This window comes from Terrapene carolina, unplaced genomic scaffold (genome assembly GCF_002925995.2).
Source record: "Terrapene carolina triunguis isolate 2854851 unplaced genomic scaffold, T_m_triunguis-2.0 Scaffold84, whole genome shotgun sequence".
NCBI lineage: Eukaryota > Metazoa > Chordata > Testudines > Emydidae > Terrapene > Terrapene triunguis.
The window spans coordinates 14,289,166-14,494,668 of NW_020664435.1; the positions used below are offsets into that span (position 1 = coordinate 14,289,166).

Sequence of the window (205,503 nt, forward strand, 5' to 3'; positions counted from 1 at the left end):
GCGCTACTGACCTTTGCCGGCGCTCCCCTGCCTGAGGGGCGCGCTACAGACTCTGGCTGGCGGCCTTCCCGCTGCTAATTCCCCGCTGGCGGAGGCGTGACCCAGGCCAGCCAGTGAAGACGTAGCTCCCCACCGCCCCCTAGCGGGTAGGTGGACCGACACCGATCACAGGCACCATTTACCAGGAGTGAAATCCAACTGTATCCTGTAGGCTGTGGGATAGCCAGGAGCTTATGCTGAGAGACCTGAACCTCCTCTAAGGAAATTTGGAGCTCTTCCATCACTCTCCGTAACAGCTCTTGAAATTGTCTATGATTGTCTGGGGGAGATGGTGAGGCTGGACCAAGTGCCTCATCAGCTGATGTGGACAACCCCTCCTCCCCCTTGATACTGGCAGATCCTGCTTGTCACCCTCCTTCTCCATGGGGGCTCAGGGGGAGGTTCTGGTTGACCCATTGGAGGACTGTAGGATTCCCTACTGGATCGCACAGATTCCAGGTTCTATGCGTAAGGGTCATACGTGCCCCAATAAGGTCAATCAGGCTTCAAAGGTAGACTGTGGTGGTCCCCAAGATACTGGGTACAATCAGTCCTGAGGAGGAGGTTCCTATTTGTGTGGCTCAGACTGGTTCTCAAACCCATTTGGGTTGATCTCTCTAGGTCAGAGGTGGGCAAACTACGGCCCGCGGGACCGTCCTGCCCGGCCCCCGAGCTCCTGGCCTGGGAGGCTAGCCCCCGGCCCCTCCCCTGCTGTTCCCCCTCCCTCACAGCCTCAGCTCGCTCGCTCCGCCACCAGCACAATGCTCTGGGCGGCGGGGCTGTGAGCTCCTGGGGCAGCGCAGCTGCAGAGCCTGGCCTGAACCAGTGCTCTGGGCTGCATGGTGGCAGCAGCAGCGGTGCGGCTCAGCTCCATCTGGGCGGTGCGGCTGTAGCGCCGCCAGCTACCAATGCTCCAGGCAGCGGTAAGGGGGCGGGGGGTTGGATAGAGGGCAGCGGAGTTCGGCCTGGTGGTCAGGGGGCGGGGGTGTGGATGGGGTCAGGGCGGGAACAGGGGGTTGAATGGGGGCAGGGGTCCCAGGGGGGCAGTCAGGGGACAGGGAGAAGGGGTGGTTTGATGGGGCAGGGGTCCCGGGAGGGTGGGGCACATCAGGAATGAGAGGAGGGGTTGGATGGGGTGGCGGGGGTCCTGGAGGGGCCATCAGGGAACAGGGGAGGTTGGATGGGGCAGGAGTCTGGGGGGGGGGCCACAGATAGGAGGTGGGGGCCGGGCCATGACCCCCTCCCCTAACCGGCCCTCCATACAATTTACAAAACCCGATGCGGCCCTCAGGCCAAAAAGTTTGCCCACCCCTTCTCTAGGTGTTGGTTAAGCTGGTTCCACCAATACATCTGACTCTCCAGACAATGAAAAGGTTGGAACCAGCTCCACTGGTGGTGCCTTCTGTCCCATTGAAGGGAAACCACAGCTAGTGGATGGAACAGGAGAGGTGAGGATCCATCCCAACAACAAGGGAGATTGAGAGTCCAGGAGGATGAAGATCTCCTCTGGAGTGGTATAAGTTACCAGCCCTTTGAGAGGTTATATTTTGTCACTTCGTACTGTCGGAGCAGGAGTAGACATGGTTACTTACAGGGCCATGACAGTACCATCAGTGAATGAGTCTCTAACTAGGCGGTTTTGGATGGTAGTGGCAGTTCCCGATCCTTCAGGTCCCAGTGTTTCATTTTAGTTGGCACTATAGTCAGTGCTGAAGTTTATGCTGAGGCTGCTAGTGAATAAGCCTTGCCCCATGCACGTTCTGATCATGCCCATGAGGTGTAGGGGGACTTAAGTCTTTGTGGTTTGGGTGTGAAGGCTCACCTGGAGAGGACAGAGTCGGGGAAAGATCTCTCCTCTTAAAAGGTCTAGGAAGAGATCTGATTTTATGTTTGTGAGAGTGCTCCTCACTCTCCTGAGGGGGCCCAGATAAAGGGTCTTTCCCTCTGTTCCCTTCCACTCTGGAGTCAGACACAGTACTAGGAGGCGGCATGCTCCCTGATACCTCTGGCTGATGTACAGAGGGTCTCCCCGGCCTGGGTCTGACTGGGGCCTCATTGTGCACTCCATAAGATGCTTTTAAAGCTGCATTTGGCTGGGAAAAAGAGCAGTAGACAATGCACTTACTGGAGTTATGAGCTTCTCCGAGGCAGCAGAGGCAGCACTGGTGGTTGTCACTGACCACAAAGGAGCAGTGACAGGAGACACGGTTTTTGAAGCCCCGTATCCTGGGCATAATCTAAGTCCTGAGCCCAGGAGGGTTCCCCGGGTGGGGAATCTCCCACTAATTGGGGAACTAACAAAACACTAACAACAAAAACTGAGAAGATTATATAACTTTGAATATTTACAGGAAGAAGAGAAAGGATAAGCTCTGGCCACTGGAGGATTTCAACTCAGGCCATACAGCAGTAAGAAGAAACTGAAGAAGTGGTTGGTCCACACCGCCCTTTATACTGTTGTGGTGGAACACAAGGCGCACAGTCTCTGATCAACAGACACCGCTTGCAAGAATTCTCCAGTCTCAGGTGCATGAAGCACATGCATACCACATCACAGGGACCAGCACTCAAAGAAGAAATATCAATAATCACTCAATTCAATTTTAAAAGTGAAAATACTAATAAATCAATAAAATTATTATTCATCTGGGTATATTCTCCAGTTATGCAAGCAACTGCAGTTCAGATACATGTTAAGATATTACTGTTAAATGTGCTATAGAAATGACAAAATAAAGAGACTGCAAGCTCTTAGGTGCAGGGAGGGACCATCTATTTGTTCTGTATTTGTACAACACTTAGCACAATGAGATATTGGTCCATGGTTGGGGGGGGTCCTAAACACTACTGCAATACAAATAATAATAATTAATAAATCTATAATGATAAATCAAATGATAGTTTCTAGCACACATTAACAGAAGCATATACATCAGTGAGCATATAAAAACAAAACATATGCACACTGACAGTCTATACTATTATGTTCACCACTTTTACAAGACTATGATAAATTTTGTACAAAGTATGCCTTGTGAGGTATCATTTGAAACATCATAATCTGCTGAACATTACTGCCCTAGTATAATGTGTGCATCAACATTGTATGTGAAATTATAAGATTCTACTTAGGGCTGTCAAATGATTAAAACATTAAACACGAGATTAACAGTGCAATTAAAACTCTGATTAATTGCAATAATTTTTTAAACAATACTAGCATACCATTTATTTAAATATTTTGGTGGTTTTCTACATTTCCAAATATATTGCTTTCAATTACAATACAGAATACAAAGTGGACAGTGCTCACTTCATATTATTTTTGATTATCTTTTTTACAGTGCAAAAACTTGTAATAAAAAGAAATAGTATTTTTCAATTCACCTTATACAAGTACTGTAGTGCAATCTCTTTACCATGAAAGTGCAACTTACAAATATAGATTTTTTTTTAAACTTAACTGCACTCAAAAATAAAATAATGTAAACCTTTAGAGACTACAATTCTACTCAGTCCTACTTCTTGTTCAGCCAATTGTTAAGACAAACAAGTTTGTTTACATTTAGAGGAGATAATTCTGCCCGCTTCTTATTTACAACGTCACCTGAAAGTGAGAACAGGCGTTCACATGGCACTGTTGTAGCTGTCATTACAAAGTATTTACGTGTCAGATAGACTACACATTTGTATGCCCCTTCATACTTTGACTACTATTCCAGGGAACATATTTGAAAATGTAGAAAAATATCCAAAAATATTTATACGAATTTTAAAGTGGTATTCTATTATTGTTTAACAGTGTGATTAAAACTGATTAATCGCAATTAATTTTTTTAATCAAGTTAGTTTTGAGTTAATTACTTGCGTTAAATGTGATTAATTGACAGTCCTAATTAGACTATGTATCTTTACTGTAACGTACTACTAGTTTAAGAAAAGCAGGTCCAAACCAGTTTTTCAAAGACACGTGGGCATCTCAGCCAGGTATTAAAGAGTTATCACCTGCTTAAGCCACCATTCTCCAGCAACGTGAAGGTGTAAACAAAACCCTTACATTTCATTACATGGACAGTTCAAACCTCATGTCCACAACAAACAGTGTCACCATGACTCAGCAAGGATGTTTCCAGCACTAAAAACTGAATTATAAAGAGGGAGGAAAACACTTGACTTCACTCCTCCTCATCTCATCGCTCTGCTCATGACATCAATGAATACCTGAAGGACACTGAACTAAGGGGGAGAGGTGCCAGTCTAAAAGGAGACTCAGCCTGTGAAATTTACTGCAGCGTATGGTGAGGAAAACCTTTGCTTTGAATTTTGTTAGTTTGTTAAGTTAGCCATTAGCTTGCATTTTATCTTTTATTTCTGTTATAACCACTTTTATGCATCGTTACTTGTAATCACTTAAAATCTATCTTCCTGTAGCCAATGCACTTATCTTATTGTTTTATCTTAACCAGCGTGTTTGGATTAAAGTACTGTATGTGGGAAATTCCATTTGGGATAACAAAGTTGGTGCATATCATTTTCCTTTGGTGAAATGACAGACTTCCTACGAGCTTGTATTATTCAGTAGTATGCTGGACAGTACAAGACATATACTTCACGGGGAAATTCTGGGACTGGAGAGCTTGCTAGTGTTGCTCTGCTGTTGAATTCATGAGTGGCTAGCTAGTAGCAGTCAATATTGTGCAGCTGGGAGTGATTTTACATGTTAGAGGCTGTGTGTGAGCAGGCCAGGAGTAGATGTTCTGATGAAAAGGGTAAGAGGCACCCAGATTGGAGAACAACAGTCCAGACTGTACTCTGGGGCATGTCTCACACATGCATATAAAAATATCTATCCTTGGATGTATGGAATACCTGTTTTTCAAACACAATATAAAGATTCAAGTCCAAAAGAGCATCTGAAATGAGTCAAAATACTATTTGTGTCCTTCTAGCTAAAAGCAGCTGCAGGAAGTTAAAAAAAAATTAACCCCATCAGAGAATGTGTGTGCCAAGTTTCAACTTCAATTAAGTTTAAATGATATAATTATAAGCCTCTGCTGAACAATATTTATAACAGAAACTCACATCCCATCCTCCCTCCATTAAGTGTTGGTTACCCCACAGAGATTACAACTATCATTATTACATGGGCTGTATTTGTTCTAATTTTTGATATTTTACTTAATAAAATAGGTCTTAAATGTATATTAGGAGGTATAATTTTTTAAAAGCTCAGCTTCACCTTTAGCTTTTAAATATTTTTTCTTCTGTATCTGAATAGAATTTCAAAATACAAAGTATTATGAAAAAAATTAAAGAAATAAGAACCCCTTTAAATAACTAACTCTACTAAAGCCTTTCTGCATGTGACAAGTGACTTCTGAAAACATTAACCTGTAAATTATTTCTTTAGCCTTTCTACTTAAGGGTAAAATAATCGACTAATACAATGTGCAGATGAACAGCATCATATATTATAAAATACAGTTGTAATTTTGTTATATTATTCAGCATTTAAGATGTCAAAATTGTCCTGTTTGGTTTTATAAAAGCTCAATTACTGGATTGCTTAGGTTATTGCCGTCTTCAAAAATTATCGAGTCATGCAAACCTGCTAGTTTAAACTGATCTCATTGTAAATAGAGAAAATAAAAGCCAGTTACTGCAATTTAAATGAATACTGTACAAATGTTTCAGAGGAATCTTTAAACCAATCCTTTAAGTTGTTATGTAGTGTTTCTATTAAAGGTAAATCATGTATTCCACTTGTAAGTGGCTGAATTTTAGAGTTGAGTAAATTATGTTTAGAAAACAGCACCTTTGGGTTTGAAAATGCTGAGTGAAAGGCAGCATGCAAAGTGTTACGCTCTTTACGAGAAATAGATGAATTCATTTTGCCTAATTTCAAACCTGAGTTAACGTCCTGAGTTCAGAAATGTGATCTGAACTCTAATGATATTAGGTTTATATTCTGCTTACATAAGATTATAAAGTGGACTGAGAAAGTAATGCGGTGAAATATGGAGAACAGAAGAGTACTAGCAGAGGGGAAACGAGATTAGAGTGGTGGAGAGAATAGAAGTAGGAACAAAACTCAGAAAAGAAAGCTTCTATAGTACTGCTTTTTGACACCTAACTGTGTCAGCTTCACTTTGGGAAAAGGAAGTTATACCAAAAAAAAAAAAATATTAGGGAACTGTTGGGAAAAATCAGGAGAATTCCCAAAGGAAATTTTGCCATTTAGTTCAACAGGGCCAAGATTTCATCCACAGTGTCATACAAATGAGACATTTTCTGTTCTCACACTGCCAGGCAAGCATTATGGAACAAAATGTTAGAGCAGTCTCACCCTAAGCTCGAGCACTGGTCTGTGCACATTTCTATTCAGTTTAACCTATCCACTCTGGCCAGCTAAAGCATTCTAGAGCCCAATTAGACAAGTGGCTTTTAAACTTTGTTGTAAGGCTAGTGTAGGTGGGACTTTACAATACTAACTCAACTGCAGACTTACTTCACACACAAGTGTTGGGGCACTATAAATATGTGTCTAACATACATGATCACTCAGGAGACACCAAACAAGACCAAGCATTAATAAATTTCACTTTAGTAGACATTTAGAAAATCATAAAAATTATAAATGGTTAATATAATTGGTGCCAATCATTCACACAATTAGAATTTAATGCAAACACACTTCCGTGTCTACAAATTGAGCATTACTGTACTTTTACATGTGTGATTTTTTTGTGCAGAAATTACAGAACGCAAAAATTAAACCCACATATGATTTGCACTCAAACAAATGGAAGCCAGATTAACGCACCTCAGGTCAACTACCACATTCACCTGCTAATACAAGATTGTTCCCTACGGTATAGTGTGCAGAGCAATTGTCAATAATGAGCTTTTGCCACCTCTTTCAGGAGACTATTCTATAATCTAATAAGCCTCCGATGAAGTGGGTTTTAGCCCACAAAAGCTTATACTCAAATAAATTTGTTAGTCTCTAAGGTGCCACAAGTATTCCTCGTTCTTTTTGCTGATACAGACTAACATGGCTACCACTCTGAAACCTGATAGAAAACCCTATTATTTTGCCTAAATTTAATTTCATTCAAATTATAATTATTCCTACTTGTATTTCCCTAAAACTATTGTATTAGCCTTTATTTGAAAACAATTCACATTGCAATTTTATATCTACTGTACTGTCTCTCACCATCTGTGGTCTGTTGATGTCACCACTTTCTAACTATCTTTCTTTAATTGAATCTCTCTGTTTCAGTTTATTTTCCCTTAGATGTATTTGTTAGGCCATATCTCAATGTTGTTTCCTGATTGTATTGCCGAACTTCTCGAAGTCTGTTCGCATTAGCATTCTGTCCTCAATGTTTCCAACTCAACTGAATTTAGTATCATCAGAAAATTAAATGCTTTTACCTCCTTTTCACAATCACTAATGTTTATGATATCCCACAAATCCCTCCCCCAAAATCAATACATTGTCTTTATTACCCTTAATTTACAGTCCTTCAGATACTTTTCAATCCATATTCATACTCTAGACCAAATTAATTTTGCATCCCCGGACAAATTCATTTTCAAATGCTTTAATGAAGCCTACTTTGGTGCCACAATGATAAACACATCATAGACCTAGGGTGGCCAAACTGTGGCTCACGAGCCACACGTGGCTCTTTTACTGTTGAAGTGCGGCTTGTGGAGCCCCCCAGACCTCTCCTCCATTCTCCACCTACCAGACTGGGGGTGGGAGAGCTAGGGACCTCTGCTTTGCAGTGGAGTGATAGGATAGGGGCTTCAGCTTCCAGTGGGAAGCTGAAGCCCCGAGCCCCAGCAGGCGCCCTGGCAGGTGTGCCCCAGCTCTCGAACTTCTGAAGATTAGCATACGTGGCTCAGAGGGTCAGTAAGTTTGGCTGCCCCTGTCATAGATCCACTAAGGCCGGATCCTTATAATTAGTCCCACTGCTTTCAGTGGGCCTTCTTACATGCTTGAAGTTAAATACATCCCTAAGTGTTTGGACCATTGGCCTTTATTTGTAATATTACCCTTTCCCCTTCCTTTGTCCCCATCCATTTCCCAAAAAATTACCTTCTAGGTACTTACAGATTTCTCTCTTAATATTTATTTATTTTTTACTAAAGACTAAAGTAAGATTTACTGGCCAGTAATAGCCAGATTGCTGCTTCTTCCATGATTTAAAATTGACACTAGAACTTCTTCATCCTGCAATACTCTAGCACCTGTCCATTTCACCATGACTCTTCAAAAGTAAATTACAACGGTTCATTAAGGTATTCAGCAGAATCTCTTCAGATCCCTGGCTATATCATTCAGAACTGTTGATTTGTATATACTGACATTTTATAAGTATTCAATTAACTCCTTTTTATCCACAGCTATATTATACAGGCTTCATTACTTCAAAGTTGTCCATGCCATCACCTCATGTCTGTCCCCCAACTTTATTTCCTTCTTAAAGATGCTTTTTTAAAAAAAAACTATTATATTTTAATAATTGATTAGGAGTCTATAAATACTCTGCCTAGAGTAATTTGTTTCCTCCCCGGTATATGCGGAGAAGTAATTCTTATTCCTAATTACAACCATTAGTTCTCTCTTTTATTTCCTCTGCAAACCTTACCTGACACTGTAAATTCATTTTTAGATTTCTCTGCTTTTACCATTCCTAATGCCAGTACTTTTTACCCTCAGATCTTTGAAACATCCTTCAGAGAAGCCAACCCAATTAGTTTTCATTCCCCATAATTATGCTTTGTCAGTGGAACTGCTAGCTAAAACTTATGTTCCTTAATTCCCTAGAATTTGCTTTTTGAAATTTAATACCCTTTTAATGCTGTTTTCTATGAGCTTGGAATGAATTTGAAAACACTTCCTCTATTTTAAAGTAACACAAGAAAACTGAACTACCTCAACTAGTTTTCCCACTATGATCTCTACAATTAACTGTCAAACATCTTGTAACAGCTGTCATCAAGCCTGGTACCAAAATCCTGAAGTATTTTAACCATTTTACAACACAAAAATAATAGTGATAGATAGGTAATAGGAATTGACCTAATTTAGTGTAAACATCTAATTGCTGAGGATTTTTTGATAGTTCTTGAAAAAGGTGGATTACACGTTATGCAGTCAGCGTCAATCAGTTACATAACTAACCTTTTGCTCTGTTTGGAGTTGATCACATCTCTGCTTTTCATGGTTAAGTTCTTTTTCCAGTCTTTCAAGTTGATCTCTAAGTTGTACAGTTTCTTTTTCCAGAGCAGTAGCTACCTTTAACAGCTCCTCTTTTTCTTTCATTGTTTTTTCAATTTTAAACTAGAAAACAGAATAAATATTCTTTTCAGGTGATTCCCCCCCGCCCCCCAACTCCCATCAAACCATTACAAACTAATGTGTATTACTTCCCATCACATCAGTCAAGCACTAGATGACAACCAGCAGAAGACAAAAACATGTGCACCCTCTGGTTACATCAGCTTAACATACTCTCTCTCTTCCCTAGTTTGTGAAATTTCACAGTGTAGCTTAACTTTGATTAGTACTAGACAACCAAATTTTGTTGTGGGCTTTACTTACACTCATGTTTCGGTGAAATTTTCCTTACCCTTCAATAAAGTACTATTGTTGCTCCACCAGTGCTAGCAACAGTGGAAGAGCTATGTTAGACCCAGAAGCAAGGTTTTTAGCATGCTATCATCTAGACCTGCCCTGAGCAGGTAGAGGTACAGCAATGTTGAGTGAACTTCACAAAATCCTGAATGTAGACACAGCCAAAGTGAAGGAAAGACAAACAAAGCATGTAACAGAACAACAGACAGGAATTCAAGTGGGAATTTCTTTTTTCTGTGATTCTGGTGACATAGAATGCAGACTGATCTGAATAGCCATTCTTCACCAGACAGCAAACAAGACAGGGAAGGTAAGCTATCTCAGCTAGATACCTTGCACCGTATAAAGTCCCTTTTATCCCCAGTACTTGAAATCCCCAAACCAACTAGCACAGATGCATAACAATAATCTAGGTAGGGGCACAAACATGATATCTGAAGGCAAGTTAAAAACAACAAATCAAATCTGAAGCATGGGGAGAAGATGTAGAGTGATTTTGCCAATCATTAATTCAAATAATTTCAACAAAGAAATTGCCTTTTTCTGTTTATGAAGTAGTGACCACAAATAAAATGTGGGATTCTCACTGGGCACACCTTTGTAGGCATTTGTGATACAATCACTAAAAGGATGCAATTGTGTGAGGCAGAAGATAACAGAACATTGCTTGGAGAAAATAAAAGTGATTTCTAACTTGTTAGGCATCTGGGTTCTATGCAGCTTGATTTTTCTTTTTCTGCTTTGGGGCTCTTTCAGAGGGAACACAGATTTAAAAAAAAAACTAAAACAGGAATGCAGTTGAAAGACAAGGAAGGGAAGCACAAGATGGCACCTATAAACATAGCTACTTAACTTTTTATGCTATGCTCACTGTCATGCTGAGCACTTAAGTCTAAACTTTAATTCATGTATTTTACAAGTATCTTCTGCAACGAGACTCAAGTTTTAGGCATCAAAAACTTTTGGAATCTGCTTAGCTTTATATTTTTATATAAAGTTAATTCACCAAGTCCTACAGATAAAACCAGAAATAAACATATATAAATAAGAATATGGGTAACATTTCTGAGTTTGTTGAATCAAACCTCAAGAAGTCCAGCTTTTGTGGTCACCACCAACATATCAGAATTTCCTTCATCCTCCATAGTGAGTAATTCTTCAACAGGAGAAGAGGTTCGAAACTGAAAAGGGGTACTTGCTCCACGGATCTCACCCTTATGGGTTACATAACAGAATTGGTAAAATTCTCCATCATCATTTGGTAGATAGTATCCTAAAGAAAGAAAAATTAACATTTAAAACAGAACAGTTTTACATGGCAACAAATTGATCATGAGAACTACTACACACAGTACACAATTATGATTCCTATATCAAAGGGGTAGCCGGGTTAATCTGGACCTGTAAAAGCAGCAAAGAGTCCTGTGGCACCTTATAGACTAACAGACATATAGGAGCATGAGCTTTAGTCTATAGGGTGCCACAGGACTCTTTGATGATTCCTATATGTTAGTTTTGCTTTATTGCTTAATTTAAACCAAGTGTGAATTATGGTATAATTCAATGGCTAAAAACTACATTAACGCAGAGTTAAGTTTTCTTGGTGGTATGTCATCCTCCTGCAGACCACTGAATTGGGCAGAACAAACTTCTGAAAACCAGGAAATGCACAGTTAAGATTGCCCATGCAACCTTATCTCTGTCTCTTTCAGCAATATACCCAATTAACACACATACCTTTACACTGCTAATTCCACAATTGCTGAAATGTACAAACTCATTCACTCTCACCCACAGGATTCCATCTAACACTATTACAGGACAAAAAGGTGGGGATGGGGGAAAAGGTTGCCCATGCCACCTTCCCTTCTGGTCCCCCTGGAGCTGGCAGTAGCCAATGGGAATTATCTGCATATATTCCAGGTGCAGTCAGTGTGTTAGGTGTACCTACACTAAATGGTTGCAGCAGTAGATGGGCCTGCTTGGTAAATGTGTGTTTGTGATGTGAGGTTGTGCGTGAGGTATTTTGAAGTGTTTGACTGAGTTATGACTATAATATGAGGAAATTTATGTTTTGCAGCCTTTCATCTGTGTGAGCAAAAAGAAGGGCTGCATGTGAATCTTCAGGATCCAGTAGGCAACACTGCAATGCAGAATTGTGTAGGTTATGTCAGTAGCAGGGCATAGGGCAGGAGTAGGCAACCTATGGCACGCGTGCCAAAGGCGGCACACAAGCTGATTTTCAGTGGGACTCACACCGGGTCCTGGCCACCAGTCTGGGGGGCTCTGCATTTTAATTTAATTTTAAATGCAGCTTCTTAAACATTTTAAAAACCTTATTTACTTTACATACAACAATAGTTTAGTTATATATTATAGACTTATAGAAAGAGACCTAAAAACATTAAAATGTATTACTGGCACGCAAAACCTTAAATCAGAGTGAATAAATGAAGACTCAGCACACCACTTCTGAAAGGTTGCCAACCCCTGGCATAAGGTTTTTATTACAAAGGATATTGTCAAAAATGAAGTGGAATATGAGAGAATTCTAATGGTTTAATGATGGGTAAGTGAACATGTAGGTTGAGATGGTGTCCTGTGAGTAAATGTAAGGGAGCTGTAAAAGGCAGTGAAGGGTATTGATAAGGTATTGATTCTGGGGAGTTAGCTAAGTGTGCAAGTATAAGCCAGGATCTGGAACCTCCCAAATTTTATAGTGCCAAAGGCAAGTGTGACTATGTGCTGCTATACGTTGCATTGAGGCACTGCTCGAAGAGCGTGAAGGGAAGGTGATGTGGGCAACCTTCTCCTCCTTTCAGTCCTTTAACAGTGTTACATGGAATCCTGTGGGTGAGAGTGAATGGGTCATAAAAGGAGGTGAAGAGCTTATACATTTCAGCATCTGTGGCAGAGTAAATGTATGTCTGTATTAACAGTGTGTATTGGGTTATTGCTGAAAGAAGACAGAGTTATGGTTGTGTGAGCAACCCTAACTGTGCATTTACTGGTTTTCAGGCGTTTGAGTTTTCTCATCTCAGTGGTCTGCAAGGGGACAACATACCACCAAGCAACCTTAACTCTGCATTAACATAGATTTTTGACAGTATTCCCCCCGCCCCCAAAAACTCTTGGGGGTAGAGGGAGGTTGGGGTGCACTTGCAGAGCTGGAGGGTCCAGGGCATTGGGGTGTGCTAGAAGAGCTAGGGGTGCATTGGGATGAGCCAATGAGTGCAAGGGGTTGGGGTGCACTGGCAGAACTGAGAGGTGCCATACCTCCCTCAACTGAGCCCCCAGCCTCTCTCGCCTCCCCTACCATTCATCACCATTTACCCCTTCTCCTTACTGCTACTGCAAACCCCTCTCCTCCTAGTCTCCTACTCCTCTGCCCCCTAACACCTCTCCCCAGAAGCTACCTCCCAGGAAGTATTCAAATGTTTATTCCCCCACCCTGCTGCTAAGAAAACTGCTACCCATGACTCACAAACTGCAGCAACTCCCAGCCACTCACTCCAAAACTCCTTTTGTCTTAGATGGGGGCTTGTGATTAACTTTATCCTTAGTTATGTTAACTGAAGGGTAAATTCACAGCCCATGAGTCTCAACAAGGTCTGTGATTGAGCCATTCATTAGTATCTCTCTGTTGAACAGTACAAGGCAGGAGAAGGAAACCAGTTTGGGGGAGAGGGCTTGAAACTCAGGAACCCCTCAGTCTAATGACCCCACATTTGGATTACTAAGACTACCCAGTATCTCTGAGGCACACCAAACCTCAAAGCAATCCGATTAACCATTCCCATTTTAGAGCACTTACAAGAGTCAAGCTTTAAAGTATATAAAATGGCGAGAATAGAAACCCGCTAGTCATTTTTCTGTATTGGCACATGCACAGTGCAAAAAATGTATATCTTCTTAAATACTGTTCTCAATTTGGGCCCCCAGTGCCATGCACTACTTTGCTTAAAATTTGACAGCTTGAGACTATTTTGACTGGCAGCACCTGAGTAGTTTGATCTCTAGCTGGGCGGGGGAAGAGGAGGTGGAACCCACCTAGAAACTTTTTTTTAAAAAATAGCTTTGTTTCTGGGCTTATGTCTCCGGAATTCCTGGCTCAAATTACTCCAAATTTGGGTGATTAACCCTATCCTACACTCTCCTGAGGCACATCAAATTTCAAAGAAACTCAACTAAGCATATTGATTTTAGAGGACTTAGAAAGGTCAGACTTTTAAACAGATGTCATGATGCAACCTTAAATACAGTGGTGCTCTTGCACCACTATGATATTTCACACCCAGAATCTTGAGGCACAAGGATGAATAGAGGACATATGCACCTCCTAAATCATCAAATCCAATCCCCTGCTATGGCAAGTAAACCAGTTTCATTATCCTATTCATAAATGTATCAAACTCCATCTTAAAACTAGTTAGGTCGTTTGTCCCTACTACTGCTACTGGTTTAAGATCTAATGCTTCTCAATACACCAGCAGTGAATTTTACACTGTAATTTACATCTTGTAATGTATTACTAAATTGTCCTTTTATATTACTGAATTTTAAATTTGATGACACACATTCCATATGTGCCCATTATATAAATCTTTCCCAATGACAAGCAAGTAAAGGCAGTACAAGAAAAGTACTTTACAGAGATGAGAAGTACTTCTGATTGAGAGCTGGCTTAAACAAAACTCCATCAATGAGGGATGTCACAACGAACACTTCCTTCCTGAACTGCAAAGGTGACCAGAAATTTAGATCCAAGTTTCTGTGAAATCTCACTTTTTGACAGCCACGTGATCAATACATACAACATTAAAGACCGTCAAGACAGAAAGAAACCTTATACTGTGATGTTTATACTTTATCATAGAACTGCAAAGATTAAACTACTTTAACAAGCCAATTTCTGCAGCTGCCCCAAAACAACACTATTTTTCTTGTTATTAAATTTTGTAACAATATTAATAAAATATATTTATATTATAGAAGGGCTGATAGGGGTTCTGATCAGGGCTTAGGCCTATCTGCTAGACACTGTATACACATATTAGTAGATACGGCCTCTGTCGCAGAGTTTATAAACTAAGAAGTCAATCAACATACAAAGGGTGAGGGAGAGAGCGACAATCACACAAATTTTACTTTAAATCTGTCTAAAGACACATATTCAGGTTGAAGTGCCCTGGTCATTTATTTAAATTGCTCATTTTGTGATACATCGAAGGCAATGCTAGGACAAAAGAAGTCTGCAACTTTACCACATTCAAGTCTTTGTGTTTAAAGTGTTTTATGATATATTCACTATTGATTTTTGCTATTTTTAAGTGCCAAGGACAAAGACTGCTCCTGCTTGAATGAATATAACACTGAGGAGCTGCCAAAAGACTTGGATCAGGGACTTAAAAGATTTAACTTTATTCAAAGCCTGAGGAATCAAAAACAGATTTGTCTGGACTTTTGTAAATAACCTGTAATCATGTTCATAGTTTACTTCAGAAGAATTCTGTTTTGATTACTTCTATGTACTCATTTGTTTCCTACTTCTTCCTACAACCTCAGGCATGTTGAGTTAGGTAAATCCATTCCCTGGAGTTTGGCAGACAATCACTCATTTGCAGACCTGATCAGGAGCTTTTGCATTTACTAGTTAAAACAAGCAACCACCATCTAGTGAATTCAACACTGATAAGACTGAAACAGTAAGACAGGGTATCCAGTTTTATACAAAATCCTGTTATCAGATAGCCTGCCCAGCTTCCAAAAACTTCTAGAATCTAGGAAACCAAGCTACCTACAACAGTGTACAACTCACTCCCCTCTCTTCAATATCCAGTGATGCCACCCACTAATCATGCTCCTCAATGTCTCAACCCATTCTCCTTCTCTCTAATCTATTGTTCGTTCCTTAATAGGCATAAAAATAACCTTGAAGCTCTCACCACTTCCCTTTTAACTCTCCTTATACAACATAACTACTTCTGAATGACAGGTGCAGAGAACAACTCCTGGCATGATCGGGGGAATGGAGAGCCACTCTTATGAGAGGAGAGCTTGACTTGTTTAGCCTATCAAAATGAAAACTTAGAGGGGATTTCATTTCTCTCTATAAATCATCAGAGGCATAAACAACAAGGAGGGAGGAAGAACTATTTAAGCTAAAGGACAATGTTGGCACAAAAACAAATGGATATAAACTGGCCATGAATAAGGCTATGGTTTTGTCACAGAGGTCGTGGAAGTCACGGAATCCATGACTTCTAAAGACCTCCGTAACTTCAGCCCTGGCAGCTGGGAGCTGTAGGGTCCTGCCGCCTCCCAAAGTGGCAGGGAGCTGTGAGGTACCCCCGCCGCCTGAGGCAGCGGGCCCCCCAGGATCTCAGCCGCCATGGGCAGCAGGGGTAACCCACAGCTCCCAGGCACAGGCGGGGGGACCCCCACAGCTCCCCAGCTGCCACCGCGGGGCAGGGGGACCCCAGCAGCTCCCTGCTGCTGCACAGGTACCTCTGCAGCCCCTGGCCTGCCACGGGAGGCCTCAGAGCTCCCAGCCATCCCAGAGCTGCCCAGTCCCTTCCTATTTTATCATGGATATTTGTAGTTAAAGTCAGGGACAGGTCACAGGCTTCCGTGAATTTTTCTTTATTGCCTGTGACCTAACTTTTACTAAAATACCCATGACAAAAATCTTAGCCTTAGCCATGAATAAATTCAGGCTGGAAACTAGAAGAAGGTTTCTAACTATCAGAGGAGTGAGATTCTGGAACAGTCTCCCAATAGGAGTTGTCAGGACAAACAACTTAACAAATTTATGAGTGGGATTGAATGAAAGGGTTGCCTGTGGTGACGGGGACAGGACTCGGTAGCCCTAGGGATGACAGGTCCCTTGCAGTTTATGTCTTATGTTCCTAAAATCTCATGCTTCAAGTCACCTGCTGATCTCACAATACTCACTAATCATTAGAGCCCTGTGCGGATACAAAATTTGGATCCGCATCCATCCACAATCCACAAAAATGGTCGATGGATATCAGCATCCGCAAATATAAAGCGAATATCTATGGATTTGCAGGGCTCTTACTAATCCTGTTCTTTTAAGCTGTGCGCACGCATGGCCATACAGTAACGTGGTATCCACTGCACATTTCACATGGCTGGCACCTAGGCCCTCATCCTGTCAGAACCCATGAAAACTCCACTCGGCACCATCCATAAGCCTTGAGCCAGCAGGGAGGAGCAGTAAGGAGTGGGGTGCAGGAGTCAGGGGCTCTGAAGGGAGTGCGGCCAGCACCCAGGTCCCACTCTGCCTGCCAGAGCCCATAGCAGCTTCTCTTAGTACCACAGAAAGCCTCAAGCCAGGAGGGATGGGGGAGGCAGAGTTCAGGGGCACCATTTAGGTAGGGTGGAGGGGCAGGAAGGCTGTTCATAGTCCCGTCCTGGGTAGGGTGACCAGACAGCAAATGTGAAAAATCGGGACAGGGGGTGGGAGGTAATAGAAGCCTATATAAGAAAAAGACCCAAAAATCGGGACTGTCCCTATAAAATCGGGACATCTGGTCACCCTAGTCCTGGGGCACATGGAGCTGGCTGCAGAGAGGCTGGCCCTTGCTGCTGACAGCAGTATCTAAGGGCTTGTGGTGTTGAAATGAGCCCCCAGCAGCCTGGCTCTGCAGTGCAGAGGGACGGATGGGGAGCTGTGCTGCTGGGGCAGTGGTGCTCCAGGCTTCGATGTCAACTCCCTGCCTTGGATCCTGGGAGTAGGAGAGGAGTACAGCTGGCAATGGGGCAGAGAAGGGAAGATCCTAAAATCTCTCCCCAAGAAAACCCTTGAGCCAGCATGGAGGAGTAATGAACAGAATGGGGAGGAGCTGGGGCTTCTGGGAGGAAATGGCAGGGGGGCTCCTGAAAGGAAAGCTAGGGGCTCCTGCCTTCCTGGGTTTATAACTTTGGGTGGGTTTCAACTCTAAAAGTCTTGAAAGTTAATAGGTACTCAAACCACTGATATGTATTCTGTGTATCCCATATGTATATGTATTACAGAAATGTCACTTTACCCTTTTAAATGCAATACAGTAGATCGCTTTTAAAAAAAAAGGGGGGGGGAGAGACAAAGGACAAAAAGGACAAGGATAAAAAATTGTAGTGCTCAGTGGAGTTTGTAGCCCACTCAGAACAAAGAAAATTTACAGGGACCATTTCTCACTAATAATGTTTTTCTTTTTTACATAAATAATTCTGAGATTTGCTATGACTCAGGGAATATCACCTTACTATCAAATGCAGAAGAGTCCTATGCTTTGGGACCTGGTCTATGCTGGGTACATTATTCCAAATTTCTAAATAGTTTTAAAACTAATTTAGTGACCGAACGTTAAAATCAGTTGGAACTGCAGTAAAAATGATTCTGGCCACCAGGGCATACACTGTGACTCCAGCACGTTTTAAAACTGGTTTACCCAAACCACTTTTAAAACCAGTTAGAATATTTTGGAAAATTTCCCAAGCATTGACCAGGCTTTGGAGAGAACAGAATCTCAACAGTGCAGTTTTTCCAAAACACCTAATTGCTAAATCTAAAATATCCTAAAGCATGCTGCACAAGATTCTTTCCCATTCAATAATCTTGGCTAATTAAACTCCTGTAAATTTTAATGAGCTCATTTCATCAGATTTTAAACATTTTCCAATGTGTAACTGGGAAATAGCTTGAATGCTAGAGTGGTTAAAATCTGGCAGGCTTTATAAGAATGATGGACTTTAAACAAGGGAATATAGCAGATGAAATTTTATTTGAAGTTTCACTGCTCATCAGGGGATTGGATCACCCTATGGACTGGTAATGGATATGGATCCTTTTACTTTTAAGTCACTGGCAGTTTGAATCCTACCCAACTCCACAGTCATTTCCATCCAATGGCTGTTTGGGATTCTGTAAAAGCAATTGGTGATCACTATTTAGTTCCTTTCACTTTACAAAAATCTACCTTGGCAACTGGGTAAAATATTAGGATAAAATGACAACTTTTTGATAGACAAGGTGGGTGAGGTAATATCTTTATTGGACCAACTTCTGTTGGTGAGAGAGACAAGCTTTCGAGCTTACACAGAGCTCTTCTTCGGGACCTGAATCTTGTCTCTCTCACCAACAGAAGTTGGTCCTATAAAAGATATTACCTCATCCACCTTGTCTCAATAATATCCTGGGACCAACATGGCTACAACTCTGCATACGACTTTTTGACAGACTGAAATGGAAGACTGACTGGACTTTGGACCAAACTCTTCTCCCACCATTAAATGTGGCCACTTCAGGACAATACTGGCAAGTTTGTTTAGGGGAAGAGAGGGAGCCTATGCTGTAGCCATTTACAGCTACATTGGAGTGCAGATCAGTCACTTTAAAGAAAGAAAAAAATGAATAGCCATATGAAGGACTCTGGTCACAGATTATCAGCCACCAGTATTGGATACTGAACATTACATGACTGTCCTGTTTGTAGGAAGCTGAGTGAAGCTGACTGTGGCTAAAAAGGAGTGCTGTAAAAATGACAACATTACATTAAATCAAGAGATTGTTAGTCCCAATTAGTGCAGCTGCCATTTCAGGTTAGTGAAAAGAAAGCGCTTTCCTTCAAAGTTGGAAAAGGGGGTTGGTTTGTTTGTTTTTAAACAGCAAAAATAAAAGTGGTGATTTCATAATTACATAGTTTCTGCAGACACTGCAGTTCTCAGTTACGAATTACAAAAGTATACAAAACAAATGTGCACAGATTAAAACAGCAGCAAAGTGAACCAAGGCCCGGTCCCTCAAAGATATTTAGGCTCCTAACTTCCATTGATTTCAGTGGAAATTAGGACTCTAAATACCTTTGAGGATCTGGAGCTAACTGCCTTTCAATAACTTACTAGCCCAATTTGTGTATACATCCTTTAACAGTCCAAAAAAACAGATAAATAGTTATGCATTCTGTTCTTACAATATCAACCTTTTAGAATGTTATGTGGTATCTTGTAATCTTTATCACCGTACAGGCCACAAAGAAATAGGTCATGCCACATTACCACTCTCAGCCATGCTACACCAGTCCTGTGTGTTCTGCTATTAGTTTAGAGAACATAATTTGACCACCAGCACATCAAGCAGTGCAACGTGATTGGGAAAACAGGGATCAGAACAACACGTGAGGAGACCACAAATAATAAGGGGCGGGGGAGAAACACCTTAGTTTACTACTCAGAACTCCTAAAAAAGCATGGAAGGTGGGGTTTTGGGGAATTTTCTAAAGAAAATCACAGGGTTTACATTTTGATACCAAAATGGAGTTCTTACCATTCTCTTCCTTTCATTTCTGTTCCTCTAAAAAACCCCATGGCCACATATAACAAGTCTACATGATTATGTAAACAAATTGAAAACATATATTTGATTGTTGAAATCTAAAAAAATTTATTTCAGGGAAGTTCACTGATATAAAGAGATGTCAGAACTCAAAAGTATTTCAAAACATTCTAAACAAGATGTTTCAAAATTTATTAAAGAGGGATATGTTTCCAAAATTCATTCATCCATGTTTCTCCAACCATTTCAAATTACCTCTTGGAAATATAACATATAGATAAAAAATGCTAAATTACAATAGATATCATGGAACCAACAAGCTAATTAATCAACCAAGGCCAGTCAAAAACCTTGTTTTCTGCTGCATTCCCCTATCTGCATTCTGTCTACATGAAAGTGCTTTGGAGCAGGGATCTGTCCTGCTATATGTGCAAGGGTTTTAGCATGCTTTTGGGTGACTGATAACACATAAAGAATAAAAATCTAATAATTCAGCCTCAGAAGCGAGACATCAGTAGCTCTAGATTCTAGAGTCTAGAATGTGATGTATTTTTCCTTAAGCACTCCATACTATCTCAGATTTTAAAACAAAACTTCCTAACTGTTTGGACTATTTGTAGAACCTTCAGTTTAGGCATTAGACATAAATGCTGCTAGTAGTTGGTGGTAGACCAAAAAACCCCCACAAAGCTAGCGATATGCAAATGCAAGTAACTAGAACCTGGAATAGGACAGAAAATCTTAAATGAAAGGGAAAAAAATGAAAATTTGAAAAGAAGAATTTCATTTCCATCACTCTATTGTCTCTTAACCCGAACATCATTCTCAATTTAACGAGGAGGCTTCAACATCAGAGCAATTTTTCAAAAGAATGTTTGTAGTGAGGAAGAGTGGCCTCCCACTCAGACCCAGAGGAGAAGGGACCACTCGCTGAGCCCTGGTGGGTGGAGCCAGGCCATGCTCACCCTTTCCACCGGAAGTCAGTGGGCGGGACAGGAAGTATAAAAGGTGGGTCTGGAAGCTCAGTTGGGCTACAGCCACTGAAGGAGCCAGATGCCTCCTCCCGGGAGACTGCCACAGACCCCTGTAGCACTGACTGGCAAAGCTGTCAGAGCTACCCACTGACCAAGCCATGGAGGAGCTGCCAGAACTGCTACTGGCCTTCTACCCTGACAACCCAAAGGACCTCCTACAGATCCAGGTAGACCCCGAGGGGGAGATAGGAAGTAGCCCAGAGAAACTAGACAGGAGTCTGGTTAAGAGCTAGCCTGGCACAAGGTCAGCGTGTTGTGGGTGGATCCCCACTGACCCAGTGGTGAACCACTCTGCCACTGTTGGGGCCCTGGGTTGGGATGCTGTAGAGCTGGGTGGACCTGCATCCCCCTGCCACCCCATCCCTAGGTTCTATTTGGGTCCTCTACCCCACCCTAAGTCCTAAGGACTTGTTGCCCCACCCTGACTAAGGCCTTGGGCCCCTAACTGTGTTTGCTACTCTGTCCTGACTGCAGGCCAGAGCCCCAGGCTTGTGTATTGCCCCGCTAATTCCCCAACAGTGGGAGACACACAGAGACATAATGAGGGGGTGTGGCCTCCCACAGACCCAGAGGAGGGTGGGGGAGGACCACCACCAACCTGCTACAATATTTAATGGTATTAAAAAAACCCAAATGATTGAACACGTAATTTTCTGTATTCCTTTTTCTCTTTATTGAAAAAAATGTGTTTGACTACACCTTCCAGGCAACATGGTTCTCCTGTGATCAGTCATTTATCAACAATCTGTTGCTATGTAAAATATGTGAAATCACAAATTCACTATTATAATTTCCCTGAAGCTTGAAGTATAGAAACAGATAGTCTTCCCTTTTGCAGAGTCTCAAACATCTCATAAAAATTAGTAAAATGTGACAAGAAAAAAAAAAAACGTGAAAAAGAAACAGACATGGAAAATTCCATTCTTAAGTCCAAGTTCTCTTTGTTAAACTTGGAGACACTATACACTCATAGCACATTTAAAAATTCAATAAACGTACAGTTAAATTAATATAATTGCTGTTTTTAAACTGCAAAAATTGGCAATACAATATCAAATCCAGACAGATGCTGATTTACCAAGTATGTATTTGCTCACCTTGAAAAGACAGCACACAGTTAACAGTTGATCCTTCCACATAATTTTCTGGCATAGGTGACCACAGAAATGTATAATAGTCTCGAGCAGTACTCCAACCAACCTAAAGAAAACAACCAAAAGAGAAAAACCTAAGTAGAGTAATATGTTAAGACAGCATGGTCTGATCTTTACAACACACTGTAACCCGCATACTTGAGTTTCACCATACAGAAAAAAAGATATGGACTAATGTTTACAAATTAGGAATACTTAAAGTATGTCAAATTTTTAGTATGGATTTTATTAAGCTGTTACCTAATGCAATAAGAGTTTTTATATAATAAATTAAACACCAGACAGTTTTTACTATACATTACATTGCAATTTGATAAAGACACATCAATAAATACAAAAATAAAGAGACATTTTACTACTTAGATAAGGAGACAACCTATGCCAATATTGACTACATATTTCTGTCACAATGCAAGTAGAAATAAGCTTTTGGAGGGTTAGGAGTGCTATCTTCTCCATTGAAAAAGCAGGAATTGATTGGGATACAAGACTGACGCAGTCCCAAAACAATGGATTTCAAATCCTTTGCCAATCATTGCAGAATATGCAGGTATTGACTTTAAGACTAACACTGTACTGGAACATTGACTCCATTGGGAGTTGGGCATCTGAGTGTTAAAGACAGGAACACTTCTTAAGCTGCTTTCAGTTTAAGCCTATAGCTGTTAGGGGACGTTGTTCAGATCCTGGGTCTGCGTTGGAGCAGACTGGCGTGTCTGGCTCAACAAGACAGGCTGCTAGAGTCCTAATCTGGCAGGGATAGCAGGGGCATAAGTAGTCCTGGCACATCAGTTGGCAGCCCCAAGGGGGTTTCTGTGATCCAACCCATCGCACACTCCAATACTAGGAGGAGGAATAGCTACAAAGAAATACTGCTAAGTGTACAATCCTTCTGGCAGAAGTTATAGTGATTAGCAAGCAACTTTGATAAAACAGAAGCATAACTGATCTTTGACAGTTCAGCAACAAATTGGAAAAATTCTCTCAAGCACCAAAATGAAACCAACTAGTTCTTGACCCTAATCTTAGCTAAAAAAAAAAAAGGCTTCCATGACATCTCCAAACTGGTACCTTACAAAGGTATGTCTGAAATATACTGTCCTGGGGAAAAAGTAACATCACTATAAAATGCTTTTGGAATAAGTCAAACATGAAATTCCCAATAACTTTGCACAGGCATGATATTTTTACATTATTCTATGAAAATCCAGAATACCTAAGTACTGACCATTTAGCAAACAAATGAATTTTTGCTTTTGTGGGTTTTCAAACCCATTTTTCTTGAAGTTCTGGGAACAGACACTTGAGAACCTCACAGTTCATTTGTAGGAAGAGCTAATACATTTCATTGTATCCTCCTCTGCCAGAAGTTTTCACATATTTTTCTTCAAAACAGTTAAGTGTCATTTAGATGCTTAGTCTTTAAGGCTTTCAGTCAAAGCTTTCATTTTTGAAATCTGAATTAATTTCAGTGAGAAATGGTGGTTCCAAACATATGCTATACTTATTCTTTCATTTCTTTGATTTCTTCAAATACACCCTGAAGAAAACCTACAACACAACCAAACTTTACCCACTGAAAGTATTCTTTACAATTTCTGTATTAAAATACAGACCAAGGACAAAATTTCTAAAGCTGAAGTGTCAAATTTTACTGTGATTTTAAAATTTAGAAAAGTTACACTTTATGAAAACACACTGTTGAGTTTCCCTAACTAACCTATTTTGCAGAAGCTACTTTTCACTCACACATACAGACTACTACATTAAATAACTAGTTGCCCTTCCACAAGCAGATACTAAATTAAGGCCTTCGCTTTTTAAGACTGACTAGGTTTTTTTTTAATCTTGGTCTTAACTGGAGAACAATGTCAACTTTGAAATTCAGAAACTGATTCCTCAGTGAGCAGTCAAGAGGGAGGGATAGCTCAGTGCTTTGAGCACTGGCCTGCTACACCCAGGGTTGTGAGTTCAATCCTTGAGGGGGCCACTTAGGGATCTGGGGCAAAATCAGTACTTGGTCCTGCTAGTGAAGGCAGGGGGCTGGACTCGATGACCTTTCGGGGTTCCTTCCAGTTCTATGGAGATAGGTCATTGGAGATAAACTAGTCTCCATTCATTGCATTAGTGTGTGTTGTAGTGTTATCCAGGCAACATGAAATCATGGCTTTGGAGGGAAGCAAAAGATTCAAGTATTTTGTTCTATAGCTACACCTTAATTATTTCTCTCAATTGACTTTTCACTATCCATGACAAATCATATTTAGAAACAATTCAACTACATCATACAGTCTATTTTTCCTTCATTTTTATAGAACAATAATTGACTGATTAATAAGATGTGATCCTACAAACACTTACACAAGTTCTTGACATTTGTGAAGTCAAAGGCAGGACTAACCAGTTTTCATTCGAGTATTGTTTAAAAAATGAGCTAATATGAAGCAAGACCAAGGTAGAATTTTTAAAATAATTCTTTTCAAAGTTTGCCATAAGCAGTAAATGGCTCTTTCAGCATTTTGACATGTAATATACAAGGATTACCCTAAAAAAAGATTACTGTTAAATTCAGACCACCACCATTGGACTTTTATTTTTAAAGCAGTAGCACATGAAACAGATGGTACAGAGCACCAATAAGACCATAAATATAGCTCTTGTGTGAGAACTGAACTGGAACTCAGTTTAGTGAAAGTACAACATATATAGATATCACTTTTTCCTCTGAGACCAATATACAGTAAGTCCCAGTTCCAATTAAAAGAAATGCAAACAACAAAAAACAGCAATTCCTTACAATTATTTCCCCCCTTATTCACTTGGATTTGGGGGGGGGGGTGGAAGGGGGGGGAAAAAAACAACCAAACAACACTTTCACAATTAATCGGTTGATCCTGAAACTTTTACAGACACCAGTAGTCCCAATTATCAGAAGGGCAGCCGCGTTAGTCTGTATCCACAAAAGCAACGAGGAGTCCAGTGGCACCTTAAAGACTAACAGATTTATTAGGTCAAGTCTCCCTCAGACTGAGGCAAACGCCTACAAGATCTTCATCAAGCATTCTTAAAACTACAGTACCCACCTGGGGAAGTGAGGAAACAGACTGACAGAGCGAGACGGGTACCAGAAGTCACCTACTACAGGACAGGCCCAACAAGGAAAATAACAGAACATCACTAGCCATCACGTACAGCCCCCAGCTAAAACATCTCCAGCACATCATCAACAATCTACAACCTATCCTGGAAAACGATCCCTCACTCTCACAGACCTTGGGAGACAGGCCAGTCCTCGCTTACAGACAGCCCCCCAACCTGAAGCAAATACTCACTAGCAACTACACACCACACCCCAGAAACATAAACCCAGGAACCAATCCCTGTAACAAACCCCGTTGCCTACTCTGTCCGCATATCTACTCTAGCGATACCATCAGAGGGCCCAACCACACTACCGGGGCTCATTCACCTGCACATCTACTAATGTGATGTATGCCATCATGTGCCAACAATGACCCTCTGCCATGTACTCTGGCCAAACCAGACAGTCTCTACGTAAAAGAATAAATGGACACATCAGACATCAGGAATGGTAACATACAAAAGCCAGTAGGAGAACACTTCAATCTACCTGGACATTCAATAACAGATTTAAAAGTAGCCATCCTTCAACAACAAAAAACTTCAAAAAGAGACTTCACAGAGGAACTACAGAGCTACAATTCATTTGCAAACTTAACACCATTAATTTGGGCTTGAATAGGGACTGGGAGTGGCTGGCTCACTACAAAAGCAATTTTCCCCTCTCTTGGTACTGGCACCTCCTTATCAATTATTGGGAGAGGACCACATCCACCCTGACTGATTTGGCCTTGGTTCTCAACTTGTAAGGTAACTCCCTTCTCTTCATATGCCAGTATATTTACGCCTGTATCTGTAATTTTCACTCCATGCATCTGAAGAAGTGGGTTTTTTAACCCATGAAAGCTCATGCCCTAATAAATCTGTTAGTCTTTAAGGTGCCACCAGACTCCTTGTTGTTTCAGTAGTCCCAATGACATCAAAGCTCAGATCTATACCATTTAGTGTCATCTGTTCTCAAAAGTAGTTTTTGTCATAGAAAGAAAGTGATGCGCTATTCTTTTTCTCAGAAGTTAGATCTTATGGAGAGACTAATTTCCCCACAGTTAAGGATACAACTAGCTTTCCTTTATAAACCCAACTGATTAACTTCAAAATTTACCATCCACCATTTACACCTAGAATCACTAGCTCTCACTGTAGCCAAAAGATATAAAATGAATCAGAATTTATATGTTCCTCCCTCTCCCCCCCACCAACAACACCACAACAAATTTTTTCAAATAGTGAAATACTTCACTTTGGAAAAAAAAATAGTAATAAGTCAGGAAATCCTTGAAGTTGCCTGATGTCCTTTTATATTCCACTTTGAAGAAAAAAAAAAAAAAAAAAAAAAACACTTCCAAAAAAAATTCTCTAGTTGAAGAGAATACAAGAGAAATTTCAGGTGGATCAGTTAATTTTTGTCAAAATTGTCAGGAGCATGGGAGAGTCAAAATCCATCGTTTGCTAACATAATACAAAATTTATTTGGCATGATTAAGGTTACGAGTTGGTCACAGATTTCATGATTTTTTGTAACCTTTGCAACTTCAACCCTGGGCGGCAGGGCTAGGGCAGTCAGTTCAGAAATACAGAATTCCTTTTGATAAAGTCACTGCTTTTGTCAAGACAATGCTGCATATATGAACAGAACCTGGGAATGAAGCCTCAAAGTGTTTTTTCTGAATGCAGTGCACATAAGATGCACTGCACATTATCTCAACTTAGTGGGCGATACCTGGAGAAAAACATTTGGAAAAGTAAATGAACTTGTCATTGCTGTAAAACATGCATTCACTGCCTGCCTTGCCCGCAAAGCATGGTTCAATCAATCATTGCAGGAAAAAGGGAAAGTGCCTGCAATTCCCCTTCCCCAGTAATCACATGGTGGAACAGCTGATTTGAAGTTGTCCATTTTCATATCAGGAAACTGCAGGATTATGTGGGGGGGTTTTTTGAGGAATGGGAGTGAAGCTGTAGTTCATCTGTTTAAGATGTGGTCACTTTAACAAAATCAACCGAAATAAAAGCAGCAGTTGAAGCGCTTGCACCAAGAATAATGGCAACTCTCACTGCTTATGAAAAATCAGAAATTGGACTGCATAAGGTGGCAAATGATTTGACTAATCTTGCCAGTTGGGAAAAGTACTTCAGTGGCACAACTGACAACCTGTTAGCTAAGAAAACCCTTTGCGAAAACAGCATTAAAACTGAAGCCTATATGACTGGTTCTTAATGGTTTTGTCAACCCACTGTGTTGTGGTGGTGTTTTTTTGTTTGTTTGTTTTTTGTTTTTTGTTTAAAACCCCTGCCAAGTGTTTGATCCCAATCAGGCCAAACTTCTTGACCTTGCATCACTAAATGTATTTGAGTCTATTCCCTTGTTTGAAGACAATGACTTGGCAAAACCCATGTTTTTTAGCTACAGCAGTGCAGTTTCTGAAATGAAGTGCCTTGACATTGTGGCATTTGGAAAGATCGCTTTCCACATCAGCAATAGCTCTGAGGTGTTTATCACTGCCGGTTAACAGTGCAGACAGAGAGATCATTTTAGTCTTACAAAGATATCTTGCGAGATGACAGATGCTCAAAGATGACAACCTTGCTGTTTCAGAATCGTGGAAAGCTGTTAGTGAATGACCATTTTACACTCTAACAATTAATCATGTCTGTAGTCAAAATTATAGAAGGTTTGATAGCAATTCAAAAGCTCCTGTACTGATGTAGTGAAAACTGCATTACTGTGTGCACATTTCCATGATTTCATTGTTTATTGCCACATCCTGTCCGTGACTTTTAATAAAAATACCAGAGACAAAATCTTAGTCATAATCCAATATGGACATTACAACAGCCACATCCAACCATGAAAAGATTACAAGGTATAGAGTAACTCTGAATTTATTAAAGTTATGCACACAAGAGACGTGACCTATCAATTTAAATAAAAGAGGAAGAGCCAGGAAATGTTTAATTACTTGCCCCAGAGCTGCAGGTTTACCTGAAAACAGCTCACAGAAGTGTGCTTGTCTTTAGCACTCAGATGCCCAACTCCCAATGGAGTCTAAACCCAAACAAATCCGTTTTACCCTGTATAAAGCTTATGCAGGGTAAACTCATAAATTGTTCGCCCTCTGTAACACTGATAGAGAGATATGCACAGTTGTTTGCTCCCCCAGGTATTAATACATACTCCGAGTTAATTAATAAGTAAAGTAATTTTATTAAATACAGAAAGTAGGATTTAAGTGGTTCCAAGTAGTAACAGACAGAACAAAGTAAGTCACCAAGCAAAATAAAATAAAATGCGCAAATCTATGTCTAACCAAACTGAATACAGATAATCTCACCCTCAGAGATGCTTCAGTAAGTTTTTTCCTCAGACTGCACACCTTCCAGGCCTGGGCACAATTCTTTCCCCTGGTACAGCTCTTGCCCCAGCTCAGGCGGTAGCTAGGGGATTCTTCATAATGGCTCCTCTCTCCTTTTTGTTCTTATATACCTTTGTTCTTATATACACCTTATATATCTTTTGCATAAGGCGGGAACCCTTTGTCCCTCTGGGTTTCCACTCCACCCCCAACCCCACCCCGGAAAAGCACCAGGTTAAAGATGGATTCCAGTTCAGGTGACATGATCACATGTCACTGCAAGACTTCATTACCCACTTGCCAGCACACACACATACAGGAAGACTCGCAGGTAAAACACAGCCATCTGCAGACAATGATCCTGGTTAATGGGAGTCATCAAGATTCCAAACCACCATTAATGGCCCACACTTTGCATAATTACAATAGGCCCTCAGAGTTATATTTTATATTTCTAGTTTTAGATACAAGAGTGGTACATTTATACAAATAGGATGATCACACTCAGATTATAAACTTTGTAATGATGCATGAAGCATATCCCAATTACATTATATTCACTTATCATATTTTTATAAAACCATATAGACTGCACAACATCACAGTTGACTCCTAGTCTTGGATCTGCTGCACTGTGTGGTGCTATTATTATTATTATGGTAAGTTATACAGCACCTTTCATCCAAAGATCTCAAAATGTATTACAAACCTTAATTATGTGTCAAAACACTCTTAAGATAGGTTGGTATCAGTATCCTCGTTTTACAAATAGAAAATGAAAGCTCCAAGAGATTAAACTTGCCCAAGACCACAGAACAAATCAGTGACAAAACCAGGACTCAACTCCCAATTCCATCCATAATCCAGCAGGGCACATTAGCTTCTAAGTAAGTCATTTAACTTCTCTGTGCCTCTGTGCCCCATCTATAAAATTAAGATGTGTTGCCCTCCCGAAAGCTCAAAGAAATCAGTATAGGCAATAGGCATGGCTAAATTCTTTCCTCACATTCCCTATCCATACTCGACCCACAAGCATGAGAGTACTCTGACTGGACACAATCATCTATACTGACAAAATGAAGCAAACCACCAGACTATGATCATACACAACACAACGCATGCACATCTTACACAGTACTTAAGTTATCCTTACACAACTAAAAGCTATTCCATTCATCACTCCTTTATAAGACAATACCAGTATCACATCTTTTTTCATTTCAGACATATGACAATAACCCAATATATTTCCCTCGTACCAGAAGTTGGAAATTTTACTATCATTTTAGCACTTTGCTATCTACAATGAACAGGTGTACTCCAGTCACAAACATCTTCAACATAAGAACAGCCATACTAAGTCAGACCAATGGTCCATCTAGCCCAGTATCCTGTCTTTTGACAGGAGCCGGTAAAAGATGATTCAGAAGGAAAGAACTGAACAGGACAATTTCAAGTGATCCATCCTCTGTGGTCCAGTCCCACTTTCTAGCAGTTGAAAGTTTGGAGACAACCAGAGCACAGGGTTGTATCCCTGACCATTTGAGCTAATAGCCATTGATGGACCTATCCTCCATAAACTAATTCTTTTTTGAACTGAGTTATACTTTTTTTCCACAACATCCCTTGGCAAAGACTTCCACAAGCTGACTCTGCATTGTGTGAAATACTTCCTTATGTTTGTTTTAAACTTATTAACTGCCTGTTAATTGTGTGACCCCTCGTGTGTGTTATGTGAAGGGGTAAAGAACACTTCCCTATTCACTTTCTCCATACCACTCATGATTTTATGGACCTCTCTCATATTCCTGGTTAGTTGTCTCTCTTCTCAGCTCGACAGTCCCAGTCTTTTTCATTTCTTCTTATATCAAAAGCTGTTCCACACCGCTAATCATTTTTGTTGCCCTTCGCTGCACTTTTTCCAATTCTCTCTCTCTCATATATAAACACAGACACAGACACACACACACCAAATTTACATGGTGGTGTTAGATCTTCTCTTTTATTATTATCTATCCCTTTCCTAATGGTTCCTAACACCATTGGCTCTTTTGACTGCTGCTGCACTCTGAATAGATCGGGGTCGGCAACCTTGACACGCAGCTCGCCAGGGTAAGCACCCTGGCGGGCCGGGCCATTTTGTTTACCTGCTGCGTCCACAGGTTCGGGCGATCGCGGCTCCCACTGGCTGCGGTTCGCCATCCCAGGCCAATGGGGGCAGCGGGAAGCGGCATGGGCCAAGGGGTGTGCTGGTCACCGCTTCTCGCTGCCCCCATTGGCCTGGGATGGCGGACCGCGGCCAGTGGGAGCCGCGATCAGCCGAACCTGCGGACGCGGCAGGTAAACAAACCGGCCTGGCCCGCCAGGGTGCTTACCCTGGCGAGCTGCGTGCCAAAGGTTGCCGACCCCTGGAGTAGATGTTTTCACACCACTATCCACAACAATGCCAATCTCTTTTTCTTGAGTGGTAACTGATCATTTAGATCTTGTCATTTTGTACATATAGTTGGGATTATGTTTTCCAATGTGCATTACTTTGCACTTATCGAGTTTATCTAGTAGCCCAGTCACCAGTTTTCTGACATCCGTTTAACTCTTCACAGTCAGCTTTGGACTTAATTATCTTGAGTAACTTTGTATCATCTGCAAATTTTGCCCCGTCTGTCCCCTTTTCCAGATCATTTATGAATATGCTGAAAAGCACAGGTCCTGCTACAGATCCGTAGGGAGCCCAATGTGAAAACTGACCATTTATTCCTACCCCTTGATTCCTATCTTTAGTAACTGGTTAAGTCTATGAGAAGACCTTCACTCTTACCCTGAATGCTTAGTTTGCTTAAGAGCCTTTGGTAAGGGAAAGGCTTTCTGAAACTCCAAGTACCCTATATGAGGCTTTCCGGGACACTGTAGAATTGTCCCACCTCCGATCAGACAGCCCCTGTGCTGTTGAGGAGGATGAAAGGCCCAGGGAAGCAGAGCAGTCAACGGGAGCAGAGGGAAACCTTCCCATAGTTGGGACCCTCCTTCCAGCTGGTGCTGGGGTTACCTCTCACACTGAGGTTACCTCTCCAGGGGAGGGAACTCCAGTTGCTAGGAAAAGGCAGGTGTTAGTAATGGGAGAGTCGATCATTAGAAACGTAGATAGCTGGGTTTGTGATGACTGGGAGAACCGCATGGTGACTTGCCTGCCTGGTGCGAAGGTTGCGGATTTCTTGAGGCATGTAGACAGACTTATGTGTAGTGCCTGGGAGGAGCCGGTGGTCGTGGTACATGTAGGTACTAATGACATAGGGAAGGGTAGGAGAGATGTCCTGGAGGCCAAATTTAGGCTGCTAAGGAAGAGACTGAAATCCAGGACCTCTATGGTGGCATTCTCAGAAATGCTCCCAGTTCCATGTGCGGGGCCAGGTAGGCAGGCAGAGCTTCAGAGTCTCAATGCGTGGATGAGACGATGGTGTAGAGAGGAGGGGTTTACATTCATTAGGAACTGGGGAAACTTTTGGGATGGGGGGAGCCTATACAGGAGAGATGGGCTCCACCTAAACCAAAGTGGAACCAGACTGCTGGCACTAAACGTTAAAAAGGTTGTAGAGCAGTTTTTAAACTAGGAGATGGGGGAAAGCCGACTGCTGCAGAGGAGCATGTGGATCGGACAGAGACTTCTCTTAGGGGAGAGTCTAATGATAGAGAATCTCCAGGTTATAGTCAGGAGCAGAGGATGGAGGAGGATAATGTAAGGGCCAGATCAGATGATAAACATTCACATAAAAAAAGAATCTAACACATCAGAAAAGGGCAGACAAATAAACAGTGAGAGGTTTTTAAAGTGCTTGTACACAAATGCTAGAAGTCTAAATAATAAGATGGATGAACTAGAGTGCCTTGTGATAAAGGAGGATATTGATATAATAGGCATCACAGAAACCTGGTGGACTGAGAGCAATCAATGGGACACAATCATTCCGGGATACAAAATATATCGGAAGGACAGAACAGGTCGTGTGTGTGTGTGTGTGTGTGGGGTGGGGGGGGGGAGAAATGGCACTATATGTGAAAGAAAACGTAGAATCAAATGAAGTAAAAATCTTAAGTGAATCCACATGTTCCATAGAATCTCTATGGATAGAAATTTCATGCTCTAATAAGAATATAACATTAGGGATCTATTATAGACCACCTGACCAGGACAGTGATAGTGATGATGAAATGCTAAGGGAAATTAGAAAGGCTATCAAAATTAAGAACCCAATAATAGTGGGGGATTTCAATTATCCCCATATTGACTGGGAACATTTCACTTCAGGACGAAATGCAGAGAAAATTTCTCGATACTTTAAATGACTGCTTCATGGAGCAGCTGGTACGGGAACCCACAAGGGGAGAGGCAACTCTAGATTTAGTCCTGAGTGGAGCGCAGGAGCTGGTCCAAGAGGTAACTATAACAAGACCGCTTGGAAATAGTGACCATAATACAATAGCATTCAACATCCCTGTGGTGGGAAGAACATCTCAACAGCCCAACACTGTGGCATTTAATTTCAAAAGGGGGAACTATGCAAAAATGAGGGGGTTACTTAAACAGAAGTTAAAAAGTACAGTGACTAAAGTGAAATCCCTGCAAACTGCATGGGCGCTTTTTAAAGATACCATAATAGAAGCCTAACTTCAATGTATACCCCAAATTAAGAAACACAGTAAAAGAACTAAAAAGAGCCACCGTGGCTTAACAACCATGTAAAAGAAGCAGTGAGAGATAAAAAGACTTCCTTTAAAAAGTGAAAGTCAAATCCTAGTGAGGCAAATAGAAAGGAGCATAAACGCTGCCAAATTAAGGGCAAGAATGTAATAAGAAAAGCCAAAGAGGAGTTTGAAGAACGGCTAGCCAAAAACTCCAAAGGTGGTAATAAAATGTTTTTTAAGTACATCAGAAGCAGGAAGCCTGCTAAACAACCAGTGGGGCCCCTTGATGATCGAGATACAAAAGGAGCGCTTAAAGACGATAAAGTCATTGCGGAGAAACTAAATGGATTCTTTGCTTCAGTCTTCACGGCTGAGGATGTTAGGGAGATTCCCAAACCTGAGCTGGCTTTTGTAGGTGACAAATCTGAGGAACTGTCACAGGCTGAAGTGTCACTAGAGGAGGTTTTGGAATTAATTGATAAACTTAACATTAACAAGTCACCAGGACCAGATGGCATTCACCCAAGAGTTCTGAAAGAACTCAAATGTGAAGTTGCGGAACTATTAACTAAGGTTTGTAACCTGTCCTTTAAATCGGCTTCTGTACCCAATGACTGGAAGTTAGCTAATGTAACGCCAATATTTTAAAAGGGCTCTAGAGGTGATCCCGGCAATTACAGACCGGTAAGTCTAACGTCAGTACCGGGCAAATTAGTCGAAAAAATAGTTGAGAATAAAATTGTCAGACACATAGAAAAACAAACTGTTGAACAATAGTCAACATGGTTTCTGTAAAGGGAAATCATGTCTTAATAATCTAGTAGAGTTCTTTGAAGAGGTCAACAAACAGGTGGACAAGGGGGATCCAGTGGACATAGTGTACTTAGATTTCCAGAAAGCCTTTGACAAGGTCCCTCACCAAAGGCTCTTACATAAATTAAGCTGTCATGGGATAAAAGGGAAGGTCCTTTCATGGATTGAGAACTGGTTAAAAGACCGGGAACAAAGGGTAGGAATTAATGGTAAATTCTCAGAATGGAGAGGGGTAACTAGTGGTGTTCCCCAAGGGTCAGTCCTAGGACCAATCCTATTCAACTTATTTATAAAATGATTTGGAGAAAGGGGTAAACAGTGAGGTGGCAAAGTTTGCAGATGATACTAAACTGCTCAAGATAGTTAAGACCAAAGCAGACTGTGACGAACTTCAAAAAGATCTCACAAAACTAAGTGATTGGGCAACAAAATGGCAAATGAAATTTAATGTGGATAAATGTAAAGTAATGCACATTGGAAAAAATAACCCCAAGTATACATACAATATGATGGGGGCTAATTTAGCTACAACGAATCAGGAAAGAGATCTTGGAGTCGTCATGGGTAGTTCTCTGAAGATGTCCACGCAGTGTGCAGAGGCGGTCAAAAAAGCAAACAGGATGTTAGGGATCATTAAAAAGGGGATAGAGAATAAGACTGAGAATATATTATTGCCCTTATATAAATCGATGGTATGCCCACATCTCGAATACTGCGTACAGATGTGGTCTCCTCATCTCAAAAAAGATATACTGGCATTAGAAAAGGTTCAGAAAAGGGCAACTAAAATGATTAGGGGTTTGGAATGGGTCCCATATGAGGAGAGATTAAAGAGACTAGGACTCTTCAGCTTGGAAAAGAGGAGACTAAGGGGGGATATGATAGAGGTATATAAAATCATGAGTGATGTGGAGAAAGTGGATAAGGAAAAGTTATTTACTTATTCCCATAATACAAGAACTAGGGATCACCAAATGAAATTAATAGGCAGCAGGTTTAAAACAAATACAAGGAAGTTCTTCTTCACACGGCGCACAGTCAACTTGTGGAACTCCTTACCTGAGGAGGTTGTGAAGGCTAGGACTATAACAGCGTTTAAAAGAGAACTGGATAAATTCATGGAGGTTAAGTCCATTAATGGCTATTAGCCAGGATGGGTAAGGAATGGTGTCCCTAGCCTCTGTTTGTCAGAGGATGGAGATAGATGGCAGGAGAGAGATCACTTGATCATTGCCTGTTAGGTTCACTCCCTCTGGGGCACCTGGCATTGGCCACTGTCGGTAGACAGGATACTGGGCTAGATGGACCTTTGGTCTGACCCGGTATGGCCGTTCTTATGTATATCTACTCTCACTCTTTTCCATATGCTTGTTGACACCCTCAAATAATTTTAATAGATTGGTGAGGCATGATTTACCTTTACAAAAGCTGTGTTGACTTTTCCTCAATTTATACATAACTTTTTGGCTACATATATTCAGCTGTATAACCCATAGAGGACATGCTGTAAGAGCACCATACCCACAGATAAACGTCACATACTTTGGCATTTCAAGACTTCCCCAGCTGTGTTCCCTCTAAGCTGCGTGGTTGGGCATCTGCCCAGGAGAGAGTCAAGTGCCACCCAGTTGATTAGCAGAGCACACACATCTGGCAGCATGTGTTCAGGTGTCCCTCACCCCCGCTGCTTTGCAGCCACGTTGCTCCATCCTGCAGCTGCTTCCGGGACCCTCCTGGTGACTGTACAGAGCAGGGGGGAAGGGAGGTGCTGATCTCAGGGTGTCCCCCTCCCTTTACCCCATACCCCATCTCTGCAGAGCAGGGGAGAGGGAACAGTCTGGCTCAGGACTCGGAGCTGCTGCAGTCTGAGGTCTGAACAGTGAGTGCCTTTCTTAGAGACACTGCATGGTTTCTGAGACTTCAGCTCACACAGTGTCTCTATGTACCCCCATCTCCGCAGAGTGGGGGAGGGGAGACAGGGCTTTCAATGAGTGCTTTAAAGAGACAGTGCATGGCATCTCTCAAACTTCCCCAGCCGCCAGCACAGTGTCTCTGGGTTGGTCACTCACCTCAGTCTGTGGGTCGATCTTACACACACACACACACACACCCCCCAGAGTCTTTCAAACTCACCTCCCAAACACATACTTGTATTATTGTTGTTCTTCCTTCTTGGTACTTCCTGCAATGCACATATATTCTCTGTACATTTCAAAGTGTTATTTTAGTGTTTTGACTGGTCTATGCATTTGATCATTTTTATTTCTCTTACACTTAAATTTAATTATTTGAGTAGTGAGTTCTAAAATGCCTAACTTGTCCTGGCTGAAGTAATTATCCCTATGGTAACTTATTAAAAATATATATTATATCTAGGTTTGTTTCTTTTTACTGGTAGCACACATCTGCACATACATCGATGCACATAAAATTTATTCTGCGCATGAATGGAAAGAGAAGGAACATTGTTCTCCACCCCTTTAGGTATAAGCCAAAATAAAGGTACAACCTTACTGGTAGATGTGCATCAGCTGCATAAACATACATCATGATGTATCAGATTTGTCTTTCTGGTTTATCAGTTGAGTTGTATAATAATAATCAGTTTAAAACATAAGTATGAAAAAGTAGCTGACCCCCCCACCAAAAAAAAAAAAAAGTACATTAATTCCTCTTACTTGAAAGAGGAAACTTCTATTAATTTTCATAAATATATGCAAAGTAGCATAATACATTGTTTTTTCCTTCCACTATTGCTTCTGTCAGTGATTGACTCTATTTGCTATTCCATTCTTCTCTTATCAAATGTAACTATAAGAAAACCAATACATCTATATGACAAAAAAAAATTTGTATGTAATTCAACTCAAGGACACTATTAGTTAAGTCCAGGTGTCCTTAGTCATTTCCACGTTAAAGGGTATTATATTATCCATTTTCTCTACCAAAAAAAGGAAAATTTTCAGATCCTGTAGCAGAAGAGTCTGAAGCCATTTCCTCCTCTGTCCCTGGTGTATGCAATCCCTTTCATCCTCTTCTTTGTTCAAGACTGGCTCAGGCTACCAAATCAGATGTTTCTTCAGAGGAGATGCAAGTGGAAAGAAACAGCATCAGTTCAGCTGAGACAGTACAGTGCTTCTCTAGTGGGATAAGGCACTTTTCCCCTCATTTTTAAAACTGGGAGATTTTGCCAACTACCCCACTGCATTCCTCTCATGACGGACCTTGAAGTCATGACCCCAAGGCTGAGAATCCATGGTTCAGTCTATATCTAGGTGATGCAGCAACATGAAAATCAATATTCATCATGCTATTCAAGAAATCAAAATGTTGCTCGGATGCTAGGATTTGACATATAGATGGCATGAGCAGTCAAGTTTGGTATAAAGTCCTCAAAGTCTGAGACAAGAACTGAAGCCAGGCGACAAAGGATGGTCACCCTCTAAGGCCTTTATTTGCACTTCAAGAGGCCAAGCTTCTTTGTATAGTGATACACAAAAATCACATCAATGTTCTTATCATTCTGAAGCCTTGGTGTGGGCCTCTTCACTCAAACCTGGAAAAGCCAGCAAAATGTTTTAAGAACATAGTTCCACTGTAGACGTATTAGGCTTGTAGCTGATTCAAAGGCTTCTGCAAACCTTTATTATATAATATTCAATTTTGCCTTACTTTCCAGTTTACTCCTAGGAGAATTGTGTGTTACTGCACGTGCACAGAATTCATATCCCCTGCAGATTTCTTTGCTTCCCCGCAAAAAATTACATCTGATGAGGAAGCAAAGGGAAGGTGCAAGAGCAGTCACTCGCCTCTCCCCGGCAGTACAGGCAGGTTGGCTTGGGCACTCAGAGCAGCCAATAGAGACATGAATCACCGCCAGGGGCCAGCAAATATGCATATGAAAGAGAGAGAGAGAGAGAGAGACAGACGGTCTCTCTCCCTCACTATTGCAGCAAGCTCAGCGTGGAGGGGCAGGGCTTTGGGATGTTTCTGAGGAGGTGCATGGGGCAGGATCTGTCCCCTCAGTCAGAGCAGAATATAGCAGCCTGCCTGCTTAGTGAATTATTCCCATTGTATTTGTGAATTCCCTCAGGAGTATAAAACAGGTTTAAGAGTTTCAAGGCTCCTTTACATTGCCAGAGTGGTGTAGAGGACAGTATGACCTTATAAATGCTTATGATGATTTAGTGATTAGAACTGGTCTGAATTTTTGGACTGCAAAAATTTCCTATCAAAATGTGCTTCATGAACTGTTTGCTACTGACCTTTCTGGAGATGGTCAGTAGCCAATATAAATATTCAGTTTGATTCCCCAGCCCTCACTTGCTCTTCAGTTGCCTACGATGTAACACTGAGCATATGGCTGCATATATTTTTTGACTAATAACTAGAAATAAAGGGTCAAACCTACTTACATTATTATTAGGCAAGGGGGCTTGGGGATTTCCTCCAGTTCTCCCCACTCACATTCTCCATCCATTGTATTGTAGTTTAAATAAGTTACCGAAATAATTGAAACCAGAGAGTAATTGTATTGCATTATTTTGACAAATAAAATATGCAGAATTTTAATATATTGTGTGTAGAATTTAATTTTTTGGCGCAGTATTCCCCCAGGAGTACCAGTTGTCCAACTTCACTGTGCTTCTGCATACTTGATCAGAGAGAACTAAATATGATGTGTGAATATTTGATCCTGGCAATGTCGATCCTGCAGAAATATTTCAAGGCATCTCTCCAGCAACACATGGATATAGATTCCTCCTCCCTCCCCGCCGCCCCCCCCAGGCTGCCCTCCCCTCCCTAGCACCTGTGGCGCCCTCCGAGCTGCCCTCCTGAGGGCCCCCCCCCAAAGTTTTAGTCACAGGTATTTGTAGTAAAAGTCATGAACAGGTAAGGGACGTGAATTTTTGTTTACTGCTTGTGACCTGTCCATGACATTTACTAAAAATACCCATGACTAAAATGTAGCCTTACTAATAAGTCACTTTTTGTGTAAAGAGTGTTTCCCTTCTATTATAATATGTAGGTGGTTCAACCCTTTTTTTTTTTTTTTTTTTTAATAGTCTCCACATTGGATTTTGTTCCTACTCAGTCCACAGCATTTCATGCTAGATGTATGAATAAATTTGCTTTTTAAGATTTTCCTACCTTTGTCTCTATTTATAACTAAGTATTTATAACTATTTATAAAGAAAAGCAACAAGGAAGAGAGGAAGGATGGTCCATTGGTTAGGAAACTAACCTAGGACTTAGGAGACCTTGGTTCAATTCCCTATTCCTCTGGGCAAGATGCTTAGGGTCTCTGTGGCTCAGTTTCCTATTTGTAAAATGGGAATAAAAGTACTGCCCTATCTCACAGAGGTGCTGTGAAGATAAATTAAAGAATGTGAGATGCTCAGATATGATGATAGAGGAAAGTTAGGTACTTAAGACAACCTAATGTGATCACCTTCTAAATACACCACTAGGACATTATGGAGAAATCAGAGGCAACACTTCTGTGTGTGCACTGAAAAACAAAATTATGTTACTTGGTAGAAGTACAGATCATAAACGTTAAAAAAAAAAAAAAAAAAAAAAAAACCCACTAAATACTCTTGTTATAGCTTGGTTTTGAGTCTTCAGAAGCTCAGAGAAGTAACAAATGATCTAGTTTCCAATTCTCTCTGAAGCATTAAGTTACAGATAAATCCATGTATTGCATTGACACTAATGCCAATTTAAGTTTTGACCTTTTCAGCACTAACACCCAAGGTGAATATGTCTGCCCCTGGATAAATTCAAAGGCTTACCATGGTTTGTCATTCAATTTTCTCTTTCTGTCTATGCTTAAAACTCAGACCAGGCATCAATACATAAACAGAAAAATAAATTTACTTTTCTTCTAAAAGGGCAAAAAGCCAGTCAAAAAGAAAGTATCAGTATTAAAGAACAGTCTAGAACAGGGGTCGGCAACCTTTCAGAAGTGGTGTGCCGAGTCTTCATTTATTCAGTTTAATTTAAGGTTTTGCTTGCCAGTAATACATTTTAACATTTTTAGAAGGTCTCTTTCTATAAGTCTATAATATATAACTAAACTATTGTTGTATGTAAAGTAAATAAGGTTTTTAAAATGTTTAAGAAGCTGCATTTAAAATTAAATTAAAATGCAGAGCCCCCCAGACCAGTGGCCAGGACCCGGGCAGTGTGAGTGCCACTGAAAATCAGCTCGTGTGCCGCCTTTAGCACGCGTGCCATAGGTTGCCTACCCCTGGCCTAGAACAACATGTAATAATCTGTCCAAAGTTATGAGTCTGAATTCAGAAGGCAAGGTAATTCATTTAAAGAAACATGTATAAATTAATTAGGACTCCAGTTCCCCAACTGTGGTCTATTAACCACTGGTGGCTCAGAAAGCAGCTGCTGGTGATTAACCGAGAACTGATAGGTAACATGGTGCTGGTCCTTCCTCTTTTTCATCTATTTCAAATGTCCTTGCCAGAATGCCCGTAAAAGCAGCTGCAAATGAGGCCAGTCTAGCTGCCTCCCTTTCAGGCCACTGCTCCATAACATAAGTAAACAGAAGCCAGGCACCATCAGCAGCCATTTAATGAAAAAGGAATACCTAGAGAAAGATGGAAACAAGCAGCATGCACAAAAGAGGAACAGAACAGAATGGGTATGATAACAAAATGAAGAGAACAGTGATTAATTTCAAAAAGACAATACATTTATTGCATTAAGGACAGTTGAAAATATATTTAGTCCTTTCCTAAAATTACTTATTCATGTAAGCAATTGCTATAATTGCTACAACAATGTCCTGCAACCCTAAAGGCAAGGAGAGATAAAACACTTAAGTTGTGGTTCTCTCCATGAGGATGTCTGAGACCCCAGGCTAGGAGCTTGAGAAAATAAATGCCTTATACAACACACAAAAAATGGGGAAACTGACTGTTTGTGAAAGGAATCAGTTTAAAACTGCATTTAAGGATGGAATTCTAAAAGGGACAAAAAGAATAGGGGCAAGTACTAAAATGAAGGCCTTAAAAGGAATTAGAGCAAACTTCATTACACTGAGCAAATTTTATATACATGACCAGAGGCAGCAAAGGACAAAAGAGACGGGGGGGGGGGGGGGGGGGGAAAAACACAGTTTTACAAAGAGTTAACACATTTAGATGGCAAGATACCACAACTCACCTCAGTATGTGGAAACAAACATAAGCCTTGTCTACACTTAAAATGAACACTGACATAGCTACATCACTCAGGGATGTGAAACATTCACATCCCTGAGCGCTGTAGTTAAGCTGACCTAACCCATGGTGCAGGCAGGGCTACTGCCGCTCAGGGAGGTGGATTAGCTGCATTGATATAGGAAGCATCTACACTACAGTGGCATAGCTGCAGTTGTGCCATTGTGACTCCCATAGTGTACACAGCCCTTAGATCTTAGTCAGGTCCCTCATCCATCCCCGTAATTTCCTATGTTTAACTAAATGAAAATTCCACTAGACATCTTGACATAACAGTTTTTAATACAGACACACAACTATCACTGGAGCAACAGCAATAACTTCCCATAAGACTCAAAGATGGCATTCATTTAAACTTTGAACAGTTTTGGTCTTTAAGCAATTCATTCTCCTCCACAAAAAGCCAACGTCTTCCCATCCCTCTACATTCACCGCCAATAAACTTACACTTTGAGGTCACTGACAGAAGTCTGATTCTCTTTAGACACAATATCAAGACCACTACTACATAGGACTTTAATCATTCTTGTTATTTAGTGAGTTCAGAATCCCTTGAAGACCACTTCACTAGGCATGCATCGTATCCTTCACACTATTACTCACTTTCTAAACCTCATAAATAATAATCAAGTGTGATTCATCAACTTTCCCAGCAACCCCAAGGTATAATCAATCTCTAACAGTCGTTTATAATCTTTGTCCCCAGTAGAGTCTGATCTTGTATCAATAATAGTTGTTTCAGCAAGAAAACAGTTTCTTGATCAGACATTTTTCATTTTACTGCAAAGAATGTTTAAAAAGGAGAAAAACAAACCAATCTTATGGGGCTAGATTTAGAATTTTTTCTCTTTTAAACAGGGACACTAGAATGTATACTAACTGCCTCCCTGATTTTTAATCAGATGCATGTAACATCAGTTTTTAAAATTTAAATTCTAACTACTTCAAAAGAATGACAGGACTATATGTGGGTTACCTTGCCTCTTCCCAGTTCATCTAAAAAATTATGCCAACTCCAAAATTTAAAGATGTTCTTTAAATTCAAAGTTTCTTACAGTAGCAGTATATACCCATAATCAATTACAATCTCAAATGTCCCCTAACTTGAAATTTGAGCTCATTGTCATAATTTAAATTAATTTATAAAACAAAATGAAACTCTGTTATACAAATAGTCACTGCCTATTACTGCAAACTTGTAGTAAAACATTTTAATCCCATTATCCTCTTCACTAAAACAACATTCCTTTGAAATTCCAGTGGAATGCTTGCACCTCCATTCTTCAGATGGATGTGCATTTTACCTCACGTACCAGGTTTATTCAGTTGCAGTCAAATCATACTTTGATTCTCTCCTGCCCCCAAACTTTGCAGATTTACAAGATGTGTGCTTAAGAAAAATTTCTCCTTTATAAAACCCATGTACTCCTCCTGCATAATTCTTGTAGCAATTTCATTTCAATGCTGCAGACAGTGATTGTACAATTTCCACAGATACAATAGAGGTGTAAGCAAGTCACAGTACCTATCTATGGGAAAAAATGATTTGTTGGTCTTAAAAAAAAAAAGTATTACCTTTTGACAATCTGAAGACTAGAGATGTCAAGTTACTTGGTAGAGCATTTAAACCTAACATTTGACAGTACCAATATAGCTAAGAGACAAAACTTTCTAGTGTAGGCAAACCCTAAGACATACAGCAAGGAATGCAAAGCAGGCAAGGGAGATGCAATATATATAAAAATTCTGTCAACAGTAATGGAAAACTGTGGGAGAAACATCCAAGAGACAGTTATCTTAGAGACAGGAGGAACACTGCAGCGAAGCTCAGCGAATTATTATAATGAAACCAACTCCAAATGCTGAGCTCCATAATTCCTTCCACTGCCGTCTCACCTGGTTTTGATCTACAGATAACAGGAAGGAAACAAAGAGCCTACATTCTCCAACATCCTTTCTCTGTGAGCAATTATTGAGGTGCACAGAGAAAAGTTTTTCTATAACATTATTCTAAAAATTAACACATTAACAAGAGACTTAACTTTAGCAACATGTAAAAAATAGAAAAATATTTGATAAGTATATGATAGATATATCTAAGTATATATAATATATGATAAAGTCATAAGAAAAGGCTACAACTTTAAAACATTTCATTTTTCTTTAATAGTCCTACTCTTGGTTGTTTTCCTGTATTCTGTTACACAAGCTACATTAAAAAAAAAAGTCACAGTTGCAAAATCATGCACTTAAAAGTTAGCAAACACCAGAATTAAGGCTGTCTCCGCAACTTTAGTTTGGCCCCCTTGTGGGTACACTTTATCATACAGTCTAATTACATGATCACATGCTATTTTTTCCCCCCACAAGACCACTGCCTGATTAAGTGTACAGAATGGACCTGGCTCTGGGGATGAGTCAGGGTTGCAAAGTGAAGAAAACTATTGTCTGTAGGATTCCTGCCTCATTTGCCTTTCTAACTTCTGCAACAAATGAGGCAGGGGACTGAGGAAGAGAAGGGACTGTTTCTTGGTTAAGGTAACTGAATGCTGCTTGGGAAAACTGGATTCTATCCCTGCCTCTGGCACAGAATTCCTATATGATCCTAGGCAAGTCACAAACCAAACTTTCCAGAGATGGTACTAATTGTGTGTTCCTCATTTTCTGGGTGTCTGACTTGAGACCCAGGAATCTGATTTTCAGAAGTGCTGAGCACTTGCATCTGCAACCCAAGTCAATGGGAGTTGTGCTTTGAAGATAAACAGTGCTACATAATGCTAAATATGCTACAAATATCTCAGACTGGGCACTAAGAATTAGTGAATACTTTTGAACTTCACCGCTCTGTGCCTCACCTGCCCATATGTATCATCTCACAGGGGTGTTATGAAGATTAATTATGTTTGTGAACAGGGTTTGGCAGTGTGTGGGTGGGGAAAGTAGTACCTTAGCCCTCCCAAAATGTCTAATATCTGTGTAAATAAAATGAAACGGGAGAGGATGGGGCCCCAGCCAACATGATGTACCAGAACCCCAAATTTCTCTCAGTAGACCTGTTTGTGAAGTAGATACTACAATGCGTGCCACAGAAAAGCACATGAATTAGTTAATAATCCTGCCTTCAGAGCAGAATTTGAATAGTGTGCAATAAATAAAGCAAGTGGCCACAGTTGAACAGTTTTTCTCATTAAGTGAACACCATCCACTCTGCACACTGATTGAGGCAGGGCTCCTGTGGAAAATATAGTATGTGATCATGTAATGGAAGACTCTTATAATGCATTCACACAAAGGGACTGAATTAAGGTTGCACAGATGTCAGAGTTAACTTATTTCCTAACTTCTCATGCTTCTCCTTGCAATCTCACCAATGTCCTTTTTGACATAGATTGTGTTTGTGTCACTTCCCAATTCTTTTTTTTAAGCAGACAAAAAAAAAAAAAAAAAACCACACACACAATTCCACTATGTGGCATCATACTGGGGAAAAACAACAACAACAAAAAACTACAGAAATTGCATCATGTGGCATGATGTTGACATCCACATGGGTCATCATCAGGACTGGAACCTTTAGATCCACTGCACAGACTCTGCCACTTGAGCTAGCAGAGTAATCGATAGCAATCGTGGGTTGTAATCCTCTATTTGGACCAGCATTTGAGAGGGATGAGACACTTTGCCCATGTGTTTCACAAATATCTGCTGATAGCAGAGAAATAGGGAGACAAGAATTTCGGGTTCCATTCTAGGCTTTGGAGGGGAGCATTCTCCAGTGGACACACAGTTCTGCCATTTCCCCCAAGACTGACACATTCTCCTGTGTCCTCTCCAACTTGTCACTGTTCTAGTCCTTTCTCTTCCCCACTTCCTTACTCCTTTTCTTGGTCCAAACGTCCACTCCTCAGACTTCTCATCCAGTCCTTTTCTATGGACTCTGAGTCCCAGTCTGCCCCCCATTGTTCCAATCCCAGTCCCCCTCCATTCCCCTGGCTCCATGTCTCCAGTGTCTATACTTAGCCAGACCCACTTCCCCAGTCTTGACTCTTCATTCAATCTTCCCCTTCAGATGTCCCCACGCACATGTTCCTCATCCCACTGGCTTCCAGTACTTGTCTCCCTCCCCGGGTTCTTTAGCCAATCTTAGTACCCCACATCCAGGTTCCCTGTCCCAGTCTCTTTGACCAACCAGCCCCCATTCTATTGCCACACCAAAGCTATGTCTCCCCACCTCCCAACAAGCTTCCACACTCCTCATCCAGTTTCAGGCTCCTCCCCACCAGCCTCCCACTCCTAATTTTCTTGCCCAGCCAGTGCCAGTCTCCCCACTACCCCAACTCCCACTCTGTTTTCCTCCCCTTCACCTTTGATTCCTTCCACCACCATTCTATTCAAATGGCTTCTTACTACATGCTGCCTCGGTAAAACCAAGGGGGGCACTCAGAGCACAGGGGAGACAGTCCTTGCTCTCAGTTCCCTGACCAGCCCAGAGAAACCTGAAGTTTCTATTACTAGAAAAGTCCTGCTCAGTCCCCTGCAGGAGCTTGCTCAGTGTGGACAGACTCTTTGGGTAATTGAGCTACGATGCTCTAACAAGCCTCTACTGAGCATGTGCAAACTGATTTTTCACATTATTATAAATTGGCCAAATTTGGGCAGATTTTCACAGAGACTGCAAAAGGCACATCCTTAAAACAGAGACCATACCCCTTCCAAATTTCATGTTCTTTGCTCCAAAACATGGGCGCACTAGAGTTTCTCAAAGAAAAGGTTGCTAGAATTTAACATAGCAAGACAACATTTTTCTCCCTACCCCTATTCTCAGAAATAGCCAAACTGTTTTGGCTGAAGTTCACATCAAGCTTAATTTTTTGGGAAGACACCCAGCATGGAAAATTTCATCCCAAACAGTTATAGTTTGGCAAAGTTACAAGATTCTGTTTCAGTTGCTTATCACAGAAAGCACTGTGCTTCCTTCATAATAGATGGTGCTACCAGCTCACTTAGAATACCTGCATTTCAATTAGCATATTTGAAAACCAAGATAAGACACTAATTTGCAAGCAAGTGTCAAGATCTAACATCACCAGGATTTATCCCACAAACATATTTCAAAGAGCTTTTAGAGTTTATTTTTTGAATCAGTAATTTAGAATGCAATGGATATTCAGTTATTGAAAAAGTACAAACTCGCTTACCTTGAAAATACCAACCCAATCCTTTTGGTGTGGTTGGATATACTGGGTCAGAGTGTAATGACATTCAAGGTGTACATTAGGAAGGTAACTTTTTGCCACATTTTGAAAGATCACATGTGCAAAGTTGGAAGTCTGCAGAGCATTACTTGAAGATGGAGCTTCTTGAAAGGATGACATGACTGATCTGTAACAATATTAGAATTTTATTACTTCAGAAAAGTTATACCAGAAGAATAGTCTAAGACGTCATAAATGAGTTTAGTTCTCTTGAACGGTGCAACAACGTGAGCCCTACAAAATAAATTTCTCTATTCACAGAAAATATACTCCATAGCGAGCAGCTACAGCACAAGGTTTCACAAAATACTCTGCCTTGTCTAGACGACTTCTAAGGATGAAAGGGTAGCTCGCTTTGCATGTCCAAAGACAATAAGAAGATGGAGCACTCCAGGTGGGTGTCTCTGAATCCAGAGACAAGGAGGTCTATGACTTACAACCAATATTCTTAATGATGCTGGTTGCCTTGGTAAAGAGCACCCTAGGCTTGCGGACCTCCATAATCTCCCCTCCCAGGCTGCTGCTGTTCTTTTTCTGGAGGGAAGGTTACTAAGCCTGGTGACCTAGTATGGCAAGCAAACAGGAAGGTCCACTCCTCAGTTGCTGTAACTGAAACAGTAGTTTGTTTTTTTAAAACACAAGTACTAGTTTCATTCTAAGACATTAAACTGTTTATTAAGAAGCTGTCCTGTTGATTTCAATGGCACTATTCATGGTAGTAAACCTAAGCACATGCACAAGTGTTAACAAGATTGAAGCTTGATACATCTATAGGGAGAGGAGGCAGAATATTTGAATGTTGCAATTTATCTTGCTCCATTTTGCAGTTGCTGTTATTAAAAATTATAGTAATTACAACAACTGAGTACAAGCCTTGATTCAGGCGACAACTGAACCATCAGTAAAACATTGTTTCAGGAACTACACACCCAATACCCATTGGAAATATTTCCATAGGGGGGCTGACCAATTCCAGTTCCCACTGAAGTGAGAGGGAGTAGAATCAGCTCTTAGAATGTTCCCACCAGCTTGCCAGAATATTACTAGATTTCCAAAAACTAAAAAAATAAAGCAGTTAAGAGTTAGCCCCATTTTTCAAATAAAATGGGCAACTGGAATGAACAAATACTGCTCAGTCAAATCCAGGAAGGGTTAAACAAGATTTTCTAGCCCTAAACTCAAATATCTTTAGCCTATTACCATCTGATTTAGTTCAATACATAAACCATGCACTAAAAGCAAGGGCATATTCGCTGGATTAGACTTTAAATAAGGATCAACACAGTTTTGCACTTTCACCAAGACAACAAAATGGTAAAATAAGATTTGAATTAGCGATTCCCCATGACTGCAAAGTACAGGTGAAAAATTAAACTTCAATTTACACAAAATAAATTAAAAAGCAAATTAAGTGTAAAGGAAGACATTAACATAGCTTTGGAGAGACAAGGAAAGAGAAGACGACAGGGCTGAAGTATATTAGGGTAGTAGCACCCACTGGGGTTAAGGGTCTGCCTAAGCAAACATAGTACAACTTTATTCCTTGGGTATACTTGTTCCATTCTCTCCTCTCCCTCCCCCCCAGAATAACAAGAAGTGATATTTAAGAAACTCCCCTCACATTTTATCCAAAATATAAGTTCTATAAAAGCTAACTTTTACAAACGTGCAGTACAGTTTCCACAATTTTCTTTAAGTCTAATTAAAATATTTGTTTTTAGCAGTCCCCACTGGTGCTTGAAACCAAAACATCACAGCAGGAATTGCAGGAAAATTGATATTTTTGATTTTCATTGTCCAAGGTGTGAAGTGCAAAAGAGTAACCGAAACAAAAAGGAGTGACAAGCAAATTGTACTTCTAAAATTCTTTCACTGCTTAAAAAAAAAAAATCTTAAGATCTTTTTAGTAATACAAACACAATGATATTAGTTTCTGCAGACAGCCAAGCCATCTGGCACAACCAACAACTTTACTGAAATCTGTTTTTTACAGTTTTCAAAACAGGCTCGTCTAGTCTTTAACAAATTTGCATTTCTGTAAATCAGCAGAATGTGTCTGGGATTATTACTTATAAGGCAGGAAAAATTTCTGTCAAGTTTGGATGCAGCTGAAACCTATTTAGAGTTACAAGGATGACCCCAGAGACGTTGTGAAGCAGCGAGGGCCGCTTGTTTACCCAGCTCAGAGTGAGCTGGCTTGGCTGCCAGGAGAAGCATTTACACTTCGCTGTTGCCATACACTAAACAGTGCGACCCGCAACACACCGTAGTTTAACGTTAGGAACAGTTCCTCGGAAAACAAGGACCAGCTCCGCCCCCTCCTGCTGCAGCTGGGCTCTAAGCAGTTCCGGTGCCAGGCGGTCAGCGCCTGATAGCCCTCCCCGCTTCCTCATCAGCAGCCGGGGCGAGGCGCGAGTCGCGCGACTGACCCCAGACAGGTCACCTTTCCCCGACACCCCTCCGCTGCTCGCCATGGATTCCCCCTTCCCCCACCCGCACACGGAGGTCCAGCCCCGCCCCCATTCCCCCTCCCCGACACAAAGCGGCCGTAGCAACACCGCGGCCCCCCCCCTTTGACCAGTGCCAGGCGGTTGGGCCGACAGAGGCCGCGAGAGCCAGGGAGCCGCTGCGGCCGGTAACCGGGCAGAGCGACTTGAGGCTACGAGACTGAACATGTAGCGCCCCCCTCCCCGCCGGGCCCAGAGTCACGGGGCACGAGCGCTCTGCCGCCCCGCCCGGGCACGGACAGGCCGAAAAAGGCCCTTACCTGGGACGCCCACGGAGGAAGCTGGGGACATCAACACCGCACCGCGGCCACCGTCATCAGATCAGCACCTAGCCGTCGTGGCCCCGCCCCTGCGACGTCACTTCCTGTCCCGCGCCGGAACTGCTGGACGAGGGGGCGTGGCGGGGCCTGCTCTGAGGAAGCCGAGCCCCTCCCGCGACTAGGCCTGGGGTGGTCCCCTAGCAACCCCCGCCCAGCAGACACCGACAGAAGTCCGGGAGTTAGTCCCATACACCCTCCCTTGAGGGGATTAGCCCCAGAGCCCGACACCTGGGAGCTGGCCCCATACCACTTGCTTCTCGCCCCTAAACACACACACTGGCTTTAGGGATCGTGCACTATAGCGCTCGCTCTCTTCCCCCACATCCCCCCGGACTAACCCTGGGGACCCTGTCCTATAGCTCTTCCTCCCCGCATACAAACACTCTGATCCTGGCGAGCCGGCCCCGTATCACTCCCTCCGCCCCCCGACCCTGAGGAGCTGGCCCCACAGCACTCCCCACCTCACACTCTTGCACTGACCCTGGGGAACCAGACCCATAACGCACTGACCCCTAATCACTCTAACCCTTCCCCATTTCATGCACTTGCCTCACACGCAGACACCAACCCTAGGGAGCTGGCACCAAAGCACTCCCCTCGCCCCACACAAACTGACCACAGAAAGCCACCCCTATAGCTCACTCCCCTACCTCCAGATACACACTTTGAGGAGTAAGTGTGGGTGGGAGGGGCAGCTCCAGTACTCACATTCCCAAACATACAGCCCAAGCACAGTCTTTACCCCCATAAAACACATCTGCCCCACCACTCACCTTTTACACACATCATTACACCTTTCCCCCACCTAATACTTATCCCTAAATCTTCACTATGTGCTCTTACACTTGCCCTGATGTACACACTCCCCTGCTCTATGTGCACCCCCTAATTCACTAACATTAACCCATTACTCAGCTGAACATCCTCTACTTCCAAATCTATCAAAGGATTAGATAACAGGCATGACACACTAGTCCCAATTCTCAGATGGTATAAATTGGCAATCTCCATTAAAGTCAATGGCTAGGCTATACCAGTTGAAGATCTAGCCCAATGATCCACTCAGTCCTGCCTGAATTGGATTCAAAGTCCTAGGCTATTAAGCCCCTTGCTAGGTGATTTACCTGAACGAAAGAGGGATTGATTGGGTAAGAAAACTGATGAGCAATCATCATCTGCCTAATGAATCTTGTTCAGTACACTGAAACCTCTTCTTCCTCAAAACTTCCTTTACCCTGAATGTACTCCTGTATTCTCTCCCTGTGAAAGAAGTACATAACAGAGGCATGAAGTCATACTAGTTCTTGAGGAACCAGATTTACCTTTTTGGTAAGGTTATAACTCCTTAATGATTAGCTCTGACAGAAACATAGCTACAATTGATTATATTAATTTATATTTCAAGTGATAAAGCAATTCACTACTCTTTTCAAGCAACAAATTACAAAAAGAACTTTAGTGTTTTATTTCTACTACAATTTAATATTTAAATGACTGATATTTATATTTAGTTATAGCATGGGATATACAGTAAGCTTTTCAAAAGCAGCAAGTGTGTACATTTTACTTTCAGATCAGTTCACAAGGCAAAGGAAGAGAGCATGCAATAATCTTTCTCATGTAAGCACAAGTGAATTTGTTAGAGTGGAGAATGAAGCTAGCTTGTATGTTAATCAGAAAACCAATAAATATTTCTAAAGAAATGGGGAGAGTTATTTTTGCTTTACCTTTATCATCCATTTCTTCCCCACACTGCTCTTTGGAATGTGACATGTAGCAGCCTCTTGTTATGAGCCACTTTCACTGGGTTTTTTTTGTGATCTGAAGTTACTATATATACTGATCTGAACTAATATAGTTAGGGCCCTACCAAATTCACGGCTGTGAAAAATGTGTCACGGACTGTGAAATCTAGACTCCCCCTTGAAATCTGTATAGTACAGGTTAAAAGTCGTTTGTGTACTTTTAACCTATACTATGCAGATTTCACTGGGGAGAGTAGCATTTCTGTAACCCAGGGTTCCAACCCAAGAGGGAGTCGTGGGAGGGTGGGGTCGCAAGGTGATTATAGAGGGGTCATAGTATTGCCACTCTCACTTCTGCACTGCCTTCAGAGCTGAGTAGCCAGACAGTGGTGGCTGATGATGAGGGCCAGCTCTGAAGGCAGCAGCGCAGTAGTAATGGTGGCAATATCATACCATGCCATCCTTACTTCTGCACTGCTGCTGGTGGTGGCGCTGCATTCAGAGCTGGGTTCCCATCCAGCAGCCAATGCTCTCCAACCTCCAAGCTCTGAAGACAGTGCTGCCACCAGTAGCAGCACAGAAGTAAGGGTGGCAATACCGCAAATCCCCTATAATAACTTGGCGACCACCCCCACAACCTGCTTTTGGGTCAGGACTCCAGTTACAACACTGTGAAATTTCAGATTTAAATATCTGAAATCATGAAATTTACTATTTTTAAAATCTTATGACCATGAAATTGACCAAAATGACCTGTGAATTTGGTAGGTCTCTAAATACAGTGTAAGTTGTACAGTCAGCACTGGGGAGTTGATGAAAATAATCAATTTTGCTTTCATTTTGTATTCTTGTACCCATACTACTGGTTTTTGGGAATGTAATGTGTGTGCTAAATCATGTCTAAGGCTACGATTTGGTCACGGGTATTTTTAGTAAAAGTCATGGACAGGTCAAAGGCTGTGAATTTTTGTTTATTGCACATGACCTGTCTATGACTTTTACTAAAAAAACCCTGATTAAATCTTGGGGGGGGGTGTGGGGAGACTGCTGCAGGGAGGTATGGGGGGCTGCTGCTGGGGGTATCAGGGGCACTGCTGGAGGGACACGGGCTGCTGCTGGGGGGGCACCCGCGAACTGCGGCTGCTCCAGCCATCCGGGGACCACTGCCCGGGGCCGTGGACCGCAGCTGCTCCAGCCGGCCGGAGACCGCTGCCCAGGGCTGCATTGGCCAGCCAGCCAGGGACTGTTGGTTGGGGCTGTGGACCGTGACTGCTCCAGCCACCCCAGGATTGCTGCCGGGGGCCGCCAGAACAGCTGCTTGTGTGGCTATCACCGTGGCAGCTCCAGCAGCCACTGGTGTGGCTGTCCCGGGGGCCATCTGAGCAGCTGGCCCTGGGGTCAGCCACACTGGCCCCTGCATGGAGGTCGCAGAAAGTCATGGAATCCTGAACACAGGAATCAAACAACAGGAGGCAGCTTTTTGGCCACTTCAACACCTCTTTCCAGCTAGCACTCTGCCCAAAAAGATCTCTGTCCAATTTTTTCACGTGCAAATTACCATTGTTTTGCTTACTTACTTTCTGCCTGTCTCTGGCTGCTCTGAGTGTTTCTGCTCCCAGATAACATGCACACCTCAATCAAGCAATATCCAGAGAAATCCCTCTGCCCCCATAGCTCAGTTCCTGACTAGCCTTGCACGTGGCCTGTGTTTTGGGTGGGGATCCTGTTGTTTCAGATATCTTACTTCCAGGGCCGGCTCCAGGGTTTTTGCCGCCCCAAGCGGGAAAAAAAAAAAAAGAAAAAGAAAAGCCACAATCGCGATCTGCGGCGGAAATTTGGCGGGAGGTCCTTCGCTCCGAGTGGGAGTGAGGGACCGTCCACCGAATTGCCCCCAAATAGCTGGATGTGCCGCCCCTCTCCAGAGTGGCCGCCCCAAGCACCTGCTTGGCAAGCTGGTGCCTGGAGCTGGCCCTGCTTACTTCAAAAGGAGTTTAACTGCTTCTTACATTTATCCTGAATGAAGGGTGGTTGTCATGGTCACCATCTTCAAGGAGATTTTTCTCAATCTCCCTCTTAAAAGTACTAAACAAAAAAAGACCTATTGCTATGAAACATCTTTATGGACAGCTGATAAGGAGAAAGTAAAAGGACTAAAGAAAAAAAGTTTTATTTAAATTTCTTCTAAGTAACAGCAGATGTAGTAAGCAGGGGCAGAAATAGTCCTTAAATGACAATTTTTGGACGTCTCTTAATTTTGGATCTCGTGCTTAAATATTACAGAAGTGGGCACATTAGAAATGTCTAAAATAGTAAGCCAACTTTATCTTTGTCAAGAAAAATTGACTTGTCAGTATATTCTTCCTGAAGCTGACCACAAAGTGGGTAGAACCCTTTTGTTACTTGTGTGGATATTAGAATGTGAAAAGACAAATAGGAATAAATATATATTAATGTGACTCACATAGACTCTCTGTCACTCATTCATTTTACCTCCTGTTCATCTCTGTGCCTTATTTAACAAGCCCAGAAATAGTCACAGAGGAAAATGTAAGAGTTAAGAGAACGCTAGGTTACCAAGTCAGAATTTTATCAGAGATTGTAGCATCTTATTCTCTGTTCTTAATGCAAAGGGATATCAAGGAACCAAAAAGATACCAAAGACAAGTGAGTTTACAAAAATGTATATCACATAGAAATACTTCAACAGAGTACCCATCCCCAATTGTAAAAATGGAAAGAGTGTATTTTGGATCTGATTAAGATTAAATGAAGAATGTTTAATGATCTCAGAGCAACATGAGGTGTGATCATGTTCTTGTATAGCAGTGGTTCCCAAACTTCAACAACCTGTGAACCCCTTTCACTAAAATGTCAAGTCTCGCGAACCCCTCCTAAAAATGAATATTTCCAGGGATTTTCTCCTTTATCTGAGTATAAATTATAAAAGCAGTGATCTGGGAAATATAAAATTTGTTTTTATGACATGCATATTACACACTATTTATTATTTATCATTACAGTATTTTTATTACATTATGAAAATGGCGACACTCTTCCAAGATCTCACTTTCGTAGCTTGTATCACTTTGAATAAGCCTGTTATAAGACAAGGCTCCTTTGTTTCATCAAGGAGTATCAGATGTGAAATGTCATGACGGTATTTAAGAAGCCAACTCAAAGAGTTCCTCCTACACAAGCATTCAGGGCTTGAGCAGTCCAGGCAAACAATGCACATTACAACAAAGCTTAAACTTGTTCTTCATAATAATTTAAAAAAAAACAATACTAGCTGCCTATTTAATTTTAAAAACAGCAAAAAGTATCCACCTCCCGTTCCATTTCTTATAAGGAGTCTTGAAGTTTAAATCTCCTCAGTGTGATAGATCTGCTTGCTTTGATCTGCTTAGCTCGTGGAAGTCCAGTGGCTCCGGGCTGCTGGCCCCATGCTGCCCAGGGTCCCTAGGGACAGCTCTGTCCACCATTAGGGAATTTTTTTCCAAGAACCCCCTGTAACATTTCGCGAACCCCCAGGGGTTCACGAACCCCAGTTTGGGAACCACTGTTGTATAGCATCCAAAGAAATATTTCATGCCATGCAGTTTTCACAGGGAGATAATTGATTTTAATTTTTAGCTTCATTTCCTAAATCAAATAATAATTTTCATCTTTAAAGTTCTGTACAAATAATCAATTATTTCTCATAAATGCCTGTGAGAGAAGTAAGTATAATCCCTAGTCTAGAGTTGGAAATCTGAAGCACAGAAGTTAGACATTTTTTTTCAAACATGATTGATTTAAGCACCTAACTTAATCATGCAGGTTTGGGTACTGAATGTATACTTAGAAATGGGATAAAACCACCATTTATTGTGTTTGAATTATGAATTGCACAGAGTAGTATAGTGCAATTTAGGAAGATACAAATGGGCGTGAATCTAAACCTTGGATCTGAAGATCAAAATTCAATGAAATATCCCTATGCGTCTTAATCATATTGAGCACTTATATAGAGCATTTAAGCTAGGCCTCCTTGGCCAAGAGGGAATCAGCACGGTCCTCACAGGGGGGTAGGTGAAGAATAGAGAATTTAAGTGACTGCTCAAAGGTTACAGAGCAAGTTTGTGGCAGATTGTGAGTTCTTGGTGAAGGGACTCTTCTGTGTGTGGATATCACTTACTATTCCCAAAAGCACAGAGAGTGTCTGATGAAAAATATGAGTATGTTCTCACTCAGTATCATTAGAAAATATAAAAACATTCTTTGCAGGATATATTTTAATGAGAAGTCATTTAATGAGCAAACCAATTTGGGGAGTTGACAGCAAAAAAACCCAAAAAACCCCCACTGCAGTGAATCTCAAAGTGCTTGTGAGGCTTGCATTGCAGAGCTAAAAATAGCAGTGTATGAGTTTGAGATCAGGCTGGTCTGGAACCAGGCTCTGAGACCCTCCCCCATCACCAGGTTTCAGAGCCCTGGCACCAGACTGAGCCCAAACACCTACATTGCTATTTTTAGACCTGCAGCACAAGCCCTGAAATCCTGAGTAAGCTGACACGGGCCATCCGTGAGTATTTAGCTGCAGTATAGACATACCCATAAAGACCAATTCACCTAGGATCCTTCCTTTCAGTGTACTAGCTCAGAATCATGCCTCGTATTCATGGACCTAATAAATAGCAGCCCCAAGATCGCTTCCAGGCTACTGCCTTCATGGCATATCAGTGCACTGCTGTCATTTCTTACTTCTGCATTGGTTCAAATACAAATATCTCCACTTCTAATAATAGGTCCTCCAGCAGATAAAGTAAAGATGGTAAAATTTGGAAATCTTTGAGGATAATGCAATACTTATCAGTAATATGAACTTTCCAAAAAGGATAACTGTTGAAAAAATATTTCTGATGAGGACACCCTAATGTCTGGTAGGTTTAAAACCACTCATTGGTACAGAGCAACAGAGGGTCCTGTGGCACCTTTAAGACTAACAGAAGTATTGGGAGCATAAGCTTTCATGGGTAAGAACCTCACTTCTTCAGATGCACTTGCACTTGCATCTGAAGAAGTGAGGTTCTTACCCACGAAAGCTTATGCTCCCAATACTTCTGTTAGTCTTAAAGGTGCCACAGGACCCTCTGTTGCTTTTTACAGATTCAGACTAACACGACTACCCCTCTGATCATTGGTACAGGTATCTTTGCAGGGGCACCTTTTCCCAACAATATGAAGATACTGCTGCAGTACCAACACTACTAATGGGAACAAAAGGAAAGGATTCACCTTCCTACTAATAGCTTCTTTTTTAAAAAAAATAAGAGCTCCTTTAATAATTTAATGCCTGGAAATTAGAGATGGGGCCAAAACAAAACTGTAACCTTGGGTAAATCTGAATCTGGATTCAGGTCCAGATCCAAAAGTCTTGTTTGATCCCTGTCTTCATCACGGAATGAACCAAAACCATGGGAGGCTTCAGGCTTCGATCTAGATCTGAACTTTTCCATTCAGGCTCCTCTCTGCTTTATACACACTGCAAACAAACTATATACTTCTAATTATTAGTACCCAAGAAAGGGTACTGTATATTGTGGCTAAATAGTATAAGGGCATGATTTAGTGCTACTGATGAAGTTTGGCATTGATTTGTGTAGGTTCCAATGATTCCACTTAGTTGTAATCCTACCCATACTCCAACCCCCATAAAAAGCCTGAGGCTGCTATGAAATGTAAAAGATATATATCAATCACTAAAGCAGGAACTCTTTCTAGTTATGTTGTAAAGTATACCTTCTAATTAACTCCTGTATCTAAGATCATTTTACAGAAAATTAATAGTTACATTATTGTGAAGCAGTCACATAGTTACAAATAATATTCTTTCGTTGCTGACAATGTTTCATTTCTGAACATTAAAAAGTGTAACTAAAGTGCTTACAGACTTCACCTTCAAAAAAGATTGGGAGGCACCCCTTTGGAACATATTAGAAATCACATATTGCTAACATTCCTTATTAAGGAGAAGGTTTCGGTATGTGTACTTTGGATTTCTTTTCCAGCACTTAATTGGAATTGATGAAGAAAAGCTATTCAAAAGCTGCCAGGATTTTTAAATCTGTATGAGTGAGATTGATTAAATTTGTGACTTTTCCCATAAAGGTATAGGTGAGAGCAGACATGTTAATTTTGTGTGTGTGTGCGTGCATGTGTGTATGAGAAAGAAAGAGAGAGCTTACTGCTAAGGTGTGAGACTTGGCAGCTTTGCACTGTACAATGGGCATAAGAAACCACATTTCTGTAAATGACCACATTTGAATTGCTGTTATTTCACAGTTGGATTACTGTATTGTTAAAGTGAAAAGGAATGTTTTTAATAAATCCAAATAATGAAGTAAATGCTAGCACACACTGAGTCTTTGCTCTCTGGGGTATAATTAATATATGTTCACTGGAGACCCAGGTCTGGGGGAGTGTTTAATTTCTTATTTATGGTGTTTTCTACTTTTAGCACACCTCCTACTGGCACACAGAGAGCTGCATGTAAATGACCATTGAGTAGGTGCTATTTAAATTTTAACAAATATAAAACAAGTATTTTTACTGTATACTTTATATGGTATGGTAGATTTACTGCTTTCACCAGCTTTGTGTCTTCCTGTATTCTATCTGACATTAATGAGAAGCTGCACTCCCAAAAGGCCAATCTTTTATATTCAGATACAGAGAAATCACACGTGGCATATCATATATTGTAAGTTACAATAGTGAAGGCTAAAACAAACCAAAAGCCCAAGAGCTTTGCAAGGGATATAAACTCTTATGGATCAGGGCATAATGCCCAACCCCTAACTCAGTGGTTTTCAACATGTGGTCCATGGAATGCTGGGGGTCCACAGACTATGTCTAAGGGGGCCATGAAAGGTTGTTGTTACCCTCAGGATCTGCACTGCCACTCAAAAATTTGTAGGGGTCCTCAAATGAAAACCACTGCCCTAAACTGATGAAGATTAGGAAGATACTTTCCCCACTGAATGCCTGTAGTCCTAAACTCTTTTGCTACTTATATGACCATCCTACAACACCCAGTGTGTAACTTAAATCACCATTTAGATCACCATTACACTTGGCTCATAGTATTATTAAGTAGCATGAAATATAATCAGTGATGGTATGAAAGTTTATTTCCAATAAGGCTTATGGAGAACAGCCGAACAAGTATGATCTCCTGACCTCAAAGTGTTTGTTTATTGGGAAATGTATTCCAGTTCTCTAAATTTAATCTATCTTGGACAAGGCTGGCATTCTCTAGATTTGTTACATCTCTGTAGGCTGTAACAAACACAATATTGTCACTCTCTTTTATCTGATAAAATGATAATAGGATTGTATTACACCACTTATAATGAGAAATTTATGATCATTTTTAAAAGTAGTAAACCAATGATGGTTTATGTGCGTTGAGGATGATGTAGTTCTGGTGCAAAAAAAACCCCAAAATAAAAGTATACATATTTCAAACCAGTTGGTCTTCTCATTTGTGAATCAAGGCTTCAGTTAGTGTACATGAAGGGGTACAGAAAGTCCAGTCTGCTATTTAAAAAAAAAGAAAGGGGGAACTAAGAAACTCTGGATTTTGGAAATGTATCAGGATTGTTTTTCTTGTGTTATCTGTCACTAGAGTTGGTCAAGAGTGGACAGGCAGATACAATAAAACAGATTCTGATTTCAATAATACTTCGTTATCTCCAGTGATTCCAGAGTAATTCCATTAATTGTATTGATGATACACTGGTGTAAGTCCATATTAAGTGAGTTCAAAATCTACCCAAATTTATTTTTTTACAAATAGATTACTCTTTTTGTCTTTTTGCTGGATTTAAATGGTTACTGATAGAATAATGCTCAGTGCCTTTATATGTAGTTCTTAATTTATTATCACCTCAGACAGTAAGGACCAAATCTCCTGTTAATGTCAATGAGGTTGGAGTAGTGTAAATAAATACTTTGTCCTTTCCAAGTGGTTGTGGAAAAAGCAAGATATTGCTTTTGTCCAATGATTCTTTATAGCAACACTTACATCATGTTGATCTTTAAGAGGTGACTGTATTGTTTTGATGGCCAGTTCCCCAGTGACATTGCTCTTAGCAGCAGTAGTATCACAAATGGCAATGGTGAAGCATGTGCCACCAGTTCTTGAGTTAGAAGAAGCTACAGAGCCTATGAAAGTTAGCCCCCCAAAGAGTATTATTCTCTAATAGCCTCTCCAATATTTTTTTTGTTTTTAGTTGCAGGTGACTTTACTTTCTTTAAGTTTTGTTAACCTACAGAAAGGGTCTGCAAGAGCTAACACAGAATATAGACACCACAAAATGAATGAGAAAAACATTTCAGAGTTAAGTATGCTGCAAGGTAATATTTTGGTAATATGTTCAAATGAAACAAGTGTGCTATATATTTAGAATATTTAAACATCAAAGTGTATTCTTCCTCTTTAATTAGTAGGATGTGACAGAAGTTTGTTAAAATAAATATCTGTACCTAATTGCCCTATATATTTGCAAACTACAGAACTTTGTATAAAATTTTAATTCAAAATACTTTGAGACAATAAATATTACAATAATTGAGCAGTTTTGTCTTTCTATGGAACAGAGGATATATTGATACACACTGACTTCAATGATGGTTAAGTGTAAATACAACAATAGATTTTTTTTTTCTTGTGAAGGGCTTAGTGTCCTATTCTGCTCCCATTGAAGTCAATGAGTCCTGTGTTCCAAACACACCCCAAACTGCAAAGGACTTAAACCCAATGGGGGCTGGGTGCATAAAGAATGCAAGATCAAGCCCTAATTCTGAAGTCTGTATCCAAGAGTAGACAATAGTCTTCAGAAGTTGATTCTTCTGTGCTGAGTTATGTTACTTCATTAAAAATGTCCCTGCATTCAAAGTTAATTAATTATTTTCATATACTACAGTAGGCTCCATTCGTTCATGGATACCGACTCCTTTAGGTCAGACAGCCTGTTAGTGATGGAGGTCTTTTTCTTTCCCATGGGCCTTATACAATTCCCATTGATTTCAATGCAACTAGAAACAGCCCCTATGTTAAGGTGATTCAAGATTTTGCTAAGAGGAGTACCTAATGAAGAAAATGTTTCCAATTTGACAGAATGTATTGTTATGCCTTTTTGTAGACAAAGACAAAAGTGAGGACTGAGGCATTGCCAAATTTATGTATTAAATCCCCTTTGTATTTTCAAGTGGAAGCAGTTTGGGCTTTGATCAGAGTGGTAGGAGGCTAACAGTTTTGGAATGATATATTCTGTATTATTTATAAAATTATAAATATGTTTTATATTGATACATATTTTCATGTGCAGTGAAGATTATCCCATCCTCTTTTGGCCCATGTAAGTTTGAGATCAGCTTTTCTCTGTTGCTTTCTTTTTTTTGTAACACTTTTTTTTTAACTGTATCACAGTATCTCATAATCAACAGATGTGCATTGTGTGGTCTTTGTTTATTGCAGTTCTCATAGACTTTAAGGCTAGAAGGGATCATCATGATCATCTAGCCTGACCTCCTGCACTTTGCAGGCCACAGAACCTCGTCACATTCTGACATAAATCAGTACATTTTGATATGTAACATGTTGCATATCTTAATGATGAAAATAAAATAGTTGAAAACTTCAAACACTTATCATTACTTCTGTATACGTACCAATATTTTTTTCTTTTTTTGTTTTCATCTTTAGTTGCTTTCCCAAGAACCCTTCCCTTCACCCAAAATAAAATTACCCTCTACGTTAGATTCCTAAGTGATGTACAGTAAGGCTAGTCTGTGGGCCTTACTCTTGTCTCTTTGTTAGTGTACAGACTAGCATCTGAAAATGAGCAGCATAAAGAGTCTGATCCAAAATCCATTGAAGTCAGTTGAAATATTCTTCAATTACAACACAAAAGTGGAACAGAACCTGAAGTTTCTTAGGCTGCAGTACACATAACTTCCCATATTGTGATGTCTTGCAAATTCTGGTAGTGGAGTAGCTCTGCTGCTAGTGGCCCAGCTATTCTCATGAGGAGAGCCCCAGAACTGGAGTGACTGAAGTTTCTCACAGCCAGCACTCCAGCACCATCCCCTTACATGTCTACCTTGGAAAAGTCTGGGATTGGAGTTCTCTTTCTTCCTCCAAAGATTTCTATCTTTACTACTTTTTATGTTTTTCTCTTTTTAGAGTGGGATTTTCAAAGGAACCTAAGGGAGTTAGGTGACCAAATCTCATTTGATGCCTAGCCCCTTTTGGAAATTCCATCCACAGGTTCAAGGTTATGAGCCCTAATGTAATTGCTCTCAGACAAGAAGAAAACTAACACTTGGCTTTGTTGAACTCAATGTAAACACAGATGACATATACTATGCAGTCTGGCATGTCCTCAGATGTCCAACTAGACAGCAACAGAATTGTATATAACAGAAAAAATATCTAACAAAATAGGACTACGGTAAGCATTAATGCAAACACTGTATAAATGCAACATTGACATTGAGATTTTAATCTTTTAACTCTCAGGAATTTCAGAAGTAGGGTTCCCACAAAAGTTTTAATTTTGCCTCCTAATAGGTATGCATTACATACAGGAGTGTTGTTAAGTACTTAATTACACACCATTGAGCAATCATGTGTCACACAACTAAGCAAAAAATACATCAATGCAAATGAGCTGCACTTTTTGTATAATACTAGGTGCAAAAATACATCAATTTATATGACTATTTATATATCTTATTTGAAAAATATGCACATTGTGGAAAACTAAAACAATCCCAAACTCTGAAATTCCTGAATTTGACAGTATAATATTTATAGAAACTGCTTTGCATTGATAAAGTGCCTTTCATTCGGGATCTCAAAATATTTTACAAACATTAAGGTATGTCTACTATGCAGCTAGGAGTGCTAAATATAGCCATGTAGCCTGCTGCAGCATGGGCAGTAACTCAGGCTAGTCGCCCAAGTACAAACCCGTTTGGCCCTTTGGGTGCAGACTTGGGCAGCTAGCTCAAGCTGCCACATATGTTACTCCCTGACTACATTGGTATTTTTAGTATGCCAGCTTCAATAGAGCTAGTGTATGTCTGTCAATTCTGGAGGTTTTCAAAAGGAGGCTGGATAGCGATCTTTCTTGGATGGTTTAGACCCAATAAATCCTGCATCTTGGCAGTGGGTTAGACTATATGACCCGAGCTGCAGTGTAGACATACTCATGTAAGGAAACTATACAAGTTAGGTAAGTATACAGAGGAAGTGAGAGGTTAATGTTAGAGCAAGGAATAGAATTCGGTAGTCCTGGCTACCAGTTCTCTTCTAACTAAAACCTCAAATTTACAGCTGCATCCATTCCAGCTTGCTATCACCAAATTGAGTTAATGTTGAATTTAAATACTCTATAGATAGGACCTCATTTTTCATAAGTGCTGAGCACATACAATTCCAGATAAATTCAGTGGAAGCTATGCATACTCAGACCCCCTGAAAATAAAACCCTAGGTCTCAAAAAATTAATCACCCCCAACTAGTGGAAACTTCTGAAAAATCTGCCCAACCCTGACTAAATGAGTAGCCCAAGTCACAGAAGGTATATCTACACCAGGGGTCGGCAACCTTTGGCACGCAGCTCACCAGGGTAAGTGTCTGTGGTACCATATGCTCTCAGGTTATGCGTCAAAGGGCACATGGAAAATCTTCACATAGTAACATGATAAAAATCAATTAAAATCATTAAAAGACACGGAACTCATAGTATTGGAGGTCACCAAGCATTAGCAAGGATGCATTGATATTATTATTATTATTAAATTACAGATCAATGGAAGAGTTTTTGATGAACTATAAACTGTGAGATTGCAGCATGATCATTGTTTAACAATATCAGACCTCAGTGACTGATTTGTAACAGTATTTCATTCTCATTTATTATGGTTTATGATATATGCTAAATATTTAAATTGTATATGGTGAACAAAAAACACTTTTTGGAGTTATATTTTAGGTTCCACTATATTAGAATAGCTGGATTGTGGATGATAGCATGAAAAAAAAACTTGCCAGACAACAAAGCAAGATATTTTGGGCTCAGTTCATCTCCAATTGAAGCCACTGTGGGGAATGGAGGGTGTCCTTCCATGGACCTCAATGGTGGGGGGAGTTTGGAATAGGACCTTACAACCAAGCTCTGACAATTTCTACTGAGGGTTTTTAGTCTGGGAAGCTGAACGGTAGTGGCCAAGAAGAGTCTCTTCATGCAATTCTGCCTGAGTGGAGAAAATGCAGGCAGAATGTCTTGGAAAGGTCCAGGAAGAATATGCTTGACCTTATTAGTTTGTTTAAGAAAAGAGCAGCACTTGCTCCCCACCAGCACCTGCTGCCACACACCAGTAGATATTTAGAGTGGGCACAATCCTGACTGTATCCCCAACCCTTGTGATTACTAGCTCAGGGATCACTAATGGCAGCATTTTGCTTGCTTTCTGAGCTGGTGGGGAAGGGATGGGAGGCAGTGAAAAGGTTGCTGCACTGTCTTCTGTACCTAATGCACCACTCAGGATTAGCCACAATTTATCCATTAGTGTTTTACAAGGACAGATGATACAATAATTAATTATTCACTGGTTATAGTGAGGCAGTGTGATTTAGGGAATAGGACACTGGAATGATAGTCAGGAGTCCTGTGTTCTCTTCCCTCTGCCATTGACCTGCTGAGTGTCCTTGGGAAACTCACTACACTTCTCAGTACCTCAGTTTTACCATCTGTAAAATAGATGTAATGTTGCTTATCCTCCTTTTTTAAAGCAGTTTGCGATATACTGATGAAAAGTGCTGTATAAGAGCTATGTTTTTATTTGTTTCTATTCAGATTCTTGCTGCATAATGCAAAATTAACATTGCAGTTAAACTAAGGTGACAAATATTTTAGCAAATTTCATTGAAGAAAATAGTTGCTTCATGCCACATTCAGTCAGATACTTTGATCTCCCTCGTCACACCTAAATCATAAGGCTATTATTATTGCCTTTAAGACACAATACACCATTGACGGAACAGAACCTTTAAAGCCAATTAAATGTTGGCAATCTTCCTACTACTGGAAAAGTCACACTTGTTAACAGTTCCCCTTTGTGATGCATTTGAAGTGTAATCACTGATTTCTGGAAAATGTATTTAGCACTTACAGATATTTTGAAATCTTTATTGAATTTCTTTTTATAGAGACTCGAGATTTTACTGTAATATTTTTAAAAGTATGCAAGTAGTTCTATTTGATGCACCCAGAAAGTGTATGCACCCAGATATTTAACATGTGGAAGACAAAATGTTTCAATATGTAGAAATATGCTATACACATAATAAATATTTCAATTATACATTTACATTTTAACTGTTGAACAATTTCAAAAATCATCATATACAGATCTCTTTATGAAATGCTATCCTATTAGTTGTGACTTTGAAGATATTGCTGCTATGTTGAATAAATGAGAACATACTTGTCCCAGAGTCTAATACAAGTGAAAGCTTTCATAGCTATTTACTTCAAACAAAATCATTTTGGAGTCTAACAAAGCTTTTTTCTGCATTTTGTGTGGAAAGAATGTGATTAGCTTGGCAAAGAAATGAGAAACGTGTAAAAATAAATTAACTAGGAAAGCTTAGTTTATATTAAGATAAACTGTACTAAAAGTGAAATTATATATTTTTCAACAAAATGAGCTAACTTTATTATAAACTACTAAAAGTTCAAACATCACTAGAGGGTATTTGGGGGGGGGGAGAGAGAAGCCTCTTAATTTACCTACTTATTTTTTCTTTTTTATGTCCATAGTGTAGTTGTCCTGCAATTGCTAGTTTCCTTCTCAAATTGGCTATTCCAGAATGCCTGGGCTGGTGACCTATGGTCAGTGTGGGAAAAGGGACTCTAATTAATCTATTCGAGTCTAAAGTATTTCTAATGTGCCTATCTCTGTAATATATTCTCTACAAAAGCTATGTAAGAGGTGCATTAAGATTAGTAAATGCAGTACTCAAAATCCATGAAATCCCAAGCTTTGAGTTGCACATGAGCACGAGCACATGTAATCTTAACTGAGCCCTCTTGTAAGCATGCATTGACTCTCTTATTCACCGCTGCATTACACCTTGAGTAGTCATTTGCACCTGTGGAGTTACACTAATGATGAGTTTGGCACTGAGTGCACAGATTGGATAATGTGTAATGAATGAGTCAGGGAGCCAGAGCCACATTCAGTGTACAGGCTGGGCAGTATGCAGCAAGAGAGCAGTCCAGTCACTGAACACTAAGGATACAATTCACAACCGCACAATTACCTCTTTCACTTTGCACTGTTCAACCTTCACAGTGAAAGAGGAAAAGGCTCTTTCAGAAAAAATAGCTGGACCTGATCCTCTGTGGCTTTGCAGGGGTGTAAAATGCTAGCAAGTCAGAATGGCTCCAGATCTCCTGGGTCCTATTTCATTGTTTTAGCCACAGTGTCATGTTTTCTCTTCCTGCAGCCCTCTGCCTCATATACTACACAGAAATTCCATCATGTGCAACTATTTGCTAAGCAGTTCAACTGTGTGTCTCACTACTCTGTGTAGAGATGAATATGTAAAAGTAGTCTTGTTGACTACATGCCAAGCATGTAGATTTGGCATAATATCTGTGAGGAAGTAGGGTAAGTGAGTAAAAGTTAGTTCTGCTATATGAAAGATGTGGGTTCTGTTCCTAGTTATTACTCTGTAAAAGTGAATGAATTATACTTCATAATGCCTAGGTCAAAGGGTATTTTCACGTGGCTATGTAAGTGTAGTCCAATGGTTCAATGTGCATTATGTCTTCCTCTGTAGTGGCTAGTCTCTATATTAGGATACTACTGTTACCAAGTAAAGGAATTACTCCTTCAGTTCAAGTTGTAGACATCTGTGCTGTGGTATGGGAGGTCCTGAATTCATATTCTGCACTGAGAAGCAAGCATTTGTCTATCCCTACCAAATTCCTTTTTAGATTTGGAAGAGAACTGTCACTAAAGCTCTTTCAGTAGTTGCCATAAGGAGTCTGCATGCTATCCGGAGATATCCCCAGCACTGCAGCGTTCCAGTCTGTAGTTCCAAGTAGGAGGTCTAATTCATATTCATATCTCTTGTGTTAGACCTTCTTTGGCATAATGCACTAGATTTCAGCAAAGGGAATCCAGAAATATAAATTTAATGTGTTCCTATCCCTGTATGTGAAAAAACTATGAGAAGACTTTTTCAACTTTGAAAACAGCTCAGTTTTTAGGGTGCCTCCTCCAGGGAACCCCTTGTTCAAATTATGAAAAGTTTTCTTTACAAACTCTACTCTAGCTATTGACCTGACTTACCAATTTTCAAACTGATCTGACTTTTTAAATTTTATTTTGTTGTAGGTTTTAGAAAAGATGCAAAATTTGGCTTTAAGTGAAATGTAGCTTCAGTCTTAACTACCTTTCTAGTCACATAAATTAACCCTTGTACTGAAAAAGGTGATTCCTAGACTATTGTTATTTTAGTAATTCTTAACTTTTAATATCGTATGTAGGTGATATGAAAATTTTGCCTAATTTAGTATGTTAATCTGACAATGCTGCTAATTGAATTAAAATATGATGTAATCCAAAACCTGCATTCTGGTTGATTTTGCCATGTGATGTATGAAGTACCTTATTCATTGTGTTGTAATGTGATCTACGCACTGGACTTCTTACTGCATGATGAACAGTAAGAAAAGCGGAATCTTGTTTATAATATGGGTGGAGTCGAGAGTCCTGTCTTTGAGATTAGTATATTGGCATGCTAATAATTTAAGGCTTAACAACAACAGTCAGCCTATCAGTTTATTAAGGCTTTAACTTGATTTCCAAATTACCTCTAGTTCCTACACTGTGTAATGTGACCGATGAAGCGGGCCTCTTTGATTTCTACATGGAATCAATGTAGGAATAGATTTTGGATCAGCTGTTTTATACAGTTCATTAGTGGATCTACTAATTCTGCCATATGCTGGATTTCTACTCAATTAAATTACATTTTAAACAGTATTAACTACATTGACTATGACAAGTGGAAAATTACACCTCTCCATTTGCAATGGCCCATATGTGAAATGCAAGATGAAATAAAATTAAGAATGAAAAGGGAGCAGGTCACATTTCACCGGCCTATCTGCACCTTTGACTTCTCTCTATTCTTTCCGAGTACACCCCTCTCAGCTCTTAGCCCTCATCCCTTTACCTGCCCTGGGATGGAATCCCATGATTCTCCCACTCTTAGACCCAGTCCCTGGGCAACAGTACCCTGTGTAGCAATTGTGATTCCCCAGCAGGCCTGACTAGGTTTGGCAACATGAAACTTCCCTTCAGGAGCTGTGACCAATTGTGAATACAGCAACAACAAAACAGTCTTTTCAAAACAAAATATTTTTTAATCTCAACCGTAAGAACAAAATATAACAGGAGAAAAGGGACTATTTACTTGAACATGTGCAGGATCAGATCTTATATTAATTACATATATTAATTAATTCTATATTACATTACAGTTATGCATTATATATTATGACAATAGAAATGACCCCACCAGCTAGATGGAAAAAATACAATGTGAGCTATGTAATATGTAAGATTTTATGTCCAAGAATATTTGAAAACGTAATTGATGTGTGTATAAAAATGCTAGCAGGGTAGTGAGCTCTAGGGCTACAGTAGGATGGCATTTTGAGAAGCAGGATAAAATGTCAGATGTTTATTACAGACATCAAGAAGATTCTATTGACTGGTTGCAGAGGAAATATTCAAGCTAAAAGCTGTCACAGCAAGGGAGAGGCAGGCAGAGCGAGAGAAAGGAAACCTGCGTGTGTAACCCTAAAACACCGTGAACGTTAATTCCAAAAAGGATGTTGCACTAGTGCGTGTACTGAGATATAGACCGATTGCGTGGCAGCTGCACGGAGTTGAGGCTGGCTCTAGTGTAGACTAGCTGGCTAAGCACCCTCTGGAGCTAGGCGGCTGGTCTGCTTGCCCCCTCGCTAGTTAAAGCCATACGCACAGAAGGTAGCGCAGGGAAGCAGAAGCTGGCGGGGATGGCACGGGGGGGAGGGGAATGCCTTATGGGAGTAGGAGGGGATAAATTAAGGGTAAATGAAGGCGGCACAGAGGTGGGTGGAGAAATCCTCGCCTTGTCCCCAGGTGCTACTCCAGTCCAGCAGCAACTACCCACGAGCGGGCGCCGCCCCGCAGAACAGCCCATCCCGTCTCCTCCGGTTTCAGAGCAGCGAGGGGAGGCAGGCTGCTCCCCTGTCTATCATGAGGCTGGAGGCGAACCCGGCAGGTCACCGACAGGAGGATGTCCCCTCTCATTGGTGTGTGGCTGCCAAGGCTACGCTGTGGCTGGCTACCCTGGCCGTCACTCGTCTCCTCTCTCTCCGCCCCGTCCACGGTCACAGGCAGAGAGGGCAGCCAGGGGAGGTGTTTAACCGGAGGTCACGCAGAGTGGAGCTAGGGGAAGCGGCATGGCAGCGGTTTTAATGCTCAGAGGCTCCGCCAGGCTGTTATACAAGCACAGGAAGGTGCGTGCTGTCAGCATTGCAATGGGTAAGGACCCGCCTCTCCCTCTTTGCCTTGGGTTTTGTGGTGACATTTTAGCAGCGCGAGCTGGGGTTGCAAATCGTTGCCCAGTTGTGTTGAAAGTCTCAGGCCTCCTTGTTGAACCAGCAAGAGAAATGCTTCTGCTGCTGCTTCCTACCCCCCTCGCTAAATTGGCATGTGAGTCACTCAAGTGACAGCAGCGCCCTAGAACTTCTTATCACGTGAAAACAGTGGAGGTGGGGTGGGTGGTAGTTGCAGGCACACAGGAGCTGCACTCCGGATTTAAGTGCACTTGGAGGACACCCCTGACAAGCTTCTAATTCCTCAGATGAAACATGCATTGGGTTTTGAAACCCCTGATAAATGTGCTTCATAGCACGAGAGGATTATCACTTGTGTTTTGCACCTTTTACAAGTATTGTGCACTCTATTAAAGCCATACAGGTTGTAAAATTATATGAGGCTCATATCAATACTTACTTAATCTTATGAGTACCTTAGTGTAATAAATATTTTAACATGTTTATTTAAAATAGCATATGTAGAGTTTAAAACAGCCCACAGAAGTTTATGTGAAGCTAGTGACTTAAAACAGCCTGTTATTCATACCTGTACTCTGTACTCATACTTTGCTTTCTTTGTGATTATATTTCATTATTTTTGAGCCAACGCTGAATCCAGCAGCACTTTTTTTATATTCAAGACCCTGTTACTGCATACATTTGCTTCACTTTACACACAGAGGTAGTCCAGTTGAATGCAAAGTTAAGCAAGTGTATATGCAGGATTAGAGCCCAAGTTATAACCTTTCCCCTGTCTCCTATCTTTCCTTTTAAAGGGACACTGGTGATTTAAAGATTATACTTTTGTTTGAAATTGTTCTACCTTGTGTTGCTGCAAGTAACACCTCAGATTACTATAAGTGAAATAAATTGTAAAATCTTTTTCTACAGTCTTTTTAATGTTTATTTTGTGCATTTGACAGCACTTCATTTATAGTCAATTTTACTGTTTCCCTTGTGTAGCTCAGTCAGTTTCCCCTGTGTTTATTAGGGGTCTCTCACATAGTAACAGAAGAGAAATATATGTGTATATTTTTTTAAAAAGGGGGAATGTGACTTTAAAACCACAACATTTGACAGGGGACTCAGCAAAAGGTGCACCTGAAACGACTCTATTATTTTAAAAGTGTTTTTTTAAGCTTCTAGTGCCTTTTATAATTTTATTTTATAGATCAATGAAAACAAATGTCTGACTCTTAATTTTATTTTAAAACGAACTTTTAGTGGCATTGTTTTACTTTAATATCTCTCTTCCACTAACACAATCCATTAAAGCTTTTCACAGTTCTAAGTCTGACTTTTAAAAAAGTTTTTAGTTGTTCAGGTGGAATACAGATTTATGGATACACTTGGTCATATGTAAGTGAAGTTAAATGAAATACACAAATGGTACAGAGAACAGGTCTATCTGTTTTTTTTCGCCACAATATTATCAGTAGTAATTGTCACTATGTTTCATACCTGCTGTCTATACTATTCATAAAGACGTTTCTGTAACAGCTTTGAAGTAGCATTATGATTTTGTTCATGGTCTTAAACGTGACAGCTTGAATGTTGTCAACACATGCAAGAGAGAAGAGATCCAGAATGCAGTTCTCCTGAAGTACCACAAAGTAACTTTCATTATTTCTTTGAGATCTATAATCTTTGATGGGGAGGGGAGAGAACAAACGATTACTTCAGGTTTTAAGGTTGGCAAATATATGCTTTATTTTTGCATAGAGACCTGAGAGAGCAATGACTGCAGTCTGAGATGAAATTCTGGCTCTATTGAAGTCAATAGCAAAACTTCCACTGATTTAACTGAAGCCAGGATTTCACTCTAAGGGTATGTCTACACTGCAATGTAAGCCCAGGGTTAGTGGGATTTGAGTCAGCTGGCCTGTCTTAGGGAACTCTGAGCTTGAATGTGTACACTGTTTTTTAACCCCGCATTAAGACTTTTCTAACCCGTGTTGAACCTGGGGTCTAGCATCCACACTGCAGCATGCAGATCTAAGTCAAACCAGCCATATCCCAGAGTCCCTTGCGCCCTCCTGAAATGTGGCTACTCTATCCTATGACTGTGATGCACTGTGGGGAAAACTTTACTGCCCTCCCTGCATGTTACAGGAAATTTGAACAGGCTGCCAACACAGCCTGCTGAGCAGTCATTTTGGTCTCTGTGCTCCCAGCTACTGGAGCCAGCAGCATGGAGGAGGCAACTTTTGAAGAACTTCTCTTGCTTGTGTTTTCACTCCTATGTCTGGAAACTGGCATAGCATCTGTGAGGCACTGGTGGACATTTCGGTGATGTTTTCTGCCCCACCAAAGGTACCTATTAGATTTCCTGATAGAGGAGGAGGTGGTGGCAGAAGAGAAGGAAGAATACCCTGGCATGGCATGGTAAACTTACACTGACAGATGCTGCTCAGTACAATTGGCATAGCCACTGATGCTCTCTACATAGACCGGCAAGCACAGACTGATGGGAACACATCGTCATGCAGACCTGGGATGACCAGCCATGGGTCCAGAACTTTCGCATGAAGAAAGCTACATTTCTGGAGCTTTGTGAGCAGCTTGCTCCTGCAATTCAATATTAAGAGAGACAACGGAAGTCAGCTTTGCTGGTCCAGAAGTTGGTTGCTATAAGTGTCTGGAAGCTGGCTACCCTGGACTGCTACAGGTTCATTGACCAACAGTAAGATGTGGGTAAAATGGTGGCAGAGGTATCTGAGATGACGGGCATTAAAGATATTCTGGAGGTAACCGCTGGCTTTAAGAAAATGGGGGTTCCTAACTGCACTGGGACCATTGATGGGACTTGTGCCAACAGTTTGCCCACCTCAAGGAGTACATCAATACATAAACTGTAAAGGGTACTACTACATTATTATGCAGTTCCTCCTGGACCACAGAGGCTTAGGAATATCAATGTGGGCTGTACTGGAAATGTTCATAATGCCAATTTTTTTGCCACTCAGGAGTCTACATTCATGGACAGACTGACACTATTCCTACCAAATGACATTGACATAAACAGAGTTCCTGTCCCCATCATTATTCTAGAGGACCCTGCATACCCACTTTTGCCTTGACTTATGAAACCATACCCTGATTTCATAAGCTCTGATAAAAGATGGGTTTAATTACACTCTCAACAGGTGTAGAATAGCTGTTGAATGTGCTTTTGGCAAAGTAAAATCACGTTGGAGATGTCTACAGACCTATTTGGATGCCAGTGTCATCAATGCTGTCTGCATTACAGTAGTTTGCTGTGCTCCTCACAACATTTATGAAGCTAGAGGTGAGCCATTTCCCCCTGAATGGACCTATGACAGTGAGGGGCTGCCGGATCGGTACCCTCAGCCAGCAAGTGCAGCTACCACTGCAGGAGCTGGTTGCACCCAGGCAGCAGAAGTCAGGGATACTTTGTGTTCTCACATTATGGACTTACGTGGCCCAATGGAAGAAAGGGAATAGTGCCTGTACGAATGTGCTTTGGGGGTGGAAAGTGGCTAATTAAATGTTGGGGCAGGGTGTTTAGTGCTTTGGAAGGTGTATGGGTTGATTGCCATCCAATGTAATTATGAATTACCTGAGGATTAATGAATTGGGGGGGCAGCATGGGTTTATGTATAGAATTTATTGAAATGTGAATTGCTGTACCTTGGTAAATAGAGGAATAGTGTTTGCTTACTAATGTATAATTTATTATCTGAAATCATGATTGTCATGTGATCTAATGATAGCAATAAACTTTCTTGAAGACCTAAAAGGCTTTGTTTGTAAATATGTATTAAAACAGTACAAGTGTCACTCAGTGCTGGACAGACTAGCTGCCATTACAACACACCAAAACACATACCAGAAGAACATTATTCCCTTCCGCTGAAAATGGTGCAAACCCAACCCAACCCCCCGACTTCTCTATGCTTCCTGACCCTGCATTCTTTTTCCCCTTGTTTTCTGCTCACTTGGCACTGGGAGAGGGAGTTGCAGGTATCCACAGGAGAGGGGTTGAAGAAGGAAAGCTGCATGGTGTTTAGTTGCCCTACCCAGCTGCTCATGAGGCCTGAATGCTTGGGCTGCCCCAACACGGAGTTGTCCAAACTACTGCATGCCTGACGTACAATGCAGGGGGATCAGGTCATGGTGTAGGGAGGCCGTAGGAGCTAGTGCTCTTGCAGCCATGATGGACATAAATTGATGAAACAGTTCTCTCTGAGCTCGGTCCTCCTCCCTTAGCTGCTGTTCCTGTTCCAGGAACTGTTTTGCAAGTGCCTGCTCAATCTCTGAAACCTTGTCCTCCACTTGGACTGCAAGTCTCAGCCTCTCTGCCTGCTTGTCACCAGCCCGTTGCTCCAGTCTTTCATGCCTCTGCTTCTGGTACAGGACCTGCTGGTCTGCTCTCTCAAGAACATCTCCCATAACTTCATCACAAAAACGCTTCCATTTAGAATAGTCCATGAAGGTACGTTGGGTCAGGATTGAGTTCCTGATGAACAGCAGTCAATAGAGGTTGAGAGGCCCTGAAATAGGACAAGAATTAGAGGGTTATTGTCTAAAGTAGCTCAGTGGAGGAGCACAGAATTCATTCTCGTGGAATCTCAAGGACCTAAAATGTTACATTTCTCAACCGAACTATCATATATTGTGAAGGGATGCTTTAGTCTACATACTTTCTCTGGACACAGCCTTGTTAACTGCAGAGACAATAGTAAAGTTAAAATTACAACCTTTTTTCTGGGGGGTGGGTGGAGGGGATGCATATAATGCCCTTGCTGCAAAAGGCTTTCTCTATCATTTCAGGCCTTCCACATTTTGGAGGACGTAACAGTTCTTGTGGGGCCCTAGTGGCAAAGGGAAATGTTAATCCAAGCTGCTGGTGGGAAACCTGCACTGTATGCAGCGGAAGTATTCAAACATATAGTGACCAAACAGCACATCTGTGAGTGGAGTGGGCTATAAAGGAGGGCCTGTAAAATACACCCTTCTCTCTATTTGACTATCTGGAGTTCCTGCTTAAAGAAAAGTTTGCAGCTCTTAGCAACCAGGATTGTGTCAGAGTTCCTGAGGGAATTAACAGGATGCTGTATTATCTCACACATGGTTTACCCTGTTGTTGCTGCATACAAACATGCAGAACTCTACAGCGTTCCTCCGCTCTGTGCTTAGTTTTTGCCCAGAACTTGTACAGACACTTCACTCGTACTTTAGAGAAATGATTTTGTGACCTGAAAACATCATGGACTATCTCTAACTGAAATAGACTAGATTTGGAAATAGAAGAATGTTTCACAAACACTGAGTGCACTGTTTCCAGGTGGCTCCATAGACAGAGGAGAAATGATTACAGAGTGGCAAATTTCAAGCCCTTACTACTGAAAGGAAAACATGAATGACCCTGGCAAACATTGGTTACTTTACAATGAAAATGCCCTTTACGCCTCTTTATGAATGTTTGAAATCCCCAGTCACCATTTTGAACTCCATATAGTAGGATGGCAGGGGAGGGGAAATACCAAGATGCTGTGATACAGTCTGCCAGTAGTGAAGACGCTGGTAGCTGGGGCTTATTGTAATTTTTGCATTGCTTCTTATTATTGTAATAATTAACTGTAAATTGGAGTCATACACTTACTGGCATCTGGGGTGGCTTCTGTCTCCACCAGGTCTGCTGCAGGCTCAGCAGTGGTCTGTTCCTTGGAGGTGGGGGAACCAGACAGCTCTTCCTAATAGGGACCTAGAATTTACCATTGATCCTGATCCATAGTTTGCTCTGGGACTGATTTCATAAATAGTCACTTCATGCACCTCACTCAGAGCCTGCTGCTGGCTCCCATCAGTCCCTGTGTGAGATTCAGGGGCCACCTGGGCATCATCCCAGTCATCATGAAGCACAGTTTGTTCCATCCCCAGCACCAGGCACTCAGTGTCCAGCACCTGATGAAACTCCTCATAAAATGGGCATGTTGTTGGAGAGTTGCCCAAGGTGTGGTTCTTGTCCCTGGTCTTCCAGTACTTGGTCTTCAGCGTCTTAATACACTCCCTGCACAGATCACCTATCCTGCAAAGCTGCCAGCTTTTCAGCTATCTGCTGGTATGCCTGGTCATTCCTGGTGCCAGTGCTGAAGGCCACGGTTTTACTGGCCTTGCACCAGAGATTCACCAAAATTTGGCTGTGCTCCCATGACCATAAAGAAGCGTGCTTTGCAGAAGACTTCCTTTGCTCAGTCTCCATTGCAAACCCAGGAGGCTCACTAATCAGCTTGCAGCTCAGTGAACAGAAGAGAATGGGTTAATGCTGATGGGAGCAGCTGCCATACTCCAAGGAGTGGGGCTGGCTTCCATTTTCAACAGAGTCAATTACAGATTATTGGGATAGAGAGGACTAAGGAAGTTGGTACATGGAATTGTTTGATACTTCTGGCAGACTCCCAGGTTACGAGTCAAGCGTCTACAGTGCAAAGCAGTAGGGCTCAAACCCTGGGCCCCGGCTTGACTCGTGCTTGGACCCTGGGTCCGAGCCCTGGGTTGGTGCAATAGCAGTGTCGATGCAAGGGGGTTTAGTCTTGAACCCGAGCTATAGTGCAGTGTAGACATACCCTAGGTGCTTAAATTGATTCTGCTGCAAGCACTTATATGTTATTATCATAAAGTCCTATTGACTGTGAGAAGTGTTTGCAGGATTGGGTGCCTTAAATGTAACGTACAGTTGCCTGTTAAAGGCAGTGCCAGTCATTCATATGTTCTCTCCTTTCCTCTCTTTCTACACACACATCAGTCTTGTCATCTTCCCTTGTTAATTTTGATTAGTCTAAGAGTTTGCCTGGTTTTAGAGAGATCAGTTGATTGTAATGTCCACAGTGTCATGACTGGTTCAGTCAGCTTAGACAGTTCTCAGATCTGACAGCTCCCTCAGCCAGTGAACCTTCTTAGCACACTTGCTTTGAGTTCCCTAGTGGCTTGCTTGAACTGCTACTTGCAGCTGGCAAACCACACCTGCATTGCTGACTTTGTACATTTGTACTGGAGGCATAAATTTAGCTAAGAGAGAAACATGTAGGGAGAATATTTGTGGTTGTGGACATGTCTGTATGAGGGTACCAGATGGTCAAGGTGTGCAGTTTCATCTGGTAATTTCCAGCTGGATGGATTGGGAGGGGAGTGGGGGGGGGGGGGGGGGAGAGAGGGAGGGAGTGTGGTATAAAAATAGGTGGGATCATGAGGGGGGGGGGAAGCCTTCCTGGGAGGCACTCCTGGGGTGGGACTGCTGATTGCTGAAGGAGGTATGGTGGGATAGTGAAGCGGCTTTGCTGGCAAAGTAAGAAGTTTTGCTAACTTAGGGAGTGCTGTTGTTTTTGACAAAGATGACAGCCCTCTCTCCATCCCCACTGAATCTGTGTTAAGCAGCCCTGTTGTGGACACACACAAACAAACCTTATATCAATTCAGGGTTGGTAATGTGGATCTACTCAATCGGTTGGTGCTTCTGTTGGTGCCATACAGTTGACTGAAGCACCACTAACTTTAGTGTTCTAATGCAGATTAGCTCTATTAGCCTAATGACAAGTCGATGAAAAGAGAACAAATCCAATTATTTAATCACAGGGTCAAATGTGAATTGTAACATTACATGCATGTTTGGAAAAGAATAGTAGTTACATTTTTATCTTTAAAGTACAAACATAATTTATTAATCCTCCCAACAGCCCAGTGTCTGTAAAAATAATACTTACTTCCATGAGGAAATTAAGGCAAGGGGGCATCTACACTGGAAGTATCTTACCCATTGATCAGCAATTGCCTGTTAATGTTAATCAAGGAACAGGCATTCAGAGATTCACTCAGTTTTACAGAATTCTTCAGCAAAACTGTGAAATCATAGAGTATTTTAGAAGTACTCTTATAGACTTATTTTAAAAGAGAAACATTTAAATTTATAGTCTTGAAATCCTTCTATTCTAAGGCCCTGATCCTGCAACTGGATCAGCACAGGTAGATCCTTGACGTAAACGGGCGAAAGGGTCTGCCTGCACAGATTTGATTGCAGGATCAGAGTTTCTGTTTGTGAGTAAAATGAAGGGAAGGCCTAGCCAATGGTTTCTTCATGACAACAGAGCAATTGCAAGTATTTCAGGTATTGAGCCTGAAGACATTATAACCAAGCCAAGTTAACTTCTGATGTACGTAGGCACAATTCTGCCAGAATTAATAAAGTTATATCTATGCTTATGCCAGTAGTGAATGTCAGACCCATATGCTTAACCAATGTTTGTGGTTCTATTCCTGATAAGTGAAGGGTAGATTAACTTGGTTGGGAGCTGGGTAAAAAATTTGCACAAATAGTTTATTTGCCAAAACATGCAGTTTGGTCAACTCAAAACTATTCACAAACTTGTCAAATAGTTTAGGGCCAAACTTTTTTTTTTTTTTATTGAGGACTCAGAAGAGGAGGAAGTGGCCTCCCTTAAAACCTTAGCACAGTGATTAGAGCACTCATCTGGGCTTTGGGAGACCTTTCTGTTTCTCCCTTTGCCTGATGTAGAGAAGGGATTTGAACTTGAGTTTCTTACATTACAGGAGAGTGCCCCAGCCACGAAGCTATGGGATATTCTGGGGACTGGTCTTGCTCAATTTCTCCTATTGAAGCTGTTCCACTTTCTATGACTATCTGGTCATTAGAGCAGGAACTTGAATTTGAATCTCCAATGTACTAGGTGAGTGCCCTAACCACCAGGGTATAGGTCCATTCTTTCTCTGTCTTGCTCAGGGCAGATCTACACTACCGCTTACCTCGATATAACTTGCGTTGCTCGGGAGTGAAAAAGCCACCACTCTGAGTGACGCAAATTACAGCGACCTAAGCACTGTCCGCACCAGGGCTATGTCGGTAGGAGATGTTCTCCTGACCCCCACTACCTCTGGCGTCCCCCGCAACTCCCGGCTGCCAGCTTCCGGCCACTGTGGGCAGTGTGGGAACCCCCAAGCTCCCGGACTCCGCAGGCAGTGGGGAACCCCCCGCAGCTCCTGGCCGTGGTGGGGGAACCCCGGAGCTCCCGGCTGCTGTGGGTCCCTGGAGCTGTGGGCGGCAGGGGCACCCCACCACCCCCAGCTGCTGCAGGCAGCTCCTAGCCCCTGTGCAGCTGCCCTGCTTCCGGCGGTGTGGGGACCTGCAGATCCCCATTTTGTCACAGATATTTTTAATAAAAGTCACGGACAGGTCACGGCTTCTGTGAATTTTTCTTTTTTGCCTGTAAGCTGTCCGTGACTTTTACTAAAAATATCCATGACAAAATCTTAGCCTTAGTCATCAGCATAGAGACTGTCGTTGAATTTGTGTTTGTGGATGAGATTACCCAGAGATAACGTATAGAGGGAAAAGAGAAGGGGACTAGGGATAGAGCCCTGTGAAAGATAGAGCCCAGAAAGTTGGGGGAGAGGGGGATATGAGGAGGATCCTCTGAAGGACATGCTGAAGGAGCAATTAGAAAGACAGGAGGTGAACCAAGAGAGGTCAGAATCACAGAAGCCAAGAGAGGACAAGATTTCAAGAAGAGTATGGTCAGGGGTGTATGTTGGCTCTTTGTTCAGTTGTTTACTATGTTTGGCATGTTTAATATGTTTTATAGTGATTTGCTCTTTGCATACTTGGACATATAGATTTTAGAACATGTATATAAATTATAGTGTAGTTTTTTTTTTTTTTTTTAAACTGACCATATTTATCCAGCCAGATAATTGTTATTGGCCTTTGTGGAAACCAGGGCTTAACAGCAGTCCTCTCGATACACCTGACTTATTAAATATGACACTAACAAAATAGTGGTGTAAATAAGAGCCTGACTGTTGTTACCTAAGAAGGCACTTTAATGTCAGAAAAAAAACTTTAAAATAATTAATGAAGAGTTTTCTGAACTAAGAAAAATTCTGCTTTAAGCAATGAGACATCTCAAAGTCTAAGTATAGGATATGCAATTTTTCTTTTGAGTTTGGATAGTTTAATTTATTATCCTTATTTCTGTTTGGTCTTCACTTGTCTTAATGTTTAATTTGAATGAGATTTTCTCTTCCTTTCAAAGAAAAATTGTCTTCTGTAACTGGCAGTGAGACCTAAAAACTGGCGTCTGCCCTAGCATTGAGCTAGTATTATTTTAATTTAGAATTATTAGAAAGGAATTATTGTACACTGGTATTTATGGGAATTATGCATTGCCTGACATTATATACTCATACACAGTAGCTTGTGCTAAAAATGGCTGAAAACTACATTATTTTCCATGTATCCATAAACTGCCATAGCACATGGTATTAGTATATTGTACATCATGTTATATTTTTCTGTCATATTTTTTGTACTTCTATGAAAGTTGTTCCTGCAGTGAAGACTGTAGCATTTTATAAATAATCTTTATGCCATTGTTCAAGGGATTGATAATGTGTAATTGAGACTTTCTCTTTCAGTGATTTACATTTGGCCACAGACAGTAGTGACCAGTCACCATCTGATAGTGGTTTGGCAACCTATATGAAATGAATTGGTGGTTTTCACAGAACCACAGGGTCTGGTCTGTGCCCTAGCCTGTAACCAGTCTCTTGGGAGTGACCTCTTTAGTGTGCCGAGCCCCAGTGGTTCACACAGTTCTGAAGGGGCAGGCCTGTGGCCTCCAAGACTGGACCTTTCTGCTGTGAATTCAGCCAAGCTAGACATGTGCAGGAGGCTTGTACTGTACCCCTTCAGGGCGCAGTGCTCTCAGTGAGTATTTGCAGCTACAGTAGGTAGCCTTTTCAAAACAAGGTATTATATTAGTCACTTGGCATACAGAATCTGAAAGTCCTCAGGTTAGCAAAGAGAGGCAAAGGTTATAGTCCAGGGGTTGGCAACCTTTCAGAAGTGGTGTGCCAAGTCTTCATTTATTCACTCTAATTTAAGGTTTCACGTGCCAGTAATACATTTTAATGTTTTTAGAAGGTCTCTTTCTATAAGTCTATAATATATAACTAAACTATTGTTGTATGTAAAGTAAATAAGGTTTTTAAAATGTTTAAGAAGCTTCATTTAAAATTAAATTAAAATGCAGAGCCCTCCGGACCGGTGGCCAGGACCTGGGCAGTGTGAGTGCCACTGAAAATCAGCTTGCGTGCCGCCTTTGGCACACGTGCCATAGGTTGCCTACCCCTGTTATAGTCCATCCTGGCCAAGCCAGTGCACTCAGACAACCAAGCTGGAATCCATTTCTGGCTCCAGCTCTCCCCCTTTGTCCTTAGTCCCAAGTGAGAGCCCTTTGTGTCTCCGAGAAGCAGCCTTTATTTCACCTTTCCCCTTTGTTGTATGCAGTGGTGTTGTAGCCATGTCAGTCCCGGCATATTAGAGAGACAAGGTGGGTGAGGTAATATATTTTATTGGACCAACTTCTTTTGGTGAGAAAGACAAGCTTTTGAGCAACATGGAGCTCTTCCTCAGGTCTGGGAAAGGTACTCCGCGAAAGAAATCTTTCCTTAACCTCTTCTGGCCTTCAAACAACCTCCCAACCTCTCCAACCTAATCATCAGAAGCAAGCTCCACACAGACCAGGACATACCAACTCAGAGTCGCACCAGACCCTGCCACAACAACAGTTGCAAAACCGGCAAACATGTCTCCACTGCTGCAGTGATCAACACCCCCCACAAAACACCTTTCAAGATCAATGGGTCTTACACATTCCTATCACAACGTGTGGTGTACCTCATCCAGTGCACTAAATGCCCTAATAACAACTATGTGGGAGAAACTAGACAATCAATACATTCTTAAATGAATTCACACAGGAAAATGACAAAAGACAAAATGCCACATCACCTGTGGGTAAACACTTTTCAAAAAGTAATCACTCTCTTTATCTGATCTATCAGTCCTCATCTTCAAAGGATATCTGCGCAACACTTTCAAAAGACAAGCCTGGGAGTTTAAATTCACAACTTTGCTAGATGCTATGTACCATTGTCTTAATAAAGACACTGGATTTATGCTTTATTACAACAATCTGTAATCCACTAACTCCCCTTTTTGTCCTACGACTACAGTGGTGTTAACAGGCCACGCCACCTTGAACAGTCCCTTAGAATATATGCTAACTACATAAGCTATGACCTTATATTTAGCTGTGACACTCAATACCTTTCCCAGACCTGAGGAAGAGCTCTGTATAGCATGAAAGCTTGTCTCTTTCACCAACAGAAGTTGGTCCAATAAAAGATATTATCTCACCCACCTTATCTGTTTTGTGGCTAAATGGGATTTCTGTCTCCAGGATTATTGATTAGGTATCATTCATTAATATTCAATTAAAAAAATATCCAATATTTAAGCTGGAGAAATGTTTTTAAAATTAAATAAAATGTAAAATTGCTTTGCCTCAGACTGAGATTATATTGGTAAAAAGTAATGGGACACTGTTTACATTTTACGTGAATAGGATTTAAATCTGTCCACCTAATGAAATTTAAATATAACTGGGTTTGAAGTTACTTCCTCCCCCCCCATGTTTAAATGACGCCAACTAAATTGCTCACTAGATTTTACTCTTATGTTTTAAGGTGTATTTCTCCTGAATATTCATTTATTGTATTGAAATCAGTGTGTTCTAGGGCAATGGCCTCCAAAACCCCAGTTGGATTCATTGGGCTGGGTAACATGGGAAATCCAATGGCAAAAAACCTGGTAAAACACGGATATCCTGTTGTTGCATATGATGTATTCCCAGAAGCTTGCAAAGAATTTCAAGACTCGGGGGCACAGGTATAGTAACCAACTTTCTTTATTTTAATGTTAACTGTGCATTTGTTAAAATGACTTTCCTTCTTAGACGTTCTGACTTTGGTACACATCACTAAGCGTAATTTAAAACAACAAATTACTGATGTGATTATTTATTTTGTTGGGAGGGTTGTAGTGGGAGAAAAAGGGAGGGAAGGAAAGTAAATGATGGATATGTGTTGCTAATTATAAAGCTAATAAGCTGTTCTTCTCCCTCTCCCCATCTCGCACTTGTGCATCTTGTGATAGCCTGACCCTGTTGCAATCAATGGCAATACTCTCGTTGCTTTTTAATGGGCCCTGGATTCTAACCACTATCCTGCATGATTGTGTGGTTTACACTTCAGAGCAAGTGTCTGATTTAATAATTAAAAAAAAAAAATGCTACAGGGCTCTAATAGTCTTGGCACTTGCCCATTATTTGTAGGTGGACTAATGGGCACAGAAGAGCTAAAGACAAAAGATATTGCTAGGGTAAGTGGAAACCAGAACAGAAATAATATTGTAGCTACTCAGCATGTGATATGACGAACAGTGGGGGAAAAAATATTCAGCAGTTATAAGGGTAGTGTGAGTAGGTGTAGGGAATACAGTTCTAACTAAAGATCTTTAATTTGTTAGAGCTGATAGTAACTTTATCACTATTTAAGAATACAATTACAATCAAGGTGTTCTGCGGGGCAGAACGCTCTAGTAATTTGGACATCTAATTCCATCTGGTTTTGAATAATGATTTAAAGCTAAAAGCCTGTAAGTGGATCAGTAACCTTTTACAGCCTGTTTCTTGGCTTTTATTGTTTTGTTTTGTGATAGCACATAGGAGCCCCATGCATGGAGCAGGGCACTGTTGTGCTAGGTACTATACAAACACACAACAACAAAAAAGACTGTATAGTTGATTGTATTCTTGATATCCTTTGTTCAGTGGGACTTGTCAAGGCTGACCATTCATACACTTCATTGTAATAGAATCCTTGGCATCAGCTGCAAGACTTAACGTGAGATATTAAGTTACTTTAAAGGTGAGCAGAAATGTTTTTAAAAGTAAGTAAAGCCAAAAGCCTGTTTATGCTCCTGAACACTATATTTATAGTGTCAAATACAAATAACACACTTTAAAAAAACCCTTGAAAATAATTTCCTCCTTTTCTTCCATAGCTGTAAATCCTACACCAGCAGTTTTTGCAGGACTTGGAAACTTGAGTCCAGGGGGCCTTGTAGAAGCTACTGCAAAAGGAACATTGGGTGGCAAGGGCTGCCTTTCCTTTGATCTGGGGTGTGGGGTAGAACCAGTAGGAGTGCCAGAGAAGAGAGCAGGGAGCAGTGAAGGCTGTCAAATATCCGTGTTTGCTGCAGGTGGTTCCTGCTACTGCTAGGAACTGTTGAGTCGGGAGGGGATGCTGTGTCTTTGCCTGTCCACTGCCTCGTTCCCCAATTACTACAGTAGTCTCAGAAGCAGTCAACTGGGGAAGCAACATATGTAAGAAATAGGGTGGCCAATTACGCATCCCCAAAATACTGGATGTTCCACTGCTTCCAGGAATGTCACACTGTCAGGGTACATATTAGGTCATGTTGGTAGGGGGCAGAGCAGCGCTTTCTTCAAAATGGTGTTCCTGGCTGTCTGTGATACCAGACAAAATCAGATGTGGTTTTGTCTTAGTACCAGACATGGGATGTGCGTTACAAAACCAGGACTGTGTGGTTTAAAACTGGATGAATGTCCTACCTAGCAGGAAGGTGGCCACCTACCTGCCTGTGATGAATAGCAGGTAGTAACAGCCTCTTTTGCTAAACCCAGGCACCTGTAGTAGAGGGTGAAAGGCAGATAGGTAAGGAAAAGGGCAGAGGCATCTGAGTATAGGGGAGGAGCTACAAGAGACTTGGGAAAAGTGCTCTGAGGCGGTATGGCTTAGGATGGGCTTCTATGATGGGTGGCAGAAGGAGTAATCACAGGAAAAGGGATACTTCAGAATGATTTAGAGGTGACCCAATTGTGGGAATTTGGAAGTCTATCCAATTATGACTCCATTTACATACCTTCTAGGGCCTGAATTTGTAGGGGGTGCTCACTAAAATAGTTTAAGATGCTAGAGGCTCATCAAAAAGCCTAAAAAATTGAGTTTTCTATGCTGCTTTGGGTATATGCAATGGTGTCAGCCTTGCAGGAGAAACACAGAACTGTGAATTGAGTTATAATAGTAAATATTTTTTTTTAAATTATTAAACAAGAACTTTAGAAGTGATGCAAACCTCCATGCTTCTGGGCATCAACCAACTTACAACCATTGGGTGTTAGAAGGAAGCTTTTCTGGGGTTTGGTTATCTCATAACTGCCTACTGCTGCAGAGTTTCTTCTTCCAAAACATCTGGCACTGGCCACTGTTGGAGGCAGGATCTAAACTAGGTGGGCCACTACTCTGCTCCAGTATGGCAATTCCTATGTTGGCAGTTGTTTTTTTTTGTTTTTAAATTAACACTTACTTTAAAAAGTACAAGTAAATACTGTAAGGCAAGTATTCCCAATTACTTACAATTTTAAACATTTTTATTTCTTTCAAAGTATTTTAGTTAATTTCTGACTGTGCAAATACTAAATGAGATGTATACTGCCAATAGAAGTAGTTTGCTCTGGAAATATTACGCAGATTTATTTCAGTGTCTGAGGGACAAGTGTGAGGGCTTCCCCTTTTTAAAAATAGCAAAAAAGCTTTTAGATATGTGAAGATACTGTCCACTCTTCATGATTGTGCATAATTTTCCTCTTCTCATTCTTTTCTGGATTTAAAGGAATGTTTGTTTGGCAGAGCTCTGAATCAGAACATGGGGAGTAATCAAATAGCTATTTCACATATATACTATACACACGGTCAGTAGACTTCCAGCTTTTCTGAGGCCTGGTACAGTTTCTCCTGTCAGATCATATGCATTCTAGAGCTTTCTCCATCAGAGGTATTTGATGAACTCTTGTCTTAGACTGCAAACTCTTTGAGACAGGAACACAAACTCTTTGTGTTCTGTATTTGCATAGCATCTAGCACAGTGGGGTCCTGGTCCATGAGTATGGCTCTTAGGCACTATGATAAATAATAATAGATTGGTGGCACTTGTGTTTCCCACTATTTTTGAAAAAAGAAGGCTTTTCCATGGACAGAATGAATAAGCATCTATAGAAAGAAATATTGTGCAATATCTTCTATACACCTGTCTATCCTGATACAGGCTCTGTCTGCACAGGAAATATGTATTACTGGACCAGTTCTAAAACTTATTCAGGTTTTTCTGGGTGGTGTGAATGGGGCAAAGGTTTTAGTTTTGGATTTTGTTTGTTTTTTGTGTGTTTTTAATGTATCAGACTGTCTTAACGCAGCTTTGCCCTGGAACCATAACATCCAGGTTTCAAAGTAGCAGCCGTGTTAGTCTGTATCCTCAAAAAGAACAGGAGTACTTGTGGCACCTTAGAGACTAACAAATTTATTTCAGCATAAGCTTTCGTGAGCTACATCTCACTTCTTCAGATGCATAGAGTGGAACACATATCCACTCTATGCATCTGAAGAAGTGAGCTGTAGCCCACGAAAGCTTATGCTGAAATAAATTTGTTAGTCTCTAAGGTGCCACAAGTACTCCTGTTCTTTTTGCATAACATCCAGGTAAACTATTAAACTGAAGTGATTTTAACTTATGTACCCAGTACAGTGTAGATAGTGTGACTTTATGATGTCTGTAAAAGGATGGAAATAGGTTGCTGAATCTTCAGCTGTACTATCAGTATAAATAACTGACATTTCCACTCCTATCAGTAGGGTTGCCAACCCTCCCGGTTTCAGGCTATCTCTCAGAGGCTACTGAAGCCAAACCAGGAGATTTTAGGCCACTAAAAGTCTGGTGGTGCAGCAGGGCTAAGGCAGGCTCCCTGCCTGCCCTGGTCCCGCGGCGCTCCTGGAAGCAGCCAGCACATCCCTGTGGCCGCTGGCGGGTGGGCAGGGGGTCTCCGTGCACTGCTCCCGTCCACAGCGCTGACTCCGCAGCTCCCATTGGCCAGGAAGTGCGGCCAATGGGAGCTGCGGGAGCGGCTCCTATGGGTGTGGGCAGCGCGTGGAGCCACCTGCTCTCCCCCGCCCCCTCCCCAGGGGCCGCAGGGACATGCTGGCCGCTTCTGGAAGTGGTGCATGGAGCCCCCTGGCCCCGCTTACCTTGGGCAGCTCCCGGTCAGCGGCACAGTGGGCTCCGCCCCTGCAGTTCCCCTTGGCTGCAGTTCCCGGCCAATGGGAACTGTGGAGTTGGCGCTCGGAGTGGGGGCAGCGCACGGAGCCCTCTGTCCCCCCAGGAGCTGCAGAGACATGCTGGTCACTTCCAGGAGTGACATGGAGCCTGGGCAGGCAGGGAACCTGCCTTAGCCCTGCTGCGCTGCCACCTGGAAGCCGTCTGAAGTAAGCACCTCCCAGCCGAAGCCTGCATCCCTCACCCCTCCTGCACCCCAGCCCTGAGCCCCATCCTGCACCCAACTTGCTCACAGAGCCTGCACTCCGTCCCGCACCCCAATCTCCTGGCCCAGCCCTGAGTCCCCTCCAGCATTCAAACTCCTTCCCAGGGCTTGCACCCCACAGCCCCTCCTGCACCCCAACCCCCCTGCCCCAGGCTCAGCCCAGAGCTCCCCCCCCCGCACTCCAACCCGCTGCCCCAGCCCGGTGAAAGTGAGTGAGGGTGGGGGAGAGCAAGTGATTGGGGGATGGGCCTCTGGGAAGGGATGGGGTAAGGGGCAGGGCAAGGGTGTTTGGGTTTGTGTGATTAAACAGTTGTCAACTCTACCTATCAGAAAGCTGGAAATAGTTATTTCAAATAAGCTGCATGCAAGTCCAGGTTAAAATTCTGGCGTAGCCCCCACTTATGTGATGGCTGTCATCTTGACTAGCACTGGGGATTGAATTGGAGACCCCCCAGAACTAAAAGCATGAGTTTCTACAGCTTGAACTAAAGAAGGACAGACTCCTATCATCTGTGGATTGGATCCTACATACTAACCAGTAGTAAGCCCTTCTGCTGATATTGCTTCATTCATTCTACCTAGTGTCAATTTTGTGTTTTGGAATCTGTCTACCTCCTTTCACCTTCTGCAACTTTGTCTTACCGCTCAGCAGATACTGTATTGTGTATTTAAAACAAACAAACAAAAAAGTTAATCATTCTTTTGGGTAAACCCAGTTACCCAAACTGTCCCATTTTTTCTCTTTCAACTTCTCTCTCATGGTCACTGTTTAAAAGCAAGGAAAAAGCCTACCATCCTAAATAAAAGGCGATGGGCCCTTTTGAGCTTCATAAATACATTGTGTATATGAGAGAGTTATATTTATATGTCCTTTGATGTGTTTACTTATTGTGTAAACTCATAGATATCCATTGTGTAGGGATGGTTGGACTGGTTTAGGGTCAAATAAACATGGACCCATATTTTCATTTTTAACCAAACTTCCCCCCCCTAACATTAACAGTGCCTTGTGATGTAGAAAGCCTTAATTATATCTTTTTTTTTTTTAAAGTCTAAAAAGCAGAATATTTTATTTATGCTTTGTGATTCAGAGTTTATATGGAAATAGACAATCATACTATCAAGGATATTCTTTAGCATGAATGTGTGATATTTAGGCTCTTGAATAGATGGAAAAAATTATAAAAGATCTTCCTTCACCTTATTCCTGCAAGTGATCCTACTGCAATCAAAAGAACTACCTGTGTGAGTAAGGTAAGCAGGATTGGAACCCTAATGGTCTAGGACCAGCTGAAAGATTAAAAATTGTGTTTCACAATCTTTGTTATTACATTCACTGACTCAAAAATGAAGATGATTGGATGTGAAGAAAAAGAGACGAAGTATTTTATCTTTACCGTTTGTGACAAAGTTCCTCCTCTGTCTTGGTGGGTCCTGCGCTTATTGGCGGATTTTCTTGCCTCAGAGATTCACCATGTGGGTTGGGGAACAGCCCAGAGACCTTCCCCTCCGGGAGAACCCACAGTCCAGGTCAATTGGGAGGTTTGGGGGGAACCCGGGCCCGCCATCTACTCCGGGTTCCAGCCCAGGGCCCTGTGAACTGCAGCTGTCTATAGTGCCTCCTGTAACAGCTCCATGACAGCTACAACTCCCTGGGCTACTTCCCCATGGCCTCCTCCTAACACCTTCCTTATTCTCACCACAGGACCTTCCTCCTGGTGTCTGATAACGCTTGTGCTCCTCAGTCCTCCAGCAGCTCACCCTCACCCTCTCACTCTCAGCTCCTTGCACCTCTTGCTCCCAGCGCCTCACACTCCCACCACAAACTGAAGTGAGCTCCTTTTTTTAAAACCCAGGTGCCCTGATTAGCCTGCCTTAATTGATTCTAGAAGCTTCTTAATTGGCTCCAGGTGTCCTAATTAGCCTGCCTGCCTTAACTGGTTCTAGCAGGTTCCTGATTACTCTAGTGCAACCCCTGCTCTGGTCACTCAGGGAACAGAAAACTACTCATCCAGTGACCAGTATATTTGCCCTCTACCAGACTCCTGTACCCCACTGGTCTGGGTCTGTCACACGTTGTATCTCTTTCAAAATCACAACTTCAGTTTTTAAAGAAATTTGAAGGTACACAGAAATATTATTGGAAAGCCTGGAAAAACCTTATGAATGAAATTCCACCCGCCACTGAAATCAATGGGAGTTCTGCCATTGACTTCAATGGGGCCAGGATTTCACCCGCAGTGTGTGTGTATTTTGTCTCCTGAAGATGCCATGTCTCTGAGAAAGCATGCTGTTGATGGTCAGATTGATATCTTTTGTAACAGCTCGATAATTAGCAGGGTGGACATGTTGAAACCTGTATGGAAGTTTCTGGAGAGGGACATTTGAGCTGTTAACTTTCTACTTAAAAACAAAAACAGTTGTCAGACACCCATCATTTTGACTGTTTTTTTTTTTTTTAAGACGGGGCTCAAAGAAGGAATGAATACCTTTTTTCTTTTTAACAACTCCTTTCTGTTCATTGTTGCTGTAACTATGCCAAGTAAAATGTGAGATTGTTGTGATCAGCAAATAAACTGTTGCCCTTGGTCACTAAAACTTACTCATTTTTAGGTTTGGTGGCTTTGGCTGATTTTAATTTTGCAACACTTCTCCAAAGATTAATTTCCATCCAGTTTGTCTTTGTGATGTAAGAAGCTTCCTACTATGAAAAAGAGTGTTAATGTATTGAAAATAAGCACAAGTCTCTTAGGACTTATTTTAAAATGTCTTTTCTCGCTATACATTTAAAATAATTTTATTAGCAGTTGTCAATTGAATTCAATATTGAATTGTGAATATCTTTTTTTTATACATTTTCTGCAATGTTTCAAATGAATACGACTCAAAAATTGTAGCAATGAAGTTTGTGTCTTTTTCTCCGTCTCTTATGTGGTTTTGACTTTTATTGTTGTCTGGTCTTGTGTTTTTAAGTGTGACACGTCAGTTATTTTTCTCATGTTGCTTTTCTTAAAACACAACTCTTAAGTAAGAAACTTTTCATATAATAAATTGTATTTTGAGGTTAGACTATATGAATGCAGCTGTACTTGTGTTAACTTATTTTGCATTGTAATTGGTCATAATAATAATATCAATCAAGCATATCAGTGCCGTAAAATTGATTTTAATTAAACTTATTCTTGCACTCTAATTTTTCTATAAAGTAAAATTTTATTTTCCTAATCTCTCATCTTGTCAAGTTATCTTATTTTGCTTGCTGTCCTTAATAGGCAGAAGGTATTTAGTGTTGCTTGTCCTTGGGAATACTTTACTTTTCTCTGCAGCATGCGTTATGGTTTGCTTAGTCATCTGGGCATATCTCACCAATCAATTCCTTGTCATTTCAGGGGCCTCGGATATTGGTAGCACCTTGGTCTCTCCTATCCACTGCCTGTGGCACACAACAGCTTAGGGCTAGTCTACACTTAAAATGCTGCAGAAGCACTGCTGTAGCACTTCAGTGAAAATGCTGCATACGCCAGTGAGGGGGGTTCTTCTGTTGGTGTAGGTAATCCACCTCCCCAAGAGGCAGTAGCTAGCTTGACACGGTGGGTTAGGTCTCAGTGGCATAGTTTATATGACCTAATATCCTGATATAGACCAGGCCTTCATCTCTTGAGGGCTAAAGTCATTGGGGTCCATATAGAGCTATTGGGGTGAAATTTAGTGGCCTGTGATATAGAGGAGGTCAGACTACATGATCTGATGGTCCCTTCTGGCCTTAAATTCTGTGGCACTCCAGGAATTATACTGCCTGCGACAGTCTTGCCCAGGCTCGTCTAGTCATTCTAATAGGTCTCTGTTTCTAATTTCTAATAATATATATTGTTGTTGGCTGCATTTACCTGTTCCTAAACTGACTTCATTTGTAGGCGAGAGTATGATTATGACAAGGTGGAAACAAAAAGTCTGAAGATTTCACTCTTTTCATTTTCTGTATCAGTTGTGCTATTGCAGTAATTTAAGATTGGCTGGGATGGCTTTGCTGTCAGAACTTTTCCAGGACCAATTGCTCTTTTTGCAGAGGGCCTTGGCCTTTGGAAGCCTCCCTGGCAGTCAGCCAGAACATGCATGATGCTGCCAATATGTTCCTGCTGGCAGCATTGGTTAGCTTTAGTTAAAGCTTTAGTTAAAGCTAACCGCAGTATGTTGCTCTAAAATTAAATACATCTGTGGAAAGGGGGGTCTTTTCCTGTCCCTCCCAGTATCTATAGAAGGGACCTAGGGGCAGTCATCCATGTGGGACTAATTCTCTAGTATTATGGGACCACCCCAGAGACAGTGTGGAGATGCATTTTGCATAGATGGCCTTGTGCTTGCAGTAGATCGTTAGTTAGCCCTCAATCTTGGAGGATCCATGGATAGCATGATGATCACACCCCTGGATGGAGAATTTGGAGGAATCTCTGTGACAGGATCCTCATCAAATTTTTCTCCCTCCATCACTAGAGCTTGTCTAATGGTGTGGTCTGTTTCCTGTGTTTTCATTTTTGTCTAGCTGTTAAGTGTGGTGCTTTACAAGTCATTAAAGAAGATATTTTCTTTCTGTCTTTCAACAGCAGTTACATTATTATTATTATTATTATTATTTATTATTTTTTAAAGGTAATGGATTCCCCAGCAGATGTAGCAGAAAGAGCAGACAGGATTATTACTATGCTACCCTCCAGCCCCAATGCTGTAGAAGTTTACACAGGAGCAAATGGAATTCTAAAGTAAGAATTTGCTCTATGCTAGTTAATTTCCATTTATGATCAAGCCAATATTGATTTTATCAAGTGATTTTTTTCTATTGTTTTAACTAAATGTTATGCCAGACATGCATTTAACTGATTGGTTTTTATCTGCTTGGTTGTTGTTTGATTGATTTGCTAACTGTAGGATTCTTTCAATAGTAAATATTGGTTAAATGTCATTGACTAAAATAACTTTATCTTTTATTAGCACAAGATTTATCTGTGACGTTTAAAGGAGGGACACAATTTAAACTTCATGTTTTTCTAAAAATAAGTGCATATTCCTATTAATATGATACATAGCTGTTTTATAGTTATTCTCCAGTGTTTCCATATTCATTGGCAATGAATCACTTGCTCAAGCATATCATTTTTTTATTTATTTTTTTTTTTTTTAATTCTTTGGAGTCAGTGAATCCCATGTCTGGGTTAGATCTGAAATGATGCCATGTTGGCTCACAGTAGTGCAGAACATTACCATAGAGTATCTGGACAGACTTTATTAATTTATTTTAAATTTTAATGAGTTTTAACAAGTTTACAAATCCTTGCAATTGACTCTTGCCTTATTTGAAAGACTATTTGATAAAGAAACTCTCGGACTTGTGGGTGGAAAAAGAATTGCTAGATTATTGAAAAGCGAGAATCATTGACCTGTCTAATATTGATCTTTTCTAACTCAAGACTGAATTCTGCTTTTGGATATACTGAAGGGCTTTTATAAAATCACCTTTTATTCACATTTTAGAATGTCCATTAACATGACAAATGGTACCTCATGGTTTTAATAAGTACACTAGGTAAAGTGTAAAAGGATTTACTCTGCTCCTCTTCTTGGGTGGTTGGGGAATACCTTTTGAAAATATGCATATCATTTAAACTGTGCCTTGAAGATGTTAAGATTTGGAGACCGATTCTCAGCTGTTGTAAATCAGCACAGCTCCATCTGTCCTTCTGGTTCATCTAAACTCCAATTCATAACCAGATGGCACTCCATTAGGAAACTCTACCCCTAATTCAGGTGTGGGCAAATCAGGTGTTCACCATTCAGGTATGCTCAATAGGGATGCTCCAACTTGTTGGTACACAAAGCTCTAGCCAGTCATTGAGATGATGCTTCCTAATCCATTTAGAGCTTTAAGGAGATGGATCAGGACCTTGAAATGGATTGGACATTGTAGTTATAGCTGGTAGGGTTTGGAGCACTGGTATGATCTGTTTTAATCAGGAGTTTAGCTGCTACATGCTTAACCCTCTGAAGTTATTGGGTGGCCTTTAGGGTCTTCCCCAGGTAGAATTAATTGAAACTGTCTCATTTGGTGGTGATTTGCTTATAGATTCATAGATTCTAGGACTGGAAGGGACCTCGAGAGGTCATCGAGTCCAGTCCCCTGCTCGCATGGCAGGACCAAATACTGTCTAGACCATCCCTGATAGACATTTATCTAACCTGCTCTTAAATATCTCCAGAGATGGAGATTCCACAACCTCCCTAGGCAATTTATTCCAGTGTTTAACCACCCTGACAGTTTGGAACTTTTTCCTAATGTCCAACCTAGACCTCCCTTGCTGCAGTTTAAGCCCATTGCTTCTTGTTCTATCCTTAGAGGCTAAGGTGAACAAGTTTTCTCCCTCCTCCTTATGACACCCTTTTAGATACCTGAAAATTGCTATCATGTCCCCTCTGTCTTCTCTTTTCCAAACTAAACAAACCCAATTATTTCAGCCTTCCTTCATAGGTCATGTTCTCAAGACCTTTAATCATTCTTGTTGCTCTTCTCTGGACCCTCTCCAATTTCTCCACATCTTTCTTGAAATGCGGTGCCCAGAACTGGACACAATACTCCAGCTGAGGCCTAACCAGCGCAGAGTAGAGCAGAAGAATGACTTCTCGTGTCTTGCTCACAACACACCTGTTAATACATCCCAGAATCACGTGACCATAGGTGACCATAGTTATCATAGGTGACCATAGTTAGCTCTACGTCTGGTAGGAAGACCCAGAGTCTTTTGACTAGCCAAAGGTACTTCTGGCCATTCCAGTGCCCACTCCACTGGGTTAGGGCAGGAGCAGTGTCCCAGAGATAGCAGACGAAGAAGGGCCATGGAGGACCTGCTCATTGGCATTGACAGAAGGAGCAGGAGCAGTTTGAGTTCCTTAGGGTGAGGGATAGTTGGGCCCTTAGGCAGGATGAGGCACTGATGAACTGGTTTCTGGATCTGGAGTCGCACCACAGTTAACAGGAGTATGCCCAGAGAGAACAGGATTGTGAACTCACGCAGCCGCTAGAACTGGTGACAGAACACTTTCGGGGCCTGTCCGCCTCTGTGATCACTGCTTCTCCCCAGGAACAGGCACTGCCACCTCCTCCCACTGCTTCTCCAGCTGCCAAGCAGGCTGCTGCTGATGTGGTGGATCCAACCCACTGTCCTCTCGTGGTGGGGAGGAGCATGCTGGACACCTGTCACAACACCCTCCACCGGCACCTGAAGCCCCTTGCAGGGGAATTCCCCAGAACATGCAGGAGTGGAACGATGAGCCTGAGCCGGTGGCTGTATCCCAGCCAGTGTTCAGCCCCCAAACTCCACCCAGGAGTCATCGTTGTTTGCCCCCTTGCACAATATTCTGCATCTGTTTCCCCCTCAGAAAGAGGGGGAGTGGAAGGACAAGGAGATGGGTCCACAGACAGTAATGCTTGGGAATTTGATCTTTTTGTTGTTGTTCATTTGTAGTGCCTGTTAATATTGTAGTTCTGTGTTCCATGTATCTCTTTAAATAAAAGTTTCTGTTCACTTCACTTGTGTGTGCTTTCCGAGTATGGGATATTTCCCACACGTTTGGGATGGATCAGCGGGACTCGCAGCACAACTGAGAGTTCTGTAACTCTGGTGCCACAGAAATGCAATTCATTCTCCATCTCTCTTGCCCCTAGCCATTTAAAAAAAAAAAAAAAAAAAAAAGAAAAGCAGGGTTCATGACAGTGAACTAAGCTGTGAAATAACTGTTGCTGTCCAAAGCACCGGAATGGAAAACAGAAGAGAAGTTAACTGAAATGTCTTTACGCTTTTGTTGATAACTTGAGCGACAATACAGACAGAGGAAACCAAACTAAATTAACATTGAAGATATCTGACGCTGAGCTGTGCTTTTATGACTCATCCTGCCTCACCCCCCAAACAATCACCACTTGCACCCGGGGTGTACTCATTCGTAACAGCGAAGTGTTGGGAGCACCGGTTTCAGAAAACATTGTGAAGAAGGAATGTGGGAAGCCCTCCCCCCAAAACCTTACATAACATAATCAGTTATTTAAGAATGATTAAGTGCATAAAGCATGCAGTTTCTTGGTCAGCCATCTTTGGTGTTTCAAATAGTTTTGGGTCCATTCCATCCAATAACTAGTACTGCACCACACGAACCAGGGCCGGCTCTAGCATTTTTGCTGCCCCAAACAGCGCAAAAAAAAAAAAAAAAAAAGCTGCGATTGCGATGGGCGGCAGCTCTACCACCACTTCATTCTATGGTGGCAGTTCGGCGGCAGGTCCTTCTCTCCGAGAGGGAGTGATGGCCCCGCCGCCGAATTGTCACCGAATGTCCGAACGTGCTGCCCTTGTCTTCATTGGCCGCCCCAGGCACCTGCTTGCTACGCTGGTGCCTGGAGCCGGCCCTGGCACGAACATTAGTCCTGCCAGCAGGAGCAGAACCACATCATCATACACTTGCTCCATGCCTTCCATGCAGTTTGGCAGAGGTGAGAGGGAACTGCCATTGCCAGACGTGTGAAGGTGCCATACCGTACCAGCAGTTCCCAGAGTATCTCCTGTGATGCACAAGACTCTGGGTTACAGATCCTGAAGTGGTAGCACTAACATTGTTTACCAAAAAGGGACATCGTGGATGTGGGTATATGCCTGTCAGTGTATTATACCCTGGCCAAGCACAGCATGTGTGGACACTCAGTGCGGGTACAGGGTGCATGTGCTAGTAGTAGATAGACAAGTACCTGGGGACAAGTGGAAGTGTAGACATAGCCTTAGAGACTCTTAATAGATATTGATTAGGTGTGTGGTTAGGGCAGATTGGACAGAAATCTTACCGCACTAGGTGAGGAGGAGGAGAAACTGTGGGGGAGCACTCCTTACCCAAACCAGAGGGAGGAGGGGGAGCTCCCCTCTGCGTTCAGCAGAGGCGTGGGACACTTTTCTCCCTGCATTCTATTGCCGTAATCACTGGCAAGATGGAAGGACAGAATAGGGCCCTGAAGGAATCTGTAGATTAGAACCTTTGGAGAAGCGTAGTTGCCCCATGCTTTGGGACCTGTTCAGGTGAAACCTGATGAGTTTAGGGCATGGCTCTCTCCACAGTGGCTGCCTTCCGTGGGTGGAAGCACTTAATCATGTGTCAAAGGCAGCCAGTAGGTCAAAGAGTACTCTGATAGTGAGTTCAAGCTGTAGGGAACCCAAAATCCTGAAAGCAGTTAAAAACTGCTGGAATTTCCCTCCTGCTGCCTTCTCAATTCCCTTACTCAATAAAGGAAAGCTAGAGACTCGCAGTAACTGCCAGATTGTGTTGATTTTTTTTGTATCATTTTTTGATAATAGGTTGGACTTTGACCATTTTTAAGGATTCTTCACTCTTGCCAAGAAAGCATTGATCCCAAGAGCTTAAGAATGATCCTAGTCATACTCCAGAAGTTTCCATTTGCCAGAAGAGGTGTGGGTCTACATCAGTGGTTTTCAAACTTTGTGAGCTGAGCCCTCCCCGTTGAGTTACAATTTTTAGTTGTGTTTTCTCCGGGGACTGCTGGCCAGGGCTCCTGCTGTCAGCCTGGGGTGTGGGGGGTGGGGGTGGCCTACTAGTGCCCCACAAATACTCCTCCATGTCCCCCCACCCCCAGAAGTGTGCCCCACAGTTTGAAAACCTCTGGTCTATATTCTGCGTGGTGGCACAGACTTCCATCAGTCCCCTATTTGAGGGCTTGTTCTGAACCTGGAGGAAGGTAACCCAATAGTATCTTCATAATTGGCTTTTGTTAGGCTGTATCCAAAGTAATCTCTCCAGTCTGTTTCTTCTGTTAAATAGGACAAGAACTTCATATGTTGGGTAATGTTTGAGTCTGGAGTTGTAGTATGGGCTAGAAGTCAAAAAATGTTTGTATCTGTATATCCAAGAGCAAAATTTAACCATTTATGTTAAACAAGATGTGTTGGTGTACTTGCAACAATGTTGCATTGATACAGAAGTAACACATTGATACAGAAATAAAATTAAATGTATTTGTACTGTACTCTAAATAGAAATTGGTTACAACATATCATCATAGAATGGGTTTTTATTGCCTAATATATAGCTTTAAATTACCTTTTTTTAATTGGAAATATGTGCTGTGTGAGCTGAGTGTTATGGGTTGTTTGAGCAAGAATTGCGTGTGGGGTGGGGAGGAAGAAGGCAAAGAAGCAGGCTGAATTTGATTTTTGACCCAAATATGGACAGCTGCCATTTAAAGGTATATTTTGTGTGTGATATCTGCATTTTACTTTGTGTACATTTCAAAGGTGCAATATGAAAAATGAACTTTTCCATGCTACATACATTTACCAGACCCCAGTAGGAAAAAACCTAACAACCCCACAACTTTTTTCCATGTTGCTTCACATTTCTTTTACCTATTTCAATCTGCTGGATTTACAACTTGTAATTATAGTTTTTATTTAGAGCAAGTTCGGGTGGTAAATAAAAGGAGGTTGCTACATTGAAAGAAATAGGTAATTCTCATCAGATACTTTTATATGAAAGAAATTGCTTATGGAAAAAAGATCCATTGTGTATGTAACTTTAAAAGTTTGAAGGGAATTGCATCTATATACCTGTATACAGTACTCTACCATTCATTGCATAAACATTTTTAAGTCTGCCACATATAGAACTATATATAATCTTGTTTGATAGAATTTGTACCTAAACAATGCAAGTCGTCTTGATCCTTTATGTTATAGCAGGGTTTAGGCAGAACATCCTTTTTCTGTTCAGGTTCATAAGGGTTTTGTATATCTGTTAGTCCATTTTAAGTGACTGGTTTTGGATTATCAACCAAACCAAACATACAAACAAACAAAAAACCCCAAATAAACCCATAACCCTGTATAATGAAGTTCAAGAGGAACAGGTATATATGTTGGTACCTTAGCAGGTCTCACTCACTACAGAGTTACCATATTTTTATATTCTAAAAGGAGGACACTCCACGGGGCCCCAGCCCCGCCCCAACTCTGCCCCTTCCCCGGCCTCGCCCCAACTCCGCCCCCTCCCCTGAACGCTCTGCCCCCTGCTCCTCCCCCTCCCCTGCTTCCCGCGAATCAAATGTTCGCGGGAAGCCTGAGGCAGGCAGGCAGCAGGTAAGCTGGGGCTGGGACTGCGGCGGTGAGGGGGGCACGAGGAGGCGCGGCCCAGTCCGGCTCCCTCCCCCCCCCCCGGCCGAGCGGCTCGCTCCGGCCAAGAGGCCGGCCCCAGTTCCGGCCGAGTGTGCCGGCCCTGGCTGAGCGGCTCCGGCCCTAGCGACTCCAGCTCAGCTCGGGTCCCGGGGCCCTGGCCGAGCAGCGCCGGCCGAGCACCCCCAACCCTGGTCCCAGCGGCTCCGGCCCGACTCGGCTCTGGCCCTGGTTCTGGACGAGCGGCTCCGCCCCGGCCCTGGGCAAGCGGCGCCGGCCGGCGGCCGAGCACCCCCAGCCCCGGTCCCAGCGGCTTGGGCCCCGGTTCCAGTTGAGCGGCTGCGGCGCGGCCCCGGCCCTGGCTGAGCGGCGCCGGCTGGTGGCCGAGCACGGCCAGCCCCAGCGGCTCCAGCCCAGACCCAAGCCCCACGACCCCTCCCTATTTTCCCGCACATATCCGTCTTTTTGGAATTTCCTCCCGGACGGGGATTTGAGGACCAAAAAGCCGGACATGTCTGGGAAAATCCAGACGTATGGTAACCCTAACTCACTAGGATTTTAAGATTGTGATCTGAAAAGGATCTGTGGCCACTTTCTTGCATGGAGTACATTGGCTTTACTAGCCAGTGACAGCAGTCAGAGATGTCGTCATGTGCAGTTTCTACTTAGCTACAAATATTTTATTTATTGATATTGTTTTTTTAGGAAAGTGAAGAAAGGTTCATTGTTAATAGACTCCAGTACTATTGACCCTGCCGTTTCAAAAGAAATAGCTAAAGCAGTTGAAAAAATGGGAGCTGTTTTCATGGATGCCCCTGTTTCTGGTGGTAAGTCTCTTTGCTAAATATATAATCCTGTATGTTGAACAAGACATTTCTTGCCCTTTCCCTTTTTTTTTTCTTTCTTGTTATTGCTATGAGCAACTCTTTGTGCCATAAACTGGCACAGTTGCTACCCCTTTTTGTTAATGTTTTCATTTTCCCTCCTATCCTTTGTTTGTCCAGTTGCATAGATATATTTTTCTTGGTTTCGTTAATTTTTTTTATTGCTCTTGGGCTGCCTGCCTCCCTTAACACATGTACTGGCACACACAGTTGCTTCAGAGTGTGGTGTTTGGCCCTCTCCAAAGGCTGGGTCATGTTACTTGTTGTGCTCTCTTGGCTGAGAGGAGTGCTGCTGCAGCAGAGAGAGGTAGCTTGGGCTTGTAGGCTTCTGCCTGATCTTGCAGCCTGGTACATTTCAAATGTTTCCATAGCCAGCAGCGTTAGAGTCTCCTGCAGGAGTAGGAAGGGAAGGCTGATGGCCTTCAAGAAGCTGCCTGTGACTTTACCTAAAGCCTTAGCTGCACACTTTGCTGCAGTGGTTGTAGGCTGGATCTGAACTCACGGAGCCTTCTCTCAGCACTATGGTCCTTTCTTTTGCCCCAAGTTTCCTAGGACAGCACTATTAGTAAGCAAATTGTTTGCACACACCCCTCCTTAAAAAAGAAACAACAACAACAACAACAAAACAAAAGAAACCCAACTTCCTGTTTGAGAAATGTTAGCTTAAAGTTTAGGGCGTCAGTTAAATGATTTAAAAATAAAAAGGCAGGACAATTTTTTTTAAATGATTTTTCAAATGTTTTCAGTGTTTATGTAGAACATACTAAATGTATCCCATAATGGCTAATGGTGAGATGTAGCAAACTTTCTCTTGTCTCTGGTTTGGAAATGATTGGAATGTGTATATGTAATATTTGTATACTCTTGAAGTTGGAGACTGATGCTCTAGACCTTAGTATTGCATGCGTCAGGAGACACTTTTTAAAATATGCAAGTCTTTCCCATTTTCTTGGGTAAAATTAGATGTTAAAAAAAATCACACTAATGGATCATTATTAAAGCCTAATTCTTGTCTAAATTTTTTACAACCTGCAACGGCGGTCTTGAAATTTAAAACAAAAAATACCAGACAGTTTTATTGAACTATTTGGGACAATCATTCTTGGCCATCCAGAGTTTAATTACAGTTCTACTCTAAAAATAACTGTGTAAATGGCATTGTGTAGTTTCATATTTATTATCTTTTACTGACTTCAGATAAAACTTTCTCAGTTTACAAGTAAAAAGATGTTCCTTCTTCCCCCCCACCTCTCCAAGCTGGCAGTCCTGCAAACTGACTCTAGGAGCTGAAGTTCAAACTGGGTTCTTCTAGATTGTGTATCATCATGATGATAGAGAGTCTGCAAGGGCAAATTCTGCTTCTACTCTGTGCAGCTTCATTCCCTTCAAGATCTAACTGAGGCTGAATTTGGCCACGCGATTGGAGTGTGGGGGACGTTTTTCTCTGTTTCTGTGAACAGAGAGTAGAAAAACTCAGAAGATATCAGCTGACAGGATGTGGAAGGAAGGGTTCTTACTCCACAGCCAAAATATCTGTTTCCGATTTGTAAAATTAGATAAATTGTTAGCCTGGGAATAGATATCCCCCTCTACCACATTTTTTTTTTCCTTTCTGTTTTTGCATCATCTTTTACTAAACATAGCAGTGGTTCTCAACCTATTTACCATTATGGGCCGTATATGCAGCTCTCTAGGTAATGTGGGTCGTATCCACACTATATATATATATATATATACTACCTGTCTGGCCCTGAGGATGTCGCATGGGCTACAGCTGTGTGCTGACTGGGCCGCAAGCAGCTTGAGAACCACTGAAACATAGTATGTCATATTTATCTGTTTGGCAGCATTCAGACCTTTTATGTGGTTCCCTTTGTTACACCACTTCAGGTATAATTTCACAAATTGTTTGCCTGCTCTGATTGGTTATCTCCTGAAAGTGTTCCCTGTTCTCTTGCTACCCAGAACTCACGGAGGTAATTTATTTTAAAACATTCCATTCAAACTATTCTATTGGCTGCTTTTTTTGTTGCTTGGGAATATAAAATGGAGGTTTGGTTAAAGCAATAACCGACATAGTTGCCTTATCTGAATAAAAATTCTTTCACTTAGTTTGTAATGCCAATAAAATACAAAATATCATGAGCAACTTAGCATTTTGAGGGGAAGGGAAATCAATATTTAGCTTTCTAGTAGATAAAGGTAACATTAACTGTACACTAAACCAAATGAAAATGGACAATTGCAGGGTATGTTCTGTGTTAAGTGCCGCATTAGAAGAATTAAAAAGATAAAGCATTCAGTAATAAAACATAACATTAAGCAGTAAGTCATAAAAGGATCCTTTGGAGGAATTACTGCATATCTTGATTGCATTATTTAATGTTGGTCTAATGACCAACAGAAGTACAGTAATTCCCCTAGAAAGCTACAGGCCTTGTGTTGTTTTGAAATGCAGTGGTGTGGGGGTTGGGGATGGCAGGCAAGAGACACGAACAATCATCCGTGTACCTGTACATTTACAGGGCGTTGTTGACAGATGGTTCCACTTCTGCCCAGAGTAATGCTGTTTCTAATGGAAGTTAATATTTGTCTGTTTTGTGAAAGCATATGTTTACATTCCAAATAATCTTTTGGAAATCATTTGGGCTGTAGAGTTCATGGAGAAAGTGCTGGCCTCCAGTATTTGAGGTTGGTGGTTCCAAATGAAATGCAAACTGGAGGTCATATGTATTCAACATTAATTTGACAGTTTATTTGCATTTTTTACTCTCTTATAAGGCTTATTTCAGGACAGACCTAGAATTCCCTGGAGTAGTGACACCCTTTCTTGGTTGGTGTGAAACTGTCATGTTGTACACCAGTTATACGCAGATCTCATTGGTTCAGGAGCCACATTGGCAATCAACATTACACAAAAGAGCCACAGTGCTGTGAATTCATTGTTTCATTTACTATAGTACTATATATTGTAGTTGATATAATAATAATTGGGCAGTCAGAGAGAGAGAGAGACAGTGTGTGTGTGTGTGTGTGTGTGTGTGTGTGTGTGTGTGTGTGTATAATTAATTAGAGAGAGAGAAAATGAAAATGAATTTATATGTACTATGCTCACAGCAGAATGACTGACCAAATATTATTTTATTTTCAACTACAAGTGGATAATGCAGGGGTCTCAAACATGTGGCCCGCGGGGTTATGTCCTGTGGCCCACCAAGCTCCCTGCGACTCCCCCCACCCCCCTGGAGTTATTTCCTGTGGGCTGCTTCGCTCCCCCTCCCCCCAGCGTGCCGCGTCCCCACTCCTCTGCCTACCTCCAGGCACCGTTTGGCAGTGTTTAGCGCTTTCCAAGAGGGAGGGGGAGGAGCGGGGAGCCATGCGCTCAGGGGAGGAGGAGCGGGGAGCCATGCGCTCAGAGGAGGAGGCGGAGAAGAGGCGGGGCCGGGGCGGGGATTTGGGGAAGGGGTTGGAATAGGGGCAGGGAGGGGGCAGAGTTGGGGTGGGGACTTTGGGGAAGGGGTTGGAATGAGGGCAGGGAAGGGGTAGGAAGAGGCGGGGTAGGGGTGGGGCCTCATGGAAGGCGGGGGGGCTTTTGTACCTTTATATGCAAAGGTGGCAGTGATGCAGCTCTCAGGCCAATGTACTAGTCCTCATGTGGCCCTCGTGGTGATTCCAGTTTGAGATCCCTGGGTTAATGACATAGTAAAAGCATCCTTATTGGTTAATAACTTAGAGTGGTTAATAATTAAATCACAGTGTTTTAATATCATCATGTGCTGCAAAGAGCCACAGGAGATACATTAAAGAGCAAATTGCAGCTTGAGAGCCTCAGTCTAAGTATCACTGTTATACACACTTGTAGCCTAGATTCAGGACTTTCTAATTGGAAATTAATACACAAACCCACTACAGTGTTGTATTAACTAACTTTGGAAAATACTTCATTCCCACTGTTGCATTCAGATTTAACTATTAATACTGTCTAGAGGTGGCAATCACTTTACATTGGGGATTACGATCGTTGGCAGGTCTATGTGAGAAAGTTTGTACCATCATTGCCAGCACTATATTGATGTGAATAAAAACAGGAGATGAGTTCATGAATATAAATTTTCCATGCCTAATGAGGATACAATGAAAACCAATAAATGTCTATTACAATTAGACTAATAATAAATTGATCCTTTTTTTGGTTGGGCTCAGTTTTGGCTCAGCAAAGATTTTTGGCTTGGCAACTTTACAATAGCCTCCTATAAATACAAATTATCACACAAAGAAGCTTATTTATGTAGCATATTAAAATTAACTTCCTTTGAAATCAGTGGGGCTTTGCACAGGGTAGGATATCTCATCATGAGTCAGGGTGTCAAAATCTATTCCTTAACAGGGATAAAATCCTGACCCCATTGACTTCAGTGGAGGCAAGATATAGCCTTGGGGTGTAATACTGATTTAACTCTAAGTAGATATTGTACTACAGTAAGCCACAGATAAACTCTTCTCCCATTGCATCATGTATAAAGGAAAGTATTCAATGTATATCAGAAACAACAGAACAAAACCAAAATAGTTTGTTTTATGAAGTTACAGGATTCTGATTTTACTGTTCATAGAACATTTTAGGCTTGCAGCTCACAGTAATACTTCTGTAATATATTGAATTTAGTATGTTTGCATATTATATATTTTATGCTGTGAGTCTAAAACTACAGCTGATATGTTCATGTAACATTTTTTATAATTTTAAAAGCAATGTATGTTTCATTATCAGTGTTGTGAACTTTTATATTTAACTTTTGACATACAAGAATATAATTATTTTAAAGACTAGTGAAAAAATCCAGGATAAGATATCCATCAGCCCTTCTACTCAAAATACTTGGTATTGCAGTATCTTAAAGGTGGTATATAAAAACAAAATCCGTGAGCTTGTTTGGTTTTTAACTTCCCAGAGCTGTAGGCAAGACTGTCTCCAGGAATGTCTGAAATATTGTCAATCTGACTGAGATTTTAATGGGTTTTCCTTCACCACATACTGCAGCCATGACATTTTTATGTCTCTTGTGAGAATCTGTGGAAGATGGTGGTCTGATGCTGACTAAAAAGAGCTGTGAAGTATAGAACAATTCTCATGCTAACTTGGTGATTAAGAAGGGGGCAAACCACCCATATATTGGAACAGCTCATTGTGCATCTCCAGGCTGAAAATGGTCACACAAGGGCAGAGTTCCTTTTTCCACAACCATCCCAAAACTGATGTAGTGGATTTCCCTTTTCTTTGCCTTCCACCAGCTTCTACTAACCATTAAACAATTTAAGGTGCTCTTACTGCAGCACCTGAAATCTGAACTTTTTGACTTCATAATGCTTTTGCCAAATAGAATAAGTTAATATTTATAGTGGATGGCATGATCATAGTATCCAAGGCAGCAGATCGGCATGGTCAAATCCTATATCAGGTGATGGAAACATACTAGCCATAATGTCAGCTGTAGTAAAGATCCAGTATGTATTTTTCCCAAGCGAAGCGAAGCTGACTGCACCATTGCAATAACTGCTAAAATTATGTGCTGTATCAGTGGATGCCAGAGCAAAGAGCCTTTGTTGCAGTGAAGTTAGCACTACCCGAAGCAGCTCTGCCTCAGTATAGCTGACCAGTTCAGTAGTTGTGCAAGCTGATGTCTTCATAAATGGCTTAGGGATATGCTTAATACAAGCAAACTGGCCAGCAGAGTATACCTTAAGAGGACTCAAAGCAGAACAAAATTATGCGCAAGTTAAAAGAAAGCTGTGTGCATGCAATGTGAAAGGTTCAGCAATATGTTTTTGACAACACTCCTGGTTCAATCTTTTGTTTCGTTAGACAAACTTCCAGAGATGTGAGGATTTTTGTTTTCTAAAAACTAATTATTTTTGAGTGCCTATGCCCTATTTCTGATGCCACTGTGTACATATGGTCCTTTAAACTCCATAATTTTTGGATTTGTCATCTCTGCTGTGAGAGAGACAGTTCTCTTTGTTCTAGCATATGGAGAGGGGAGGCACTTCAGTTGTCTCCTCAGAGGGTGTGTGTGTGTGTGTGTGTGTGTGTGTGTGTGTGTGTTTCTGTTTGGAGTAGAAACTAATTATTAGGATCTTTGGAACAATACCCAGAAGAAGGAACATCTTCCAAACTATTTTTTTTCCAGTCATGATATATAACCCTTTTACTCACTGGCAAGCCTATCATAAGTGGAAGAAGATGCTCCTCTGCCCACTTCCACTTCTTGCACTACTGATATTTTTGGGTTTATGCCTTGTTTTATAACTCTCATGGACATGCTCCAGCCCTCTTCACAAACCTTGCCCCTTGTACAGCTGACAACAGTATAATCTGTACTGCTCCTGACATCGGGAAGAGCTTTCTCATTTCTCTGTCTCCTTCCTCTGCTCTCCCCTTTCCATTTCATGTCTTGTCCACTGTTTTCTTCCTTGACTTTACTGCTTGTTTTTCTCTCTTCCTGTTTGTGTTATAGCTGAATTCTTTAATATAGTCTACGTACAATGTTTTTTGCACTGCTGCTTTTTGTCATTCAGACTACAGTATAAATCATTTTATGTGACTGTTTATATTAAAGATAGTATGCAAAATGTTGTGATATTATTCTGAAAGCCAAATGAGCTATTGATAATCAAAGAGGTAAGTGGTAATATAAAGGGGATTTACAGGTGAATTGGGAGTGGAGCAGGCAGGCATGAAGGAGGAAGAAATATTAGAATGAAAGTTGGGCCACTAAAATTGAAGGTTATAAATTATTTTAAAAGTTTCTGAATTACTGACTATTTATTTCTAAAGTCTTTAACAAGAAGTAAGAAGTAAGGAGGTGCAATCTGGACAACCAGAAAGTATTGAAAATCTTGGAAAATCTAGCTATTTATAAAATGCAAGTTATTGAACACATGAAAATTTATAAACTTTCAGTATAAATATCAACAGGTTTGAACAATATGCTGCAAAAGAATTTGGATAACAAATTTACTCGACTTTTGTTTTCTGGTTTTACATATTATGGAGAACTGGAGAGGTATTAGAAGATTGAGAATGGGTAAACAAAGTCTGTATCAATATGTTTTTTAAAAAAAAAAGTGGGGTGGGGAGAGAAATGGGGATGGAGGGATTGATTTATTCAAGTTGAACATATAATGTGGCTATAATAGTAACTTTGTTTTTTGGCCAAGAAATCACAGGTGTTCAGAGGAAAGTATTAATCTTCATATATTTGAAGGTGTAAATAATGAGAGAAGGGAATCATTGAGGTGGTCCAGTGGAATAGAACTAGCTATAATGGGCTAGAAATATTATTATTTTTTTTTTTAAAGGAAAAATGTAGGCTGAATACACCAGGAAAAACTTCTTAGCAATGCTTTTCAAAGGAGGGATGGGAGGTAGAAGCCAATCCTCTTGATATGCTTAAAAATAGACTGGGCAAAGCACTAGAAAGTATTCTGTAGGGAAAAATATTTAACTGGCAAGAGGATGGGTTACATGATCTAATAGATCTTTTCCTATTTTCTACAATTCTATTGTGTTTTCACAAATAGTGTTCAAAAACAGTTAAAGGAAAACTGTCCAGATGGAAGTTAATGATCCCCATGGCACCCTTTGAAAAGAGTAGGGGATAACCCTGGAATTATGCCCAACATTCATTTCTTTTCTCAATAAACTGGTTCTAATATGTTAGCTGTTACTAAATTTCTAGTGGCTGCTCTGTTTGTCTACAGTCGCTTCGATGCCAGTGTCTAACTCACCCCTTAGTGAAGTGCTTTGGGATACACAAAGTAAGAAAAAGGCTACAGAAATTCAAACTCTAGTTTATCATAATCCCAAGGGAAAACCTTATTTCTTTTTAATTTATTTTGGTGATTGGCCTTTTATAAGTGCTTTAACTTTTAAGGGGATGCAGGGGCTATAGGCTGGTGCCTCTGGAATGCAAAGGCTGCTGTGAAGCTATATACAACTGTTCATTCTTTTTTATTTTTAAATGTTATGGGGAATTTTTTTTAATGAAGCCTCTTGTTTAAAGAAAAGTATACTAGATTTTTCTGTTTCATCTAGCATACAAAAATAATGTAGTCAGAATCTTTTTCTTTAAATTAACAGGGGCACTTTCATATATATAACCACTTGTTCAACAAGACAATCTGCATTAACATCTTAAATTGCATTTGCAAACTTTGACCCTGATTCAGGAAGGTACTTAAGCACATGTCTGATTTTAGGTACATGAGTAGTCCCATTGACATCCATGAGACTATTGTACCTCAGTGCCTTGCTTCCTAAATACTCCAATCCTGTTAGCTGCTCTGCAGTGGGGTAGACTCCTGTGCCTGTGTGCAGCCCCACTGAAATCTTATGCTATTTAAAAAAGTAAAATAAAATTGAAGGTGCAGGGGTCCACCAACACAGAATATTTTGCAGAGTAGGGGCTTTGAAGCTCACTTCTGAAAATGTCACTTATTGATCTTTTAAATGGATTTAGTCAAGATCAATAGGTCTGAAACTGAACCTACTGTTGGGTCCCATCTGAATGATGTCTGCATTAGGATTCTTTCCATTTATTTCTTAAAACTATGAAGCTGGTTGGGCAAGAAAGGAGATTTATTTATATATTTGAAAACACAGCTGATTCCAAGTGACTGTGCAAGAAGCCAATTTGTTGAGACTACTAGCCCTATAATGGAGGACGCCTCTCTGTTTTTACTTTTCTCTTTTTAAGCAGGGCTGATAAAAAGGGAAAATGTTCTAACAGAAGCAATCCCTCTTTATTTTTAAAAAAGAAGAAAAATAAATTGTGAAAGTAGTACAGTTTGTAGCAGTATCTACATTAATCGTGTCAGTTTTTCATTGATTCAGCATCTTGGGTCATTCTCCTTGAAAGGATTGATCTTGGATTACCTGAAACTATGTGGAAACTCTGGATTAACTTGATTAAATTTGTTCCTCCTCCAATCAGATAGAAGTACCATTACTTTGCATTAAATGAAAGTGCATAACCAAATGAAACTGCATAGCCCTGTACTGCTCATGAGATGTGAATATAAGACATATGCCAAGGTTGGCACAGTCTGACAAGTAATATTTGGTCTGGTGGAGAGAAAGCATAGAGACACAGAGAATAAGGAAGATTCATTTAACTCCATTCCTGGGTTAAAAGAGGATTATTGTGGTAACTAAGATTCCTCCATGCCCAGTATAATATAAAACTGAAATGAAAGCAAAATGGTTTGCTGCGTTAGAAGTTTGACCTGAGATCTTAACTCTTAAAATTGGGGAGGAAAAAAAAACTTTGCATTTTTTACATTGCTTCGTTAATCCTTGTAGTTCACTTAGCTTGGACGCTGAGTGTGGGATTTTATAAAGCACACCCAGCATTGGCTTAACTCTGCTCCTAAGATGAATAAAAGGGAATTTTACTATTGGCTTCAATGGAGCAGAGTTAGGCCAACATTGAGTGCTTTTGAAAACCATGCCCTAAAACTAGTTTGTTTGGCTTCGAGTTTCTGTTTCTGGTTCTCAGCACAGTGCAGTTGTGTTTGGCTTTTCAGTACTCCAGGGGAATGTTAAAATAAAAATATCTCCACTGAAATGAAAAAAAAAGTGTGAAAACATTGTATAAAGTTTTATTAAACCCTTTAGGTGTTTTTAAAAAAAACTGACGTAAATTATTTGAGGATGGCCCTTTAAGTTGAGTAGAATGTCGGCAAACTTTTCTTTCTTTTTCTGTTAATGTTTAGCTGCAATATTCTTGCCAATGAGATATCATATGTTTAGTTTTGTGGTTTTTTTGTTTAAAAGATATGGCTTGCTGGATTCTTTACTTTGTTGTAAGACCCTGGTTATTGGGTAACCCACACAATATGATGATTTGAGTGTTGTCAAAGATAACATGCATTCTTGCTGTCATATTGTTTTCAGTTTCTGTATACTTCCTCTGCTTCATGAAAAGCCACAGTTATTGAGTATGTCTGGTCACAACCACTAGTATGTTTGCAAACCCACAGATATTGAAGAAGCCTTCTTTTGACTTTATCTTGTTCTGGCAATATTTTTGGATTGTGAGTGTATATGACGTAAATAATTGGCAAGGTTGCACCTATGACCTATTTTTTATTTTTAAAAAATTAATTGCATATCAGGACTGAACATGTAATTTGAAGCTTGGATTAATCTGGATGCATGAAGGGTTAGCTGTGTTAATTCATAAGCTTTACTGGTTTCTGAAGACTTGTAGTGAATAACTCAGTGATTGCCTACTATTACTAAAATTGCCAATAGTCAAAAACACAAGTGATGATTTTGGAGACAACTGAGTGAAATACATTTGGAGTTTTTAAACAAGGCATTTGAGATGGAATACGCTGGAAAAAATGTAGACTTTTTTCCAGAAGGAGGAAAAAGTATTATTTTTCATACTTGCAACCGGTAAACATTGTCAGATGAATATTTCAAATATTTCAGAACAAACAAAACAAAAGCACCACCATCACCATAAAACCATCATCTGGCTAGACAACATGCATAAGAAATTTTGAGTAGAAACCAGCTTTTCGTGGAATTTAGATGGGGCGAGGGGGGGGGGCAGGAATTCAGAATCAAGCTAGTAATGGTTAAGCTATTTACAACCTTAAGTGTGTCATGCTCCCTAGCAAAGGCATTTCTTGACAAATACGGTCACTTTTGTGATGACACACTACTTATTACGTCTTCACTAAAAGATATACACACACCTCAAGTTAAACAGAGTTCTGGCTACTGGAGAGAACCAAACTTTTAGTAAAAATTAGATAGTCTTTCTGTATCTCTAATGAATAAGGCATTCAAGAAAAAACACAATTATCACAGTAGACTCTTGCTAACTTGCACTGGTGACTGGGAGACTTAAATTAACACGCAACAAAGTAAAGGCTGAGGATTTTGTATCTTAAAATGTACACTGTTTATTTAAGATCAGATTGAGCTTTGAACTCTACCTTGAATATGGGATGGTGTGTTGCTTCAAGACCCCAGGAAAAAATCGTGACTCAGTGAAAACTTCCTCTTCCCAGAAGCAAGAGGACAGCATGGGAGGAGTAATTTGTGTCACTTCCTCTTCAGAGTGCAGTTTCTCCTGCCTCTCTTGTGCTTCCCATGTGGCTGGCATGTAGAGAAGCAGTGGCATGGCTCTTCTTGCTTGAGTGGGTATTGGGTGTGCAGTACCTGCCACTCCCTCACCCAGCTGCATTTTTGGGTATGTTTACACTGCAGCTGGGACAGTGTTTCCCAGCTTGAGTAGACAGTCACACGGTAGTGCTGATTGAGCAAGCAGTCTAGAAATAGCAGTATAGCTGGGTGTAGCCACTTCAGTACACACCCAGGGGTCTGGGAGGGTTTATACTTCGGCACCTAGCCTGAGCTCTTGCCCCTCCTACTCTGGTTACCTTGCTGATTTTAGCATGTTAGCCAGAGCAGACCTAGTGCACATCTGCTCACCCGAGCTGGGCAACACGCTCCCAGCTGCAGTGTAGACATACTCTTTGAGTAAGCTCTGTGTGGACAGAGTGGGAGGGGTTTTATTCAGTGTAGCTGCATTGTACTGGGGCACAATCTTGTCTTTAGTTTAAATGTAATTCAGTGTTTATTTTGTAATACTTCTGGGTAGAGTAGTAAATCTTAGTATATTTTGTGAAACTGTTTAACTCACTATAGCACTCTTAAGGGTCTGCTGAGAGAATGTGTGAATATTACCAGCTTGGTGGAATAATGAGTTAGTAAGGCTCTGGTTAATAGTGCCTACATCTGATTTTCTTTGGGATACATTCAGCCCAGGATACACCTCAGCAGAGGGTTCTGAGGGTGATCTGGTGTCAGAGTAAATCTGCTGTAACTATCACTCTTTGGGCAGTCCTGACTAGGAAGGCGGCATGGATGAGCGAACTAAGAACATTCACTGAATCAGGGCATCCTCTTAGATAGCCTCTGCTTGAATCCTGGCTGTAACTTAGAGCTCCCACTCTCTCTCATATGGAAACTTAAATGGGGTGTGCTGGTGGTACCACTGGTTACCTCTCCCACCCAGCTTGTCAAGGGCATAGGAGATGAGGCTGCCTTAGAGAGAGAGAGAGAGTTCTGACTTCCCCATGCCAGTATGAGTATATCTGTTCCTCTAAGTGCATCACTCTTCCACTGAGACAAACTAGGATATGCCAAGCCATTTATTAATGATGTAACAAGCACCAGTGTAAACTGAGTAATGAAGCAAGTGACTCTAATGTGTCATTGTATAGCCATCACGTGCTCCTTTTTTGGCAGAATGTGCTCACGTATATGTTGTATTCAGCAATTGCTTGTGTCCAGTATGAGTAATTGTGCTTCATACTGTGCGTGCACGCATTGAATTTTCTAGAGACAATTATACAAAGGTTGAATGGAGCATTTTTTGGTAACTTGCTTAAAGGATTCCTAGAAGATTGAAACAGTAGGCAACAGAGCTTGTTAAGGAGCTGTTACTTTACAGGCTCTCAAGAATTGAGAACATGGCTTGCTTACTAAATTTTTTTTTATCCAACAGCCCCTTATAGACTTCATTTCAGAGCCAATGTCATATCTATGCTATGCTTGTCTTAAAATACAAACATGCACTCTTGGTCTTTACTGTTTACTGAATCAGAACCCTACTGTTTCTACTAGCACTGTATCTAATTTATGGTGAGGTGACCACAAAAACAAAAATTATTTGTATGTTGGCCCCTAACAGCACCACTATAGTTAAAAGTCTGTTGGCATTTCCATTATAAACCTTCTCTTTGAGAGGTTTATAACTTGGTGGTTTTAGTTTGCTTTGGACTCAAACACGCCATTTCTTTCCAAGCACAAATTCTTTTACAGATTTCATTTAAATCAGTTTGGCCACTGTTTATTAGAGAGTGGGAGTATTTGGAGTTGAAGGGAATACAGGGTTTAATTTTGGTTTCAGAAGCTTTTTGGTCAACCTATGTAATGAAAGAAAAATGGTGTTTTTATTTTATTTTGTAGTCATTTAACCCTTCCTTGGTTATATCAAATTACCTAAAACCACTTTTTAAAGTTGCTACTAACACTTTTCTCTTCTGCCCCTACCCAAAGGCACAGTTTGCTTTAACTAGCAGAAGAACCAGACTGGACCCCAGTAGTAAAAGTCCGTCTGGACCAGGGGTTCTCAAACTGGGAATCGGGACCCGTCAGGGGGTCACGAGGTTATTACATGGGGGGTTGTGAGCTGTCAGCCTCCACCCCAAACCCCGCTTTGCCTCCAGAATTTATAATAGTGTTAAATATGTTTAAAAGTGCTTTTAATTTATAAGGGGGGTCGCACTCAGAGGCTTGCTACGTGGAGGGGGTCACCAGTACAAAACTTTGAGAACCACTGGTCTGGAGGCACAAATTGCCCAGCTCCACTTGGAGGCCTGAAGCTGGTCATTGCAGTCCATAAAATGGGTGGAGCTCACTAGGAAAGAGATGGAGCCAAGAGATCTGTCAGAGTGATTGATTCATCACAACCCTTGTGCTTGGTAAAGCTGCATTCCCCAACAGTCTGCTCTTTCCTGGAGGCACTTGTGAATTGCCTTTTTTTGGATGCAGCTTGCCCTTTGAGTCAAGGTTGGTGTGAATTGCATTCCCCCAATTCCTGCATGCCATGGCCAGAGTAAATTTGACTCATTTTGTTCTCATATGTTGCTCTACTGTAGTACTAAGCAGAGTGAGCAAAGTATGTTTTACTACACATCAACATGTATGTTCTTGCTAGAATAATATGAATAAATAATGCACATTGACATGATGCATGGCAAGCCCCAGAAATAATAATCATAACTGTGAAAACAATAGTAAAATAGCTTGGCTTATCCTTTGTTTTTCTAATGACTGGGTTCAATTAGAAAAAAAGTGTAAACTACTCAGTGCAAAACTGAAAAAAGAATAAACCATTTTGTAACTTTGCATAGAGTTTCTCTGGATATATTTTTGTTTTGCTCTAAGTCTGCATTTTAAAAAAAAGTTTACCACCTTGTGTTTTTTAAAAAGGTGTATTCTTTGGCATGAAACCTAAACTAGTCTAAAGTAACGGAGGTGATAACGTATGAATTTCAGGATGAAAAGAAACCTAATTTCTTTCTTCTGTATTTTTATGCATATCATCAAAAACCCAGTAAAGGAGAGATTTTCAAAGGCACATTTAGGGCAGATGGGCACCCAGCTCCCATTTGTGCCCTTGAAAATCAAACCATACATCACAGTATTGCCAATCCCAAGCATCCAAAACTCATGAGTCAGACCCCCCCAAAATCATGAGATTGGCTTAAAAAAAATCATGATTTTTTTTTTTTAAATACACATTTGGGTACTCTTTCTCTTGCTTTTTGAGCTTGTTAGGATTCTTGTTTTCAAGCTTTTTGCTCATGACTGAGGGCTAGCATTTTTTTTTTTTTAATGAAACCCGAGATTTTCACAAATGCATGACTCCAGGAGGCAGGGACATTAATGAAAACACTAAATATCAGAATAAAATTGCAAGGTTTGTTAACGCTGAAATCATTTAAGGCGTTACAGTCACTGGTATCCAAATATCACCAAAGACCAAGAAATGTATACTCAACTACACCAGGAAAAGAGTACCTTCCACCTCTCATGTAAGCATACACAGGTAGTATGTGCACTCATTGAAGGCCCCAGTTCAGCAAAACACTTAAGTAGATGCTTAAGTCCCATTGACAGCAGTGGGAATTAAGCATGATATTAACATACGTGCTGAATTGGGTTTTAAGGCTCTGATCTTGCAAGCTGTTCTGCATGTGTGGACCCTCATCCTCAGAAGTTCATATATTTCTGGATTATAAAGACTGAAAGTGATTGTGATCATCTGGTCTGATTTCTTATATAACACAGGCCATAGGACTTCCCTGAATTGGTTTCCTGTTTTGAACTAGACCATATATTTTAGAAAACCATCTAATCACTCCCTTTCCCCAGCCCTGAGCCCCTTCCCACACCCAAACTCCCTCAGGGAGCCCACACTCCAACTCCCTGAACCAGCCCTGATCCCCCTCCCGCCCTCCGAACCCCTTGGTTTCAGCTCATAGCCCCCTCCTGCAGCTCAAACCCCTCATCTCCGGCCCCACCACAGATGGAGCCCTCACCCCCTCCTACACCACAACCCTCTGCCCCAGCCCGGTGAAAATGAGCGAGAGCAAGCAACAGAGGGAGGGGGGATGGAGTGAGGGGAGCGGGGGCTCGGAGGGGTGGGACCTCGGAGAAAGGGCAGGGGCAGGCTCTCAGAGAAGGGGTGGGGTAGGGGCAGGGCAAGGGTGTTCGGTTTTGTGTGGTTGGAAAGTTGTCAATCCCCGTTGTATTTTGAGACTATATTTGTCTATCTTCAATTTCCAGCCATTGGATCTTGTATCTTTGTCTGCTAGATTGAAGAGCCCATTATCCAATTTTTGTTCCCCATGTAGGTATTTAATCAAGTCACCACTTAACTTTTTCTTTGTTAAACTAAATAGATTGAGCTCCTTAAGTTTTTCACTAAAAGGCCTGATCGTTCTCATGGTTCTTCTCTGAACCCTCTCCAATTTATCCACATTCTTCTTGAATTGTTTGTTAGTGATGCTCAATGAGGGCCTATGGGTCCACCTACACTGAACAGTTTGCAGAATGGGTGCTCAGGGTTTGACTATTTAGCTGTAGTGTTGTGTTAAACACTAAGGGCTTCATCTTGCAATGAGCCTCATGAAGGCACAGTGGTTTGCCTCACAGAACATCTCGCAGGACCAGCCTCATTGGGTATTTCAAAGCAGTGCAGGTGTTAATGGAAGATGTTTAGCTGAATTTCTTGCATTGCTTTGAAAAATCTCATCCTTTTTATTTTTAGATGAAATTGTTTTTGAAGTTTGAAGTAAGCCTAAAGGAATTGGTGTTGATATCAATTAAATCTTAGTAGCAAAGCGAGGTGTTACTTTCAATTTAATATCAAAAACCTCATTGAAATATAACTTGAACACACAGATTCAGACTGCTTGTTTGCCATTTTCGGAAAGGTAGTAATAGATTTCACTTATTTATGTAATTGACTTCTGCAAATATGACCGTGAACCAATGTATGTATTTAGACTTCATAAACTGTAGTCTTTATTATAATTAGCATTGATGATTTTTCCAATACAACTTTGACTGACTCCTTTAAATACTGCCCTTTACTTTTCAGTTCACTGACTGAGGCAGAAATACTGTCCAGTTTTTTCCTTATTGAAGCTAGAGCTCAGACTACTGTTTCCAGTGAAATCTTAGCTGGGAAGGAACTGCATTCTTGAATCCTTATCAGTTGATTCTTTAACAACTTGAATGTCTTCCACACAAGTTAATGGGATAAAAGATAATGTGACCTAAATTCCCGTTATCGTCTGGATGTCTAATGACAAATCCAAAAGTATAGGATTCTTTGGGGATTTTTGGGAGGGAGGGGAGAGAAAATTGGTTTATTAGCTGCTGTGTAGTTGTCGGTAAGTACTTGACTTGAACTGCAATAGCAAGAGAAACTACCAAGTGTTTTTATAGCCATGTGTTTTTAGTCTAAAATTCTAACTTCACATCCAAATGCTTATGTACATTACCAATAAAGGGGGTTTGTCTTTAATACCATTTTGCAGGAGAAAGGAAAGCTACTCTGGGAGAGGGGAATTGAACTAAGGAATTAGGTTCATTTAGCAGTGCTGCTGGTGTTCAGTCATAAATACTTCACTGCAGTCCTGCATATACATTTTGTAGGCAAAAGATAAGATAAGATGCTAAATTAGGATTATATAGTCTGGACAAAGAGTTTTAATCATTAGATGTTTAGGCTCTGATCTTGCATTTGGATCCCCATGGAGGTGTGTGTGTGTGTGTGGGGGGGGGGGTGGAACCCCTGAGCCTATAGAGAATTTGGTTGATGACAGTGGGACTCTGTACAGATGTAATGATCTTGGTATTGCAGCCTTTTGTGATTTTTATTGCAAATCTTTTGGTAGTAGGTGGGATATTTGTTTGTCTGAAGCACCTGCTGCTGGAATCAAGAGAGAACATGAAAATACCAGCGTCTGTTAAAATTCTCCTAGCCGTCATGGTTGGAGAAAAGATTGAAAACATAAACGGGGTGTATCTTAGAGACTCAAAAACTAGAAAACAAATTCCCCGCCCCCCCACAATTTGGGGCTCTATTCACACACATTTGAGTGCAGTGTCCTGGTCTAAGTGGATGTACATCCTGTGTATCACACACAATAGTGCACAAAACACATTCTCTACTCGAAATTTTGTGTGCACAACCAGAGGCTTCATTTTGAATGCTTGGTCTGTAAGACAAAAGTGGAATGGACAGGAGTGACATTTAAAATAAAAATAATTTATTTAATTGATGTAAGTTCATTTCTAAAAACAGTGAAATTTTGTTCCATGTATAGAGGTAGCTGAATGTCACTTTTAACGTATTTACCTTGTAGCTAATTAGTACTATGTCATCTTTTAGCAGTAGTCATATCACTTTAAACATATGGCTTTCTGGTAGTATGTTTTGTGAACAGTACTATGTCATTCAATGATCTCTTACCACCACCTTTCTGAATACTTTTGACACAGTAAACAAATTATTTTAGTAAATTGACATATTGCAAAATGAGAAGGTATGTGAAGCTGTACATGACTTCTATGGAAAACAGAAGTCTAATTTATTTTGGACTTCCCTTTTCTTTTGGAAATGTAAATGAGAATTTAATTGCAGTCCATTCATTGCTAAACTAGATACTTGGCAGACAAGTGCTGTATGGGCTTCTTTTTCTGCCTTGCAATGACCTTAACCTGACCTGAAGTGACACTTCTGTAAGGGTTGCATTTTCTCAGGCTTTCTGCTGATGGTCTTAGATTGGTAACTGCTTGAACTGTGTGTTATTTCTTTAATTATCTGGATTATTGTCCTGTTTGGTAAGAACAGAGATGGAAAAACTCTTAAAAATCAGTTTATTTTAAATTATTTTCACAAATGTATACAGCAACACTAATAATTGTTTCCTACATCTTTTTAAAGTATGTAATTTCAAATATAGGAGGCCAATTATTTTTAGCATATACTGGAAATATAATAGTTTTAAGACACCTGTCCACACAATGCAAATCCTTTTTTAAATGTTGATCATAGTTCATTTTCCTCTCATTCTTTCCCATATTTAGGGGTGTTACCTGTTTTTAGAATAGTCAGCTGTTTCAAATGCTGTCCTCATTTTAAAGGAATAAGAGTGTCTTGGCAGAAACTGGAGCAATTAATTGCCTTTTTCAGCCAAGTCAGGTTAGGAAAGAATTTTGGGGGGAGTGTGGTGATGGGGAAACCGAACCTCCTGGTTTAAAGTGCAATCTATATTAACCCTTAAGGGATGAAAGTCAGAGTGTTCCCTTTGCTAAGCATAACTGTATTGGTCTGTAGTACTTGTAAAATTTCGAGTAGCAAGGCATTAAATCAAATTATGCAATATAAAACTAATAGGTCTTGTTAGGAGGAGAGGGACTAAAATGACCATTGCTGAATCAGAAAATGGTTTGTATAACTCCATACAAACACCCTAAGATGAAATAAGCATTTGGATGTACATCCATACATCTACTTAGATTTCTTTTAGTGTGCAGGAGATGAGGGCATAGAATGATTCTCTCTTCTGATTTCTCCATGATAGAAGTATTTTATCTTGGAATTTCTCCTGCATTCATCACCCTAGTTTGAGCCTCTCTGAGCTTTTACCAAAAATGCTTAATTGATGTTTATGCTTAAATTTGACAATTTGCTTTACTTTGCTTAAAAGCTACAACTGGTACTGAACTGAGAATTTTAATTTTTTATATCTCTGTGTAAATATTGGGATTATACTTCTGAAATATGTCTGAAGTAGTTGTTTAAAATTTTACCTTTCACAGGTCTGCAGAGTTTTCAAAATTGAAAAACTGATCCATAGCAGAGAATTCCCAAAAGTTGTTGCATGTAGCATTGCGGTGTTCTTGTGCAGAGAGAGAGAGGGTTTTTTTGTTGTCCTTTACGGATGTATGCTACTTGTAGTTTGGACTGGAAACTGTAAAGTTAAACTTTTTGGACTTGTTACTGCTCCAAGTGGGAATATAAACCATACTGAACAAAATTTATTTAGCCTATTAAAAAGTCAACCTAAAACTACAGGTAATTAGTTTACACTATTACATCACTTCTAGTGGAGACTAAAACTTATGCAGAGTAAAAGGAGCTGTATCAGGTGAGCTGACTGTTGCCCATATGGGGCTTTCAGATAATGATGAGTTTAAATTTCCTCTTAGACCTAAGTGAGAATAAAACTGGAGGCAATAAATACTCTTGGCCAAAGCCATTAAATGAAAAAGCTGGGAATTCTCCAGCTCTTGACTTAAATTGTTTGTTTATCAGCTGGCGCCTAGTCTGGAGTCAAGAGCTGGAGATTTCTATCTGTGACAGAACTTTGAAACTTTTGCAGGACACTTTCATTTTAACTTAAGGTAACTTGAGTTTATAGCTTTGGCTTTAAAGATTACTAATGATTTACTCATTTCCTTACCATTTAACCAGAGTGGACTTTTTCCCAGGAAGGGATCTGTGTTTATTTAGGGCTTTTGTCTGCGGAGGGATTAAAAGGCAGCCCACCAGCATTGTGAACTTGATGGTAATAAAAGGTCACCAAAACACACCATAAAAACGTTCTTACTATGGAATTAATTATACAGTGTAATTTTACAAAGCAGTTCAGTAACCCTTCTTTAAGACTTCTGCAGCATTCCATTTTTCCTCAGATGGAAAAATTCAACTTTTGGGGGCTAATTCTAAGAAGCCTGAAGTGTGTATGTATACATTCTGATCGAGGAGTTCAATTTACAGGACTCAAAACAATTGTAAAATCCCAGTTTAGTTTGTGCTGTATGTATGAATTTTAAAAATTCCTCTAGAATGCAGAACACTGACAAATCAATATGAAAGAAATTGTATACTAATAAATGCAAATGATTAACTGAAACAATTTTTGCAAGCTTTACTATTTTATAGAACATTGCATATTTGCCAAACTATTAAGCACAGTGCAAACAAAATCTGTTAGTTTTCTAAACCACCAGGTGGCATTGCAACCAAACTTGCTCAGAATAGTCAATGAATAGAATTGGAAATTTGGACAGAAGTGTGCATTTTCTTTTTATTATTTTCTGTAACTTTTAAAACCTGTTTTAAAAACCTTTCTGGTAGTGGTAACTAATAAGATTAAAATATGGCTTTTTAAGCATCTCTAGGAAACAGTAAGGGATTTTACTCCATTTTATTAGGAGGGCAAGATAAAAACAATCTTAAAATTGCCACGTCGAAGCTTCGGTGAGGTGGTGTGGCATTTTCTGTGATGCACTGATAATACAATTGAATGTACAAGTTGAACTTAATGAGTCAACTTGGAGTCATTCATTCATGTAATTATTTTCTTTGTGTGTGTGTGTGTGTGTGTGTGTGTGTGTTCGTTCCGGGGGCGGGGGGGAGGGTGGTGGTGGTGGGTGGTTGGAAGGGAATTATGCGTTTTCCTTTTACCAAGTCTAAGGGAGTCTATCCAACTCTTCAACATTCTCTTCAATTCTAAGTTTGCAAGAAAATGATCATTGGAAAACTTATTTCTCTCCCCTCTTTTATTTAAGGAGAAATTTTTTTTTATTGACACCTTAATGATTCACTTGAAATTATTCTGTAACTTAATTATTTTTAGTTTTTTTTCCCCTCAACTAGACAATAAAGGCTGCTTCCCATTAAGTGTGACTATAAAACTTTCACCATTTAACAAAATTAAATAACTAATAATATTTGTCATCTGGTCTGACAAGTTTTAATTTCATTTGATAAAATACAATCAGAAAATCATAGAATAAAGAAGGCAATTTTTTCATACTGTATTTTTGGGTTTTTTAGTCTACCCATTGGTTTTATGCTTTTACTATATAGGGAGTACTTTAATACACTACTCTGGTAATTTATCTACAATTTTATGAAGTGTCACTCATCTTGTACCATTGCCCCTTCTCTTACTTAGACTATTTGATGTGCGTAACCTGTTTTAAGAAATCTATATGTTTTCAAAGTAAGTGTCTGTGACCTCCCACCTTGTTGAAGTCCAAGTGTGTATGTTGCCCTAGTCTTATAGAGTATCTGCAATACAACCTAACTAAAAATCTAAAAGCTCAAGTGTTAAGAGGATAAAGAGGAAATATTATAATTTAGATAGTGTTTTACTATTTGTTTAAAACTGACCTTGATTTCACTTGAAAATAGTGGTAGTATATAGTAATTGTGACTTTTGACCCTGAATATTACACTTTTAAACTTGATACAACAGTCTGCCTCTAAGCTTTGTTGTATGCTGATATTGCTACTTAACATCAAAAAGCTGTGGTAGTTTGCCTTTATAGATTGCGCCTGTGTTCTGGAATTGCCTCCTGCTGTCCTTGAACTGTTTCTTGGTTTAACGTGTTAGATTTTCTCATCAAAGCTTTTAAGCAAGGCATTTAGTTAACACTTGTTTTATCAAATCTGATACAGTAGACTGGTTTAGAATAACTGTTCTTTTCATTAACATGCAGTAGTTTGATGGGCCTCTCTTCTAGCACATCGTGATTTTGTGGCATAATGATATGCACATGCAGATTTTACATTGCATGTAATCTTTATATTTGCTCATTTTGCAATCATTGCTCTAGGACTGGAGTAAATGACTCTTTGTTGCCAAGATTCCAAAAGTAAACTAGCCTCATTAAAAATAATGGTTGCTGAGAGTGGGGTTGGGGGGAAATCTCTACATGTTAAACTGTTCACTTATAGAACTATTTAATCATATTACAGTTTTGATTCTGGCTCTACCGATTTCAGCTAGGAATGGCACCAGTACTTTGGAAGTAGCTGTGGGAACCTTGCATTGGGTGAAAAACAAGGAGGACTGGGTGAAAGGAAAAAAATGGAATAATCATTACCAGTCTAAAACGTTAGGCACTGATTTGTGGGGAAATGGGAAGAAAGCAAACAACTTACTTTTTCACTGAGTTGCAGAGTCCTCTTTGACTCTTCATTTACATTAGTAATGTCTATATTTTGTCACACTCATATCAAAGTTGTATACCACTTTGCTAATTTTATAAGTACTTGGATAAACAAATTTCTTTGTTTCAACATACACTTAAAATTGGTGTTTAATTGTTTAATTACTAAAATCTGTTCCAGTAAGCTACAATTTAGAATAAAATATCTGTAGAAAATATGTACCCTTCAGCCTTGCTGTAAACTTTACAGGATTATGATTTATTTCCTACTTGGACAGTTTTTGACTTTTAACATTTTCTTTCCTTTGTTGTCCTGGGTCAGTGAAAATGGAAAAAGAATTATACAGCATATGGTGTTAGCTAAAAACTTTTTAAAACTTTCTACTTCCACACATAATAGGATTTAAAAGATGCATCTTTAAGAATGAAAAAGTGTAGTTGTGTATGCAGTAGGGGCAGGGCCGGCTCTGGGGTGGGGGAGGGGGCGGCCGGAGCCCCGGGGGGAGGGCGGCTAGCCCCGCCCCCGGCAGCCGGGGGGAGGGCGGCTAGCCCCGCCCCTGGCCGCCGGGGGGAGGGCGGCCGGAGCCCTGGGAGGAGGGCGGCGAGCCCCGGCGTGGGCTCCTCTCTCCCCCCGGCGGCCAGGGGGAGGGCGCCGGGGGCAGGGCGGCGAGCCTGCTCTCCCCCTGGCGGCCAGAGCGCAGGGGGCAGGACGGCGAGAGGGCGCCGGGGGGGGAGGGTGGCCAGAGCGCCGGGGGGAGGGCTGCGAGCCCGGCCGTGGCCCCGCTCTCCCTGGGGGCCGGAGCGCCGCGCCGCCCCCCTCCAGGTGCCGCCCCAAGCACAAGCTTGGTGGGCTGGTGCCTGGAGCCGGCCCTGAGTAGGGGGTATACGTGTGTGCGTGAGTGTTTTTGCACATTTGCTTTTTAATATTCTGCACTGGCCAAACATTAAGGTGATGTTTAAAAATATAGCCTGTTAGGAAAGATGGAAATAAAAAAAGGATTTTTATTTTAAAAAACCCAAGCTAACTATATAGATTTCAAACTCAGATATTTATTTTTTAAAATAACATAAAATTATATTTTTATCAAACAAGTCAATGCAGCAAAATAAAGACAAGACGCTACACTGACAATGCTTAACATTATTTTCTGTAATAGTTACAAATAGTGTATAACAAAGTCTAGAAGAGCAGTGTTTCAAGATCAGTTTATACTTACCTTAGTAGTAAATATAGAGGAAAAATTAACACTGCCTCTGTGGAAAACACTCCAAAGCTTTTAAATTACAAATTCTGTAGCATTAGTTCCAACACTCCCAGGAATGCTGAAATTTGAAATGAACAGAATGAGTAGTGGAATTATACACTATTTTAACTCTTCTTGAAAACACCGCTGTCTTTTAGGATCATTAATCTGTAAGCTGTATATTAAAAAGAATGGGGAGAGAGTGTATAAAGTAAAGTGTTAAAAGCCCCAAAGTAGTACACCTCTACCCCGATATAATGCGACCCGATATAACACAAATTCGGATATAATGTGGTAAAGCAGCGCTCTAGGGGGGCGGGGTTGCGCACTCCGGTGTATCAAAGCAAGTTCAATATAACGCGGTTTCACCTATAACGTGGTAAGATTTTTTTTTTGGCTTCCGAGGACAGTGTTATATTGAGATAGAGGTGTATTTAGAAATGAAATCTGCAGAAATTCAAGTGATCCGCTGTAGAATCTGAGTTCACAGCTGGGATGCATTGGGCAATAGAGCATAAGTGAGAACAGTTAAGAACAATCATGTTGAAGGAAGGTCATTCTAACTGAAATACAGCAATTTTTAAGGGTGCAGACATCTGTTCTATAGCTGTAATGTATTTCAAAAGACTTATTCAAGTAAATGCATTTCCTTGTATTCTGAACTATATCTCATTGCAGTGTAAACTGTGGGGGATTTATGTGACGTCCTCCTGTGTTCCAAAGAAAATGAGTAACAGTAACAGGAAAATCTTCATTCACAAGATTGTGGTTCTCAGGAATGTATTGTTCCTCCTTGATTCTGACAAATGTTAAATTAGTACTATCACAAAATACTGAGTTGAGGGGAAAGAAGAATGTGAAAGAAGGGTGTGTTATTGACATGTGTTTGTAACTGGGAAATCAGAAGAATGTTCCTCTGGAGAAATAAAAAATGGAAGGAAAAAAAACAATTGAAATAGCAGGGGGTAGCATGGAGAGTATGTGAAATGAATAAAGGGAGAGTGCATGTTGAAAAGTGAGATGAAGCATACATAGTTATTAGGTTAAGGGATTTAAGTTCCTTACTATATTATTTAGTTTCCTTATAGTTATCCTGTGGCTCTGTATGCTTAATGAAAAGGGGAGGGGTAGACATGTCAGAAAATGGTTGCTCTAGGCCCTAGGGGTAGTCATATAGCTGGTTACTATTGGGCATGTAACTCAGTTAATGGATTAAAAATTATTTGCTAGAGCAATAGAGACTTTATCCCCTTTGTTTCCCTGAATCTCAAGTCCTTTTTCTGCCATGGCTTTTACTGTTTCATAATCAATGAGTCTAATCAAGAGGGTTTTTGATTTTTGTTCCCTTTTAAAAATGAAACCTTAATACATCAACTAATAAACGAGGTAACTGAATTAATGTGATCCTAGGTATTATTTTAAATATAAAACAAATCAGGGAAGGTGTACGTTGGATTGAGGAGGATGAGGAGTGACAGAAATGTTTTGAGCAAGAGGATAGGGCCCTGCGAGTATTTATAAGTCTCCACAGTTTAGTTTAAAGCCTGCAGTATTAGGGTGACAGTGGAGAGGACAAATGTTAAATCAAGTATTTTCTTTTTAAACCTCTTCTCCCTCATCTCTTATCCTACAGTGTCCTGCTTCTCATATCAGAAGTTCAATAAAATGAAAAACAAAACCCTTTTAAAATTTGCTTACAACAAAAAAATACCCATTTTATAATGCCAATGAGGCACTTCAGGGTGTGTATTATTGGGTAATAATGCATTATCTGATATGTTTATTGCACTCGACCTTCAGCCTCATGCCTATCAATGTATCGCAGCCATAAAAGTGGCAGTAAAATCCAGTAGCACACCTCTTCTTCTCTTATTGCTTAATTATTTCAATTACATTAATGATTATCCTAATTTTGTTGGCAATGCTGCTGTCTTTGTGTGCGCGCTATAGACAGCATTAATTCTTCTACTGTAAGAATTGAGTAGCTTTTCAACTTGCCTGAAATGATTAAACTTTGTCATGCCTTCACAACCTATGTCAATCTGAAGCCCTTCAGAGACTCTAAGTGCTGTGAACCACTATAATGTAATGGCTGCGAGAGAGGGCTTTAAATCTTATATTTGGATGAAATGATTTTTTAATAATTTTTAGAAAAAAAGCTATTTCACAAGAAACTTTTTCACAGGAATTTAAGTACAATAATTAATAGGGTTGTCAATTAATCACAGTTAATTCACGTGATTAACTCAAAAAATTAATTGCGATTAAAAAAATTAATCGTGATTAATTGCACTTATAACACGAGAATACCAAATGAAATTTATTAAATAGTTTTGGATGTTTTTCTACATTTTCAATATTGATTTCAATTACAACACAGAATACAAAGTGCACAGTGCTCACTTTATATTATTTTTGATTACAAATATATGCACTGCAAAAATGATAAATAAAAGAAATAGTACTTTTCAGTTCACCTCATATAAGTACTGAAGTGCAATCTCTTTATCGTGAAACTGTAACTTGCAAATGCAGATTTTTTTTTTGCTTACATAACTGCACTCAAAACCAAAACAGTGTAAAACTTTAGAGCCTACAAGTCCACTCAGTCCTACTTCTTATTCTGTCAATCGCTAAGACAAACAAGTTTGTTTACATTGACAGGAGATACTGCTGCCTGCTTCTTATTTACAATGTCACCTGAAAGTGAGAACAGGCATTCGCGTGGCACTTTTGTAGCCGGCATTGCAAGGTATTTACATGCCAGATATGCTAAACATTCATATGCCCCTTCCGTGTTTCGGCCACCATTCCAGAGGACATGCTTCCATGCTGATGATGCTCATTAAAAATAAATGCGTCAATTAAATTTGTGACTGTACTCCTTGGGGGAGAATTGTATGTCTCCTTCTCTGTTTTATCCGCATTCTGCATATATTTCATGTTATAGCAGTCTCAGATGATGACCCAGCAAATGTTTGTTTTAAGAACCCTTTCACAACAGATTTGACAAAACGCAAAGAAGGTACCGACGTGAGATTTCTAAAAATAGCTACAGCACTCGACCCAAGGTTTAAGAATCTGAAGAGCTGTCCAAAATCTGAGAGGGAAGCGGTATGGAGCATGCTTTTAGAAGTCTTAAAAGAGCAACACTCTGATGTGGAAACTACAGAACCCGAACCACCAAAAAAAGAAAATCAACCTTCTTCTGGTGGCATCTGACTCAGATGATGATGAAAATGAATGTGCGTCAGTCTGCACTGCTTTGGATCGTTATCAAGCAGAAGCCATCATCAGCATGGAAGCATGTCCTCTGGAATGGTGGTTGACGCATGAAGGGATATATGAATCTTCAGCGCATCTGGCAAATAAATATTTTACAACGCCAGTTACAACAGTGCCCTGCGAACGCCTGTTCTGACTTTCAGGTGACACTGTAAACAAGAAGCAGGCAGCATTATCTCCTGTAAATTGTAACCAACCTTGTTTGTCTGAGTGATTGGCTGATCAAGAAGTAGGACTGAGTGGACTTGTAGTCTCTAACGTTTTACATTGTTTTATTTTTGAATGCAGTTTTTGTACAGAATTCTACATTTGTAAGTTCAGCTTTCATGATAAAGAGATTGCACTATTGTACTTGTATGAGGTGAATTTAAAAATACATTTTTTTTGTTTTTTACAGTGCAAATATTTGTAATCCAAAAATAAAGTGAGCACTGTATGCTTTGTATTCTGTTGTAATTGAAATTAATATACCGTATATACTCTATCATAAGCCGGTTCGTTTATAAGCTGACCCCCCCCCCCAAAATGGATAAGTAAAAATGAAAAATTTTTATAACCCGTTCATAAGCCGACCCTATAATTCAGGGGTCAGCAAACTTTGGCTCCCAGGCCATCAGGATAAGCCGCTGGTGGGCTGAGATGGTTTGTTTACCTCGAGCGTCCGCAGGCACGGAGGTAAACCTAAGTAAACAAAGTGTCCCGGCGTGCCAGCTGCTTACCCTGACGGACCAGGACAGCAACTGGTGGGGAAATTTTTTTTGCGGGGGAGAAGCTGGGAGTCAGGGGAGTAACCCTGGTGACCACTCCCCACATGACCCCACCCCTAGTCCCGGACCCCCACACTCTCCCCATCCCATCTCATCCCATCCCATCTCACCTTGTCTGGGGAGGGCCGGGGGAGGATGTCTCTGGCCTGGCTGGAGCTGCTCTGACAGGCTGAACACTCAGCCAGAAAGTGCACAAGATGCACAAGGGCAACAGAAATCATGCTTTGTGCACCCACATTATGGAATTGCATGGACCAATGGAAGAGGGAGACTAGTATGTTTATGGATGTACAGTAGAACCTCAGAGTTACGAACACCAGTGTTACGAACTGACCAGTCAACCGCACACCTAATTTGGAATCGGGATTACGCAATCAGGCTTACGCAGAAGAAACCAAAAAAAAGCAAACACAATATAACACTATGTTAAATGTAAACTCCCTTTTCCCCCCCCCCAAAAAAAGGGAAAGTAGCATTTTTCTCCTGCATAGTAAAGTTTCACGGCTGCATTAAGTCAATGTTCAGTTGGAAACTTTTGAAAGAACAGCCATTATGTTTTGTTCGGAGTTATGAACATTTCAGAGTTATGAACAACTTCCATTCCCGAGGTGTTCGTAACTCTGAGGTTCTACTGTATTTATACAGCATTTTTTTACAGTAAACTAAGTACTCTTGCTATATGCTATGAATGGGGGGGGGGTGCATAATTGTTATGAATTGTTAATTGTGGCTGAGATGACTTCTTTAGAAGGGAGAGGACAGTAGTTTGTGCAACATGAATAGTGGACTTTCATTATGGATTGATCTAAATAGATGTGTTGAGAAATTGTGTTTGGATATAACTTCCCAGTTCTGCCTTTATCTTTATTCTTCAAAATACACATTATATGATGTTATACAGGATGTTAATACACTTTTAAAGAAGTTAAAACCCTTTATCTGTGAGCCTGACAGTATTTAAATCCCTCCTCTCAAAAAAAATAAAAATAAATTAAAGCCTTGACAGGAAGGTCAGCTGCCATTACAACACCAAAACACCAGTAATAAACCAATATCAAAACCAGTAATAAAATAATGTGCATAACAGAAACACTAAACAGCGCAAAATAGTGAAACCAGTGCAAACAAATTAATACTACGCTTTTACATGTCCACTAGACCCCCATTCTCCTTTCCCTTTGTAGCACATTTAGCATGCACTTGGTGCCACTGCAGGGTGGAATGGAGGACTGCTGAGGGTAAATTTGCCCCCTCCAACTGGTGGTCAGTTCCGGTTGCATGGGCCACCCAACCCTGGTATTGTCCAATGCACTCCTGGTCTACAGGACATGGTACTGTGGAGGGGACTCAGGACGTGGTGCGGGTGGAGCAGAAGCCTAAAGTCTTGTGCCATTCGTGCAAATAGTCTCTCAAACAGGTCTTTCTGCTGCACTCTATCTTTGAACATTGCTCAAGGGACCAGAAACAGCGGGGCAAGTCTCTCCTCACGGTCAGTAATTCTCTCCTCACTCTCTGCTGCCTGACTGTGCCTTTCCATTTGCTGTCAATCCTTTTCCCTTTGGTATTCTATCTGTTTGTTGGCCCTGTCTGGGATGTCCACCATAAATTCATCACAGAAACGCTTCCTCCTTGACTGGTCCTTGACTGTTCAAAATCCCAGGCTCCAGCTGGAGTGTAACTGGGCTGCTGAGGTGGAAGGGCATGAAAGCAGACCACAAACAACGAACAAAATCATCTAAAGCACAGGACTTGGTGGTGATGGGGGACTTCAACTACCCAGACATCTGTTGGGAAAATAACACAGCAGGGCACAGATTATCCAACAAGTTCTTGGAATGCATTGGAGACCATTTTTTCCCCCCCGTTTCAGATGGGGATGAAAGCAGCTATGGGAGAGACAGTTGTATATTTGATTTTGACAAATAGGGAGGAATGGGTTGAGAATTTGAAAGTGGAAGGCAGCTTGGGTGAAAGATCATGAAATGATATAGTTCATGATTCTAAGAAATGGTAGGAGGGAAAAGAGCCCAATAAAGACAGTGGATTTCAAGAAGGCAAACTCTGGGAGTTGATAGGTAATATCTAATGGGAAAAACAGTTTGAGAGAGTTGGCAATTTTTCAAAGAGGCATTATTAAGGGCACAATAGCAAACTCTTCCACTCTATAGGAAGATAGGAAATATAGCAAGAGACCATCCTGGCTTAACCAGGAGATGTTCAATGATCTGAAACTCAAAAAAGAGTCTTACAAAAAGTGGAAATTATGTCAGATTACAAAGGATGAATATAAACAACACAAATATGTAGGGACAAAATTAGAAAGGCCAATGCACAAAATGAGATTAAACTAGCTAGAGACATAAAGGATAACAAGAAAATGTTCTACAAATCAAGTGGAAGAAAGATGACGACCAAGGACAGGGTAGGCTCATGTGACAGAGTGCTAGGCAAGAAAGGCTGAGTCAGCACTCTGTTCACAGTAGCTCCAATCAAGCAAGGCAGAATTGAGCTGACTAAGCAGAGCTGTGCCTAATTTGTGGGTGGGGCAGGGCAGAAAGGCTAATTAAGCCATTAGCCAGAGCCCACAAATAGGTACAGGAAGGAGGTGGAAAGGGGGAAGCAGGCAGCAAGGGGAGAGAAAGATTGCTCTCTCCTGCTTGTTACAGGAACTGTATATGTTATGAAGGTGGTGGAAATCCATTTGTAAATGAACTGCATAAGGTGTTGGACCAGCACAAGGGTCTTTGAGCAGTTTGTAGGCCAGGAGGCCCTGTTACAGCCCACTACTCAATGAAAGGAGAAGGATAACAGAAAATATGGAAATGGCAGATGTGCTATATGACTTTTTTTGTTTCAGTTTTCACAAAGTTTAGTAGCAATTGGATGTTTAACATAGTGAACACCAGTGAAAATGAGGTAGGCTCTGAGGCTAAAATAGGTAAAGAATAAGTTAAAATTATTTAGATAAGTCAGATGTCTTCAAGTTGGCAGGGCCTGATGAAATACATCCTAGAATACTCAAGGAACTGACTGAGGAGATATCTGAGCCATTATCGATTCTCTTCAAAAACTCATAGAAGACTGGAGAGATTCCAGAGGACTAGAAGAGGGCAAATCATAGAACAGGGGTCAGCAGCCTTTCAGAAGTGGTGTGCCGAGTCTTCATTTATTCAGTCTAATTTAAGGTTTTGCGTGCCAGTAATACATTTTAACGTTTTTAGAAGGTCTCTTTCTATAAGTCTATAATATATAACTAAACTATTGTTGTATGTAAAGTAAATAACGTTTTTAAAATGTTTAAGAAGCTTCATTTAAAATTAAATTAAAATGCAGAGCCCCCCAGACCGGTGGCCAGGACCCGGGCAGTGTGAGTGCCACTGAAAATCAGCTCGCATGCTGCCTTTGGCACGTGTGCCATAGGTTGCCTACCCCGTCATAGAATATCAAGGTTGGAAGGGACATCAGGAGGTCATCTAGTCCAACATCCTGCTCAAAGCATAACCAATCCCCAAGTAAATCATTCCAGCCAGGGCTTTGTCAATATAGTGCCAATCTATAAAAAGGGGGATAAGGACCACCCAGACAATTACAGATCAGCAGCTTAACTTCACTACCGGGAAAGATAATAGAACAATTAATTGAGCAATCAGTTTGCAAACATCTAGAAGATAATGTGATAAATAACAATCAACTTGGATTTGACAAGAACAAATTGTGTCAGACCAACCTAATAGCTTTCTTTGACAGGGTAACAAGCCTTGTGGATGGGGGGAAGCGGTAGATGTGATATATCTTGACTTTAGTAAGGCTTTTGATACTGTCTTGCATGACCTTCTGATAAACAAACTAGGGAAATACAACCTAGCTGGAGCTACTATAAGGTGGGTGCATAAGTGGTTGGGAGACCATTCCCAGAGAGTAATTCAGTGGTTCAGTCAACCTGGAAGGGCATATCAAGTGATTTCCTAAAGGGTTTAGTCCTGGGTCCAGTCCTGTTCAATATCTTCATCAGTGATTTAGATAATGGCATAGAGGGTACACTTATAAAGTTTGTGGATGATACCAAGCTGGGAGGAGTTGCAAGTGCTTTGAAGGATAGGATAAAAATTCAAAATGATCTGGACAAAATGGAGAAATGGTCTGAAGTGACATTCTATAAAGACACATACAAAATACTCCATTTAGGAAAGAACAATCAGTTGCACACATACAAAATGGGAAATGACTGCCTAGGAAGGAGTACTTACAAAAGGGATCTGGGGGTTTTAGTGAATCACAAGCTAAATATGAGTCAACAGTGTAACACTGTTGGGGGCGGGGGGAAGAGAGAGAGAACATAATTCTGGGATGTATTAACAGGTGTGTTATAAGCAGGACACAAGAAGCAATTTTTCCGTTCTTCTCCATCCTGATAAACTCTCAGCTGGAGTATTGTGTCCAGTTCTGGGTGCCACATTTCAGGAAAGATGTGAACAAATTGGAGAAAATCCAGAGGAGAGCAACAAAAATAATTAAAGGTCTAGAAAACTTGACCTATAAATAAAGATGTAAAAATTGGGTTTGTTTAGTCTGGAGAAGAGAAGACTGAGGGGGGACATAACAGTTTTCAAGTACATAGGTTATTACAAGGAGGAGGGTGAAAAATTGTTCTCGTTAACCTTTGAGGATAGGACAAGAAGCAATGGGCTTAAATTACATGCTTAAAAGGGAGGTTTAGGTTGGACATTAGGAAAAACTTCCTACTGTCAAGGTAGTTAAGCACTAAAACAAATTGTCTAAGGATGTTGTGGAATCTCTGTCATTGGAGGTTTTTAAGAACAGGTTAGACAAACACCTATCAGGATTGGTCTAGTTATTATGTAGTGCTGCCTTGAGTCCTGCCTGCAGGGGACTGGACTAGATGACTTTTTGAGGTCCCGTCCAGTCCTACACTTATGATTCTCTATCCAAAAAGCTAGCTGTGTATTTGGCTGTCGTATGGAAACAACATAAGCTCAAACTCTACAGTACCAGTACAGTAGTGCTTTCCACCCAATTATATGTTGAAAAGCCATGGGTTTGCTACCAGTATAATGTGCAAACTCCCATATAAGATCTCTGTGGTCACTCTCAGTTGTAAAATGGCAAGATAAAATAACCAACACTATTCTGGAGTGAGCTAGTCTCACTAGAATGCAGAAAAGCTGCTGAAACGCATCTTTGACGAAGTAATTGTATTCTCTGAATAGATGGGAAGTATAAGCAGCGAATCTGTCATGAACTAGTTGGTGAAAAATATTTATCCAAGAGTGCTTAATCTGTGTAATAGTGGCAGTGGCCCAGAGCATTAAAATTTATAGTTGCTGACTGACTGAAGTGGTGACAAATGATGAAATGGAGCTTTCTGAAAATGGGCTGGCATAACAAAGAAAACAAAGAGTCAGTATTTACAGCAGCCATGGTATCGGCCTTACCTGCCAGAGCAACGTATTTTGCCTCTGGTCAGACATGTAAGTCCTGTTCTGGCTGTGAACAAATGCATAAGCCATAAATTCCTTAATCTTGAATTATAGAGGGATGTCCATCCTTGTGTATGCTCGTGTTCTCTTTCCTCTCTCCATCATCTTAATATCCGAGCACCTCCCAAGTATTTAATAATAGAAATTGCAACTGTCTCCTTTCCTACCTATAGGAGAAATAGCTTGATTCGTTTATAGGGTTTTGTGTTTGTATTGGTGTGGTGACGACACAGGAAAGGAAATAGAGCACCAGGTTTGTGGTAGCTAGAGAGCTTCACAAGCTTCAAGCCAAAGAGCCTCCAGGAAAACTTTTCCTGGGGTTTTTATTTCTCTCCTTACTTTGTTTACAACACTTCTTAGTGGTTACATTCTTGCGCATAGAAAAGGCATGCAGTGTACATCAACATGAGATAACAAACCCATCTCTTGTGCACGTGAACACCAGCTGCGAGGGTGATGGTCAAATCAGCCAAATAAGTTTCCTAATCACAAACGCCGGGTTGAAGGTCACTCCTGCCTCGTTGCCATGGGAGCAGTTTGCCGCACCTGTGAGCTGGCGATTCGGGAGCTATGCATTCCTACATATTTGGGGGGGGGTGTGAGAAATATACTGTAATATATTAAACATATTTGAGTTCTAAACGTGCTGAGTTTGTGGTCATTCTTATCTCCATATGGGATTGAATTCCATAATTTAGGACTAGTTCCTGTGGAACTCCTGTTTCACATCTTTGTGCACCTACTCACACATTTGTGCACCTATTGTCAGTTTTGTCATTTCAGTGAAGCATATTATTTGAAGACCACAGGCATGGAGGGTGAACCAATCTCTTGAATAGATATGTCGGCTTCCATGAAAGGCTCTAACTATATCAGGATAGTGGATTCTGTTCAACGGGGGGGACTAGTGCAACTAGCAGAGCATTGGGACGGTGTGCTCACAGTGACCTGTGTTGGTACATAGTAGGCTGCTACGATTTTTGTACAACCTAGAGCTTTTTTTCAAAAGGATGTGACTTCAGACCTGGATATGAGTTGTAATAACGAAACCTGGAATTCATAGAAACATGGATCACTGTCCAGCTTTGAGCCCAACAGGCCGGCTTGCAAACCTCTAGCTACTCACGTATGGAAGTGAATATGTTTTGCCACTGTAGATATATGGGCATTTAATATCATGGAGGAGTCCAAAAGGTCCCCATGGCTGTATACTGACAACAATCTGAGGGCAGATATCTCTTCTATAATATCCCCTATTGTAGAGGGCAGGTTCTTCAAGTCACTTCCCTCTTCCTACCAGCATCCTCAGTCTTCCTTGAATTTAGCTTGAGCCAGCTGCTCTTTTTTTTTTTTTTTTTTTTTTTTTTTTTTTTTTAAAGCTTTGAGAAAGAGGGGTTGCTGTTTATGCTTGACACCAAGCAATTTTAACTGAGTGACATCCGTGCACTTCAGCCCATGTTGTTTTATCAGCTATCCCATTAGCTTCACAGATGTTGAATAACGTGGTAGATGACTGTGGTGGAATGAAGGCTTTGATATTAGTGTCTCTACAGCCACTCCTTGACTAATGTCTAGTGCCTCATTAACCATTTAAGAGGCCAAAGAATAAAAGAATTAGATTTTTCTGTAAGTTAATTTTGGACTTTAACAGGTCTCAGGAGTTTCTGAGGTGTAGACCATGGTGATGGGCTTTTTCTTGGCTTATGACAGGAGAGTTGGGTTGTTGATTTATTTTATTTTTTTGTTGTTTTTTTTTATTGGTGGTGATTATTTCTGACAAGAAGGGGAAGTGATCTGGCCAGGTTTGGGGGCAAGAGGGAGCAGTTCTTAAATTTATGTCCATCCCCTGCCCAAGATTCAGTCCAGAGTATGGCCAGCTGTATGTATGCATTATGTGAGAACTGTGAGAAACTCACGGTGAAGAGTTTGGACTGCCAGTTTTGGGCCACTGTTTGTATAACTGTTGAAGCTTCCCAAGGTGAATAATCTTATGTATTTCATTGACATGTAAAAAAAAAATCTCTATTTTTGAGGCTTTGGTGTCTTGGGGGTTTATAGAGAAGCAGAATTCTCAAGCTGGCCATTGTACCAAAAACACTATCATCCATGAAATTAATAATGTTTTATTGGGATGGCTATGGATCTTTCTATTCCTCCCCTCCCTCCCCCTTCCCTCCCCCCCCCACTTTCCTTGGTGCAGCTTTTGCCAGTGTGGCTCATTTCATTACCCAGGTCATCTCCATAGCTAAATAGGCTTCTCTAGTAATTCTCCTGCCTGTCAAATCACTGCTCTTTCTGACAACAATTCCACCTTACCACCAAGACCAGAACTTTCAAGTTTCAACCACAGGCTTAAGGAAAGGTTTGCTTGGTGCTAGAGGGAGATTTGAATTTTTGTCTTTGATTTACATTTTCATCCCTTCCCGTCTGTCTTTCACTCATTCTTTGACCTGGGCAACAATGTCCCAGGGAGAACTGCTTACATTGCTGATACTCTACACCTGCACCTGCTGCAGTAATCAGAGCACCCTACCTGGCCATGGGGAACTGAGCAGAGAAGCAATTATTTTTAAACAGACCACTTAGCTGATAGCAAGAGCAGGTACTCAACAAACAACCTGCTTAGCCAGGTAGAGAGCTGATGATTCAAGTAACAGGACGGGAGAGCTTGGATATCATGGTGATGAGTGCGGCATATGAGTTTTTAGGGCTGTCTGAGTGGAACTTTGGAGAAGGTGGCAGACAACTGTCATGTGATTTGTGGCACCTTCTGCCCTTAGTTGCTTCCCTACCGCGCTGCTCCACTGCCCATTGTCCTATTCGCAGAGTGGGAATTTAAAAGGAATCTGACTGAATGGCAGTGCATTTAATACTACGTTGGTGGCTTTGAAGCAAAGATGATCTTGTCAACACTTAGTGTCACTTGGAATCTTACTATCCAGTGAGCTGTGCAGAAGCAGAGGAGGAAGAAGCCAGGGTAGGCAGAGGAGCTGGTAACCTCTGATACAGAAAGTTTTAGAGTAGCCATAGAGGGGATCAGGAGGATGCTGTTGTACCTGGGATGATTGAGAGCTATGGCTAAAACCTTTCCTCAATGACATCCCACAAGGTTAAATTCTCCAATCCTTAGCTCTTTTGTTCCCCACTTACCTTCTCCCTCTTGGTTATCTTATCTTATCTTTTACCGCTTCTACCCTGATGGTTAATTGTATGTGTCTTTTGACCTCTGTAATGACAGCGTCCCCCCTTCCTCCATCCATCCACTCGTGCTTTCCTTGACCAAGTAAACGTGGCTTCATCTCAGTTTCCTTCAGCTAAGTGTTTCAAACAAAAGTGCTTCTCTTAGGCAAGAAAAACATCCTCAAATATAAATCTCTCTTCTTGCTCTCCTCAGGCCTCAAATATAAATCTCTCTCCTTTCTGTACTCAGGCCTTTTATCTGCCTCCTCTGACCTGCTCCTTGACTTTGGACTCTCCTCTGTAAACTCCCATGTTTGTAAATCTGCCTATCACCACCTCCACAGCTTGTCTTCTTTTGCCCTTGGTATTGCAACTCCCTTCTCCATAGTCCCCCCTCCAAAGCCCAGCTGTCCAGGTTCCAGCATGTGCAATATTCTACTGCCCATCTCTTGGCACAGCCAAAGAAACGTCACTGCTCCATCACAGTTTAGCACGTCTCCAAGCAGATTTAAACTTATGGGTCCAGTGCTAGATGCTGCAAGTGAAGGAGGAGTGGAAAAATTAAGATGAAACATTGTCATTGATACAAGATGACTTGTCAGAAATCAGAAGTGAACCAATAATGCCTACAAGTGTTTCTACTTAATGCTATTGATTCTACAACTGAACAGAAAATTCCAGAATATTATGTCTGAGTTGCTGAAGATGCCATCCAAGAATGCAGAGGAAAAACGTGACCAGGATGTCTTTGCCATTTGCTCAGAAAACAAAAATAGAATTAAAGATGAGAGAACTTCCCAGGTTCAGTCATCCTAAGCTTCTTTCATATGCATGTTCAGAACAATATTAGTTAATTATTCATTATAAGTTAACTATTAGTTAATAATGCTAACTCAGTCCTAAAAGCATATTGTGAAAGGTCAACCATGTTTCTACATTACCATCAGCCTTGTAACTGACTGTTCAGAAAACTTATGTGCCAATGTTGCAGTGACACTCAGTGGAACTCAGAAATATTTGTGTCTCAGTATCTCCATCCATGTGCCCTAAATATGTTGAAGCTTCTACTAAATATGGGTACTTTGATCAAAATATAGCATGCATTTTACGCAAGGAGGCCCTAATTTACCAAAGCAACTGAAGGAGATTTCAGAGGGATTTGACAGACTCTGGATATTACTGTCATAGTCTAAGTGGAAATCTGATTTGATCTACTTAACTTTAAAACTGAAAATCACACAAGATTTAAAAGTTTAAAAGGTGTGCACTCCTGTCCAGCCAGCTCAGCATCAATAGAGTATGGTTATGGCACTTCTGGACGGGTTTGACTGAAACACTGTAGTAAAAAGTAACTGACCCAAAACAATTTTGGAGAAGTGTGTGTGTATGTATAAGCAAAGTGCTTTAATCATTTTTATAATTGTTCATTTCGTGCTATGTTGAAGGAGATGTTATTAAGCAAAGAGGGTTGCTGCTTTCTTAACAAGTTCAAGACTTTGTCTTTCAGTTGGTTTTTATGACATAATCACCAGTTTCTCCTTACCATTTTTTTGGGGTGTCCAGAGTTTGATACTCATGACATTGTTTTCATTTGCACATGTTTTAGAGGTGTATATATTGTAAGCTGTAGTGTTTTTCATTAATGGTTGTTTGGAATTTTTACACTATTCAAGTGTATGTTGCAAACATAGGTAGTTTTTAGGAGGTGGCAGTGGTGCAGAGGTCCTGTTGAAACATGCCTAGTTCTGCAAAGTACAGGTTCTGTTTTCTTCAAAGGTGCTAGGTTTACAGTTGGTCTTTTGGAGAGCTCTATTAAGTATCCTTTTGGTTGGAGCAGATGTGGTAGTATATAATGAATTAGCTATGTTTGTGTTTTAGTATGTGCTGGACAGAAGCTCTCTATGTGGAAATAACCATTCCCATCTGTTGTTTTCTTTTAGAATAAATTACTCTCCATAGTTTTGTTACAAACACTTGTCATAGACACCATTCTGTTTCTGACCTGACCGTTTCAGTTTTCAAAGACTCTGAAAATCACCCAATAATGATGACCTTTTGGGACTCTAGTATTAATCTATTGCGCATACTCTAAAAGAGAGGATTTCGAAGGAGGCATTGGCTTTCTTGCACTGTATCAATAATTTTACACAATTCTCTTTCTTATAAACTGAAAGGGGTGGGCATGTAGATTCTACACTCTCCCTTCTGGTTTTTATTATCTTCCTTTCGTTTTCATTCTGATTGGAATAAAATGGGCAAGATCACCTGAAAGCAGCTCTTTTGAAGTGGCAATATTGCCATTTTTTGGATCCATAGAACTTTATCATTTCAAATGCCCTAAAGATTTAGGTCCCATTCTGTGTGGATTTTTTCCGTCCCATTTTTATTTTGTTTGTTTTAATACGGAGTTTGGGTTTGAATGATTTCTACTCTAACTTCACAAGGTCTGGGAGGCAGTGACTACCTAGAATGCAGGAGAGAAACAGCAGTTACACAGAGATCGCTTCCTGACAAGAGCCCAGATGCTATTCAGGGAGCATGCTTTAGTGAAAAGGGGACCTTGTTTCCAGTATTTCAACAACGGGAAGGGAGAAACCCTGAATCCCAGCAGTGAATGGCTGGAATAGTGGTAGGGAGGGCAGCCAGAGTGAATTCTTGCTAAAGGGAGAGGATGTAGGACCTGCTGAAAGGCTGCCAGTAAGAAGATACCCCAGGACTCCCACAAGAAAAAGAACTTGGTGGTGAGGTCCCCAATCCCACCAGCTGAGGGTGGGAAGAAGAGACAGGCCTGATGGTGCATGCAAGAATCAGTGTAAGGTGGGGAAAGAGAGAGACCACTGTTGTCACTGCTCACAGCAAGGGTAGTGGAGATACAGAACACTCCTAATACACAGGAGGTTCAATTAAGCTTCAAAAAGTCATCTGAATCATTGGCAACGGTTCTAACAGAGCAGAGTCAATTCACCTAACTAGAGATTTTTCTCCTCCCCATTTAAGTTCTAGTTTTATTGCAAGGTGAAGAGGCTGTACTTGATATTGATGTTTTCCCATACATCCAGCAGTAGTAGTAATATTAAAGCTAGGATACCTGGAGGTTTTGAACTAAGAATGGTGTTACTTAACATATTAATCAATTATCAGAAAAAAGAAGTGAACAGTTAGGTGGCAACTCTTGTAAATGACCCAATGTTATGTAGATTACGCATGACTAGAGAAGACCATTAGGAGCTTCAGGAAGACATCATAAAGCTAGGTAGTTAAGCAACATGAGGTCAGATGCAGTTTAGTGTTGATAAATACTAAGTAATATATATTGGAAAGAATTATTTGAATGACTCCTATATATTGCTGGGTTCCAAGTAAGTGGGGCGGTTGCCCCTGTGCATCATTGTATGCAATTCAATGAAAACACCTATTCAAAGTGCAGCAGCATTCAAACAAACAGTATTAGAGTGCATGAGGAATGGGATAGAAAATACATCTACTAGTAATAATGCTAATAATAATACCACTATGCAAATCAAGGGGGGGGTCCTCACATGTAATACTATGTTTAATTCTGGTCACACTCCCTCTAAATTTCTTTAGCTGAAATGAAGACGATATAGAGATAGGTAAGCAAAATTATTTAGAGGCACGGAAAGACTTCATAGAAAGAGAGGCTGAAAATGTGGGGTCTTTAAAGAGGAGATGAATAAAAGGTAACATGACAGAAGCATACAAAATAATGGTGTAGAGAAGGTGATAGTGCACTTCTTGGTTTGCCTTGTCTCATGATATGAGAACAAAGGGATGCTCAATGAAACTGAAAGGCAACAAATTTAAAACTCATACTATATACCCTTTTTTAATTTTTTTTTAAATGAAATGTGTGATTAGCCCATAGAACTCAATACCAAAAGTTGTCTTTGGAGCCAAGAACTTAGCAGAGTTTAAGGATTAAACGTGTGTATGGCTAATAAGAACATCCACAGATACATTAAATATTACATTGATATTAGATTTTTTTAAAACAAATTAGAGAGAGATAACCTTTCATGCAACTTTGGGATTTTTGGATGTATGTGGGTATGTGGACGATAGTAAGCATCTGAGTCCATTTTAATGAGAACATTGAGAACTATCAACTTTAAAACCTAGGCTTCCTGTGTGGCTTCAGAGCAGAAACTTGCATAATTAGTGACTTGTCATGAGTAGTCCATGCATGGATTCCATGATTTCTCTGAGATATTCTCTGAGAACTGTGAAATAGCTTTTAAACAGTTTTAAACTGTTACTTAAGTGATTTAGAACCTTGCAGTATTGGCAATTCAAAGACTTGTGTGACCTGTGACTTTTGAAATGTGTTTACTCTACATTGGTAACTTTTACCTATTTTTCACACCAACAGGGGCTTTTTTCCCCCTTTACCCCATTACAGACAACCAGCTGTAACTAATACCCAAATAACATGTAGTGATGCAGTCTCCTGAAATGTGCTAGAGCATAGCTCAGAATACTCTTCAAACTTCTGGTGCTATTAATAAGCCAGATGTCTCCCCCTTACTACAAGGACGTGCAAGGGAAAGGGTGCAAGAAGCCTTCCCTCTCCCTCATTCTCCCCCCCCCACATGTCACTGTCCAGCAGACATGTGCAGCTCAGTCCCTGGACTCTCAGAAGTGCAATCACTTGTGATTTCTCCCTCTTGATGGCCAAGGGCTGGACAGGATGGGATTGGGTCCTGCTTCCTTTAAGCACCAGCGAGAAGAACTGGATAGATGCACTCGGGCTGGCTTCCTGCTCCCCAGAGGTATGTTCCACCAGCTACCAAGCAGCTATAGGATTTATTTTGCCTCCTTGAGCCAAAGTTCCTCTGGTAACTACTCCTAAGGCAGTGCAGTTTGGCTGTGCTCTGCCACTAACTTGGGGTACTGGTTAGGAGGTGTGACAGAACCTATCCTATTGTGACAAAGGAGTGTAGAAAGTCAAATTAGCAGAATCAATATTGGGTTGTATAAAAACAGTTAATCAGACTAGTTCCGTTAGCGTATATTTCAATAAAATTTGATCAAATCTCTTTTCAGACTCATGATCTTGTATATGTGCCAGGGAGATGTGGGTAGTACTGTTTTAATAGCATCCATTTATTTGGATAGCTATTGATTTGGCAAAAATACTATTGCCACATAAGTATGAAATAGAATGCAATGTTGCAGAGGTTCAGTCTAATAACAATATATGAACCTCCATAACTAACTTTTTTTTGTTCTCCTTTTATGGTAAAGCTCACCTTGTTTTATTAACCATAAATGATTGCTAGGCAATGTTTGATGCTTATTGACAAGATCATCTTTGCTGTTATGTTATTTTGTTTGAAAAGTATCATTCAGCATAACTTGTAAAATGGAATTTCACTAGTATGTTAACTTTACTGTTGCTTAACTGCATTTGTAGTGGGTAGAAACTTTGTGCGTGTTTGGAGTATAAACAATATTAGATTTAGAGCCTTTTTATTATTTAGACTATCCCTATCTTTCCTAGAAGTTGCAATATGATAGATAAACTTAAATGCATTTATTAAAACAAGAGGGTCTGAAGGGGAAAGGTAATTCCCCACACATCCTACTCCCATTTGAAGCCAATAGCAAAACTCCAAACAGCAATAGGAGCAAGGCTTCTAATGTGTCTTCAACAGCAGTGATGCTACATCAAAAACAAATGTTGTAGTGATGTACATTTCCATTTGTCCCCATCCTATAAACTCTTTCCTGCGTTGTCTTCGTTAACTAAGCTCTGATTTAGTAAAGCACTTAAGCATATGCTTATGTCCCACTGGCTTTTAAGAGAGCTCTTTTAGACTCAGCAAGTCATTTGTTCTATCACTTTCATAAATTATTACACAAATGGTGCCTTTTCTGATACACCTGTGAAAAGAAGGGTGTATTTTCTATTTCTAGCTTTAATTTTTAAAGATTTTTCTTTATTTTACAATTATATGCTCCTTGATTCTATGAGCCAATTGAATTCTCCTTTTCTGGTCTCTCTAATACTTTCTCCTTTCAGCCAACCTTCCAACTCACCTAATATTTAAAAAGTTAGACAGATGCTAATAAGATAAATCAGTGTTCACATATAGAAAGGCGGTTTCAGTGCTATAAAAGTGGAGAAAACTCATCTAACAAGGCTCGTTGTCCTTTGTTGTGTTATCTGAATTAGATTGTAAGATATTTATCTTATTTATTCTGTAAAACACAGTGGACGCCCATATGTAAAATAGCTATATTGTAAGTTACTTGTTATTATTTACCTTGCATTTTTGAATCCAGGCAAAGATCTACCAATAGCTGAAGTGTGATCTCTTATTCTGGCTTTTAGGCTACAGACATCAGATATACTTTAAATTTAGCATATATACGCTAGACACAGACAGTTACAGTAGCTTGTTCTACCTACTAAAATTCTCTTCTTTTGCTTAGTTTTCTGTGGCCATGACAAACTATTTTTCAAAATATAAATAAATGCACCTTAAAAATGACTTTGTATGTAGGAAATTGTATTGATATGCTGGGGGAGTCACCTCAAAAGGCTTATCATTTAACTCTGTTTCTAAATCTTGGCCAGATAGCTTTTATATATAATTATCATTGTATTTGCACGATGACATCCCTGAGTAAACTGTTTTGTATGTCTCCTCACCAGGCAAACATGGACAGCTAAAAGATTGTTGGATCCAGTGTTTTAATGTGTCAGGGAAATGTAAGGCTATTGATAAAACAGTCTCATTAATTAAACAAATCTAAACATCATTGTGCTATACAATGTCTGACTAAAAGATCTTGCTTGCTTTACAGAAATCACTTTAGATGAAGCGAGTATCCAAATACAGTTCACGAACATCCTGACTATTTTGTTTCATGCTTTTAAAATAGATTGTCAGACTAGCTAGACTTTTGTTCAGAGTTTTAAAATTCACATTTTTGGTAGTAAAATTATGTCTGAAATTGTGTAGATACTGTGGCTTTAACAAGATCATGTTTGATTAGAAGGGTTTTTTTTTTTAATTAATTTCTCTCCAAGCTCTTTGCAAGGAACAGTAGCCCACTGAAGAGAGGTTACAGTACTGTGGACTTTGGCTCGTCTGCTTTAATGATACAAGGGAATAGCTGAGCAAGAATAAATGAGGTACTTTTAGTGAGTAAAACTGTGAATGGACTGTCAGTATGAGATTGGTTCTAGGAGCAGTTAGCCAGCAGTAATAGGGCACACTTGAGTAATTGAATTTGCATAACAAGGCTTGCTGAAGAGATCTGACAGGCGTAGAGATTTGTCTGGCTGGAGATCTCCAGATGGACGTGACCACACAGCAGCTGGGTGGCACGCTGCTCAGCATGGTCAGCAACACCCAGACTGTCAGCTGGCCCGTGCAATTGCAAAGCCCTGGCAGGCCAGCTGGTGGCTTCTGACAGCCAATAGCCCTGTTAGAAAATCTTTTCATACTGCCTGTCAGGGTACTGGACGTGCAGGGACGAGTGGTAGGATGTAACAAGTCACCAGTGAGAGTTGTTAAGAAGCTTCAGAAATCTGCTTCTGTTTAAGTAGCTGCTGCTTCACTACTGAGACCAAACCTTCCAAAAGCTTTTCTGTTCTTGAACAAGGACAAGACAAACGTATTTTCATGCAGTTTGTTAGGAATCTATCAATCTGAGATAATCTCTGCATATTTAGTTCCAATACTAGTGGGGGGTTTTTGTGCACCTCTAACCAAACCTGCAGAATCTAAGGGAATTTTTCGTGCCTTTTGTTACCTTTTCAATTAAACACCACAGCTTGTTTCCTTTATCCCTCTCACTGGGATTATACTGTTACCCTTTTAGACTCACCAGGTTCAGCTACAGTGAGAGGTTCATAGAAATATGCTGCAAAAGGAAAAAATAACACAAGCAGTAACCTAAATAGTAGTCCATGTGCTTAGGCAACAACCATTTTAGTTACACACACATTCCACATAGGGGAAAGATTAATATACATTTTTTAAAAATTATATCTTGAGTATCATTTAATAATAGAAAACTTAAAACTCCAACAATAAGCAATTTTTATTTGTATTTGAGAATGCTTTTGAGCTTTTTTTTTTTTTTTTTTTTTTAAGGGAATTGAATTTGGCATTTTATTATTCGAAGTCACTTAGTTATAACGTCTGATACTTTTAAAGAAAATGTCTTCCAAAAACTTAACTGGAGTTAAAAAAAAAAATGTATTTAATTAAATGCCAGTTAAGTGTGCAACAACAAAGTAAGTTGTGCAAGTAAGACAGGCACTGTTTAAATAGTACTTAAGAACTGCATGGCACTTGCAGACATAAGAAAAGGTGTCTGCTTCCAAGAGTTTACAGCCAAGGGCCCTGAAATCACATTCGGATGTGTTAGCTGGGCTTGTGTGATGGTTCATTGAAGTTGAGGACACAATGGGTCCAGCCCTGTTGGGGTCTTGTTCAGCAACATGCAGGGCCGGCTCCAGGGTTTTTACCTCCCCAAGCGGCGGGGGGGAGGGGAAGGGGAGAAAGCCGCGATCACGATCGGCGGCAGCTCCACTGCACCGCTTTCTTCTTCAGCGGCAGGTCCTTCCCTCCGAGAGGGACCGAGGGACCCGCCACCGAATTGCCTCCGAAGAGCCCGACTCGCCGCCCCTTCCCCTTGGCCGCCCCAAGCACCTGCTTGCTGAGCTGGTGCCTGGAGCCGGCCCTGGCAACATGACATCTCCAACTGTTTATACAGGCTTGGCTTTCCCCTCAGGCTTGGCTTCCCTTAAGGCTCCTTCAGACCAGTCTGTTCCCAAAAGTTTCCAGGGCTTCTCCTAAAGCTTGGTATCACTCCTTTTGGGGCTTCCTCCATAGACAGAGCATGAGAACCACCTATCCCATGTCTCTTCTAGACTGAGCAACAGGCCCTGCCTTTGTTTCCTGCCTTGCTCACGTGATCAGTCATATGACCTAGAACTTCATTCTCTTGATCTTAAAGGACTCAGGACCTGTAACAGCTGTGCTGGGCCAAGCCTGCCCTTACAGCAACAGAGCCATGTTACCAGGCCCAGATTAAGCCAATCTGGGGCTCTAGGTGCACACCTCCTGGGAAGACTCCCATAGCCCCACTCTGGAACCGTGGCTCCACTTCTTGGTTTGTCAGTGGCAGGGGCCAGCCACATAAGAGCTGGCCACTGGTTTAATGAGGGAGCTACACTTCCCCTCTCCCTGGTCAGGCTGGCCTCCCTCTCTGGACCACTGCACCCTGTCTTCAGGCAGGCTGGGGTCTCCCTCCAAAAAAGCAGGACTCAGCACCTATGTTTAGGGTTGCCTTCCTGACAGCACCACAGAGTTATGAGGGGATGGCAGCAGCAAAGCCCCCTGAAACACAGTCCTCAGCTGGGTGATGATGGCGGGGGGCTCCCAGAGCAGCATATTTCAGAATTAAGATGAATGGGATGCTTCATGAAGCTGTTGTTTCAGGCCCTCTACACATTTAGGCAGTCATTGATTGCACTTGGGTCACATTTTCAAGCTTTTCTTTGCGACCATGAGCACTAGTGTTTTTTAAGAAATGAAAGGTGGATTCTGCTCTCATCATGTGACATAGAAACTGCAAGCCAAGGCATGGACCTATTGTACCTAAACCTTAATCTGACTTTGGGTGTGTATCATTTTGTCGTAAAAGACATGTAGAACTATAACAGTAAGATCTTCAATATAAAATTAACTCCTTTTCTCAACAAGGACATTTGATACTATTGGAGTGGATTTTCCACTTTAAAAGATTCTATACAAATAGAGAACTAATAAGAGAGATTGTCAAACTGAAGACTGACTTGATTTTTTTGAGTTTTAAAAGTGTTATTTTTTTGTGACAATATTTAGAAATATGTGTGATGCTCTGTACCTCAGGGGAACATCCTTCATCCCCATGTTCATCCTTCTAATATGATTGTGTGGTATCCAATGTAAAGTTTGTCATGTCAGGTGTCTTTGGAAGGCTCATGATGCACTGAATATTGTTGTTATGGTAATGCTGTAGGTTGTAATTTCATGTATATAGTTATGAGGCAGAAAATGTGTCCTCATGGCTTAAAACAAACCCAGCAAAACTCTCCAGAAGCAGAGGGGCAGTTCACACCTCATCAGGGCATGTATGGGACAAACCCAGCCCAGCCTCACAGGAACAAAGGGCACTGGCCTACGCAGCAACAAAGGATCTGTTGGACTCTCAAGTGAGTCACTCCCCTTCCCTTGGTCAGTTTGGGACTATAATGAGGTAATGCTCACCTGACTCTGAAGAGGCTGGGCAAAGCCATGAGGGAAGAAAGAACATGATAAAAAGGAGAGACATTTGCCATGCGCGCGCTCTCTCTCTCTCTCTCTCTCCCCCCTCCATCTACAGACACCACCACCAAGCGATTGAAGTGCTGATCAAAGGGGAGAGCCTGGCTGAAGGGCAACCAGCCAGCCTGTGGTGAGAAGCATCTAAGTTTGTAAGGGCACTGAAAGTGTTAAGATCAACTTAGAATGTGTTTTGCTTTTATTTCATTTGACCAAATCTGACTTGTGCTTTGACTTATAATCACTTAAAATATATCTTTTGTAGTTAATAAATGTTTGTTTATTCTACCTGTTAAACTTATCTGCCTAACAATATATAGATAACTTTCATAACAGTATGTTTCCCTACCAGGAAAGAGTTTTATAAGATTTTTGTGTTCACATTTGCTATTTCAATATTACCCATGCCTAAGATTATTTCCTTCAGGGAGAGTTCAATACTTCTCATTCCAATAATATTTTTAGTTTAAATTATTATTTTCTGCCAATCTGTCTATATTTTGGGGCAGAACCAAATTAGACATACTAAATTCGCTTTTCTGGTGCAGTTTGTCCCAAACTGCTTATGAAACTTATTAACGTGGAAGGGGTATAAAATAATCTACCTAATATACACATTTATACTGAGTTTCCATCAATAGCAGTGCTTCTTGTGTATGTTATTCTCCGTTCATTCACCAACTTCCATAAGGAAGTTAAGTGCTTTTTCCTCCATTCATCTTTGATTTACTTTTGTTAATTTTGTTCAAACTGTGTAAAATTTTAAAAGCTGTACTGGTAATTCATTTCCACTAAGAATCCTTGAATAAAAGTTTTGTCCAAATCAATGTCTTTAGGTTTTGCTATTTTTCTGTGATTAAACTACCCAGAGGAAGTATAGGTACAGTAGGAAGGAAAGCTATGGAGAACCCTAATTTTACTGATAATGTTCAGGGAGTGAATTTTCATTCTGAAACAAATTGCCATAATAGGGTGGACTGTTGTCTGCTAGACCATAATTGTTGGGTAACTGGTGTTATCTTGTGTATCGCTCCTAGTTTTTTCTTTTTTATATATATTTTATTGAAGCCCACATTTCAGAGTTGCGATAGCAAGAGGATGCTTCTTAAGAATAGACTCCTTATCTTCAGACCGTGGTAAGCCTGAGAGAGATTGAACCAATGCAATTACTTTTTAACTTTCATTCCAGTCTGCTGCTGTTCTTAAATTTGCTGCTCAATAACATTTAAATTTTTGAAGTCCAATGCCTCCCTGTGCTGAAGGCAATGGTTTTTAAAGGCCCATAAAAATCTAGCTGCAGTTCTTTTCCAACTTTTCAAAGAAGATCTTAGGTATTTTTATAGGGTGCATATAAAACAAGTAGAAAACATGCAGAAGTCAGTTAATACATGTGGCCCATGATCTATCCAGACACATTACAAAAGGTTTATTTCAGGTTCTTGCTTCCTCCTGAAACTTTTGTGAGGAGGAGAAAAATTAGCCTAATGAGTGAGTCTACTGAACCAGTTACATATATGTCTAAATATTTTATTTTTGTAGACTCTTAGAATTATTGCCTATCTGTTTTTGAATATCCACTTTGTAGCCCAATATTTGTCTAATGCAATCATCATCTTCTTTCCCCATATCTCATTATCTGGGGTTGGATTGTCGTGCAATTATCTGCCATCTTCATCTGTCTGAGGCAGTACTTAGGTCCACCTGCTTACCATCTTCATAGAATATCAGGGTTGGAAGGGACCTAAGGAGGTCATCTAGTCCAACCCCCTGCTCAAAGCAGGACCAATCCCCAGACAGATTTTTGCCCCAGATCCCTAAATGGCCCCCTCAAGGATTGAACTCACAACCCTGGGTTTAGCAGGCCAATGCTCACACCACTGAGCTATCCCACCCCCCTTCCATCCATTGCTTCCTCAGTTTTCCTCTGGGTCTCTTTTCTTACCACCGTCTCCTGCCCTGCCATCTGCACCAGGTCCTCTTCATTTATCCTCTGTATGTGTCCAAACCAGTGAAGTTGTGTTTCCTGGGTTTTGTCAGCCACATTACAGACTTTGACCTCCATCCTAATGCTTTCATTTTGAAATCTGTCTCTTCGTGTAACTCTCTTTATTGCTTGACGACATCTTGGCTTGAACACTGGTAGGTGTTGAACTGTCTCTTTACCAACCATGCTTCTGCACCATACAGCATTGCAGTGCACACCATAGTTCTATACATTTGGGCTTTCAGTCTCAGTGGCATATGCTTGTCATACACAACCCCTGACATGTTATTCCACACTCTTCCAGCACTCCCCAGTCGGGACTGTATCTCACTTTTAAGCTCTCCATCTTCCATAACCCAGCCACCAAGGTACTAGAACTGGTCTGTCTGGCTTAATTGTACTCCATTAATCTCTATATCCAGTTTTCCTGTGACACCTCTGCTAACCCACATGATCTCAGTCTTAGTCATGTTCATTTGCAATCCACGCCTGCTTAGTTGGTCATACCACTGATTTAGTGTTTCCCCATGACCTTCTTTTGAGGATGCCCTTATTGCTACGTCATCTGCATACATAAGCTTCTCATCTTTTCCCATTGGAGTCTTCGTGCTGACATAGTCCATCAGTATGATAAACAGCAGCGGACTGAGGGCCAACTTTTATGTCAAAGGAGCTTGTTGTTCTACAGTTCCACAGGTTTCGGTGATCTATGTAGTGCATTCACCATATGACCCAGGAACACCTCAATACCAACTGGCAAAGAGGTTACAAGTATATCTTGACCTTGGTTTGTACTTTCTCCTTAACCAAAGAATATCATGTGAGATCTTAAATGAAGCCAGGGTCACACTGGTCATTAATATGGTTGTGAAATGAATGTTCAGATACTGGATAAGGTTGTGTGTGTGTGTGTGTGTGTGTGTGTGTGATGAAAATATTTTCCTAAAGTCAGAGTTGTCAAACCAGTAGTTTGCCAGACAAAAGATGTTTATCCACCTACCTCTGGGTCAGCATGTAAATTAAGCATTGTAAGCCAACCCAAACGAACCCCCATTTACATACAAAGTCAACAAGGGTGCCTGAAATCAACAGGAAAAACAAACAATGGGGATTTTTACTGTCTCTGAGGACCGGCAATGAACTTTGGGGCTATAAGTTGAAGGCAAGGAGACACCCCTTTATCCTGGACTTAAGAAGTAATTGGGCGGTGCAGTTACATTCATGAAAACGGGATCTTAACCAGACTCGATTGAAAAGCTGCAAAGGACATTTGGGTGAGATGAACTTCTTTAGACAGGTTAGCTTGTTAAGTTTAGTCTCTAGAAATTGTGTTGTGATTTTTGTTGTATATGTAACCCTTTTGTTTCCATGATCTTTACTTCCTTTCTCTTGAATCTCAAATTTTTGGTAAAAAAAAAAAAAAAAATCTTAATTGTTTTCACAATAAATTTATCTCCATGCTGTGGTGTTATACAAGGAGGTGATCCTGAGTTGAGTCATTCATGTTGGGTGTGCACACTGTTTCCTTGGGGACAGCAGACATGGGATTTCTGAGTTTTCAGTGGAGAAGGGGCTGGACACTACAGAGGACTGGGGTACACATATTGTTAATCTGCAAGGCAAAGCGAGAGCTACCATACCACAGAGGAGATTATTTGGGTGGCTAACAGGCTGGTGGTATCAGGGAACTCACACCCAGCTAAGTACTCTTTCTCTCTGCACCATTTTCCTGTTTCAGGTTCCCACCTGCACTTCATTGGGCCACAAACACTCCTCTTTCTTCCTTAGTTTTCCCCATCTGCATTGTCCACAAACCTCTTCTACCATGGCAATCCATGTTTTTTTGAGGTGGTTCCACTCCTCTTCAGCTGATGCCAAATCTGTTTCTGGGTAGTTATCCTATACTGCTTGCACAAGCTTCTCCTTAATTTCCCATACTTGAATCTCAGTTCCCTCCTTGTCCAACGCTGTACCATAGTCTTTGCCACAAGAGGCTTGTGCTGCACCGTTACCATCTCAGTTGGTATAAATTTGCCGTTATAACTCAACTCCACTGAGATTTCCTCACCAATATCACATCAGTCTGGCCAATACAATCTAATTCCTGTCCTGTAGGTATCGAGGATAGAGGTTGTGCAATATGAAGATAAAGAAATATTTCATCTTTTTAAAAGGCTATTTTATGTTTTGTGGTTTCAGTTATAAGTCCTGTAATATTTTCATTGCTTCTCATTTGTCTCCGCAAGTGACTCCGTTGAAAAAATAAATTTTTATGATGCTACTGCTGATATCCTTCAGTCCTGATCTAACTCAAGAACTAATAACATTCTGCTTTCTGACTGGCTGCTTTCCCCCCACTGCCTTAATTGCTTTGCGCTTTACTTTTTGCTCCCTGTTTGACACTGCATACCAGTGACTGATTATTTACAGATTGATTCCTCCTGCAGTTTCTTTTTTAATTTATCTGATCCATAACCGATTCACTGTACTTTAGTTCATTGCTTAATAAATTCAAGTTTTGTTTCCTCTATTAACTGCTTCTTGTCTATAACTAATTAATATGCCATATGGCATTCCCCTCTTCCCTTCAGTGCATTACCTTTGTCCTCTCCCTCATCTCCTCCTCCTCCCTGTTACCTCCTCAGCATCTCACACCAGCTATACTATCTCCTTCAAGGTTGCCACCTGGATGGTTTTTGCCAGGTGCTACAAAATATCCTGCTTTTTTTTTTTTTTTAATGGCACCAGTGTTCCATCTGTAAACTGCAGTGCGCAAACACAGTAGTGCCTGTGCAGCGTGTAACTTCTGGCATGCACATGTCACAGCTGGCACAGCACCCGGATCCCTCTCTGCTTCCCAAGCACTCAGTCTTTCAGAGCTGAAGTGGCTTCTCTCAGCACCAGGGACCTGGAAGCGGGATGGACCTGAAGCTTGCCAGCAAGGAGGGATAAAGAGTGGGGACCAGGGTCGGGGAGGCTGGGGCTCCTGGAAGGGGATAGTAGGGGCTCTCCCTCAACAATTGAGTCTTCTGGGAAGGGGTGGGTGTAGGGACTCATGGAGAGGTAAGAGGCAAAAAGTCCTTGAACTGGTCTTCCCTCCCCCATTTGCACCACCACCTGCAGGAGGGTGGCAGAAGGGGGTCAGTCTGCTGATGAGGGGGCACCTGAGAGGGGAGGAGGGGGCATCAGGCTGGTGGTGGGCGCTGGGGGGGCGGGCAGTGGCCAGTTTTTCTGAATCTCTGAAGTGGCAACTCTACCCCCTCTCTCTTCTTCCTTACCCAGTACCCTCACCTCTAATTGTACCAACTCAAACTTGGTCCTCCTGCCATCCCCACCTTCTCCTCCTATGCCTTTCTCCATCAGCCGTTCTGCTTTAAGGGTCCTTCCCTTTCAGATCTCATATCCCTCTCTCTAAGATTCCTCTTGAACATCTGCAAATGGATGTGGCAAAGTTATCAGGTTCTTCCTCTTCTTCCTCCCTCTCCTGGCACTTTCAATCCCTCCCACTTGCATGGAACAGCATTCAGTCAGTCTCCTCTCTCCCCTCCCCTTCAAGCTTTTGTCATCTATTGCCTTGCAGTTCCCTCTCATCCATCTTCAGCTCTGATCTTGACTCTTGGCTCTCCATCTTCCTCTCATACCTCAGGGCCCTTACTCCACCCTCATCTTCCTTGACCAACTGGCTGGTTTTGCCACAGTTGATCATACTCCTCCTCTTGAAATCCTGTCAGCTCTTGACTTTTATGACTTCATTTCCACCTGGTTCTCCTACGCCTTTGATTGTCCCTTTGGTGTCTCATTTGGTAGTAGTCGTCTTCTTTTCTCCCCCTGTTGGTAGGGGTTCCGCAGGGACCCTTCCTTTGCACCCTCCTCTTCTCTCTTTATGCCATATCTCTGGGTGATCATATATGCAAACATAGCATTGACTTAAATTTTGATGATGATGACTCATTTGTACTCCAGACCAGTCTTCCTGTATCCAACTAATATCTCAGCCTGTCTTGCTGACATCTCTCTGGGGATGTGCACCCATCAACAAAAAATTAATGTAGCCAAGACTGAGCACCAGATCTGTTCCCTGAGGCTCTCACCACTCTCCTTTCTCTGTCATGGTCCACAGCATCAGCATCCTCCAATTTATCTAGTATAGGCTCATCTCAAGCCTATAATCTCTCTTTATCTTTGACTCTAACACTTTTTTCACCCACTTGTCTAGGCAGTGTCTAAATCTTGCTGCATTTTCCTGTACAACTTGTCCAAGATCTGATCTTGCCTGTCTGCCCACCCTAATGAAACTCTTGTCCAAGCCCTGATTATCCCCCTCCTTGATCATTGCAGTTTGGTCTTCTCTGGCCTTCCTTGCCCCCCCACCCCCCACCCAAGTCTACACACCATGCTGCTGTTAAGATCGTCTTCCTGGCTCGTTATCCTCCCTTCTTTAAGTCCATAGGTGCTAAAACTGGGGGTGCTGCAGCACCCTCTGGCTTGGAGCGGTTTCCATAATATACAGGGTTTACAGTTTGGTTTAATGGCTCTCAGCACCCCCACTATACAAATTGTTCCAACACCGTTGTTTAAGTCCCTATTTTGATGCAGTGGAAGGGGGTAAGCCAAACATAAACTTGTTCTAACCTTCAAAGCTCACCACAGTTTGGCTTCATCCCACCTATCTGTCCTATTTTATTGTGAGTTCATCTTCGGTCTCCACTCTGCCAAGGATACCAGCCTCAATGAGCCACTTCTTCAATTCTCCTGCAAGCATCTTGATGCTTTGTCCATGCTGCCTCTATTGCAACAGAAAGTCTCCAGACAAAATCCATAAAGCCACCACCATTTCCTTCTTCAAGTCCCTCCTCACCTCTGCTGTAATGCATACAGAAAACAACCATCTGATTACAGGCTAGGTAAGTGTTGGATAATGATTTATTTTTAGCAGTTGGCTAAAATTGTGGAAACAGCCTGTGCTAAAATATCCTACTATTTCTGTTTACTGTCGTCGTCCTCCTCCTCCTCTCTCATTCCAGCCTGGCCTACTTGTTTGTCTTTATTTTATAACTGAGAACATTTTGGGATGGGGACCATCACTTGTTATATATTTGTACAGTGCCTAATACAATGAGGCCCTCTTGCAATGTTTGATAAAACAGGAATGTGAGAGTGGGCATCCTTTGTCTGGATTTAGTTTTCAGGAGTATTTCTGTAGTAAGATGTTAGCTTCTGATGTTAACTGTAATGTATATATTTGTTTTCTACATTTCAATCCATAGCATTCAAGGCAGCCCACTAGGAAAGGCCAGTCAACCCACTCAAAGACCTTCTATATGTCAGGAGGTGACAAGGCAAATTCCTGTCTCTTCATATGGGCCAAATGGTTACAGTTCAATGTGTGTCATAGATTGTTTGAGGATGGTCTTCCAGAAATAAAATCGGACTGTTTGGTATTGATCTGTTTTAGTCAGGGGTGGGCAAACTTTTTGGGCTGAGGGCCACATCTGGGTGGGGAAATTGTATGCAGGGCCGGGGCAGGGGGTTGGGGGTGCGGGAGGGAGTGCGGGATGTGGGAGGGGGTGCAGTGTGCAGAAAGGGGCTCAGGGCAAGGGATTGGGGCAGAGGAGGGGTGTGGGGTGTATGAGGGGGCTCAGGGAAGGGGGTTGGGAGGTGGGGTGCAGGAGGGGGTTCGAGCTCCGGCCCGGCACCGCTTAACTAAAGTGGCTCTGGGGTGGCAGCGGCGCTCACCGGGGCCAGGGCAGGCTCTCTGCATGCCTGCCCTGGCACCATGCTGCGCCGCTCCGCTCCAGGAAGCGCTGTGGCCCCTGGGGGTGGGAGGGCGGAGGGCTCTGCGTGCGCTGCCCTTGCCGCGCCTCCAGGTACCTCCCCCGAAGCTCCCATTGGCCGCAGTTCACCATTCTCAGCCAATGGGAGCTGCAGGGGGTGGTGCCTGGAGGCAAGGCAACACATATGGAGCCCTCGTGCCCCCCTCCCCCACCGCCCGGGGGCTGCTTCTGAGAGTGGTGCCGGGCCCACGGCGCCACGGGGGGCAATTCCGTGGGCTGGATCCAAAGCCCTGAGGGGCCGGATCTGGCCCGCGGGCTGTAGTTTGCCCACCCCTGGTTTAAGTAGTCTTATTGCCTGTATTTTGGCATAATTTCTGATGTCTGTATGGAGAAGTGAATTGGCTCATAGCACAAAGAGAGAGTGTAGGTCCTATCAGTATTCTAATACATACTGCATAGTTTCCTGGAGCCTACTCTTCTTTTTTATTTCTGTAGAGAACGTACTCAATTAAAAGGATTAATTTCTGCCAAAAAGATTTTTAAAACATAGCAGTGGACCCATCTTGCCCAATTTTATGTTGTTTATATTATAGCCCTTTCAACTTTAGCTTGGGGTATTGGTTTCTCTATTTTAATTACCAAATTTCTGATATGATGGCTAGTTTTGTTTTTTCTAAGTAATGTTGTATCTGTTATGAGGAATTTACATATTGTAATGTATAGAAATACTGAAAGGAGACTTAATAGTTCTAGGTCTTTCATCATACGCCTGTCTGCTTTAGTATGAAAGAGATCTTGGAAGGAGAGTTTATAGGAAGGATTAGCCAAATTATTATCAGCTTTATTGCAGTTTGTGGTCTTAAAAAAAACAAAACTTTTATCAGGGAGTGAAGTGATCCATAAAAATCTGCTGACCTGCTGACTAGGGCTGTTAATATGGTGTTGCAGAATTGTGGGAGCAAAATTGACCATTGTGAGGTAGATGTGGGAGAAGAATGTTTCTGTTAAACTCAATTCATATGGAGCTTTAGAGATTTCTAATCTACACCCAGTAAACTTGTTAAGCACTGCTAGGCAAAATTAACTTTTTTCTATGAGCCATACAGTTTCACTTAAATAACTGCTCCTTAAATACAGATATAGATAGATAGACCTGTAATCTTTATCTTTTTTAGGTAATAATTTCTCTTTGCAAAACAAAAAGTCTGGATTTCAAGATGGACCATTTAAACTCTGCTTTATTTTTGGTAGGAATATGCTCCCATATCTTCTATCTTGTTTATGCAGCCCCCAAATTAAAGGAAATATAAGTAGAAAATTCTAATACACAGGCCAAATTCTGCACTGACTTGAAAGTCATGCAACCTCATTGATTTCAGAGGAAAAATGAACAATTTCTTATTATTATATCACAGTATCAATTGACAGAAGCAACTCTTAAACTAAACTCATAACCTAATTTGATGACATACAAAAGGTAAGACAACGTTTTTAAACTCCCCTTTCAAATGTTATTTTAATGTACAGTACAGAGCTTCTCTTGGTGAGAGAGACAAGTTTTCAAGCTTACACAGAACTGCTCTTCAGGTCAGTGTAAACTCTGTGTAAACTCAAAAGCTTGTCTCTCTTGCTAACAGAAATTGGTCCAATAAAAGATATTACCTCACCCACCTTGTCTCTCTAATATCCTGGGACCAACATGGCTACAACAACACTGTATATTTTAATGTATAGTGAGGCATATCTTCTAAAGGGTTGCATTCTAGTCTAGCAGATGAAATGCATTTTATTAAAAACATGTTATTTTGTGGCTTTGCATATTTTAAGGCATACAGCAGAGCAAAAGCAAATAGATTTTATTTTAAAGATTTTGCTTAATCAGATGTTTATATTCTGTGTATTTTTAATATATAAAATATTCTGACAATAAAGTGGCTTTTCTTTTCTGAGGTCAGCAGCATTTAGATTAATCAGGCTGACATTTCATGCTGGTGGGTCATGAACTGTTGATAATAGCATTAAATGGTGATTCGTTTGCTGTGGGAAGCCCAACTCATTATCCAGCCACTATATTAAATCATAGTCACAAACAACTGGAATCTTAAGAACAGTCTACAGAAATGGTGAATCAAGGAAAGTGGGTGTCCATCCCTACCCCCCATCCTTTCCATTCCCTATGCATGCAAAAATTGTTCAAGCTGACTGTGGTATATGAGGTCGAGAGAAATATCCCCTATTTGAGAAGCTGGAATGGTCCTGGGTGAAAAATCTCTGTTTTGTATGAAACAGAAACCTGAACACTTCGCATTTTCTGCTCTTCCTAATTAAGGGATATTATTTTCATAGTCTGTGTGAAAGGCTTCACAAACAATCAAAACAAAGATGCATTTTCCAGAGCTAAAAGAAAATATAACTTGATGCAAAACTAAAATCAACTAATTAAAAAGCTGTTTTTCCTATATATTGTAGAATGTAAGTTCTCATTAAAAAATAAATTTTGTTGTGGGCTTCTAAATTATTCTCTTGCTTGCCATTCACTGGCAATAGATGGCAAAATATGTTTTTATCTTAACACCGTCATTGTTCTAGAGATGGAGATGGAGATGTTCTAGAGATGAGTGAAAGCAACATATCATAATGGATAATTTAAAAAGAGGTTTTATAAATGGCTTAACACTGAATTATTAATTAAGATAGCTGAAGCAAATTCCATTCCTGAAGGCTTAGAGGATTTTGCAACTAAAAGAAAATTTTACTTGACTTTTTTGGGGTGGGGTAGGGGGGAAGATGTGTGCTTTTGAAGTGCAGGTCAAATGTGTATTGCAGATTTACAGCTAAATGGATGCCTTACACCAAATAACCTATGGTTATTCTACTCAGAACAGATCTGGGAGGCTTTTCTTTATATGAGTCAATCTTCTGGTGATTAGCAGCACTATACTTCTGATATCAAGGAATACTTAAAAAATGAGCTAGTCTAATTTCTACATCCAGCACTAGATAATTGATGATTCTAATACTGTTGGAAGACATGCTGTCCATATGTTAATTGGTATATAAATATTCATTAATGTGAAAAACATGTTAACCGCAGTGCTGAATTCTTTCAGACTGAGTTCAACATTTCCTGTTCTTTCAGCTAGAATATACATTTGTATATTTTATAAATGGTCACAGTAAGGTAAACATTTTTCTAGAACTATACTTTGCACTGTGCATATATTTTAGGGGTACAGGAAGAGGAAAAACTGACTAGAATGTGCAAGAAAAACATATTTTAACTCCTCAAATTAATTGCCTTTTAGGTTAAATACCAGCTGAAAACTGTCTCTTTAAGAGAACAAGAGAGCATGAGAAAATCCTGGGCCACTAGAGGTCACTGTTTGGTAATCAACTTCTAATGAACCAGAACTGTCAGGAAAGCCAATAAATTACACTGTGGATTTTTTCTAATTATGAATTCCTATTTAATCATTCAATGACAAGTTAACTGTGGCAGTGGTTCTATGTACTTTGCATACACAGTTATGCTAATGTACTATTATATTTCTTGGGATGCAAGTCCTCCATCATTAGAGCAGTTCATTACCAAAGACTCTCTTATCTAATCATAATTACTGATTATGAGAAATAATTAACTTTGTTACCCTCTTAATTCTGTTCATGGGCAAAAGGCAATTTTCCTTTTTTTCCTTTTCAGTGGAAGAGCCTGGCATTTTATTTAATACTGTAGCAAACATTTACCTTTAAAGAAAAGTAGTTTGCAGTATTTGGGTTTTTTTTGCAAGTGAGTTAATGCAATGATGTTGGGGAAACTATATTTATTTTAAAAAGTTGACAATTTTGTTGTGGGGCTTTTTTGAACTTTGATTCATTATATTAAACAAATTGAAAACATTCTCATTTCCATGGAAATGAAGTCTATGGAGTGTATAAAGATTTGTAAAGCTACAGTGTATTTAAGTAGAAAGGTGAGATCTAATAATATATTTCTGCTTTCTGCTCTAAGATTTTTCAGTCTACTTTTTATATTTCCATGTTAAACTTTGTATTAAGAAGTATTTCAAGAGTTCAATGTGATTTTAATTATACCATAGCTGCTCGAAATTAATGTGTAAATTGTATCAAGTAATTTTTGAGGGCATTGAATGCATTAAAGTTTACACTGAAGTGCAGTATCATGAGATAGGTTTTCTTATTTCACAGAACCCTAACTATTCTGCAAGAGGAGTAATAAGGGAGCTGTGGCTAGAGGATCCAAGTAGGATATTTTTTGTAAGAGAGAATTTTATAATCACAGTCAAGTAATTCATCAAATGTAAGTTCTGTAATGTTTCTCTTCAGGTTGCTTTCGTAGCATTTGTTCATAGGCTTGCATTGCTACATCACTTGGCTCTTCCACTGCTGGATAAAAGCTTCTGTAATTTCCTTTGTTTGGTTAAACTGAAATTATTTGAGGAAAATATTTGATTGCATTATGGATACAAAATTAAGTGAAAACACACCTTGCAAGTAAAATTGTATTTAGGAGGAGAAGTTGTAAGAAAGAAAGAGAAAATAGAATGTGGATTGTTTACTGTACCCTGTAAAGATCAAAAGTTAAAATGGGTCGGGGTAAGGATAGCAGCATCTAAAACACATTTTATGGTGTCTCAGATTATCCAGAAAGTTCTAAATCTTAGCACCTCCTCTCCCATTTAGTTTAGTGTGACATAGTGGTTCACAAGCTTACAATGTAACCAGCAGTTCTATATTTTTAAAAGCGTTTCCCTTTTGATCCAATAAAATTCTATTAGATATTAAGTCATAGACTACTCCAGAGTTAAAATTCAAACTTTTTTGGTGGGCAAGCCTCCAATAGAAAACATCAGCACTGGATTTCTTTTGAAGCGTATTATGTATCACTTTTCAGGTTTTATATAGATCTAATGTATATAAAATTTGTTATATTGTTTGAGAATTTAATTATTGCTACTGTTGAATACTCTTATTTTACAAAAAGCATAATTATGTACATATGCACACTTTCTTCTCATCCACATTTTTTTGCTCCTTGAATTTGAAACTATAAATCTGGGAGCTGGGAGTCTCCGTCCCATCCCCCTCTTCTCTAAGTTGTTCAGTGTTTTCTAAAAAAAACTTATTTGTCATATTCTGTTTGATTGATTTCCTTATTCCCTCCACACAGTTAGAAGTGGCTACAGATACCTGGGCAGACTTCAGGACTGTGCAGCTGTTGTTGTTTTTTAAGTGAGTCCCTGATTAAACAAAATACTTAAGTATATCCTTAAGTCTGTCTTGATGAGGGACTTATGCACATGCTTAGGACCTTTCCTATTCAACTGCATGTAGTTAAGCGTTTTGGTGAACGGGGGCCTATATGGGGATAGAGAAAGAGAAGGGGAAGGGCAAAGGCACCATTTCTGAAGCATAGGGAATAGTTTTGTTTGTATTAGACAAATTCTTTTGCTGTGTCTTTTTGGTATTGTGTTACTCCTGTGGTGCTATTACTGGAAAATACTTCAAAATTAATAAAAATAAAAATTCTAAATCCTTTTTTCCTTGAAAGAGAAAAATCACTCATTTCCCTGTTGTAAAATTGAGGTTTAAACTCTTGAGTTGATACCTGTATTCTAAATGGTATTAATGTATTTAAGACTCATAGAATCAGATAAAACAAAGTACAATCCAGTCCCAAAACATGGTGGACTATGACCATTTGTGGACTATGGCCAATTGTTCCTTGTACATGCAGAGAGGGGTAAGTCTGTCCAACTGCAGGTGTGTATTGATGAACTTGCTATTTATATTCATCAGTCAAGATAGATGACAGTAAAAATTGTGATGACCATGTTGACTCTTGGTTCTGTCATTTTGCTTTTGATACCAGTAACTATGAGATGTTGACCTGTCTGCAGACCCTGGCTAGATATATATGCATCCGAAGAAGTGGGTTGTAGCCCACGAAAGCTTATGCTCTGATAAATTTGTTAGTCTCTAAGGTGCCACAAGTACTCCTGTTCTTTTTACGGATACAGACTAACATGGCTGCTACTCTGAAATCTTCCTTCTGTGTTTCCATTCTTTCATTTCTCAGCGATCTGAAGTGGGGCTTTATAACTATTCATCTGTCATGAGAGATCTTTCTCACAGGGTACCACAAGGTTCTGTTCTATCACCACTCAAGTTCACTGTGTTATGGTCTCTGAGATCTGTGGTGCAATGCTATCAGTATATGGATGATATACATTTCTGTCTCTTATTTAGACCTAGACAATGAAATGCCTTTGCTTTTGCAGCACATGATGGATTGGGATTTAGATGTGTGGAACATGAAACTTAATCCAAAGAGATGGAGATGATGCTAGTAGGTTGGCGGAAGGATTTTGAGTGTATAGCAGGGATGGCTACTGCCCCTTTAATTGAGAGTTTGTTTGCCATTTGTTCACAAGATTCACAGTTCAGGGATATTTTCATATTCCCATATAGAGTAGAACCTCAGAGTTACGAACACCAGAGTTACGAACTGACCAGTCAACCACACACCTCATTTGGAACCAAAAGTATGCAATCAGGCAGCAGAGAGAGACCAAAAAAAAGGGGGGGGGGAATACTGTGCACTGGTTCTCAAACCTTTTTTCTGTGGACCACTTGAAAATTGCTGAGGGTCTTGGCGGACCATTTAATGATCTTTCCAAATGTTGTTTGTACCGTTAGATAACTATTGTAAAGCGCTTTGGATAAAAGCGCTATATTAAAAAAAAACCTTAATAATAATTAGCTTTTTTTTGTTCTAGAAATAAAGGCACACAACTCATATTTTAATATCAGCAGTCTTACCTTTCGAACGTGATGGATGTGCCCTCTTTCCCGCGCCACGGCAGCCCCCAAACTGGGGCTGGGAAGGAGGGGGGTCTCTCCCTCTCTCCCCCACCGCGGCAGCCACTGAGCTGGGCTGGGAAGGAGGGCTGTCTCTCCCTGGCAGCTGCACCCCAGGAGCTGGGGATAGTCGCCTCTTTCTCTGGCCGCTCTAGCCACCTGAATGGAGCTTGCGGACCACTGGTGGTCCACAGACCGAAGTTTGAAAACGTGTGCTGTATAGTACACAGTAACTTGTTAAATGTAAACTACTAAAAAAAGAACAGGAAAGTTTAAAAAAAATTTGACAAGGTAAGGAAACTGTTTCTGTGCTTGCTTCGTTTAAATTAAAGATGATTAAAAGCAGCATTTTTCATCTGCATAGTAAAGTTTCAAAGCTGAATTAAGTCAATGTTCAGTTGTAAACTTTTGAAAGAACAGCCATAATGTTTTGTTCAGAGTTATGAACATTTCAGAGTTACAAACAACTTCCATTCCTGAGGTGTTTGTAACTCTGAGGTTCTACTGTACTACTGGAACCTGTGGTGATGGTATTGGCCAAGAGAGCCACTTTATCCATTTTTGGTAATGCGTTAGCTATCTTTTTCTCAATCAGGACCTAGCTGTGGTTATGCAGACATCTCTTTCCTTTAGCTTGGTATAAGCGAGTCAGTCTGATAGCCAGCTGGCCGAGTGGTCAGGCAGTGGCTCCACAGTTCTTTCTGATCTGGTCATTCTGGAGGGGTGGTGTATGCGGTATGTCTCAGTCCCTCCTGAGTGTCCCCTCCACTTAGGGTTCTGTTACGGCAGAGGGGTGGGGGAGCAAGGTAAGAGGACCTACGTCCCAGGGTCACAAAGGGGCATTACAGTGTCTGTATCTCTCATTGGTCCACCTCGAATTGCACTCCCCCTTAGGTTGGTTCCGATCAGGCTACAGCTCCTCTGTGTGGGGCGTGGTCACAGATTTAGGAGTATCCATTTAGTCCGACAGTGGGATGCTGTCCTCTTGTTCTCAGGCTCTAGTGAGTTTCCAACTCCCACAGTTGGAGGGATCTGAATCACTGCTTTCAGAGTAGCCTTAACAATACCATAGCCATGCCCCTCACAGTTCCAGTCCTCATCCTCATTTCCTGCAGCTCCTTCCCCTGGGCTACCAGTACCCTTTTAGACTATCCTTTCACCTGAAGTATTAGCTTTAGCTGCTATGAGGTGGGACCTCCCTAAGCCAGTACTGCTCTGTGTCTTGCCCTGGTTTAGTGGGGGCTCCATAAACCCCGTCATAACTGCCTCAGTGCAGTATGATCTTACTGGGCTATCCTTGAAGATGGCTCTGAATTTTGGCATAATTGATGCCAGGAACATATTGCATCAGTTCTTTGCCAGTTGTACCATGTTCCTGTTCCCTGCTGGGTAAAATTCAAGGTGTTGCCTTTGATTTGTAAAGCCCTAAGACTTGGACTCTGACTTGCTGAGAGACTGCCTTTCTTTCCACATACTGCCAAGGCAATTGTCATTTTAATATTTTGGAATATAGCACTGTAGATGTGCATGAGGATTTGGGCACCTGAGCTAAATGTCAGGCATTGGAGGTAAGGCAATAAATTCCAGAATTCAAATATGAACACTAATATTTTTTGTTAGGATTTGTATTTGACCAGGGAACTGGGAAGAACACTGGCATTACCTACTGATTTTAAATTATTCTGTACAGGTTTTAGGTATATACTATTTTAGGCATTACAAATGTAAAGGTAAAAGAATTTTCTTATACTTTGTCATCATAATTTATTTCCTTTCCTAGTGGAGCAGTAGCCTTTTTACCCTATTCGGCAGCTTTTCAAGCGCTGTAATCTCTCTCTCTGACATTACAGTGACCAGAACTGAACACAGTACTTTATAAATTGCAGCATACAGAACAACCTCATCATAACTTTCTTTGGGCTTGTATTTTGTCGCAGAAGCTACAGTAACTTCTGCATATAGTTACCTTTTTGTGACCTATTTTCTTTGGCTAATAATTTCTGAGGTGTCAATGACTTCTTGAAAGCTTCTTGTAAATTTGTCATGACCTATTTCTTGACTATAGCTTCTGCTCTGTCTTTTGTACTGTAATTAGTAAGAATGCATATTGTTTTCTGTGTTTCAGCATCTCGATATAACATATATAAATTTAGTTGGAGGTTTTATTACTTTTTTGGTGTCCCTAAGTTCATGTATTGATCCCTACGTAATTTCACTCAACACTCCCTTTCAAAGCGTAAATCTTCTCATTAACCATTCCAATTTTGGTTTTACCAGTTCCTTATCCTTCCATATGCACCACCTTGGATCCCTGGTGGTGTTTAACTGAATCTCATCTGTGCCCTACAGGCACACGCTGTATTACTGCAACACCCATATGGATCTATGGCTTATATCCATATATCCTTGTGATGCATGCACGCATGTGAAAGGCAATGCATTAGAGTCCCTGAATATCTCTATTGAAGTCAGTGGGGCTCTGAGCAGGCACAGCAGTTCTTCACTGATTATGATGCAGGATTAGGGCTTTAGACAGTATACATTATTTAGGAGAAGGACTGCTATTATCTTTTGTATTTGTACAGCACCTAACGTAGTTGGGCCCAATCCCGATTACAATATAAGTATTAAGAGACGCAACATTCACTTCTGCATGCTTGTATATCTTTTTTAACATGCTTATAGAAATCAAAGTCAGATATTTTAATACTCCATCTCATGCTGGCCCACCCAGAACGGAGATGCTAACAAACTGAGCGCCTCATCCACACACGTTCTCCTTTTCAATCTGCTCTACTTTCATTCAAGTATCTGGTTTCTGGGGGTCCTGTTGGTAATGCACACTGTCCAATCCGGTCTTCCTTTTTATACTTGTCCATACTTGGAAGGAGGAGGTGGAGAGATTATTATTCTACTGCTGACACAGGAAGAATGAGAGTGGCTTGATGCAAAGGAAAATTACGTTCCCTGAGGATAACAAACAGAAGGAGATAAATTAGGAGAGAGGATAATCCTGTATATATGTACATTCCTTAATTTTGATTCAATTTTGCAAAATATGCAAAACTGAGCATTTAGAAGTATAATTAAACCATTCTAAACAAGGAGAAAATTAAAGCATTAACATGTTTACTTTTTTAGACTTTAGAGTAATGCTTCATGAGTTGAGAATTCAGATGCACAAATTTTGTCATAAACAGGAATTATGGGCCATGGTGGGGAGATTGTGAAAAGAACCGCTTGCATCCCCTTTTCAGGTTTTTTAAAAAATACACCTATATATCGTACTTACTTCAGTTCTTTAGATTTCAACACAGTCTGATGGTTCTGAAGTCAGAGCTGCTCACCTCTTACAGCGTTCTGTTGCTCCTTTCAGCAGAAGCTGGGCCATTGTGATATTTATCTGAATTCAAACAAGGCTAATTAAAAGAGCTGCTGACAGTTGTTGTGATTTGACTTTGACTGGAGCTTGATGGTCATTATGGGTAAATAATGAACCAGGTCTGCAAATGTAGCAGCTGCCAACTTGGGATAGAAGAGCAGCTATTGCTTCCAATTTAGGGATCTATCGACCGCTTCCCTTCTCCCTGCAGATCTTCTGCACAAAATGAATGTTTTCTGCTGCAGTGTTTTGTGGTTTCAGCTATTTCAGATATAGCCTATAATTTCCTTCTTAAATATTTAATTTAGCCCATTATTAGCTTTCACAGTTAACAACTTTTCTGAATTTTTTAATGAATTTTTTTTGTGCACAATATAACTAGATAAACAGTTGTCAGCATGTAGTTAGTTGACATGTTATCCAAGAATCTGCTAGTTAGTCTTGTCTTTGTGTAGACATATTTCAATAAATCATATAACTAGATTATTCTAGAAAAAGATATAAATATATATATATAGAGAGAGAGAGAGAGAGAGTTAGGAATCAGAATACTGAGCACTAAGACATACTTCTTCAAAGCACTGACCTAACCCTTAGTTTTCATTTTTGTTCAGACATCAATAGCTTATGAAATATTTTGATGCAGAGTTCTATTTATCAATACAGAGAAACTGCAGTGACTTTCATTAAGGTGCACTTGTGACTACATTGTCGCTTCATCATGAGCTTTGCCTTGTCCCATTAGCAAGCAGGAACAGGTGCATTAAAGGGAGAAAAAGGCAAATTGTAATTATAGATTAATATAACATTCTTGTAGAATTCCTACCATTATAAAAATAGCACAGAAATTTCAAAATCATAGTCTAGAATTTTATATACACCAGCACTTACTGCATCTATCCAGCATTTGTTCAGCTGTGATTAAAAGGGCTATGTGCATTTTGTAAAATGTAAGAACATTCTTGTGCATAGTGCATAATGCAGCAAAACTAGAGATCTTGCTGGGAGGAAATGATCCCAAACGTGCCCCTAAAAGACAAGTCTTGCTTTGAGAAATAATGATGAAAAATTGTCCATTTATGTGTGTCTGTGTTTCAGCAGAAACTAAACTCTGTATTGTCTGTAGAACCACCTCAATAGTTATTTGTGGGTATATTTTTGTGTGTGTGCGCGCGCGCATGTGTGCATGTTGTTTCCATCCTGGATAAGGCCAACAATTCGGTAACAAGGGGTTATGTTATGCTGGTTTATGTTAAACCAGATCACATCCTAACATGTGCAGAGCCATTCATCTGTGTCACCAAAACCCAAGAGAACATCTGACATGGACTCTGAAACAGAAACAGTGATCACTTACAAATCAAACATGGCACGCTCTAAACCGATTGTGCACGGCAATCTTTTCTAGAAAGGACAACTAATTGAACATGATAAAGTGTAAAGTTAATTAACACCCTTAAATTTGTTGATTACTTTCACGGGATTATATTGTTCGTTGAGTAGCAGCTTTCTGTCCCAGCTGTCGCCTTTTTAGCGCGTGTCGCTGGTAAACAATAGAGACACCATAACAAGTCGTAAATGGTCCCTGTGACAGCAGCCCCTTGTGAGGCTGCATCTGTAGAAAATGATTAGAACAATTGCATTTTAAAGACGGCTCACATTGCAGCCCAGGTCCCATCGGCCCTCTTCTTTATCTCTTTTGATGGCAGACTGGTTAAAACCTTTAAGTTCTTTTAAGTAAATTAAGTGATTTACTGTGTTTAGTTATATAGCCATAAAATAGCTTTGTATGGCTGCCTTAGATGCTGATTTTATAATATTAAGACATATACTTACTTTTGTTGGAAATTCTAGGAGCATTCCTCTAACTTCCCAAGTCTGAGACATCCTAAGTCTATTTTTAGCAAACTAGTGGAAGAAAATGGTTCCCTTATTGTCTTTGTATGATTATGTGACATTTAATCTGCTATTGTACATAGAATTTAAATAATTTGCTTTTACTTTTGATTGAGGTTTATAACTGGTGTTTCCTCTAAGTGCTTTTTGTTTGGTTTGGTTTTGCATATAACAAAACAATGGTAACCTTCACAGAATTTTTCTTCCTGTATCTTGGTGCTTAGTGTACAACTTGTGCACTGCTTAAGACAAAGTTTTTCATGTGAGCTGGCAAGAATTTTAATAAGAATCACATAACCCTTAAAAGAAAACAAACACATGCAGCTCTCAAGTTAAGCCTATGTGAACGGCAGCAAAGAGATGACAAGAAGCTACTTGTTTTAGGGGATTATAGTCCTTTAACTGTATTTTTGCAAAAATACTGGAATAAGGAGCTAGTGTTCTCTTGCATTTTCCAAAGCGTAACAGTCAAAGCTTAAACTCTCACACTAGAAGGTACGACATTGTAAAACAGGAGAGGATTAAAACTCTAACCCTGTTTCTTTTTTGTTTTTAAATCTGTTTCAGATCATAAATTAGTTTTAAATACAACATTGTTCAATCCACTGTATACATAATAGAACAAGGAGGAAATAGTTATATATGCCTAAACCTCTCACGGTTCTAAAAGGCAGGGTGAAAGTGGGAGCTGCAGTCTCCAGAACAGTCACAGGATCATACAGTTTTCATAATCAATGGATTAGCTAAATTTAGTTTTTCTTTCTAACTTGTCAACAATAAAATCATTTACAAAGTGTGTGTGTATGTGTGTGTATGTATACACAACACACAGCAAGACTCTGATTATCTTGGTATATGCACACCTCCTAGGTGCAATGGGAAGCTTTGTGTTTTCAACAATGTAACTGGATAATGCACACCCTTGGAATGTTGGTCTATTACTTTTTTTTAATGTACTATGTTTTGTTTGGGGAGAAGGTGAATGGTGCTCTAAAATAAGAGCAAATCATTTACATGTAAATGCAATCGGTTATTTTTTCAGTGATTTTCAGTTCACATTCCTAAATAATAAACAAGCTGGGTATTATCAAATTGTTCTTACCATTGCAAATGTTTGGAGAGTGCTGGTTGTAAAAAGCCTAGCTCCTAGAGCTGGAAATACTGCCATACCAGTAGGCCTTATGCACACCTCATGATTTTTCAAGATATAAGATGCTTTGAGGTTTAAAAAAATGAGGCTAAATTAATTGGGAGAAATGGGTGTTTGGGGGATTACTGATTAGGTACAGAGCTTTTCACTTGCAGGTCACTTAGCACAAACCTGTTCCAGGTCAGTAGTGACCAGTTACCATTACCATCTGAAGGCTCTTGGGCCCCAGTGAAATGAGCTGGTGTTCTCCATCTTGAAGGGGGGTTCCAAAGAGGATGGAGCTCGGCTGTTCTCAGTGGTGCCAGATGACAGAACAAGGAGCAATGGTCTCAAGTTGCAGTGGGGGAGGTCTAGGTTGGATATTAGGAAAAACTATTTCACTAGGAGGGTGGTGAAGCACTGGAATGGGTTACCTAGGGAGGTGGTGGAATCTCCATCCTTAAAGGTTTTCAAGGCCCGGCTTGACAAAGCCCTGGCTGGGATGATTTAGTTGGGGTTGGTCCTGCTTTGAGCAGGGGGTTGGACTAGATGACCTCCTGAGGTCTCTTCCAACCCTAATCTATGATTCTGTGATCCAGGTTTTAGTGGACAAGTGTCCATATCACCACTTTTGACACTAATTGACTACACCTCTGGCAGTCTGAATAGGGGATCATGGAAACTGAACTAATTCTCACCCCATAGGTGGCCCTTCTAGATATGGCTGAGGTACATTGCATAACAATGTTGCTGCTACTACCTAATGTTGTACCCATTCGGTGTACAAATAGAGGACTTCAGATTCCAAAGCTGTCAGTCCAACACCTTACAGGCAACTAGATAGAGAGACCCTGACATACCTACCCCCATTCCGCCAGGTTGTACCCCTCTTCTGGCTCCTGCAGAACATCTTGCTGTGGTTCTGGCTGCAACATTTCCCCACTTCTACTCCCTCTATGCACACCCCATCTATGACTCTATGAAATTGTGAGACATCCCCCATCAACCTTCAACTGACAGCGGCCAAGAGAGCCATCTACCAGTCCAGGAGGTGGAAGCTTGATGGGGAGGCTCTCTGAGAATGTGTGTCTTATTTTCATTCCTTGGTCAATTCTCTTCTCTATGCAGAGTTTCTCTGGTTGACCTCTGCTCACTCCTTGGTTTCCTTCAGGGAGCAGGGAGTGCTGTGTGGGGTTCTCTGTTCAGTGTCCCCATACAGTTCCCTCATTTTAAACCTTTGACCTCCGCCTCCATTGCTGTTTTATCATTTTGTTGTTCCCAGCATTTAGTTGATTCCTAGATCTGTGGTCCCTCCTGTGTTTAAGGGAGTAGGTCTTTTGTTCTAGAGGGCTCTGCCTTCAGGATTTCAGATTGGCCCATACCTTCCAGCAGCAATAAATTATCTTAAATTTTAAATTTTAATTTGTTAATATTTTTGTTGTAGGAAAAATGTTTTTTCTCTCTCTCTCTGTTCTGTACTGTTATAGTCATGTGACTATATGGTAAGAAAAGTAGAATATGGGGCAGTGTGCTAAATTGGTTCCCGATTCTGCTTTGCATTCTGCTATCAGGACTTCAGTAAGACTTCAGAGAAACGGAGGCAACTGTAGAAAAACCCAGTGCAGTATTGGGACCTTGTGGGTCAAATGATGTTGGCTCGCTGGAGGGGAGAATCTTACAAGTGAAATCTTGTACTGATCACAAATGTAATTTCTTATCAGCCATTCCCTAAGGACCAATGCTCCTCCTTTAAATTCAATCCACTGTACCTCCTTCATGCTCTCTCCTCAAGTAGTGTTAAGAACTATAGTGCTGATATTTTATTATACTCCAAAATAATGAAATGAAATTAGTGGTGTGCATGTCCTTATGCCCTCTTGCTTCCATTTGGAGCTGAAGTCACAACATCTTGAGGTTGAATTAACCACAAATTACCAATACTGTGTGTTTGCTGGATTGCTTGTTTGTTTCTGATCAGTTGGCTGACAGTTGGTGAGGAATCTTGATGGAAAAACCCATCATGATATAAATGGTTTTTGTTTTTAAAAGTAGATATTTCCAAGGCTTCCTCATTATAAAACAAATTCTTTTTCTTTCTTTTGCTTAACTAATTTAATTTTTTGTATTTGAAATGTAAGCATTTGAGTGAGTGAGAGAGTACAGCTGTCAAAAGATTAACCAGCTGAAAACTATTGTCAGCATTAATTTTGCTCTAATAAATGACTCTCTGAAGCTATTTAGCAGTCTGTAATCTAGATACAAGGCTATTGACCTATGATGGATAGTGTTGGATTTTGTTTGTAAGCTTTGACTTAAATTGTCCACTTAATTTGCTGCAGGTCAGATCACAGGATTAGTAATAAAGGTCGTGATGTGGTTTGCATAAAAATAGCTAGAGGAACAGGATGAAAATCATTGCAAAGCATTTATTCATGTAGTGATCTTTGCAGACATGTTGCATGGTAAATTAATAGCCAACAAGATGACAATTATGTGTTCACTTAGGCACCAAATCCAGGCTCCTGTCCCTGTCCCAAATTTCTGGGAGTGGGCATTGGGAGTTACATGAAGAGAGAAGGTGAGAGGAAATCCTCTATCTAATGGCTGAGAAGTGGTGGCTGCAATGCTGAAACTTTGGAGTTTATAATGTTGGGAAGATCTTTATAGTGGTGGATACTCTGGCAGTGCCACACTGTTAATAAACCTATGATGCCCATCTTACTAGGGAGATGGGCTCTACATACAAAGGCAGTCCAATCCCCTACTCCAGACCTGCAGCACAGCACAGGTTCCATTGCCTTGGGGCCTTTTGCACCTGCAGAGGTAGGGGCATAACTTACTGGGAGAGTGGATCAAGGTAGTGCACTGCTACAGACCAATTCATCAAAACCTCTGCATTGTAACTGGGTTTTCAGTTATTGTGGTGGTTTTGCCATGGATTTCATAAGTGACCCTTTTAAAAAAAGTCAAATGCTTCCGTCTAGTAGGAAAAACTAAATGGAGCAAGTATCCCATTGAATGTCATTTTAAAAGAAGGATTTTTGCTCTGATGGCTTTTTCAGGTTAGTTTTTACAAAGGTAATGCTGATTTGCCTTAGGCTATAAGCATTTTGGGATTGTATCTTCATATGTTACAACATCTAGCACAATGAGGCCCAATGCCAATTAGACCTCTACTACTACTGCAATCAAACATTTAATAATAGTTATCGTAACTAATTGATTAAAAGCTGTATGGACCCTAACCGAAAGACACAGTTTGATTTTTTGCAGAAACAAAATAGTTAAATGTGGAAGAAAAATGAATTCCCTCACTTGGATTTTTTTATTTGTAAAAACACGAACTGCTTGAATATATTAAATTCAGAAGTAGGCCATTACTTGCAGCAGTCTGTTCTAATAGGCCAAGGTTCGATGCATAGCGTAGACAATTTATGGTGTCTAGGTTCCTAGCTGTATTGCAAAATGAATTGTAAAGCTAAGTTGCTAATCACTTTTCCAAGTAGTCTCCTTGGGCCAAATTCACCTGGCAGTTACATCCATTAAAATCAGTTTTGGCTGGGAGAAGGGGTTGAAGAGGATGCAATTCACATCAGAATTGTTTATTTCCTCATAGAACAAAAGATATCATAAGCTAAAACTTGATGTATTGCCATTTTGAAATTCTGTAGCCAATGAATTATCATCTTTGTTTGCTGACCCTTGATAAAGGTGGGACAGATTTATAGGAATGAAGTTGTAAATATTGTGTGTGTTTAATCATTTTTTCCCCTCTGCCTGTTTAAACTTTTTTACATTGCTATGCAATACATTTTTCCCTTATAAATTATATATGGGAAATTGGTCCCAAGTTCCCTTAATTCAGAGAAATAGATCTTCTATTTCTGATTAGAAGTATGCAAAATATTTGTAACGAAATGTTAATATACTTAAAAAAAATCAGATGTTGAGCCTTTTTTGTCTTTGTTTTTTGGATTTCATTATAAATTTGAAAACGGGCCAACTTTTCACAAAGTTTACTAAGTTATGTAATAGTCTGATCAAAAATGATCTTGTTTTTGAGCAAAGATAGCTTCCCATCAATAACCTGCAGGATTGTGTTGTTGATTCCAAAATAGTCATTTCTTTAGAAACTTAAAATAAAGTTAAATTCAGAGAGATGCGGAATTGCACAAAATGGTGACTATTTTTATGTGAAACTATACAAAATTAAATTTTGGAATTTCAAGTAAGTTTGATGTATGACTATACTTTACCTCTCGGCATTAATACAATGTTCAAAAAACAACAACAAACTCTCCAGTAATTTTAGATGAATATTTTGCTGGGTTTATACATATACCCTGATTACGTGTTTAAGAATCAAGGTCTTGATCCTGCAGAAACTTAAACCCAAACTTAACTTTGCACATGAATAGTACTATTGACTTCCATGGGATTATTCACAAGTACAAAGTTAAACACATGAGTGTTCTATCCTTTAAAAGGTTGGTATTGAATCTAATGTTTTCCTCTCAATTCAGGTGTTGGAGCTGCTCGAGCTGGGAACCTTACGTTCATGGTTGGTGGAGTGGAACAAGAGTTTGATGCTGCCAAAGAACTGCTGACATGCATGGGTTCCAATGTGATCTACTGCGGAGAGGTTGGAACTGGACAGGTAATCCTTGCTGAATGTTTGGTATTCAATCAGCCTGGCCTTTCCCTTTTTGTTACCATATTTGTCTTCCATTTTAACCCAATTCCCTTTAATCTACCCCAAGTAAATTATCTAGAACCAGAATCCACAATGAAATTCAGTATAAGATGGTGGTATCAGCAAAAAGGTGCAAATTCTTCTACAAAATATCTCATGGTACCATTACCCAGCATCTTGGCTTGGTAACCAATAATACACATCTGAACTAGCATTTTCTCAATTTGGCTTGTTAAGATTGTACTTTTCGGTGGTCACAATTTTTTTAAAAAAATTATGCAATAGAAATAGATTTATGGTATAGTCTGAAAGAGTAGGTAGCCCACACACTCAAAACAAAGCAAGCGGAGTTACTGTGCTAGCAAAACAAAAATATTTCACGCTATCTGAAGTATCTATAGGTCAGCCTTCATTGACCTGATGCTATAGTACATTGGTACTTACAGGTGTTACATTTAGGGAAAGGTTGTTTAAACATATACAGTCAAAATCCCGTTGGAGCTGGGTGAAAAAAAATCCTATGTGATATCTACATGGAAACGGAGAATCTTACTAGGTATTTAATTTATTTTCAGGCTGCGAAGATCTGCAACAACATGCTCTTAGCTATCAGTATGATTGGAACTGCTGAGGCTATGAATCTTGGAATCAGGTTTGTTGGATTTTATGTGTTTTTATATTAGCAGTTTTTATGTGCAGTGCTGGTTGACTTTTTTGTGGCTAGAGAATGATGATCAGAAGAAATAGATGAGATTCTGCCAGAAAAAAGGTAGAAGTGTTTCATTATTAGAATGCAATAAGGCTTATTTATTTGACCGAGAGTAGGACCCTTGAGAACATGAATGTTCTTTGCAGTGGCCATAAAATATTACAAATATCTAAAGTTACATTATATTTTTTCTATGATGTCTCAGTTTCTTCTGTTGTGACGATACATGCACTATAAAATGTAAATATACTCAGAAAACATGCAGGTATATTTGTTTGAAGCATAGGCTAATGTACCGTGTATCACAAGTGTTATGCTCCCACATGGCTCCATTTGGCTTTATTTGCCCCAAAATGTGCTAAAAAGAAACCTCTAGCATTTTTTCATATCTCAAAAGAAACTAGGATGCAGTCATAAAATGTCAATTTACCCTCCTGTCAAACTTAACTACTGTTGTTTCTCATGCTAATCATCACAGATACTTACTTGTGAAAAATTCAAAATATATTCCATTACTTTGCTTTAACTATTTCCTGTTTTAAAAACAACATTTTTCTGTAACAGGTGATGTATCTAACTTGTAGGTAGCAACATTTTGAGATATATTTAAATTTCTAAAACCAATTTTTCTTTCATTTTAAAGTATTCATTTTGTTAGAAATTTTTACGTTTCCAGTCCTGTGTGAGCCTCTACATGTAACAAGCCATTTAATTAAACTTTGCAATATTTTTACCTTTGATTCCCTTGCCCAAGCTTACATCAATAGAAATACCGTTTGTAGGTTTATAAATAGAAAAGTCTGTGCTTCTGAGAAGATTATCCTGTAAATGCACAGCTTCTTAGAGTTTTCATGAATTATTCATCTCTTTAGCTACACCTTTACAACCGCCGACTAGAAACTACAGATACTGCAGATATTTGTCAGTTCACTATTGCATGTCCTACTATGGTTTTTGATATAAACTACAAAACCAGTAAGAGGGCTTCAGAAATTTAAATAAATAAAAAAATGCATGTGCACACGCGCGCACACACACAGTCACACAAAAGGCAGGGTAATGGATTCACATTTCCTCTTAATTACCATATCAAGATGCAGTTGTTTTATTGAATTGCCCTTGTCTCAGATGTTAGACTATCTTGACCTATTAAGTTGTCATGTTGTAATTGAGATAAAAGAGGAATTTGCTTTGCATCAGTGCTAATTGGTTTATCAATATCCTGTACCATTTACATTTTAAAATTGAGTGTCTGTACGATAGATAGTGAAGCATATCTGTACCAAGCCATAATAAAATTGGTAGGATTGTATACAACTATTATAATTCAGGATGGTAAAGCTGTATCATGGTCAGTTTTAAGTGTTGGTTCACTTAATGAAAAATCAGTTCCATATGACTTCGTTATATTTTTGTCCACATTTCTAGGGATTATTTTACTTGGTTTGTTTTTGTTTTTGTTTTATTTTAAGAGGCCTTGAACACAAATTCTTGGCATCAAATCCCATGTGAAACTAATAGGTGTTTGCAGCCGCTATAGCCTGCAAGTGTCTGGATTGTCTTATTACAGGTTAATTTTTTCTCTCAAGAGTGTTGAGTGAATTTGGGTTGTATGAAAGTAGCATTCTGATAGTGCATGCTAATGCCAGATTTTAGTGAAGGCAGGCACTGTGCAAGCTTCCCCACCTCACAGCAACAGTAATGCAGCTCAGCTTGACCTGCTATTCCTATACTGGGCATTGCTTGAGTACAGACTGTTCATCATACCAAATAACATGAGGGTTTGTTATGTAGGCCCTAATGAAAGACCATTGAAGTAAATGATAGTCTTTCCATGGGCATTAATGGGCTTTGGATCAAGCTCATGGAGGGCACCTTTTCCACTTTAAACAAAAGTAGGATTTTTCCATAGGTGAAATTCTTGTGTGTATAAATCCATTGTGTGACCTAGTCTCGGTATTCCAAGTTATGAAGGTAGTGTTCTTCTTCAAAACAACTTGTCTGACTCGGTTTAATCACAGTTAATTGACATGATGCTGAGCACAATTTGTTGCAGTCTATACTGGCCACTAGGTTGTGGTCATCATCATCATGATGTCATCTAATTAGATTATTCCCCACAGTGTTCAAACGGGATGAAGTTGTTTATTGTAGATAAGCCCAAAGGATGGCAGTGGCTGGGGTTAGAGAAGTGGAAATCTGAGTGCAACTAATTAAGTTGACAAGTGTCTGGCATTGAAAGTCCAACTTCTGGCAATGGAGAAAGCTTATTGGTAGCTTTACTAACTTGAAACTGCTAGGGATTTTTTGTGTGTGTTGGGCAGGGAAGGTTGGCTATTGAGCAGAGGTGCGAAGGAACAAGGAAATGTCCAGCAGAAAAAAAGAAATTGAATACACAAATGAAAACATCCTGTAACCAAACAAGGTAACTTCCCCGGGTTTCTCTTTCCTAGAAGAAATATACTTCATTAACACAAGCCCTCATATTTCGGCTTGTATTAATGAACTTCTGCTCCACTACAGAATTTGCCAACAGTGCTGCATCTCTTTCATTTTCTTACAGGCAGAGAGTCTCTTTATATTCGTTTAGAATCACTAAAACAAGTACTTATTTTCTATGAGATTTACATATGTATTTTTGAAATGACAGATTTGTTCCATAATACAGTATACTGAGAGCTTCCCCAATTGGTCAGGGGTGATGGAACCATTTGTAGAGTGGGGGTGCTGAGTCATTGAATCAAACTGTAAACCCTGTATATAATGGAATCCACTTCAAGCTAGCACCCCTAGTTCGAGCACCTATGAAATTGGTATCAGTGAGCATAAATTTCCCAGTAGTAAACTCCCACAAAAAGCAATATCCCAATCACTACAGGACTGCTATATTTATATTCAGTTTGCTCCTCTGGGTTTTCTTGTTTTTTTTTTTTTTTTAATTAAAAGGGTGGGAACCATATTTCTTCTTGCATGATAACTTAATTTACAAATGAAGATGGCTGTTTTTATTAGAAGCGTTTACTTCTTAGTTAGTTTCAGATTTATCATTTGGATTTTTAAGTGTGTTTTATTTGTTTTGATCATTGAGTTCTGGCAATTCTTAAAATTGTTGAATTGCCTTTTTATTTTTATTTTTTCTATTCACTCCATGGCCCTTTATGAATGTTGATAATAAAAGGTAGTAGAAAGGTGTATGGCAAAAATACTGGAAAGTAACATACATTTTGATTTAGAGCTTTTCTTTTCCTAGTTTAGTGCTGCAGTCTGATAGTGAAAGTCTCTAGTACGAGAGAGGTTTAGCGTGTGTGTGGATGTACATGCATGTAGGAACATATGAGTGTATAAGTATATTGCTATAAGCTATAATATATTGGTGCCAAAGCAATAGACAGAATGCACCTAAATTTCATTAATGAGAAATTAAAATATATATTGATACTGTCAGCAACCTCAGATTACTTTTTCTCTTCTTCTTTCTACCTGGGTTGCTGACCATCTCAGTTTGTAGTGGCCTCCTTTTATTGATCTTTGGGTTCTCAGGTAAAAAAAATGAAGTATTAGCAAGATAAAGCTTGAAAATTTAAAGAAACTATTGTGGATATTTAACTTGCAACTAAGTCATGTGGCGATTGCTGCTGCCTGCAGTGTAGTTGGGAGTCCTTTCTGGGGCTGCCTGCGCAGTCTTAGGGTATGTCTGTACTGCAATTAGGCACTCATGGCTGGCCTGTGCCAGCTGACTTCAGCTTGGGCTAAGGGGCTGTTTAATTACAGTATAGATGTATGGGCTCAGGCTCAAACTCTGTGACCCTCCCACCTCACAAGTCCTAGAGCCTGGGCTCCAGCGCGAGCCCGACTGTCTACATTGCAGCTAAGCAGCCCCTTAGTCCAAGCCCCACGTGCTTGAGTCAGCTGGCGCGGGGCAGCCGTGGGTTTTTAATTGCAGTGTTGACATACCCTTAAAGGAGAACCCATGTGGTGGTGACAATAGGTAGCACAGGATTTTATAATTAGTTTGGGAGCTAGAGAGCCACAAAAGAGCTACAAGGTTTGTCTGTATCAGACGTCTTCATAAAGAATTCCCTTTATATTTATTACAACCAAGTCCAGTCTCCTGTCTACCATGAGAGAGACTACAGTGGCCACCACAAGTGTAGCAAAAGATTCTTTTTTCTCCTATAGAGTTTTATTATGGGCCAGGTTATGCCTGGCTGCTTTGTGGGTGTGCAGGTGGGTCTGAGGACACAAGAATTTCCTCCTCCTTTTATGCCATTGTTTAGCAGCCAAGCACAGTTGTAGTCCTTGCACGCCAGTCTCTGAATTGCTGTCTCCGTATGCATCTGTGGGGCACAAGATACCACAAGGTGGAGCTGAGGGGGTGGGAAGGACAATCACAGAAGAGCTGGGCAGGCATACAGGAAAGAAACATGCTATGCCCCCCTGTGGGGATGTAGCACTGGGTGAACACTGGGAAATTTTGGAAGGAATGGCTGGAGACACCTAGATCGCACTCTGGGGCAGTGTGACTATGCTGCCCTCGATGTGGGTCTGTACCTAAATGGCATGATCGAGCCCTGTGTGAATATTAATATTCCACTCAGGGTACGTGGATAATAAAAACCACGCTGGTGTACACATTTCTACTAGTGATGGGCGAGTCTCAAAAGCTTCTGTCTGAATAATTATCTGAAAGATCAGATGCTGCTTACCCAAAGCACCTCAGGCTGGAAATTTCTCAAGAGTTTAGCTACTTCCTAGTCTCATTCAGGGAATCCCAGAACTGCCTTTCTTGGGGGGTCTCACTGCTGATTTGTTACTGCTACAGACTGAAACAGGGAAGAAGTCTGTGAACATTTTAAAATACGTTGGTAAAGACTTTTTTCAAACTTCAATGAATGTGGTTGGGTTTTTAACAGTGCTTAGAATTGTTCTTATTTTTATCCAGATCTGTGTGTCCATCTTTAGTTTCTACCTCCCTGGTAGCTCATTAGTATTTCTGTGGAAGATGCATTGATTTGACACGGCAATTGTTTTTGCGTTACATTATTAATAATGTTGGGATATTGGCTGCTTTCTCTGTGTCTGGAAGAACATTTTGGCAATTGTAAATGCACACGCGCGTGCACATAGTCTTGCCACGTCCAGTGGCAAGTTATTATGGGGACTGACAGACTGTCATCATTTTGATAGCTTGAGCAGTATATCTCTGCAACAGCAATGGAGCTCTTATGCAGAAAGTATCATATGTTCCTAGCCAATTTACAGGGAAACAGCAATAACATTTTATCATGGTTGAGAGCCCAGTAGCTGCTTCCTATTAAACTTGCCCTTTCAGATACCTGTCTTGGATTAATTTGTTGATTTCAAATGGAAACTCAGTCTTCTCCACTGAAGCATGACTTTCTAGGATAGACTCTCACTGAATGACAATTACTATATATTCTAGCTGGTTTCAGACCATTACAAGCTTTGAGCGCAGTGGAAGACAGAGGACTTCTTCAGTAACTGATTTTAATACATGTCTAATTTTAACTGTCAGTTATATATGCACCAGTAGATGAATTCTCAGAAAGATGAAATGCAAAACACTTCTAACTTGCTCTTTTTAATGATACACTTGCTGCCAAAAAAAAAAAAAAAAAAAGTATTGCAGGTCTTCTGAAGTGAATCTGCATGGTGCATAAGAGCATCAAAGTTTAAAAAATAGAGATTCAAACTGACACACAAATCTTTTCCCCCACCACAAGCAAAAATCTTTTTACATTGCCTTTTCACATCTAGCGCTGAAAATTCATTCAGTGTATATTTACAGTGTCTGTATTTTTAAAATATATTTTGTTCAAGGAACTGACTGGAATGCTACGAGGACAATACTCATTTTGGGGGAAGGGATTATATGCATTTTAAGATTTCGTCCCTTCCTCCCCACCCCAGTCTTGCAGTGTAAACTCCATTGGAAGCTGTAGCTAAGGTCCAGTGGAGGTGCTGCGCTGCTGAAGGGACTTATCCTGGAGACAGAACAAACAAACAAACCAGTGTGCTGTGTGGCTGAGAGATCAGGAGTCCTATATGTTCTTAATATTCTTTTTAGTCAGTGTTCCAATGTACAACTTATTTGGATGAGAACACTTTCAATAATATTTGTATTCATAAAGTGCTCCTTGCTGAGGCCTTTGATGCACTATAAAAGATAAAACATGATTAAAATGCAATCAAAACATAATGGTGGGGGGAGAAATACTTTCAATTTAAAAATCAAATTAAATAAAAATTGAAAGCTCAATTCAAAAAGGAGGGAGAGGGGAGGATAATAAGGCCCTGATCCAAATGAAGTCAATAAGAAACTATCCACTGACTTCCATGGGCTGTAGTATCAGGCCCTAAATATGGGACTAACAGTGGTAATTCTAAAAAGCACCTTTGAAATATTGGGTATTTTTAAAAGGAGGAGGGAATAGCTGAGACATATTTCCAAGGGAGCAGGATCCACACCTTAGTACCCACCATATAAAGTGTTATTTTATATTTGAGAAGTTGTAACTTACCAATTTAAAATGTAACATTTATTTATAAATTCCACTAATAAATGACCCTTAATCTCCCATAAATTAAATATTGCATGCTACAAACAAAGATTCCTATGATTAGTTTGGATACATTGCTGATCTGTTGTTGCTACAATTAAAGAATTGGTGCAAAGAGGAGGAACCTTCTCTTTGTGAGAATTTAAAACCAGTGCAGGATTAAGGCATAAACTAACTAAGCTACAGTTTAGGGCCTCGCAAATGAAAAAAACTCTAAAAAAGAAAAAAACGACTCCATTTCAAATTTTATCAAAATTGGTTGATAAATAAAGGAGGTATGGGAAAAAGAAGATTCTCTCTAAATATACACATTTTTGTTCAAATATGACAAAAATATACACATCTGGCTACACAAATACCCTTACCCTACCCTTATCCTTCAATGATTGTTCATTATTGACAGGTGGGAGGCCAGGGCTGAGAAAAAAACGATAATTTGCACTTGTAAAATTAGTATTTCTACAAGTAAGTCTGCTATCAGTCTCCTAAGGCAGCGTTTTGCTGGCCAGCTGCTACTGGTAAAATTCTGACTTGCCTTCATAATTTATTTAAATAAATAAATAAAGCTCACTGCTGATAAAATCGGGAAAAATGTGAGGTTGGAGACAGCAGTGTTGTGAAGCAATTCTGCCAAGCTCATACTCTGATGGGACTCATCCTAGGAGAGACGTCATGTATAGCGTCTCCTTTGGCTGGTAATAGCTGGAAGGCCGCCATCTTTTGTTCACGGTCCAGCACGCTCAGTCATATAGTGCCTTCGGTCCTGTTTTTCTTCATTTTCTTAAGTGTTAGTGTGTTCTTGCTTCTTTTGATCTGTACATACATACAATTGTGTATTTTAGTGCGGACGACGCTTTCTGCTTCATGCGCTATCCGTTCTTCACATGATTGAGTTTGCAGGTGATCATCTTATAGACTTGGGTCGAGTGGATCTTGAGGAGGCTAAATTTTTGTTGGCTTCCTTCCATCAGTTTCAGGAACCTTCACTGCATTTTTATAGCATGGCAAAAGAAAAATCCCAATAATTCTTTTTTTTTTTTTTTTTTGTAGTGAAAATTTAAATTGGAATAAACATTTGTAAATATATTTTATATATAGTCTGGATAAACTTTGTATTTCCCTATCAAAATAAATCATATGTTTTTTTCATTTATTAATATGAAAATAAGGATACTTTTCCTTATTTATGGCTTAAAAAATTATATATCCTCTCTTGTTTTCCTGTGAGAATTTTTGTGTTTATACATTCAGTGTCCTTTCTATGAAAAAAAAATGAATTTATTATTTATGTTCGGGAGCTGCTTACACTTGACATAGCTTAGGGCCTCAGAATGTCGTAATCTGGCCCTGGGTAAAACTGACTTGGAATTATGGTATGAAACATATTTTATGTTTAGTCTTGTCAGTTTTCCTGCAGGAAGTATATGACTATAGTAGGTTGTGAAGTCTCTTTCAAAAATTCTTGTTCTGCTTTGCATTAGGAGATATAGGAGATAATTGTGTCTGATTTCTTTTTTTCATGGAGAGTGCAACTGAATATAAATAGAACCTTTAAAAAATATTGCTACCAATTATTGATATAAATGCAGTTGGTGTAAAATTACATTTGCAACTTGATATTCAGCAAAAACGCAAAATAATAACAGGTCTAAAAACTCAATGTGTTAAAGTAATATCTTGACTACATTTCTTTGAAAGTCCACAATGAACAGCAGTTTATGCCATCAGCTCAGTGATAGAACAAATGATGTTTCTGCTCGGACAAGCTTTGTTTTATCAGGATCAGTAACCTTATCAGCAGTTGACCCAGAACTATAATGCATGTCTGTGAACAGATAGAGAGCATATGTCACAGTTTCATGCAGACTTGCTTCCTAAGCAAGAGTGGATAATGAAGATTTAATAATAATAAAAACTAGTTTGCAAATGTGAACAACAGTAAATGTTTTTTAAAAGGGATAACATCTTTCAGTCTCCTTATTGTTAATATTACATTGCTTGCATTAACGAGTAAATATATACCCATAAATTCACCAAAACATACTTCCACAATGCACCTTTTATTTGCCAATACTTAGTTTTGAAATAGTTCATCCAGTTTCTAAGATAATCATTTGGCTGTAAGGGTATGAAGACAGGTATACAGTAGCATGTGGAAGAACTGAAAACTTCTTTTGGTAATAGGCATACAAGAGAACTGCTATTCTCAGATGGCCTTTATTTTGCTTGCATTTTCAGGTGAAAGGTCTTTTCATAGAGCAGAAGGCAGAAGCATTGAAAACTTATTGCTTAAACAATTGATTGATGCCCTTTAATTTAAGATAGGGGATCCCCTCCCCCCATATCAATACTCTATCATTTTTCTTGACTTATAATAAAGGGAGAGAAATGATAGTGTGGTCCTAGCATATAAAACAAGTCACCCATATCTTGTGCATTTTGACATTAATACTTCTCTTCCTTGACCTTTGACAGGTTAGGGCTTGACCCGAAACTGCTGGCTAAAATCCTAAATATGAGTTCGGGCCGTTGTTGGTCAAGCGACACTTACAACCCTGTTCCAGGAGTAATGGAAGGAGTACCCTCTGCTAATAATTACCAAGGTGGCTTTGGAACAACGCTCATGGCTAAGGTATATAAATATAATCATAAGTATAGAAAGAACTGTTTTATTGTTCTTGAGTGTCAGAATACATGAGAAATGTGTCTATGTTGTGGGTGTGGTCTCCCTGAATATCACTGACTGCTTATACCACACTGCTAATGGTGTACCATACTTCCAGCGGACACTGGATGGAATGCGATGTTCTTCCCTCAGTTAAAATTGTTAATGGTATTTGGAATGATGTGCACTCCTGGAGAGGACCACATTACTGTAGCTCTGAATTATCAGCTGAGTCCTTGATAGGTGTGGGTGTAGGATCAGTGAAGATTAGTGTTAGGACTCTATGTTCCAAAGACTGTCAACAAAGCCACATCCTCCCTCTTTGAAGTTGGACTTGTTCCAGCAGCACATGCTCCTGGTCAACTAGTGGCTATATAGAACAATTCCTAGCACTTGTGTAGGATTTGATCCTCAGATGATATAAATCAGTGTATTTCTATTGACTTCAGTGGAATTATCTGATTTACACTAGCCTAGGATTTGGCCCACAGTGTCTTCCAATTGACAATCTCAAAGGGCTTCACAAACATTGATTGACTTAACCCTCCCAACACCCCTGTGGGGTAGATGTAAGTATTATACCTATTGATGTGGACATGGAGACAATGAGATTTAAAATTGTGACCTCTGTATTTAATTAAGAACCCTTAACCAATGAGGAACCCCAACTACTCAGCTGGGCTGTTCCAGGGTGGATTTCAACCGTGTACTTATGTCCTACAGTCCTGAAGGTGGGTATGAAGGAAGTACCTCTCTACGCTCTGAGGCCTGCCCAGGGATCCTGGCTGGAAGCCAGAGTCTCAACCCATTTCCCTCCTCCATGCAGGAAGTAGGAGAGATGAGATGAGGGGAGCCATATGCTGCATGAGACATGCAGTGTCATGCTCTGGGCCCATGACCAGGCAGCCCATTGTGTTACAGGGATCTTGCATCAGACCTTTTAAATCCAGCAACTGCACTAGACCCTGCCAAAGTTGTGACTGTAATTTAAACTGCGCCCCCCTGAAACCAGACCTCTGAGACGCTGGGTGGCAGGTGAGAAAATCCACATGGCAATTTGCCACATGGGAAAATTCCCATCCAATTGGCAACTGGCCTAGCCCCTGGCATCATAAAAGATCCAGCTCACTAGGTGAGGGTGAGCAAGATGGTGATGGAATGGAGCCCAGCTGGCTACTTGCCAGCTGCAAGAGCAAACAGGGCCCAAAATGGCCACCCACCAGCAGCAAGGGCAAGCAGATGCTATCCCCTTCCCCTGGCAGGCAAGAGCCATCAGCTGGCCCCTTATGACAGGCTCTATTACCTGGATACCCCCTGTGCCGTACCGCCAAGGAAAGGGAAGGGAACAGGAGAGAAGCAGTACTCTCCCTCTCCTGCTCCCCCAGACGTATATTCTACAGGGAGGGGGGATCTCAGGGAGCAAATATAGCACTGCCCCAGCCAGATAGATAGATAGATGACTAACAGGTCAAATACAGATACAAACAGGCCATATTTCCTTGCCTTCTCTCTATTGGAGATGCAAAAGTAATGCTTTCAGGGTGCATAGAGAGACAGTAATCTTCTCTCTCCTGTAATATCTGATGAAAGAGGTGGGAGAATGAAACTTGCAGTATCTTCCTTATTATTGCAACTGCCTCCTCTCCTGTCTCTCTTGAGGTCCCATATTGCTCCTTTCCAGTACATCCACAATGCAGCAGCTAAATAATTTCCTCACTTGATGGACATCCCATACTATCATTATCTTCTCACATCTATTATCCTTGCTCTTAAAGTCTTTGCACAATGCTGCTCCCTTCTCCTCCTTTGTTCTTTTCTCTTATTATTTTCCAACTTTCTCTCTTCCATCCCCTCTTGTTCCCTTCTCCTTCCTTCCTGTTTGTGCCTACCCTTTAGGCCTGAAGCTACTTTCCCATCAGTGCTCCAGGCTCCATCCCTCCTTTCATTCTATCATCGTCCAAAATCCCACATGCTCCATGTGATCTTTATCTGTCTTTATAGAATAGACTCCCCAGGGCAGGAATTTACTCTGTGTGCTGTGCTGCACAGAACACTTTGGTCTGGAGCTTAATTTTCCTTTTTTAAAAATAAATATTTGGAGCTTGCATGCTACAGGCCTGTTCACAGCATCTTCACTTTCAAGCGGAGTAAAAGCTGCAGAAAGGAAGTTTTATGTGGGTTCTTCCTAGTTTCCCAGCCTTTTCTTTATTGACTCTAATACTTCAGAGTTTAAAACAAAAGCTGCACACGCAAAAGATGATGATAATGATAATAATAATAATAATTAACAAAAAACAAAAAACCCTACCCTGGCCACGTGTGTATATGTGACATAGACACACGCATTCTCACTCTTTCATACTTAAACTGCAAACTGATTTGTGTGGGCCAACCCTGATGCCTGCATGAAACCTCTGCAGGGTGGGAAGCCTTCCAGATCAGCTTGCGGGATTGGGGCCTGTCTAGGAGTATGTGTGGGATTTGCAGTGTGCAGAAGGAAGTTGGATTTTTTGCCGGTCTCTTTGTTTTTAACCACCTCAAAATATTTCATAGTATATTAGCCTGTTAGTATTTTTCACTTGTCTCCCCATCACAAGATTGTTTTCGGTGGGGTTCTGGACAGATGGAGGAGTAGCTTGCAGGATCAGGGCAGTTGATATGTTAAAGTGAGCACCCACTTGTCCGAGAGCCTGAAAGTGAGCAGATACAGAGCAGTATAAAACAAAACTCTTGCCTCCCTCCTCTCGTCCTTTATTTATGCCACCTCCCACCCCCAATATCCCACAAGGTCAGGTGAAAGAAGAGAGACAGGAGCAGAACTAGAAAGTGAAACTGATGGGGCTAGGGTTACTATCTTTCAGGTTCCCCAAAAGAGGATGGTGGAAGGACCTGAATGGGGGTGCTATATGTGTACTGGGAGGGAGTATTTGGGGGTGCTGGAAGGGTATGTGTGTACTGGGAGGGGGTATTTGGAGGTGCTGGAGGGGATATTTGGGGGGTGCTGGAGGAGGTATTTGGGGGTATAGGAAGAGTGTGTGTGTGTGTACTGGGAGTGGTATTTGAGGGTACTGGAGGGGTGTGTACTGGGAGGGGGTATTTAGGGGTGCTGGAGGGATGTGTGTACTGGGAGCGGGCATTTGGGGGTGCTAGAGGGGATATTTGGGGGTGCTGGAGGGGGGTGTGTGTGTATTGGGAGATGCTGGAGGTGTGTATGTACTGGGAGGGGGGTATTTGGGGATGCAGGAGGGGATATTTGGTGGGGTGCTGGAGGGGTATGTGTACTGGGAGGGGTCTGATGCCCTGGTACTATAATAGGCATTTTTCTAATGTGAATAAAATAGAGCATATTGGTGGAGCAGTAGCAGATTGGGGAGGGGTGTAAGGAAAGTTACTAGGGAACAGGAAGGAGGAGAAAGATAGAAAGGAGTCCATGGAAGAGGGAAAAAAGGTAGAGGAAAAGGGTACAGGAAAAAAGGAGACACCAGTGCAAAGGCACCTAATGTACGTGTGTGAACTGTCTTTAAAATTGATGTGAGCTAACTAATTTGGCACTTCATTCTTCAAAATCAAAATTTAATTTCAGTCACTGATAAGGCTGCCAACCCCTGGCCTATCAAGTGTCAAGGATAGCTAAGGAAAGGTTTCCTAAAGCACAAGAGTGTTCATAATGTAAATCATACAGTCAGATTGCTAGCAGCCCTCATCTGAGTCTCCTCCTCTTTTCCCCCATTGAGCAAAGCTGAAATGTCCGACTGTCTTCTTCTAATCTTGAATCTGCAACACAGGGGGAAGGGAGGGGCAGTAGATTTTTCTAGCACTTCTTCGACAATCCTCAGGGGACACATTCTTCGATGCAGAGGGAACAATTACTTGAGTAAGCATTTAGCTAAGGCACTAGAGCTATCCATTACTGAACATCCCAAAAGGTGAAAATTAGTGGTGTGGTGACCTCTTCCAGGTACTGAACAGTTCATTCCCTAGTCTATGTAAAGAGATTTGTGAGATGAGAATTTATCCTTTTGTTTGTTCCACCCACTCATGCCATTACTCAAATTAGATTGTAAATTCTTCGGGCCAGGGACCTACTCTTTTATTTTTCCTGTAAACTGCACAGCACACTTTTGCCATAAAACAATAATGAATAATAAGAGTTTGTAGAGGAAGGGAGGGAGAGAATCTCTTGAAGTGGAGAAGATGATTGTCTATGTAGACAATTATTTAAAGAGTCAAATGACCACAAGATAGCTGTTGTCTTAAGATGGTCATAAAACTTCATCTTCTCAGATGTCAAACATGGTGATAGTTGAAAGATTTATTAAAGTATTCTACCACTGATGGATCCCACAGACAAAGTTATAGGCTCCAAGTTTTTTTTGGCAGCAAATTTTCTACAAGACACCTCTCTGGAAATCACCTCTCTTCTGTCTTGAAGTCTGAAGTAACCTAGTGTCTAGACAAGCTCTCTAATATGAGCCCTGGTCTGGAGATTTCACTTCAAAGATCAGATTTATTGCTTTTCCTTTTAAGGGTCAGAGGGTTATACAGAGAAGACATTACAGATCAGAAGTCCTCTCCTCCCATTAACATTAAAGGTGTTGATAACAGCCTTCCTTTTAGGATTCCTGGAAGAGCTAGATTTAGATCATATTAATCTTGACCCTTGTCAGGGGTGATTTATCCAGACAGAGTAGGGGCAGAAGTAGGGCTTTCCATTTCTTTTTACTAAAGAGTTTCTGATGCTAGGTCAGGACAGTCTTTGAGTTTTCCTTTCAATGGCAGAATCTGATTCAGGTCAGACTAGAAAATAATTAAAAATAAATGAAGTATTTCCTTAATAACAATAACAGTTCTTTTTAAAATGTTAGCCACTGCTTCCCCATAAAAGACTGATATTTCTCCAAGTCCAGCAAAAATTGCTTTAGTCTCTGATAGTAAGACATCTGGAAGCCATTGCCTCAGTTCCCAAGAAGGGGAGAGGGGCAGGAAAGTATATTCTGATTCTGCCTTTCCCAAAAGGTCAGGAAGAGCCATATCCCAGTCAGAACAACTTTGTCATCTGAAGAAATTCAGAATATAAATTCTGAAGACAAGTGACTGCGCCCAGAGATTACGTGTTTTTGATAAAGTTACAGGATGCCTATTGACACACGGTTTCCATGATTGGGTTGTTTTAGGTAAATATAGTTCATTTTCCTTAGGTCTTCATCCCTGTTACAAAAGTGCTAATATTGCTAGCAGCTGCTTTAAGAGGATACAAAGTATATCTTATTGAATGCTGATTAGTCAAAGTTGTCTTGTTCAAGGAGCTTCAAGCAGCTATAGAAAAGATGCTGGAAACTTCACAATCTGAAGTTTATGATAATGTTTAGCAGTCTATTGTTCTGTAACCGCATCTATGCTACTTCAGAGTTCAGCATGACACAGAAGGTGAGGGAATCGCATCCATCATGGGAGAGAAGAGCAAAATTGTTTCTCTCATTTCTTACACTGAAGTCAGAGAAGTCCTTCTCCATTTAGGGGTCATGTGCTTATGATGACCATTGAGCAAAAGGTCAGGTACACCCCCAACAACTAGCAGCTCTGTATTTCAACAGTCTTGGAGCAGGGACTCATTATCCATGTTGAATGGTCACGCCAAGATCTATGGAAATTCTGCCTATGCTAGTGAATGGTCTCTCAGAATTTGGAGTGTACCATTGGAAAATTGTGATCATAAACACATTCTCAAGAGTTGGGGAGCCCATTTATATTTCATGTCCATTCATAGAGAAAGGTATCTCTACAAGAAAGCAGCATACTGGTTTTCTGGGGTTAGGGCAGACTTCTGCAGGCTACTAGCCAATGATGTCAACAGTGTGTTGACCTCAACAGACAGCATAGTAACAGCTTTTCTGGGGCCCTGTGAGGGTGGAGGGTTCCGGAGCTTGGGCTCCAGCCCGAGCCCATACATCTACAGAGCAATTTTTAGCCCCGCAGCCCAAGCCCCATGAGCCCAAGTCAACTCACCATGGCTGTGCCACACAGGGCTTTTATCCCCAAGTAGACGTAGCCTGTGGGTATGATCTACACTGAAGCTGAGAGTGAGACTACCAGCTTGGGTAGACAAACTCGCGAGCTCCAACCTGAGCCACAACATCCAAACTGCTATTTTTAGTATGCTAGCATGAGTCCTGTCTGCTCACTCCCAGCTGCGGCGTAGACATACCCTTAGGCTAATATGCCCAGGAAAGTGGAGTGCTACTAGCTGAGGAGTGGGCATGGCCAGGACAGCCCAGGAACCTGGTTTATCAGAACTCTACTGCAGTCTCCATGGACAGAGCTTTTGGTGGTATTTAAAGCTGTCCCAGCTGACACAAGGGAAATCTTAACTGGTCCCCAGGGGAGAGCTATCATGGAAACAGAATGTGCTTTCTCCTGGTGTAAACTCCTCATGCAGCTCAAGAGACCAGGTTAGTCTAGGAGGGTTTGAGGCAAGTAAATACTATTATGTCCACTTGAAGATGGTTAACCTGAGGCTCTGATAAGCTGATTTTATGCAAGTGTCACATGGTCAGTGGCAGTGCCAGTTATAGAGCTCAGGAATCCTGACATAGAGTCCTCTGCTCCTGCCAGTAGGCATGCTGCCTCTACTTCTAAAGCAACAGTGATTGAGAGAGAAAGCTGAGCTCCAAAGTGGTGCCAAAAACTGATGGGTCCATTTGGTTCTTCAGCATAAATTCACCGGAAAATGCACTTTCTGTGGTGCTCAAACTATTCACTGAATGTGTGTCAAATTCGGCTAATAGTTTCAGCCAGAAAAATAATAGGAAAATGTCAAAATGTTTTGACTTTTTTTCTAAATGGTATTTCATTTAGAAATTTAATTGTTTTTTTTAAAAGGTGAAAGAGACCCCAAAGATAAAGGAAAAAAGTTGTTTTGGGTTTGTTTTTTCCCCCCATTTCAGGTGTTTTTAAATCAAAATGGATTTTTTTCCCTGTATTCATTTCATTTGAGAAAAACTGAAAAAAATCAGTTTTGGTTTGAAGTGAATCAAAAGCTGTTTTGGACTTTCTGGTTCAGCCCCTGTAGCAATACCAAAAAATGAAGGCAATACTTGCCTTCTTCCAGGGCTGGAATTTTAAGGTTGCAGTATTTCATTTGTTGGCAGTGGCTTCTCTTTTTCAAGGAAGCCAAATAGCGGGTAATATTCATATGGCTACTTAATTCCTTGTTGTTTTTCTGCTTTCAGGATCTTGGCTTGGCACAGATTACTGCTACCAACACTAAAACACCTGTTCCTCTGGGATCTCTAGCACATCAGATCTACAGGATGATGTGTGCAAAGGGCTATGCCCTGAAAGACTTCTCAGCTGTGTTCCAGTTTTTACGTGAAGAGGAGAACTTGTGAGCTGTTATTTTGGCAATGGACACTATTAGAAACCAAACACTTTTTTTGGAACCTCCTTGTAGCTCATTTGAGAAGTATATGGGTTTAATCAAAGGTCACAAGTCATGAACCCACACCGACCTGTCTGCTTTTGGTTGTCTAGGTCTCAGCAAACTCCAGGATTTTTCATCAATTCTTTAAAAAGCAGGCTAGGAGAGGGGTTGTTTATTTGGTCAGATAAAAAATACACTGACTGTTTAAGAACCATAATAGCATATTCACAAAACCCAGTTGATAAGTACTTTTTTTTTTCTTTTTTTACTAAGTACCCAATGATTTGCTTATAAACAACTGACATTATGGCTCTAAATTGTGCAAACTAAGTTGAATCTTCAATAGTAATAACATAGGGTGACAAACCAGCTTTCATTAACTTTTAATAAAGATAAAGCCTTCATGGGAAAAGGGAAGGTCCTTATAATGAAGAAACAGAATGTGTTTTTTTTTTCTTTTCTTTTCTTGCTATTTATTTTTAACTATTAGCTTGGGCCTGATAATCAGTGATGGATTTTTCCTGGGATTAGTGTTACAGATTTATGTTTATGGGGGTATGTAAGTTAGTGGAAAGCTGTTACAGCATGTTTAACTGGTAGACTTAGTTAAAATAACATAGTATATATGTCTCTCTTGTAAAGCTCCAGTACTATATTTGGCTAACCCAATTTTATATTTCCTTCTTGTACCCTGTCATATATTTTCAAAAGTCAAGAATGGCACCTACTAAAAATTCTGACAAATGTACATTTGCTTTAGATAATTACTGCATTATTATAAATATAAATAAAATGAATCCCATTATTTTGAAATCAAATAAAAATCTATGTTGGTAAATGCCTGCTATAAGGTTGTTTGGTTTTTTTAAATGCAAGTTTGCAAAAATACAAATAGCTGCAAATTTGTGCTAGGTTGTTCATTTTTTGGTCTTCTACAGTCCATCTTTCATAAGCACTGAGTAGTTTTTATTGTAAAATGTGTAGGGTGGCATATTTCCATATTAATTTCCCTAACCATTCACCTACCCCTGATCTAGCATTCTGAAGATGAGTATTCCTGTTGACTTCAGTGGGACGACTCAGTGTAAAGTTACTTGCAGGATTGGGGTCTTAATGGTCACTATGCAGCCTAACCTCTACATTTTCAGAGTTTTGCATGTACAGTGGTGCATCTAATAGGCGTGTGGCAGGTAACACAATTGTGTGCACAACGTAGGCACCAATTGTGCATGGAAAACTCAGAAAATTTGGGCATAGATTTTTATAGATTAGCTGCAACATTATACAAAATTCATTAAATATTACTGGTTATTCTGTTTATTCCTTTCCAAGCTTGTTTTGATATCTAAATAAAGCTCTAGGTTAGTCTAGTACTTTCTTAATTACTACTGTGTATGGGCACTATACTATTAAAAACAAGCATATGTTTCCAAATTATCAATCTACCTATAACTAATTAGATAAAAAGTAGTTCATCTGCTCAATTGCAGTGGTTCTGAATCTACCTAATATTACATACAAAACAAACTTCATTAAAAGAACATTATTAAGGTTGCAAAGTCAATTATTCAAAAGTTAGGAAATGCCAGAATTAAGATTATTTGTGCATCCTTAATTTTTTTCCTCCTGTGCATATGCACTGTCATACAGTCTTTAATTACATGACCACATAATATTTTTCCACAGCACTCCTGTCTCATTCAGTGAATAGGATGGACCTGCTCTGGGGATGAATCAGGATTGGGTAGTGAAGGGAGGCTGTTGTCTTTAAGCAGGGCCAGCCTTAGGGGTGGGCCATCTGGGCAACCACCCAGGGGCGCCATGGTCAAGGGGAGCGCCATGCGGCAGCACAGAGGTGTTTGCTGCCAGTGTAGAGTCAGAAGCTGCTTCCAGCTGGCAGGGGAGAGGGGGTGCCCATATTTCTCTTGGCTTCGTCCGGAACAGGAACATGGAAGGAGGAGGCAAGCGCTGATGCACAGATACTGCTCTCCCCAACATTCCTCTGTGCCCCCTTAGGGGGCTGTGAGCAGGGGAGCGAGGAGCAATACCAAGCACTCCATGCATCCAGGTCAATTTTCCTATGTGGGTGCAGGAGGGGGGTGCAGGGGTTAGGGGTGATGGGGGCACAGTGCAGAGGTTAGGGTGTGGAGCCCACACGGCCAGGTGAAATGCATGAGGAACTCACATGGGCAAGGGGCAATGGGGGGGCGCCAAAATACAAGTTCACCCAGGGTGCCATTTCCCCTAAAGCTGGCCTTGTCTATAGGACCCCTCCCTCATCTGTTGCACAGTTGGAAGGTGTGCAGTGAATGAGGCAGGGAACTGCAGGAAGAACCTGGTCCCTCTACATTTGAATCATAAGGCTTCCTCCTCCTCATTGACTGCATACCAGCAGGGGTGCCACTGACAGACAGGTTCCTTGCTCTTCATTTCTAGTGCATGGCTGCACGCTGGCCTGGAGTAGCCATGACAGGCATAGCCGGGCATTGCCTCTGTAGCCCTGGGCTGGAGGGAGCATGCTCAGTTGCTCTGTGTGGCTGGCTAAATGGGTAGTTTGGTCACAGTAGGAGATCTGAGGGGTTGGAGCATGTGTAGTCTGTTCAGCAGTAAGAGCTGAGAGGCTCAAGCATGCTCAGTGAGGATGGACTTTTCAGAGATTTTAGTTGATAAAATTGAAGAAGTCTCTACTGAGCATATGTGAACTGCAGTTTTTCAAAGGCTTATAACTTAGGCAAATGTGGGAAGATTTTCATGGCAACAGAAAGAGAGTGATTCCTGACACAATAGTCACCCACTTGTTAAATTTCAAGTCCCTGCTCCAAAGTATGGGCCTTAAAAAACTGTTCAGAGAAAAGGTTGCCATAATCTAACAAGTACAAAACTGTATTTCCTCCTATCCTCGTTTTTGTAAACAGCTGAATTGTTTTGGCTGGGGAAAAAAAGTTCAGCCTGAGGCAGACACCCAACCTGGAAAGTTTCAACCCAGACAATTAAATCTGGCAAAGTTATAATGGGAAGTGTCTGGCAACCTTAATCAGCCCTGCCAATAATAAAATTTATATTAGAATTTATATTTTCCTATTTCTATAGAGGAAAATTAGATATATATCATACTAGTATTCATATTAGAACTGTATGTACAGTATATAAAATTGTAATTTCCCCTCTGCATGGGATTTACTACTCTATGCAAGTTAGCCAAGTAGTAAGGCTGTTATCATTTTCAACATCTGTTGCTGGCAGTGACAACTTGTTGAGCAGAACAGAAAGCATGTAAAACTGTTGAATTTTTACACTAATGACCCAATAGTATATACATCCAAATTAGATGCAACAAATTAACTGCATGCTATGTAAATGTTCCAAAGGGAAACTTTAGGTAACTTATTTTTAAATTACTTTGAATATTAAACTGGCCCTTCCATCATGCTTGATGAGAAACTGCCTATATCTAATGCATTGTGCCTAACATGAAACCACTGTTAACCACTAAAGTTGTAGGGGGGCGGTTAATAAAAGTATATCTAAGCAGTCTTATTCATATTCAGTCTGCCTTTGTTTCCACCCCCACTTCATTGGGCATCAAAGATCCAGCTCATTCTCCCCTCGTATCAGGGGCCCATGATTCGAGTTAGTGCCTCTTCCCATACACAGCCTGCCCCAATCACTCCTCTTCCTGCCCATGGCAGGCATTTATAGCCCCACTTTTAGCCCTGCCCCCTTTAAGTGGCTCAGTTAGGCCCACTTGCTCTGACACAGGGAAGCAACAGGGACCAACTATTGACAGGCAGCAATCATTGTTTGGGATACTTAGCAACTGTAGTTGATATTCTGCCATCTTCAAAATATGGAGATATAAAAGACATGCAGTAGACCTGAATATTTTCTGATGGTTCCTAAAAAGGGAAGGCCTGGTTAGCACCAAAAGGGGGTGGATTTATCTCTGTATGCAAGGTCTCTTCCTATCCCCCCAAAAACCACTTTGTTACAAGCCAGTTAAGGTTGCTTAAGGGTTTTTGTGAGGGGGTGTTCCCTTTAAAAGTAAAGGAATGTCCTCTTAAGGTACCCTTCTTTAATGCTCATTATCCTCCACTCATTGCTTTCACTGACCGTTTCTCTCAATTTATAGGGAATTCCCATACACCTCCAACGTATACAGCAATTCAGTACACACATCACATTTCTCATGATCACACTGTAGCATAAGGCTGTAACTCTGACTGTGTATTTAACCACGAGAATACAACACATCGTGCAATTCAAGGTACATGTTAGACCTCAACACGTTGGATATAACACGTCTGTATGTGGTGTTTTCCTATGGGGAAGAATGAGGTAGGAGTTTAGGTTTTCCGCTATAGCATGGTTGTCAGGCATATGATATATGTATTGTCACTGTATGTGCTGGAGGTGTGTAGGAATTGATTATAGAGGAGTGGAAACTTCCATCCAAATTTCAATCTCCAAAAAGGTGCTAAGAAAATGAATTTACTGTATTTTTTTGATGTGATGAAACACAACTGTAGAGCTAGGTTCCCTTCCGTATTATGGATTTAGGCACTGATTATACACCCTAACATTGATTATACAACCTTAAAGTCAATGGGAGTCTTTTCATTGACTTCAGTGACAGATGGATATGTTTGTTAGTGGAAACCATACAAAACTGAAAAGCTATTCTACAATATTGAGATGAATTTAGTTGAGTGTCCACAAATTACCACAAATGCTCTCAATCTGACAGGCTCATACATGCAACAGTTGAGACTTTCTCTTTTCTGTGGAATGCAACAGCCTAACAGATGTGTAACCAATCTTTTAAACTCTGGTATTTTCAGATTTGGAAAGACTTGTCACTTTCACCTGTTTTATTTGGCAGAGCCTGACAAGTTTCTAGTATGGCTAGTAAAAGTTGTATAAATAAGGAAACTCTGTAAATTTTACTGTTGTCAGGCTGATAAAGAGAATGAATTAATTATTTCACGTGGTAGAACTGGAGTAGATTCAATATATTGAAAAGTATTTTTAAACCTTGATCAAGGTGTACATATGTCAATTATTCTTGTGCATTATTCATGCATTCAGTGAATATTTGCGGTGTATTGAAACCTATAAATTCTAAAAAGTAATAGATTTCTAAATATAGTTTCTATGTAGTTAAAAGCAGTTTGAATATTCTGTCTCCTCCCCTTTTCCCCCCTCCCATCCCCCTTTCCCTACTGATCTTAACCCTGACTTGGAGTCTTCATTCTCGTTAGGGGTCAGAGGTATTCTCTCTGCTAGTTTAGTTTTGGGTTTTACTGAGCCCAGAAGGCAGGATGGCTTTTTGTGGTGGTGATGGTGGTGTAACAGTAGGCCATTAATCACCAGGAATTACCTTGATTTGGAAATAGTAATACACTGTCTTGCAGTTTATACAACACATAGATTTCAAAAGATCCCAAAGCACTTCACAAGTGTAACTGGTACATGACTGATACCTGTATCACTTAATTGACAATTGAAATGCAACCACCCTGAAAAATTCAGAAACTGTTACAGTGCATAGCATCATTGCACAATAGTTTAGAGAAACAACTTAATCATATTATAGCCAACTGTAATTGCAGGGTGGAACCTGGGTGAGCAGAATATAATTACCAGAGTTGAAATTTAGCCAGGACAAACTTTTTTCTCAAAGGTGAACTTGTGCTCACAGACACTTTGCATTGGTCTTACACATGGTATGATTTCTGAAAAAAAGTATTTATCCATTAGATACCTGACAGCTGGTCAAGGTAGGCACAGACTACTTACGTATGGCACCAACATTCAGAGGGAAAGATAAAAGAAGGCAACTGAACTAAGAAGATAATCTGACCCAGGTAGTACTTTTTAAAATTCTCTTCAGGTTGGGTACCTAGTTAGTGCTTCCTCTTAAGTCTTCCTCTTTTGTTCCAAGAGACTTGCTTTCTCCATGACTGTCTAGTTTGCGAATACATTGTACAGTACAGCATGGTAGACTATCCTGTTGTCCTAGGTGTTTTACAAATACAGACTAAAAGACAAGTCCTTGCCCTGAAGAGCTGACAGTTTAATAGAAGACAGCTAAACTTGTGTACACATGCTTCTAAATTCCACACCACCTTGCCCTCTTTAGCTGCTGTGCTCCAGATCTCCTACCTCCATGTCCTGCTGCTTTATTCCTATGACTCTCAGCACTGTTGTATATTTGGCTTTTTTTTTTCCTTTTGTGTAGTAAATGTCATCTTGCTTGGAAGTGATATTTTTTCATTGTCTTGGGGGCATATCCATGCATAACTAAATTTTGCAGATTTAGGACAGTAGTACGTTACCTTAACTATAATTTAAACTCTTATGCTGTCATTGTATGATGGTGGTTGGGAGGCCAGCTTAAAGGTCCATAACCAGTCAAAGCACCTGAACACCTACCACACAATATAACCAAAGAATATGTCAATGTCAGCATAACCGACTGACTGTACCTGAAGATTGACACAGTCGTCAGTATCATTCAAAAGGGTGTTCATCAGGACTGGCACTGACAATAGTATCAGCAAATGTCTAAGGGCTCCTGGGTGCCAAATAAGACCTTAGAGCCAAAATGTGCCCTGACTACAACTGCCAGGTGTTATTCCTCCAGGAGACACACGGGGGAATTAACAACAACTGTCCCCGGATAGGACCATACAAGCAATAGGGCAGCACCATTTTTGTCAATCCTGATCTTATCAACACAGCATCTATGACTAATAATAATGACATTGAAGTCCTGACTGTAGACATTGGTGGCATTTCCATCACGTCTGTCTACAAACCACCATGCAAACAATTCAAGTTCACTACCCCACATAAAGTGTTTTGTCATGTTCCAGGTTAACAGTTACAGCATCAAATGGGGCTACAGTGTAACTGTTGAAAATGGTGAATTAGTTGAATTATGGGTAGAGGGACACATCTTGAGCTAATTCATGACCCCAAGTTCCCCACTTCCTTCTACAGCAGCTAGTGGAAACAGGACTACAACCCTGATCTGGCATTTGTGAGTAACAACATAGCTGGTTTGTGTAACAAACTTAGTTTGGGTCTGATTCCATGTTTGCAGCACTCGCCCATCCAGATCTGTGAAGGTATATCACCGAATTCACTACCATTTCAGCACCACTTTAATTTTAAGAAGGTGAAATGGAAGACTCCACCAACAACCTCAATGACGTTGTAAGAAAGAGCGAACCAATACCAGAAAATTATGACCAGTTTGTCAATGCAGTACACGCTGCCTCAAAGAAGCATATTCCATGAGGCTGCAGAACAAATTATGTTCCAGGACTAACAGTCGAGTTACTAGATTGGTATGCAAAATACATGCAGAAGTTTGAAGCAGACCCATTTGCTGAGGATACTATTGCAGATGGTGAAGAATTGGTCTCTGCACTAAAAGAGGAAAAACAGAAGTCATGGCAGAATCTCACTGAGCGCATGGATGTGACCCACAGCACCAAGAAAACATGGATAACCATCCGGATGTTTAACAATGACCCAAGGAAGACAGAGCAACACTACAACATTACTGCAGACCAGGGTGCACACCAACTCGTAGAAAATGGCAGGGCACTGAACAAACAACCCTAGACTTGGCTTAAGTGGCAAGAAGACTAGGAGACTTGTAATTTTAGGGCACAGTACATAATGACCGAATTAAACCTCTGGAATGAACACCCTCAAGAGTGGTAAAGCCGCCAGTCTAGATGACATTCATACTGACCAAATCAAACACTTCAGACCAGCCACAAAGAATTCTTAAGTTGTCTAACACATGCTCAGCCACTTAAAAATTAACCAAGATCTGTCAATGAGCATGTATTGCTGCATTCCTGAAGCTGGGGAAGAAGGCAACAGAGCTGAAGATCTTCAGGCCTATATCACTACAATGTCACCTCTACAAAGTGTATAAGTGTCTCATTTTAAACTACCTATTGGCACTTGTTGAAAAGCACCTAATCCCAGAGCAAGCTGGATTCTGCCCAGGCAAATCATGCACCAGTCAAGTGCTGAACATCATTCAATACATTGAAGATGGCTTCAGAAAGGGTATGGTAACGGGCTCAGTGTTTGTCAACCTATTAGCGGCATATGACACATTGAATCACTGAAGGCCCTTCACAAAATACAACGTGATGAAAGATAACCATCTCGTACAACCGACACAATCTCTACTAGATAACTGACTTTTTTACGTCAAACTATGCAGGAAGCAGAGTCAGTGAGGCAACAGAAAAACGGCCTACCACAAGGGAGTGTACTCTCACCAATACTCTTCGATGTGTACCCGAATGATCAACCAATCCATCTCAGCGCAAAAAGTTTTCTGTAAGCCAATGACTTACATGTTGCTGCCCAAGCCAAGGATCGCTCTCATATCGAAGCTATGTTAACATCAGCACTATCTGTGCTCCGTCTATTACACCAAGAACCAACTGCGCACCAACCCAGCCAAAATGCAAGTGAGTCTCTTCCATTTTCTGAATCATGAAGCTAGTAGACAACTCAACATCATCTGGAATGGGGTATTACTTGCCCACTGCTGGAATCTTGTTTACCTTGAAGTGACACTAGACAGCACTCTCCTTCAAAGTACACGTGGAGAAGACAAATGGCAGTGTTAGCACTCAGAACAACATACTCAGGAAGCTAATTCAAAATGGGGAACCAACCCAGCAACCATAAGACCCATCACGCTTGTATTTTGCCATTCAACAGCTGAATACACGTGTCCAGTGTGGGAAAGATCACCTCATGCAAAGAAGCTGGACCCTGTACTGAATGACAGCTGCCGCTTCATCACGGGATGTCTAAAGTCAACAAATGTGAACAGCCTTTATCTGCTTGCCAGAATCACTCCACTGGATATTAGGAGGGCGGTCACAAGCACAATGGAACAATTATGACAGGTTGAGGACACCAGACATCTGCTATATGGCCACACGGCAGCAATCAGCCACCTGAAAATATGAAAAAGCTTCTTAGCTGCAGCAGGGCCACTTAAAAAATCACCAGTGCTTCATGACTGGAAATGTGGTGCACACAGCTCAAAATATCTGAGACGGACATCAACATGCACATCGATGTCACTGAAGCCTTCACCCCAGGGTGGAGAAGGATTGGTTGAGCTGGCGATGTTTAAATTGCCGCTGAAGGAGAATTGGCAGGTAAAAAGCCAATATGCAGAAGTAGGGCCAGGCACATGTGACTGTGGTAAAACACAACACAAACCATGGCACATCTATTGATCTGCCAACTCATGGAGAAACCGTGCACCGTGGAAGCTCTCGCCAGGGCTACAGACCAGGCTGCATCATGTTCCCAACACTGGAAAAACCTCTGATTGTGGTGGAAGGATATTTGAAGTCAAAGCACCGGATATTTGAAGTCAAAGCACCAAAAAGGGTAATTTTGCTTGCCAATTCTAGTCAAGAAATGTGTTCCAGACATGTGGACTTAAGACATTCCAGGATATCCGTGCAGTCCTGGCCCTTACACAATATCTGACTCAACTTTGATTGAACCTATGTTGCACAGAGCAGGGCTCTTTGAAATGTTTTTTTTTAAACCTTTCGACAAAGGCTCCTGCACTGCTGTGAATTTCTGCTTCTAATGTACTATATGTTTCTCAACTAGGTTATAACATCATATATTAAACATATATATGTAATTACATCATATAATGTTTGTACAGTGCTGCACGCTCTGTGGGTGCTCAATGATAACTACTTTGCCCTGCCAGAATTAAAAACCTGTTAAAGGAAACTAGAGCAACAGCTCTTCAGCGCCCCCAAGAGTTACTACACACAAATGAGCCCCTCTGAAAAGCCATTCAGTCGTATTTCCCAACCTCAATTGTGGGACCTAGGTTTCTGCACCTACCCCCAACTTCTTATACCAGGCTAGTTCACATGAGGAGTGGGGAACGGTTCATTCCATCAAGAGTAGGCAGGGAAGAGTAGCAACTGTCTAGCACTGGTGTGTCTTATTTGTGGAGGGGTATTGGGGAATAGTGGATGGGAGGTTTCCTGTTACAGAAGAATAGGGGAACCCACAATTTGCCTAGCCAGAACCCCTAATAAAGAGGGAGGTGTTCTGAGTCCACAGGGAGCTCTAGTTCTTGCTGGAGGGCTCTCAGGAAGCAAGAAGCAGCTCCTGCTCTACCCCACCCAGCACTAAAATCTGAGCAATAAACATCACACCAGCATTTCCAACCTCTCCCTGGGGCCCTCTGCACAAGTTTCGCAGAACTGTCTGTCTTGGCCCTGACTGCGTAGAGCCTACTTATGGACTTTCTCTTGAACAGCAAGCTTTTGTTTCTGTAACCGGTCTCCAGTTTGTGTGGAAATAAGATGTTAGCTCTTTCTTGTTTTCCAGGTGCTCACAATAGTGCCGGCAAGTGCACAAAGTTAATATATGGCAATATACCTATCTCATAGAGCTGGAAGGGACCCTGAAAGGTCATCGAGTCCAGCCCCCTGCCTTCAGTAGCAGGACTAAGTACTGATTTTGCCCCAGATCTGTAAGTGACCCCCCTTAAGGATTGTACTCACAACTCTAGTTTTAGCAGGCCAATGCTCAAACCACTGAGCTATCTCTCCACCAGTGTCAGTCAATCTGAAAGAAACGAGGGATAGTAAGTAAATATGGTTACAATCTGTGAGCCAAAATGATGGGGATGTGGAAAATTCCTCATAAACTGGCTATGTAAACAAAATTGTAACATAATTTTGAAATGGGTTTTCTCATTGCAACTTTTACATTTACAGGGAAAATGAGAAACAGCCTTTTCCATATGTAGCTACACCAAACTACATGCTATCTTTTAAAAATTCACAATAAACTCTTGAGATTATACTCCCAATTCCTTCTGCCCTTTATCCAGTTGTATAGAAATGTGTGTTTTGATTTCTTTATTAATGTAGGTCTTGATTATCCATCTATCTGATGGACTACATGTTATTGGCTACATTTTTTTTTTTTTTTTTTAAAATATACGTAGGGATCTATTAAGGAACAGTTGCATTTTGATAAACTAGCAAGTCTCAAGGCAAACCTGCGATGGTGCTGTTAACACATTACAAACAAGAAAGTAGTAAGTGGAAATAATGCACTCATTTAGAAGTAATAAAGCTTTTGATCTTTCTTTGAAGAAAGAGTATATGCTTAAACTACCTATTCAGGGACAACCAGATGCCCATAAAGAAGGGTAGTTTGCTTTGATAGAAAATCACTGAGGCCTGCCAGCAGCTCTGGTTTGTAAACAGATTAGTTAAGTGCTCATCAGTACTGATTTGCATAGGACAAACTTTGAAATGGGGCTAGTGCACAAACATTAATGAGCTATGAAGCCTCTACTTTCAGGAAAGCTACCAGGTTCCTGCTAGCTACAAATCTCAGTAGATAATTATTTTGTGGGGGGAGAACAGTCATTATTTAGAAATGAGGGCCCTTGCACTGTTCAGTAGTTAATAGGGAATTGGTGAATGACAGCTTGTCTTGTTTGCCTGAAATCTTTAATATAAGATAAATGGGAGTTGGGCAAAATGGGTCATAGATAAAAAATTTGGAAAGAAGGTGTATCCTTTTGTTCATTGTTGCATTGGTCATCAGTTTAACACAGAATGTACAATGTTGCTCCAATGACCGATAAATGTTGAAGTATTGTGAAATGGACCTATGTTTGGACTGTGAGGTAAGATCCATGATCTAAAAAGTTCATGGCTGGGGTTGGTTAGGCTGTAAAATACCTGTCACTTTATAATAAGAATAAGTGAGATGTGTGTGCTTGGAGTTCTGTGTGTGGAAGTTGGTGCCTGCCTGAAAACTAGGCAGTTACACTTTCTCTAGTTAAACATCATTTGATACAAGCAATTACTTTTGTTTAATACGAAGACAGAGTCTTTCTTTGCAACAAATACAACAGATGGTGAGGTTCGCCATTTCATAGAAAGTATAAAAGAGCTACAGTACTTCAGTGCCTTCTGCATTGTTAAGGATACTCACTTCTCATTTGATTTCTGACTAGCCAGTGATTTGCTATCCCTCTCAATAACAAAGCTACAGAGCAGCAGTCATTCCCAAAAGAGAGGAGGGGGAAATCTAGAGAGAACATGCCAAATGTCACTTGAACCATTCTGAAAATTTCAGAGCAAACTTCTTGTATCTAGAAACAATATTATAATGACTCTAAACACAGCTGGCTAAGTTCTTTCCTTAAAATCCACTAACACAGTGGTTCTCAACCAGGGGTACGCAGAGGTCTTCCAGGGGGTACATCAACTCATCTGGTTATTTGCCTAGTTTTACAACAGGTTACATAAAAATCACTAGTGAAGTCAGTACAAACTAAAATTTCATACAGACAGTGACTTGTTTATACTGCTCTATATACTATACACTGAAATGTAAGTACAATATTTATATTCCAATTGATTTATTTTATAATTATATGGTAAAAATGAGAAAGTAAGCAATTTTTCAGTAATGCTGTGCTGTGACACATTTGTATTTTTATGTCTGATTTTGTAAGCAAGTAGTTTTTAAGTGAGGTGAAACTTGGGATTACGCAAGACAAATCAGATTCCTGCAAGGGGTACAGTAGTCTGGAAAGGTTGAGAGACACTGCATTAGCATATTGACTTCAGAAGTGGTGTGAGAAAATGAGAATAGGGATTCAGAGTGTGTGTTAACAGAGAGTCTATATGTTGGACACAGTTGGGCTAATCGTACCGCTTAAAATAAACCCCCACCTGTGTTACTAACTTTACCTTACTTTGTGTCATAGGTTATGTCTACACTACCACGGTAAGTCGACCTGTGCTATGCAACTCCAGCTACGTGAATAACGTAGCTTGAGTCTACGTACTTTAGGTTGAGTCGGTGGTCGATGGGAGAAAATCTGTCGATTTACCTTACTCTTCTCATCAGGGGTAGAGTACAGGGGCTAACTGGAGAGCGATCTGCAGTCGATTTGGCTGGTCTTTACTAGACCCGCTAAATCGACCGCTGGTGGATCGATCTCAGAGCGTTGTTCCCCGCTGTAGTGTAGACCTGCCCTCAGGCTCACATCCTGTGTCTGACATCTGGCTACAACCAGACTCCCATGAAGCCTTCTCATTGCTCCATGTATAATACCAACAAAATCCATCATTTCCCTCTATTTCTGCTAATAAAAATCTTGTTCACACCTTGGTCATCTATAACTTTGTTGTCTTTAGCCTTTCTTATCCCTCTTCCCTGCACTTCAGTGCTATCCAGTTTTTTGCTGCTAAAGTTACCTTCTTCTCCCACAATCATGACAACTACAGTACCTCAAATCATTTTGCTGGCTTTCTTTTATCACATCCTGATTTAAACTCCTAATTCTTCCCTTCCAAGACCCTATTTAACCTCACCCCAGTCTAGATCTCTCTTCTCTTTTCTTCCTACTTCTGTCTCACCTACTTGCTTCCCTATACTCTTCTGCCTCCTTATGGCTCTCTTTGAACCCAATATTCTCCATTGCCATGCACCTTATGTAGTCATTTACACCCATGTTAATGCTGCCAATGAGAATGGTAGCATTTTACTCTCACTTGGCACTTGGTTTATAACTATGCAAGACTCAAGGCAGTGGAGAAACAGGATCTTTGTCTTCAACACTCTTAATTTGAAGCTTGCATCATACCATCTGCTATTGAAACAGTTTCCCCATTAACCAGCCAATACATACCCTCTCCCTCTTTCATCAAGCCTATTTTCCCACATGAATCTTTCCTGTGTGGGCCACCTCAACAATAGTCTCTTTCTACACCCTCCCTTATTTAAGTTGTTTTATCTGACATGGGATTTTCTATAGTGCCTAATACCTAAGCACTGCCTGCATCTTGTCATGTTGATGTTAGAGTGTAAGTTCTTCAGGACAGAGACCGGGGGCCTGATTCACTTCTCTTTTACATTTACACCCATGCAACTCTATTGACTTCCACAGGGGGTTCTCCTGATTCATACCAATGTAAGTGAGAGCAGAACTGAAACCCAAATTGGATCTTATTCTATATTTTGTAACATGCTATGTATATTTAATTTACTGTCCTATGTAAATACTGATTAGTAATATTCCCCTCTGGAAAATATAGGAATATTGGATTAAGGATAAATTTTAGTCTTAACTTCTTGAATTTCCATCTTCATGTTGGATGTAAGCAAGAATTGTAACACTGATTTAGTTTTGTATTCTTTATGAAGATGATCAGTTTTGTATTCTGGAAACCATGTAAATAAACATGAGGCAACAAGTTGAAATCTATTTTCTTTTTGATATTGCTTTTACAATCCTGGGTTTAAACAGATTTCAAAATTATTTACTTTTATTACTAGGAAATTAGATTTAACAATGTAATGACTGATGTTGCTGTATCGATGACCTAGCTAGTTACAAAGAATACCTTTGATGTTAGTTCTAAAAGGGGTTGTTAGCAGATGTTTCAGGTATATAAGAAAAAAACCTTACTTTACTTTATCTGAAAGCATCACCTCCAAAAACACTAAGGTGAAATAGAAACTGATAATCAATGTTGAGGTGATTTTTCTACTTCATTCTCTCCCATGTAGCTGTTAACAGTAATTTACAGTTACTCAGTTACATTTAGAAAGCTGTGATCTTCCTACTTGAAGTAATAAATATCAGGATGGGTGCAAGTAGCCTTTATTGCATGCAATAAATTAACAAATTGTGCTGTACTAAAAGACCATTGCCAAAGTGTTTACCAAAAAACATATAATATTGAAGAAAGATCCATTTTCCTTGTACTTCCTCATGTATACAGAGAAAATTATGATAAAACTAAACATATTTGTTAGTTTAATTGTGCCATTTTCTTTATAGCTAGAACTTAAGTATTGTACTTTTATGGCTAGAAACATAATGGAAACCCCTATTCTGATTTTTTTTTTTTTTATGTACATGCCTTCATTTCTTTTCTGTGAATCTTACCTGGCTTGATCTATGTTACTCTGAGCCTGTTTCTTCTCACAGTTATAACAGTGTAGCTCAAGAGTGACTGTGTTAAAGTCAGTGAGTGAAAACCTGGCTCTGTTGGTTGGTCTGGGAGGTTTGCCATTGACTTCTGTGGGGCCAGGATTTCACCTAATGTAGTTAGTCCCCTGTAAACAAAACCAGAATCAGGCTCTTAGTGTTTTAATGAACAACAAGGGTTTATAAAGAGCCATTTTTTTCAGGAAACTAAATTGTTTGGGTACAATTACAAAATTAGTGAATGAAAAGAATGCAGTAGATTTCTGGATTTTATTAAAGTGTGATAGTGTGTCTTAAAAATCTTATGCTCAATATTAATTCAAATTGACATACATAGGAGTCATATGCATTGATAATTGGCTAATGGACCACAAAAATGTAATGATAAATGGCAATGTACTGTGTGGTAGGAAGTTTTGTGGTGGAGTGTTGTAGTTAAATCTAGTCCTAATGTTTTCATTAATGATGTGAAAGAGGGGATTAACAACACATGATTGAAATTTGCAGATGACAACACATTGATGGCATCACCTCATGTATTCAGAAGATATCTCTTTGACAATCCACAGGTGACCACTTTTGAGGAAGAAAAACAGCAGCCTGCTACCTCTCTGTGTCCTTTTGAACAGGATTGATTGGAGTGCTGCACCACCTCTTCCAACTGTGTTATGTAAGAGGGTCAACAGCACCTTGGTCAGCTGTCTCAAAAGTTGCTGATAGGTTGAGTAGTCTGAATATTGAGATGTGGCCAACATCCACTACCATTTTGAGGTCATCTGCTAGTACCACTCAGGTTTTTTCCATGTCATGCTCCCATCTGAACCTGATTGCAAAGCATCCAGAATGTTGGCATATGTCACACATTGTTATTTAAGCTAGGTTTCCACTACTTGCTTAAAGTTTTTGCCTAGAAATGAGAGGTTGGAGATGGGGCAGTAGTTGGAAAGGTTTTCTGAACCTAATGTTGTTTTTTAGACCTCAAAATATAAACAAGTTCACTTCTCTGAAGGAGATGTTCATGGTTTCTATAAAAGGTGTTCTTCGCTGGTTTTCACCATTATGGGAGAGAACTTTGGATTCCAAACAGAAAGTGGCTGGCAACCTACCACTCTAACAGCTATTCCATCCTGAACGAAGGCATATATCAAAACATCTCCTGAGGGTCAGGACTCCTACAGAGTATATGAAAACAAAGGAGGGCACTGGCTCTGTGTTTCTTGAAGACATTTGGCATGTCAGTGCTCATGGTGCTAACAGAAGTAATGCATGTCCGCCCAGCCACTGACCATGAAAAACACCAGTGTAATCAGAGATGCGTCAAGCAGGCAGAGTTCTAGAAAATGTCTTTTATTAAGCATGCTGAATGGCCAATATTACATGCTGAGGTTCTCAAGTTTGAATGCAGCAGCCTGTGTCCCAGCTTGCATTCCTGCACCCTTGGTGCCACACTAAACTTTATTCCTCCTTAAGCCTGACCCTCTTTCTTCAGTTCCACTCATCATACCACATATTTACTATTTTATAAACAAACAATTAAGTAACTTCTAATCCCATAGAACACCCATAGTTTACTATTGCGTAGCCTAGTCAGAGTTCTGCCTTTGCCATGAACTCAAGTAGACAGTTAATTCCTGATATTATATGGTTTCCTCAATGGGTGATTGTACTGCATTACTCCTGCCTTTATCACCCATTTTCAAATTTATTAACCTGTCTCTCTCTAGAGTCTCTTCCAAGACTGCAGGGCTAGCATCAGGATTATTCTCAGTCTCTATGTTCTCTGGCACACTTGGCATCTCAACAGACTCACAATGGATGGTTTCCCATTCTTCCCCACTGTGTCTGTTGGCATATAGAAGCCTACGGCTTCATCATAGCCAGGCCCTACCAAATTCACAGGCCCTTTTGGTCAATTTCACAGTCATAGGATTTTAAAAATTGTAAATTTCATGATTTCAGCTATTTAAATCTGAAATTTCATGGTGTTGTAATTATAGGGGTACTGACCCAAAAAGGAGTTGTGTGTGTGGGGGGGAGGGGGGAGTGTCATAAGATTATTGTGGGGGGGGGTTGCGGTACTGCTACCCTTATTCTGTGCTGCTGCAGGTGGCGGTGCTGCCTTCAGAGCTGGGCAGCTGGAAAGCGGCTGTTGCTGGCCGGGATCCCAGCTCTGAAGGCAGCGCCGCCGCCAGCAGCAGTGCAGAAGTAAGGATGGCCTGGTATGGTATTGCCACCCTTACTTCTGCGCTGCTGCCTGCAGAGCTGGGCCCTCAGTCAGCAGCTGCCACTCTCTGGCCACCCAGCTCTGAAGGCAGCAATGCAGAATTAAGGGTGGCATGGTATGGTATTGCTGGCCTTACTTCTGCGCTCCTGCTGCTGGGGCACTGCCTTCAGAGCTGGGCGCCTGGCCAACAGCTACTGCTCTCGGGCTGCCCAGTTCTGAAGGCAGCGCAGAAGTAAGGGTGGCAATACCATGACCCCCCTAAAATAACTTTGTGACACCAGGGCCGGCTCCAGCATTTCT

At 40.7% G+C, this 205,503-nt stretch overlaps 2 protein-coding genes across 2 annotated transcripts in view; one reads left to right on the forward strand and one right to left on the reverse strand.

Annotated features, from left to right (window-relative positions):
* Positions 1-49,556, reverse strand: part of TAX1BP1 (Tax1 binding protein 1) — a 106,971-nt gene extending 57,415 nt beyond the window's left edge. Inside the window, exons 1-5 of the mRNA XM_024222922.2 lie at positions 49,469-49,556; positions 46,645-46,828; positions 22,162-22,264; positions 10,777-10,964; positions 9,239-9,397 (exon numbers count right to left, since the gene is read on the reverse strand). Coding sequence (XP_024078690.2) covers positions 9,239-9,397; positions 10,777-10,964; positions 22,162-22,264; positions 46,645-46,821 — 627 coding nt within the window. The 5' untranslated portion in view covers positions 46,822-46,828; positions 49,469-49,556. The remainder of the gene's footprint in view (positions 1-9,238; positions 9,398-10,776; positions 10,965-22,161; positions 22,265-46,644; positions 46,829-49,468) is intronic.
* Positions 49,557-68,794: 19,238 nt separating this feature from the next.
* HIBADH (3-hydroxyisobutyrate dehydrogenase) lies at positions 68,795-188,747 on the forward strand. Its single transcript, XM_024222931.2, has 8 exons — positions 68,795-68,937; positions 81,599-81,759; positions 90,914-91,023; positions 98,179-98,300; positions 170,374-170,507; positions 171,119-171,195; positions 180,309-180,465; positions 187,728-188,747. The coding sequence occupies exons 1-8, from the start codon at positions 68,856-68,858 to the stop codon at positions 187,884-187,886; spliced, it is 1,002 nt and encodes a 333-aa protein (XP_024078699.2). The 5' UTR covers positions 68,795-68,855; the 3' UTR covers positions 187,887-188,747.
* The last annotated feature ends 16,756 nt before the right edge of the window (positions 188,748-205,503 follow it).

Bases quoted from the DNA above. Each gene is read 5' to 3' on its own strand.
- HIBADH (XM_024222931.2), top strand. From the start codon at position 68,856: ATGGCAGCGGTTTTAATGCTCAGAGGCTCCGCCAGGCTGTTATACAAG. The intron at 81,760-90,913 runs GTATAGTAACCA...TATTTTTTAAAG, and splicing joins TTCAAGACTCGGGGGCACAG to GTAATGGATTCCCCAGCAGA. The intron at 171,196-180,308 runs GTTTGTTGGATT...GACCTTTGACAG, and splicing joins GCTATGAATCTTGGAATCAG to GTTAGGGCTTGACCCGAAAC.